The following is a 288358-nucleotide window of genomic DNA, read 5'->3' as shown; positions in this document are numbered from 1 at the left end:
AGCCTGTACGTGTTATCATACAAGTTAGAAAGAAATGATCACTATGTAAATAATCTGATATAACATAGTTCAAGCTTTTGTCTCCAATTTTATTAACATAGGGGACGCTGGTAGTACAGGATTTTCAAATGCATATTCACGTGGAACAAAATTGACAAAAATCAAAAGGGTAGTATATAAATACTTTATGTGATCTATAGTGAGATATGTTGCACTCTCTGCTTAAAACACACAATTTTCTTTGTTTTTCGTTTGTTTTTTCCTTTTGTTTTGTTTTTTATTTAGATCTGCTAAGAATATCTGTTTGAATAAACTTCCTTTAAGATACACTTAATTGTAATTCACAAAAACTGCCATGACTTCTGCTGTTCCAAGATCTAAAATCATAAAAAGGAAATTTAATTTGTGATCTACGATATCAAAATTAATGAAAGAAATAAATATACTCGTATGAAAAAAAGAGGTTTTAACAGTCTTTTGATATAGAATCTTTATAATTCAGTTGTTATAATCTATAATGTACTGAAGTACACACTTAATTTTGCGTTTGCTTGCTACACATGAATTGCAATAAAATGGCAACAAAAAATAGAGTAAATTATTACACAGAATACCATACCTGTCGATCCGCCTTGATAGACTACAGAAGCATCTACTGCTGAATACAGAAACTGGGGTTTGTTGGGGACGTCGTCCCAGGGGCAACACAATGGTCCAGGATCCAAAACTATCATCCACCCTGTGTCCCCGGGGCAACCATTGTATTGTTTGTTGACAAAGAATGATCTTCCGCAATTAGAATGCCTTCCAATGAAAAAGGTTATACAGACGAACAAATGCAGAAAATATGTGCATACATGAATTGAAATGTTGGATAACTAAGGATTGCAATGTAGTGTTTATTTTTACCAGAAATGAAGTTCGGCGTCTATCTGTACCTGGATGTTTAATTTTTTACAAGAGGCCCAATGGTAACATCGATCCATCGATTAATTATTAATTCAGCTTTATAATAATTTGATAAAAACTAGAGGTACTGTGAGCAAGCTCACAATTGATACCCCCCGCTAAGAAAAAAATCATAACGTGAGTAGTTTTGCTATCATAGAAAATATTAGATGAATGTATTTCACTGTCCATTTTCTATAAATAACAACTGCTTTTGCACTCCTTCTGCCAGTGACCTTGCCCAAATGACCTTGGGTCAAGGTCATGACACACCCATAGGTCATAATCAATCTTTGTGTGAAGTAAGAACTTCCAATGTTTCTCCACAAGAAAGATATGGACCGGACACAAATTTTGCATTTTTTCTGCCAGTGACCTTGACCTTGCCCGAATGACCTTGGATCAAGATCATGACACACCCTTAGGTCATAAGCTATCTTTGTATGAAGAAAGTACTTCCAATGTTTCTCCATATGAAATATATGGCCGGACACGAATTTTGCATTTTTTTCTGCCAGTGACCTTGACCTTGCCCAAATGACCATTGGTTAAGGTCATGACACACTCTTAGGTCATAAGCAATCTTTGTGTGAAGTAAGAACTTCCAATGTTTCTCCATAAGAAAGATATGGACCGGACATGGATTTTGCATTTTCTCTGCCAGTGACCTTGACCTTGCCCGAATGACCTTGAGTCAAGGTCATGACACACCCTTAGGTCATAAGCAATCTTTGTGTGAAGTAAAAACTTCCAATGTTTCTCCATAAGAAAGATATTGACCGGACACGATTGCACAGACAGACGGACAGACGGACGGACGGACGGACAAGGTGATTCCTATTATCCCCCCCCCTCAACTTCGTTTGCGGGGGTATAATAACACAAAATTTAGCAGAATATATTTTGTTTTAAAAGATTTTCAAATTTTTCTTTACATATTCGTATTATAAAAATTAAGCCCTTTGTTGTTCCGGGTTTTCAAACTTTTTACTCTTTTTATTTATTAGTCAAATTCAGCTTCCCACTGTGGCCCATCCAATACCAAGGATCAAGATTAAAACCATCGTTTTCACTCCCTGAGAATGCTTTCATACATGTCTCAGCCATTTAGGCCAAATGTTTTTTGAGAGGAAAATTCTCAATTATTTTATTAATTAGACCATTATGGTCGTGTCACCTGATCCCTGGGCATCATGATTAAATCAATCTAGATTCTACACTACCTGAGAATGCCTACACGGGAGTTTCAGATTTTCTTAATGGTGTTAAAGATGATATTATTAAAAAATCTATTTATTTATTTTTACCTCAAAATCAAACTTCCACTTTGGCCCTACCCCTACCCCTCCGGTCTTGATTTGATCTAACTTGATTTACACTAACTGAAAATGCTCCAACACAAGTTTGAGCTTTTCATGCTAATTTTAGAAGATTTATTAATTACAAACACGTTTTCAAATATTTATGTTATTTCCCCTTGAAAGTTAACGTGACTCCTCACCTTTTCACACGCGAGTACCTTTCAACTAAGGGTAACAGGTTTCCTGAAAAGTGGCCAAGTTTACTAACAGACAAAAAAATGATCAAAAGACCTCACTTTTGTGAGCAAAAATGAATTGTGAATAAAAGTTTCTATTCCATTTCATTTAAAATCCTATACAACTTTTGCTTTTTGGTGAATACCCTAGTAAATTATCCTAGATTGTACAAATATTTAAGAATTGACGTGTTTTATTATTCTAAGTGCTTAACAACATTCTTTTGCCAGCTTATATTTAAACTTTACACACAGCAAATACGTCACCATGCATGCTTATTGTTAAATGAATGACAATGTGTAATATGTGGAATATATAGTTCAAAAACATTTTATTGTATATTCATATGCCTTTTTAGAATATGAAAAAACCATATCATAAATATATCTATATTTTTTTCCTTTTGCTGCAGAAAAAATATTATGTATTCGGACATCAAAGCAGTTGTCTCTAGAAAGCGTTTTGTTGTTGTCAGTTTTAAGATCTAAATACAAGAGCATTATCAATTCTTTGCTGTTAATTTGGCCGCAAGGATTTAACAATGTGTTATCAACAAACAATCGTTTGTTCAGTAAAATGCAAGCGTTTAAAGTGAATGGGATAAGGCATACCTCCTCCAATATATAAAGTCATAACAACAATAAAAAAAAATGGCCCATTGTCAAGATTGCACTATTTTTCTTAAGGCTAAAGAATTTATATGAGTTCAATGTTCATTTTACTATCATATTTACAACATGAAAGTAAAGTAGCAAGGGAAAACTAAGATAAAAAATCACTCTATGTTTAGCGACAATAACAACATAATTGCCTATACAATGCAAACTTGCTCTCTCTCTCTCTCTCTCTCTCTCTCTCTCTCTCTCTCTCTCTCTCTCTCTCTCTCTCTCTCTCTCAACGAAGTTAACATTTAACTGACAATGATATTAAATTGTTAAAATCCCCGAATCATCAATGTTAACACAAATATGATCGACTCTCAGTCTCGAGGGAACCTGGATTGTAATACTGGTATGATCATGTAGCCTTTACATGTTTGTTTATCGATCAATGAATACAAAGATAATCATCATTTACAGGTCAGTTCACTTAAACATATTATTGTCTAAATAACTTATGTTATTAATGAAATCAATTTCTCAGTAATGATAATGAGATATTGAGAAATAATGAACACTATTCTGACATAATATTGTCAATACCTGGAAAATGCTAACCTTAAAGGGACGTGGACACGATTTGAAATCAAAAATTTTCTTTTCCTTTTTTATGTATAAAATGGTCTACAGGTGCATTTTAGATAATTTATCAAAATATTGAAAGTAAACGTCAAGAGATACAGAGGTAAGAATTGATTGTTATGTAAACAAAGCTCGAGTCTTATAGTTTTTTACAAAAGATATAATGTAGAGAATTACCATTTCTTAGACAAAATGACATGTAAAAAAAAACAATTTAAACTAATTCAATATTTCCATAAATACTAATATCAACAAAATAAAGATACATTTGACTGAGACTTACAACAATACAACACATATGTAAAAAATGACAATATTCAAGCCTTGTTTACAAAGCAAAGATTTATGAGCTCTGTATCTTGCTTATAACTTGATATTTGACTTTTAAATTTTGACATAGCATTATAAACGTCTATATTTATCAGTATAAACATTGAAAATGGAAAAATAAAATTTGAAAATTTTAAGTCAAATCGTGTCAAAGTCCCTTTAACTTGAACTTATATACATTTGTAGGGGAATTTCTAAACCCATACACGAAGGTTGCCATATGTTTGCTAAAACATTCTTTGAAACAACCAACATTCAGCATGTTCTATGGAATTTATTGTACATGTATTCCCATAGCTGACGGTTTATTAAGAGAGTTGTAAGAGAGTAATAGAGGAAAACACCTGAAGTAATCATAAGTCTTTATATACCGTATGCTTTAGCCGTGATTTTTTGGCGGGACACAAATTTGGCGGATTTGGGCCTACATGGTATATTATTAATTTTGGCGGAAATAGCTTTATTAAAAATCTACTGTCATTTTAATTAATAGCCAAGAAGTTAATTTACTTAAACATAATTCCTACGTCACCATCACAAGGTGGTAAATTCTGATGTCATACCCTGGCTTCACACACTTAATATTTCCAACAGAAATGACTGAAAATACTGATTATATGCATGAAAAAAGTATACATTAACATTCAATTTTTTTATATAGAAAGCGTTAATCAGACAATTATATGAGTCGATATTGGATCACACGCCTCCTAAAACAACAACAACTAGCACCACTGACACGAGGGCTAATTATACACCTGAATAGGGAAAGGTGATATGGTGATTAAACAATTCACTTTTATTTATTTACATTAGTTTTGTATCGATTTTGAGTAGATGTACATTTGTATCTGTAACACTGTGTGCATTTGTGTGTAATTGTCCTTTTATATCATGCTCACAAATTTTGAAAATAAGAAATGAAAAAAACATGCTTTTTTAATAAAATCTAGATAAAAAGTACTTAAATTTGATGGTCTTAATTTTGGTGAAATTTTTAAAACCGCCAAAAGAGGCAAAATTTATATCCTCGCAAAAAAAACCCACCTTTATGGTGAGAAGTAGTAAAGTAGGTCAAAACAAATTAGAAATTTTGATAAAAGATTACAGTACTTTTTATTAAAAGTTAAATCAGTTTAGTTTTTCATTATCATTTGTCTGAGATTTAATGTGTCAATGTTTTTCACCATCATAATTATAATTTGATCATAGATAAGCTTCTTTAATATTGGCCTGGTTTTCTTAATAAGTGTATTAAGTACTTTGCACCAAAAACCCAACAGATAATCTTGACTATTATGCAACGGACTACAAGAAAACGATTTGAATATCTGCTCTCAAAGCCATTCAAATGAGATTCTCGTTGTGTACACATTTATTTATCCTTAATAATACTTTATATTAACAACAATTCTCTCTCACCCGTCTATGGAAAAATAGTTGTAGATGGTCGATGGAGTAACATCGCTCCAGCTACTGTTCAGAATACGTGAAGAACTGAACCAGTCATTGATGTTCGAATCTTTCCCATCAAACGTTATAAATGCCACCTTAGATCCGTGCTTGTACAACTCGATGGTAACCTTTTAATTACAAATGAGTAATTGTTTAACCCCGAAACTAGATACTCATTGGTCTCTGCATATACTTAGCGTCTAATTCAAACATTTTAACAAGTCCCTGTTAAAAGACAAAACAGAACAAATATTATCATCATGTGTTTTATCTTTTATTAAATGTTAACAATGCATTGGATAATAGCTATGGTCTTGTCTTATATAACAAACAATATTTGTTTTCAGAGATAATGATGGCAAGTTTGCCCTGTGGATGCAGCACTGAATGTCGCACGATGATGAATGTTGCACAAGGATGAATTGCTGAATTTATTTTGTAAAAAGTAAAGATTAGTTGATAATTTAATGGTTACGATCTTTGGAAGTCAGTATAATTAGCTTGAGTAATCTACACATTTATATAATAACTTGAACCAGAATAATGTATGAAAAGTTTTTTTCTGACTGCTCTGATTAAAACAAACACTAAACGTTCAATAAAAATTTAAGAAACAACTTGTTTTGTATCAACTTCAGAGTTAAGGATCTTGTCTTGAGAAGTCTGAGAAGAAAAAACTTCAATTGACTTTAAAGAACTCATTAGATTAATGTCTATGTTTATTTCATGACGAACGTCACAAAATGGCGATTTAAATGTTTTTTGAAATTGCTTTTATTGATGGATTTGTTTATAGTCTGTCCGATGTTATTGTTTCCGTCACATAAAGACGATTTTTAATTTAAAACAATCAAATATTTATGAAAGAAGTACAATTATATCGATAAAAGTCGGAATAACTCTCACATTTTTTTAACATTATCATAAAGGGACTTTTATTATATGCTTCAATACACAGTTCCCTATATACTCTTTAAGCGGTGTATTGAAACCTAACAAAGGCTTTTACAGAAAAAAATTGAATTTTTTTTTATACTTTTTAATGAATATCATTTGAAGCCTGAAGTATTTTACAAATATTGAATAATCAAACAAAAAGTGTATCCAGGATATTTAGGGACAAAGTATAATCAATTTCACAACATTCGATTATTTCAACTATTCAGCTTTTCAAAAAGTGATATTTTTTCATGAATAATAGATTTACATCTTAACGTGCTAAATACTTGGTTTATTACTCCTTCATTTTTTTCGTATAAGTACCTGTCATCATAGATCGTTCGAACCATCATATATATATATATATATATATATATATATATATATATATATATATATATATATATATATATATATATATTCTTTAGCAACATCGGTGATCGATGTCAGTCTAGTTTCTGAATGAATAATCAAGTTAAAGAGAATCAACTAGAAACTCTTATAAAATGGTATTTCCTAGGGTAAATTGACCAGGAAAAATTGACATTTAAGAGCATTCCTTGAAAGCAGTAAATACTCCTTAAAAGCAGTAAATATATCGAAAATCTCAGGGCTGCCTGATCCAAAATGACTCACAATGAAGATTTTTGAATTTTTAAATATGTCAATATCAAACACAATGTTTAAAGCATCCTGTTATTTACTCAGATCTGAAAAAGTTCCATATTATCGACGGCTCCTTAAGCTTTCACATCAACCTTAATAGTTTATTCTTTTGATTTGAAACATGGGGCCCAACTTCAGTGAACATTAAACAATATCCAGCGATGAGATTAATGACGAATGAATTAACCAATTTACAGTTTGTATATCCACTGTACTAAAGCATAAACCGCTCTCTTCTAATTCTCAAATAAATCGGGTAGCAATTGAATCCATTCCTTTAATTGATCCAGAATCATTATCTGAGCATTATACTTTTTAGAAATGATAGGGATACTCGGAAAAACATACTAGTATTAAAAAAATGACACGAGAGTAGCTTTAGATAACTGTATGTACACCCTTTTGATCACCAATATTTAAGAAACCAGCACATGTTAAAAAGTTCACTAAGGGTATAAACTTGGTTGGTCACGTGATCAAATTCTCTAAAGCTCAAATGGCTTCACAGAAGATTTGAGCAGACACCAATCAAGCTCAAATCCAGGTGAACATTTTAACATTGTTATTAATTTCGTATATTTAGGCTCAAGAGAGGCAACTTGTTCAGAACTATTTACATAATTAAAATATTGCAACTTTCAAACGAAAAGCGCATGCGGTAACCATTGTAAGGGTCTTAAATTGCCCACATAGAATTGAACTTTTGTACTAATCTAAATATTTATTAAGGGAATATGTTTTCAACGGTTAATATAGAAACTATTCCCTATTCTATAAGTTCATATACGGAGACGTATTTGCAAATGTATTTAATGTGATAACCATTATCTTAGTTTTATCTTAATATTTGTCTATTGGTTAGTAATTTAAAAGATTTGAAAGTTTGGGTTATTGGGTAGTCTACGTAAGATACCAAGTTTACACAAAGAGTCATAACTTAAATGATTTTCACTTTGCTGTATGAACAATAAATCATGATTTACTTATGTTTTCATAAATCAAATGCTACCCAGTGAAACACTAAACACATTGGTTGTTACATTCCCCTAAATGAGGAGAAAACAGAAGGTCCGCAAATTGGATATTGGAATTGATACAGATTAGATTGATATAATGTTATTCTTAATGTGCAAATCTTCTAAAAGAAAGTAGTGCTATACTTTTTGAAAAAAGAGAATTACAATCATTATAAGCTACTTACTCCTAATTGTATGATATCATTGCAAGTCTGGAAGTTAAGCAAATAATCCAAACTTTTATATCAACTGCATTTAATTAATGATAATATTTGTTCCACTTTTACGTTATGTTTTCACTGATGATGCTACTATTTCATCCTCTATATAGGAAATTTGTTTCAAATCCAAATTAATAGCAACTTTTGACAGTTTTGATTTTATGATGATTAGAATAAGTTAGACGGTACAATCATCAAAGATTGTTAATTGCAACCATTGAGATATGCGTTCTCTCTATCCAAAAAAACACTTCTTGACAAAGGTTGACAATGGTTTTCGAGGGGTGTCAATTTCAACAGTTACCCTCCCAAACAGGCACTATTTATATTATTTTACTGAATGTCTTAATTTTAAAGAAAATTTCACTGCTTTTATATAGAAATTAAGTGAATTTTACGGCGAACCGTACGCGCATAATTTACGCGCATGTAACAATTCGTTTTATTATACTTTCATGTTAAATACTGAAATCTGATTGGTTAAGACGGAGTTGATAATCCATTCTATTATCCTCAGTGTTAACAATACACTTGGCAACGGGTAACACAAAGAATTGTTACATGCACGTAAACTATGCGCCTACGGTTCGCCATAGAATTCACGTCATTCCAATATAAAGGCAGTAAAGTTTTCTTTGAAATTAAGACATTCAGTATGATAAACAAAATAGTGCCTGTTTGGTAGGGTAAGAGTTGAATTAACACCCCTCGATAACCATTGTCAACCTCCGCTTCGCGTCGGTTGACAATCGTTTTCTCGGGGTGTCAATTTCAACTCTTACCCTCTCAAACAGGCACTATTTATATATTGTTATACTTTCATGTTAAATACTGAAATCTGATTGGTTTAGACGCAGTTCATAATCCGTTCTATCACCCTCAGCGTTAGCAACGCACTTAGCAACGGGTAACATTAAAAATTGTAACATGCGCGAAAATTATGCGCGTACGGTTCGCCGTAGAATTCACGTTATTCCTATGTAAAAGCAGTTAAGTTTTCTTTAAAATTAAGACATTCAGTATATAAGAATAAATAGTGCCTGTTTGGGAGGGTAACAGTTGAAATTGACACCCCGAGAAAACCATTGTCAACCTCCGCTTCGCGTCGGTTGACAATGGTTTATTCGGGGTGTCAATTTCAACTGCTCGCGTCGGTTGACAATGGTTTTCTCGGGGTGTCAATTTCAACTGTTACCCTCCCAAACAGGCACTATTTATATAGAGTTACCCGTTGCCAATGGTGTTGCCAACGCTGAGGGTAATAGTATATAAAGAGTGCCTGTTTGAGAGGGTAACAGTTGAAATTGACACCCCGAGGAAACCATTGTCAACTGACGCGAAGCGGAGGTTGACAATGGTTTTCAAGGGGTGTCAATTTCAACTGCTATCCTACCAAACAGGCACTATTTTTTTTATTATACTGAATATCTTAATTTTAGAGAATATTTTTATTGCTTTTATATGGAAATGACGTGAATTCTACGGCGAACCGTACGCGCATAATTTACGCGCATGTAACACTTCGTTGTGTTACCCGTTGCTAAGTGTATTGCTAACGCTGAGGGTAATAGAACGGTTATTAACTGCGTCTAAACCAATCAGATTTCAGTATTTAACATGAAAGTATAATAATACGGATTACCAACTGCGTTTAAACCAATCCGATTTCAGTATTTAACATGAATGTGTAATAATACATAATACTGAGTTGCAAATATCATTGACTTCAAAGTTCGATAGTAAGAATAGCCTGAATAAAAAGGAGTACATTACTTGAAAAATGGAAAGACTTTCCCAGAGGTCCACCCGTGGATTCCGATAATGCGAAGAGCATGACGTGGTCTCCGTGGAAACACACGTGTCCTGTGCGGTCGGAGGAGGAATATTCCCTAGCCAGGTGTCCTTGACACTCAGCCCAACTCCTGGGGTTGCCCGGAACATTAGCTCGTTATGGGGAACTGATATAAGATAGAAAGTATTGTAATGACAATCATAGGGACTTAAAATCACGCATTACAGTGTATACAATTTATATGCCTCATCTATTGACTTCCGCGATGTTTTGTTTCTCTCAAAAACTTTTTAAAAATATATAATTATACTTACCTAAAGTTTTAAAAACCTTTAAATATTATGTATAAATAAATCTGAAATACATATATCTTTTTGAAAGAATCAACCAGTATTATACTGATACCGGTCACCGGCGATTATTTTAATTTTTTTTACCGTTGGTCCTGACGAACAACGTCCAAGTTCCGTTTTTATCTACCAAATCCCCGTATCCGTTTGAACCCAGAGTGTTTATTTCACAGAATCTGTCATCTTGGCGAATGTTGACGCTATAACAGTTTTGGTATTGCAAGCACCTCACACAACACTCGGAGAAATGACCACTGGAAAAAGTGAATGAAGTAAAGGGATTTCTGACGCGATACCCCGAGAATCCTTTAAAGAGACTTGTATAAATTAACTCTTCCGCAGTGGTCATTGAAAATAGGACTGCAAGAAATAGATAGGACACTACAAAATGTATAATGTAAATCATAATCCTGCTAGTAAGTACGCCGCCTTGTTAATGTAACGTGTCTTGTTGACTGTCCCTTCCTGTATCGGCAGCACACCCTGGTAACTGCGTTCCTGTGTCAGCAGGTCGAAGAATTTCCCTAAACATCAGAATAACGCCGGGTGTTGTATTATCTAGTCATTGATAGAAATGGATTGTTTTTATTCTGTCCAATCGAATCATCATATATGTTCTTGATTTCTTGTCGGTAACTAAACGTGGTCAAAAGCGAAATCAATGATGTTTGCAACGCTCTGGAGAATTTGTAATTGAAATCAATGGTCTAATCCCAAAATTTGTGCAAAGATTGACATCATAATTTCAAATAAAAATACATATTGAAAAACTTCCAATGCATTTGCTGCGTTAGAAAACCATTAAAAATATGTTCATATTTCACAGTTATTTGATTGCAATTAGTTGTAATTATTTGCAAACCTCAAATTCATACTTGAATCTTCTTTCGCATACTTTGAAGAATATAAGTTTTCATATCCTCATATCCTTAGTTGTATAATAAAAGTAGCCATTGTTCAAACATAGGGTAAACATATCTGAACTTTGGATGTATTTGTGTCCTATTCAAGGGTATGCTATGTCTCGCATATATTAATTTTAACAGACTTTTGGGATTAGCACTAGCCATGAACATATGGAGTAAGTGACAAAATATAATACTGGTTAAGTGACCGTTTTTTAAGTCAAACAATACGAATGGATGTAAAATACGCGGTTGTATGATTTACTGCTTCAAAGTTTTGATTTAATCGTATAATCATATCATAGTTTTTACAGCAAATTTTTCGCTTCAACACATCGTAAACATGCATGTTATAAAAAAATTTAATTAACTATTTCCGACCATCAGACATGTTCGATAACTCTATATTATCCTGATTTTTTTTTTATTCGTACGTATACCATGAATTAATTATTTAGAAAAAATAAATGTCTTCTACTGTGTATATTGCGATCAGTTTTACAACAAAATGCTTGGCTTATTGGATCTACAGAGATCTAGCACAGTTAAAGGGGTTCGAGCCACCAATGTATTGATACAAACTTTTTTACGGCAAATTTTCAAAAGCTTTGTAAAATGCATGGATACCATTGATAAATTCCTTTTTAATTAATTTTTTTATAAAGTTGGAAGAACAAATAACATTTTTATGATGAAAAAAAATCATTTCAGGCTGAGGGTCGGAGAACCTTGTGGTTTTTTGTTTGAGGTGAATCTCGACTTTCACAAAGTATCAACAACAAAAATGCAGTACGTTTAGTTACGCTAAAGGAAACTCAATTAATCTGATATACAGTTTTCTTTAGTATATCAAAGCTTGGCAGCGATAATAGAAGACCAAGAGACCCATGGACAATTTAATTGCCCAGTTCTTGAAATAAAAAGAACTTTGATGATTTTCCTTCTAATCTCAGTCCTTCTTTGTCAAATCACAATAAATCATGTATTTTAGCATTAGGGTGAGACTGAGATCAAAAGTAAGCTCGTCTATGATTTTGGGTCACACTGTTGGATTTGACCTAACTCTGACCAAAGCAATAACAATATCTGTTCAACACAAAATCTCTCTCTCTCTCTCTCTCTCTCTCTCTCTCTCTCTCTCTCTCTCTCTCTCTCTCTCTCTGAGATAATTTTTCAACTTACTCTGAGACATCAATATTTTTTTATGAAGTCAGTTTGTTAAGTTAGAATTCAAGATTCATTAATGTTAACACAATACCTATATTAACAACGTCAATATTGAGTCTCTAGGGAGTGTAGGCTAATGCTGGTTTAAGTGGTTTAATGGAGTTATATCGTCGATCAATGTATACAAAGTTTAACAGCAATTGCAGTCTAGTCACTATTTGAAACGCATTTCTGTCTAAATAACTAATGCAATTATCAGTAATAATTACGAGAAATGTAAATATATAATGAACATCATGCATTCAGTGACAAAATATTGTCAATAAATTGATCAAGTGAACCCGTTACTTAACCTGACAGTTTATTTAACAACTGTTTGACCCCCGTTCCTCTCAGAATCCGGTGTCAGTATAGATTATTTTTATCAATCGGGTTCGGGAAAATCCTTCATATAGGCGATAAATCTAAAATTTCGCTATTGCCGTGCAGCTTATTCGAGACATGGAGTCAGAACCGAAAAGACCAAGGGTTGCATCTGAATCCTCGGAACGTAGCACCGATAGCTTACAAAATGACACAGTTCACGATTCCATCCAAGCTCTAGAAGGATCCCCTCAGACTCATAGTAAAGATATCGGAATAACGGAAAGCGACACTGGCAGTGGGATAAGCATTCAGTTAATTCATTCACAAAGTAGTGATAATAACCAGTTTTCAAAAATCCCAAATAATCTTAGTAACTGGGACAGAAAACACCTTGACAAACTTAACATTAAAGTGTCATTTCAACCAGACATGTCTCCTTTGAAACTTATAAGGAAAATCCAGAAAACGGGGCTTCAAATTCACGAAGTTCGAAAGATGAAGTCAGATGAAGAGGAAAAAAAGATCGCATCATTGGTTACATATGTAAAACAAAGCAAATTTATGGAGATGCTGGCTAAAATAAACTATACGACATTTGATGAAGTAAACAGAAACTGTATGAGGGGTATAGACATGTATGCAGATGACAGGTACATGTGTTCCTTTATTCCTGACGGTTTGCCAGAAAACCTCAAATTATGGTTCTACAGGTAAGTTACACTTATTTCATGTCATTATTAATTTGATTAACAATTTAAACATTCAAGCATTTTTTTAAAATTATGATAAAAACCGTGGAGGGATTTTCCTAAAGTTAAGTGTGGCCTTAGACATAAGTAATGTTATTTATGTCTCTGGTGTGGCTTTCTCCTCTAAGAAATTTCACTTATAGGTGCAGGTCTGCTGCTCCGAATGCAGGACAGTTCGCTCCAAAAGACCATTGGCCTCGAGATGCTTCGCCCCAAGATGATTCGCGCTGTGTTAAGGTGGCTCTATACACCACTTTTTGATGACGCAGTACGCAAAAAAGTAAATCTGGAAACATGCATTTCCGGTACTGGCTGATTTAAACTGAGGTGAATTGTATGGGAACCGCTATTTTGAAAAATTTGTTAAATGGATAGATTTAATTTGATAATTGGAAAATTCATTACTTACAAGTAATGTGGTATGTGACACCTTCACGTTGTGTGGTATTATTTATCGAAATAAACAATAAAATCAAGTGTAAATTTTTAAAGAGTTTCTTTAGCAATATCGATATGTTACACCGTAGCGCAGTGGGTTAGTGGGTTCACTACAAATCAGTAGGTTATGAGTTCGATTCCCATCGAGAACAATAAATTTTTTAACTTTCCAAAAATTTCTAAAACGTATTTTTTGGTTGAATACCGTGAAAGAAAATTCTAAACAGGTGAAAATATTTCAATTATAATATACTTTAATGCACATTAATATCGACACCTAACGGGGATGAGAGGGTTGCTTTGAATTTCTCTCAGGTTGGGATACATAAATCCTATTTGCCTAGTCAATGTTCCCCTTTATTTATTTGACTTAGTTTTGCACTAAAGCGAATATATTCACTTATACAGGGCAAAGTCTATAATGAAATATGCACGTATTTATCATTCCAACACTATATTTAGGAAATTTTCTTCAACTCAGAAATGAAAAGTCCCCAAGGTGTTTGGGCCTTGGGACTTAGGAACGATAACCCTTACATCAAGAACTTTCAAACCAAATAAAATTTAAATTTTTTTTGTGTTTATTTGCAATTGTTTTCATTCAATTTTTTATTTCACATTTATTAAAATACATTTTCTAATAACATCAAGCAACTTTTTCAGATGATTTGTCAACAGAGTAAGAAAATATGAAAAAATATGTTTTGGGGAAATACTAAAAAAAATTGCAATAATAACATTTTTGAATGTTAAGAAGTGTTATATTTTTTTTTATGTGTCCGAAGGAAATATCCATCATATGACAAAATAATTTCTCTCAATTTGTTGATAGCTGTCTTTTTAAAAAATATTTTACAAAAACACGAAAAAACATTAAAAAATTCTTTAAAAATACCTATAGTATCCCTATCGTCATTTTAATATTTGATAAGTATATGTTTTGTGGTCTTCTATTGAAAATTGGAATAAACTGTGGGTGTATAGAGCCACCTTAAGCATGAAACATCTCAGCGCGAAAGGTCTTTTAGAGCGAATGGTCTTTGTGCAAAACGTCAATAGGAGCTATACATCCCGTTACCGTACCGTACCTCCCAGTCGGAAAAAGTTAGGATGGATGACCTGGGAGCTACAATTCCTTAGTTACCTGTTAAAAAGTTGCAATTTACATGCACAAAAAATTGTGCTAATTTTGGACTGATTAATTTTATTTCTGAACACATTAAATATGTGCAAATATTTCATTCCAGAAATTCCTCAGCCATTTTTCACAGATTTCTTGTCTTTACTTGCCTCTAGTTTTGTACATGTATAAATGATCAGTAAACATGGATTGTCTACAAAAACAAGCTACTAAAACCAATGATCAATTTTTTTTTTTTCATAATCGATAATCTGAAACTTACTCTTTGGGCCTTTGGACCTCTTGTTAGGATTTTAGAAAACATATCCAGGTTCCATATCACTGATTCAAGTTATATTATATTGTAATATGTACTTTTAATGTTTTAAGGTTTCATACTCATGGGAAAATGTTTGCACATGTTCTTCACAAGATGGTGGAGAACAAGGAAGAAGGAGTTCCCATCCATGATTGTCATTTTCAACATTTATTTGACACATTTGCAAAGATGTTTGGGTTACGGAGTGATATAAGGTATGCGATTGTGCATGTCTGTAATGTATACAATAGATATTGACATATCTGGTCTTATTACACCTTTCACATACCATTACATTCAGTAGTTCTGAGATATCTGATAAATCCATCACTGTATGAGGCTTTCACCTTGGACTCGATGATCTTGGTGAATTTCGACAAGTAAGTGGTGACTTCATTCACTGACTTTATTCATTTTTGTCAACGAAATGTGCATTATATCGCAGTAGACGTGTAAAATCCAGAAGAAGTATACATGAATATTTACCTCTCAACAAGTTCTCTTTTACATCAGATTTCTTTGCTCCAAACTTTTCTAATCAAAATTTAAGGTAAAGACCCATTCTTGATCCATATTTTTTTTGCCATTCTTTCCCACTCCTGTTCCTAATTATGTTCGTACATCTCATGAAAACAGTTATTTTGACGTGTTCTTTGAATAATTTTCACTCATTAAATAAAATTTTAATACAATCTGATTCTCACAACTCCAACCATGAGTAAACATCATCCTTAAGGCATACAAAATAATACAAAGTTCAAGGTCATTTCATTTTAATCATATTTATTGTTTTTCATGTTGCCTTTAAAATAAAAAAATTGACGATAAAGATATATATGAACTTTATTACTTCTTAGATGTCTGCAGCAATAAATCCTTGCTTTGTGATTCCTTCTGAAGTTACTGCCTTTTACATTAAATACATTTTTTTAGCTATGCCACTTAGTTAAATCATCAATATCAGAGATTTAAAATTTTCACAGGAATGTAGATTAGTATGAAAGCTTATGAAGAATAATGATCAGGTTTAAGTTGATATTTCCATTGAAAAGTGAACTCAATTGAGTGACAGGTACTAAAGAATTATACTGCAAAATAACAAAATCTAATCTTATCTAATGCACAATAATCTTGAAATTGTTGGTGTAAATTAGTTTTGACTGTGCATTTTTAATTAATTTTTTTTGCATGGACATGCTTATATTGATGGGACATATTGCCCTTAGCACTTTAAAAGGTTTGCAACCTCACAAGTGTAAATATCAACTCATTACCAATTTCAGTACCGTGCCATGTGTACAAGTGCCAAAAATGACAGTCATGGATACAGAAGTTTGTGGAGCAGCAAATATAATATATTCTCGGCATTGTCTAAAACTTCCTGTAGATGTTGAAATGAAAAATTCCTGTATAGTGGCAGTGTGTAAGGTATCTATTCATATTTATACCTCTACTCCAAAGGAAAGGGGAGAATACTGTCTTACCCTTGTGTTTCTGTCTATAACAAGTTATTGTTGCAGTTTTCTCAGCAGTGACTCTTTGCAGGTGCTTGAAATTTCAGCACACTCTTTTTTTGGGCAAGCCATATAATGGGATTATATTTATTTACAGGTGAAGAAGGAACAGCCTGTTTTAGCAGAGAGCAAATCGAATGCTTCACCACCACGCAGCAAAATAAGAGAAAAAACAAAAAACAAACAAAAACTGTTAGCTGATTCATGTGATAGTTCAGAAATATCTTCATCGTCCGTTACATTGGGATCAAATGCAGGTCTTCCACACTTGTCAGACAAACTGATTGGACAACACGGGGGAGAATTACTGATTAATTACCACCAGTCTAATAGATACAATTTGATTGTCGGAATGGTTGTTCAACAGACACAGGTAAATTTTTCAATATTATATACCCGTCTGTACATAAATTTTTTAGGTCACCTGAGTTACTCAGGTATAGGGAGTATATAATCCAATGTGAATTAGTGTTTGCAAACATCAAACAATAAAAGAGGGTTGACTTGTCAGAGGAGTCTCGGATTAGAATATAGACTCAAAATTGAAGTTTCAAATGCAAACATTAGACATTGGTAATCGGGTGACCATCAAGGCCTCTGGGCCTCTTGCTACATTTTTTACAGGGCAAATTTCAATCAAAATTAGCAGAAATCATTCTTAAGGGACAGGATTCAAGTTTCCTAAAATGGAGGCCCACACCCTATTTCAAGTGGAGATAATTAAGAATTATTGAAAATTTGTTGTTTATTTCAAAAATCTTCTTCAAAACCAATTGGCCAGAAATGCTGTTACTTGTGTAAAAGCATCCTTAGGTACTGTAGATTCAAGTGGGACCAAAATGGGGGGGGGGGGGTGTCAAATTTTTTACATAGGAATATGTAAAGTAAATTTTAAAAAAAATCTCCTTCTTAACATTTGGCCAGAAAAAGCTGTAAGTTGTGTCAAAGCATAGCAGTAGTATATATTCAAGGTTGTTCAAATCATGATTCCTGGAGGTGGCCAAAGTTTTATATAGGAATAAATAGAGTAATATCTTTAAAATCATCTAAAAAACAAATTGGCCAGAAAAATGCATTGCAATTGTGTCCACAGCATAATCTTTTTAAATTTTTATATTCACTGCCCATAGACAGGGGGTTCTATTTTTAAGTCCTACATGAAGTCATTCTCACTCCCATGATCTTAAAATGACTAAATATCTTGTAATCTATTGAGACCCCTACCACTAAACCACATACATGTATATTCTTGTTCCTTTTGTCAAGGCACATAAATTGATGTGTAGGTCATTTCCCATCGGGTTGTCATGATCTCCCCATTCCTTAAATAGAAAATGACCTAATATTTTGAAAATGGTGAAGATCCCATCCCGAAACCATATATATTCTGAATTCTTGTGTCAAGGGGCATTAAATGATTTGTAGGTCATGTCCTCCAGTGATGGATTGGTCCTTACCCTCTCCTTCAACAGAAAATGACCAAATATCCTTAATATGGTGGAGATCCCAAATCTTTAACCATATATATTCTTGTTCCTTGTATCCTCCTGGGCTGGTCCTGACACGCTTAAACAAAATATGCCCAGATATCTTGAAAATCGTTAAAATCCCCACCCTTAAAAGATGTAAATTATTGATCCTTGTGTCAAAAGGCATTAAATGTTATGTATGTCATGTCACCAGGATATTGTCCTTGCCTCCCGAAACAGGATGTGCCCAAATATCGTGTAAGCCATTGTGATCCTCACACGAGGTGGATTGCTGCATCATTATTGTTGTTTGACATCTGTTCAAAACGTCATTTTGTTTTGCAATGGTTAGATGTTGTCATGGAACTGTTGCATACTTTTTATAATGAGGAAGTAAGGATTGTGGTCAAATTCTGTGTAGTTAAATGTCAATACCCCAATAGTTATGATATGATATCTTTCATAACATTACCTACACATTACCAAGTACAAAATACATGAATGACATAGAATTTAATTATAAGTGACATAAGTTACATGATAATTTTTTCTCTGTACTATAGATCACCTTTACTACACTTGAAATGACAGAAGGTCAGTACGAGAGAATAAAAAATGGGAAATTTAAGCATACGGACAAGGAAGGGCCAGTTTTTACATTTACCAAAGCATATGATTATCTTAGAGAAGAGGACTTGGAAAGAATCATTGAGCCACTGATACGGCTAGGGTTAGAACAGAATAAGTGAGGAGTGTTCTGCTGTTAGTGCCGTAAGGTATATAAATTTACATAAGAATTAAAAATGCAGAATACATGTACAACACAAGCATTGTTTACTGTGTATATTAGGTATGCAATGTATTTTGTCAGGAGATACTTATTTCAGGTCCATAAATTCTGCTTTATGAATATTATTATTGCAAACAAATATTGATCTGCTTTAGAACTTACATATGATTTGTATTGACCATAACTTAATTTGAATATTTTGAAAGAAATACTACCTGTATGATGCTATCTGTTTAATAATTTGATTGTGAAACTTAGGAGTTTCAAATGATTAGATCTTTTTATTTTATATTTTTTTCAGTGAAAATGTCTGTGCAATATTAGTATAAACTATTGTGTTGATCATAAGGCTTTCTTGATGACCTGTTGCATGTAATTTTTTTATTTGTCATGTTAATATTTTTACTGAAACCTTGCAATAAATATTTTTAGGTTACCTGATTAATGCAGGTCACCTATTGCAATTAGTTTTCATCCAATGTCACCCACTATTGTGTGTAAACAATTGAACAGTTATAAAATTTTCATGAAAACTACTTGGTCAGATGTGATATGATGTATCTTAGGGATGAAGAGGAACAACAATTGTAAATTTTGTGGCTCTAGCTCCACAGGAGCCTAAGGGTAGGGAAGTAATTGCAAAAATTGACATTCCTGCACATCTGAAAGAAAAACTGAATTACCAGGAAGCCCTATACCAAAATTGTATTTTTCCATGTTCCCTGTTTAAGTTTTTGAAGCAAATGCCTTTTGATGACCATATCTAAGTTACCAAACTTGAAAAGATGATGCATATAGTGATAATGTACTACTCACCTATTCTGAATGCTGAATTGCAGCATTAGATTTTGGATGGTAGATGATATTAAGGTTTATGGAGGAGATCACATATCCATTGAAATGAAGGTCTTTACTTATTCAAACTTGCATGATTAATATAAGTATGTAACTGAATTATATAGCTAGCTTCAGGTACAGAATTCAGATGCTAGGACAGGTTGAAGATTTTAGAACAAATCAAATTGTGTTAGGGTAGACTCATCATTGGTAGAGAAAATGGTTCTGGAAATTAGCAAATGGAGTGAAACAATCATTTCACAAAGAATGGAGGCGTCTTTGACTGTTCCAAAGAAAGTTTCCTCTTATACGTGTAGTGAGTCAATTACATCAGATTTATCTGAGTCAGCTGGGTTATCTACAATTTTATTTTCATGTTCATTATTTCAGTGTATATTTAGTATGCGTGATTGTCGAGATATTCATAAAAGTGAATGATAAACTAACATAAATGCATTCATAACTACACTTCGTTAGATATATTTCACTCCTTTGAATTCTATTTGTCATTACATATTGCATCAGTCTTACTAGGTTTACGATAAAAAAATTTACCGGTTTTTTGATGATTATGCTGTATAGAAGAATTTTTTAGGGGTAAGTATTGACCATAAACTACAGCCACTCCTCGAAATTAACAATTTTATAGCAACCTGAACTGCATCTTCGCTAGCCAAGGGTTTCTGATCCGCATCGCTCCTCACGAGGGGAGCGGCGCGGACCAGAAACCCTTGGCAAGCGAAGATGCCTGAACCGAAATGAATAAAAGACTTGAAGGCACTTTTTTAAATATATTTTCCATTAATTTAATTTAAGATGCATTTGTCTTCTTAAAAAAATCAATTGTTCAGGATAGTCTGTCTCTTGATATCTTGTGTGTCTCATCATGATAAATATTACATTGTAAATGAATTAAAAGAACAGTGCCATAAAGAAAATTGGATAAAATAAATGAAGACTAGCTATTTGCTGTTTCAATTTGCTTTAGTTGATATGAATGAATTGAACTTATGTAGACGATACCAGAGCTTTTACAATGAACAGCAGTAAAAACGGGACCAAAAGTGGACTTATTCTAGTCATAGTGCGAGCAGGTCTTAGACTTTTCTGAAGTTCGCACTCTTGATCTATTTCCTTTTATTAATACTGCCCATTGGTAAAAATTTGAATTCAAAGTTCATCACGCGTGTCGAACTTGAAACAGGAAAACGTGAACACATTGATGTGAATGAAGGTACAAGCAGCACAGTATTTGATGTATAAATTCTTATTCGAAGGCACAGAAGCTTGTGCTTGAAATCTGTTTTTAATATATGCATTTTTAGCAGAATTTTCCCAACCTTCTGTTTTCTGAGATTTGATATTAACAATACAAGCCAAGATTTTTCGGCACGCATATTGCGATAGATATAGATATCTTAAAAATATTATGTTGTTGTGTCTCAAAAATCAAATTTTACAAATGAGTTGTCATAAAAACTATTTCAATGTATGTCAAATTTTTATCAACTGTTTTCAATATAAAAAAATCTGACAAAAAGAACACCAAAATCCCTATTAAAAGGTTTTTTTTTTCACTGAAATATATACGGGAAAAATTGACATACTTTTGACGCGTGAGTGTACACACACACACACACACAGTGTGCGTTTATAGTCCTGACTTTTTCAAATATATGCGACTTGAACCCTCTTACCATTGTAAGCACAGGAACTGTTGGAAACCGGAATTGGAAACTGTAACAAATTGATCAACTGCAACTTACAGTCTTCCTCTTCAATGATAAACTCAGAACCATCGAATTTCAATATTTGACAATACCGAGCAAATACACTGCCCTTGTCAGATCCGCTCACAAAAAATATGCAGGTGTTCAAACTCTACCACTTTATCGCGAAAAGTCCACGTTATAGGTAAAAATAATGCAGATAACCATCTTGGCGCAACAAAAATACTATTTGCTTTGCATATTACCATGTAATTTGATATTCTGGGATTCAAATGAATATTAAGAACAGACAAATTATATTCATTAGACCAATCAAATGCAAATTTTTTACTCCATTTTTTACTGGAAGCAAAAAATTGAAGAAATATTTTTATAATAATCAGGAAATGTGTCGTATGTTATTGGTCCCCATTCCTTTTCACACATTTTTAAGAAGAAAAAAAATCATATTTAGAGTATTATGAGAATAATTTTGGTCTGGGCATGGCCAAATCCATTAAAGCCCAAAGGGCTTTATGATAGATTTGATCACGCCTAGACCGAAATTATCACCTTATAATATTCAACGATTGATTCCTTATTACTTGTATATATTTTTTTTAAAAATCAGCAATTGTACGATTAAATATTAGAATTATGACATATCTATCTGATTTTCATTCGTTTTTATAATACAAAGCCCGCTTGGGTCCCAACAAGACGTCATTTTGATTTATCGGACTGTACATTACAAAATCGATTTGTAGTGTTATGACAGACAAAGAGACACTGAAAATGTAAATATTAGAAAATACTGTCTGTAACTGAGCAATAGTCGAAATCAAAAGTTTTACTGAAATAATCTGCTTGTGTATTTGATATCAGTTCTATAACAACGTTTTAAGGAAATAATCATTTACGTATGTATAATTGATATCTGTTCAATAACAATTCTGTGTTCATACGCAGTTTTTATATGTTTAAAGCAATATTAAGCAGCTGTATATTCATATTACCTACCTGGAATATGTGAATCATAATTTAAAATTCAGTGAAACCTTTCAAAAGTTTATAGTGTTTCCAAACTATCTAACATAAACACTATTGATTATGATTCTTTCTAAGATGAACGTTTCTGTCTGATTTGTTTATCGTACCATGTCAACTTATTATTACATTTCTTACACTTGTACGACATAGACTCTATAATATCATTATGATACCCAACCAGTCAAAAACCTGTGTTGGAGACAACACTTATTTATCATACTTTGACAAAAATCGGCCCGCTTGAAATTAAGTAGATTGAACTCATTCTTACTGATATATACATTTTTTTTTATCCTATCACACAGCCATCATTCAAATTTACAATTATACGTATAGGAAAACCTTGAGCTACCCAACTCTTTGATGAAGTACAAACTTCTTTTTGTAAATATATGTCTTGCTGAAGTTAAATCAAATGATAAAACTAAATACAAAATATCCCTCTACACCTTCTTTATGAATCCCAACAATTACATTTGGAAGACATTGATGATAAAATATAGTCTGTAGTTTTTTGCTTTGAATATTGACCAGATCTTGATTTTTATATATTCCCCATACTATATACTTTCCAAAACGTGACTAACACCGTCAAAGTCAACAAGAAAACTCATATTTATCTACACGCATATGTTTTTATTTTGCTTTTGATTTGTTCTGTTGAGTATTTGAATACGCATCCTTTAGAATACACTTAATTGTAATTCACAAAAACTGCCATGGCTTCTGCTGTACCAAGATCTAAAACGACAAAGAAGAAATGTGAGTTTAGCTCTACAAAACAAAAACAAAAGTATTCCTTTTAAAGGAATGATCGGAATGTGATGTCATTGGTCAACTTCATTTTAATGTAATGCGAAAGCACTGCATGCAAATAAACATGATAAATAGGGAAAACATGTATTTCTGAAATTGCAATGAATGAATCAAATTTACTTCTGGTAGGAGAAGTGAATTTCCGTGATTGAATCATTATGTAACTGAATCAATGTTTTAATCTCCTGGCCAACGAGTAAGAATATTGATTTTTGTCGTAATCTAAATCTGTAATTAAATTTTTACATGAAGCTTTCCTGCATAGTAAATAAAGTAGTGCAAGGAGCAATGCGTGCGCAAATAGTTAAATTTACCGGATGTCTCATCAACCGAATCCGATCACAAGAAGGAAAACAAACAAAAATAAATGAGACGATTAAGACCTTTAAACGGTCTTTTGATATAACATCATTGAAATTCAACTGATATAATGTATAATGTTACAAACGTCAGACTTAAATTTTCTGTTTGCTTGTTCCACTTAAATTGTATTGAAAAATTGCATCAGTAATTTACGTAAAATATTCAAAAATATTACCCTACCTGTTGATCCACTTACAAAGGTTACAGTGTCATCTACCGCTGAATATAGGAAACTCGGTTTGTTGGGGACAATGTCCCAGGGGCAACAACCTGTTGCGGGCTCCCCAACTGCCAGCCATCCTTTCTCATCGAGGCAACCATTGGAGTGTTTGTTGACAATGAATGATCTTGAGCAGTTTCTACACAAAGAAAGATTGTACAGACATACAAACGCAGAAAAGTGATTCTTATCAGAATTGAATTGTTAGATAGTTTAGGATTGCAACGTAATAATTAAGGTCTTCTGCTTCCAACGGAAGACCTTATAGTTTTCGTACAGTTTCTTCTTCTTATTTTTTTCCACAAATTTTGTGCACGCGATTTCTCGGAAACTGTCTAACCGATTTACACCATTTTTTCACAGATGATTGGAAGTGACCTGAATTTATTTTGTTTTTAATATTTTGCCGTCGTCACTTCCGATACCGATTTATCGCTGGTTTTGTAACTTTTACGATCACCCATTTTGTGCACGCTTCTTCTCACAAAGTATCAGAGATATGAATATGAAATTTTCAGGATAGGTAGACCATAGTCTGAACTTGTGCCTATTGTTTTTAGCTCACCTGAGCTGAAAGCTCAAGTGAGCTATTCTGATCACTTTTTGTCCGTCGTCCGTCTGTCCGTCTGTCTGTCCGTCTGTAAACTTTTTACATTTTGAACTTCTTCTCTAAAACCGCTTATCCAATTTCAACCAAATTTGGCACAAAGCATCCTTATGGGAGGGCGAATATAAATTGCAGAAATAAAAGTCCGATCTGTATTCAAAGCGGAGAAAACCTTGAAACTGTAGAAAAAGGGGGGTGCATTTTTAAAAATCTTCTTCTCAAGAACTACTGATTCCAATTCAACGTAGTTTAGCATAAATTATCCTTATGGGAAGGAAAATATAAATTGCAAAAATTAAGGTCTAATTCTGTTTCAAATCTGAGTTATTACGAAAATAATAATAAAGGAAAGGCGTGTTTCAATCAGTTTAATAGCCTCGGATTCGGCATCCGGTAAAATGGGTAGACAAGACTTGGCCTGGGGAAAACAAAAGATAAGCAGTTATTAATCTGCCAATCTCATTAAAATTTCAGGATATTTGATGGACCAGTATATTTGTATTTGCTGTAAATATTGCTGCAAAATAATGCGTATTTGGAATTGACGATTGCCGATCTGCCCCGGCTTTTATTTTGCCACGACCCGGTTTTGCTTACCCATTTTACCAAGACTCGTATTCCATACTTCTAAAACGAGGTTCTTTGTTTAAAGCAGCCATGACATTATACGAAAAAGGGTCGATCTGACTATGATGAATTTGCTTGTTGTGCAACAGTTCGCGTATGAAGGGAAATTTTTGAAACATGAAAAATATATTGGTGCCGATTTTGTGAAGTAAATTGAGGCTAAATATTTCAATGCGTTGACAGTTTTCACACATGACGTTGATGTTAGCTTGTTCTGATTTTCGTTTCGTTTTCATTATTTATGCTTTGTAACCTGGAAACTGTCGTCTGTATTTCGTGATTTTTACGTATCAAATCAAACAGAGACTTCGGTAAATCAAACAGTTACGTTAACTGTTTTCCTGCGCAAATTAAGCAAAATCTGATGTAGGAGTACTGAAATACAATTCATTCTATCGGTAATTCGGCATTATTTTTTGCGTAATGGTAGATTAATGCAATAGGTTTTTGTTGAGATGCTCGGCATTTTCTCTAGTTTATTCAGTTTAAATAGAGTTTGATATCGCTTACGGAAATATGTAGGTATATACATGTATATATATATGATTCATTTCGAAAAAATAAATTGTGTTCTTTATTTGTTATACATGTAGTTATACATGTAGTGCATGTTTCTTGTGTTTAATTGTAAACAATTTCTATTTACTAACCATTTTTGAGTGTTTGCTTCGAATTATAAGTAAGATACAGAGATTTGCTAACAATTCTATGTTTGTACACAGATCTTAAAAGCTAAAGATTAAATCAAAGTACTGATAGTACTGAAAAGCGCTAACCCAGCTTCTGTATGTATATAACAGATATATGTATATAGCATTTCATCTTCTGTATACGCACTATATTTCCTCATCACTGCATGACAGTCCCTGCAATGATGTATGTAAGCCCCGTACATTAATTTCACAATAACCCGTAAATTAGATTCACAATAGCCCGTGCAGTTATGTGCATAAACCCCTGAAACTGGTTCCCTAACCAGTTTAAATGATGTATACTTTTGCTTATAGGGGGCGGTTATTCGATGCACCGGAAGTTGAAAGTCTAACGACAATAAAGGGCTGAGCTATGCTTAGCGCTTTAAAAAGTAAAAAAATTGTCAATATTTATTACGAAAATTTTCAAAATCTGTTCTTCCAGAAACCAACTTATTGAATTGTAAACTTAACCTTTTTAGCTCACCTGAGAATGGGGCCACAATGGGGGGTCGAAGTTTAACAAATGAATATATAGAGTAAATCTTTAGAAATCCTCTTCTCAGAAACTAATCGGCCAGGAAAGCTGAAACTTGTGTGAAAGCATCCTCAGGTAGTGTAGATTCAAAGATGTGAAAATCATGACCCCTTGGGATAGGGTGGGGCCACAATGGAGGGTCGAAGTTTAACATATGAATATAAAAAGTAAATCTTTAAAAATCTTCTTCTCAGAAACTAATTAGCCAGGAAAGCTGACACTTGTGTGGATGCATCCTTATGTAGTGAAGATTCAAATTTGTGAAAATCATGACCCCGGGGGTAGGTTTTGGCCACAATGGGAGATCGACGTTTTACATAGGAATATATACAGTAAATCTTTAAAAATCTTCTTCTCAGAAACTAATCAGCCAGGAAAGCTGACACTTGTGTGGATGCATCCCCAGGTAGTGTAAATTCAAAGTTGTAAAAATCATGACCCCCGGGGGTAGGGTTGGGCCACAATGGGGGATCGAAGTTTAACATAGGAATATATACAGTAAATCTTTAAAAATCTTCTTCTCAGTAACTAATTCGAAGGCAAAGCTGACTTGTGTGGAAGCATCCTCAGGTAGTGAAGATTCAAAGTTGTGAAAATCATGACCCCTGGGGGTAGGTTGGGGCCACAATGGGGGATTGAAGTTAAACATATGATTATATACAGTAAATCTTTAAAAATCTTCTTCTCAGAAACTAATTAGCCAGGAAAGCTAAAACTTGTCTGGAAGCATCCTCAGTTAGTGTAGATTCAAATTTGTGAAAAGCATGACCCCTGGGGGTAGGTTTGGGCCACAATGGGAGGTCGATGTTTTACATAGGAATAAACAGAGTCATCTTTAAAAATCTTCTTCTCAGAAACTAATCAGCCAGGAAAGCTGGAACTTGTGTGAAAGCATCCTCAGGTAGTGTAGATTCAAAGTTGTGAAAATAATGATCCCCATGGGTAGGGTGGGGCCACAATGGGGGGGGGGGGTTCAAAGTTTAACAAAGGAATTTATAGGGTAAATCTTTAAAAATCTTCTCAGAAACTAATCAGCCAGATGATTCTTTATAATTGTTAAGACTTTGGCCCCAGGACAATTCTTTGGCCTCACGAGAAGGTTGAGAGTTTACTGTACGTTTATATCCCATATATAAACTATTGTTAGGGATCTTTTTGAGAACTGCAATACTCAACACATGATATGACTATAAAATCATCCTGTTAGAAAAGGGACTAATGATTATAAACATAAGAATATCCAGGGGAAAATGGATTTTATTTATACAGGATTTACATGAATTATTGTATATTGTCCAGATAGTTTGTATTATGACTCCACTGAGCTGATTTTATCATACCTATTGTTCCTCAGGTGAGCGATGTGGCCCATGGGCCTCTTGTTGTTTTACGCCAGTGACGCCATTCTTAAGAGCTCACATTGGCTCGAAAATTGGTTACAATTTTTGTTCCCCTTTTTTGTACACACGATTTCTCTGAGATGACTCGATAGATTTTCTTGAAATTTTCAGGAGTGATAGAAAAAATTTATATTTCGAGTATCCATTTTTCATTTTTTCAAAGTTCATTTCCTGTCGTCCATTTCCTGTCCTGCGACAAAAAGCTTGTGACATTGAGATCTCAAAAATGATAAGGACTTGAGCATTCAGACTTTAAAGGATAATAGACCTATACTTGTAGATGTCTTTAAACTATTATTTTTGATATGTTCGTCCTAACTTCTGGTCGTCACCGGAAGCACTTCAAAATTATTTTTTCTTTCGCATTTAATTCTTTTCATATTGAAATGAAATATAAGTTATAATCCTTATATATGTCATGTATTCGATGTTAAATAAAAACAAAAAATTCTACTTCCGGTGAGATATCTCAAATATCTCAGAAAAAATTTTTAAATTAATGTTTTACCCACGAGATCTCAGAAAGTCAAGTGATCAATACACGAATCTTATATAGATAATAGACATTCTATAGAAAATGCGTTTAATCGCTTTCATTTTTGTCAACCGTCATTTCCGGTCCTTACCGGAAGGGTTCAAACAAATCAAGCTGTTTGAAAGTTTCACTGTTTTTCTTTGATGATTTTAGTAAAATTGATAAACAATAAAGTACAAGTGTCTAATGTTCAAAAAATATTAACTTTTTATTTTCACTGAGCATTTCCGTTTGTCAATTTCCTGTCAAGAGACAAAAAACAATGATCTCAAACGATGAACGAGATCTCAAAAACAGTGATGACTTGAACAACCAAACACTGAGGGATGATAGCCCTTATGTATCTGTGTTTACATTATTTTGTTTGAATCGTCGTCACTTCTGGTCGCCGTCGTCACCGGAAGCACTTAAATTTTCCCCTTCTTTTTTTTTTCATGGAATGAATACCGGTATATCATTACATGATCTTATATATGTTAAATAAGCAAACATATTCTACTTCCCGTCAGTTATATCAAATATCTTAGGTACCTATCCTTTTTACAAATTTTATACCCGCGAGATTTTAGTCACTGTAAGTGATTGAGACACGAACTTTTATGAATGATAGATAATTGATTGAAGATGTGTGTAACGGGTTTTATTTTGTCAATCGTCACTTCCGGTACTCACCTGAAGAGTTCAAACAATTCATGTTTTAACAAGTTTAACCGATTGACTTTGGTGTTTCATCTAGCATGATAAACTGTTATGTAAACTAGGCAAATGTATATAAAAAAAAAACCCACAGCTTTTATTTTCATTAATCACTTTCGTTCGTCCGTTTCCGGTCTCGAGACAAAAAACCTAGTTTCACCAGGATCTCAGATTTGGCAGAGAGTATTGATATTTCATTGTATTATATAAAACAAATCGGACGGAAGACCTACTCGTTACTCGTAACGAGATGTAGTTGGTTGTTTCTTTTTGCTAGGGACAACGTAACGCGTTTATCTGTACCAGAGTGTCCGATTTTTCATTGAGAGGTCCCATGGCCTCATCGCTCACCTGGGCAACAATAGCAAGATGTCTTGATTAAATCAATTTATGGTATCAAAACAAAATATCTTGACAACTTAGTAGAGCACAGTTTATTTTAAAAATCTTAAAATTTTCCTGCACATATTCTAATACTTATGTTAAAAATAAATTCCATTTTTGTCAGGTTTTGAGTAGGAGACTTTTCTCAATTTATTCCTATGTAAAATTGTAAAATGTATGTAAAACTATATCGAAATGCAACAAAAGGGCGAAGAATACAAAACGAAATGTTTTTATTCGAAGCTTGTAAAGCTCAAATTTCATAGTCCAGTTTCACAAGGAAAGCTTGGTAGGGATTTCCAAATCTCAGATAAGGAAGTTTGGAAATCAATATATTCCTCAAAATTAAAAATGTCAAAGATGAAAGTATAGCGGAATTTAATTATAAACTTCTAAACAATTTACTAAGTAATAATCTGTTAATTAGTAAGTGAAATAAAGGGGTAAATAACAAATGCAAAATATGTAGAACCGAGATAGAAAATGCACAGCATCTAATTTTTGATTATGTAAATGTAAAACATGTTTGGCAAATGGCAAAACAATGCTTTAATTTGACTATTGTGTGGAAAAATGTCATTGTTGGTTCTTTTGTTGATGACAACGAAACAACAAAGCTTTATAATATCTTCCTCTCACTGCATTCAGAATTTACAAATATAAAATGTTCTGTAGAGTTGAACATTAGAAGAAACAATTCAATCGTTGAGAATGTCTATTAATGAGAGTACTTTATCATATTGTTCAGTTCTATCTGTTTTACATCAAATGAAAAAAAAAAAATCTTTCAAAATTTTTCATTTATGCTATGAATATGTATTTTTGATGATAACTATTATGTTTATATATAAACGCCCACCCTCCGAGGGAGTCAGTCCCTGAGTTGTATACCAAGGGTTTCTATCATGGACACAGAATTTGACAGAGGGTTGTGAAACCCTTTGATATGTGTGGGCAAAAAAATCCAGATGAATTATATTTCTTTATACCCTAAATTATCAATGCAAGGGTTTTTTCATTTTTTTTCCTGATAAACACATACATGTATAAATGTACATGTACGTACAGTGTACATGTAGCATCTTTATTTCAGAAAAACTTGATATATATCGTATATGTAAATATTTTTTTTTTCAGTATATGTTGATTTTTCTTTTTTTTTTCTGATAAACTCATACATGTATACATATACAGTGTACATGTTTAGTTTATAAAAACCTGATATATATTGTAAATTTTTTTTCACCATATGAGATGTACTGATATGTTATTATCATAAATTCTTGTTTGTAAGGAATCAATAAATGGTAAACAAAAAAGAATGTATGAAACCAAGTTTTATTGGCGTATTTTACGATGCCTATATTGCTTATTGCTATTTCTTTGACAATGTGATAGTCAAATTCTTGATAATAATAAAGTTCATCGTTTTTAATCCAGGAATAAATGATACAATTCAAAAGTGAATGCACGTTTATTTCTAAATGTTTCGCCAAAATTGTCAGAGCCAATGAAGGTAAATATGTATGTGTCCGATGTATGGTCAACTCAACAAAAACTGCCCAAAGTGTATGTAATAATAACCTACGAAATTTTCTTTTTAATGAAACGAAGTAAGTGTTTTTGCATCGGTTGTATTATAAATACATTATCTAGTACTTTAAAAAAAATCATGGACTTTTGAAAACTCTTACACAGTTGGAGCTTTCATTATATTTTAGTTTTTTAACGATACTGAAAAATGCATTTATAATTTACCTTTGACTACCTGAGCATGAGATGTTTCACTCATCAAATATTTTTTTTTTTATATAGATTTATTCATTATATCAGTTTTACATCAAATATAACAAACAGAGATAACATCAACAAAATATAGAATATACATATGCTCTAAATTGATTTTACAAAATTTTGGAAAATTCTATAGTCTACGAATGAATTGTGACTTTTTAAAACAGAAGCATAGAATACAGTAGATACCTTTACATGGTTCAAAATATTGTAATTTGTTTCTTCTAAGGAATGTACCCGACAATACATCTTATATTTATAAATTCTGTATGCTATAAATGAAATGAGGGTATTCAGTGATACAATTTTTCTATTTTGTTCATGAAAAAAACCTAAAAGTACATGTTTCCACTTAATATCAATTTTAGTGTAAACATTTAAAGCATTCCATATTTCAAGTACATTATCACATTCAAAAATAAGATGCTTTGTATTTTCATTCTCCTGGCATATTTTACATTGACTGTGGATTTCTTTATTCCATTTACTTAAATAAACATTGTTACAAAGAATATTATTTAATACTTTGTAATTGAATTCTGCTAGACGTTTATCAGAAATATCTGATAATTTACATTTGTAGATATATTTCCAATCAACAGAATCAATATCATATTCCTTTTGTAAAACAGTCTGATAACAAGGTTTAGTAAACTTCTTATTTACTAAATTCTCATAGAAAAAACTACATCTTTGCCCTAATACATTCTCATAACCTGAATGAAAATAAAAATAATTATTATTTTGTATATTAGTAAACTTACAATTTGAAAAATCAAATTTCCTACATAAAGGCTTGAAAACAGAGGAAAGAATCTTGAATTCACATATCCAGTTTGATTTATTATTTATACAGTCTTTGAAGTCTAAAAGCGACTTGAAATTTCCTTCATCATTTAACAAGTCGTTTACATATAGAATTCCACATGTAATCCAATTTTTAAAAAATAAGGAGTTTCCCTTATACAAAAAATTGCAGTTGTTCCATATCGGTTGTTGTACAATTTTAATTGATGAAATATTTTCTGAGTTTTTAGGCTTACATTCATTGAATGAACATAACACTTGTTGATAAAACATTGGTAATTTTCCTAATTTTTGCATATTTTCTATCTTTTTTTCTGAAAATTGTAATGCGTAATTTACATCTATGTTTATTTGTTTACAGTAAGAATCAAAAATTTTGTACAGAATGTTTTTGTTTTTTAAGAGTCGAGGAACCCATGAGGCTTTTAATGCCTTTATTTTACATTCAATATCAACAACTGCCAGCCCACCTTTTAAAACATTACCTATTAAAGTATTACGTTTAATTCTTTCGGTTTTATCCCAAATAAAGTTATAGATTAAGCGTTGAATTTTTTTTATAAAGTCATTTTCGGGAGAATTAAGTATTGAAGCAACGTATGTGAGTTTGGATAAAGCAAGTGTGTTAATAATGCATGATTTACCAAATAAAGTTAATTTTCTTCTTTTCCAAGACTCAAAAAGCTTTTCCACATCATGATAAACTTTCATCCAGTTCTTATTATAACACTCTACTTTATCGTGCCCAATGAAGATTCCCAAACATCTTACTGCTTTGTTTGTAGTTTTGATACCATAGAGCTCGTCATAAAGATTTTTTAGAGTACCTAATAGAATACATTCTGTTTTGTTTATGTTTATTTTAGATCCAGCGTGTTTACAAAATTCGTTAAGCACGTCTAAAGCATGTTTCATTGACATTTCATCTCTTAGGGCTATACTTAGATCATCTGCGTGTTGAATGTTTTTTATTTCATTGTTGTTTATTGTTATTCCTTTTATGTTCTGATTACTGTTTATCTTAATAGCTAGAATTTCAGCTACAAAAAGATATAGCAGAGCAGAAAGCGGACAACCCTGTCTTATTCCACGAGTCATTGTGCATGTTTTTGACAACCAGCCGTTATTTTTCATCTTAAATATTGGATTGGTATAAAGTATGTTGGCCCATTTTATGAAGTTATTGCTAATGTTAAATTTTTCTAGAACCTTAAACAAGAAATTCCACTCCACGGAATCGAATGCTTTTTCAAAGTCCAAGAAGAGTAATATGCCATCAAGATTTTCTGTTTCACAGTATTCAAAAACATCTAGAATTAATCGAGCGTTTTCTCCGATATACCGCCCTTTAATGTATGCAGTTTGTTGTTCGCTAATTAGTTTAGTTAATATTGTTTGTAATCTTTTCGCAAAAATGAAAGCAATGATTTTATAGTCTGTATTTGTTAAACTAATTGGTCGGTAATTTTTTAAGCTATCTTTTTCCCCTTTTTTGTAAATTAAAGATATCACAGAAAGTCTTTGAGAGTATGCCATTTCACCTCTTTGAAATATTTCATTAAGAGCTTTGTAGAAAAAAGGACCGATTATGTCCCAAAAACATTGATAAAACTCACAAGGTAAGCCATCTAAACCAGGCGATTTTTCTTTTTTCATGTTATTTACTGCCTCTCTACATTCTTCATATGAGGGAAAATTATCTAAATAATTTCTATCATCGTTATTTAGCGTAGGATTTTCGCTTATTTCCGACAGATATGTATTAATATTTTCAATTGGAATATTTTTACTTGTATAAAGATTTTGATAGAACATAAGCATTTCCCCCAATATTGCATTCGTTTTGTTTATTTTTAATCCCTTCTCTGATTTTATTTCTTTAATTACATTTGACGCATGATTATGTTTTTCTAGGCCCAAAAAATATTTAGAATTTTTCACCCCTTCTTCTATCCATTTGATTTTAGATCTTATTTGAGCCCCTTTGGCTTTTTTATCGTACAAGGAATCTAATTCCGCTTCTAATGTTTTTAGTTTTTTGTAATTGAAACTGTCAGCGTGTTCATTTTCTAATTCACCTATTTCATGTTCTATTGTCTTTATTTTCTGTTTAAATGATTTTTGCTCAGTTTTTGCAAATTTAATGGAAAATTCTCTTACATTTCTTTTAATCAATTCCCACGTAGTAAGTGGGCTTAAGGATGGATCTATGTTATGAACGATATCGCTAATTCCCTTTTTGTAGTTACCATTTTCGAGATAAGAAACATTTAGCTTCCAATATCCGGGTCCCTTTTTTGTTTTATCTATATCATAATAGAGTTTTAGAAATCTGTGATCAGTCATTCGAATCCCATTTGAATGAGTACCCGGGATTTTCCCAACCTTGAAATCTGTTGGAATATAATAGAATGAGTTATTAATAAATATGTAGTCAATTCGACTTTTCACTCATCAAATATGAAATAAAAAAGGGGGCAATGAACGCCTATGAATTTATTTAGTGAGCTATAAATTTCAAAACAACCGGTTCACACATTTTTTTTTATTTTTGCGTATAAGTTGGGGAAAAAAATGAAATGCTACAAATTTCTAAACAAATACACCTTTGCACTACATGTATATTGTACAATTATTCATTGCTCAATCTACAACAAAATATGAAACGTAAATCAAATTTTTGAATACAAATAATCGAATGAAAACTATCGATTGTTTGCCTAAATATGTCGTTTTAACGTGTTTGTGTGTATACGGCTATTGCAAATATAAATAATGTGTATCAAACATGGTAAGAATTAACGTTTTTATGCGAGAATTGATATTACTTATCAAACTTTCTATTTCAATAATATTATATGAAGTTAATCAAATTTACATGAAAAAATGTAAAATTTTACATTATGGTCTGGACAGATATTCTCAGCAGCAGAATTAGCAATCAGTTTAATTTTACGCCAAAAGTTACGACGAAGTTTGGCTACGCGTGGACTTTTGGCTTAACTTAGGTTGGGTGCCAAGTTACCTTAGTCCAAATATCTGACTCAAGTCCGGATTTACGCAAGGTGTAAGGGTACGCTGAAACGGGCCCCTGAGCTATACTTGATATGTATTATTCACAAATTTGGAGATTGGAGACAATAACCAGTGTTGCCTCTATTATTCATACCAATTTTGCAATTAGAGGTCTGCCCTGCCAGTGCCAGTCTCGGCTAACCTTAAACGTTTTCATTTACATGCAAATATCCCACGTATTGCAGTCCTTTTTTAAAGGACAACAACTTGTTAATCTTTTATTAGGCTTTACATTAGCGAAAGATTTGACCTACCCGTCTATGGAGAAAGAATTGTAGATGGTCGAGGGGGTCACATCGCTCCAGCTACTGTCCAGAATACGTGAAGAACTGAACCAGTCACTGATGTTCGAATCTCTCCCATCAAACGTTATAAACGCCACCTTAGATCCGTGTTGGTACAACTCGAGAGTAACCTTAAATTAACCACCCAAAACTTGCGGCTTATTGGCTTCTTCAAACATTTTAGCAATGCATATTGAAAGACTAACTACATGTAAAAGGAACATTACTTGCGTGTGTTCCATTCTATATCTAATGTTCACTATCAATTGAACAATTATTATAATCTCACCTTTTATAATGAACAAAATTTGTGTTCAGAAATAATGACGCAAAAATAACAATTTATAACATACGTATAATTTATAGAATATGGCTGAAGTTTGTGTAAAATAAGAAATTATAACATACGTATAATTTACAGAATATGGCTGATGTTTGGGTAAAATAAGGATATTAAAATAAGGTAAATTCATGTTGCATAGATACTCTGACAAGATAACTCCCTTAAAAATGCTTTTGTGATTTTGTGACACTTTGGAACTTTTGGGGAGTTGATTTTAATCAACTCTCCTACGCAGGTACTCTGACAAACCGAAAGTGAAACAGTGTTTGGACCAAAGCACAAATCATCGCCGCTGACAAGAATTTGTTCTTGAGAATAATTGATAAATCCGAAATAATGTATGCTAAAGCATTGTTTTTCAAGGAAACATATTTATAAATACCTTGAAAATAGTCAGTTTATTCGAATAATTTAGATTTTTTTGTAGTTGTATGTATTCTTACGCCAGAGTTCAATATAGTCTCCTTTAAGGGTGTTGTTTACTCAGGGTTTGAGTTCTCGAATTCGGATTGTTATAAAGTTCAATGTCATGAGTAAAATTTGTTCTAAACACAAAAAGTATCTGTGAAATGAATTATTATTGACATAACATTCGATATTTCTACTATATTATGGAATTATGCCAAAACAAAAATAGACTTTTAGCCAAACAGAGGAAATTCGGACTAAATTTTGCAGATTTTGTTTTCTGCTAAAACATTTTGGGAATTAAGTACTCTAATATTAAAAGTTAAGATTTTATATTTTAGTCTATATAATTTTGCATATTTTCTGGTAGTTTTACCTCATTTATTCATTATAATAACCGTATGGCATGAATTTAAAAAATATTGAAATATGCTTAAAAACGAGAAAAGACACCATATCTCAAAATTTTGATCATTGACCTCATATAAATTATATGCCAACAGAATAAGATCAATATAATTAGTTTAATACTATAAATGTTTTTGTATTATCATCATTCAAATTTTTGTAAAATTGGATTAAAAATGGATAGGAATTTGAAAAGTGATAGAGGAAATTCGGACTGGAATATTTATAAAAATTGTGAAGGAAAACTTAATGCTTTGTATGTATTTAGTGTCACTGCCATTCATAAATTGTATTTCATTTTCAAAAGTGTTGAGCAATTTGTATTATTTTCACAATTAAGAAAATCTCAATCATAGTGTAAAATTTTAAGTGATTTTCCTTTAATTTTTTTTTATAATTTAACATCCGAGCGTTTGGTTGAACGAGACGAGGGTTCAATATTGCTTGGATCCATAAATTTTCCAGAAATATTTCTATCACTGATACATTATGATAGTTTGATTGAATTTATTCTATCTTTAAATATTACTTAACATGATTCATATGGGGTTTTATCAACATTCTTGCGTCGAAAAAGTCCGAAAATTCATATTATAATCAAAGTACTGAAGTACTGAAAGCCGGGCTCTTTTGGTGTGTCTTTATGCATATTGAGTAGTAAAGACTGAAAACATCTCTCTCTCTCTCTCTCTCTCTCTCTCTCTCTCTCTCTCTCTCTCTCTCTCTCTCTCTCTCTCTCCATATCAAGTGCATTTAGAAACCAACAAATACTATACTGTACATACAGAGTAGCTGCGAAAGACCTGTATAATGCGTTGTATCATCTCTCTCTCTCTCTCTCTCTCTCTCTCTCTCTCTCTCTCTCTCTCTCTCTATGCTTTTAATGTCGGCAAAGCGTCAGAGAGCGACCAAATTTTGTAAGCAGCTATAAACAATAATATGTCTGTCTAGTAGAAAAATATAAACAGTTGCTGCCTTGAATTTTGCAACAAGCGTTATATATTCAACCCCCATTTCTCCAACGCGCAGCAAAGTAGTTCATGAAAATCCATGCGCATTGTATGTGTCCAAAATGCAAAGTCTTGTATTTAAAACACGTTATTAATAAGAAAACTAAAAAGATAGACAGTTCTTTTGAAATTAAAATAAAAACACATGCAGTGCAAACACTTTTGACAAAACGTGGCTCTTTGTGTAACTATTTGTTATAGCGGAAGCTTTTACTTTCACACTGTTTGGTTTTTTGTTTACTTTTGAAGTTGTGCTATTTATAGTAACATTGGCGATTTGCCTGCCTACAGTCAGGACTCTGCTTTCAGCAGAGCCCGGCTAAAAATGTGCGTAATTCAAATACAGATTAGAAACTACCTGTACTTGTCATGCAAAATAACATATTATTGATTTTAAAATAAATAACCATCGATAAAATCAACTCCTGTCAGTTCTTCGGTACTTTGATTAGAGAATTATTTTCAGACGTTTAAAAAGGTCCTCTTTAGAAAGTTTGGTTTAGCATTTTGAACATTACATACAATGCATATGATTCACTTGAAGACTGCAAAGTGTTGAGGCATAATGCCGCCAGTTCGTAAAATACAGAATCATTTTCAAACAAACATTTACAATTAAAAGTTCTTTCAATTTTTGTTGTCTTAGTGTGACAGGAAATTTGTGACTTTGCCTAAAATATTTCATTTCCGAAAATATAGCAAACATAAATTTTATCATTTAAGCAATATAATAACAGTCGTCATCATAATGAATACATGGTTACAAATAGTATTAACTTCATATTCGACAATAAGAAAGTCTATATAACGAAAAGTAGTACATTACTTGAGAAATGGATAGACTTTCCCAGAGGTCCACCCGTGGATTCCGATAATGCGAAGAGCATGACGTGGTCTCCATGGATACACACGTGTCTTGAGCGGTCGGGGGAAGGGTATTTCCCAGCCAGGTGTCTTTGACACTTAGTTTAACTCCCGGGGTAGCCCGGAACATTAGCTCATTTCGGAGAACTGAAATGAAATCAAGAATGGTGGTCATTACATTGATAAATTTGTTAAGCCATTATGTGGTTCTTGTGCCGTACCTCAACCAATGGCCTCCATGTTTTTAGGTCTGCATTAAAATTTTAAAAAATTGGCTTTTCATAAGTTAAGTGAATGTTAAAGATACATTTAGAATAAGTGATGCTTGAATTTATGTAGCATTTTGAAAGAATCAATCTAATCATGATTATGTTGATGCTAGTCACAAGCGATAAAGATAATTACCGTTTGTTCTAACATACAACGTCCAAGTTCCGTTTTTATCTACCAAATCCCCGTTCTTGCTTGGACCTAGAGTGTTTATTTCACAGAATTGGTCATCTCTGTGAATGTTGATGCTATAACAGTTTTGGTATTTCAAGCACCTCACACAACACTCGGAGAAATGACCACTAGACAAAATGAATGAAGTAACAGGGTTTCTGACGCGATACCCCGCGAATTTATCAAAAAGGCTTGCATTAATTGTCTCTTCCGCACTGTTCATGGGGGAAAAGAATGCGAAACAAAGACACGACACTGCAAAATGTATCAAGTTAATCATTATCCTGTTAGTAAGTATAACACTCTGTTAATTTGACTTAGACTATAAGTAATACACAGTGATAAGTGTCCTTCCTGTCTCAACAGCTCCAAGAGTTCTTCAGACTTCAGACGTACACCGGGGGTTTGTACTGTCTGTTCATTGATAAATATAAAGCTCTTGATACGTTTTTGTTCCTTGCAAATGAAAAACACTCCGTCAACGAAGTCATTGTTGGTTGTAATGCTCTGCAGAATGTGTTACTGAAATCAATGAGCCGGTCCTACATTATTTGTAATAAAAAAATTGACATCATATTCTCAAGACATTTTCACAGCAACCCCTACTGCAAGTTTGTTGTTTTAAAATAGTATTAGAAAATATCTATATTATCTATACTTACTAGTAATTAATAATTGTAAACTTCAATTGAATAACAAAGAGAAGTCGTACGCTTTACACAGGTTGGTCATTTATGAATTTTACGATGTTTGTATGTACTATCCAAAGGAAGCTATGTCTCTATTCTGATCCATTTCACAGACATTTGATACAAGCATTACATGTGAACCCTATAAAGTTAGCAACACAATTTCATTAGGATTTAAATTGTGTTCGCCATTCTTATTCAAACTGTGACAAAGAATTTTAATTCATTACTCAATGTTACAAATTGAGCTGAATACTTTCTTTAAGTTTATAATTCTAAACTGATATCGAATTGCCAAAGCTTGATATATACTGAAAGCGCATGCATTTAGTTAATAGAGTATTTTTAGGTAATCTACAATGTTTATTATATCATATCATTTTCAAAGGAGTAAATATATGCCTTATCTTTGCTATAACTTTTGTTTTAGCTAGGCAATTACCTATATACCTTTAGAAGAACTGAGTAATCTCATTGTTAAAGTATACCCTTTTCAGATATATATTGGTTATCCTTGTACAAATATTATGAAACTATGCTTTTACAATAATTTAAATTTATATTTAAAGTACAGGGATTTGACTCAATCTGAACAACAAAAAAGGGGGTGGAGGTATAGTAGAGGAGAAGGAAATTAAGAATCCGCCATTGATTTTTCCATTCCTCACATTACAGTCCTATAACTTTAGAATAAATCACAATAATTTAACAAATGCTTTTTTTTCAGTTGAAAGGCAGAATCTTGTAATGTGCTGACGTATAGAAACTGTTAATTGAATGTTTGTTGATCCACCATGTTAAGGGATCAATACATTTTCATCAGCTATTTGCCTCAGGGCTAACCATACTGGAAAATCCAGATTCTCGCTTGTCTCCTCTGTGTTCCTTGGGAAGCCACGCGGAGACTTTTGAGTGTCTAATTCTGTAAACCGATTTGGTGAAAACGATCTCTCAATATTGACGATCAACAAATATTCAAATATTATTAGGGAAGACCAGGGACAGTTATAATTTAAAACAGCACGTTAATGTAATTCGACGAATGACAGGTGCAAAAAATCAAGGAAATGAACGAATATTGCATGGGAAAAAATTGGTAGGTAAACATTTTTTTATATTTCAACACCGTATAACAATCTGCCTTTCGACTGAGAAAAACATTGGTTAAATTATCGTGATTTATACCGTTTTGAGAGCACGAAGGGAAGTACCAAGAATGAAAAAATTACAATAACATACCGTCAACCATATAAAAAAATCCTTAAACCGAAATACAAATTCAAAGTAGAGCAACACGGACCTCCAAAAAGATAGAGGTATAGGATCAGTGAGCATCCTCTGCTGGACGGTCACACCCGTCGTGTGCTCTTTGTCGTAATCGGGAAAAAACGGAAAAGTCCGTAGACAATTTGGTGATTAATTATGGTCGAACAACTAGTATGAAAAACGTCAGTCAGCATGCGACCCAGTGGGAGATTGTATTTGCTGACAAGGTCGTTGTATCGACCATAGGACTTACGAAAAGATGATTTCAAACGAGACTGTTGATAGTCCTATTTTATCAACTTGTTTGTCAGTAGTTTGCCTCGCCAAAGAAATTGTTCATACGAAGAGCATGCCCCTGCGTATCAAATTAACTGAGAGACAAAAATACCGTATGCAGGTGATGAAGGTATATTGCTACAAAAGTAAGGAAAGTTGACTATAGAAAAATTGAAATCATCGCGTTTAGGTTACCATCAATGTCCATGCCCAGTAAAATATCCAAATATGAAACAGATGACGCAGACTCTTTGGTATCTTTTATTTCAAGTTCACTGGGAAATACCGAGTCGACGTAAGAATAGAAATAACAATTGTTAATTGATAATACGTCGTCGATATACCTGAATATTGAGTTAAAGGCCACGGCGAGTGATTTATTTTTTTTCACGTACGAGTTTTTGAATAAATTCTGCTTCATAAGGATACAAAAATAGGTCTGCTAGCAATGGGGCACAATTGGTACCCATGGTAATTCTAACAGATTGTTGGAAGACTTGATTTCCAAAAACTACATAGATGTTGTTTATCAGAAACTCAAACATCTTTTCAATGTCAACTTCAGAGTACTTGTGTGTGCAATCAGAATGGTTTTTAACAAAATAATTTTTTAGATTTCCAATGACAAGGTAAGCATTTTTACGACTTCCATTATTATCAAAAAGCCTAGATTTTAATTTGTAATGGTTGTATAAAGCGTTGAAAAATCGTACGTTTTGATTCTATTGATTTTCGTAAGATTTTGTGACCTCAAAGTTTCTAATAATTCTTTAGAGTTTTTTTGTATCCACATCTGATTCACACCACTTCTGGAGTATACAGCTGTACAGTACTCTTGAAGTTTCTCCTTCACTACTGTAAGAATGTTAGTAAGGAGTAAAAAAAGAGATTTGGAAGAACATTTACTGGAACCTGCTTTATATCTCTGTTTATCTTAAACACTATTTAAAATTCTATTTCAATCAATTTTTTTTAAAATGGATAAAACTTTTATATCAAATTCCAATATTCAGATTAAAGAATATGGGATGGATTTCAAACACATGCGAAAGGAAAAAAGAATTAGACAGTGTTGTCTAATATCAGCCATTTTGTATCTTTTTTGGCATATTTTGTCTGAAAAATGAAGAATAATGAAAATTTACAAAGTCTTCATGCTAACACTATACGGGAACAAAGTAATGAATAAACAAATACTAGTAAATGATTTCACAGTACGGCGGGATTTAAAATAAATGCAATTTAACATCCATTCATTGAATAAGTACTCAAAAAAATTCTATAATCAGTTTTAAAGAAAAATAATTTGAATACCAACCGTGTAAGCAAAAAAACTACAAGAAATTTGATATTCTAAAAAGTGATAGGGAGAAGAATATATGAATAAAATTGCTTTCCGAAAACGCAAAAGGGTCTCGAAATTTTACTTCAAATTGATAAATAATTTACTTTCAAATAACTATTTTGTAAGTAAGAAAAACAAAACTCCTGGAAACGTATATATGCAAAATTTCTATTGAAAAAGTCGAAAAATCATATAATATTTTTGAGTGCTTGAATGTACAGCATACATGCAAGATAATTGTTTTGTTTTTTATGCTAAATGGAAACACATAGTTACTGGGGTTTTTTTAAGAAATGAAATCACTGCTATGTATAATTTACTTTTATTTTATGATGCATTAAAAATTCACAAGTTTACATGTTTTGAAGACTAGAAAATATTGTTGAAACATCACAAGGAATTGTATGTATTTTGAAATTATGTTTTCGGAAGTACTCTGAATTACTACATTACATAGAAAAAACAAGGAATTTTTCATTTTTTAATAAAGCTATTTATCAAATTTTAGTTAATTTTACATGGCCATAGGAAAGCTGGTTCATGGCTCTTCACATAAGTAGGGAGGTATGAGATGGACCTGATACTGATGGACCTTCTGTACTGTGCTAAATACAAGACGCCGGGGTATTTGAAAAAAATATTACAGTTGTAATGTATTTAATATATGTTAAACGTATTTTTGATATAAATAACTTATCTAACAAAAACTTTAAATCAAAACATACCAACAAACGAAGCCGATGATGATTGCCTTGGAAAATGTGTACTAGTATATGTACTTAAAATCAATGTTTTGATCCCAAATTATTTGTATAAAAATTGATGTCATAAAATTCTTAGAAACTCCTATTGCACGTTTGTTTTTAAAAGTATAAAAAATATTTCTATTATTCATACTTACAAGTAATTATTTATTGTAAACTTCAATTGCATAATAGAATCTTTTTTCGCATGCTTCGAAGGCTATACGTTTTCATTTAAACAATAAAATGCTTTCTTTTGGTGATTCATTCGGGATATGAAGGTAGCGACATTGCAGAAAAAAAAATTACGTAACCCGCTAACGCGGGTTATGTATTTATGTATTACAATGCTAACGCGGGTGATGTATTTTTTTTTCTGCAATGATCGCTACCTTCATAACCCACATGAAACATCAAAGAAAGCATTTAATTGTTTATATTTACACCTTTCTTTTAACTGATTAATTAATTGATTATGAAAAAAAGAAAAATTCACTAAATTACTGTAAATGTACATAAGTACGTTAGCTAAAAGAAACAGCCAAATCATCCCCTGTTAAACTTTGAGTCTGACATCATGATAATTTCGTGCAGTCCGTGATTTTTTTTATGGCGCTTTAGGTCTGGACCAATTGATAAAGAGGGCGTGTCAATTTTAGGCCTGTCAGTTTCTTTTCAGTTTCAACCGCTGTAGATTTCGACCAGTCTATACACAGGGCGTGTAGACTTAAGTTTGGCTGTTTCTATAGAGCTGTGAATTAACTATATATGTTTTCGTAAGAAATAGAGGGAATATTAGTAATAATTGATAGATGTAAATATATTCATATATATCCTTAGCCCTCAAACAAACAGCAGTCATACTCCACACATTTGTTGGTCATTAATGAATAATAATGAATCAATGATAATTAAGGTGTTCTTATGTCTTATATTGTGAAAAGCTAAGTCTTTTAAACTTCTTAGTTCCACAGACAGCGGGAATAAGCAGTAAGTGAACCCTATGAATTTAGTAACAGAATTAAATGGGCATGGTCATGATTTTGGTCAAAAATTATTTGGTCCGATTTTATTGTTAACAATGCTTTAGTAAGGCATTTTTAATAGGCAACCAAATTTGAGTATCATCCGTTGAGTTATAAGCAGGTTACAGAGCTTAGAATTCTTTGTTATATAAACAAAGCTTTTGTTTACATTATAAATGCTGAAAGGAAAAATCTAGTTTTAGACATAAAATGAATGTGTTAAGCGTTAGTAACTGTTTATTTATGCTTAAAATGAATCAGAAGATCTGAAAATCAGCTTGAAAAAGATTTTATACTGGTATATTGAACCGACATAAACAAAAACAGGGCTCGAGCCTTGTTTACATGACAAAGAGTTGTGAGCCTTGTATCTTGCTCATACGTGTAACTCTACACCTGACCCTCAAATTTCACATGATCATTAGAAATGCATAGAATTTGACCAAAATCGTGACCAAGCCCCTATAAAACTGTATGCCATTCTTATTCAGATAGTAATAAGAATTATCACTGGATGTTAAAGATTGAGCTGAAATAAATGTTGATGTTGAATTTCCTAAACTTAGCTTTTTATGATACTTGACCAATTGCCAAATGTTGAATAAGCTGTAACTTGTGTAACCTTTGTTTTAGCTACACGATAACCTTATTTTCCTTTTGAAGAACTGAGTTATTATCTAAATGTAAAAGTATACCCCTTTCTCATCCCGATTGGTAATGCTACAGAGAATAAGAAACTTCAATTTTACGATAACTATAAAAGTTGCATTCCACACAGTTTTCAAAACATCTTTTAGAGAGCATAGATTTGTGATAAACATTTTCCTCCGATATTGTATCTATTTTCATGAAGAACTTTGTTTCCCTCATAAGGCATATTTTCCATAGTAGATAAGTTTTATAAAACTGAAAATACATGACTTGCAGAAAGTTTCTAACTTTTGTAGATCGTCACACTAAAAAGTTTGGGTCGGGTTTTCAACTAAGCAAAAAAGCGTTAAAAACAGCATATATATATATATAGCTTTAAAGAAAAGGGGGGGGGGGGTAAGTTTATATCAACTTATTCGAACATATTTAAGGTTGCAATTCGATGTTATGTTATATATACCTTGTTTTGGTTGATTTTTTTAAAAGAATAACTAGTACATGTACATGTATCAGTTGTTGATATTTTTCAGTACCTGATTCGTCTTTCTATAAGCATTTAACACGCCTTATCCATCCATCTTCTTTACAAAAAAAGTGTCCAAAATGCCGCTGTGGAGTGCAGTTTTATTAGAATCCTATGACCACATGCGTCGACCATTGGGAGTTTGAACATAACAAGAAATCGAAAACAGGAGAAAATAACAAGGGAAATAATTGCACTTGTACTTATTTGTAACGTAATACGATTGAAATAAAGTGGTTTATGTGTTGTTGTTATTCTTCTTAATTTGTCACTTCCCACACAACTATATCTGTTTTAAAACTCGCGCTCACAGAGTTGAAAAGGATGCCAAGTAAACCTATATTTCACATTCTATTTGCCTTATGTACTTGGGCCTGGATTCCTCCCCCCCCCCCTCATCTTTATCTATTACAAAAAAAAGGGGCCATCCCATCTAACTTTTTTCTTGTTTAGGCTTTATATACATGCATGTAATTGATAATTTATTTGTTATTTTTAAGGGGCGTGGTCACAATTTTGGTCACATTTTATTTATCTGTTTTTATTATTTACAATGCTTTATGAGGGCATTTCTAGTAATCAAATGAAATTTGCGATTCAGTCGAAGAGTTACACGCAAGATACAGAGCTCACAACTCTTTGTCATGTAAACAAGGCTCGTGTCCTGTTTTTGTATACATAAGTTCTACATGCCAGTAAAAAATCTTTTTAAAGCTGATATTTCTATCTTTTTATATTCATTTTAAGCATAAACAAACAGTTCCTAATATTAAAAATTTTGAATCCAGACGATAGCAGTAGCTAGCTTCTTATGTTTTTTCTGACATGATTTTTTTCTTTACTAATTTTTGATATACCTTGGTAAAGGTGTAATATTTCAATTCCATTTGGCGATATGAGTAATTTTTTGCAGTTGAAGTTGCTACGTTCTTAAGGAATCTGTAGATACACCAGAAACACAAGTACAATCTTGCTTTAAATATCCGATTACACATATAAACACTTTAAAAATTATTGGAGACTTGGACTTAACTAAGTGAAAAGTTTTCATGCTAGACGTTGGATGTTTATAATAATGCACGATCGATCAACTTTTAAAATCAATTTCGACAATATCCAACTGTTGAAATACCCAACTGTTTGTAAACATAATTGACTGTCTTGTTCAAAATAATTGTGAAATGTTAAAACTGTCTTAAGATAATTAAGACCAACGCAAGTTTTATTGAGACTGTCGTCTGCTGTAGATTTTGAGGGTCAATCATCGCGTTCCTAGATTGTGTTGTACCATCTTAGACAGGGTAAGGCTTCCACAGCGACATATACTAGGATAACACAGGCCCATAGGGCAGTTGTGTTGACACCACAAATCCCACCCAGAGTTAGGTCTCAGGGACACGCACGTCTTTCCGGAATTCATGATTCCGTTGTCCACGGTAAGCAAGTCTTCACGGCCACACATGCAGTGCGTGGGAGGACAGTAATTGCGCGCGCAGTTAATTCGGCACCAGTTGTCCATGGGTAGGGAGTTTTTCCAGGGACCCACAGCCTTACACACGATGTTTACGGTGGGGGTTGGAGCGGTAGTAGTTTGGACAGGCTGGGGGGTTGATGTTATTAGCGGTGTTGTAGATTTCTGGGTTGTCGATGGGTTTGCAGTTGTTGTTGTTGTAACAACTTTCTCTGCAGTTGTGGAACTTGTCAATATCGTTGTAGTTTTGGACAGTGACGTCACTGATGCTTCTGGTGAAGGGCGGGTTGACGTTATAACTGTCGTGTTGTTTCCTTGGATACGGATATCGGAGCATGCGTAGAACTCCTCTTGAGGTCCGAAACCCAGTCCACAAGGACCTTTGGTAAAATCACTATTGTAGCAGCCCCATCGATTACCTGAAATACATGCAAGTTTTTAAAAATACGTTTTTAATGAAAACCCACGAAGAATCGGTAAATTTATTACAAAATAAATTCCATGAATTTGTAGATTGTGTTTAAGGCGTGAAACAACTTTGAAACTCGAGATCAATCCAACTGTACATTATATACATTGTATACAATAAAATATGTTTTAACGAGAACTTGTTAAGTCGGCAAGCCAAGTTCAACGCCATTTGCACGGATATGGAAAAATAAGGTCTTGGATAATACAATTAGGAGAGTGTGTTATAATCGTATCTATTTGGCATAGTTTTTTAAAGATCAAAATCTTCAATTTATAATTATATTTTATATATAAAGAAATAAATTTCTAAATTACACATGTTCAAAAGATATCTATTCTTCGTTTTAATTCTATTTCCGGTATTTGATTATTTGATCAAGAAGTTATGAAGTATGAAGGTTTATACGTATGTCATGTTGTAAATTTTGAATTTACCGGGTGGCAAATTTTGCATTTACTGCCAACCGGTAAATTCAAAATTTACTACATAACATGTAAATAACGATACCATTCGGTGTTTATCATATTCCTTACTCGTTGAAAATTTTTATAATGCGTCTTCATGTCTGCTCTCAAATTCATTTCAATGTTTTGGCCTAAAAATAGCTTCTATAAGCACTTTACTACTGTTTTTTCTCATAAAAACGACAATGACAATCACTGCATTTCGTCGGAGGGATTCAATTTTGAGTTTGTAACGCATTTTTTATTTAGCAAAAAAGTACGTCTGAACTGGTAGCCTGTTTGTTGAGTATTGTTTTTTGTTGGTTGGGGTTTTTGGGGGTTGTTTCTTTGGTTGTTTAATTTTTTTTAATGGGGGCGGTGGTGTTAGGGTATCGAGTTTCCAAAGAATCAATCATGGAGTAATGTTAATTAGTCCCAAAAAAGTGCAAGTTTTTGGACACAAATAATATCCCAATTTTTAATATGAGTAAATTAAGCTCTACAGCATGTCGATCCAAATGTTCCCGTAGAACTACAGATCTGCATCAATTATCTATCCCTGATTCACGTCTTGTTGATTTTCTTTCAGTTAAATTCGATATTTTAGGCAGTACAAGAATTTTTTTTTTATTTCATATGTCCCATCTTTTAGCTGTGTCTTGAAAGCATTCCTGTATTTTTTTCTTTCTAGTAAATGACTAAAGTTGAGTCTTTTGCTTTGTTGTGTCTTTCCCTCCTAAATTAAGGTGCACTCTGGAGCATATATGGGTTTTTAATATGATGTCAGATCAAACACATAATATAACGGATGAAGTAAGGTGTGAATTGTATTGTATGCATCAAGGACTGGTACATATGAAAACTACCCACCTGTTCTATAACGCCACTGGAGAACGCATGCGTTGCAGACGACTCCTTCCGGAAGTTGAAGATCAAGCTGATAAATCCCCACACTTTTGTCGTCGACAAAGAATTTAGTCCCCTTAGTTATGGGGTCTGACAACAAGTTCCGGTCCAAACACTCCTGAGTGACCGTGATATTGGGTTCATCGTGTGGACAGAGGCGAAACTCGAAATAGCCTTTATGGCTGGCGGTCACGTGGACAGTAGCCCGCATGATGGAGCCCGAGGTGTAGCTCTGTGTTATAACTCCCTTCGCGTATTTACCATAGGGGGGTTCGTTTTCCCGCGGTGCGTTGTAAGGATCGCCACAAACGCCACATTTCCCGTCATTTAACCACCATTGCGTCTGTAACAAAATGGATGGATACATTTATAATGAACGTAATTAAACCATTTTATAAGCCATTGTAAGTGAATGATACATTGGTTAGCATCTGATATGAAAAAAAGAACTTAACATGGTAAATTAATTACGAGAAAACTTTTCCGCAATATTGCAAACATGTTGTCTGAGTATTCACTGTAATATAAGAGAAATAAGCTTTTGACGTAGAAATTTACTCAGATTCCCCAATTTTTCAAACTCTTCCAAAGTTTTGACTTGTGACTTTATAACATTCTTGTTGATAGTTTATAACAAGAAGACTTAATTACCTAATGATAAGCTTTAAAAACTTTTTTTTAATTATCACCCCGTTTTCTTGAAGTTGTCGACTTACCGGGAAGCCTCCACAAAAGAGCTCCATGTGCTGGTAGTTAGCGGGGGTGCCGTACCCAAACAGCCACATAGAGGATCGTCCCGGGGGGTCCCGCAAAAAACCGTGCCCCGAGACTTTTCCAAAGATCAGCAGAAAGCACGGAATCCAGAGCGGGGGTATTTCGGACATGATCTGTGAGCAGGGCTCTGATTTTTCTGGACCTCGACTTATTTTCTACCCAGTCATTGTAGATCTGTTACATCACGTTTCTGTCTGTGTTTTCCTTGCTACGTTCACCGTGTCTCACTCTAGATCTACTAATCTACTGCCCATTGGTAAAAAGGGAATTCAAAGTTTATTACGCGTGTAGGATCTGGAGCAGCAAAGTGTTAAGTGGATGTCCGGAGGCGGATCAAAATCAGTGGCGCGGAGCTATCGATCCGCCGGGATCTGTCGACCCGTCACGCCTTGGTTTTACACAATGTCAGAGGGGAAATGGCTCACAGATGGATGTTTAGTACGGTACACTCAGTTATATGTAGACATGTCTCTATTGTAAATCTATAAACATTAATTGGTGTCGACTTTTAGCGTAACGGGTAAGATGAAATTAGGTTTTTACTCATTTTTAGCTAAGAAGTATTTTTACAGGTCCGCAAAGATTTTTTAAAAAAGTGACGGTAGATTTTTTCGACCAGCTCATTACAGCAAATGACCCATTACCCCTAACCATATTAAACCCTCATTTGGTAATATTATGTATCTGCCTTTAATAATTCAAGTTCAAGTTCAAGTTCTTTATTCCAAGAGACAAATGTCTCATAGGTTATACATATGAACATATACATATTAAATAAACAGTTAGAAAAACAAAGTGTACATAATCAATTTGGATAATTCACATGGAGAGTTCGTTGCTTGTTTGCATAATATAAATATTTACCTAAATTACACAGTTCTTTAGTATTAGAGGTAGATAATAACTGTATAACTTTATAGACACTTGGTTTTCGGGAGTAGTATTTTTTAATATACTTATCTCTTAAACTACAAAGTGATGGACAAATAAGTAAAAAATGGAACTCATCTTCAATTACATTTAAGTTGCAAGATTCACATTTTCGACAATCACGTGTTAAATTATCATACCTCCCTGTTTCAATCTTTAAGTCATGTGAGGACAACCGTAAGCGTGTAATTAATTTACGATATTTTACATGAATTGGTTTCTTTAGGTAAACTTGTAAACAAAAATGATCAACAACATGTTTATATAATATACATTTTGATGCATTGCTTATATCGTTAACAACTTTTTGTTTAAAGACATCACACATTCTATTAAATATAATATCTAAAATAACAGACTCTTTCATAGTACTTTGATATAAATCGGCTAAGCCTAAGATGGACAATTCTTTCCTGATATTTGAAATCCATATATCATTACTTTTCACCATGTCTTCGTAGCATGCTTTTAAAATACAGTTTTTACTGTTTCTCAATTTAAACCAGTATTTAAAAATTTTTTGTTTCCTGAAAATCTCTAATGGAAATCTACCTACTTCATAATAAACTGCACTGTTGCAAGTATTTTTTCTGACACCCAAAACCTTCTTACAAAAATTTATATGAACTTTTTCTACATCTTGACCTTTATGGAATCCCCAAATTTCAGCACTATAACTAAGTACACTTTTTACATAAGTATCAAAAACATTCAATTGAGTTTCAACATTAAAATTCAAATCTTTCATTTTACTAGATATGCTGAACATTGCTTTATTTCCCTGTGCTGCACAGTGCTTTTGTGTAGATAAAAATTTACCATTGTAGTTAAACAACATACCAAGATAGTTAAATTGATTCACTACTTCTACGTATTTGCTATTGTATTCCCATTTTTCATTATCTTTAACACATTTTCCGTTTCTAAAAATTACAATTTTGGTTTTTTGTACATTAACAGATAACTTCCATTCATCAGTATATCTGTGCAATGTGTTCAGCATATCCTGTAAACCCTCGGGCGATTCTGCCAAAAGGACAGTATCATCAGCATACATAATTAAAAACATATTAATCATTTGTAGTTCAATTGATGTACAATTACTATCTATAAAATATCTTTCAAAATCATTAAGGTACATTGAAAATAATAATGGAGACAATATTTCACCTTGTAGAACTCCAGCTGAGATTCTAAATGTTTCTGTAAATGTACCTTTATGTTTAACACATGCTCTTACATTCTTATATAGAGACTTAATAATACGTAACAATTTTCCTCCAAAACCCTCCATTTGCAATTTATACCATAGTTTTGATCTATCAATTAAGTCAAAGGCCTTTGTATAATCCACAAAACAACAGTACAATCTTTTTTTCAAAATTCAAAATAAATACATGTAATTCATTGTATCTATTGTATTTCATATGATTATAACGATTGCGCTATGCTGCATTCGTAATATTTTAACAGATTTCTTTAAATATTATACGAAATACGATAAATACTTTGCTATAATTATAAGCAAGTTAATTAAGGTTCACACCGTTAGTTTTGGTTTTGTATGATAAAATAATATCATTTATCGTTCATAATTTTTCGGGGTCACATCGGATGCGATTTTTTTATCCCATTTTCAACCGTTTTTATTTCCATCCGATTCATTCTCGACCAAAATCGCACCATTCAATCGCCCTAGTCGAAAAGAAATCTTAAAGGCGAATATCAAAAATCGGATGGCATTTGCTATGAGTGTGTTAATAAAAGATGCTTGATTTTGAATATACATGTATTACAAAAAAGGCACCGCTACCTATATAACACATACTTTGGTTTATTTAAAGGTGCAAACAGTTTCATTAGTGGTTATTCACTTTTTGTATAATAAGGGTCCGATCTTCAGCCTCAAAGCATTTTGTTTTCATCATAAAATGTTATATTTATTCTTCAAACTTTATAAATGAAATAAAATTTTAAAAGAAATTTGATCAATGACATTCATGCATTTTAAGAATTTATTGCAATTTTGGCCACGGTGGATATAATGGAATAAATAACTACATGTACATACAAGTTGAGATCAAATTAGAAAAAAATCAGTTGTGTCGGTGCATCGCACTCCTTTACCTCCATGGGCGTCGGAACCGGGGGAGGGGGCTAGGGGGAGCATACTAGCCCCCCCCCCCCCCCCCCGGGCCCCCCTCCCCACGGATTAGAAATTTCATGATTTTGGAAGGAAAATTTTTTTTGGAAGTATAGGCATACCTTCATATATAACAGTAAACAAAAAAAAAAAGAACCGATGAAAAAAATGCAGCCTCTTTACCTAAGGGAAAATACTCGTTCTGTCATGTTCCGGGTTTATCGGTTGTTACCCAACGATCCGTCTAATAGTTTTTCTTAACAAGCGTTTTAGTGATATAGACGCGCACATGTTTTCGGATTTGTGTGCATTTCACAGAAATTATTGTTTACTTTTTTTAAATTATCGTCAGGTATGTTGAGAAAAAGATAAATTATTCATTTTAAAATAATTGATGTAAACATTGCTTCATATTGGCGTTAGATAGGTTGTTTTCACTATTTTTCAGTAGAGATCTTGTCGTTATGGAGATTGTGCTTGATCACGTGACCAAGCAACTGAATAGCGTGTACATAGAGCATTGAATGTGTGTACAATAATAGAATATTTACGTTTTGTATAGGACGGATACTAGTCGTAGATAGTCAAGATGCACAAAAGTTATCAGTCTATACTGCCGACCCACAATAAACTCCTACAGAAGCGCTGGGACAATACTTACTATGACGAACACAGGCGAAAGGTAATTAATCTTTAATGTAATGGTCACTGTTTGTTTTGTCAGTGAGAGGTTATCAGATTTACATCAACCGTTGATTAAGTTCTCATCTCAGAAGATATCATGTTGTCTAGATGATTAAGTAACTCTTGATTCCCAAATTAATTTGCTTATTTTAAATAAATTGATATATGTTTTCTTTTCTTTTTTTAACAAATCTGGACCAGGTTGAAATTATTTTCTGTATTGACTATGAAAAATAATCCATTCAATGTTCCCCATATACTTTCAAATCTTCTCAGTCTCTATAAGATTGGAAACATTTAAAGAATAACAGATATCAATTTATCATACCCTATTATCCATGAAATTATATTGTGTGTTCATAAAGATTGATACTTTATACTCTTTAATGTATTACAGGTCCGAACAGCCGCACCAATGGTGGACACAAAGGCCCCACCAACCTACATGCATCTTCACCTCAAGCTCAAAAAGCTACAAGTAAGTTATAATTAATTCTATTTGAACTGTCTATCTTCCATGTGATAAGTCTCCTGTACTACAAATGTATTCATAATTAAACAGGGAAATGTTATGGTCCATCATACAGGAGATTGTTTAATAAATATTACTGAATACTGATATGGCTATACTTATGTAGACCTGTTGTGGCCTTTTCTATCTAAATCAAATATTTATAAGTGTCATAACTAGACAAGCACACAGTTAAATTCCATCGATTTCTACGGCTAAATCTTATCTATTCAATATGGGCTCAACATCTCCAGTTCCTATTAAGCTCATAAATATATTTCTATATTTTGATATTCATGAGATTATGAATGCCTGGGCGATTTAAAATTTGTGCCTGCTCATGTTTTTGCTGAAAGTAAGAATAGGTATAGAAATGCACAGTGAAATGAAAGAACTGTGTAAACATGAGGTGGCAACACTGTTTCATTGGCTCATTTAACCGGTGAATATAAGAAAAATGAACGTCTTCAGTCATTGTTATAAAGCCCAGCCTATCTTCTCAATTCTGGATTTGATAATCTATGTTGCATCAAAGAAAGTCATTCATTGGAAGATTAGTTCATTGATGATTCTCAATTATTAAAGATTTTTTCCTCAAATAATTTTATTCTGGGGACATTTTCAATAAGTTTCAGCAGCTAGAGCTCTTTTAATATAAAAATCAATACTGCATGTATAAGGTGATCAAGTTATTTAAAATACCTTAAAGCATTGCTGGAAAAAAAGAAAGGAAATCTTCTTCGTCATATTAATTAAAACCAATCCATGTTATGCAGAGAGAACCATACACAAGCATAAGCAGTCTGTTTATCATTCAGTAGAAGTATTGTTTGTTCTGAGACACTTATTACCAGAATAAACCTTTCAAGATTATAGTGCTGAGAAGTTTATTTAATGCAAGAAGTAGCACAATATTAAAGTGTCAACCCAGATATGGTTTAATAAAAAAGTTCTGAGATTTACACACTTGTAATATTGCAAAAGTCTATAGACAAGACCCAAAGTTCTTGCCCATTTCACACAGTAATAAATTGATATGGGAAAAATCAGCCTAACATTTCATTAAAGGTTTTTTTTCTGATACGTTATATTTAATCAAAGCCTAGATTAGAATGGTGGCTTTTGTGTATTTAATGGCAGAGGATTGATTTGGAACATTTCATATCATTGATCAATCAAAATTTAATGGTAGCCATATTACACAAATCCTTTAATTATATCCTCTGATTTTTAAATGGAATTTGGTGGTTATTGAAAACCCTTTATACAAGATGTAATCAGTTTCTTCATCCCGTGCCGTTCTCACTCAGTGTGGGGTAAGGCTAGATGACTAAGTCAATACTCATACAACTACAGGAACATAAATTACATGACCAATATTGAACAACTTTTATGGAATCTCTATACATGCATATTAACTAGGTGAAAAATAATCTCTGCTGAACAAAAACTTTGCTCCTTATACAACCAATATATTGATTTTTACATTTGTTTCAATGCTGAGAAAACTACAAACAAAAAGAATTTTTCTATTGAATTTTCTTTTATTGAAAAAAAAACTTCTGCACTCATTGAAGTTTTAAAGTAATTACACCATTGTGGAAACTTACCAAGTAAAAAATTATCTGCAATGAAAGGCCTTGTTTAAATTTTAATTTCACTTGATGTTTTGTATTTTGTTTGTTGCTAATGCACAAACAGCACACCATTCAGATCATGAAAAAAAAATGACATTTGATATTTAGCTGTAAAAGTTCTGTGGCATTGAGTTTAAAGAAAAATTTCAGAAGTGGTTCATGCATGCCATGATCAGCCATATTGGGATTAAATGCCTCCTTTATTCAGAGCAAATATGGTAAACACAATAGTTCTTTTTATAATCCACATTCACCTGGACTTAAGTAAATGCATTAATCGTGAAGGACCGTTGACACATAACGGGGACAGTATTCATGGGCTCCCCCACCCTGCTCTCACGCAGGGCTTTTAATGCCTGTAGTGTTGGTATATAAGGCGATGTGGGTACACTATAAAACTGCATTACAAACAATCCAGAGTGCCCCCCTATTTATTCACAGAATGTTTGCCTACAAAAGTTGCCTGTTAAAACATCCCTAATTTGTCCTGCCTGGTAAAACTAGGTTTATTTATGAGGTTGATACATTAATAGACTGAATAAAGTCAATGTTGATGTTCCATCAGAAGAACCAATCTCACTTGCTTTTATTGCTTATTGTGGCCGCTATTGGACAGAGAGAGAGAGAGAGAGAGAGAGAGATTTTAAATGAATTAGGCACCTGTAATGATAATATTAGTTTTTTTATTACTCCTTATAATGTAAACCAACTTATTCCTAAACTTGACCCTTATGAATTTTACAGGACTACTTTGTTGTCTAATTTTTAGTCATCTAGTCATCTGGTCATGTCATCTGCTTGGATAATTGAAAATAAAGAGTCTTAAGTTTTGTAATCTTGTCAATAAAGCAGATAAACCAAAGTTGAATTTCCTGTACCTAATTTTTAGGATTCCAAAACACAATTATTGTCTACATGCTATTGTTGTTTCTTAATTTTTTTATGGTTAATTGTCTATTTCAGTTAGAAGAGGAGCGCCTGGCTACGATAGAGAGAGACAACAGAATTCTTTTAGAAAAAATGTCATACATCATGAGAACTCGGGGCAGGGTGGACAATAGGAACATGTATGAATATAAAAGGTCTGTATTACATGTCAGCAATAAAGGCATTGGTGCATTCTGTGCCCATTTCATTTTCATTTATAAGCCCTCTGACATGTTCGTCAGTGCTTTTCATTGCAGTGTGGATATTGTAGTTACTTTTCAGATAGATCATAGTTCTATAGGTTACAACATTGGTATCACAATTTTGACTGCACTGGCCATTATATTATTGCTATAAAGATTGCATTTTCATGCCCCCCTTCGAAGGAGGGAGGGCATATTGCTTTGCTGCTGTCTGTCGGTTGGTCGGTCCACTAACAGTTTCCGTTCATATTCTTCGCAGAGGATGAACATATTGAAATGAAATTTAGTATAGAGATTTATCATGATAATATCTAGGTCAAGATCAATATTGGGTACAATCGAGCAATTTTCGACAGAGTTATGGCCCTTGGACATAGAAAAATTCCAGTTATTTTTAGTCTCTGCTCATTTTCTTCACAGAGGATCAACATATCGAAATGAAATTTGGTATGCAGGTTTATCATGATAATATCTAGATCAAGTTTGATATTGGGTACGATCGAGCAATTTTCGACAGAGTTATGGCCCATGGATGTAGAAAAATTTCAGATATTTGCAGTTTCCGCTCATTTTCTTTGCAGAGGATCAACATATTGAAATGAAATTTTGTATACAGTTTTTTCATGATAATAACTTGGTCAAGTTTGATATTGGGTACGATAGAGCAATTTTCGACAGAGTTATGGTCCTTGGAATTAGAAAAGTTCCAGTTATTTGCAGTTTACGTTCATTTTCTTTGTGGATGTTTCCAAGGGAGGGGGGCATAAGTGTTTCACAAACATCTCTTGTTGACATTGTGTCCTGATCATGGCAACACATGGGTTGTATAATTACATGACTAATAGCCCTGTTTATTACAACATAAACATCCAGTATATCTAACTATTACAAGATCATTGTAATCATATTTTTAGAAATAATGCCCACGGCACCAATGGATTACACCTCTCTTACAGTATAGATCAGGCACCATTAGGCTACACTTCTCTTACAGTTATGATCATTGATTTCGATTGTGAGAAAAAGAGCTTATTATAACGTATCATAAGTAATATATCTGATTACAGTACATTTCTATTGTAATATGATAATATAACATAGAAACATGTATATCAATAAGAATTAGAGACAAATATTTTAAAGATCTACATTATGTTTTAGTCTTTGATCAAGGGATAAATGTTTGACATGTTCACTTCAAAACTTTGAGAGTCTCTTACAAACTGTAGTTGTTTCCATAATTATTTGATGTGTTCACATTGAAAAGGGGGAGGGGGTACAAAAATTTCACTGGATGTGATATATTGATAATTAGATGCCTGTCTTACTCCCAGTTGTTATGTGTAATTTATATTGTGAGCAAGAGAGCAATCCAATAAGAGAAAAAAAGGTAACAAAGAACAAGATCTAATTAGCTCCAGCAATAAAGACAGAGGCCAGTCTGAATATTTAACGACTGTTTATCAGGGTGGAGGTCTAGTGTATTGTCTCCTTGGCATTTCTATAGATTTCTAATGAAAAGGGTTCATCAATAACTTTATTGACTCCAAAATCCTCAAGCTTTTGTCATCTTACTGTCATGTAAATTCATAAGAGAAAAAAATCAATTCTTTTTATGAGACTTTTGGATAACCCAGTGCACTTTGTGTCAGGGAACGAGAGAGTCTATTGACCGACTTACGGATGTTCTGTGGCTCAGATATTTGTACAAGGTATAGACACCTGTTCGGTTCCACCCAGAGGTAGAACTATCTTCAGTCTGTACAAGACATTACAAAGCCAGCTAAGTTACCAATGAAATGTCTCATTGATTCACACAGAAATATTTATAGGATTCCACTGAAAACGGAGGAAATTCAGCTTCCTGTCCTGTCAATTCTATAACCAATGTAAATTGATTTTGTACATAAAACTCTAAAGGACATTGATTTCAATGTTAAAGAGAGTTCTAAAAAGCCAAATTTGACATAAGTAGCTCAAATAAGAAAAATACATGCAATTGTTTTATATGGAAAGAGCCTTTCGAATAATTTAAGGAACGGCAATGCTGACTTCTAAATGATGTGACCTTGGTCTGTCTCTATATCCCGAGGATCGTCAGGCAAGAACCACTCAATGGCCCCTCTTATTCTGAGGACCAGGGTTTGATCAGTCTACAATCCCAGCCATTTAAATGATGTAGTTTCCCACTAACTTGAGGGGTTGAAGTGCTTGATATGGGTCCCTTTACATTGGTTTGAAATTTAGTTGAAGTTTAATGTTTAGTGGTTAGAACTAAAATAACACCATTTCCCCTTTTAATGACAGAAAATAACTGATAAGTATATTAAACTTTAAATATTGAGTTGTGAAATCTTAATTTCAAGACTTTTAAACACTTTCAAAGAAGTTTTTATTGTAAACAGTTTTAAATTACCAAAATTTGTCATCTCGCTAGTCGTTGAGAAGTTGTACATATTGGCAAGACTTTAACAGTCAACTTTTTAAAATCACTCAAAGAGGGATTTTGCAATATATTTTGTCAAGGTATTTCTTGCATCTATAGGCTCTATTAGATAGCCATTCTCTTCAATGAACTACTCTCAAAGTATAAATATTGGATCAATATTTGTGGATTAGGATTCACAAACTTACGGAATCCACTGTTTGATTAGTCCCTAGTACCAAAAGATGTCATATTAGTTAAGAGAAAATAGTATCTTATAGATATAGGTGACAGATAACATTATTACACAATGTATAAAACGTATTACCCATACTCAATATTCTTTTTACTGAGTTCCTGCAGTTCCTGGTGCATACAACTGAGTTTATTAAATACTGCAAAATACAGTTTTTCAAAATCCCCTTTACTTCTTTATCATATATGTACATGTATATAATTGATTCTGTACAGATGTGTATTCAGTTGAATGTCGATATCTCAAACACTGATATCTCAAATACAATGGACATGTCAGAGTGATTTGTAAGTCCCAACCACTTATTCTTTAAGTATATACCCTCGATATCTCAAATACTTTGATATATCGAAGTTTTTAAATAGTCCCATCTAGTTCGAGATAACGAAGTTTGACTGTAATTGATATTGTACAGATGGATGATGTTACAAAGGATGCAAAAAGGATATAATTAGTAAAATGGTAATCAAGCTACTCTGGATTGTGATCTGTGTAGATAGCCAAATTGTGTTGTCCTGTAATGATTTTTTGTGTTGTTTATTTTTTAGCTTAAACAAAGAGAAGAGACAGCGGGAACTGTTGCGTGTGACTAAGGAGAACCAAGCAATCCTACAGAGAATCACGCTACGACAGCCAGAATACAGCGCCAAACGCTGGGCCGATATCTGGGACGAGGAGCAGAAATTTATTGACAACATCAGTCACTACCCCAAGGACTGGTGGACGATGAAGGTAGGTCTATAAGTACATCACTCACTGCCCCAAGGGATGGTAGAGGAATAAAAATAAACATTATTGTTCATTTTTCTTTTAACTTGACCCTAATCTTTGCTATAATCCAGCATTTAATATTAATATCATGAAAAAATCTCCAATGTCTTAAGAGAATCCTGATTTTGATTCGCTTGTATAGAAATTTGTAAATTCACAAATTGATAAATCTACATATGTATATGAGATTTTGAATCACTCAAATGAATGTTTGTTAATTCAGGAGAGGAGTAAATCCAAGCTGGAGAGTCGCTCTCAGAAGAAGAGGTCAGAATCCCGGGAAAACGAGGAGAGCATAGACGAGGAGAGGACAGAGCTAAAGGAGCAGACCAAACAGGAACCGAAGCAGGAGCAGAAGAAGGATGCAAAGGATGAGGAGAAGAGTGAACTCAAGGAGAAGAAGACCCAGAAAAAAGAGGAGCCCAAGAAGTCAGAGTCGCCCACCAAACAATCCGAGTCACCTACCAAATCCAATGAGGATTCCAAAGTAGCAGAATAACAAGTGTACATATGCTGGACTATTTTATTATGACCTCTCAACTCACTTGTATGATTAAAAAAAAAAGGATGTAAAATTTAAAGACTTGTTCGAAAGCTGTGGATTTGTTTTTATCAAAGCAGGCATGGTCCTTAAAGTGTTTTTTCCAGTGGATGCAGTGAAGTGTGGAAAACATTGTCATCACAATCTATTGCGTACTGACGTCACCGATCTACAGTATTGTTTCTTATCTATCGAGCAATGAATGTGCGGCTGTGAAAATTGTTAACTATATTACACAACATATCAGGGCTTTAGTACGATTCCTCTCAGACAAGAACTCTACCGTTCCTGTCCCTTACAGAACTTTCGTTGTTTGTATTTGGTATATAATGTTCCCCAAATTATTTTTGTTAGGAGTACAGTGACTGTACATTTACACAAGGGTACTTATGTGTGTATTGTTTGTTTGTAACAAAGATTGAGTATTACTGTTTAACTGATTACAATCATGACAATGAATTCAGTGTGTCGTACGACTTCGCTCGCATTTCTATACCATGTGACGCGAGGCTACCAACACGGATTCACAATGTTGGATACATTGGCTGATGAGTTTTGTTTCTTTGTTTGCTTTCTGTGATACTAGCCGGACTGTATACCTCCGACATTGTTTGACTCTGTAAGCTGCTTAGGCTATGTGTAACCCATTATAACAGTATTCCAATAATCATTCTATTATGCACACTGACCAGTTTATCCTATGGTGGTCAATCTAAAGGTTCATACTTTGTATCAGAGTAATATACAAGTCATTCACTCTATCTAGATAGTATTATGGTTCAAATATTTTAAAGCTAGATCATGTGGTCAATATTTATAGGTTGATATTTTTATTCAGTTTGCTATGTATTCTATTGACATCTTCAATGGGAGATAATTTTTGTACCCTGTGATAAAAGGTCCATTTCTCTGCGACTAGGTCTGATCTGTTATGTATCAATCAGTATTTCATGTGTGTTACATGTAAAACGCTAGTTAGAAGCATTTTGTTCCATTTTTATTTGAAATTCTTTTTTAAGATTGAATAAACTCAATTGAATATTCTGTACTCTCATTTTGTTATCTTATAACGCATGCTTATGAGCAATGTACAGACAGCAGCATCTTTAGCAGATCAAGTCATGCCGTAAATATTTAAAATCAGCTTGTCAGACTACCAGGGTATAAAATGCTGTTTAAAAACTTTTAAAAACTAGCAACTACATGAGTTTAATATCTGAGAATTGACAACGCTGTGTCAAGGGGAATAACTCAGAGTCTGGTTGCTTCATGAACATGCATTACTTGATTTATTCTTTCCTTTTAACATTATTTTGAGAATGAATCATTAGTTAATGTACATGTACTAAAATATCTCTAATTATCAGTACCAAATCAAATGTACTTCAATAGGTGTATCGATGTCCTTCGGAAATTTTAAATACTATATATTACTAATATTTACTAATATTAGAAAATGCTAGCTATATACAAGAATAACAAAATAGTTTCAATAAAATGTTTCAAAAAAAAAAAATGATAACGCATCTTTCATTGACTGATCACAATCTAGCAAGAGAGTTATGTGATTGTATCAGTGACATAATACAGTGATTACAATTTAGCAAGAGAGCTAGAAACCAAGACAGCTGGTGGCTGTAGAAGTTCTCTACATATATATACATGTATCTATATACTATTGGAAGGTACTCAACTTGGGTTTCTGAAAATGTGAAATTGAGTTTGACCTTTTAGCAGACACTTATTTTTAAATGACATCTATGTAAATGCACTTTAAAAAGTTTCATCCTGTACATGTATGTAGTCAGCATGCCAGCTTGAGCGAATATGAACCGACTTTGGTAAATAGTGACATTTTAACAAATCTAATATAGATCTAAATGCATTAGGGGTATATTTTGGTCAATGGAGGCATTAACAATTCGTCAGATCTTGCTATATGCCCTTGATATTTCAGCCATTGCCTGGTTACTACATAGACAACCTCTCCAGCTCAGATAATGCTAATTCAATGTGCTGCACATATGCAGCCCAGCAAAGGAAAATAGTTAACTTGAAAAACTCTGATAAAAGGGAGACAACTCTTTCTACACTCCTAGACTTGTCATGCTTTTTTTCAAAATCAGATATAATGCAACACCAAATAATACTGCAGAAATCTGTAACACACTGTTGTGGAAAAGTTCAGTATTTTGAATATAAGTAATTAAAGTTAGTACCATTTTGACAATTTTATTGTGAACTGGTAGCATTCATACTTAAAATGGCATGATCATCATAGAGTTTTATCCCTATTATACAATAAGGGGCAGACAACTCAATAATACAAGATAAACATACAGATACTGATATAACATGTACAATATAAACAGGTATTTGAATATTAATGTATGGCTTATCAAGCCTCTCAGAATTAGAAAATAGGTGTTTAAATATACAAATATTAACCTTTAGTTAAAAAACTTGCAATAAATCAACACATGATAATTAAATCCTAATTAACTCCAAAATGCAAAAATAACATCAGACAGTAATATATCACAGGAATTCACTTCTCTATGGGCAGTTCTTATATTTTTCTTCCTAAAATTCAATAGCCTGCATCATCATCACTTTATTCTCAATAATGTCTTTCAACCACTTCTCACGGAATCTGGACTCTCCTGGTCTGTAAATAAACATCAAGAGGATTTTAAGAAAATAATCGGGGGAGGGCTCTCTTGTTCAAATAATATCAAATACATGTATACCTAGAGCTGAGTTAGAACATGTAATAACTCATCTTCCCAAGTCAAAAGGTTTCTGAGCCACTCCGCTCTTCACAAACAAACAAAAACCAGAGCAGATCAGAAACCCTTGGCTGTGGCAGATGGTAAAAACAGTGTAAAAAGTGTTGTAGATGACCTATGACATCCCATATGTCAGCAGAATGCATGCGCAGATATCAAGGTAAACATATATCACATATCTAGCAAACTTACTTGTGAACTAATCGATGGGCTTCAAATACATAAAATACATCTACAGGGAAAGTCTGAAAAAAAATTAAATCTTTATTAGGAATTCTGTTCTCTTAGGAATATTTAAATATGTTTACATGCAATCAATCGATCAATAAAGTTTACTTTCACATATCATAAGTTGATCTATTTAGAAAAGAAACCAGGCAGTGCAGCTATCTGTAGATCTTTAATACATGTACTTATCTATCATGCAGCATATACTAAACATCTTAATAGTAGGATTTACAATTTTATATTTTAAAAAAAGGTATTTAGTTATGTACCTAGATTTCTGTTGCTATAATATACCATATATAATCACTCAATAAAAATAAATGGGTAATAAGAAATGACAAGAAAATTTACCCCAGGTTTGATTGAAGACACCACAAAGGAGAAATAGACACAAGCGGTTGCCCTGGGGATCGGTTTTCTTCGAGTTGGGATGCTCCATCTCACTCTGTACCTGAACCTAGTGTCAAACTCATGAGGATCCTCTCCCAGAAAATCAATACAGTACAACCAGCTATCCTCATAGTCCCAGGTCTGTAGAAAAACAATTCAACTCAGTGTTAATATGGGCAATGTGATTTGTTAGCTTATTAAAGCAAAAATACAATGGTCAAATGTTCTGTAGGCTACAGGCATTGACTTAATTAACATCTAGTCTCAGCCATTTATGGTTATCAGATTGGTTATTGTCAAACTACAATATTATGGTCTGCCCCAAGATCTGTATGCAGTACATTGGAGGGTTTGGGACAAAAACAAACATACCTCTGAATGAAATGCAATTGAAATTGATGAAAGGGAAAATATCCAAGATATATTAATTGACGTATTATCATTTTTCACTCGTAAAAGTTCACAGGAGCAAAAACAGATTTCTTATAGAGATGTCGACATCTTTTCTCCATTCGGAAGTCACTTGGAATACCTCGCACAATTTTTCAACTATATCATCCAGGTACTTTCATTTCACTTGCAATCTCCCTTGCAATGCAAAATCCCCCGTGAATTCTATTATTTTTAGCTGTGTTATTGAAACCTGACAAGCTACAATGGGGGCATTAAAATGGAGAAATCTTGACATTTTTTCATATTAATGAATGAATATCATTTGAACCCTGAGGCGTTTATTAATACCTAATAATTTAAGAAAATGTGCTGCATAAATATCTTGGGACAGAGTATGAATACAATATCAATTAATCTTTTGACGCTCTACCTTTATATATTCATGGATCTTTTCTTCTGCCTTTTCTACCGAGAACTCTGAGATATTCAACCATTTGATGTTCTTGACTTCAAAGTTATCTTCCCTGACGAAGGTGGACTGTCTGGAGAACTCCTCAGCCTTCAGCGACTCGAACGTCTTCTCGCGCTCTGTCAGCGACAGGTTGGTCTCCAGGCGTTTGATGGCGGTATCTATCACCTCGTCCACCAGTTTCTTGGCCTGGTCGGCGTAAACATCATCTGTTGACATCGTCACAACGTTTCTGTAAAATTACCGTAAATATCTTCTGTAAAACATCGACAAAATAAGTCACATGCCTGCTTACAGTGGTTTTAAACATAGAAATAGTGGGCTCTACTGAGTATTTTACCTTAAATTTTAATTTTGGTGCCTGCTTATGCTCTGATATTCTAAAAAGATGATTTTTATTTTCCTCACTTTGGTTTTAACCTTTTATATTCGCTTCATACAGGCAAATCCTATTGATTCCCGAACTTTTTTAGACCAACATCGCCGCCATATTTATTTACTATTGCGTATCTAAGCGCAGACTGTTGAATAGACCAATGAACGACCGTTTTACATCAGAAATGTTTTGCTAACTTAAAAAAAAAACCCAGCCGAGGTTACTCATAAATATCCGGAATAATGGAGAATAAAAAATAAATCTTCCGAATATAGGCAGAGACATGAATAGCATTTATGTCTATGATAGAGGTAAAGCGCTTGGAGATAAGACTTAATTTGATTGAGCTTACAAAGTTTGATTCATCACATTTAACCAACATTTTAAAATTACGAGTGATATATTCGCACTAAATGTGATCATTAGCGGACAGGTGTGTCACTACAATGTACTATTAATCGCATATATATATAATCATGAATTTTTTCATTTATCTACAGTTACAGATCAGCAAATTTCAAAATCAATTAAAATCAAAGTACTGAAAGTACTGATAAGCACTTGGCCTGGAAGAACGTTTTAAAAATTAACCAAATGTTATGAAAATATAATTATTATGTAAAAAAAAAAAAGTATCAAATTGAATCGGAATTTGCTCGTTATAATTTTACATGTAACTTACTCAGATATCCGAAATGAAATAGAATTTTGGCCTTAGTTACAGAATAAATATACTTAAAATTCAATTAATTAAATACATGTTGTCATGTTATAGTGAAAACAAAATTGTCATCTTTATTTTTAAAGCATAGAATATTTTTTTCATAAGATTGTGAAGTCAAAAATTTCCATTTTACAATATGATGAAAATGGGTACCTGGCACATGAGACGAGTTGGTTATGTAAATGTAAAGTATTAGCCCTGTAATTTGGCAGCTCTGCTTGTATGCTCCCCAGGGAGTTATAAATGCTATGGATTGTACTGGTCACGCCAGGGGGTAGTACATGTATGTAGAAGTCGTGCGAGGCAATTTACTTTGCGAGAAAGACTATAAACCCCTACCTTTACCCCTACCTTTAATGCCTTTGCGACCCTATAATATGACTCACATAATATATGTACACATATTCGCCACTGATATGTCGAGAAGGAACCAAGAAAAAGAAGATGGGTGGATAAGGCGTGTAAAATTATAAGGACGGATAAGATACTGCATGTAAAATTAAATTAACAAATAAAAAAATCGCTAATTTTTAAATAAATTATTCAAAACAATGTAGATGCATAGTTAACATAACATCCATTTGTTACCCTTTAATATAATCAGTATTAGAAATATGTTGGTTTAAACTGGCGTATGCATATCAAAAATCCCAATGGTGTCATTTTTAATGTCTTTTCTTTTATAGTAGTAAAGTGGGTCTGTGCTTTATATTTTTACTATAGTCTAAATAAAGTCAAATGGAAAATAAACCAATAGTAATCAACAAAAACTTGGAGAGATGACCCACTGTATATAATTAATAAAAGTATCACTTTGTATCCAAACAATTGAATGTTTTAGAAAAATAATACAGGCCCGTAAATTCGTAACCAAAGTCGCATAGTGCATATAAAAAACACACTTTGTTGTGACTAAAATGGCTTAGCGCGGTTAGAGCATCAGGCATCACATGTGAGTATCACAATTCACCCATTATCTTTTAATGGGCATTCTGGTTACTCAGGATGTTGATACATGGACGTGTGTAGTAGTAGACATTGGACCACGCCGCCATCGTCTGCCACTTTTATACCTTACGTAGACAATGCAATTTATTAATGATACACCAACACAAACAACATACAGAGGCGGATCCAGCAATTTTGAAAAGGGGGGTTCCAATTGATGAAAATCAATACGTGCAAAATACATTATTTTTCAATAAACAAGGCCTTTTGAACGTTTTCCGTGCGTAAATTTAATGAACATTTATCTCATCAATATCTATTTCACATTTATTTCAATATCAGAGTGCACTGCGTTATTGAGCGTTTTGGTTTAGGTAAGGAAGATTTGCATTATTTCCAGCCTTTAAAAAAAACCAAGTCTCTAGCAATGAGAACGTGCGTCTATGCTATGCATAATAGAAAGAAACACTAAGAAACCAAAAATAATCCAAACTTATTACGACAAGCTATTATAAAAATGAATTTTTGGTAAAAAAAAAATAAAAATGATGTCTTTGATGTTTAAATTCTGAACTATTTATTGAGTTTGATTTCTATCGGTTGCCTTCTCAAATAAAGGTCTTAATGATAGGATATGAAAACAAGAGGCCCATGGGCCACATCGCTCACCTGAGGAACAATAGGTATGATAAAATCAGCTTAATGAAGTCATAATACAAACAATCTGGACAATGTACAATAATACATGTAGATCCTGTAAAAATAAATCCATTTTTCCCGCTGGATATTCTTATGTTTATAATCATTAGTCCCTTTTCTAACAGGATGATTTTATAGTCATATCACATGTTGAGTATTGCAGTCCTCAAAAAGATCCTTTACAATTGTTTATATATGGGATATTAAGCTACATCAAACTCTAAACCTTCTTGTGAGGCCGAAGAATTGTCCTGGAGCCAAAGTCTTAACAATTATAAAGAATCATCTGGCTGATTAGTTTCTGAGAAGAAGATTTTAAAAGATTTACTCTATATATTCCTATGTAAAACTTTAACAACAACCCCCCCCCCCCAAATGTGGCGTCACCCTACCCCCAAGGATCATGTTTTCACAACTGTGAATCTACACTACCTGAGGATACTTCCACACAAGTTTCAGCTTTCCTGGAAGATTAGTTTCTGAGAAGATGTTTAAATATTTACTCTATAAATTCCTATGTAAAACTTCGACCCCCCATTGTGCGGCACCCTACCCCCATGGATCATGATTTTCACAACTTTGAATCTACACTGCCTGAGGATGCTTCCACACGAGTTTCAGCTTTCCTGGCTGATTAGTTTCTGAGAAGAAGATTTTCAAAGATTTACTCTATATATTCCTATGTAAAACTTCGACCACCCCATTGTGGCCCCACCCAACCCCAGGGGGTCATGATTTTCACAACTTTGAATCTACACTACCTGAGGATGCTTCCACACAAGTGTCAGCTTTCCTGGCTGATTAGTTTCTGAGAAGAAGATTTTTAAAGATTTACTCTATATATTCCTATGTAAAACTTTGACCCCCCATTGTGGCCCCACCCTACCCCCGGGGGTCATGAATTTCACAACTTTGAATCTACACTACATGAGGATGCTTCCACACAAGTTTCAGCTTTCCTGGCTTTCTGGTTCTTGAGAAGAAGATTTTTGAAAATTTCTCGAAATTTTTAATTAATTTCTAATTATCTCCCCTTGAAAACGAGTGTGGCCCTTAATTTTCACAACTTTGAATCCCCTTTGCCTAAGGATGATTTGTGCCAAGTTTGGTTGAAATTGGCCCAGTAGTTCTTGAGAAGATGTTGAAAATGTGAAAAGTTTACGGACAGACAGACAGACAGACGGACGACAGACAAAATGTGATCAGAATAGCTCACTTGAGCTTTCAGCTCAGGTGAGCTAAAAATAGGGATAGCTTATCTGCTGAATAGATGGAACATGTGAAATACAATTGTACAAGCAATAGTCGTCCCAGGGAACTTGATGTGACCTCTGTATAGTGGGTGCGCCACATCACCCGGCACTAGTACAGATGCGATCTTATTCAGGAAAGTTTTGAAAAGTTGTGCATTTTCATAATGATTTATATATAAACCCCTTACACGGTATTTTGTAACATAATTTCCGATTCTTGGAAACAAAACAAAAAAGGGCTTTCTTTTGTGTTTCATGTGGGTATGAAGGTACGGTATAGCTAGCATTCCAGAAAAATAGCATAACTAATAGCATAAAATGAACTATAATCGATTTTTGAAAGAAATAGAGTAGACAATACGTTGTAGATGTTATTTTATATCTGTGTTTTTAGTGACACTGCTTAGTTAATTTTTTTTAAAATTTTCCACATGTTTACTCACAGATGTGAGCACCGAATGCTGACGGGGAGTACCTTTTTCGAGAAAAAAAAATCGTTAGGGTTTTTCATATAAGAAATACAAGTACATGTAAATTACGGTGCGTTGTAAAAAAATCTTTAGATTAGCAATTTTAAAAGCATTTATTTGAAATAATTACAGTATTTATACTATAAATGGAGACAATTGCCTTTAAATAGGCATTACAAGTTTTCCAAAAAAAATTATGTGTCCCAGAGAAAGGGGGGGTGGGTTCCGACCCCCGGAACCCCCCTCTGGATCCGCCAATGACATAGATATAAGGCTTTATTTTTTTATTGACAAACTTGCACCAGATTTACATGATCAACTTTTTCAATTCAACGTTGATTAACGTTATCACTGAATTGTATATTTAACACACTTCGAGCCTTGAGGATTTTATCAACAGAGAATCATCATAAGGTCTAAAACAAAAACTTATGTACATGTCGCTATCGCTATTTAATCCTCCTGGTTTTGGTCAACGAATGAATGAATAATATATCAATAAATTGATCAGTAATGTTTGAGGTGTTGCTGGAGATTTTTTAAATAAAAAAGCAATATTAAAAAGAATTGGACATGACCAATTACCGTCAAGCGATCGATATATAAGAATTCGGGATTCAATTTTTCCTAACAAGGGAACGCTATCTATCTGTTGGAAAAGTTAAATTTGCCGGTCACTGTATGCTTCGTAGATTTGTCTCGGGCAATAACATGCAATTCCGTCGATCCAAATTCCAAGGAAACATCGACCTCACGTCTTTTATCCTGAAATGTGTAGTCCTCTATATCCAAGACAACGTTTCCGAGCATACGACAATCCGTGCAGTAAGTTTGTCGTTCATCAGACTCATAGACTTCAATGTTGCCAGAAGTTTTGTACGCTGATATAGTGAAGGTTTTCTGGATTCGCGTCAGGGGAGCGTTCTTCTCGATCAGGCATTTAAACACGTCTGTACAAACAACCATGCCATCGTCATTCAATTTATACGATTCTCGGTGTACCCCTGTTTGGAATGGAACATTGATTGCAATGCCGTAGTATTTTGGACTCTTTCTTTCGGTAATTGTTGCCGGCTCATGTCCAAAGATCACGGCACCCTTTAGGACAGCGAGGTTCGCCTCGGCTGGGTTGATTATGACTTTCTTGGGGAATGTGTCTTTGATTTTGTCGTAAAGTATTGGACATTCTGAAAACCCTCCCACCAAGAGAATTATTCTAATTTCAGAGACAGCCACGTTCAGAAATAACTTCTCTAGATGACTTACCAGATCACAAATTGTTTCTCTATAAACTAAGTCTTTTAGGAAACCGGTCTTAAATCGAAACTTGTTTTCCTTCACAATGCTCACTTTTCCTTCCAACTTACACTCGGTCATTCTGGACTTCACTGAACTGCCTTTCAGCTCTTTATAAATTCGACAAAGCTCTCCCAAATTTGAGAAAGTAATATATTCCTCGTCAGATCGACCTATGCTTCGCTTTTTAGATTCAAAATTTCTCTCAAATTCCAACCAATCAGAGGTGCTCTCTTTTTCAAATCGCTTCATCACATCCTCTCCAAGCCACTCTGTCATGGCGCTGAAGAATTTCCGGTCGACATTGGTTCCTCCTAGAGCATCACCAGTGGCATGGTGCAGTTCCTTTAGACCCCCGCCTCCAACAACCTCATGTGCCGTTACATCAACTGTACCACCTTCCCAATAAAAAAAGTATGATTGATAATTATTTTTAAATCATACGCAATGTTAGACATGTACAAGACAGGAGATCTCTTTTTCTGAAGAAGGTATCTTTACTTCACCCCTTGAATCTATCATACGGCTGTTCAGAGCCATTACAATTGCATTACAATTATTTACGCAAATCACGTATGTGATTTTAAATAGAGGTTGTTAATTTGGAGAGAAAACAGAAATATGAGAAACAATAAAACACCAACCCCCACAGTCCACCACCATGAACTTCCTGCCGGGCTGAAATGCCTTGACCTCTGACTCCTCCTTGTCCTTGCTCAGCGCCACCTGCTTACAAAGAATGGCCGCTGCTTCCGGTTCCAATGCCAATTTTAGCTGGTTATTTGCAATGCCCGCCTTTAATGGGACATAAGTATGAATGGTATCTTTTGACGGGAATAATTATGTTTAATTAAATTAATTGTTTTTTTAGGCTAAAATCCTTAAATTAATTATATTGTCTATAGTGTCTTGTTTTATCAATTCCTTCGTACAAAATTGAATAAGCATAATCTTTTAGAAGATAGTGGGTGGGGGGGGGGGGGGGGGGGGGGGAGAGATAGCGCAAATACCCATTCGGTTTAGTTGTAAAGTACAATTTTGAATTCATTTTTTCCAATTAAACCTATTCAAATATATTATCATACAAGTTTGCAAAAGCACAATTTCTGGATATATTCAACTAATTTTAATATATATAGCAAACAAGATGAAAAAAATTTGCTGGTATCGAACCCACACCATAAAAAGCTTTTTATATAACGTTACCATGTACGTGTATCTTGTATTCTTTTCTCTTTTTTTTTTATCTTTTATTAGCTTATATCTTGTCCTGGGGCCATAAAATTTAGACGAGCTTACTTTTGATCTAAGTCTCACTTTTACAAAAGAAACATATAGTGGAAAAGTGAGACTGAGATCAAAAGTCAGCCTGGTATTCTAACCACTGAATTATTTTTGGTACAGAAATGTACGCTGTTTCAATACTATGTACGACTTTGGCCACGAATTTGCGGACTCGTATTAATCTCTCTAAACGTTCAATTGTTGGGATACAAAATGATTTTTTTAATGTATTGTGGGTCATATTTCCACATTTTTGGGAGTTGATTTTAATCAATTCTCCTATGCAGTTACTCAGACAAACCGAAAGTGAAACAGTGTTTGGACCTCAGCACAAATCATTGCTGCTGACAAGACTTAGTTCTTGAAAATAATTGATAAATTCGATGTAATGTATGCTAAAGCAATGTTTATCAAGGAAACTTATTTATAAATATATTGAAAATAGTCAGATTTTAAATGGTACGAACAATTTAAATATTTTTTGTAGTCGTATGTATTCCTACGCCAGAGTTATATATAGCCTCGTTCAACTCGACGCTCGGCTGTCTCCGTAAATCCTTGTCGGAGATTTACGGTGTCAGACGAGCGTTTGGTTGAACGAGACTAGAGTTCAATATTGCTTGGATCCATACAATTTTCGAGAAATATTTCTATTACTGATACATAGATTGATTGAATTAATTTTATCTTTGAATATGATTTAACATGATTCATACGGGGGTTTCTCGACATTCTTGTCGAAAAAGTCCCAAAATTCATATTATAAAAATGTGCGTAATTCAAATTAGAAACTATATGTACTTGTCATGCAAAATAACATATCATTGATTTTAAAATAAATAAATATCGACAAAATCAATTCCCGTCAGTTCTTCAGTACTTTGATTGTTGATTAAAATCGGTTCGTTTTCCGTTCGACCTTATCTAGACTATGAGAAAAATATGGAGCACAGACCCACTTTATAAAAGTTCTAAAAATTGACACTATTTGGGGGTTTTGATACGTATACTCGCCTATTTGGTTAAACATATTTCAAGTATTGACCATATTTAAAGGTTAAAAATCGTTGATGTTAAATATATATTACTTTGAATAATTCTTTTAAAAAATGTCATATTTATTGATATTTTAATTTTTCAGTCTATCTTATCCGTCCGTGTATAGGCATTTTACACACCTTACCCACCCACCTTCTTTACCGAATTTTGCACTGACCTGTACAGCTGCCATTCTCATAAACTGTTTAGCCTCATTTGACCAAATGGCGGGAACTGTCAGCACCCATCGAACATGGTCTGCCCAGGACTCCTGTTGCGTCGACTTTCCTTCGTGGTCTTCAACGAAACACTTTTCCAATTCTTTGTCCAATTGTTCTTTGAGGTACCGTATGGCCTCTGAAAACACCTTTAAAGCAGACATTTTCTTTCCATTTGCAGCTGTAATCTGCATATCTTCTTTGATCTTTTTTCCCTGAATAAATATTCATTTCATTAATCCTCTTAATGCATTTCTGCACATAAAACGACAAAAGAAATATCGTAAACATAAACTACCGAACTTTTTCTCAAACTGTGAGATGAAGATCGTGGAATTTCTAAATACAATTTACTGAGCACCATATGTTTACCTTCGGTCTTCCTCCTTGCGATGCAGCTCTAAATAAGGCCATCTTAAACCGCCTGAAATAAAACCAGTTCCGGTAATCCTCGTCTGACTCGTTGTCCTCATCTTCATCCAGTTCATCTGCAGCGGCCAAATCCGAGTATTTCTTCTCTGCTTCGTAGCCAAAACTGTGAAATTCTCCTTTATCGTCAAATAAGATGGATGTTGGTGTTTTCTGTGTTCCATTCCCGTCATTTTTCCAGGTTGGGGAGTAAATCTTCAGAGGGTCCTTTTTGTGGTCACTGATCAAGGAGTAGGCATACCCGCTGAAGGTCGTGCCGAAGTCGATCGCTGCCACTATGAAGGTTTTGTCTGGAGTGGCCATCGTGATGTACCCTATAGCTAATTCATGCTGGATTATTCCCTACCTGCATGTACTTTCGTTTTGATTAATGCAAAAGAGTTTAACGGTATATGTCAAATGTGATTTAAACAAGTGGAGACCACTAGATTTTGTGACGTCGGCATAAATTTGTAAACTATATTAGCTATCTTTTTACTTTTATCGACAAACCAATCAGGTGAATGAGTTGCAAGGCATTGTGGGCTACTACAAGTTTCAGTGTATACAATGCGTATTGAAAATATATCCCATTTTGAATTGTCTTTTGGAAACTCATCTTGAATGATTTTTCAGAATTTATGAAATTAATATGGACATTTATGTCTGAACTTCAATTTCTATGCTCACATTTAAAAAATATTGCATATGAGGACTTATATCAACCTATTTAAATACCCCATTGTCAATGTTCAAAAGAGAGGTACGTCCTATTGAATTAGAAGCAGTGAGTACCGTTTTTTCACGTGATACCCCAGATTTGGGACAACATTAGTAGAATGCGCATTGATATTTTCTTCAGGGACATTCATTAGAATGTTTAACGAACAAAATATTATATGCTTCCTAGCATGCGCTTCTGCATTTGTATATTTGTGTATTTCTACTACCGTGGCTATTTACGTAATTTAAAAATGTACAGTAACCAGTATTTGTTTCTATGTAGTGCACAATGATAAAGTCACCAATAAACAATTATCATTTTTTAAAAATAAAAAATCTGTCTGTACCTGTATGGGTATGTTTGCCAGTCCTTTGATACTGATCCTTTTTTGAAGCAACAATTGATCAACTAAAACAACAGTATTTTTCAATGCGAGCATGGAACAAAGTGAATGGTACGTAATCTTTCTACTTTTACCCTCTAATGTAAAAATCAAGAAGTACAAATATTTCGACAAGCAATTAAACGTGCGTTTGTTGAATCGTGAACACGTTGTAGACCATCATGCTTTGCAACTGATTCTCTGGATTGGAGAAACTGTTCGACGTAAATATTGTCACATGTTAAATAATGGTATCCAAATAAGGTAATGTACCCGACCTGTTGAAGTACATATCGAATTTTAATGTCATGTACATACGGTACACACTATAACGCTATTCAAAAAATATGTGTACGGGTATATGGCATTCAATTTTGTGTGCGTAATATGAAGATACTGAATACTTACTTTGATGAACCAACATGGTTAGTTCAAAATGTAATATAGCTAAAAGATAAGCTTGCCTTTGCTAAGGAAAATGACCGAGCTCTCCTTTGAAGAGCCTGTACACAAGATAAGGCTAATTGCCTTACAAGTCTAAAACTTACGTTTTTGCAAGCCTTACGTCTCTAGTGTCCACACGCTAAGGCAATCATTTCCATAATTTCCACGTGTTTTTGTTTTTTTTCTAAACATTGCAAAAAAAATAATACACCCGGAAAAAGTCCCTCAAATTTACAGGACATTATCTGATAATGAAAGATATTATGATAAATAAACTGTACATGTGTCAAGTAAGCAAAAAAATTTGCAGTTTGTAGATAAAAAAAATGAATGTCTAAAATAATTATTTCAGTAAGTAACAACAAAAGCCCTTGCGGGATTCGAACTTGGGATCTACAGATCACAAGTCCGACAACTTAACCACTCTGATATGGTGTAATTTACATCTTAAAGTCAATAAAATCAAGAACAGGACAATGCATTTTAATCACTCAAAACAGCTGTCGAACTGCGCAACTACAGACTTATTTTGAAGATTTAAAAATCTGAAAAAATATGAAGGGGGTTCATTGGTGTCTTCTCTACAACCATTTGTTGAGAAAAAAATTTGAATTTTGCTCATTTAAGTTCTTGTATGCATACTTTTCAAACAAAATGACATGTAGGACTTCATATTTATTGCTTTTATATCTTTTGGCAACATTTTAGGCCAGTTTCATGCAGAAACAAGCCAGTTCAAGAAATGTTTACATTCTTATCCTCAGATGTACAAGAAGACTTGTAATTATTTAATGTAAATACAAGTGTCTGCTATGATGATTTGACAAAAAATGTCAGCTACTCCTTTTTGATTTCATGAAATTGCAATCTGGAGGCTTGCAGTGATTTGCTATTTGAGCAGTAGTTGCAGTGATTTGCTATTTGAGCAGTAGTTGCTATTTTTAATAGGACATTTTAATTTTTAAGGTGCTTTGGTGAGGTCGTGGTGTGTGAGGAAAAAGACCTGCTGGTAATAGTGATTTGAGGACTGTGTAAGATAGTGGTTGCACTGGGAATCAAAGAACAATTCAGCCAATAGTTCGTTGTGTTGTTTTGAAGATGATTGAGACCAAGGGTCCTGCATGTGTGATTTGAAGATCGCAAGAATTGTAGGACCATACGGTAATTTAAAGATGGCGATAATTAAAGGTTTATGTAGTTATTTAAGAAAGATGGAAACTAGAAGAAGTAGCTGTTGTGATATGAAGATAGCGAATATCAACTGTTGATGTGGTTATTTGAAGAAGATGGAAAATGGAGGTCGATGTCGATATTGAAAGGTTGTTGAAAGAGTTGATATGATGTTTTGAGAATGGTAGGAACTAACGTAGCCGATGACAATGTGAGGATTGTGGAAGCTATGAGCTGGCCCCGGGGCCATAAAACTTGGACAAGCTTACTTTTGATCTAAGTCTCACTTTTACAAAAGGAACATATAATGGAAAAGTGACATCGAGATCAAAAGTGAGCTCATCTAAGTTTTATGGCCCCCCGGGGCCAGATGTGGTCATTTGAGGAAGTGAAAAAATTTAACGCAAATACTGTGGAAACTAGAGGTGACTACAATATATTTTGTGGATAGCGGGCACTAGATGTTGATGGGGTTATCTGAGGTTGATGAAGATCGTCTATACATCGCTGTTGATGTTTGAGCATTGAGGGAATTGAAAGTTTGATGTGATTTTTGAAGGTGGGAGAAACTAGATTTAAATATGTTTTTGAGGGAATTGTGAGATAGCTGTGGTTTTTTGACGATGGTTAGAGCTAGAGATTCATGTAGTAATTTGAAGATGGGGGAAATAGATGTGATAAACTCTAGTAAGTTGAGAATGGTTTGTACTAGAGGTCGTTGTTGAAATTTGCGAACAAGGATGACGGGCCTTTATGGATATCTGATGAAAGTGCGAGCTAGAGGTAGAACGGTGATTTGAGGACGGCATGAGCAGGGTAGGGATTCGAGTCAGAACGGTGCAAGCGAAAAAACACTAGTTAGTGTTAAAACTTCTTTATTGGGACATGCATGGAGAGAGAGAAAAATCTGCGCTGAAGACGAAAAGAATTACAATCAACTTATCATAAATGGATTTATCAGTTGCAGGTTGCATGGAGAGAGAGAGAAAAATCTGCGCTGAAGATGAAAAGAATTACAATCAACTTATCATTAAATGGGTTATCGGTTGCAGGTTGCATCAAGTTTATGGAGGTATTGAGCCGAATTGAGGGATGAAAATGATCATATTTAGTCATTTCTGTATCCTGGAATGCATGGTGTATTGAAGATCACTTCATATAAAGCATTTTTCCTTTAGATGCAAAGTAATATCATAACATTTTTTCCCATATTACGAAATATGATTAATTTCAAAGCAATATTTTTCAATTGCAATACAATAAGAATCAGGTTTTAGGCACAGAATTTTATCCATTGTACATGCCTTTGATATCATTTAGCACCAATAAAAAGGGAAGGCGCCATGATATAATAAACCCATTTACTTCATCACCTTGTTCTTATTCTATCCAATCCGTTTCACTACAGTTTATGGGAAACTGACTGGCTTTTATTTTCATCCCCATTCCTTAATGACCTTTTCTGTCTTGTTATACTATTGTTTAGTAAAGCATGTTTCTTTGTCTCTTCTTTTAAAATGGTACAATGCATCAGTCTGATATTCTGACTGAGCAGTCAAAGTGATCAATTTCTTATTCAGTAAATCCACTCCCAGACTAATCCTACAGTAAAGTTCCTGTTGTCTTTGTATAACTGACATCTCGGTGATAAGCTCGCCTCATAGAGCCCAAAGATAACACAACACATATAAACAACACCATTCATGTTTATTATTATAAAAGAATGACTTAGCTTTATTAAAAAACATAGAAACTTCAGGATCGGTTGATAACCTTAAACAAAATAACTTTAAAAACTTCCCATTATACAAAAAACACAACATGTATGAAATTGGTCAAAAACTACACATGCACATGAAAACCTTATGGGGAGAAACTAAGGGTCCCACCCATTACAACAAGTCCCACTGATGTTAATTCACCGAACGTTCGGGACAATGTTGAATGCAGCATGTAATACTGAAGTGAACAGGCAATGTGAAAGATGGGCACAAAGTGGGAAGGGAAAAAAAATCCAAAAATAGATTGAAAACTTGTAACAAGATTTCTATGGGTCACATGGCTCACTTTTATGTTTGTACTTTTACTGAACAGTTGCTTCCCCTTCAGACACAGGGAATGTGGATTGTGTTGTAGTTCACAACTGTTAACTGTTAAAACAAGCAGAGTCTGGTTGTTGTTGACTTCACTTGATTCAAAACTAGATGTCAAATACTCACTCTGGAGTCTAACCATGACCTGCTCTCTCTGAAGTGTTTTGGTTACACATTAACAAAGAACTGGGGCAGAGAGCTCCATCTCCACACAAACTCCAGGTTTATCTTGATCAGAACTAGCTTCACAAACCAGTGGATTGTGTAAGCCAAACTCTCTCATATAATACATAACTAGTGTAGTAAATACAGGTATATTGAAGCATAGAATAAAAAAATCTGTGAAAAAATAAATACCAGTGAAATCAAAATATGAAAATTACTGCCCTTTTTAACCATAATAATCTAACTAAAATATTGCACAAAAGAAAAAATATCATACCCATCACCACCCAAGTGGCTGTCTGTTGATGCATCTAAAGTCTACATGACTAGTTCCAGCACGCGATGGACCCACTTTTTTTATGTTTTGCAATGTTAACACTTGAAATGATGGACTGTTTCTGGCAAGTTGACTTTGGCAGCAATCATAACACCTGGACCTTGACTTTTTCATGAAAACTGCATCTTATATAAACAAATTTGAACACAGTGGAAAGCTCTTTAAGATTACACAGAATTGCCATCCGTTCCTTACAAAAAATGTATTAAAGAAGTCTAATACAAAGTATTACACACACATTTCAAAAACAGAATTTCACTCACTGCATCTAATAAACTATGAAATCTACATGGAAACAACACCTACTAACGACTATAGTGCATTTTGTTTTTCTTAAAAAATATAAAAGTATAAATATCTTTGAACTAAAAAATATAAAAATACCAATTTCAATCATAAAAGGAAAGAAAATCTACGAGTGTATTGATAGCTACTGAGATCCAGTGGTCTCTGACAGAAATGTTCAGAGACGTCACAGAAGCTGCAGAAAACATCTGTAGATTTTCTTCTCTTCTTTACTTGGAGACATTCATTCTAGTTTTTAAAAAAAATCACCATCTTGTTTTCAATAAAAAAGTAAAACAAAAGAAATAACAAATTATAAAAAAAATTGAGTTAAAAGTGACTTGGAAACAAAACAACTCAACAAACATCCTTGTTGTAACACTGAAATTCCATCCCCATCCCCACAATGAGGCTAAGGAAGTCCCTCCTCACCCCCACAATGAGGCCAAGAAGGTCCCTCCCCATCCCGAAAATGAGGCTAAGGAAGTCATTCCCCATTCCCACAATGAGGCTAAGGAAGTCCCTCCCCATCCCCACAATGAGGCTAAAGAAGTCCCTCCCCATCCCCGAAATGAGGCTAAGGAAGTCCCTCCTCACCCCCACAATGAGGCCAGGAAGGTCCCCCCCCCCCATCCCCACAGGTGAGGCAAAGGAAGTCCCTCCCCATCCCCGCAATGAGGTTAAGGAAGTCCCTCCCCAAATCCCAGTGAGGCTAGGGTCTGAGCTACCCGACAAACAGCAAACTAGGAAACCAACAGACAAACAGTGGCGTTTCTCTATGAAAGACTTTGCAATGCTGGCCCTCAGCAAGGTCAGATGTTATTGGGGAGAATATTTAACAATACCAGTGACAAGTTCTGTTCAGTTTGTTGTATCTTGACAGGGGACAGAAGTTGTCAGCTGAATGACTGTACAGAAGTGGGCTGGACTAATTGACTACTGGGTAGGAAGGCAGTTACAGTGTGGTGAGGTATCCTGGATTCAGATCAAAGACTGAGGTAGTTTTGTGACACTGTGTGGAAGCTGGCCTTGCTGAGAGCCCACATCCCATTACCAGCTACAGTTTGTAATATCCACCTTCATCTGACAATTAACAACTGGCATTTAAAAAATCACAGTCAGCGTTCACCACTGGGCTTGATACATAAATTACAAAAGAACACATTTGACCTCCGTTGTTGGGTTCAATTGATGATGCAAAATGCCTCAAACAATCCTTCACACTCCTCATCATACGATATCTACTCTTTTCCTGACCTTTTGATTTTAAACAAAAAAACTGCATGGTCAGAATACCAACAATCACATCCCACGTCTTACAGAAGACACCGATGTTGTTCCTGATTCATCACAAAACTGCAAACACCTCTGTTAGGACTTCCAGTTATAGTACAAATTCTAAACACAACACCAAGTACAATTGTTCCAGGTCCTCCCACTGATACAACAGACAATAGAAATCTATACCAAACAAATTTGATTTTCCCGTTTAAATAACTACCCAGTCTTCTAACACTGACTTGATATTAAGGTTTTGCTACAAGTAAGAAGCTTCTACCCATTTTAACCATGTTTTAAAACTAAAAGCTTCCTGTTCATTTTTTTTTACTAGAAGAGATATTTACATACTTCAAATGAATTTTTAAAAAGTTTTGATAAGATGGTTGCTGTAAGAAATTGAAAATTTTGAATGAGATTTATCTGAAAATCTAACTATAAAAGAACAGTATTGTTCTGTATGCAAATAAGCCAAATTTACAATCCCCAATTTTATGTTACTACTTTTTTTTTTGGCAAATCAAGATTTAAAACAAAGCCTAAAATATTAAATGGAAACTTCAACTTTAGCCATGATTTTCATACTTATAAAATTAGCACCTGTAAACCTTAAAGAAAAAAAAAGATTGTGTTAATTTGCTATTTGAAAAAACTATTTGTCTATAAAAAGTGTTAAGTTAGTGAAAAAGTATCTGTAAAAAACCATAGGCGGAGACATAACAAAACGAGTCCATCTCCAGTAATCAGTTTGCATTGTTGTGACACTAAAACACACACTTTGATTGACAATGACTTTGTAAGTTGATAATAAAATATATTACAGATTTGTTTGGCAGAAAATTAAAAAAATACATTGTCAACGTGTGAAAAAAGTGCAATTGATATTGTTCAAAGTCTGTATCAAATTTTTCTCCTTTATACAAAATAACACTGGAAGTAGTGAAGGTACAAAAAGATTACATAGTCTTAGTAAAAAGCCTACATGTATATATCAAGATGAGGTGCATGCAGTTGTTTTTCTTTTTTTTTTTCAATTTTTCTTTTGTTTGCAGAATGTACAAAGCGGAAGCTGGGGTGATATGTAAAAAAAAGTCTGGAATATATAAAACAATCAAAACTGGAGTGACTATACAATTTACACAGAGTGGTAGCTAAGATACACTTGACAGCAAGTAACTCAAAAAATGTTCATCAAAAAATAAGTGTAACATTCTAGTAGTCTCTATTGTACACGGTATGATTGAGCAATAAACAAATACCTATATCGTAATGGTAACCACAACCAGGCGCTACTAACTGCAAAATAACACAGGAGAAACAAAATAATGGGATAAAAAAGCAAAAATGAAATCTGTGGGAAAATAAGACCTCTTGTCTAAGCGTGTTCTTCACATAAAAAAGAACCTGTTAATATGGCATGTAGTATATGAACCCAATACATGAAATGATTAAATGGGAAAAAAGGATAAAAAAAAAAAACAACAAGCCCGATATAACCCCTCTGTCCAGGGACACACCCTCTCCTGGCTGAATAAATATGGTAATCACAGAAAATTCATACAACAAAGCAAATAATTCATTGAAAAAAATATATCAAACTAATTAAACACAAAAAACTGCATGCAATAACTAGAAACTCTTAATTAGCAAAATAAAAGTATAAAACAGTTATATAAACAGTAAAAAAATCAAAATGCTGAATTCTGAAAGGTATCATTTTGTCACAAATCCCTGCAACACATTACTGAAAATTTTGTTTATAAATAACAATGATTAACATCAACAATGACCAGAATACAAACAGACGAACACTGACTAGAGTAATTCACACAGTACAAAGTCCGAGAACCAGATATAAATAGCCTGGATTGTCTCTAGCTAAAAAACTCACAAAAGTAGAAAAAAAACTATCCACCTAATGATTCATAAAATCCAACTTCATTTTTTTTTATCAAATGCACAACATGCAAGATGGAAAAAGTACAAAATTCATGAACACAGATTACATGTGTGATATATATATTGCTGTCCTGTGAAAAAACTTGTGAAAAAATACATAACTAGATTTTTTTCTCTCTCTTGTGATTTATAAAAAACAGGGAACATTTACATCTGTACAAAAACTTTGTGGTATTAAAGTGTAGGACTTCCCATGGAATGCTCCTGCTAGAGACAATCAATAATAAATAGTTGGCAAGGGAACGTTTTACGGGCTATCGTAACCAATAGCCATAATCAGCACTGACAAAAAATAAACAAGTAACAAGATAAAAATTCAATAAATAAATAATATATTAATCTGGACTAAATACATCTACAAGTTTTATTTCTTTTGAAGAAAAATCTTGTTGAGTTTTGTTGATCTAACACCAGCGAAACGGGACAGCCCTGGGCCTGTCTGCGCCCTCCTTGACCAGCGGTTTGTGGAACTCGCGCCCGGGCCGGGAGTGGATCTGGGCCCAACACTGCTCGCAGTAGTACTGCAGACAGGTGACGTTGGCGCAGAAAAATGGAGCAAACTTGCCACCACACCTGGATCCCTGGCACTCGTCACACATCTGGTCGTCCAGAACATAGGGCTTGACCTCCACCTGTCAACATCCAAACAACACAACTATATTGTTCTACACAATGCAGATCTTTTATCATTAAATAACAACATTTACAGATAAGCAAGACTGGGTACTAATTTCTAGTATCAGTGCTTTGATATTTTTAACCAGCTTTTCAATCCCTGTTCCCTCAGTGATGCCCAAGCTCTGTTGTTACCATCAGTTATACATACCCTCTTGTCTATTTCCCCGTGCTGGAGCTGAACAAATCTGGCACTGATGGCTGCTATGTAGCTCTGCTGGTTGGAGAAGGCCACACGCCCTGCCCCCTTGGGATACTTCAGTTCAGGGTCTGTGTCAATCCCTGCATAGCAGACTCCTCCGTACAGGCGGTCCATGATCATTGCCAGCTCCACTGAAAACAAAGCAGTTACAGCAATATTTAGTACCAATAAAAAAGAGGAATCAGAAACACTCGGATATCACATACTCAGAACAACTTGGATATCACATACTCAATACCACAACATCACAAAGTTATAATTCTCTACATCAGAAGGGAAGAGCATTAAATATGCTGTATGTATCTTATTAAAACATGTAAATACAATTTCATTTACCAAATGGGAGAATAATCAGCTATACTTTATACTGTACATATTAATAACTAAAGGTAGATATGCTTGGTATTCTGTACTATTATAATTAAGGTAGATACCACACAGTGACACTCTGTAGCTCATAAATAAATAAATGTAGATACAGTACCTGCAACATTTTTTTTTACAAGATAAACGATAGGAAAGGATTCAAGCACCACAGGCTAGGAATAACGCATGATAGAACAGTATGTACACACATGGAACAACAGGATTTATACACAACAGGAAAGGATGAATGGTGTTCATGATAAATGTATAATCGCATTAAATAATCTTCCAGATCAATCTCATAAATGACAGAGTTTGATAATAAACATATATGAATTAAGAATAATGCAGAATTTCTTCTTATTAACAGATTAAATTCGTAATTTTTCAAATTTCACTAAAAGGTTGATTATTTTCCCTATCCTAACAACCCAGATCCTGTTGAAAAAGAACAGTGACAGCCCCTGAACTAAGATTTAGAAAAGTTCTTCTGTACACACAAACTCCAAGAGTTACCTGCTCTGAGAGGTCTGGGGACTCCCCCGACAAAGATGGTCTTCCTGGGGTCCAGTGGTTGGGATCCATCCATCACAAAGTCAGAATCACTCAGGTTCCAGGGCCGAATCTGGACCTGTCACAGAAACCACATAATTATTCTGTCTGCATAGTATGACAATATCAAGTTAGATGATCAAAGATGTAAAACCTGGAATATTCAAAAGAAATGCATGCGACAGAAAAAAAAAGCAAATTGAAAAAAGTAAAAGTTTAATTTTGTCTTAGATTTAGACTTATCAATTATTTGATTTGGTATGACTCTCTTAAAGACTGTTTTTTTTCTTTAGAAATGCATTCATCATCAAAGTTAAAAATACAAAACAAAAATGTTTTTATACAAGATAGTCTTCCCAACTTCATTCATCTGGCTGACTCTTTCACTGTAGAGATGTTATGGGAGCAATGTACTGGCCTGATAATTGTTCTAAACTAATGGGGCATTTGACCCTCTGTTGAGGGACAATATGATAAAAACTAACATATTTCACAGCAGTTGTCAGAAATCTCCAAAGAGCATCAATCAGGGCCTGCTGGGAGAATTCATCAAGAACTACGACCTTCATCCACTGGGGCCAAAACAAATTATTGTTTGTTTGGAATTTCCTCATGCCTCATTGAAATACCCCACTGATAATATTTTATGAGCAAAAATTAATGACTTTTTTTTTATGTGGAGATTTATTTTTTTTTTACCAATTTTTAATTAGTTTAGCTTCCAGTTTGCAACCCCCCCCCCCCCCTTCCTGGGTCTAGAAACATCAAGGCAGCAATTCCAAACAAACATTTTTTAAAGGATGGCCTGGTGGAGGGGGAAGATACACAGTATAACAGAGGATACCTCAATGACAACTGCTAATCACATGAATGACCTCTTGAATAATAAATAGCTTACAACTTGTACCAAGCTCTCATTTAATTAGATTTTCTGACAGTAGAAATATAAACTTATGATTTTACATGACAAATGAAATGTTAGATTGTTACTCAATATATAACAATAGCATCACATCTCCTACATGTAATATATTTTTGCCAAGTCAGGTTACATAAATTACTAGTACTACATGACTGTATATATATGCAGTTTTTTTGGTCAGTTAAAGACGAGAACGTACTGCACAAGGTACTTTTTTGTTCCAGTAGTTAAGTTGAGTACTGTAGAATCCTTAATTTACGCTAGAACTTAATTACTGCTATTCATCTGTTTAGCATCAAATCGCAAGAATATAAAGAGCTAGGCTCTTTGCAAACACCAAATTTTTATCATAGTTTCATTTACTTTACATCTGTTTTAAAAAATAAATTGACATTTTAAAATCTGCGAGATGTGCTTCTTGCAACATCACGCAGATATTAATTCATCGTGTTTAATTAAGAATCTACAGTATAAATTTAATGTTGGGATATATAGTTTACATGAAACTGCTGCAATCAGAACTCTGAACACATAATTTCGAAACTTTCTGTTTTGTGGTAGGCTTTGATACATCTGAGGGGGCAATGATATCTGTGGGACGAGTTGAGTTGTGGCTCTGATATCATCTGACTCTGATCTGTACATCTTCCAAACCTCCCTCATTAGGTCTATCAAACACACAATTTTTGTGCTACTCTACGTCCATCTGTTTTCATTATACTTTGTTTTTCTGTCTTTTTCATTTAATCAACCTTAAAATATGTCCAAATCTCAGACAATTCATTTTGTCAATAGCTTTCCAAAGAAACAATTTACTTTGGAATCATTAGATTTCGTGGTGGCTCAATTTTTGTGGAATTCGTGGGTATCTCTTATCCATGAATTAACATCCTACATGAATTAATAAATAAGGGTTTTAAAGTCATACTTCCATTCCTGAGTATAAGAAAATACACAAAATTACGTCCCCACAAACCTGTAAATTTTAAGCAATCCACAAAAATTGACCCCACAAATTTAATGATTTCACAGTATATGGATGTGTAAATGTATGATATAGATCAGTACTCTCACAGTCTTTGTGATATATAAAGTACACTCCCAGTTAACTTAGTCTTAGAGTATTGCATTATAAACAGTACATCTATCCTTTGCAAGTCCACACTATCCTTGTTAAACCATTGACACTATTCTCATACATTTCATAACAAATTAAGATCATTCTTATAATGAGAAAAGAAAAAGTGAGCAAGCTTACATAGCTCAAGATTCCCCGTTACTGGACAATGCTATACATAATGTATGGCAGGGTATACATTAAATACACAAAATAACTTGATTTTAAAATGATCATAACTCCCAAAAAATCAAATCAAAACTTTCTGTATGTATGTATGTCTATACTTTTGTCTTTAAAAACAAAATTCTAAATTCAAATGTGCCAAAATTTTCAGAAAAATACAGAAATCAAAATTTCCTGGCAATAAAGTAATACCTACAAAGTTTTACAAAATTCTGTGCAGTGGTTTAAGCACAGTTGTGCTTACAAAAAATCAGAATTGACCGCCTGACTGACTGCCTGGTCAAAAACATTACACCCCTCACAACTTGTTGTATGGGGTATGACTAGCCATTTGCCATCCAAAATGACTTCCAAGTTTCTAGTCTCTATACTTAGGTCCAAGGTACATAGAGGAAACATACCGCATATCCGGTAATTTTTGCGGTGATCTAATTTTCGCTTTTTTCGCGACTTCTTTTATATTGTAAATTAATATTGAATATGCAGAAATTATGCCCTGTATCATTTTTTATAAGGAACTTTTTAAATCGCAAAAAATGACAGAAGCAAATTAAAAATGTGTCATTTTTCCCAATTTTCGCAAATTTTGTGACATGCAAAAAAACCCCGGATATACGGTATAACACAATGTATGAGTGAAACTGACCGGTTTGTCTTTCATGGTCGGGCTGGACACACACCAGTAGAGCTTCTCATCATCCACAATACAGTGCTCAATCAGGGTCTGCACCGACATCTCGTCTTGGAACAGCAGGAAACAGTAGCCTACAAATAAGGTATTAAAGTCATAAGATACAGAACCAAACAGTAGCCTGCAAATACAGTATCAAACAGAATACAGGAACAGAATCAAACAGTCGCCTACATATACAGAATTAAATATTCCGCATATAAATAATCAAATAGCAGTTGGTTGCCATTCGATAAAACAGGATTTTTACTTATACAGTCAAAAGCACTTTTTCATATTTCATGTGTGAACATACTTCATAGAATCAAGAAGGCATGAGTAGGAGAGAGCTTTATTTTGGCTTGAGACAATGACCATGTCTCTTACTCAGGGCCAGTGAGGATCATCAGGATCTTTCAGACTTTTCTGATGACCACAATAACCACTAGGTGGGAGCATACCTTTAGGAGGAAAGTAGGACTTGCTCTCTGCTTTATGAGGCCAGTCCACCACCAGTACCCCAAATCTGCGGAAAGCTGCTGTGATCTCCTCTACAACAATCAAAAGATCAGTGAGCTTACAAGCAGGTCAAACTACAGGTAGGAAAAGTTAATGAAACAATGAGGCATGCATGTTATACATCATTAAAGATAAGTGACCTAAAAACATGAATGTAATGAATGTAGTGACACTAAACCCTATATGGATGAACTGATAGAAGGGTGGGGAACAATTGTAGCTATCCAATAAATAACAATTACCTTCGTCAATGTCTGGTGGCAGTCCACCAACAAACACCTTCCTGGAGAATCGCTCGATCCTCTCCCCCTGAGAGCCGGGCGAACCCCGGGGACCACACCCCAGCACAGACAGGCTCGAGTCCAGCGTCTCCTCATCCAACTCTCCAAACCCAAAGGACGACTTCACTGCACAAAACAAACAGAAACATCTTAGTTCTGGGTTCAAGGGATGCGATATCTTATTGTTGTGGAGCTGTACATGTATTACACTCTGAAATGTGGTCACGAAAATAGCTTGAAGAACAAATGCTTCTATATTAATCATTATTGTCATTCTCTATAAAAAAGTATTTAAAATCTATCAGTCAGAATGTACAAAGGTTGCATAAGATTATTAGTGTTATTGCCAACACATTTATGGGTACAAAAATCATAAACCACTTTAGAAAACGAGGAAATGGCATGTTAAAATAGTTCTTGATGAGTTTAATGTCCTATTATATATATGTATGAATGCATTTCAGTTCCCAGTACAGAAAAACATGATAAATGCAGTGCTAATTCTACAACTGGTGTATACAAGTTTTGCCCTGACATAATCACACAATCATCATGTGACATATGTTTACACACTTGCTCTGCCACACTGGTCTAAATTGTTCAACAACATTCATGCCTGAAATTTCCAGTATTTATAGCATGCTTTTCTCAAAAACCATCTACAGCTGATATATACATCTCATTTTCATACCTATTATACCTATACCGTAACAATAATACAACATATTACCACATCCTAGGATATGTTTGGCATGATAAATAACAATTCCCACAGAAAGAAGCCGAGGAGATATTCCACAGACTAGTAATGACCATTAATTCCGAGCTGTTTGCTGAGCTCTTTACCGTCATTCTCCATTACCAACCTTTCATTGGGTCTGCGTGATCTCCCGAGTTTCTCATGATGTCCAGGAGTTGGTTCTCAAAGTTGGTGAACCGCATACTGTCATAGGAGTTACTTCTGTCCTGCAAAACAAAGAAACAGTACAATTAAATTGGACAACACCGTATCAATGGTGATGCTGGTATAGCTATATAATTCAATTTCTGTTTGAAACGCAATTTGATTGGCTGAACAAATTGTTTTATACATCTATAAATATTTTTGCTACATCAAAACGACATGCACTGCAGTATCAATTTGTTTTTTTGTTTACTCAATCTTTTGTTATACTTGGTAGCTTAATTTGCCTTTTTTTCATACTTATTCATAGAAAATTGAATCATAAGCCAGCTTTAATAATTTGTTTGCTCTCTAATCTTTCTCATTATTCAAACTGTGTCAATTAAAGGTAAATAAAAAATAGATTGAGCATAAAAACATCTGTATTTCAACCAAAAATTGTGCATGAGTGTTCCTTTTTATCAGAAAGTTGAGAGAGGGGAAACATTAAAATGTAATTATGTTGAAAAATTGTGTAAGGTGTTCAGAGAGTTTCCAAATGGATAAAATGTGTCAGATTTTTCCGCTAGTATAAATATCTGTTAGAAATGTCAAATGAATTTCTCTGGGTTAAAAAAGAGAAATCTTTGACAATTTTTTTTCCTTATTACATATAAATATCAAGCCCAGTTGTTTGGTATGTGTATTGATTTAAAAAATCGACAAAGAGTAAAGGAAATAGAAACCAGGGACAGAGAATTGTCATGACTGGAGTTAATTCTATGATTGTTAATTGCTACACTTATAACACGTCTTTTCATCTTGGCACTTGTGCAATATTCAGAAAGGCTCGTATCAGCCAGAGTCCAAAGGACAAAGTCAATATGCCTATCATCCAAAAGCTCAAGTGTGATACAGTTTATACTATATCTTATTCACATCTCTCTGCTACACTAGCTTAAATAGGGCACTATACAAGCTCATACATTTGTCAGAGGGAGTTTATTCTTAATGTTCCACAAAGTCTTTAACATTAGACCTGCTCTCACAACATATATATATATACTAATTCTTGAGTTAGATTCCTGGTTGAACCTGTATATCGTACATGTACTGCTATTTCTGATGAAGTGCATATACATCCTACAACTTGTTTTGTTTACAAAGTCTGGTTGGCATTAGGTTTATAAATAGACCACACATTTTTCTGATTTGATGGAATGATTAAGCTAAAGCAAAGGATGATTAAATTTGTTGGCAGACTTTTGCTCTTTATCTAGGGTCAGTGTGGTGTATTAGCCCACTATGAACTGGGTTAACAGATAAAAATGAAGCTTTTAAAGGATCATTTAATTAATCCATTATAATGCACATTGTTTCATTCTATAAATTATGTGAAGTCATACTGTTATTTATTCCATCACACGCCCCTTCAATGATAGAGTTTCTTTAAGATTAAAAAAGATGATAAACTGTTCTTGAATTACTTGCAAAGCAAGAGAGAAATGGGCCACAAATTGAGTTATTTTTTTCTATCTGAGTTCATTTTAAAATTAGGGAATATTTCTGTATTATTTTAAAATATGTAGATTTTTACATTCAAGCACCATTTTTAGATCAGAAACATTGAAATGACAAAAGCAAAATTAACAAAACCCATGTAGAAATATCTTGTTTAGCCAGATGTTGAGATCTCTCATGACAACTGAATACTATAGTAGATAAAGTTTCCAAACTTGATTCAATGTAATGGTACAACATGCGGATATCAGAACAATTTGATTTGTATCTGTAAGTCACACCCAATTAAACGCTGATATGAAATAATTATGGGCCTGGCTGCTGTGAGCCCATAAGGCACTGTGTCCACCTTGATAAGCCAACATTAACACCAGACGGGGGTACATCTGTGTCCTTGGGGAGGGCATCACTTACTCTCTATTCACTAGGGCCCTCCAGGTTACTGGCCGATCTGAATGACTAGCATTAAATGACCGTAATCAATATATTGATAGTGGACCTTCAATTGTCCACTTGTTACTGACTACATTACGATAGGGTTACAGCAACAGTACTGGCCCGTGTCAGATGTCTAAAGTCTAACACAATGACCCTCGTTGGCATCTGTGGTGTGTACCACTGAATAAATAAAACCCTCCTGCCTGTCTGCCCCTTAGATGCTTATCATGGCTCTTGTGCTCTTTATTGCATTAAAGGAAACAGGAGTTACATCATGTCAATATTGATTTTTAGCCACTGCTGGCATAAAACAGTTCAAAATGCCATGGTTTTTCCCCTTCAATAGGACCCACAATCTGACTCTCAAACCTTCAATCTACCATATGTAAGTATTGATTCCATTGTAACATCTGTTAGAGAATAAAGAAATCAAATATCTACAGCATTCATAAGCCCCAGTTGAAGACAAATGCTAGCAATGGGGTGTCAATACTCAATTGATTAGCATCAAAACAAACAGAGCCATGTATACATCTGTTCCTGCAGTCTACTATTGATTGTGGCAGTGTAATAATCAAACAAGATTCTGAGGTATGAAATCAATAGAGGACTACGACCCACGCAAAACTCATTCACAATCTCACTGTCACACAATATTCCACGTTTTACCAAATCGCTCACTGCCAGTAAAAAATTGATTGTAGGAATGCAGAATATGCAGCATCAGAGCGGGCACCAGGTGCAATGCTTGACTGGTGAATCTTCATCTGTTAAATTCACCTCAGGAGCCAGATTGGGTGTGTGCAATATTTCAGTATCATCCAGTATCGCTCTCACAGCGTACCAGGTTGAGTTTAGGCCTCTGAATATCGTTTCTCTCACAATCAGAGATAGTTTTAAGATGTAGGAAACCTGATAATGTTTTTTCCCTTTATTTTGTGGAGCAAAACATCTGCATCTTGTCATAATTTATGAGGAAAAACTCAATAATCAGATATTACATCTCCAATATTTTTTTGCTTTTAATCAATGCCCGAGGAAATGTGCAAATAAAGGGTTGTACGCATGAAATAGCAGTTTAAATGTGATACAAGGCCTTTTTAAGAAGTTTTCATTCTCAGTTAACAGATTAATTCATTGAAAAGGTTTTTTTATATAAATTCTTTAGACTTTATAAGTAAAAAAAAAAAAAAAAATTACCAAATAAATATTTTTTAAGGATTGGTGATAGTTGTAAATCACATAAAATATTTACATACCTGGTAAGAGAGCATAGATTCCCTGTGAGTGTCGTCCATACTGCCCATTTCAAGCCCAGGTTTTAACATCGCTGCCTGGTGCATTTGTCCGGGAAAAGATGTGCTCCTCCGAAATCTTGAAGGAGCAATTAGGGGAGCAGTGTTTGTAATTTGTTGCTGGTATGATACAGGTGATTTCTTCATCTGAAAAGAGGCTGCAGTAAGCGAGGAAGGGAAGTTTGGCACGGACCGTCTCTGGTGCTGAGTGGAGTGGACATTTCCCCAGGACTGCCCCTGTTGAGACCATTGAGGAGCATTACTCCAGTTGGGATAGCCCTTGGAGTTGTTGTTGATAAGTATTCCGGGCTGTTGCTGACGTGCAGGAAAGTTGTGGTGGCCGGTGATTGCTCGCCTCTGTGGAGGTGGAGGCTGCTGTGCCATGTTCAAACCCATATGGGTGGCTATCCCCGCACTGTACATGTTGTTGTGGACTGCAGGAAACTGGGACAGAGTCAGAGTCCCATTCAGTGAGTGGTATGCAGGTATCACAGCTTCCTCTGGGGGTTGGTTTGTCCATAAACTCGAGGGAGAAGTCACTGATGTCACAACAGCTGTTGACGAAAAAGACTCCATAACGGTACCGTGCGCCTGTGTAGAACTAGCTGAAGTCAATAAATCGGTTTTCTTCTCCTGAGTTAAACCATTTGCGTCAGATTTGTTTCTTATTTCCGAACCATGTATGTTTCCGTTCTCTGCCACGACTTGTGTAAGTTGCTGATGCTGAGATGTGGTTTTCTCGTGTATGTTTTCATCTTGCATTGTACGCGGATCAGAGGAAAATATGGGCTTACTTTGTAAAATGTTCTTAGAATTCAGGGACGAAAATCCTCCGATGTTGGTGGCCACTGCAACTCCGTAATCCCCCATCAATAAAATAACGTAAATATGGTTGGAAGGGGGAGTTACAATGCTCCTCGTCCGCCACGTCTGCTCCTGATGGCTCGGTTCTGCTCTTCTGCGTATTTTGGCCCACTGCCCTTCATTTCCGCTTTGTAATTAGGTTTCTAATCCCCAAAATGTAAACATTAAAACACATATTTTGGTTAGTTTTAAATGACATTTTACAAACATATGAATGAAAAAATGCACATTTTATCTTTCTCTACTTTTTAATTGTGTTAATTTAATGTAAAATTCAGTTAATCGACACGCAGAGAAAATGACAGATGATGATCTAGAAACTGAACGTTTTGCATAAACATGAGGAGGCGGGACTTATAGTACCGTTAGTACCGTTATACTGTAGGCCTACATGGTATGGGACTACCTACTTTTAAAAACAATCTGAATCAATAGTTTTATGCTATGAAACTATAAAAACAATAAATAATTAGTGATTTGGTCATAACAATATTTTACCGATTTTAAAATTCGCAGTTTTAAAAAAAAATCCTCAGTAAGCTAGATTATGATATATATATATCGTTATGTATAATTATATATTTTTTCTTTTTGCTTTTATTTTATTTTCATTATCGAATGAATCATAGATATATTTTATGTTTGCTTCAATTGTATTTTTAAAGCATTTTCTGTATTTTCTTTGGATGATATATCCTTAGATTTTAGTTTTGTCTTCATATTTTTATTTTCGTTCAAATATTACAGGTCATCGTCTGATCAGTACCGAGAAAAAAATAAATTAACAAAAAAATTGTGTATTTCTGACAATTCTTCAAATAATTTTATTATATTTTCAATGAGATTCCGAAGCAGATTACGTTTACTATAATTTTTTTTTAATGAAGCTGAAAAATAAAAATAAAAACAAACACTACAATCAATATTGGAAGCGCTGTTTTGGTGGTTTTTGGGGTGCTTTTGGTTTTTTGTTTGTTTTTTTTTGTTTTTTTTGTGCAAATGAAATAAGTATTAATTACTTGAAATCTTAAATTCAATGTAAACTATTAATTCAGTTTGTTTAATCTGATGCTCACCTAGTTAACGACAGAAGAACAAAAATCTCATATTTGTTGTTCTTAATTTCATTGATACTAAATTTGTGGATAATGTTATCTATTACAAAAAACAAAAACAAAAAATTTAACAAACAAAAAAATGATACAGACGAATTTACAGATATCACCAGAAACAAGAAACCCTGTTAATTTATTTGTGGATATATGCATGTACTAGACAGGAAAGAGTTTGACGCCGGAACAACCTAAACAGTTAACGGACATGTCAAGGAAATTTGAAGAATTAAGATAAAGTGTAATTACATGTATGTTTATTTATGGATTCCACCTCCTTGTAACTTATTTTAAAAATGATATTCTATTCACCAAACTAGCTGAAGAGTCTGATAATTCTTATAACACTTATGTATATTGTAACAATTTTATTTTTAAAAAAAGTGGAAAAAGTGTTAATTCTATACAAATGTTACGACCGTTAGAAGGATATTTTTTTTAAACTGTAGGACACAAAATAAAAAGAAAGCAAAGATGAGCACTTAGAAAAACATACGCATGCTGCTGTATTCAAGTTGGGATATTGCTTACTTCATGTTTATTACTTTGTAAAGATTGTGTTAAATTTTTTTAAGGGTATTACTGCTCATGCATGACTACAGTTCATATTATTATTTTTGTTAATAATATTGATCGTATTTAGCATATTCGCGTTAATTAAATTCAAATATTAACACGTTCAATGTTTTCTTTTTCCATTACTGTTGGTTTTAATTTTTACATTCAGTCATTTATAATTCATTCGATATTGTATGGTTGTATATTCTTGAGTGGTCACGTGGTTACATTTTTCGAGTGAATCTGTCAATGAAAGGATGTGTTATATAATGTTTGTGAGATTGTTGTGTAGAATGGTTTTCTTGTTGGTGTGATTGTTGTATAGAACGGTTTTTCTGATTGGTGTAATTGTTGTATAGAATGGGTTTTCTGGTTGATGTGATTGTTGTCTAGACGGTTTTCTGGTTGGTGTGATTGTTGTATAGAACGGTTTTCTGGTTGATGTGATTATTGTATAGAATGGTTTTCTGGTTGGATTGATTGTTGTATAGAATGGTTTGTTTTTTGGTTGGTATAATTGTTGTATAGAATGGGTTTTTTTGGTAGATGTGATTATTGAATAGAACGGTTTTCTGGTTGGTTTAATTGTTGGATAGAATGGTTTTTCTGGTTGATGTGATTATTGTATAGAATGGTTTTCTGGTTGGTGTGATTGTTGTATAGAATTGTTTCTCTGGTTGATGTGATTATTGTATAGAATGGTTTTTCTGATTGGTGTAATTGTTGTATAGAATGGTTTTTCTGGTTGGTGTGATTGTTGTATAGACGGTTTTCTGGATGGTGTGATTGTTGTATAGAATGGTTTTTCAGGTTGATGTGATTATTGTATAGAATGGTTTTCTGGTTTGGTGTGATTGTTGTATAGAATGGATTTTCTGGTTGGTAATTGTTTTATAGAACGGTTTTCTGGTTTGTGTAATTGTTGTATAGAATGGATTTTCTGGTTGGTGTGATTGTTGTATAGAATGGTTTTCTGGTTGGTGTGATTGTTGTATAGAATTGTTTCTCTGGTTGATGTGTTTGTTGTATAGAATGGTTTTTCTGGTTTGTGTGATCGTTGTAAAGAACGGTTTTTCTGGTTGGTGTGATTGTTGTATAGAATTGTTTCTCTGGTTGATGTGATTATTGTATAGAATAGTTTTCTGGTTGGTGTGATTGTTGTTTAGAATGGTTTTTCTGGTTGGTGTAATTGTTGTATAGAACGGTTTTCTGGTTGGTGTAATTGTTGTATAGAATGGTTTTCTGGTTGGTGTGTTTGTTGTATAGAATGGTTTTCTGGTTGGTGTGTTTGTTGTATAGAATGGTTTTTCTGGTTGGTGTGATTGTTGTATAGAATGGTTTTTCTGATTGGTGTGATTGTTGTATAGAATGGTTTTTCTGGTTGGTGTGATTGTTGTATAGAATGGTTTTCTGGTTGGTGTGATTGATTTATCGAATGGTTTTCTGTTTGTTGTGATTGTTGTATAGAACAGTTTTCTGGTTTGTGTGATTGTTGTATAGAATGGTTAACGTTTTCTGGTTTGTGTGATTAGTGTAAAGAATGGTTTTCTGGTTGGTGTGAGGGAGTGCGCATGACAAGCGATTAATATTAAATTTTAGCATGATTTTATAAAAATTATTATCACTGCACCATGCACCCGAGATCAAAAATTAATATAGAGCTTCTAAGCCTATCAAACATGCATTTTGTTATTACTTATAGATCACTAGTGCATCATTTACCGGGAATATTTTAAATGCGATAACTCCATACACTGGTACAGAATGATTAATTATACAGCGTATTTCAAAAAGGCCATGGAGTTTTATTTGAATCCAAACTAAAGCAGGAAGAAAAATTACAAATCAGCGAGCCTTTGAGATAAATGCCACAATTAATGTATAATTGTCCACAAAGTGAAACGAATTGATTAATAATATTAATATTTGTCTCTTACAGACATCAATAGCAACAGGGGCCTTTGGGGCGGGGGCATAACATTTTTAACATTCAGATAAAATTCTTAGACACAACGCAGCCCCCCTCAAAAGATTTGAATTTTGAGGATTGTTGAAGAACTTTTCCCTTTTCGTTGTCAAGATTATGCAGGCACGTAGCAACGTTTTTGAAAGTGGGGGGGGGGCAGACTCATCCAAAAAATCTTGACAAGCAAAAAAAAAAAAGGAAAAAGGTTTCTTTCAAAATTCTGAAAATCCGCCTGGGGGGGGGGGGGGGGGGGTAGTATACCTTTAACTTCAATTTCACTGATTATTTAAATTTTTTACAGGGTCACATAAATGAAAGTGGGTGGGGAGGGGGTGCAACTCCATGTTAATTCAATTTTTTTGTATGTAAATGTAAGAAAAATCTTTGCGGCGCAAAACAGTGGGTGGGGGGGGGGGCAGGCCACCCCCACCCCCTCTTTGATGCTACGTGACTGATTATGCCACTGCTTTCTTTTTATCAAAAGAATATTCACCCTCTTTTTTAAATTGTCAACGAACTGTTTGTAAACATATATTTCACCGGATCCATACTGGATATTTCATATTTCTTATCTCGTGAGAAAAAATATTCGTTGTGTATCATTCTTTAACGTTCTGATATGCTGTTTTGCTTTTGTTTTGTTTTTAAGTTAATTTTACTTGACAAAACATTTAATGTGTTAAATATGTATGGTCATGTATTGAAGAAAAAAGCTATATAACATTGCTTAAAATGTCCATTTAGATATATGGAAAATCTTTAATTATTTGCATACTTTTTTTAACAGTTTCAAGAAGTTTTCGTCTGTGAAGGGTGAGGGAGGGAGTAGGGAAACATAAGAATAGTATTTGTAGATTTTAAATGTATTTTAAAAATTATCATTGTACAATATAAAGGAATAAGGCATTGCATTTCAATTATAATGTTGGTGTTCGAATGAATTGGTCATCATCTATGAACAACTTATCTATAATACCAATGTACCTGAACGTCACTTCCGGTTAGGATACCGAGAAAGGTTTTGCCTGGGTTTTGGGTGATAAAACCATACTTTGGTATTTGTTTTGCATATCGGAAGGGCCTATTTATACCGAACTTATTTTATAAGTTTTAATGGAGGAACCTTTTCAATTGATTTAGTGCAGTAGAAGTTTGTTGACCTCAGGGCTTTGTTTATGTTTTCGTGGCCAGCACAACATCGTGTGATTCGCAGGTTTGCGTCATGAAGATAATGACAACGAACGATTCTCAGTGACGAACGGTTACTTAATAATGGCTCTACAGCTTGATGAAGAAAGGTGAGTTTGTTAAAACAGATCATAGCTAGTTCTGACAACCATTATAATACATCAACAAGCGCATATAACGTTACAGTAGAAAGGTCACAGGGGCTTGTGTAGAAACTAAAAAACAAGGTAAAGAAAGTAACTTACTTTTTAACTTTATTTTACTACACTGTATACAGACATACAACTTCAAGAGTGGTGAGCTACTCATATAGTATGGCATTGGTAGTCTGATATTTTGGCCTGCTTTGTATGTCTACCAATCAATGGCCCTCATGGAGGATATACATTAAAAACAATAATATGGATGCGATTATAACAAGTAATTGATGAAATATAAAGATTCTACCTATTCATGTTACAAGCCCTGTCAATTGTATGTACTGTATGTAAAATGATTCATAGATACAGTGAAATGTAATGTGTCCCAAGAAGTAAGATTATTAAATTATGTATTTAGGAAAACCTGCTGGGTGTGTTTCGCTACTGAGGATGATGATAGTAGTACCCCATGGGTCAGGCCGTGTCGGTGTAAGGGAACCACCAAGTGGGTCCATCAACTTTGTCTCCAGAGGTGGATAGACGAGAAACAGAAGGGAAAAAGCACATCCAAAGTGGCCTGTCCTCAGTGCAACACAGAGTACATCATCGTCTTTCCTAAACTCGGTAAATATGTGGAAAATAGAACGAAACATTTTAATAATGAAGTAAATAATGTCTTGAGGAAAAATAGATAGTTTGTTTTGTTGTTTTATTTCATTAGGGCCCACTATCTTTTTTTTTATCGTGTTTTGTTTATGTCTGGAGTACTCTGATTATCAGTCCGGTGTGAATCACATTCATGTGACAATGTTTTCTCTTGAATTAGATATCTTTTCCTCAGTTATCAACAATAAATTTTAATGTATATCAAGAAAGATGCCATAACATTCCATATAGAACCGTCTGAAATGTTTGAAATGATTACATACAATTAAAACTTAGTCTTTATTATTTCAGGCCCATTAGTGTTTGTGATGGACAAAATTGACCGAATAATTTACAAGGTTGCCCCTTTTGTTGCGGGAAGCATCTTGATGGGCTCTGTGTACTGGACCGCCGTTACCTATGGTGCCATCACAGTGATGCAGGTAGGCTGTAGATATCATTGACTAATAGGACTGTGGATATCTTTAAATTTCATTGACTATTAGGACTGCAGATATCTTTAAATTTCATTGACTGATTGGAATGTGGATTCATATCTGTTAACCTTAGCTGTAAAAATCATTGACTGATAGGACTACGGATATATGTCGAAGTACCTGTTTGTTTTATTTAGCCTGGTCTGGACCTGCAGATTTTTTTGTACCTTAATACCTGTCTAGGTCACTGTGAAAAAATCACTGTCTGTATCATGTAATCACAATCCCAGTGTTAGATAAACTTGTGAGAAGAATCTGTTTTTGGTCGAGTGCACTTTGAGTGAAAGAGAAAGTGAGGAGTGTTATGATCTAGAGAGATAGTGTGAAGTTTAGTGTGATATAGCGAGTTGATGTTAAGTTTAGTGTGATAAAGAAAGTAAGAAAGTGGGTGGTATTGGGAGTTAGTAAAAAAAAGTGATATAGAGAGTTAGTGATAGGGCAGCTGTCTGTATGTGATATATAGGACTTGTCTCTATAGATGAGATAGGGCAGCTGTCTGTATGTGATACAGGTAACTCTCGATGGCTCGAACTTCGATCCCTCGAAGTTGTTGATCGCTCGAAGTGAGTCTAGGGTCCCGATTTTTTTCCCTATATAACTAAGCAAATTTACTCTTGATTTCTCGAACTCTTGATCTCTCGAAACCCTTGATCCCTCGAAGTCAAACTGCAGTCCCGTTTTTCATAATCTATAGTTTTTTACTCTCGATACCTCCAAGTCGCCCTGTATCTCCAAGCGCTATACCTAATTAACACCTACTTGGTCATTTAAATTGCTCCAGGCGTTAGATGCGGGACCCGTGTCATGGGTTGTTTATTTAGGCGACACTTGTCACTGCATGGTGATAATTGTTTGATGATTGCCTACACCGATACCTAATCTATAATCAACACCAACCGTTTTACGATAATTTGGAGACGCAATGAAAATGAGAAATTAATTGAGACGAAACGGTGATATTGAGCCATGGTCAAATTTTAAAATTATGAAACTATAAAAATTATGTTTAGCAGCAATATTGTCATTATAATGGTTATTGCTGAACAAGTTCTTACAGCTAGTGAAGGACCCGTACAGTGGGAACAATGGGTGGTACTCAGTTATCACATTTATGACATGTCGATCGTCTCCCAGTACAGTAGTACTGAGCAATCTGGTCTTAATATGATGCATAAAATAAATAATTATTATGAATTTATTTAATAGTAACTGTTGTTTTATTCAGTTTTAAAGAAAAACATCCATTTCTGTATATTTTACTGAAAAGAAAACGTTGTTTAAGCACGTGCGTAAGGTTAGCACTAAATAAATGGCTGAATCATAACATCCGGTAAGACTAATTTTAAAACCCGTCGGTCAACCTGGAAAATTCAGAACTCTTGAAAACTCGAACTCTTGAAACCTCGAAGTTTTTCCTCGGTCCCATGGACTTCGAGCTATCGAGAGTTACCTGTATATAGGACTTGACTCTGTAGAAGAGATAGGACAGCTGTCTGTATGTGAGATATAGCCTAATATGACTTATCTCTGTAGAACAGATAGGACAGCTGTCTGTATGTGAGATAAAGGACTGTCTCTGTAGAACAGATAGGACAGCTGTCTGTATGTGAGATATAGGACTGTCTCTGTAGAACAGATAGGATAGCTGTCTGTATGTGAGATATAGGACTTGTCTCTGTAGAACAGATAGGACAGCTGTCTGTATGTGAGATATATGACTTGTCTCTGTAGAACAGATGGACAGCTGTCTGTATGTGAGATATATGACTGTCTCTGTAGCACAGATAGGACAGCTGTCTGTTTGTGAGATAGAGGACTTGTCTCTGTAGAACAGATAGGACAGCTGTCTGTATGTGAGATATAGGACTTGTCTCTGTAGATGAGATAAACAGCTGTCTGTATGTGAGATATAGGACTTGTCTCTGTAGAACAGATAGGACAGCTGTCTGTATGTGAGATATAGGACTTGTCTCTGTAGATGAGATAGGGCAGCTGTCTGTATGTGAGATATAGCCTAATAGGACTTATCTCTGTAGAACAGATAGGACAGCTGTCTGTATGTGAGATATAGGACTTGTCTCTGTAGAACAGATAGGCAGCTGTCTGTATGTGAGATATAGGACTTGTCTCTGTAGAACAGATGGACAGCTGTCTTTATGTGAGATATAGAACTTTTCTCTGTAGAAGAGATAGGCAGCTGTCTGTATGTGAGATATAGGACTTGTCTCTGTAGAACAGATAGGACAGCTGTCTTTATGTGAGATATAGAACTTTTCTCTGTAGAACAGATATAGGACAGCTGTCTGTATGTGAGATATGGGACTTTTCTCTGTAGCACAGATAGGACAGCTGTCTGTATGTGAGATATGGGACTTTTCTCTGTAGCACAGATAGGACAGCTGTCTGTTTGTGAGATAAAGGACTTGTCTCTGTAGAACAGATAGACAGCTGTCTGTATGTGAGATATAGGACTTGTCTCTGTAGAACAGATAGGACGGCTGTCTGTATTTGAGATAGGACTTGTCTCTGTAGAACAGATAGGACAGCTGTCTGTATGTGAGATATAGGACTTGTCTCTGTAGAACAGATGGACAGCTGTCTGTATGTGAGATATAGGACTTGTCTCTGTAGAACAGATGGACAGCTGTCTGTATGTGAGATATAGGTCTTTTCTCTGTAGAACAGATAGGACAGCTGTCTGTATGTGAGATATAGGACTTTTCTCTGTAGCACAGATAGGACAGCTGTCTGTATGTGAGATAAAGGACTTGTCTCTGTAGAACAGATAGACAGCTGTCTGTATGTGAGATATAGGACTTGTCTCTGTAGAACAGATAGACAGCTGTCTGTATGTGAGATATAGGACTGTCTCTGTAGAACAGTTAGGACAGCTGTCTGTATGTGAGATATAGGACTTGTCTCTGTAGATGAGATAGGGCAGCTGTTTGTATGTGAGATATATGACTTGTCTCTGTAGATGAGATAGGGCAGCTGTCTGTATGTGAGATAAGGGACTGTCTCTGTAGCACAGATAGGACAGCTGTCTGTATGTGAGATATAGGACTTGTCTCTGTAGAACAGATAGGCAGCTGTCTGTATGTGAGATATAGGTCTTTTCTCTGTAGAACAGATTGACAGCTGTCTGTATGTGAGATATAGGACTTTTCTCTATAGATGAGATTAGACATGTATCTGTATTTGAGATGTAGAACTTATCTCTGAAGATGAGATTAGACATGTATCTATAAGATATAACTCTTATCTCTATGTATGAGATAGGACAGCATGTATGTGAGATATAAGACTTGTGTCTATAGATGAGATAGGGCAGCTGTCTATATATGAGATATATAACAAATTGAGCGTTGAATGAAATTGGAAAGCTGCTTGTATGTGAGATATAGGACTTAATTTTTTGGATGAAATAAGAAAGCTGTATGTGAGATAAAGGACATATCTATGGATGAGATAGGGCAGCTGTCTCTATGTGAGATATAGAATATAACTCTATGGATAAGATAGCGCATATGTGAGATACAGGACTTATCTTCAAAGAGGATATATATTGTTATCTATTTGTGAGATATAGGACTTATCTGTAAAGAGGAGATATATGGCATCTGTATCTGAGATGTAGGACTTATCTGTAAAGAGGAAATATATGGCATCTGTGTGTGAGATATAGGACTTATCTGTAAAGAGGAGATATATTGTCATCTGTCTGTGAGATATAGGACTTATCTGTAAAGAGGAGATATATGACATCTGTCTGTGAGATGTAGGACTTATCTGTTAAGAGGAGATATATTGTCATCTGTCTGTGAGATGTAGGACTTATCTGTAAAGAGGAGATATATGGCATCTGTGTGTGAGATGTAGGACTAATCTGTAAAGAGGAGATATATGGCATCTGTATGTGAGATATAGGAATTATCTGTAAAGAGGAAATATATGTCATCTGTATGTGAGATGTAGGACTTATCTGTAGAGAGGATATATATTGTTATCTATTTGTGAGATATAGGACTTAGCTGTAAAGAGGAGATATATTGTCATCTGTATGTGAGATGTAGGACTTATCTGTAAAGAGGAGATATATTGTCATCTGTCTGTGAGATGTAGGACTTATTTGTAAAGAGGATATATATTGTCATCTGTCTGTAAGATGTAGGACTTATTTGTAAAGAGGATATATATTGTCATCTGTCTGTGAGATATAGGAATTATCTGTAAAGAGGAGATATATTGTCATCTGTCTGTGAGATATAGGAATTATCTGTAAAGAGGAGATATATTGTTATCTGTTTGTGGGATGTAGGACTTATCTGTAAAGAGGAGATATATTTCATCTGTCTGTGAGATATAGGACTTATCTGTAAAGAGGAGATATATTGTTATCTGTTTGTGGGATGTAGGACTTATCTGTAAAGAGGAGATATATGGCATCTGTATGTGAGATGTAGGATTTATCTGTAAAGAGGAATTATATGGCACCTGTGTGTGAGATATAGGACTTATCTGTAAAGAGGAAATATATGGCATCTGTGTGTGAGATATTGGACTTATCTGTAAAGAGGAAATATATGGCATCTGTGTTTGAGATATAGGACTTATCTTCAAAGTCAATCAAAGAGGAGATATATATTGTCATCTGTCTGTGAGATATAGGACTTATCTGTAAAGAGGAGATATATGGCATCCGTCTGTGAGAAGTGATACTTGATATGAAAATCAGGGACTTGATTTTTTTGTACAAGTTGGGAGAGAATTGTCTTTGTTTTAGATATCATATTAAACATTGTACCTACTGTTTTCAAATCCGAACTTATTATTGTTGAAATAGCATTAATTGATAAATATTGCCAAAATATTTGGAAATTGAACTGGAATATAGAGCTGAACATTGTAATTGCCAAGACATGAGCTTCAGCTTCACTTTTGAAAATGGGGGATCCACATTTTGAGATTTGAAATGTATAAGTTTCAAACATCACTTAAAATTTTGGCTACAATATTTTATACACAGCAATAGATTAGCATTGGTTAAAATATATATCATTGATTAAGAAAGCTGCGAAAGAAGGGCAGCACTATGCAGCTGCTCTAATCTTGGAGCACCCCGGTACAGCAGTCATTAAAATTATGGCAAGTTTGATGAGGTCAAAGGTCATAGTGAATTCATCCATCATAACTACTGAATATAGATTCAGGATTTGTAATAGTGTAAAGTACATCAACCAATCTTTGTTTGCCAGCAGCCACCTGTGTGACATGAAATTTACACATTACGTAATCTGCTGAATTTCTGAAATGTCAACAGGATGAAATACACAAACAGAAGATAAAAATAGCCATGTCCTGTTAGCATCAACCATGCCTGGCCAGATATGTATAAAATCCATAATAAACACCAGAGTTCAAATTTATGGTACAAAACATGCATACCAGTAAGTACCATAAATCCCAAAGATAAAAATTGATTCATTTGATTCTGACATTTTGCATGCATACAGGAATTTTGATCACACATATGGGCATTTGACTTGTTGCGAGCAGTGGAAAGATTTATGGCTGTTATGTGTCTTAATCAGCTCTGTAGAAATCTTCGGGGTGTTGTGTCCTCAATGCACCCATACCATCTGATGGGCGTCCATGAAATGTCCCAATCCACAGCTAAATGGGCATCCATGAAATGTCCGAATCCATGGCTAAATGGCTGCCACTATAAATCTAGCCTTCATCTCTGAGAGGACACCATCAAGGGACAGACTGTGTGAACGTTTTATATCTACAGGTCCCACTGCTTTTGATTCCTCAATTCATATCATGAAGCTATTCATCATGTTCATGATATAAAGTTCTCTGCATGTATTTCCAAAAAATACTTCCTAATGAGTGTATACACTGCCAGTGTCATATATAGCAGTATACATTTACTTTATAAACCATTGCGTTTCTGGCTCTATCTACAGACATTGTGAGATAAAGTTTTAATACTGTGATCAATATCTAAATCAGTTCTTCCTTAGTTGGTCTCAGCTTTGTACTAGCAGGCTATTGTCTTTAAAAAAAGACAACTCTTTAGATATAAATAGTCACAAAGGATTTGACAGTGCATTCAAATGAAAAGAAACCAATGTCTTACTCTGGAAGATTTTGCTGATATTGACAAATTACATTTTATGAGTCTTTAAAGTCAGTTGATGTAGAGGAAATAAATATTCACCAGCCACAACAGAATATTGACCAATCAGACGACAGATTCTTTGTTGTTTGAGATTCAACAGAAATTAAATTGGGATTGGTAAACTGGGTACGGTCAGATACTGAATGGCAGGAAAATGAAACTTGCAGAATAAATATTCTCTTTTATGGAAAAAAGTAAATCTGCAAATTCTTCTGCATGTAGAAGTAAATAATTCTAGATAGAGATATGCTTGTTGATGTAAAAAAAGTAAACATATCCAGTAATTTAATTAAGAAGATTTGATACTGGAACCTTTTAGATTAATTAAGTCCTCATATTCTAGTGACCACACAGTCTCCAGTAAAGTAGTCGTTATAGTATGCTTTTATTTCTCTCAAACCATATCAATGGCACATGAGGTTCAAGACAAAAATATTTACAAATGTATGAATTCAAGTCCAATTAAGTGCATGTATAGATCTCATCCAAACACCTTACAATCTACAACAAAACGCAAGTGGAAATCAAGCCACTATTTATAATTAATTAAAAATTAATTTTAGTCTAGTTCATCAATAAATTAACGTAATGGGGTTTTTTATATTTTTTTTTTATCAGAGAAACACTAATAGACACTTATATTGTGAATTTACCCAACATTTTCATACAAATTACATATTCTTTTTTAAAAATCATAAAAATGAGATTTTTGCAAATTTGAACAGCAGAGATGAACAGCTGCATGATAAAAGTCAGGATCTTTACTACTGAGATTTTAACCTGCTTTACATTACAAAGAACAAATAGTCCATGTGGAAAATATTGTTCATTTCATAAAGCACCATTCATTTTCTTTTAAAACATGACATGCTTGATTATAAAAAAGGAAAATTAAAGTTATGTAGCAGAATAATTGATTTGACACTTTGGTTTGAATTGTCAGGTTCTAGGACACAAGGAGGGGCTAAATGTGATGGAAGGGGTGGACCCGATCTTCCTGCTGATCTGTCTGCCCTCCATTCCTGTGGTGCTGATGCTGGGCAAGATGTGCCGCTGGGAAGACTACCTCCTCCGTCTGTGGAGAAAACACGCTGCCAAACTACCATTCCTCCAACACTTCCTCTCTACTGGTAAGTGGTAACTAGTAACAAACTACCATTCCTCCAATATATCCTCTCTATTGATAAGTGGTAGCTTGTTACAAACTACCATTCCTCAAACACATCCTCTCTACTGGTAAGTGGTAGCTTGTTACAAACTACCATTCCACCAACATATCCTCTCTACTGGTAAGTGGTAGCTTGTTACAAACTACCATTCCTCAAACACATCCTCTCTACTGGTAAGTGGTAGCTTGTTACAAACTACCATTCCACCAACATATCCTCTCTACTGGTAAGTGGTGGTTTGTAACAAACTACCATTCCTCCAATATATCCTCTCTGCTGGTAAGTAGTAGCTTGTAACAAACTACTATTCCTCCAGCACCTCCTCTTTACTGGTAAGTGGTGGCTTGTAACAAACTACCATTCCTCCAACATATCCTATCTACTGGTAAGTGTTGGCTTGTTACAAACTACCATTCCTCCAACATATCCTATCTACTGGTAAGTGGTGGCTTGTTACAAACTACCATTCCTCAAACATATCCTATCTACTGGTAAGTGGTGGCTTGTTACAAACTACCATTCCTGCAACATATCCTCTCTACTGGTAAGTGGTAGCTTGTTACAAACTACCATTCCTCCAACATATCCTATCTACTGGTAAGTGGTGGCTTGTTACAAACTACCATTCCTCCAACATATCCTATCTACTGGTAAGTGGTAGCTTGTTACAAACTACCATCCCTGCAACATATCCTATCTACTGGTAAGTGGTAGCTTGTTACAAACTACCATTCCTCCAACATATCCTATCTACTGGTAAGTGGTAGCTTGTTACAAACTACCATTCCTCCAACATATCCTATCTACTGGTAAGTGGTAACTTGTTACAAACTACCATTCCTCCAACATACCATCTCTACTGGTAAGTGGTAGCTTGTTACAAACTACCATTCCTCCAACATATCCTATTTACTGGTAAGTGGTAACTTGTTACAAACTACCATTCCTCCAACATACCATCTCTACTGGTAAGTGGTAGCTTGTTACAAACTACCATTCCTACAACATATCCTATCTACTGGTAAGTGGTAACTTGTTACAAACTACCATTCCTCCAACATATCCTATCTACTGGTAAGTGGTAACTTGTTACAAACTACCATTCCTCCAACATATTCTCTTAACTGGTTTATTTCACTGTTTTGGGTAGTGTCTTATTTATACAGTTCAATGAAATTTGACCCATCCAAACACAGACACGTTTGCAACGTTAGGCACTGGTACATGTATTTACAACATTGTCTGCTTTAATTGAACATTGATAATCATTTTCAGTGAATTCTAAAAATGTGGTATTTTGAAAAAAAAATTGAATAGAATTGATTCAAGTAAACTCTAAATCTTCCCCTTCAAAAAAAAAAAAAGAACATGAAATCAAGTGAAATGATTGGTTTATGAAGCAAGAAATACACCTATAAATATCCTCAGTATGTAGGTGTACTTGCTATAGTACATGTAACTATAGAGTTATTCTGTATTATAAGGTGCTGATAAACGATCTGGTTGTCCTGGGAGCATACTTATTGATGTATCACCAGAATTCAGATGCTGTTTTAGGGATATCGTGTGGAGGGAAGCTATAAACACCAATGGCAGTTTGACACTTGTTAATGCTGTTTCCCTCTTCACTAGGGAAATTAGAAAGTCTGTGAAAAGACTTGTTTGAATGGTAATTACACATGTAGGAAAACTAGCTGTAGAAATTGATTTGAGAGTGTTACTGCACTCCCTGAAGATCTCCACAGGGAGAGTTTTCCGACTGTTTGCAGACAATCCTAGAAGTGTATGAATGCTTCTTGGAGAAGATTCTCCCAAGAGTGCCTCATCTTAAACAGAAATCCTTATTTGAATTGAAATTTAAGCATACCTTACAACACAAAATTTAACGGATATCCCTTTTAACTTATGGTTGGACACCGAGATATATCAAAATGTAGGAAAACACTTTATATTCAAAATAAATCTTAAATTGTCCAAGATATCGTCTAAAATGCACTTTTAAAATTCTTAGAATGGTAAGAAGTTTAAAACCCTTTTGAGCTTAATTGTTAGACAGCTAAAGTCTTGACAGAAAAAAATGTAATGTTATAATTACCGGGTGATATTGTTTATTTTGAAAGAAAGTATTTCAGAAAATGTCAGTGTTACATACTTCCTTAAGAAATTTAAACCGAGTTGTAACAGAACTAGCCCCCTTATCATAGGGTAAACACACCCAAACTTGCTCAAGTAAAGTTACATTCACCGACACACAAACTAAGTCACTCTCACAGACACACACACTAAGTCACTCTCACAGACACACACACACACTGGGTGCTCAATAACAGTAGGGATTGTTTAATGGACAAGCAGAGGATCGATTTGGAGATGTCCCCAGAGAGGGGGGAAGTCAATACATTTACTTATCCGGCAATTAACACAGGCCAGCTTTATCAAATATCCTTCAGGGCAACGGCCAGCCACTGGAGCACACCTCCCTCTCTCATTGGTCCCTTGGTGTGTAGGCTATATTGTGATATGGGGATATTGATTTTATGGGGTGCAGCTCCATTGTCAAGGTCACTTCCTGCCACCTTCAGCTCCACCGCTGGCTCTAGATAAATCATGATCAAATCCAGAAAAGCACGATGGGAAGCATGATTGGTATTTGTATAATATACTTTTATATGATATAATATACTGTAAAATTTTGTAATAATGAAGTCTATGTTGATGCCTATATAGAAGCTTCCAGGATTCATCCTTTTTAGATGAAAAGTGAATGTCATCTTGTTGAATACAGCTGTATGAACATGGTACAGGAGCACCTGTTTGTGCTATTGTGCTGCAGTGCTTAGAGTGGTAAGCACACAAAGACGGGAGATAAATTTTGTGCCACAGCAGGGCTCCCCTCAGAGCTCAGGCATTGCTGAAAAAACTAAGGACATAATTAGAATACAGTGCAGCCTCAGTGAAACAATAGAAAACATGAAAACAGAAGATCATCAGAAATCAGGCTGCTTATCCTGTGATGAAACAATAGAAAGCATGTCTAAATTATCACAGAACAGGCTGCTTTTCCTCTTTGTTGTGGTATTTTGGGAAGGAATTTTAATTCTGTGAAGATTTTCCTTGTTTTTGGAAATAGAGGGTATGGCGCTCCAAACTAGAGCACCGTTACATGATGTAAATCTCTCAGATTAGAAATAGATGAGGAAGGTTATTGAGTGCAGTCAGATGTCCTTGAGAGCAGAGCAATATAAAGAACAATGTCCTTGAGAGCAGAGCAATATAAAGAACAATGTCCTTGAGAGCAGAGCAATATAAAGAACAATGTCCTTGAGAGCAGAGCAATATAAAGAACAATGTCCTTGAGATCAGAGCAATATAAAGAACAAATTGCCCTGATTAACGACTATCACCAGAGATCACCTCATTGCTGCATTAGAACAGGGATTGTATTTTCTTTGATGTCAGTAATGAAATACAAAAGATCGGCAAGTTTAATTAATCAAGAATATGATCAGGGTTTATATAGACACTTGAGGTAGCTCATTTCGAAGTTAATTCCTGTCACAACCAAAGGCTGGTAGTATAACCATATAGGCTTTAGATTATTGGTACAAAACTGAGTCCTACATGTGGTAACTGATTACAGACTATCACTGGCAACCATTGTAACAGTCAAATTTATAACGTGCGCTGAACTAGAAATCTAAAATTAGCCCAAAAACTTTCCCCAATTCTAAATATAGCGACACTAACAAAAGACACTAGTCGAAACAATTAACGTTGACACATTTAATAGATTACACATATATCAAAACACACAAACGATAAACAAATACAGAATCAATTAATCTAAACAAAGTTTCACAGATACTCAGCTGATTGAATGGCGACAGGACGGTGCAGTTTTACGGGACGGTACGCGCACACGGGCGAATCACAGTTCACAGGAAGATCACAGTTAACAGACGGATCACAGTTCACAGAAAGTAAAAGACGGTCCAACAGTCACAGTTACATATAGATCCCACACGGCATGGCTGAATTACCGAAGATTCCTCAATGTCTTTCCTCTCTGATCCCTGGCGTCTCTCTAACCTCGCAGACGACACTACACATCCTGTCGCGCGCTATGACGTCACACATAAACATAAATACAAAACAGCTGATTATTATAACAAATTCTCTCTGTGTTGGCTAATAAGACTGTAAACTAAAGGAGGTGATCATTGCATAAAAAAATACATAACCTGTCTCAGCAGAATAATTTTGTTTCTGCAGTGATCATGCATTTTCTTAATAGCTCCTATTAGAATGAATTTAATTGTTCAAATATTTCTCTTTGAATTTCTCCCTAAGTGTTTCCATTAAATAATAAGTACAGAGAAAAATTGAATCCATGCATGTCTAGATTGGTTTGATTGACATGTTCTAATTCAATATATATGTACCAGTACTGACAGGGCACTAGTGTCAAAATGTAGGACAGGTCCAAACTACTCTTCCTTGTAGTGACATGAAGCTGTAATTGATTTGTTGTTCTGATTATGTGTGACCATTACTATGATTCAGGAGGACTACTTGTGAGACTTGTTGTTACAATATTTTTGTTGTCGTTTCAGTTTGCGGCAGGAACCTGCGTGTTCCCACGGAGACCCAGCCAGACCTCTCTGACATGCTGACTGCCACGCGGCTCTTTTGTGGTGCCCTCATCATGCCCACCATCGCCACAGTCATGGGCAAAATCATGTTTGGATCGGTGCACTCTAATTTCCAACGAACACTTCTGGTAATTATTTATAGTGAACAATAAATTGCCTACAGGTATTCTATGTTGTTATGAAAATTTAATCAGGTAAAACATTTGTGTAAGACTCATCTTAAAAATAATAGAATGTAAATTACAGTCTTGTTTCTCAAAAAATACACCTACAAGTACCTTACTTTATAAATTATGTTCTAAACCAAACCTCCATAAATACCAAGTACCATAACTCCTGACGATCTGCTTTTAGTACTTTACAATAAAATCAAGGTAAAGAAAAAAATCTTGTTAAAGGTTAGCTTGGAAAATCAGAGTCATAACTTGTAGATTGAGACCTGTTGGTGTTCCTTGGTGTCTGTTATACATCTAAGAATGTCAATTAACGGACTGATTTGTTTGTTAGGGTGGTGTGGCCTTCACAATACTGAAAGGAGCACTCAAGATCTACTTCAAGCAACAGCAATACCTGAATCAGGCTAATCGGGTCATCAAAGACTACCCTACAGAGGAGACTGGCCCAACCTCATCAAATCGGGTCATCAAAGACTACCCCTCAGAAGAGCCCCGCCTGTCATCATCATCTGTGTAAGGGGCCGTGAGGAACTTGTACGAGCTCCACTCACCACTCAGACAAATCACCCAGGCCCAACATATTCAGAAAGTTTGCCAAATGTATTTATAAAACTAGCCGATGGTGATTACCCAAGTATAAATCTGACATATTTTGTGAAGTGTATGTTTTAAGCCAGCTTCGTCTGTTGGTGCTGTGCTGTGTAATGCTGTGGATCATAATATATAGCTGTATCGGTACATATCAAGCTATACATGAATGGAATTGATATTTACCATACAGTCATTGCAGTTATTCTTGTTTGTGAGGTGACACTTTAGACAGTGGTGTCTTCAGGACTTACCTGACACTAACGGTGTGGTACCTGACCAGATATACTAGTGACTGTCGTCACCTCAGCATCTGCTCCCATGTTGTGATCTCTGTTCCAATGTGTGATATTCCCCCTCATTCCCAGTCATTTATATTTGTTAACGAAGTATGTACATGTATTGGCGGGACGTTTAGTTGTATGCAGTACTTGAGTGACTATTATTGTTGGCATGATATATAAACACTACTTACATGGTAAAGTGACTTAATGTTGCTTGGGTATTTTCTCTTTTTCAGTACCATCTACAAATCTGTCTGTAAATGAAATGATGTATAATCAGTCTGTTATGTATAATGTTACAACATCTCATGATTTCAGGTAACCTCATATGTCTTTATATTTTTCTGAGTACTAATCAGTGATCTAAATACAAAGCTTTGCCGATTCTGTTGAAACAGAACCTTCACATTGAGTGTTGATGTGTCTGCAGTACTTACATCTTGTGAAGTCGACTTGCTCTCTCTCAATGATAGTATTAGACTGATTTTGTAAGGAGAGAGCTCACAGGTAAAGCAATTAAAGGATCACAGAAAAACATGAATTCTATGAATTCAGGATTCGAACATTTACACCCATAAACTGAAAATAAAACAAGTTTTTTTTTATCTGTAAGCAGCTGTTGGTTGGCTTCAAGAGTTTATTTAACTTGATTTGTGTTTTCTGTGACTATTATGAAGTATTTTAGAGGTCTATACTAGATTGTAGATCTTTAATTTGAAAAAAAGAGTATTTTGCATGCTGAAATTCAATACTAGTGTTTCTTGTTTATGAATATAAATTTGATTGAATAAAATATTTAAGTATGTAAAAGGACAGAGTAGTTTGTTTTGTCATTGATAAAATATAATTTTAATACATGTTCATTTTATAATTATACTGCTGTTAAAGGTGATTTATCTTTCATAAATTTAACAAGGATTCCTCTGTGCATACCTATATCCGATTTTTTCTTTGCGAGACTTTGTAGAATCAAATTCTTTAAGTTTTTTTTATCTTGCATTAGCAGAAAGCTCAAGTAAATGAGAATACCCTCAAGAATAGAAATACATGTACTGTAAACTTTAATTATTCGGGATGACTTCATTTTGTGATCGACTTGTTATGAACTGGTTTCCGGCAACTAATTTTCGCAACCAAGCCTTATCCACACCTGCTTTTTTAATACAACTCTATGGCAAATACCCGATACTGGTCCATGATGAGAAATATTTGCTAACCTTGTGAAAACTTCTCCCACACAAATAAATATAAAATATGTGGTAACTGTCTGGAAATATAAGCTACTTGGGCCAGGGTAAGAAAATGTGATAGAAGACGAGACTTGCTGAGCCCTCTTCACATTTTCAACCCCAGTCCAAGTATCACTTACATTTTTTTAAAAGACAGTTATGTATTTGTTTATCCTGCAACATAATTTTACAATTTATGTCTCAAACATATTTTGGCAAATTTTGTTAAAAATCTGCAGATGAAACCATGACGTAAATAAAGCAAGAAAGATGACGTCACATTGCATTTGAATGCGAGATAAATGCACAAGGCTATACATGTATTAAGGCACTGACCAAATATTGCTTTCATGTATTTGGTTACAGTCAATGCAAGGGGGAGTTGCAGGATAAACAACAATGATTGGTTAATATTTCTGTTACATCCTTTCAATGTATATTTGGCATTTATAATACCCATTATATTGTGCTTCAACTAAAAAGACTGGGTCTCCATTGATAACTAAGAACAAAGAGCGAGATGTTTTCAGTTTATTTTGTATGGTTTTTTAGACTACACACATTTCACCAATGAACTTCTGAACAACAAACAAGTACAATAAGAACATACAATCTCTAGCTCACCAGTCTCTCTCTCTCTCTCTCTCTCTCTCTCTCTCTAGCTGCAGGTCTGTAGACCTGGATCATCCACTCAAATTTTTTCAGACTTGGAGCTACAGCTCTGCAGCTAGTCTCTTACATGCTACGATCCATCACTGTAGACCTACGGACCAGGGACCAATTACTGAATTCATCTTTATTGTGCCTCATTCCCATTGGATCATCCACAATTAAGAATTAAATTCCTGTTGGGATCAGATTGTATTGATTGACTGCTTTACTTTTTTTTCTAAAATGGAGTCTCTCAAACATTAATTTGTAAACTTATACAAGTTTTCTATTGTGTAAATTAGATCTAAATTAGTTGATACAGAGATCTCCAGAAGGCGCCCATGGTCAGTACTGGCGTTGGTTTTCAATGATAGCAATAATTTCTCACAAAGTTCTGCCCATTCTCACATATCCCACCATTCTCTCACAGACCCAGTAAAAGTCTCAGTTATACACAAATACAAGCCTCCCTCAAAATCGGCAACATTTTCTATAGATTACCATTCATCAAATTTTTGAATCCCTGATGATATTATATTCACCAAAAATATACAGATTTTGATGCACTGAATTGCACAGGAAGAATACAATAAGAAAGAGACCAAGCTAGTTTTTACAGTGGCTGTTGTGGAACAACTCTGGATTTCTAAATCTGTTGTTTGTTCATACATCATTGTGAAACAAATGCCCCGTACAAGCCTCAGGGAAAACAAATAACTTTACTATATAAGTAACACAAGGTCAACAACGGCTGAACAATGACAAGAAATTGAAGATAAATTTCATAAAAAAGACCTGCTTTTACAATAAATCAGGGTGAAAATTGTTTACATTAATGTAGAAGGTCATTATTAAGAAAAATATATGAAAAAGAGCACACCTTAAGATAATGACATCTTTCTATGGGTCATCATATTAGTTTATATAATGCGTCTTGTCACATACATATATACATATAGCAGTAAGTACTTAGTTATTTACAATAAAAATGATATGCATTTTAAAACCGTTCTCTATTTCTCTCTCTCCGAGATTAACATTCATTCTGAAATCAATAAATTATTCATACAATCATACAAAATTTGATTACATAATAACCTATACAGTGAACTTTGGTCTATTTGGCCTTTTGAAAAAATGTTATAGACAGGGACTATATTAAGAAAAGAAACTACTATATACACATGTATATTTAATAATGTACTCATATTGCTGCAGACTACAACAATACAAGATCCCTATGGAGGGAACCATTAAATTCAAGATTATTTTTCATTGCTGCACATTTGTCAGATTAAATCTAAACCCTGGAGATAATGTTTGTGAAATGATATGTATGATTAAAAAGACTCAAAAGAAAAAAGAAATTTGCTTGTTTTCTGAAGGTCCATGTGACCTTGTATGTGAGAAAATAATATGTACAATGAATTGACAGCACTAATGACAAAAGTATCTTAACTTCCATGGTGTATTTACAAACATGGGGTATGACTTAGTCCCCTTTATGGACAACAGCCCCAGTTGAAGCAGCACATAACAGTGAGGGGAATATCTACCCCCTACAACAATAAAAACAGAGACCAGTATGTACAACATGATGTCTAAAAGTTAACAAGGTAAAAATATCACAGAAAGAAGGACCTTCACAAGAGACAGGGACAACTGACTAGTCCGACGTGTTACGGAAAAGAACAGGAAATAATTCAATTAAATGCTATAAATCTTAATCATTCCAGCTGCTTTGCATTTTGTAAATATATGGTATAAATTATTAATTTAGCAGATCTCAAGAAAAGAAAAAGATATTAGAGTAAATACCACTGATTGGATAAAAGAAATGCCACAAAGATAATAAGCAAACATCTGTTCATTCCATCACTGGTTTTACAGCATGGATAGAGAATACAATGTCTCTGAGTCACAATAGGAATGATACAAAAGTAATGATCCATCAACACATCACAGAAAACAACTCTGATACAATAGATTTAAGTAACATTGCATTGTTCAACCGATATAGCTAGCGTCTATGTATTCAAACAATAGCACCTTGTATTTTTTGTTTAAATAGTTTTCATAGGAATGCACAATCACAACTCCCTTTTCATCACCAGAATAATAGCCACTCCCTGAGAACACCAGGGGTGGACCCTAGAGAATGGACTAGACGCACACATCCTGGGTCCCAGGAAACAGAACTTTCTTGTGTTTACTTTTGTCCCCTTTCCCTCCGTGCTCCAAACTCTGTTTTCGATGATGTCCTGCAATATAATTGATGAAATTTTTTTATTTTCTGTTCAGTATGCTCTTGGCAACAACAAGTGTATTCTAATTTGTAAAACTTTAATACCAATACAGTGGGGCCTCAGATATCCGGACGCCAGATAACCGGACGCTTCAGTTTACGGACGATTTTATTTGGGAACATATTTTTTGTACGTTATTTTGTCTCATTTATCCGGAATTCCGCATTCCGGATCCGGACGGTCTGTTTTTACCACAAAACACTGATTTAACCGGACGGTAAAATTTGAGAATACCCTACTCAGTACAAAAGATTACCCCTGACAATTAAGTTTCACACCTTTTTTACGTGCTAGACCCTCATGAGTAGCTTGTATAAACACACTGACTTGCCAAATCACTTTCAAAAATTGGAAAATTGCGAACAACAGTGTATCACAGACATATCACACTTGGACACAAAGAATTTAGCTAGATTTGGTTATCATTATTGTCCAGTTAATATTTCATGACAAAATAATAAAATAAAGCAGAGTTCTTTATATCTAAAAACATTCATATAAACAGACAACTCTAGCATGTGTTGCTATATGGTATAAAAGGCAAAAAAACCTAGTATCAACACTGGGAGCCATTGTATACAAATACATTATCATTCATGACAACAATAGACTCATTTCAGATATCCGGACGCTTCACCTATCCGGATGATTGGACTTGGGAACGAAAGCGTCCGGATAACTGAGGCTCCACTGTATATGGTTTACATGGCTGAAGAGGAAGACATTACAACACAAGGTTGTCCTTACAACCTGACCCAAACTTGTATTACACCTGAACAGGCCACCTACCCCAAGTCTGACAGGTAAACTAAAATAAATCCCTTACCCACAGTCACTAGTGCACTAGCTATGGCTACCCCTGAGGCTCCATTAGGCGTCCATTCATCCTCACCGGTCGGTAGCTGTACTATCAGCGACATGATCGCCGCCTTTTGGTGGTGCAGTGGCTCACAAGCTATCTGACTCGGTTTTGAGCTGGTCTGGAAATATAAAGTTAAGGTCTAAAATATACTTCAGTACATGAAGCAGCTAGCAAGAGTGATTACTATGTAAACTAGTTTTAACCGATATAACGTTATCATTTATGATTCAGTGCTTGTTAATCATTAATATGCAACTAGCCATAGTGAATTAGCATGTAAACTGGTTTTAAAATACTGTAAAATAATATGATTCAACAACAAAAATTAATTTTTGAAATCTTATCTGCAAGAAGCTTACCTTTTTTCGTTTTCTGAGATCCGTTTCTTTTTTCTCGGCTCCAATCTGACTGTACTTCCTGTCTATCTCCACAGTGATGGAGGAAAATGGCCGACTAGCCATCTCTTCCATTTCTACCATCATACGCTAAAAATAAGGAAAAAGAGAATTGTATATCTAATTTCTGATGTCTTTGAATTCTTTAGCCACTGTCTGTGACACTTTACTGACCAGACTTCAAGTTATCTCTTCCTTATAAACCCACTAAATTATAACTGAGAAGAGATAAAACACATAAGAGTCATCATCATTCAGGATTATTATGGACCGTCCTTACTGAAGTCTATATACAGATGACTGACCTGTCTCCGGCGGTAGTTGTCGTACTTGTGTTTTATTTTGTACAGGACCGCCGCGATGATGAGCAAGGACAGGAAACAACTGAAAAGAGCAACCAGGTTGTTGATTTACGAGTGCCACGAAAATTGAGCCAACACAAATTCTAATGTTTCCGCAGTATATATACTGTACGTGTATATTGTTTATATTTATTGTACTGATAAGCTGTATAGCTTAAAGTTAATAAAAAACTGAACTGATATAGGAAAGTGCTATAATTATCTAACCCACTAATGCAGTTTCAATGCTTGAACAATGTAAACAAACAAAAGCTCTTGTTATTAAAGACCTTTGCATCCGTTTCTAGTTTGTGAAATTTTAAGATGAATTTTTTACCTGAAAAATGTCACAAAGAAATGGACCAAGTCTATCTTGGCAAACTGGGAAAAGGAGATCTGAAAATATCCAGAGAAACTATCAAAATACATCAAACTACAAGTTAATCTTTCTAAACTAAATTTTCCGATTTTGTATTGGTCTACATAATTATATATAATTACAAATTGATGTACAAACTTGAATATTTAATTAAGGTGTGTTCATGTACAAACCTGGAGCCAAAATGGAGTTTTAAATCCGTAAACATAAACCAGAAAGGTGGTGTTCTCTTCCGGTCCGAAGGAATACTCGCCGTGGTCAAACTTGGCCCGGAAGTAGTTACACGAGTGTTTCTGGACAATGATCGTCTCTCTGTCCCCCTGGGATTCTACAAACAGACACACATACGTACAGTTAATACAAAAACAGAAATCAGTCAAACACATTATTCTCCCATTAGTTTTCCTATGATGTTCTAATTCAGACTTACTTTTTTTCATTGTTATATTCAAGTAAGCAACCCCTGAACAATTCACTTTGAAGTCAACATCCCTCTCACTCTGGAAAAAGAAAAAATGGTTTTTTCATTTAACAAATTAAAATATGGTGACTAGAATTTACTGCATTCAATGTTGGGATAGGGAGGTGGGGACTTGTTAACAAAAGTTAAAGGAAACCTTTCAAATCTCTGCTGCAGAGCAACACTTAATTTGATGATGAGGTTTTAGAGACAGACTTATACCGTGGATGGGATGATAAGATGATGGCTCTAGAATTATACTTATCTGGCTCAGATGTTAGGTTAGATTGTTACTGTGGAATCATTAAAATTCGTTTGGGCCAATTTTCGTGGATTGCTACAATTTTACAAGTTCGTTGGGATGTAATTTCGTGTATTCTCGGATACTTACAAAAGGAAATATGACTTTATAGTCCTAATTTCTCTATTCGTGGAGGATGTTAATTCGTGGGTGAGGGGTAGCCACGAATTCCACGAAAATTGAGCCACCACGAAATCTAATGATTCCACAGTATTTTGGAGTACAATATGAAAAGTTAAGATTCTACAAACTTGATTTTTTTTCTAAAGTTTAAATGTTTTGTTAAGAATCTATAGACTTGTCTTTTGAAAGACATGATGATAGGTTTTGGTTGATGTAAATATGATTTTGAGTTCTACAGACAGATTTGTCTTTTTGAGGTTTAACAAATGTTTAGATAGGAATCTCTTCCTGAGAACAAGATGTTGGATTTTGTCGGCTGACTTATCTCACCGAGGAGGGGATGTTCATGAAGTTGATCTGAGTGTATGGTTTGTCCTCCTTTTTGGAAAGGTTAAAGGTGAATTGGTAGTCTGTCACCAGGTTATCTGTAATATTGTAATTATATGATATTAACTTGCCATATTTACTATAGCCTCACCCAATTTCTATAACTTTGCCTCAAAAAACACAAAAAATTGTCTACTTGGGTGTAAAGTAATATGAACACAATACTCTGAAGTGCCATTAATGAACAAATCTGCTGAACTTACAATAACATGTTCCAGTTTTAGGATTCCCAAAGTATTTGTGTGGTTCATCGCATCTGTAATAAAAAGAAAAATTCTTAAAGCTCATACTATTTATAAATTACATGTCACATAAATGAATAAACCTAAAGCATTTCTTCCTGATGAAAACCCCTCCCCCATTTCAGCCTATGCATAATTAACGACCACCACAAGGTGACTGATTAGATTGTGTATTCATTGACATACAACTTTATAACATTTATTTAAGTATAGCATTGAACATAGCTCAAATTTATATAAACTGCATTAAATCTTGGTTGAACACAACAACGGGGAATCTGAACAGTACGGTGGATGTTTACCTGTCACAGTTGTCCCCCACCACCCCTCTGGTCCTACAGAAACACGCCCCCGACTTGTTGTCACAGCTGTCTGCCTGACCATTACACTGGCATGCTGAAAAACAAATTGTAACCATTAACTTAAGAACCACTGGGTTTGTATCTAGATAAGGTTCTAATGTTTCTTGGCCTATTCTGCATTTTGTTTTCAATTGACTTTCTTGTTAATAGTTCACTTATTGAGACGTCAATTTTACTCACGGGAACATTGTCCTCCATTGGTAGAATCACCAAAGTAGCCGTACATACACACCTCACAATTCTTTCCTGTAATAGATAGAGTCAACTTTGAATATGTTCAATCTTTAGTGCAATCAATAACAAAAGAACAGACCCTGGAACCATAATCCTTATACAAGTTCTCTTTTTATCTCAGTCTCACTTTTTCGCTATATTTTCATAGACAGTATAAAAGTGAGACTGAAATCAAAGGTAAATTCACTTGAGTTTTTAGGTCCATGGGGCCAGAAATGAAGAAACTTTTTACCTGCTGTAGCTTTAAATGTTGGACTCTTACCTTCTGTCATGTTCTGACAGCTGTCACATTCTCCAGTCACGTTTAAACAGGTGCTGTGTCCATTACACTGGCAGTCTGAAACATTCAATGGGAGTTGTTAGTTTAAAAACTCTCACTGAGCCTTATAACAGGGTTGTCTACATAGACTTTAAGCAACTGAATGATGACAGCATCACCAGTGAACAGTTCCACTCATTAAATGATGTATCAAATTATCACACAGATTAAGGTCAGTATCACCCACCTGGACAGTCCACAAAGTACCACTGACTGATTGGACATATACTGAGGTCTGTCATCTGGTGATTGGTTTGATTGACAGGTCCTGAGGCTCCGCCCTCCACACATCGACCAATCCCTGTGTTGCTGGGGTCGTTACACCAACCACACAATGGGTTTGACTGACAGTCTTTACAGGAGTGAAGGTCCGAGCATCGAGTGGCTATAAGGGGACACAAATAATTTTTCTTTAAAAACATAGTTTGTCAAAACATTTCTGTGACGATTATTTTAACCATCAGCCTAAGTACTGTATATCTAGAACTTTTTTCTGTCAGCAATTATGAGCATCTGATTAATATGCAAAAAAATTTAGGTAAAAAATCTTTCCTTAAAAATGCCTACACTTAAGGAGGCCGATTTGGGTTTTTTTTGCGGAAAAACTACAATAGCATAACTCTTTATTTTTTAACCATATGTAATTTAAACCAACTCTAGTTTATTTGCGAAGGTTCATGAAAATTGACCGTCTGGTTCTTTTTAGGGACCATCTCAAAATAGAGGTACATTTACTATAGGAATATATAGGAAACTGTCATTTTCCGCACATCAAAGCAGTTTTAAAAAAATACTACAATAGCTTTTTTTCTCAAATTGTTATATATGATTAGTAATATCATTTCCTACCTTATATGTAAAAAACACAAAATTCTATCGTCTGGTTTTTAGTGGGGGCCATCTCAAAATATTAAAATGCACCAAACTTAGCTATATATTTGGATCATCACGAATGATGAATGGTATAATGGATTCATTCCAAAAATGAGGACAATGTCCTCGAGGATAGCATCATTCTGTATATAAAATTTCAACAGCGTACAATTTTTGCTTTTTCTTTTATGTTATTTCTTATAATGTACTCCTACAAGCTTCATTTTATCATAACGTCATAAAAGCACAATGGCAATGCTCCCCTACCACACAACGTAAAAATCGTGTTAAAAATAAAGATTTCCTTTAAAAATCTAAATATTTTTATCTGTATTTTGTTTATTGTGTTCAATTTTATAAATGATATCGAAAAAAATTCATAAGAAGTATAAATCAAATGTATTACCGGTATATTAGAATGCGCAAAAACATGCGCAATGCAAACTAAAGTCGGCCTCCTTAAATAAAGCTTTATCCACATTGGCAATGCCTCATTGGTAGTTTATGGTACATGTATTAGTCATTGACTTTTTTAAAAATCATAACATTGAGGAAAACAATTATGAATTCTAAGAAAGATTTTTCATCTATTTCCAGGTATTTTTGGTCTTTTATAAATTCACAAAAAAATAGACATATAGGATTTTCTTACACCTCAGTGAAAATAAGGTACAAGCATACAATAAAGATATTTAGATCAAAGGTATTTCAGTTTAGCATTATCATTTAATATATGACGCTTATCTAGTTCAGTAGACAGGTTTTCTGTAGTTGTACTTACAAGGACACTTTGATTTGTCTGTCGTCCACTCCATGCATTGTCCATAGATAAACGTGGCTACGTAAGCGTTGGTCTCCACACATTTCTGTTGGTTACTGCACCACATACAACTGGACGAAGTACAGTTCTCACAGTCGGTTTTAAGGTAGCAGGGGGTCCGACACGATGTCTTATTGAGGTCATCAAGGTCGTTGAACGTATCTAACACAACAGGAAGAAAAGAAATCATAGACGGTAATCATCAGTTCATAGGAAAATCCAGGTATTAATTTGAATAACATAATAACAATATTTATACCAGGAATTAGCCTATTTGATATGTTGTGATCAACATCCAAATATTACGGGTATCTATGCCAGGGAAAGAATCTTTCAAAAGAAAAGTGTAACCAGCTCCAATAAACGTTCAAATATATTATCCTAAATGATATAAGTTTACTTCATTATTTCATTTTTTTGAAATGTTTTATAGCATCTCTGATCCTGAGTAACCCTGAGATTATCAGTACATGTAATACAGTACACTAGAAGACAAGGCATATCAGCAACACAAGACCACAGGAAATTCCACAAAGCATCCGCTAAATCTGTGTGCCTGCTTCCTACCTGATAAATATGTGCTTAAGTCTACAGGGATCATACACTGATGTCATTGAAACAATATGAAAGATGTCAAAGAACTGTCATGATAATGTGGAAAAATTGTTTGAGAGGTGCTAAGAATTTCCAAATGGAAAAATTAATATGATTTTTTCCATTATAAATCTACGTAAGAAATCTGTTTTTGTTCTTGTTAATTTCCTCCTGACAAAAAGAGATGATATTTCAATGAAAAAACTTGAATTTCATTTACTTGAATTGATTTCAATTGTAGTCCTTGAATACGTACCGGTATGTGTATTTTCTTCAAAAAATGAATGAAGTGATAAACTGGGACAAAATACAGACTTACAATGAAATTTTTGACTGACAATCTGACAGCGAGATCCTATGCTGTGTATTTAACTCTGACATTCTATGTACTCTTACAGTGAGATCCCGCGGTGTGTTTATTACTCTGACATTCTATGTACTCTTACAGTGAGATCCCGTGGTGTGTATTTTACTCTGACATTCTATGTACTCTTACAGTGAGATCCCATGCTGTGTATTTTACTCTGACATTCTATGTATCTTACAGTGAGATCCCATGGTGTGTTTATTACTCTGACATTCTATGTACTCTTACAGTGAGATCCCGTGCTGTGTATTTTACTCTGATATTCTATATACTCTTACAGTGAGATCCTGTGGTGTGTATTTTACTCTGACTTTCTATGTACTCTCACAGTGAGATCCCGTGGTGTGTATTTTACTCTGACATTCTACGTATTCATACAGTGAGATCCCATGGTGTGTATTTTACTCTGACATTCTATGTACTCTTACAGTGAGATCCCATGGTGTGTATTTTTCTCTGACATTCTATATACTCTTACAGTGAGATCCTGTGGTGTGTATTTTACTCTGACATTCTATGTACTCTTACAGTGAGATCCCGTGGTGTGTATTTTACTCTGACATTCTATGTATCTTACAGTGAGATCCCATGGTGTGTATTTCACTCTGACATTCTATGTATCTTACAGTGAGATCCCATGGTGTGTATTTTACTCTGACATTCTATGTACTCTTACAGTGAGATCCCGTGCTGTGTATTTTACTGTGACATTCTATGTACTCTTACAGTGAGATCCTGCAGTGTGTATTTTACTCTGACATTCTATGTACTCTTACAGTGAGATCCCATGCTGTGTACTTTACTCTGACATTCTATGTACTCTTACAGTGTGATCCCATGGTGTGTACTTTACTGTGACATTCTATGTATTCTTACAGTGAGATCCCGTGGTGTGTATTTTACTCTGACATTCTATGTACTCTTACAGTGAGATCCCGTGCTGTGTATTTTACTCGGACATTCTATGTACTCTTACAGTCAGATCCCGTGCTGTGTATTTTACTGTGACATTCTATGTACTCTTACAGTGAGATCCCGTGCTGTGTATTTTACTCGGACATTCTATGTACTCTTACAGTCAGATCTTGTGGTGTGTATTTTACTCTGACTTTCTATGTACTCTTACAGTATGATCCCATGGTGTGTACTGTACTCCGACATTCTATGTATTCTTACAGTGGGATCCCGTGGTGTGTACTTTACTCTGACATTCTATGTACTCTTACAGTGTGATCCCATGGTGTGTATTTTACTCTGACATTCTATGTATTCTTACAGTGAGATCCTGTGGTGTGTATTTTATACTCTGACATTCTATGTACTCTTACAGTGTGATCCCATGGTGTGTATTTTACTCTGACATTCTATGTACTCTTACAGTGAGATCCTATGCTGTGTATTTTACTCTGACATTCTATGTACTCTTACAGTGTGATCCCATGGTGTGTATTTTACTCTGACATTCTATGTACTCTTACAGTGAGATCCCATGTGTGTATTTTACTCTGACATTCTATGTATTCTTACAGTGAGATCCCGTGCTGTGTATTTTACTCTGACATTCTATCTATTCTTACAGTGAGATCCTGTGGTGTGTATTTCACTCTGACATTCTATGTACTCTTACAGTGAGATCCCATGTGTGTATTTTACTCTGACATTCTATGTATTCTTACAGTGAGATCCCGTGCTGTGTATTTTACTCGGACATTCTATGTACTCTTACAGTCAGATCTTGTGGTGTGTATTTTACTCTGACTTTCTATGTACTCTTACAGTATGATCCCATGGTGTGTACTGTACTCCGACATTCTATGTATTCTTACAGTGGGATCCCGTGGTGTGTACTTTACTCTGACATTCTATGTACTCTTACAGTGTGATCCCATGGTGTGTATTTTACTCTGACATTCTATGTATTCTTACAGTGAGATCCTGTGGTGTGTATTTTATACTCTGACATTCTATGTACTCTTACAGTGTGATCCCATGGTGTGTATTTTACTCTGACATTCTATGTACTCTTACAGTGAGATCCTATGCTGTGTATTTTACTCTGACATTCTATGTACTCTTACAGTGTGATCCCATGGTGTGTATTTCACTCTGACATTCTATGAACTCTTACAGTGAGATCCCATGTGTGTATTTTACTCTGACATTCTATGTATTCTTACAGTGAGATCCCGTGCTGTGTATTTTACTCTGACATTCTATCTATTCTTACAGTGAGATCCTGTGGTGTGTATTTCACTCTGACATTCTATATACTCTTACAGTGAGATCCTGTGGTGTGTATTTTACTCTGACTTTCTATGTACTCTCACAGTGAGATCCCGTGGTGTGTATTTTACTCTGACATTCTACGTATTCATACAGTGAGATCCCATGGTGTGTATTTTACTCTGACATTCTATGTACTCTTACAGTGAGATCCCATGGTGTGTATTTTTCTCTGACATTCTATATACTCTTACAGTGAGATCCTGTGGTGTGTATTTTACTCTGACATTCTATGTACTCTTACAGTGAGATCCCGTGGTGTGTATTTTACTCTGACATTCTATGTATCTTACAGTGAGATCCCATGGTGTGTATTTCACTCTGACATTCTATGTACTCTTACAGTGAGATCCTATGGTGTGTATTTTACTCTGACATTCTATGTACTCTTACAGTGAGATCCCATGGTGTGTATTTCACTCTGACATTCTATGTATCTTACAGTGAGATCCCATGGTGTGTATTTTACTCTGACATTCTATGTACTCTTACAGTGAGATCCCGTGCTGTGTATTTTACTGTGACATTCTATGTACTCTTACAGTGAGATCCTGCAGTGTGTATTTTACTCTGACATTCTATGTACTCTTACAGTGAGATCCCATGCTGTGTACTTTACTCTGACATTCTATGTACTCTTACAGTGTGATCCCATGGTGTGTACTTTACTGTGACATTCTATGTATTCTTACAGTGAGATCCCGTGGTGTGTATTTTACTGTGACATTCTATGTACTCTTACAGTGAGATCCCGTGCTGTGTATTTTACTCGGACATTCTATGTACTCTTACAGTGAGATCCCGTGCTGTGTACTTTACTCTGACATTCTATGTACTCTTACAGTCAGATCTTGTGGTGTGTATTTTACTCTGACTTTCTATGTACTCTTACAGTATGATCCCATGGTGTGTACTGTACTCCGACATTCTATGTATTCTTACAGTGGGATCCCGTGGTGTGTACTTTACTCTGACATTCTATGTACTCTTACAGTGTGATCCCATGGTGTGTATTTTACTCTGACATTCTATGTATTCTTACAGTGAGATCCTGTGGTGTGTATTTTATACTCTGACATTCTATGTACTCTCACAGTGAGATCCCATGCTGTGTATTTTACTCTGACATTCTATGTACTCTTACAGTGAGATCCTATGCTGTGTATTTTACTCTGACATTCTATGTACTCTTACAGTGTGATCCCATGGTGTGTATTTTACTCTGACATTCTATGTACTCTTACAGTGAGATCCCATGTGTGTATTTTACTCTGACATTCTATGTATTCTTACAGTGAGATCCCGTGCTGTGTATTTTACTCTGACATTCTATCTATTCTTACAGTGAGATCCTGTGGTGTGTATTTCACTCTGACATTCTATGTACTCTTACAGTGAGATCCCATGTGTGTATTTTACTCTGACATTCTATGTATTCTTACAGTGAGATCCCGTGCTGTGTATTTTACTCGGACATTCTATGTACTCTTACAGTCAGATCTTGTGGTGTGTATTTTACTCTGACTTTCTATGTACTCTTACAGTATGATCCCATGGTGTGTACTGTACTCCGACATTCTATGTATTCTTACAGTGGGATCCCGTGGTGTGTACTTTACTCTGACATTCTATGTACTCTTACAGTGTGATCCCATGGTGTGTATTTTACTCTGACATTCTATGTATTCTTACAGTGAGATCCTGTGGTGTGTATTTTATACTCTGACATTCTATGTACTCTTACAGTGTGATCCCATGGTGTGTATTTTACTCTGACATTCTATGTACTCTTACAGTGAGATCCTATGCTGTGTATTTTACTCTGACATTCTATGTACTCTTACAGTGTGATCCCATGGTGTGTATTTCACTCTGACATTCTATGAACTCTTACAGTGAGATCCCATGTGTGTATTTTACTCTGACATTCTATGTATTCTTACAGTGAGATCCCGTGCTGTGTATTTTACTCTGACATTCTATCTATTCTTACAGTGAGATCCTGTGGTGTGTATTTCACTCTGACATTCTATGTACTCTTACAGTGAGATCCCATGGTGTGTATTTTACTCTGACATTCTTTGTACTTTTACAGTGAGATCCCGTGGTGTGTATTTTACTCTGACATTCTATGTATCTTACAGTGAGATCCTGTGGTGTGTATTTTACTCTGACATTCTATGTACTCTTACAGTGAGATCCCGTGGTGTGTATTTTACTCTGACATTCTATGTATCTTACAGTGAGATCCCATGGTGTGTATTTTACTCTGACATTCTATGTATTCTTACAGTGATATCCTGTGGTGTGTATTTTATACTCTGACATTCTATGTACTCTTACAGTGTGATCCCATGGTGTGTATTTTACTCTGACATTCTATGTACTCTTACAGTGAGATCCTATGCTGTGTATTTTACTCTGACATTCTATGTACTCTTACAGTGTGATCCCATGGTGTGTATTTTACTCTGACATTCTATGTATCTTACAGTGAGATCCCGTGGTGTGTATTTTATACTCTGACATTCTATGTACTCTTACAGTGTGATCCCATGGTGTGTATTTTACTCTGACATTCTATGTACTCTTACAGTGAGATCCTATGCTGTGTATTTTACTCTGACATTCTATGTACTCTTACAGTGTGATCCCATGGTGTGTATTTTACTCTGACATTCTATGTATCTTACAGTGAGATCCCGTGGTGTGTATTTTATACTCTGACATTCTATGTACTCTTACAGTGTGATCCCATGGTGTGTATTTTACTCTGACATTCTATGTACTCTTACAGTGAGATCCTATGCTGTGTATTTTACTCTGACATTCTATGTACTCTTACAGTGAGATCCCGTGGTGTGTATTTTACTCTGACATTCTATGTATCTTACAGTGAGATCCTGTGGTGTGTATTTTACTCTGACATTCTATGTACTCTTACAGTGAGATCCCGTGCTGTGTATTTTACTCTGACATTCTATGTATCTTACAGTGAGATCCCGTGGTGTGTATTTTACTCTGACATTCTATGTACTGTTACAGTGAGATCCCATGGTGTGTATTTCACTCTGACATTCTATGTACTCTTACAGTGAGATCCTGTGGTGTGTATTTTACTCTGACATTCTATGTACTCTTACAGTGAGATCCCATGGTGTGTATTTTACTCTGACATTCTATGTACTCTTACAGTGAGATCCCATGGTGTGTATTTCACTCTGACATTCTATGTACTCTTACAGTGAGATCCTGTGGTGTGTATTTTACTCTGACATTCTCGAGCTGTCTGGTTCCATTTGCAGGTCCTGAGCTGCACACAGGCCACACAGTTGTGGTTGAGGTTACAGGCGCTGCTATGTTGTGGGGGACAGAGGTGAGCCTGATGTGAGGTACTCTATAAACAAGTGTTGTATGTACAGAGAGACCCTCGACGAGTCTGTCTTGGGACCATGGACTTCAGAAGAGTAACAAATCTGGAACAGCAGAACTGTTCCGCTCTTTAAAAAGGGTTGATTTGTTTGCACCTAAATGGTCTGATTTCAGTCAGTTTTCTCAGCTCTAAGGCTATACATTAAGTTAAACGTCTTTGACAATCATGCAAAACACCACAAAATCAAAACTCATGCACCAAACACAACACATGTAGATCTAGGAGGTTCTTAACGCTAATTTATAGAGGTTATTAGCACTGTGCAATAACTTTCTTAACATTGTTTGGTTTAACAAACTTTATCTACAGTAACTTCCAAACAACTTGCCTCTTAGTTAATTGCTTTACCACTTAGGTAATTTATTGTTCACTAAGGGAATTGATTTACCACAGAAATATTAAAGAAATTACTGAGTAGGAAAATAGAAACCAGCTGTGTGAGTATGTTGATAACCTTCCTACAGATAATTTTTGTTTGAAAAAACTCTGGCTGTTAATTATCATCTAAAGAATACTAAACAGCCTAGCTTCTAGCAATCTTTTGTAAGGAACTTATATCAGTTAATTCTAGCCCCTGAATGTAATTTCCTTAAAGAAGCAACTTCTTAAAGATGTATCTTCTTCTATACTAACACCTGTATATTATTCCATCTACCATCCATTGCTTACATTTCCTTTATAAATGTATGTGACTTGATCATATCTTTAGTATATCATACATCCAGATAGCGACTGACGAGTATACTGACATTATAGCCAGAACTTTGTTTGTACTAACCAGCTGAACTTTTGTTCTTTTCTGGGTCCTCAACAGATTCACAGCGGTCGGTTCCCCACTGACAATCAGGGAAAGAATTACAGCCTTGACATTTATGTTGTTCAGGGCAGGGCTTCTCTGTCTGATAGGAACATTCAGTCAGATTGTCAGCACTATTAGGACTCTAAGGAGACAACGGAAAAACAAGCATCAAATCAAAATACAGCAACCAAAGAGTGTGAAAAGCATGCTCAAATGTGCAACAACAGATATCTAAATGAGTCAGACCAAATAAAAATCAGAGCATAAGGCCAAAAAAAAAAATGTATTGATTCTCAGGCATCGGTTAATTGTGACCACATTGATATGTTTTATTGCCATTTCGAAAACGGGGATTAACTCAATTTAAAAGACAAAGGTTAATTTCTTTGCCTGTGCAAATTTTGTAATAAATAAAATACCTGCCTGCTTCATTTTCATTTTGAACATATGATATTGTCATGAAAAATGACAATAACAAACTGTCAATCATCTTAAAAATCTATATAGTGAAATACAAATTCAAAGCAGAGCAACACGGACCTCTATAAAGATAAAGGTAGGATCAGGTGCCTAGAGGAGTAATCATCTCCTGCCGAGAACCAATGCATTAATATTTTGTGCGAAATGTTGACAAGACTTCAAACAAAAAAAAAAACATCAAAAAAATAATCTACAGAGTTGAATATAAGCTAGATTCTTAGGATACTGTAATGCATTTAAAATGAGATTGTTCTGTAAATAGAGCAACTTGGATTGATAGAATTGATCTATTGCCTTTTTCTGTATTTGGTTTACACATATTCTAAATGTAACAATAAAAACAACATCAAGCTCTTTCTGTGTTACTCTTCTGGAGCCCATTTACATATCATAAATATAAGGAACCAATAATTAACTAAGTAGTTAATTGTTCAATATTATAATAAACCATCATAAAAAATAAAATCCTTTTAGTTACCTTTCAATAAACTTTATCCATTTCAAGAAGCAAATATCAACATTTTAATACTTTTAACATTACTATGCCATAAACCAAAGAAACACAAAGCGACTGATTTGTCGTACCATAAGCTCCGAGTTTGTACAGTTGTCTTGTTTTACACATGTCTTTCCACACCACACACACCCAAAGGCCGTCGACAAACAAGTTGGACACGACTTGAAAGATTTACATATCTCCTCCTGACCTGAATCAAAGATTACATGTAATATTATATATAAAGTGATAAAGATCACATGTAATATTATATAAATAGTGCCTGTTTGGGAGGGTAACAGTTGAAATTGACACCCCGAGAAAACCATTGTCAACCGACGCGAAGCGGAGGTTGACAATGGTTTTCGAGGGGTGTCAATTTCAACTGTTATCCTCCCAAACAGGCACTATTTATTTTGTTATACTGAATGTCTTTTTTAAAATTTTTAAGACAGTTGAAATTGACACCCCGAGAAAACCATTGTCAACCGACGCGAAGCAAACTTTTTGATCATGATATATGTCCTTTAAATGTTTTAACAATTTTCTTGGAGAGATATTTATATACCTTTAAAGTATAAATACTCCCTCAAGTGAAATTCATAAAAGAGGAAGTAGTTTTTGCATTGACTTCATGAGTCATTTCTTACTTGACAAGTAAATATTATTAACTGCGTCTTAACCAATCAGATTTCAGTATTTAACATGAAAGTATAACAATATATTATAAAGTGATTTTGGGGGGGGGGGGGGGGGGGGGGTTTAAACCTCACAAACTTCAAAGATAAAACTAGATTTCTTCATTGCATCCCAACATCTTATCCCTCTATCTATCCAATGAGTTGGAGAAATATGATTTCTTTTGTTTGAGGGACGAATAAGACAGAAATCAATTTCTACTTGGTATAATAATGAATTAATTATCCGGAAATATAAGGTTTTCATTTGAATACCTGTTTGTGTCACCTGGTTCTTAAGAACCAGTTTATTAGCAAGGCTATATAAAGAATTGCTCAGGTGTTAAATACCAGTTTAGGACGACACGTACAGCGGAAAGTTTAAATTTTCAGAATTGTTTTATTAAAATAAATAAATCATGTGATCCAACTTTATGCCATAATTATGTATGTGTACATTTAATATGCCAAATATTAAATAGCTGCAGCGTGTCATTGCTAATTCCACACAATGTGTTGTTATTTACCAGTACATAGTATTCAGCTTTCATTTGGAAAGTATTGAATGGATTTATAAAGGAGAATAAAAGAAAAATAATATTGGTTTAAGTCGTATAAGTCAGCATGGATTCATTTATTAATGGTGATTTTTCATGACACAAATATGCTTTACATTTAAGTCCTCAGTATATTGTATAGCTATTCACTCCTCATGGATTGAGATTCTGGCACCTATTCTGACTTTGAGCAGATACCTACCTTCTGACGGATCACATGACCTCTCTCCAGTGTCACTGGGATCAAGGTCAGACAAGGCCAGACATCGACCACTCCTCCACACACAGGACCTCCCCTGTACAGAGCCCTCACACTCCACTTCTGATGAATGGTACGAACAGTTGCCTACAACATAAACATCTCTCACTGATCAATTCACAGAAAGCTTTCCTGCAGTTACATTTCCTGCAGTTGACTGGCACTCATAATTGGGTTATCTGCTTGTCTATAATCTCATTTCCAACATCCTTTTATGACCATATTGATTTCAGAAGTCCACCAAACACTTCAAATTTCAATAAATCTAAATAGGACACAGTGTCCCGCTGATTTCAACAGGGTCTGTTAACACAGATGTATATGACATAGGACAGGTAAGCTCACCTGGTGAGAAGAGCAGGGCGTTGTCCTCCATGATTCCACTGAATCCACCAATCACTACCACCTCAGTCCCACCATTCCTGAAATGTACAGAACATACAATTCATGATGCAATGAACTTTACACTAAAATGTAAACACTTAAAGGGGCATGGTCACGATTTTGGTCAAAAATTATTTTTTCGATTTTAATGTTTACAATGCTTTAGTAAGGCATTTATAATAGGCAACCAGAATTTGAGTGTCATTTGTTGAGTTATAAGCAAGTTACAAAGCTTACAATTCTTGCCATGTAAACAAAGCTTTTGTTTACATTTTGAATGTTGAAATTTAAAAATTCCAGTTTTAAACCTAAAATGAATGTGTTAAACGTTAGGAACTATTTATTTATGCTTAAAATGAATTACAACATAGACAAAGCAGGTTGAAAATGATTTTTAATTGGTATAATGAACCTATGTAAAAAAAAAACAGGGCACAAGCCTTGTTAACATGACAGAGAATTGTGAGCCATATATCTTGCTTATAACTCTACAACAACTCTCAAATTTCATTTGATCATCAGAAATGCATTCCTAAAGCATTGTAAATAATAAAAACAGAAAAATAGAATTTGACCAAAATCGTGACCATGTCCCTTTAACTATAAAATGAAACAGTCTTAACACAATATAAAATGTTTCCACTTTCGACAATCTATCAAACCGTCGACTGGTAAACTACAAAACTACTGTCTGGTTTAGAGATCATTACTTTAAAAGTTGTAAAAACTATACATATGCACACTCATATAAATAAATATTTCAACATTTTTCACACTACATCTAAGCAAGTAAGCACCACATCCTATATGGGGTTAACTGCAAACAACAACATTCTATTATAGACAACTGACCTATTTAGAGTCAACGCTGAGTGACCATAGCGCGCCCCGTGCAAGTTCAGCTCTGATGAATCCAGCTGGGACCATTTGTTGCAATCTGAAACAAGAGAACACACAGAGATCATAAACTATCTCAAGATCTGCTTTTATAAACAGGAAAAGGTATTTTTAAGCAGATAAAACAAATCCAGTAATCAGTCACAGATTGGGCGTTTACTTACGAATGTCGTAGAGGAGGAGGTCGGGGGAGTAACACTTGGCCCCCAGGCTGATGGACGTGTCATTGTGGGTGTTCCCTCCGTAAACAATCATCATCCCGTCCACGATGACGGCCGTGTGCAGATAACGGGGGAGCTGGTTACTGCGTAACTTGATCCTGTCAACCAAACAAATCTCAATAGAGATTATGTAAACTAATTTGCTTATTCATTATTAAGTGTTAAGTGCACTGGTTGATAACAAACATTTTATCTATGCATAATATGTGCACAAATGTACACTTGTCCATGGAAACACATCCCCACATACCAGATCCTGCTGGAGGGTTCGAATGAGAAGAGTTGGTCGGTGAGGTCGTAGTTTGAGGTACTGCGGGCGTGGTAACCTCCGTAGATGTAGATCCTGTCTGTGGCCGGGTAGTACACACTGGAGTGTCCATAGCCTCCCTGCACCAGGGCTCCCCTGGTCTTTGGAACAGTCCAACTATCGTTAGCTGTCAATCAATAAATCAAGCTTAGAACACATCAAATCACATTTATTTCTGTAGTCAGAGTTTTATATCAACAAAGAGACCTTACAGATAAATCTAGAAAATACAATGCACCTTATCTCAACATTCAGCTTTAAAGTCTTCCTTTGGATTCTTTTTTTTTTTTTTACTAGCAGGCGCCCTTTACTATTGCTTTCAAATTTGTCTACTATTATAGCTTGCAAATTCATTAATCTGTAAAGCTTTACCTATATTGTATTCTTGGATTCTGTTCTGGTAGCCGTATATAGGACTGTAGCCAAACAAGACATACATGACGCCCCTGATAATGTGAGCGGTATGACCTGCCACTCCCATTGGAACAGTACTGGTGTAGCGCTGTACTGACCAAGTATTGGCTGTAGTACTGTAGGTCCACAGGTCTTTAGATGTTTCATTTCCCTCAACTCCACCAAACATGTACAGTTTGTTCTGTAAAGTTAAGTTTAACATGTACAATTTGTTCTGTAAAGTTAAGTTTAACATGTACAGTTTGTTCTGTAAAGTTAAGTTTAACATGTACAGTTTGTTCTGTAAAGTTAAGTTTAACATGTACAGTTTGTTCTGTAAAGTAAAGTTTAACATGTACAGTTTGTTCTGTAAAGTTTAACATGTACAATTTGTTCTGCAAATTAATCTCATCATCTACAGTTTGGTTTGTTTAATACTTGCAGCATCTTTAAAATACATGTATGTTTAACATTAAGAATTCGTTTTGTAAATCAGTATGTAATGTTCTGCAAATCCACACATTAAACTACAGCTGATTCAACAAATACTAATTTTTTATTTATTATATGGAAGATATAAAGATACAACCTATTTAAAAAAGATAGGTATCATTGTGGGTGTTCTGCTACACCATCTGACAATAGATTAGATGTAGGCTGAAGATCTCACCTGATAGGCCACCACGGAGTGACCGTAGCGAGGGGCAGGGTTTTCTGTCGACACTGGAGTTATCACCTCAAGGTCACCAGATGCCATCTTGTATCTATTAGAGAGAAGAAAGCCATTAAATCTTGTTCTAGATATGATTCTGATATACTGTAAATGTAATTTCACCTCATACAGCAATTTTATTTCAAGGCTATTCAGTTTATCATGATTTATATTTAGATCAAATTGACCAACTTTTTGATCATGATATATGTCCTTTAAATGTTTTAACAATTTTCTTGGAGAGATATTTATATACCTTTAAAGTATAAATACTCCCTCAAGTGAAATTCATAAAAGAGGAAGTAGTTTTTGCATTGACTTCATGAGTCATTTCTTACTTGACAAGGAAGTCTAGTGGTTTGAATGAGTATCCCCCAACCAGGAAGGCGTCCTCCCCAACAACAGCTGCCCCTGACGAAACCCTGGCCAGGATGTCCTTCTGTAAAAATCTCTGCTGCCAGGAAGCCTTATCTGATGTCAAACTGCAGTCCTCACCTGGAACCGCAAGCATTGAAGTATAACACAGGATGAGAGAGAAAGAGAGAGAAAGAGAGAGAGAGAGAGGGAGAGAGAGAGTTACTTTGACAAATCAATCATGATTGATTTTATTTGTTAGTGACCAGATTGGCTGTAACTGACCTTTGAAGTCCTGGAAGCACTCACACTGGTCGTTGATACAGTTTCCATTTTGTGAGCAGTTGTTGGGACAGACAATGTCACTGCAGTCCTTCCCTTTGTACCCTGGGTGGCAAGTACATGTGTCCCCAGAACAGTCTCCTTGTCCCGAACAGTTCTTAGGGCAACCTCCACTCCTGGTGGGGGTAAAACATGGCATAATATTTACAATGTACATTGTTTGGACAAATTTAAAAAAAGAAGCTTCTTATTTTATGCGAGTACTTAATTCTGCAATTCAACGATTTTCCATCAAATCGCGAATGCAGAAATTTTATCATAGTTTCATGTAGTGAGATTTTAGAATTCACGAGGCGGGCTTCTCACGATTTTACGCGGATATTAATTTCTCGCTTTAAATTAGGAATTTACAGTAATAGTATTATTTATTTAAAATTGACTGAATTTTTAGAATTCACGAGACCGGCTTCTCGCGATTTTACGCGGATATTAACTCCTCGCTTTAAATTAGGAATTTACAGTAATAGTATTATTTATTTAAAATTGACTGAATATCTCACCTGTAGGTAATATTGAAGCCTGACATGTTGTATGCTGCATCACTGTAGAAATACAGGAAAGCTTTCCCTGAGGTAGTTCTAATCTCCTGCAGCTCATTGGTTGTTGTGTAATCCTTGTGTATTAGACCACTGCAAAAAAATATACAAAATATCTACAGTAACAAAACAATCTTGGTTCCACATAATTCCCACACTATTGTTTTTATGTTTTATTTTTCCTCCTACACAAAACCATTGAAACTAACTAATCTGAAATGCTTTAACAAAATGGAGATGGTGTGACTGAAATTGTACTAACCAATTTAAAAGCAGTGAAGACTGTAACATCCCTCCTATTAGAAACATGTTATTGAGAGGAAAATGTCCGTACTACCAGTATATACCTGAAAGCTGCCAGTAAAGGAGCGAAGGCGGAGTCTCCGTCGTAGATGTAGAGGTGGTCCCATCCACACTCGGTGGAGAACTGGTGGAACTGGAACCACAGGGACTGGTTCTGTCCGGTGTCCACCAGCCACATACACTTGTTGTCCTCGGTGTAATTACTGTGCCCGTCCGAGATGATTCCCTCCGCGTTCTGTAATCTGTCAACACAAAGTCAAACTGTCAGACATGGTGAAGCTTTAATCCGTGCAATAGAGGGCATGAACAAATCACACATTGAGTCCAAATGCTGAGAAAGGTTGTAAAGCTCGACAAGTTGTATTGTAATTAGACAAGTTATAATCTTGTAAGATATTTCCTAAACTAGATGTGCCAGTATCAAACATTTCCCTGCAGTCAAGCAATATATCACCAACTACCCTCTCCCATCTAGATGTGTACATGTTAATTCTTATAGTTATAAAAATATTGACCACGCAGCACTGTGAATAACGGCAAGTCAGGGACTGACTTTCAACAAGACCCCTAAAGCCAAGTCAGGGACTGACTTTTAATGAGACCCCTGAATAAACATAAAGTTTACCACATATGTTTACCATAATATATGTTGTTTTATTGTTGTATAATTTAACAAAATCATATTGATCAAATGAATAAACATGAAGTCACACAATGTGTATATTTTACAGGCGTGGGATACTCTGTGATCAAGAAGCCACAGGTAGAAAAGAGCCAATATCTGTGGTGTTTTTTAAGTAGAAGAGGAAAAACTGAAAAGATTTATAAAATCTGGAGGTGAATAAAGTAAACAGCTGACTTGATAAAACTACTGCGACAAGCTCTATCATTTCAACTAAGATGAGAGAACATAGACACCCACAGAACAAAGAAGAAATCTATCAATTCCAATACTATTGCTCTCTGCAACAGGGATACAAACACCGCACTAAATTTCAATTACATCCAAGTGTTTTATTGATATTGATGAGTCGGTGTTCTTGGTACTCTGCATTATTATCTACTGCTTTGATTAAACTTATTAATCAATATTGACAATAATGATTAAAAATGAAGTGCAAGCAATGTTAAAAAAGAAATCATAAAGTAATATAAATGCCATGGGGCCATGATATCATGGGAAAGTCAGCTGCCTCAGGATTTACTACCTTATTGTAATTTACTGTTCAAGTCTTCGTTGTAAATTTTTACCAACAGGAAGCAGGCTAACAGTAACCTTGTACCCTCTTCTATACCTACTGATTTAACACCCTCTGTATTTCAACACACTGTCTATGACTGGTGTATGAATGTACATACTGAGGAAAAAACTATTTTGCAAACATCACAGATGCATTTGGTTGAAAGAAATTTCTGGTTACAATTTTCAATATTGATTAAATAGTGAGATCTTAAAAATAGTGGGAATCATTATTTCACTGGTTGGAGGACACTCTCTGTACCTGGCGATAGGATAGCAAGTCTTCACATGGCTTCACCCAATATTGTATGATAGCTTTATGCCATAATCCCATCAATTTATACAGAAACCACTTCAGGTAGTAAAACATCCACAGATGTTTACTTCAGATATCAGGTGTTCTCTTTCATTTAATTACATGAATTTGTATTGTCTCTATAAATCTGTTGAAGGAAGAGACAGAGAAACTGAGGATTCCAGCTTTAGTTAGACAATTAATTTTTCTCTCTAGAATTTCATGTCTATTTCAGTATTATACTTGATCTTAATAAATGTATACATGTAGCATTTAGTTTAACTTTCTAGTTAAGATTTGTTTTAGAAAACAATCATTGGGAGCAGTTGTACACACTGCTTGTAAATACATAACTATGTATATTACAACCGGTTTCCAGTCAAGATCAGCAGAATCAATTTGAAAGTTCTCAATAAAATACTATATGGATTGAAATAACAGACTGATTATCTATACTCATGTAATTGTCTATTAATAATTTCTTACCAAAACTAAGGGGCTCAAAAAGCATGAAAAGTATATAAAGACAAAACATTATTTCCAGAAAAGAATGCAGAAGAAAAAGAAAAAAATTTGTGGTACAGTTTCATCTCAAAATCAAAACTAAGATTTTAATATCTGTCTGTAAAAATGGTTTTCCATGGTCTGTCATTGTTATTGACATGACAGGAATGGTAAGCGGAGAATGTGCATAATGATGGTCCCATAGTTAGGAATAAACTCAATCCTTTCAGAGGTAAAAAAATTTAAATTTCCTTGATGCATGAATTTAATATCACTCTATCTAAATGCCAAAGCACAAAAATGAAAAATCAATGCATTTAATTAAATTATAAATGAACGATATATTTTTGATGAAGTTTCATTTAAATAAAGTATTGGTACTAAATTACTTAGCTGATTGATATGATTCATTTTTACTTAAAAAAACCCAAAGAGAGGCATAAAGTGAAATAATCAAGATCTAACTCTTCTTTGGTACACTCTCATGGAGTTTACCTTTTCAGGCACTTGAATTTTTAATAAGGATGATTTTTAATGAAAATACACATGTATGTCAAATAAGTACAATTGAAATTGATTATGAAAAAAATTGACAATTCTTTATTGGCATTTTATTTCTTATTTACCCTAAGAAACTGACAAGACTCTAAATGGGGATTTAAAAATATAAAAATCAGACATTAACTTATTTGGAAGTTCCATGGAATACCTCTCACAATTATTTCAAATTATCATCTGAGTACTTCAATGTTGTTGTTTCCACAAACCTAACATTATTAATAGCTTTTGGTCAAACTATCAAGATAGCAGAATTGTTTCAAAGGAGCAAAATATCCTTAGATTTTTTTGCTTTGTTGAATGAAAATCATTTGAACCAAGAGGTGTTTATGAAAACTGAACAGTTCAGGAAAACGTACTGCATAAATATCCTGTGACTTAGGATAGATAACTTTAGTGTATTGACTGGCCATCACAGTGGAGCAAAAACATCAAACAACGCCATAGGCGTCTTAACGGTCTTTCTGGAAAAGCAAACTTGTTCATTCATTGTTTCATATCAAGAAGTTCAGTGAAAAGAAGTTCAGTGACAAAGAATACCAAGTAAATAAAATGAACAAATTCCCTGTGTTCAACTGTCAGTCATACATGATACATGTATATCAGCTAATACCGATATACTGTACTTCACGACATACTAATAACTATGCTACACACATCTCCGAAACATAAACAGAGGTTCTCTATAAAACACAAAGTATATCCAACGTGAAACCACTACACCAGCGTACCTGACATATTTCCACGACTTACCTGATTATTCCCATGCAATGTTTACATTGTGGAGGAGCCCAACCAGTGTCACACTCGCATGTTCCGTTCATACATCTTCCCTCCACACAGTTAGACGATGTACATGTATCCTTTTCTGTGTATATTGTCTGAACTAAGAGGACTAACAGAAATAAACACGTAAAAACTACACTAGATGGCATCTTCCCTTTCTCTTTGTCCGCCATCTTGTAATCATCAAACAGGAAATCGTCAAACCGGAAGATGTAAACTCAGTGGTAATGGCGGGAAAAATAAAAATTTTAAACGAATAGTCCAATCCAAAATTTGCAAAGGTTGTTTCCCTATGCGGGGTCAACCCAATGGCCAAAAGGGAAAAACAAACTTTTTTCTTCTTTAAGCAACCAAGCATTTGGGTGGTATGTGATTCTTTTGGAAGTTAATTTATTCTTTCGATATGTGTGTTGCCCCATCTTAGGGCAATCAAAATACACAACTGAAAAGGATTTTTAATGTCAAATGACAAAGCTATGAATCTCTAAACGTTCTACAAAGGCTACTTGGAGAAATCGATTGGGTTTTTCCCATAGATGGCTGCCATGGGACATAACTTTTGTAAAGTGTGCATGGATTGGTCTATATCACATGCATTCATTTCCGAAAAAAATGTATTGGTCCTTGGTGATTCATTCGGGATATAAAGGTGGCGACATTGCAGAAAAATACATAACCCGCGTTATTTTTGGTATTCTTTGTCACTGAACTTCTTATCACCGAACTTCTTTATATGAAACAATTTAATGAATGAACAATTTTGCTTTTCCATAAAGACAGGTTAGACACGGCCTATGGCGTTGTTTCATGCTTTTCTAGAAAGACAGGTAAGACACAGCGGCGAGCCTATGGCATTTTGACTGAATAGTAGAAAGAAACACGTGGAAACAAAAACTGTGATGTCTCACCTATACAATTCCGAATTCGTGAAGAATAATGCCAAAACTAGTACTGTACATAATGAATATAGTCAGAGAAATTGATCAAATTATATTACCTGAATGTTCCTTCTTTCTAAATGACGAAAAAGAGCAGGCCTCATTAAAAACATACAATCAAAACCATTCTTAAAGTCAGGTTAAAATATTCTGACTCTGAATACTGAATACAGGGAAATATTCGCCCCTGTTCTATTTTCGCCACTTTCGTCCTTCTTTCGTCCTTGTTGTAAGTGGGCGAAGTTTAGACTGGATGAATTACAATTTCTTATATCATCTCTCTATAAACAAAACTGTGTCTAAGCGAATTCAATACGACACAGAACTGTTTGTAAGTGTAGAAGGGCGAAAATTACAAGGTTAAAAATAACCCTGTATACAGTACGGGTACCTGTAAAGTGCGAAACGAAATAGAAACGAAACGAAACCTACCGAAACGAAACAAATCAAAACGAAACGAAATCAAAACGAAACCTACCAAAACGAAACGATACAAAACGAAATCGAGCAATATGAAATGATAGCGCCCATTAGAAAAGGGTGCTTATGACATTTTTTTGCACGCGGATATTTCGTTTATTTTGGCAATCTAGTCGGTCAGTTTGTAAGGCTTACAATCAAGAAATTGTTTCAAGCGATTGTTCACGGACTCGTATTTGTTGTTGTCTTCTAGGTATCGCCGGACGTTGTCTTTTGCGTATTTGGTACAAAGTAGAGGAACTAGATGATGGAAAGCATGTTGGATGGCTTTTTTTATTGCTTTTACCCACTTTTAGTCCGGAAGGAAATTCCAGCCTTGAATTTAGATAAGTTAAGAATTTGTAACACGAATCGGTTTTTCCGTCCCAAGGTAATTACGTTGGGCCAAGAAAATGGAATTTTGGAGTGTATATATCGCGTTTTATTATTTTCCTGTTATTGTATGTATGTGTGGTTACGAAGCATGGTCCAATGTTGAATGTTCTATCAATGCCAATGACACTGCCTTTAGGGCCAATACCGTTTGTCTTCAAATCCTCTAGTGTTCATTCGAATAAACAATAACACTTGATGGTATATTTGGTGTAATTATTACCTCCCTATTCCCTAATATTATTTTTCCCCTTTTGGCACATTGTAAGGGTTGCGAGGAGTTCATCGGCGATATTGGTAAGTTTGAAATTGTCCAGTCTCTTTTGGAACCTCTGTACACTTTGTTATTTGTTTTGCATTTGGTGCATAATTAACGGAATCGTTCATCATTTGGTCGCTGGTTTTTATTGGAATTTGGTGATAAAATGTCTTTGTAATTGTAGCAGCGGTTTAGCATGCAGTCTTTTGTCGAGGAGGCGGTGACACAGGAAAACACACAGTTAGATCGAACGTAGGTGATGGCAACGAATACGGAGATGATGGTGTTGATGTAGGCACATGTGTCATTGTTTTTGTTACCTTGGACTGTTTATATAGTCTTTTATCGAGGAGGCGATTTGTCATATATATTGCATATTAATATTTATATTGATTATTGTAGGGCTGATCCCATATATATTATAGTCCTGGGGTCAGGCTAATACATGAAAATAACACAAAACCGGACTTGTTTTTTCTCATTAAAACACCGGCTACACCTATATAACTGGATGCTTTACCAATAGAAGTATAAATACGTCCTTCCCTCTTGACTGCCGTGTCCAAAATGACACTGCACGGACTAGTGGGTTTAAGGTACTTCACTACACCAAGACTTATACTTTTTAAGACACTACGTCACAAGATGGCGATCTAAATGTTTTGTTAAACTGTTTGTATCAATCGATTCAGTTGTATATCGTTTTAGCTCAGTGGTAAAATATCAGGCTTATGAACCGCTGATCATGAGTTCGAATCCGCCTGGGCTTTTGTTTATGTTTACTAAATGAAATTTTTGAAAATATCATGTTATCCAAAATTGCACATTTTTTTTTCGCCTATTTGACATATATACTTCTTATCCATCATGCTTTCTATCATAATAAAGTAATTATCTGCTTATTTGAGAAAATATTTCAAGGTGTAGTGAGGAACCTTAAGGCCCAGTGAACTGAGGTTCAGTAAGGGTATTTATAAATAAGTAGAAATAAAACACTAAGGGGCTCATCACGGGCTATGTGATGTTTAATTATAAACGAAACTAAATGCAAAATAAACTGTGATGAATGTTAATGTGACAGTAATGTACTTGTCCACATGGTCTTAATAGCAGTGTCACTGATGGTGTCCACATGATCTTAATATCAGTGTCACTGATGGGGTTCTCGAGTGACGTCTTCAAGTTAACTTTTGGAAGGGCAGTTTTACAAAAGAACTTGCGACAAAGTCGTAAATATTTTCAGTCTCATGAAATGCTCTTTGACTTTCAAAATTTATATAAAACCATTAATTTACCCTTATTTTGATTTTTGTAATTACATTGTATATTGTACAGCCATTAAATTCAAACATTTATTAGTTTTTGATTAATAAGCATTCATTAATTTGGTTGTAAGTCTTAAGTTCCATTGTAAAACGCAGCCCTGTACCATTAACGCATGGATTATAGTATTTCCATGGGCACGTTGATTATGTTGGATAGTGCAAGTATGGTCCAAACACATGAATATTGTCTTGGCCAGGCACACTTTATATGTTGGCGAGAGACATCCATAACCAGCCTGTCCTTGTGCAGCTGGATGTTTTTTGTTCAGAAACATCTCCATGCACGATTTATACTGAAGCCCTGTGGCCAAGGAGGGAAAGAATTGGTCTCCAACCAACAGCGTTGAAACGGAATTAAAAAGGCAATCATCGTCCCCAGTTGGCTTGATGGCTCCTTGGTCATGTTGAAAGTGACAATGTTGTAGATTATTGTGGATTGGGGTGTTTTGTACACATGGCGGTCTTTGCCTTGTAGAAAGGTCGCCTCACACTTAGACTCACGCTTAGACTTAAGGGGTTGTGCGGCCATCTTGTACATTTGAGGATAAGAATGTAAACATATCTTAAACTGGCTTCTTTCTGCCCAAAACTGTTGCCAAAAGATATATAAGCAATAAATATGAGATTCTACATGTTGTTGTGTACGCAAATTATGCATACAAGAACAGGACAGTGCCTTTCTAATCTCTTATAACAGTTGTCGAACTGCACAGCTACACACTTGTTTAGAAGATTTAAAAATCTCGAAAAATATGAAGGGGGTCCATTGGTGTCCTCTTTACAACCAGAAAAACTCTTTAAAGGCCCGATATAAAGGGCGTAAAGAGGCCAATATTTACACATATTCCAATGTGAAAGTGGATTTTTCATGGTAGGGGATATTTTAGGGGCCATATTTCAGTCCCCTCTCGATTGATTTTCCTGCAGTTTGGATATGTTGTTGGACTAGTGTCATGTCATCCCATAAATATGCTGTATTTGAATTGATTTGAGCCGATGATATTTCTTATATTATTTATGTTGTATAAAGGAATGAGGGGAAAATAATTGTGATCTGTGTCCTATCAAAAAGAACCTCGTTTTCGAGACATGGAATACCGATGTTATAAACTGATTACTGCCTCCCCCAATTTTGCAATTTATATTTTCCTTTCCATAAGGATGATTTATGCTAAATTACGCTGAATTAGACTCCATTGTTCCCAAGAAGAAGATTCTTTAAAACGCGTCCCCTTTTCTATGGTTTCAAGGATTTCTTCACTATTAATTAACACCGGCCTTTTCATTTCTATATTCACCTCTCGATAGGGATGGTTTGTGCCAAATTTGGTTGAAATTGGCCAAGTAGTTTTAAAGAAGAAGTTCAAAATGTGAAAAGTTTACAGACGGACGACGGACAAGATGAAATCAGAAAAACTCACTTCAGCTTTCAACTCAGGTGAGATAATAATACCGTTCTTTTTCCTTTCACTTCTTTAAACAGAGAAATGTAAAATAAACCATCTGTGACTACTTCAAGCCAAGTCGGTAAGAAATCCAAAACATAGGTAATCACAGATTACAAAGCGCACCGAGACGCGGCATCACCTTTATGAGACCACCTTTATCATATTATATGAAAATCAAACCAACATATGATATGACTTTGTATCATGTTATAAATTATTGTATTTGATCACATAATACAATATCAAAAAATAATATATAATACAATATTGTATTGTAAGATACAATAGCATATAATCACATTATACATCCCAATATTGTAACATATCATACTATATTGTATAATATAGTATGATATTGTATCATATCATAAAATAATATATATATATATATATATATATAAACGAATAAGTCCTTGGTATAGGTAACGATATAGAAAAATGTTTTCAGTAGACGATAACACAATAATCCATTTCTTTCAAATTTAATCCAGAGCGCTTTCGCCTGATCGGCTCTTCAGTGGATTTCAAATTATAACAGAAATCTAACAATATTTCTGTTATAATTTGAAATCCACTGAAGAGCCGATCAGGCGAAAGCGCTCTGGATTAAATTTGAAAGAAATGGATTATTGTGTTATCGTCTACTGAAAACATTTTTATATATATATATATATATATATATATATATATATATATATATATATATATATATATATATATATATATATATATATATATAACACAATTTCATATTATGAAATATTGTATCATATGATACAACATTTTATATTACAATATCATATAATACAATTTCATGAGATATATTACAATATTATATGAAACAATATCATGTGATATCATGTGATAAAATAATATGTAATACAATTTTATATTATACAATATTGTATCATAATGTATAATACATTTTCATATCATATCATGTAACTTTTTACAATTTAATATATGTCAGATATAACATGTATCATATAAAACAATAGTGTATCATATCATACCAAACTCTATCATAGGAATCATGTTATATCATTTAACAACAAACACATCTTTCAAGCAGGTTTGAGTGAGGTAGGAGATTTTTTTAGCATCCTTGATAATGGAGATCAGGCTCTGCATCTGAAGGTACCTCTGCATTTGATGTATATTATAGTTAAATCAACTATGCAAGTTTGAAATAGTACTATTTATATAATAGTGTTGTGTTGTGCATGTACTGCACAACACAACACTATTGTTATTATCATGCTGACTGTTGAATATACTGACGTACTTTGCTATAAGTAGCTGTGCCGTTCGAGTGTTGACAAGTCCCTAAAAATAATCACCGGAAAAGCAAGCGTTTGTTTTGTTTTTTCAAATTAATCAATTAATTTGATTGTTTATTTAATCAACAAGTAGTTGTACAATAAAACGTCAACAAAGGTTTATGTTCTTTTCAAGAAATGAGAGACGTTTGGCCTTACCGAGAAAACTCGAAATGTTTAGCAGACGAAATCTCATTGAATTTTTTTTCTTGTACATTCTTTATCAAGCGTCATTTAAAAAAGCGTTTTTGTGATTCTCATGTAGAATTTCTTTGAAAAATGTTCAATCAATTTGTTGAAGTTTATAAGAAACTTTAACTTTAAAATTACCGTCAATAATGAAGTGTTTTTGGAAAAATTAATAATTTTAATTGCTTGATGTCAGTCGTATATATCTACGTTTTATATATATAAATACCGTTGATTGCCTGACGTCATGACGTCAGGCATATCTAAGGTTTAAAAATTGCATTCTCCGAAACAGTGCAGACAATGGGACAAGCAATATCATGATATTTCACAAAAAAGATTAACCAATTTATGTTTAGGATGTCAGCATTTACATTCACAATTGATGAAAATGTTATATGGCATGTAATAACAACAGCGAGCAAGAGTTTTCAAGTAAAAGGGACGTTCACCATGCAGTGCACGTGTGTAATCCTGATTTAAAAATAGATCAGCATTCCACTATATTTAAACGGTGAAAAAGGGGGAGGGGGTCATCAAGTTGTAACATATTGTCTATAACGGTACAATGTAAGTTATAATTGGTGTTGGATTATCATAATTACAAGAGAGTCATCAGTTTGGATTAAAACAAAGATATATTTATACAGCTGGAATGTTTACAGGAGGAACTAAATCGCCGAAGCAGGGTGTGACCCGATTTTCGTTCAGTTGGCGATTTCATTAATCTTGAAAAGGGGTCATAACTCGCGTGTCTTACTTAAATGTACATTACTACATTTAACAATAACTAATCAAGTGTGTGTCTTAATTCGTTAGATTTCTTCCAAAACATCCGATCCAAAGTATAATATACATGTATTTAGCTGTTACAAAACAAATGTCAAAAAATTCATCTGACCCCCTCCCCATGGATCTTCTGCCAATGGATGAGTTCATTCGTTGCGTGAACGGTAATAGTAGGATTTCGCGCCATAATGTCTCATTCATAATTTTGCGCACCTATTAGTTGACGAGTGCGCTTGGATCATGCGAATACCCCAGAGCACACAATGTGTTTACATCACAGGCACGTATCATCAGGGGTTGGAGTGAGGGGGGCTGCTTCCCCCTCCCCACTTTTTTGGCAGCTGGCACTTTTCTTAACTTTATATGATAAATGGAAATATCATGGATTTGCCCCCCCCCCAACCTCCACTTTTGTAGGAGCATGCAATAAATAAAACTGCAAATAAGGAATTCTAATTGAATTGAAGTTACAGTTAGGTTTTTTTCATGAATTTGAGAATTCACCCTTTTTTAATTGCTTGTCAAGATGATTTTGATGAAGCTGCCCACACACATTAAAAAACAATACGTGTTTGTATACCCTTTTATATTTCATATGGTTGGAAATTTTTTTAAAAATGCCTTTCAGTTGATTTTACATCTTAGTATAACACATATAATTTAAAAAAAAAACCCGACTATTTACTCTCCAGCTTTCAAGCTTACATGCACTTATATGATATGTGTACTGTACATTCCTAAAAATAATTGAATTTATAAAATAACTGAATTTCAAGTGATATATATGTACATGTTCTAGATCGAAGAAAAGACTGACATTTCGTCTTAAATTTGCACGTTCCGTTTATAAATTTATGATCATCAGCGAATATAAATTTATTTCTAATAAGATAGCCTTATTGATACATGGATGCTTCCATTGAATAATTTTGTTTAGTCAGGCAAGCTTTTTGGAAAGCTAGTACTTGTTATTATCACGGCTAATTTAGCGTAGCGGTAACGCGGTCGGCTTCAAGCAGGAATGATTTTAGCGTCGTGAGTTCGAATCCCGCTGTCGGCGCTTGAAAGATTTTCGTTGAAAACATTTGCCGTGCTCTATTTCGGCATAGTATGCTTACGCTATATGAATCCTTTGATACTATGCGAAAATAGATGAGTATTGAATATATAGTGACAAACTGACGGAAGGCATAATAATATCTATTAAACATGTGACTTGTTTTAAAATAACTAAACCTTATTCAGCATCCAAAACCTATGGCTCAGATTCAGCATTCAAGCCTGTCTGGTACATTAGTATCCATGCAAGTTTGGTAAAGTTAGGGCCAGTAGTAACTAAGATATACGAGCAGAAAAAAACAACTGTGTATTATTAAACTTAGTATAATTTTTCTATATCTATTGTTTGTATTTATAAAATTTAAACAATCGATTATGGTAATGTTTTCGACAATATCGGATGGTAACCGTCCGGGTGCACGGACTTTTTCATGGTTAGTGAGCACCTGTTGTTTATTGAAGAATTTGTACGCACGAGTTTTACGGGCCAATACTGTTTGGAATAAGAACTGTAAAGGATTTGTTTAAACTTTTTTTGTTAAGGAAATCACTTAAGTTTCAACAAAATTTACCCCTATGTCATGCCACGACTCAACGAAAACCAACGTAATCGTGCTGTTGGGATGCTGCAAGCTGGAATGGCAAAAAATACTGTAGCAAGACACTTTGGAGTTCATCGGAACACCATCCAGTCATTATGGAGACTTTTCAACAATCTGGCAACACTCGGGATCTACCGCGCTCTGGGCGACCTCGTGTGACGTCACGTCAACAGGACAACCACATTAGACTTGTGAATCTGAGAAATCGTTTCCAGACAGCAAGTTTGACTGCCCGTAGCATTCCAGGGCTTCGACCAATTAGTCCAAGAACTGTGCGTAATCGTCTGCGCGAGCAAAACATCAGACCAAGACGTCCAGCGGTGCAACCAGTACTGCTTCAACGTCATCGTATCGCCGGACTAGCGTGGTGCACACGACATCCTCGATTCAGAATACAGGACTGGGCCAATATTCTGTTCACTGATGAATCCAGATTTCATTTGGATAGCAGTGACTGCCGTTGTAGGGTGTACCGTCGCGTTGGGGAGCGTTACCAGGACGCTTGTATTGCAACGTCGACAATTTGGTGGAGGTAGCGTTATGGTGTGGAGTGGAATATCAGCACGTGGAAGGACCCCTCTACAAATTGTCAATGGAAATCTCACCGGCGTACGCTATCGAGATGAAATTATTCAGCGTCATGTGATACCCTTCATACAGAGACATCAAAATCACATCACTCTGCAGCAAGACAACGCAAGGCCACACGTTGCACGTGTAGCCAGGGACTTGTTTGTTCAACAGAATGTCGATGTCTTGCCTTGGCCAGCTGTTTCCCCCGATTTGTCGCCGATCGAGCACGTATGGGATGAAATGGAAAGACGTTTACGCCGTTTACCAAATCAGCCAGTGACATTGGCTGATTTAGGCCAGGCTTTAACCAACATCTGGAACAACATCCCTCAAGCATTTCTGAACACTTTAGTGGCATCAATGAGGCGTCGCTGTCAAGCATGCGTGAACGCAAATGGTGGTCACACGCGTAATTAATTTTGTTTATTCAATTTCAAATAACAGCGACTTTTGAGTGTGCTGAAATTGACGTTTTTCGACGTTGACATTAATGTGTTATGAGATGTTGTTACGAATACATGTGTTAAGAGTATTACAAAAGATAAAATTTGTTCATTGTAATTTTTAGATGTTTTTTCATATATTAAATAATGCACAGTTTCTTTTTTCCGCTAGTATATATGTTTTAGCATCCTTGATAATGGAGATGAGGCATTGCATCTGAAGCTACTTCTGCGATTCACTTTAATTATAGGTTAATCAACTATGCAAGTTTGAAATAGTACTATTATCTATTACTTATGTGACCTGTTCCATAATAACTAAGCCTCATCCAGCATCTGAAACCTATGGCTCAGATTCAGCATTCAAGCCTGTCTGGTGTATCAATATCATGAGACGCACCATCCATGCAAGTTTGGTGAAGATAGGACCAGTAATAACTAAGGTATCATCATCAGAGGGCACCTGTTTCAAAAACTTTAACATGATCTTAAAACCTTAACCTCCTCCAGTATCCGAACCCTATGGCTCAGATTCAGCATTCAAGCTGTCTGGTGCATCAGTATCATAATACCCACGATTGCAAGATTGGTGAAGTAGTAGGACCAGTAGTAACTTAGATATTGCTATCAAAGGGCACCTGCATCAAAATCTTTAACCTTCTCAAAAAACCATAGCCTCCTCCAGCATCTGAAAATCATGGCCAAGATTCAGCATCCAGGTCTTTAAAGTCCATAAGTAGGTCCAGATGCACCACCCATGCAAGTTTAGGGAAGATAGGTCAAGTAATAACTTAGATACAGGACCTGAAAAAAAAAAAACTTTAACCAGGTCAGGACGCCGACACCGAGGGTATAGCATAAGCTCCTCCTGACTTCGTCTTGATGAACTAAAAATTAGTTGAGTAACCAGGAACGAAATAAAATACAAAACAAGCATGTCGCTTCAAACTTTATTCAATAAACATCTACAAAACTAAACTGTCAATGAAACTTGCAAGTCAATAAAACACATATTATAGATCAATTATCACCCACAAAACAAACACACTCTAGTCTAACCAAAGGAGATTCTGCAGAAAAATGACTACAAAGGTACAGTCAAGTTTTGGTAGAAAACATTCTAAATGTTAATAACATTTTCCTTGATTTTAACAATTGTTTGGATATGTATTGTTTATTTATTGTTTTCATTTGCACAAAAAGCCAATACAGTATTGCACATCTACATAGGTAAAACGACTTTTTAAGTAGTACTTTGAGTGACCAGAATTGTACACATATATAGAGAGACCACGAGTAAAGGGGGAAACTAAACCTACAAGCACAGAATAGTTCCGGATAAAAAGGAGTCCCACAACCGTCTACAATGAAATGTTTTTCTCCATCTTAAGATGCAGTCTATAAGGTACCCTGCCATAATATTGATAATGACCTGATTATATATTCAAATGTCCTTGACCATCAGGTGATGGTCAGATACCCAGTGTAACAGCAGTTAATGGAACAGCCAAGCAATTTAGGGGAGGGAGAGTACTCATTTACACCCACAACACACTGCTGGCTGTTCTGATTAGACAGAGCCGGCTTGCTGGAGTTAGTGTACATGTTAACTTGGCATGGCACACATAATATACACAGCCAGGTGTTAGAATCACCATTGACAGTTAAACCAATCATATGGCTGAACAGATCTCAGTACAAAAATAAAAACTTGAACATCAACATAAAAATTCTGCATAGTAATCAGAGAATACACAAACAAATCATTAAAAAAAATAATGTTACCTACTAATTCTAAACTTTCTACAAAAGCCTAATGAAATGCCTCATACATTGTTATAGTGATACGATACGTATGACTAGCCAAAGAAAAAATGCTTGAGTTAAGGACAGGATAAGAATGGACACTTTGGTAATCAAAAGATAATACTTCATGGTATATCTAATCTATACTAGGTAAAGTGGGGGTTATTTCATCATCAGCAGTGGATGGATACTTCAATCTCAAGTATTTTGTGTTTTATTTCAGAAAACACATAGATAATTTTTCTAAGAGTAGCTCATGCTCCACTATTAGATGATATGCAATCCTATTATTTAAAAGTTAAAATTCCCTTATACCGGTAATTTATTTTAGATTATAATTTTGTTTGACCAATGCCCTTTGGATTATGTAGTTAATGAATTAGAGTTATTAAACATGGCAGTAGTTAAATTGACAACCATGTTAGTTCCCATGGTAAAACTAAGGAAAACAAAATGCAGCTATTCCTAACATTGGATAAAAAAGACGAAATCAGAAAGAAACCTAACAACAAAAATCCAAAATGTTAAAAGAGGATTTGTCTGCCGAGGAGGTTGCAAGGTTTCGTGCCAGGCCTGCTTTAACTGGGTGGGCTGGTGGACAGGGTCCCTTTGCCTGGGCTGGTACCTGGCTTGATGGGGCTACCCACGCGGCCCGGGCTAGAGGAATAGATGCCAAGTGGCTTGTCTGCTTCCTCCATTGACAAGCTGCGAGTTCTCCTTGTCAGGATCTCTGGGTTTTCTGCAGAATTGGCTCTAGTCATTCGGGGCATCGGCACTCCACCAACTAAAACAAAATCAGATTGATAACACAAGTGTACAGGGTAGTTATTTTAGTCAAACTATTCAAGCAATAAAGCTACTGGTCTCCATTAACAAATATAATTAAAAATTTCTCTAAAAAAACATTGCAAATTGCTATGCATTGTCAATTCCAGAAAGATGAACATATATGTATTAATTTATTAATCTAATTTGAAATACTGCTTTTTGGGGAGTTATTTCAAATTAATCTGATAAACATAAGCCTTACTCAGCTTTTGTTACCACTCCAAGTCATTCATGATGCTCAAAATTCCTCGAATTTACTCTCAATACAAATTAAATCATCAACCCATTCACTTCTGTATAATATTTGTATTGAGAACTTTACAAGAATATTATCACAACAAATAAAATACATATTGAGAATTTACACATGCAAAAACATCTCAATTAAATGTAAATCAGTAATTATTTCATTTTTATGTATATTAAGAATGTAATTATTTATCTTTGCATTCTAATATTGATATGAATGTGAATAATTCAGGTTGTGTAAAAGAGAAAAGATGGATGAACATGGCTGTGATTGACATGGTCAGGTGAAGCTGTGAACTGATTGGACAGTTTGTCACTGGTTCTTTCTCTGCAATCAGCTGTAAACTAAATCACCCACAACAGATGCCAAGAGTTCCCAAACTCTCAAGCACCTGGACATCGACACAGTGATTTTGTTAGAGGAGTACCCAATCCTGTTTGATTGGTGTGCCTTGAGATGTTAATGTTTTCCCTTAGGACAAGCCAGAATGACTGACCAGAATGAGCCTTGTAAACCCTGACACAGGGGACAGACTTTTGGCTAGCAGAAACAAGGACAGAGAGATAGTGCAGTGTTTGAGCTGTAGGCAGGTAAGCTGCTGGATGATACTCCCCACAAACTTTGTTTTCTTAATCATAAATCTTCTGTAATAAGAAATCCTAGCATTTCAAATGAAGGATATGTGAAGGGATAGCACTTGTGTAAAGCAGAAACAGATTAGGAATCAAAACTGAATGCCTAAAGGCAAAGAAAGTTCTATCAAAATGCACTCTGCATACCTATACACTATTCTTTTTGTTAGCACTTAACGTAGCTCGCGGGTTTGCTGACGTCACAATAGGAATCGACGTAAAGAGTTGACCGTCATAGTAAACTCATAATTTTTTTTTGAAATGACAAATGAGATATTTAGAAGTATAAAAGAAAATATTTTAAAAAGCTTATATGCGGTTTATGACTGTTTATACAAAGATCTATAATATCAAGTGCTGAAAATTTAAAGATGCATGTCACATACATTGTCACATTTTGTTTCTATAAAGATAAAGAATGAATGTGCGTTAGAACTCTTCCATTTAAAGTCATGTTTTAAAATAGAATGTATGCATTAACTTTGCTTTTTTTTTTTTTTTTACAATTATAACTTCCGTAATCTGTACTACCGATTAAATTCTTAAATTTCTTTTGTCTTGAGATAACTGTTTTATTCGATTACTTACTTTAAAATAATGTCAGTAGTTGCCTGGCATTTTATTTTTGCATTGATTGACTCAGAGTTTCATAAAAACAAAAATAGCAATTTTCTGTATCTTTACAGCCTTACATTAATTGCATTTGATAACATTCACAATAATGTCTAATAAGCATTTACATGTTCTAAAATGTGTTAAACAGCTAGTCTTGTCAATAAATGCATTTCAATTTTGGTGTTCTAATAAGTAAGGAAATGATGACGTCAGGCTAACGTCGTAATGAAAATATAAGGTTTTGAGAAATCTTTTAAATCTTTAAAGTTTTTTTGCCAAAAATTGGCCTAGAACACATACTGATATTTTTTTATGAATTGATTCATAATTATCTCCTCTGTTTTTTTGTTGAGTATGATTAATTTCGTCTGAATCGTTTAAAAGTTTGGAGCATAGTTTTGTTATGCGTTTCTCGGTTAAAATGTGCATTTTACTATATATTTCATTGAAATGGTGTTGCTTGATTTTATTAATGACACTGTATTTGTATCACGATAACATTATTACTGCGCAGACGAATCTTAAAAATTTTTTAGAAATAAAACTATAAAACCTATGGATCACGTGGACAAATTTTCAAGGTAGGTTTTCTCACAAGCATGTAAACCCGCGAGCTACCTTAAACCTCCGTACAGTAATTAACAAACAAAATCTATAGAAGTGAAAAGTATTGAAAAGTGTAACTAGTCTAGTCTAGTAACTGAATTTGTGAGTGTTCGATAAATATTTGGAGAACTTGATATAATGTATAGATATATTCATAGTATAAATCTATCATTGATTTTTATTGATAATACATTTATCAATGTTAAAGGGAGATACATAAAGAGAGAGATTGTTATGCACAAGTTTCATTCTTCTTTTAAATCATTCATTTAAATAAAAAGGTCAAAGAGATATGATATCTTTGCTTGTTCAAGTATAATATATAAGTATAAAGAGGTTTGACTGTGCTGCTTACCCAGTACAGTATTTATATCTAATGGGGCTCGAAGACCATTATTGAGAAACACTTATAAAGGCTCTTAAATTGGTTAAGTTTCAACCAAAAAATTTCCAGCACATTCACATTAATATATGTTTGAATGCAGAACATGCAGTGTTGATCTCCATATTTATAACAGTCTTCCAATGGGAACAGTTTAAAAGATTGAGTCCCTACACCCTGTTACAAGTTATAGCGGCCCAAACAGTTAGCAGCTGCCGAGTACAGATCTAAGGGAACAAGCACACATAGCTTACCCCAGAGACAGAAATAGTGACCCCCTAACCATCACTCCACATGGGGCTCCAGTGTCGCCCGAAAGCTCACCCGCCTCGGCCCTAAGACAAGTCATGCTTACATGTCAATATTATGGTCAACTCAAGCAGGATTTCATCTTTTCTATTTAAAGAATACAGTTTTAAAAGATAAAACGAATTTAGGGCAATCTTGAACAGGTCCAGCAACCCTTATTTCAAACTGGAAACATTTCTGGTAAGGAAAAAAACAAAAATTGTAACATGCTGTCAGTCAGAGTTAGTAAAGGGATCATTTAGACTATCTTCTGTGAGATATTCAAAGCCATTTGTTTATTATTTGTTGTCAAATCTACATATGTAACTTATCATAAGATAAACTTTGTATGTTATACATAAGATGTCCTCTTTATGATCTATAGACGAGATATCCTGTGTGATCTATATTCGAGACGTTCTCTGTATTACATATATATGAGATGTCCATTGTATGATCTATATACGAGATGTTTTCTGTGTGATCTATATACGAGATGTCCTCTTTATGATCTATATACAAGATGTCCTCTGTGTGATCTATATACGAGATGTCCTCTGTATGATCAATGTATGAGATGTCCTCTGTGTGATCTATGTATGAGATGCCCTCTGTGTGATCTATATGAGATGTCCTCTGTGTGATCTATATATGAGATGTCCTCTGTGTGATCTATATAAGAGATGTCCTCTGTGTGATCTATATAAGAGATGTCCTCTGTGTGATCTATATATGAGATGTCCTCTGTGTGATCTATATAAGAGATTTCCTCTGTGTGATCTAAATATGAGATGTCCTCTGTGTGATCTATATACGAGATGTCCTCTGAGTGATCTATATATGAGATGTCCTCTGTGTGATCTGTATACGAGATGTCCTCTGTGTGATCTATATATGAGATGTCCTCTGTATGATCTATATAAGAGATGTCCTCTGTATGATCTATATAAGAGATGTCCACCGTATGATATATATATGAGATGTCCTCTGTGTGATCTATATATGAGATGTCCTCTGTATGATATATATATATGAGATGTCCTCTGTATGATATATATATATATATATAAGAGATGTCCTCTGTGTGATCTATATAAGAGATGTCCACTGTATGATATATATACGAGATGCCCTCTGTGTGATATGTATATGAGATGTCCTCTGTATGATATATATATATATATATATATATATATATATATATATATGAGATGTCCTCTGTGTGATCTATATACGAGATGTCCTCTGTGTGATCTATATATGAAATATCCTCTGTATGAGATATATATGAGATGTCCTCTGTGTGATCTATATAAGAGATGTCCTCTGTGTGATCTATATACGAGATGTCCTCTGTGTGATCTATCTATGAAATATCCTCTGTATGAGATATATATGAGATGTCCTCTGTGTGATCTATATAAGAGATGTCCTCTGTGTGATCTATATAAGAGATGTCCTCTGTGTGATCTATATATATGAGATGTCCTCTGTGTGATCTATATATGAGATGTCCTCTGTGTGATCTATATACGAGATGTCCTCTGTGTGATCTACATACGAGATGTCCTCTGAGTGATCTTCATATATGAGATGTTCTTTTGGTGATGTATACACAAGATGTTCTCTTTTTTACATTATTGCATAGCCTTGGGAAAGAAGTGGCAAACATTTGTAAGATCTGGCCAGTCAATCACACTAACATAGCACAAGACTTTAGGTCACACGCTAGCCGAGGCTTTGTCACATTTGCTTCTTGATAATGATAAAACATTAAGCAGCCCCCTCCCCTAAATAAACTTCATCAATATCCAGCTTTCTGGAATTTCCTTAATTGTTACCTCCAAATGTTAAGAAAACAAACAGTTAATTAATAACTTCTTGAATGGGCATGATCATGATTTGAGCTGAAAATTTTTAAATTTTATTTTTTTCATTTTTGTTGTCAACAATGTCCAATAGTCATCCCGAATTAAAGTGTCTGAAGTTATCGAGTTCAAAGTGATGTACACAGCATACTATTCTTTGTTATGAAAACAAAGCTAATACAATGTTATTGTTAAACTTTGAAGTACTGAGCAAAAAATGCCAGGTTTTAAACAAAGATGGATGTTACAAATACTAGAAACTGTTTATTTATGTTCATAACAAACATGGAAATAGAAACGATGTTAGAAACAGAAAACTTAAACCTGTATATTTAATCAATGTAAACAAAAACTCTTTTTCTCTTTTGCACTTATTTTTAATAGTAAAACAATCCAAAACTAGCCTGTTAATTGAACAGCTAAATATAAGCAATGTATCTGTCCCCAAACTTAGTCCCACTTCCGAGTCTGTTTCCCTCTGCTAGTGTTTGATAATTTACTCATCCCATATTAAACCACACAAGCCAGTCTGGGCCCCTGTGTCAGATAGAACCCATGTAATTAGCAATTCACTTCTCTCTACAGTTAGTCACAAAACGAAGTCCTTATAATCTCTTAATTAGATGGAAGCAGTGTTCTATCTCCATACTTGTCACACACAAAAAATCTGAATCTTTCTGTTTGTTGTCAGCTGTGTATTATACATTGTTATACAATCTGGATCTCCGTCAATTGTAAGCAATGTACTCATCCCTATTATGAAAATGTACTGGAATCTCTGTCAGATGTAAGCAATGTCCCTAAACTTAACACACAACACAATCTGTATCTGTCTGTTAGATTTAAGCAGTGTACTTATAGTCTGACTATATCTCTTGGTTAGATGTTAGCAATATACTTATCCTTATATTTAGTTACACAATACAATCTGTATCTTTCTTTTAGATTTAAGCAATTATCTCTATTTCTTTTTACACAACAAGTTCTGTATCTCTGTGTTAGATTAAGCAATGTAATTATCCCTATCGTATGTTTCAGCCCAGCCTATGTATATGTTTGTTAGTCTTTCTCTGTTAGGCATAAGTAATGCACTTACTGACTCCAAGTCCCTGACAGAAATACAGGAAAGCTTCAGCTAGACGATCGGGCTGCAAAATAAAACGGTCATATTTAACCAATACAAAGTTAAAGTATGCAATTTCATCATCCATTACTTTATCATTGCTTCATCTTTTTTTGTCTCTTGTATTTATTATTGCAAACACTCACATTTTCCTCAAGGACATTTGCGACTCCCTCCACTTCTATAATCTCTACTTTGTTTTTCTCCATCTTGGCTAGCATGAAGCCGGCCAGTGTATGAACGGTGTGATTAAAGGAGGCCAGAGCACCTGTCACCAGAAGCACAGGGCACCTGTTAAGTAAGTCATCATTAAGTAGACAAATTACGCATATTTCATCTACAAGGGTAGCTGTAACGTAAGCCATCATCATAAAGTAGACAAATTACATGGTTTTTATCTACAAGGGTAGCTGTAAAGTAAGCCAGGGCTGTATTTTACAAAAGAACTTACGACAAAGTCGTAAATATTTACTGTCTCGTAAGATGTTCTTTGGAAAACAAAACTGACATAAAACCATTTGTTTACAAATAATTCAATTCCCATAAGTATATTTTCCATCCATAAGAATAATTCATTGATTAGTTGGTGACTAATTAGTATTCATTAATTTGGGAGTAAGTCGTAAGTCCTTTTGTAAAACGCAGCCCAGGTGCATCGTCCTTATGTACACAAACTACATAGGGTACGTTTACCCGTAAAGTAAGCCATCACCTTAGGCTTAACAAATAATGTGGATTTCATCTTTACATTTGTAATGCCATTTGAGAACATCATGAATCTTTGCAGAAGTCTGAGTGCCAATAACACAGTATGGCCCTGCCATAAACATCTTGGGACATGAAAAAAAATAAATTCCTAGCCTGTCGCATGTTTTGAACTATATGGTCCCAGAATCTTGAAATCTATTCTTATTTTTGATATTAACAGTACACATTCATTCATCTACTGGTATTTATTTACGTTTTAAAAAAATTTAGTTCATCCTGAATTTCAAGTCAATACAACATTGACTGTGTTTAGAGAGTATCTACAAAAATTATATTGACTACATAGCCAGCCATAAGCCTAGTCATACAATTCTTTGGGAATGAACCACAAACATTTTGATGACCAAGGATCACTTACTTCATTTTTCCAGTTTGCTCTGCTATGTTAGTTCTCCTGCAAAAATCATTTTCAATATTTAATATTTAACCATCTGGTTTAAATGGAAGCAATCAATCAAAAACCATAATAAAAACATGTAACAAATATATCTGTATAGCTTTTAAATTTTAGTTAACTTGAATCAATGAGATACTTTATATTCAGATTACTAAAGATCCTCTCTAGGTTGATATTGCAAAACATTATTTTCAAAAACATAATTTGCTAGAACTTTCATTTATGACACAGGTCATAATTTTATTTTTTACAAATTTAAACAAGTTTGACTTTTTCAATCTGAGTGATCGGCTTACTTCATGAAAGACTTGACAAATCGCTTTAGGTTCTGGGCGTTGATGTTTTTGCGGAGTGATTGCTGGAATGAATTAATGGCCTTGTTCAGCTCCTCTTGGTCTTTAGCCTTCTCAAACTGTAAAATAAACTCTTGTCTGTCAAATCCCAACACAAACATACTTTGTCTGGGTTAGATTTACACTATCAAAGTATGGAACATCAGGTGACTCAAACTTTTTAGGTTTTAGCATTTCTATTTTTTATCATTATAAATACTCTGTAATTAAGAAATGTAGATCTCTAGCTTATTAAGTAACTTTACAAATTTATGTGCATCTTATATGTGATGCGATTTTGTATCTATATATACATGTACTTGTGATTTGATGAAAATTGTTATAATAAATTTACTTTGCAAGGCTATATGCATTTGAATTTATTCATGACTTTCAATTTGACAGTTTTGATAAACCTTTTAGTTCTGAGCTACATATTACAACCTTATTTTCAAATAAACAAATAATTCTGAATACTAGTAAGTATCTCACATAAACTGATGGTGATTATAGAGAGTCTGTTGGAATATTGATGGTTTGAACTCTGTTTACAAGAAGCTCATAGAATGATTTAATCAAGTTCCAGATTAAATATCCACGATTATGTCAAATGGCTTCATTTCTGTATACAAAAAAGCTCATAAAATAGTCTAGATGTTTTTAGGCAGCCATGAAATGAACATCACACATGACCACGCAAAGAGAATCAATAAAGTCGTCATAACAAAATTAATCCTGCACATCTAGAGGGCCCATCTTAGATAGATACATTTCAATGGGCATGCAGGCAAGGGCCTCTAAATTTTACACAGCCTCTCATCATAGTGAAAGGACCTAGAAGGGCCAATATATTTAATGAAATAATATTAATTGTCTCCCTAAAGCAATATAATGTTTATTAGAGTTATTTCTCTTTCAACAGGCTTAATTACATAATATTATGTGTTATCCAGTAAAAAATTTCTGGTGTACAATGTTGAACCATGACCACATAACTACCGGTACCAACTACTATGTGGACACCATTGTCTGGTATTGTTCTAGTTTATTGAATCCCACACTCATTCATATTGAATCCAACACTCACTCATATTGAATCCCACGCTCATTCATATTGAATCCCACGCTCATTCATATTGAATCCCATGCTCATTCATATTGAATCCCACACTCATTCATATTGAATCGCTCATTCATATTGAATCCCATGCTCACTCATATTGAATCCCACGCTCATTCATACTGAATCTCACGCTCACTCATATTGAATCCCACGCTCATTCATATTGAATCCTATGCTCATTCATATTGAATCCCATGCTCATTCACATTGAATCCCACGCTCATTCATATGGAATCCCACACTCATTCATATTAAATAGATCTAAACATCTATTAACATTAGACTCTCACTGTGAAGAGATTTGAACATTTCATTAACATTAGACTCTCACTGTTTGTGAAGAGATTTGAACATCTCATTAACATTAGACTCTCATTGTATGTGAGAAACCTGAATATCTCATTAGCATTAGACTCTCACTGTGAAGAGATTTGAACATTTTATTTACATTAGACTCGCACTGTATGTAAAGAGATTTGAACATTTCATTAACATTAGACTCTCACTGTATGTAAAGAGATTTGAACATTTCATTAACATTAGACTCTCACTGTGAAGAGATTTGAACATTTCATTAACATTAGACTCTTACTGTGAAGAGATTTGAACATTTCATTAACATTAGACTCTCACTGTATGTAAAGAGATTTGAACATTTCATTAACATTAGACTCTCACTGTGAAGAGATTTGAACATTTCATTAATATTAGACTCTCACTGTGAAGAGATTTGAACATTTCATTAATATTAGACTCTCACTGTATGTAAAGAGATTTGAACATTTCATTAACATTAGACTCTCACTGATTGTGAAGAGATCTGAACATCTCATTAACATTAGACTCTCACTGTTTGTGAAGAGATCTGAACATCTCATTAACATTAGACTATCACTGTCCTCAACAGAGGTTGAGAGACTGAAAGTTCAGTATAGGAAAGACAAGCGTTATTTAATCATGTCATCTGCAGTCAATCAATACATGTACATAGCTAGAGTCAATAAACTCAGCAGCTTTATCATATAATTACACATATAATGTTTATCTACATGTGAAATGACTTCATATTGAAACAATTTTCTTTTATTTTTAAAACATTTCCTAGTGACCAACTAGTGAATAAATTTCTTGCGCAGGAATGTGAATGTAGTGTGAGAGATATACATTCATGTATCTTCAGTGTAAGCTACTTTCAATAAAAATAATATATCTAGCTATAGTTAATAGTCTATACAGACTTAGAAGTCAGTATTTATATTCTACTTTCTCATAATGACCAAGTTACTGTTCAAATTATATTAAACAAAAACTACATTGAAATTACTCTGTAAGGCAAAAAAACATTCAGGTAAATAGTAAGTATATCAAGAAATTAATTCAATGCAATAAAGAGTTAAGTGCATAAAGATTTCTTGTCAGACAATTATTTACAATGCAATGTGGGAATGAAGTGTATCACGAAATTAAAATACAAACACAATCTGAAGAAGTGCTAGTTAGTTTTCAAGAAATTTCACTTAAAAATAAAAACAATCTTATTAAGTGTATCAAAAGGTTAATCTTTCTGATATTGAATTAAAAGCTGGTATTGATGTCGATTATAACAATAAAGTGCTGACAAATTTGATATATTTAGGCTCTAAAGCTAATGTTAACTGCCTGTTTCTATTGGGTTTTCTCTCTAGTATATCAATTCATTTGTAGGCTCTATATAACTGCCCCTTTTCCATGCCAGGGGTTCTCCTTGTAACACTTCATCTATAGACTTTAGATAACTGCCATGTTTTGTTTTCAGGCCATGTTTAGCTGTCTGTTACCTGTGGTGCTCTCTTTCTCTCTCTCTCTCTGGTGTCATTTCATTTGTAGGCCATGTCTAGCTGCTCGTTTCCTTTTACGATCTCTTTCTATAATCACTTTTAATTTGTATGGCCTGTATAACGCATAGTTTTTTTTTCAGGTCGACATACAACCCTGTTTTTTCTGGCCCTTGTCTGTGATATTTTTAAATTTTTGAATGCTTTCTAAATGGAGGATTATAATGACAAGTCACTTGTCAACATCGCATAAATGTGACATCCAATTGTAAAAACATTGTCAATTTGATTTATATCTATGTAGAAGTGACTTCATTCAACTTGATCATGAAATACTTCACACACAAATAAGATTCAACAAAGAATATCATTTAACTATTAAATAGGCAGAGATTTTTCATGTTATTATTGAAAAAGAAATATCACTTAAAAAAAGATAGCATATATCAAAGTGGACAAACTTTTGCCATATCTATATTTACCTATTATAATATGTAATTAAATCAAAGAAACAACTTTGGTAACTCTACCAAAGTCAACATGCAGATTAGGTGAAAAATAAAAATCAAGAAGGTCAGATCTTGACCTAGGTTTGAATTAATTCATCTAGCTATTGCTTATCTGCATAAAGTGGAAGAGTTTTTGTAATTATTTCTTTAACTGCACAAATCAAACTGAATTGAATTCATTAGGTGTCTAGAGTACAAGAAATGAAATGCAAATTCATGCAATTCAAAGCTTATAATAGTTTTGCATTCTCAGGTGAATCTGTTTGCTGATGTACTTTATAATGTGTTAGTGAAAGCCGTATGAATTATTAACAATAAAAAAAATAGAATAATTAACAGTTTGTAAAGGAAATGAGGAACTTTGTATTGCTAGGTAAAAGGAACTCAAAACTTCAAGCTATAACATAAAACTCACCAGTACCTGTAATGCAAAAGACGAATAAAAAATGCACATTATTACAAGGTAGCATTGATTTCTAAGCAAAGGATGCATCTTTATATATCAACTTGTCATAGATTAAACTTCTTCATATGCTAGCCTATTTGCCATTATAAATTAGCCTATTTTAGCATTCATTGAAGCTTTAGCAGCTAATATCTAATAAATTAATTGCTCAGTGAGTGTTAACATGATCTGAATGCCCTGCCAGTAGAATAAAATAGACAATTTTAAGGGAAGTTTACTATACACATTATGAATCTGAAAATCAACTCAAATTTATAAGGAAATTAAGCGTAACAATCTTACGAAAGAACGACACACAGAACAGGCTAACACTTAATGGCTCAGTGATTGTACGGTGAATTAAAATATCAAAACCATAACAAGAGGTTAGTGAGGGGTAGGAACTAGGAAACTAAGTGACAAGATGCCAGTAATATTAATTACAGAACCCTATGCACTGCTGGTGTTGACGGTGGACTAACCATAGAGTTACCCTGTTTTGTGTTACACTGAGATATTCAGGCCATAAAAATATAAAAATAGAAAACTTCAGCACTTCATGTCTGTAGAAATGTCTGTCTCATCAAACTATTGTATCACTGACAGGCTACTTTCCCTTATTGATTAATGCCAACTCCTGCATCAAAGGAACCTAATACTAGTATTTCCCTTCTATTACATACAACTTTGTTCATCTATAAATTCAAAATCAATTTATCTCATGTTAGAAATCTATGGATTTGGTTTCCTACAAAGGCTTTAGCATTTCTTTTTTATTGTTTACTAAGTATAAATAAATTATGTTAAAAATACAAATATTATCTAGGTGTTCCTCGCTGCAGTGCCAGACACACCATAATTACGGTAGGATAGTAGTTCAAGATTGCTGCATGCACACAACACTTTCAATATTTTCTATTGAATAAACATAATATTATGCAATATATATGTTCTAACAAAGGTGTGTGTCTAAAAATAAGTAAAAAATAACACATCTTATGCAAAGCTGACTTCAAATTAAGAGACAATGAGAGTTGGCCAATGGGTATTAGTTATATCATTGTCACTGGCTCTATACCCTAGTTAAGGTGTTACAGCTAAAGACCCACTCAAACCACGTCCAAAGTTCCCCTTGAATTACTACTTAGTTGGGATAGATTGAGCTCGGGTAAAACAAAAGAAGGGTATTGTTCCTGCTCCAGTAATAAAGAGATCACACTGAGTGAAGAGTATATGTCAAGTAAGGAATGGCAAGATACATACTAAAACGCTTTTAGGACTAACATGGATATAGCAAAATCTTGGAAATAGTGAAGATTTTTGGAGTTCCCAGCCACAATCTAAACATTTTTTTGGTTAAATTTAACAGTGATAATAAATTTGGCTTTGATGAATTTACAAAACTGATATACCAAATTATAATCAATTTTAAGTCTTGTAGAAGTCAAAAATAATGAAATTTACATCACTTATAATGAACTGCTTTAAAATCTCCAATATATCTTATTTTAAACAAATTTTCTTAAGTATTCATTTCCACATATTAAATATTTTAATTAGTTTCTAAAGAAGGCTTTGCATTGAATACTTCAAGGAACACAAGTAGTCATGGGGAAGAAAACATATTAAGAATCTGTTTAACAAATAAAATTACAGAGATAGAAGAGTAAATCAACAGCTCTCAAGGATTTTGCTATAACTAAGTCTGTATTTACCTCTTTTGGAAACCATTCTTCACTGCATTTTAAAATGTGCCTTGTATTTTGATGTGGAGTTGGGCAGATCATAAAATTGGACAGATTTCAGAGAAGAGATGTTAGATACCACAGCAAAACTGTCTGTGCAGAGAACTTGGGGTACAGAGTGAGTGATATCTCGAGATAGAGAGAGATCCTCGAGATACAGAGAGATCGTTATCTCGGGATAAAGAGTAACTAATACCACACCTTCTAAAGGATTACTACAAGCAGATCCTGCTCACTGAAATAAAAATGCTTATTATAGGACCATCTATATCAAAACTCTAACCCAACTCAATCAGACAAACAATACATAGGGAACATAAAATAGATATTTAATAAGACAGTGCTAACTTAATAACTTGCGAGTGGCAGCAGTTGGTATAAGCAGTGACTTCAGTTTACTGAAATTGTTATAAACAGCATTCATACGTACTGAACCGAATCTGTGCATCATCAGGTAGGCCTCCGCAGTGGGGTTCATTCCCAGGTGCTCTAACTTCCAACCAATCAGCTGTAAAAAGACCAGTAACTCTTAGTCCATGACAGGTCAAAGTGTTACACAGTCTTCACATGTTAAAAAAGAGTCTATGTGTGGTAGTTCCTATCATATTATTGTCTGTGAATATGTATGTGTAACTGATTATTATATTGTATGAATTATTGTATAATGCTGTCTGTGAGTCAATGATATATTGTGTCTTTTTGTCTGTCTGTGATATATATTGTCCTATTGTCAGTATGTGATGTGTTTTATTCTCTGTGGTATGTTGCATCCTATTGTTAGTCTGTCTGTCTGTGTTATGTTGTAACCTATTGCCTGTCTGTGCTATGTTGTGTCCTATTGTCTGTCTGTCTGTGCTATGTTGTGTCCTATTGTCTGTCTGTGTTATGTTGTAACCTATTGTCTGTCTGTGTTATGTTGTAACCTATTGTCTGTCTGTGTTATGTTGTGTCCTATTGTCTGTCTGTGATATGTTGCATCCCATTGTTAGTCTGTCTGTGTGTGTTATGTTGTAACCTATTGTCTGTCTGTGTGTGTTATGTTGTGTCCTATTGTCTGTCTGTGATATGTTGCATCCCATTGTCAGTCTGTGATATGTTGTGTCCTATTGTCTGTCTGTCTGTCTGTCTGTGGTATGTTGTGTCCCATTGTCTGTCTGTCTGTGGTATGTTGTGTCCTATTGTCTGTCTGTCTGTGGTATGGTGTGTCCTATTGTCTGTCTGTGTTATGTTGTGTCCTATAGCCTGTCTGTCTGTGGTATGTTGTGTCCTATTGTCTGTCTGTGGTATGTTGTGTCCTATTGCCTGTCTGTCTGTGTTATGTTGTAACCTATTGCCTGTCTGTGTTATGTTGTGTCCTATTGTCTGTCTGTCTGTGCTATGTTGTGTCCTATTGTCTGTCTGTGATATGTTGCATCCTATTGTTAGTCTGTCTGTCTGTGGTATGTTGTGTCCTATTGTCTGTCTGTCTGTCTGTGGTATGTTGTGTCCTATTGTCTGTCTGTCTGTGCTATGTTGTGTCCTATTGTCTGTCTGTGTTATGTTGTAACCTATTGTCTGTCTGTGTTATGTTGTGTCCTATTGTCTGTCTGTGATATGTTGCATCCTATTGTTAGTCTGTCTGTCTGTGGTATGTTGTGTCCTATTGTCTGTCTGTCTGTCTGTGGTATGTTGTGTCCTATTGTCTGTCTGTCTGTGCTATGTTGTGTCCTATTGTCTGTCTGTGTTATGTTGTAACCTATTGTCTGTCTGTGTTATGTTGTGTCCTATTGTCTGTCTGTGATATGTTGCATCCTATTGTTAGTCTGTCTGTCTGTGGTATGTTGTGTCCTATTGTCTGTCTGTCTGTCTGTGGTATGTTGTGTCCTATTGTCTGTCTGTCTGTGGTATGTTTTGTCCTGTCTGTCTGTGGTATGTTGTGTCCCATTGTCTGTCTGTCTGTGATATGTTGTGTCCTATTGTCTGTCTGTGGTATGTTGTGTCCTGTCTGTCTGTGGTATGTTGATCCTATTGTCTGTCTGTGTTATGTTGTGTCCTATTGTCTGTCTGTCTGTGGTATGTTGTGTCCTATTGTCTGTCTGTGGTATGCTGTGACCTATTGTGTGTTTGTCTGTGGTATGTTGTAACCTATTGTCTGTCTGTGTTATGTTGTGTCCTAATGTTTTCGAGTCTGACCTTGTCCTTTAGTCCCTCCATGATCCCGGCAGTGGTTCCGGTACAATGAATCAGACACACTCCCAGAACACGTGTGGGTTGGGCCATCTGTAACACAGAAACACATATACATGACAACAAATATAATAGAATTCAAGAAGTGGTGTATATGGTAATTGGCAAGTAACACACCAAATAAATAGATGAGCAGAGTAAATACTTGTTTAATTATTTAACACAATGTAGAGGATCAAGTGTTAATTGTTTACTAGTACACCATGTAAACAATAGAGATCTATAACGACTGAGCATTCTAGGGTAAATTATAATGTTATAAATCTACAAGAGATTGAAGTGTGAGCATCTAGTGACCAAAAATGATTGTATATCTTCTGAGAAATTCACAGCTTAAACACAATAGGCTATAGTCTTTTACTTTCTCTAGAATATAGTTGTGCTGAATATATGCAAAATAGCCACAGAAACAGTTGCAGTGTTAGACAGAGATGATGTGTTCTCATCAACTTAATAAAATCAATGATCTGATTGACATCAGATAATTAATTATCTGAAAATCAATATGGATATCACTGGAATTAAGACCAGAGGGCAAGCTATAAAATGTGATTATTGTAAAAAATCTAATGGCAGCCAGCTTAACTGAGGAAGATTGCATCACACAATCACTACAAATGGAGAGGCAATGAGGGGCACCTGTTGCAGGGAACCTTTTAAGAGACCATTAAACCGGACGAAAATACTCTACAATCCTCAGGCTGATAACACCACTGTATGGAGATACTGGTCTTGCAATATTATTATACTGGAACACTGGTCTTCAGTCTGACAGGATTTGTGTGACATATGAACTGCAATAACTACTCAATACCTTATCCATACTCATCAATGTTAGAAACCTGATCAGGACCCGGCACTTTTGGGAATAAAATAATAACTGAAAGCTATTAGTGTCATATGATTTGTTGCAGTTTTAAAGATTTCCTCACAGTATTTGATACTGTTGTTCTCCCTTGCTGCCAACACTATGAAAGAGCTACACATAAATACATGGGGCTAAAGAATATTCCACAGTACAGTAAAACTCGTTTAGTACGAACATGGATATAGCGAATTCTCTGATATAGTGAAGTTTTTTGAGTCCCCAGTATAATTCTTAACAAATCTTTGCAATTTTTTTACAGTAATAATAAATTCAGATATATCGAATTTACGGATATGGCGAACTGATTTTGAGTCCCGTTGTGGTGAATTATAACGAAATTTAACACTTTTATAACAAATTTCTTTACAGTTTAAAAAAGTTACAAAAACTTTAACATAAAAGTTTGAATGAATTTATTTTTATATAATTTTTTTCGACTCACAATCCTATTAAAGATATCAAAGTAATGTATTGTTATTCTAAGCCTCAATTAGCGAAAATTATAGTCTGGTCTAAGAATACATGTATATAGTGAATTTGCTAGAGTTATTATTAGAAATTCGTTATACAGATATAGCGAATTATGGATATAACGAAGTAATTCCGTCGGTCTTTAAGACTTCGCTATAACCGAGTTTTACTGTATTTCTTATATATATATGCTGTAGTTCAGATAGCACATCTAACCACATTATCAATTATAATTCTGTAGAATAGGTGTGTATATACATACAGCAAACCTGGCCACAATATTTGCGCCTGCTCCTTCTCCTATTCCGACCACTTGCTTAATGCTGTAGAGTTAAACATACAAATGGTGTGAAAAGACATTTAATTCAGATAAAGCGACAAATGTTGACCATACTGTGTTACATTGGCAGTAAATATATACAGTATGACAATATCTAGAAGGCACATTTAATATAAGTCAGTTGAACAGATTGTGATGAAAGAATGCAATATTTTGATTTGTTAAAAATGTTAATAAGAAGTGTTCACTCACATGTTTTGAGTTTGACAAAAGAGTGTACTTACTCGAGTTGGTCTAGGATACAGACTAGATCCTCTCCCAGACTCTGCATACTAGGGAAGTTATAGCTGTAAAATAAAATATTCATTTTTATGATAAAATTATAGCTATAGAATAAAATAATCATTTTTATGATAAAGTTATAGCTATAGAATAAAATAATTGTTTTCATGATGAAGTTATAGCTGTAAAAAAATAACCATTTTTATAATGAAATTATAGCTGTAAATTAAAATACTACAGAGGGTAAAGCTGTAAAATAGAATAGAAAAGCTGTAAAATAAAAGAGTAGGGAAATAATAACTGCTGTAAAATACTAGACATCACTGAGAGGTGACCATCTCAAAGGGCCCAGCTTAGATAATTAGAAAATAGGAGAAAAGCATTTCAGAGGATTCTGCTTTGACATTGATCTTTACAACTTTGAAATTTTCAGGGTGGCATTTTTGGGTTTAATATGAGCAAGATTAAGCCAATAGAATATAATTCATGGTCTTAATCTGGATTTTAAAGAGATCTGCTATCTTTACATTCGACATTGAAACTTGGTTCAAAGTCGCTGCACACCCTTTAAAAGAAAGCTCCGTTTAAGTGAAGTGTAAGCCAGATAGGGCTAAGGACAGAATAAGTATGTTCTGAAATTTTTTTTGCATAGTCTAATGACCTTGACCCTTTACCTTGAAACATCATTCAAGGTCACTGCACACCCTTTGACACAGGCACTCTGTGGCTGAAGTATGAGCAAGATTTAAAATATGATCCAGACAAAAAATTTTCAGAAAATTCTGCTATGATTTTAATCTAAGACCTAGAAACTTACGGTAGTTCAACCTCACTGCAAACCCTTCACCCTAAGGCACTCTGTAGGTCAAGTATAAGCTAGATCAATGGACCAAGGCCCCGGACAAGTGATCTCAGATGGACAGACCAATGGCAGACAGACAAATCACTATAGGTCACCCACAGAGTTGGGCCCTAGAAATCAGGGGTAGAAACTCCATCGATACACAACTCGCAAATTTCGAGTGCCATAAAAATGAACTCACAATTTCCCCAGATTTTATTGTTTTCGTTGTTGATGTACCATATCATCATCATCACTGGTACTGTTACCATCAGTATCGTCATCCCTTTGTCAATGAATTTAAAAACTTGGTTATTTTTTATAATCTGCATTTTGCTTCATTTAAAAATGTTGTGTATAAACAGTAACTAAAGAGAGAAAGAGTATAACAAGATATCGATGGACATTTTTTTTTTCGGGTAAAGTTAAGATGAAAAAATCAACTCACAGGTTTTTGTGAGTTATGAAACTTTTAACTCACAATTTAGATAATCTAATCCGCATTTTGCAGGTTGTTTATAGTAATTTTGAACCCTGGAAATACTGGGGAAGTTTTAGCTGTAAAAACGATGGGCTTCCAATCAAAATACAGGGTATGAAATAACTTAAGATTGGTGGAAATCATCTACCGTAATCAAAAGTCTAGAAAAGTTTTACCAGTAAAATTGATATCATCAAATCTTTGTTTTGTAAAATCAATACTCTTTGGGATCAATTTAGCTATAAGTCGAATAATAGTCCATTCAAATTACTGTTTACAAATTCACTAATAATCGTCATACAAAATTAGGTGCATAATGAGTGTTCACTTGGAGGGGAGCAACTCATCACCAGAAGTGTTCACTACAAAGAGGATATTTTGTTTATGAACACACATCATTATACCTGCTCTCTCACCAATGTTTTATTCAACACAAAACCAAACCTTTCATACTCTACCATGTCTACAAAATATTTATATAGAGTCAATCCAATACTTATCTCTTATTTCATTACCAGCAGTTCTTTTTGAATTAGAACACAATATTCAAATAATTATATCATTCTGTTATTTCTTTTTGTGATGCATGCAAATATGCAATCTATAGAATTTCATCTTTTTGTATTTTAAGCGGTATTATATTAGTTTACTTGAACTTTCTACAAAGATTTTAATTCTTAATTCATTCTCATTTATGCAGTGAAGCATTCAAAATGAGCTATGATAAATTACAAAAATTTAAATCATTTTGGACGTAGTCGGCTTTTTTATGTAAATTTCATGCACACATTCTGAGGGAACTTGACTTGGGAGATGTCATTTAATACTGCTTTATTCATTTCAACAACAATACAGCAACAAGTTAACCAGGAAATACGGCCTTGAGTTGTGTAAGCAATAACCACCATACACCACTGACAAGGAGGGATTTCTTTCACTTGGGACAAGTAGAAACAGGAAATATTAACACACATACACTGATACACATCATGATCAGAGCAAGCCGACATCTTAATCAGTCTGACACTGTCATCTGATGACTATTGTCACCATTAAAGCTTTCAACACAGCTATAGAGAAGCTTGTAGGAACAATTGATTCCACTGTACACATCAAATGAGAAAATCTCAAGAAGTCAATATGTTAACACTGCTTGAAGATAAACATAAGGTATGATGGAAGACAGATGGTAGAACAGATAGACAAACCACTTGTCGCTGGTGACCAGAAAAGTAGCACCTGTTCATGTATGAGAATCAGTCCATCACTATCTATTATGCAAAGGTAAATTTTTCAAAAAGAAGTTTCCTTCTTTTTAAATTAGGACGACTTGAGAAAACAATCTAAATTGGAGACCATTCCATTTTGAATTACAATGACCTTATCTAATAATAATAATGAAAGATGAGATTGCTCAGATAAAGAAGAAAATAATTAGAGGAATCCGATAGAGTTTGAGCTTTTAAACTAATAATATGTTAGGTGTTATGAATTTTTAATGTAAATATATAGAGATAACAATTATATATATATCTCTTCATATGATCTCTATGAAGTATATATAGGGTTCATTCTTTTTAAAGAATTTAGGAAAAACATGTCAAATTTTCTCCTTAAAGCATGAAAAATAATACAACAGACTTTTGAACATTCCATGGATTTATAACACTCTGAATGAACTACTGTATGCTAGAACATCTGCTATTTGACAATGAACAATCTAAAGTGTTGTTTTTATTCTCAGAACAGCAGGAGATTTTCCTGACATTTCAGGTATCAAAGGCTTTCAAGTTTCACCTTATCTTTAACCGATGCCAGGTTGAGAGTTTATTGTATTTTTTGAGATCGTTGTGCATTGATGACCTTGCACAGAGATGGCTTTCACGAGATTACAACGTCTTAATCAGAGAAATGTTTAACAAGACACAAAACTTTATCCATGTATTTCAACAGGTGTGTAATGGGAGGGCTATATTGTAACACATTTGCTGAGACAAAATAAGTAGACTTAAGGCTGTCCTAAGCTTTCACACGAGTCTACAGTGGAATGGATTGTTGCCTCCACTATTTACATAGCGCCATACAGCAATGTTCAGGCTACGGTATCAAAGTAACAACCCTCAGTCTAATCAAGTATTCCCTCTTACTTCTATAGATATATACTGAAAACTGATGTTTACAAATATCAATGAATACTCATTAGGAGAGAATTATGCATCACAGTGAGACAGAACAACTTATAATACACTTCCAAAGCTCCAAACACCAAGACAACAGAGTAAGTTATATACATGGTTACATATAGTTAAACAACATGTATTGAATACATTAGAGATTAGTAGGCAAGCCAAGCCCTGGTGAATTTTGAGGCCATTGTCTATCCAGGTCTGGTAGGAAAATCGAATGAGTTCAATGTGCTAAACATATGGGCATTAAACAATTTAAAATGTCAGATAGCATAACTGCCAACAATAGCCAAACGTTTAATCTGGTTAACTTTATGATTAAGATTCTAGAAAGCAAATAATTCATGCTTTAGTTAGTAATGCTGACATTTTGTTCTTTTTTCTTCATCTGTATTCAGGTTAGAATCACAGAGGCATCTCTTGACAACCATGCATGATGTATAGGAGTCCTAATGAATGCATTAATTTGCAAGTCAACATGAATTACGATAACTGCATACAACACGAATACAGGTAGAAAACAGATTGCTCAACAGATGTGAGGGTAAAAAACAACAGTCCACACAGATAAACTTGCACACAACATGGTCAGAATATGCTAGTGGTCTGGCAGTCACACTGACAATCATAACAATCACTGACAACTCTCACTGACAACTCTCACTGACAACTATCACTGACAACTAGCAGGGGTGGGTCTCCTTGTGGATACATTCAGATAGAGACAAATACATGCCCTACAGTCAATGATCCACCCCTGTACAACACAACATTGATGTCCCTCAGTGTGAGGGGCATTACCAGAGAGAGTTCCCAGCACCACGCCGAGGGGGGTGCCTAGTTAACAAAAAAGATTTGTAACAAGCATTAACATTCAACAGAATATTATTCACCTGGTGTCTGTGCAATAAATCTCTCCTTTTTTATAATTGCTAGTAGAAAAAAGTGTTACAACATAAGGTTCTGGGTGATTCCGTTTGCTTTATAGGTTATATCATGTAGTATAAAGCAATGATTTTTCTACTGAATTTTTCATGATGTTGATCCTTATTCTAAAACCAAACACCTTGCTGCTGCTCTCTCAACAAATAATCTGGTAGAGGCAAGATTTGTTCAATAAAAGGAAATCAATCTCTTATGCAGACTATTTTTAAAATGGCATTACTAAAGACAGTGAACAATCCGCTGAACATAAAAACAAATTGACTTTCTTGGCACCAGTATTAGTTCTGAGGTATGACGCGACTCTGACTATTTATACTACACCGTGCTGTGGTCTTATGCGAGAGCAGGACAACAAATGTATTTTGTATTGATCCTCCATACTCCTCTTAGGAAGACAAATTATTATCACATGAATTATTTTTCCTGATCAGGAAACAGTACTTGCTGTCATTCAGGGATCGGGAAAGCTGAATATAATTGAAGGATATTCTCTGCTTCAAATTGCTGCTGTTTTATTAAGTAATCAATAAGGAATATATTAATTTTGAAAGATGCACTGAAATTCTATTTATGGCATTTTCTTCATTGATCAATTGATACAAAACCATTTACCATTAGCCCTATGAGCTGCATGGTCAAACAGCTAAAATATACACCTTTAAGCATAATGGATGGGGCCAGTATTAATAATTTATGTTTGATGAACCCTGACCCTAATTTTTCATGGTGGGGTGGTAGGTAATTCCTTCTCTTTCTTCCACATTGATAATCTGATAAACAAAATATTTTTCTCTATACTGAGAAAGCTAAACAAATTCAATTTTTATTGATTCAAAATCATATCCTGTGTTTTAATATAAAATGGACAATCAATTAAAAAAATCAGATTCATACTGCTTAAAAAGATTATTGGGAAGGGGTCAGTTGGATTACATCAAACAACTCAATTTTAAATTTTGGCCTGGTTTGCTCCCCACTAACATTACTCAGTATATTAATTTGTTAATAACATGTAGTAAGCTGCAAAAATTGCTGTTATTTTGGTGCCCTAAAATATTCTCCACAATTCAACAAACTACTGGTAGTGTTTTACTACTATTACTATACTGTGGAGCTACTGGCAGTGTTTTGCTATACATACTATGGAGCTACTAGCAGTATTTTGCTATATATACTGCAAAACTACTGACAGTATTTTGCTATATATTCTGTGGAGCTACTGGCAGTGTTTTGCTATAAAAACTGTGTAGCTACTAGCAGTATTTTGCTATACATATTGAAGCTACTAGCAGTATTTTGCTATACTTAGACAGTGATTTGTTTTTACTTTACTCTGTGAAGCTACTAGCAATAATTTGCTACACAAACTCACGAGCTACCAGCAGTGTTTTGCTATACTATTTTGTGGAGACACTGACAGTGCCTTGCTATACATACTGCAGAGCTATTAGCAGTGCTTTGTATAGTTTGTTAAACATTCTGAAGCTACTGGCAGTGCCTTGCTATACAATACAACGAAGCTACTGCCAGTGCCTTGCTATACAATACAACGAAGCTACTGCCAGTGCCTTGCTATACAAACTAAGAAGCTACTGGAAGTGCTTTGCTATATACACTATGAAGCTACTGGCAGTGCCTTGCTATACTATACTATGAAGCTACTGGCTGTGCCTTGCTATACTATGAAGCTACTGGAAGTGCCTTGCTATACTATAATATGAAGATACTGGCAGTGCCTTGCTATACTATACTAAGAAGGTTATGGCAGTGCCTCACTATACCATACTATGAAGCCACTGGCAGTGCCTTGCTATACTATACTACGAAGGTTATTGCAGTGCCTCACTATACCATACTATGAAGCCACTGGCAGTGCCTTGCTCTACTATACTATGATGGTTATGGCAGTGCCTCACTATAACATACTATGAAGCCACTGGCAGCGCCTTGCTATACTTTACTATGAAGGTTATGACAGTGCTCACTATACCATTATGTCCATACTATGAAGCTACTGGCAGTGCCATGCTATACTATACTATGAAGCTACTGGCTGTGCATTGCTATACTATACTATGAAGGTTATGGCAGTGCCTCACTATACTTAACTATGAAGCTACTGGCTGTGCATTGCTATACTATACTATGAAGGTTATGGCAGTGCCTCACTATACTTTACTATACTATGAAGCTACTGGCTGTGCATTGCTATACTATACTATGAAGGTTATGGCAGTGCCTCACTATACTTTACTATGAAGCTACTGGCTGTGCATTGCTATACTATACTATGAAGGTTATGGCAGTGCCTCACTATACTTTACTATGAAGCTACTGGAAGTGTCTTGCTATACTATACTATGAAGGTTATGGCAGTGCCTCACTATACTTTACTATGAAGCTACTGGCTGTGCCTTGCTATACTATACCATGAAGGTTATTGCAGTGCCTCACTTTACCATACTATGAAGCCACTGGCAGTGTCTTGCTATACTATACTATGAAGGTTATGGCAGTGCCTCACTTTACCATACTATGAAGCCACTGGCAGTGCCTTGCTATGCAAACTGTGGAACTACTGATAGTGTTATACATACTCTGCTGGCAGATCTGGAGCATTATCCTCCTGTCCGGGAATATCCACATGGATGTAGGCAGCCCTTTTGTTGATCTCCGCCATAGAAGGGTGCTGAAGAAAGCTCTTCCACATTGTATCTGGAAGTTAATATCTTCATTAATTTAAGTATTTTATTTCATAAATCCTTAACATTTTTTAGAAAAGATAAACTATTCATAAGGTGAAAAAGAGCGAATATTCCATTGTATTTATGCGGCTCTCCAACAAAATTCACTTACAGCATAATACACTTATCACAGCTATTATAATTTTATTGTGTTCTAAAGCAATGATTTATATCAGTAAATAAGAGTTCAATGTCAGATTAACAGACTGATTTCACTCAGACACTCACTCGGAAAAAAAGGGAGAACTAAATATTTCAGACATGTGTCAAAACATGGCCCTTACTCATGATTGATGCATTGTGAAAACGTTGAACAGCAAACTGAAATTACCCTGAACACCTCTGTGACTAAATCTACCAAAAATTCAACTTTGTATCATTGTGACCTTTTACCAAAAATTTGACCTTGTGTCATTAAGACCTTTTACCAAATTTTGACCTTGTGTCATTGTGACCTTTTACCAACAATATGACCTTGTGTCATTATGACCTTTTACCAAAAATCTGACCTTGTGTCATTGTGACCTTTGGGAACAATTGTTTTGTCCATGGACTGGCATGCACTACAACCTTGGCTTTGATACAATAATTCATTTAACTCAAATATATGAAAAGGAACACGGTACAATATGACAGAATTTGTCATTGACAAATACAATATATCAAATAATAAAATAACACACTGGAAAATGCATTTTGTCAGAATTTAATGCAAGATCTTTCATCATTGACCTCACAAGTGTATGGGGCTTAGATAATAATGATTTTTTTTATATTAACATGTGTTTCAATATATTACAGGGCCCGGGAAGGTGTTCCACAATGCACCATGTGGGGCATACGTATAAAATGACCCATAGCGGACTGTTCTATGTGGTGCATCCTTGAAAGTTAAACTGATGTGTGTGCAAACATTCTTAAGTTTGTGCTGAAACTGTAGTCAGAAAGCCTTATTAGATTTTAGATTGCATTTGTTGATTAATTTCCTACAAAATAGTTCCACTATCTATTATCTTTTCAATGCAAATACAGCCGTTTACCCCGCTCAGCATCACTTACTGTGATATCATAGTATATATCATATGGTTGAAAATTGGTCAAGTGGTGGATTTAAGCATAACAGTTGGGACAACAATTTAGGAACGCGAAGTTTAACAGGTTTCACTAAAGCTGTTTGGTCTCATTTTTTGGCTCTTAAAGAATCAAATATTTTATCATTTAAACAAATTCTTTTATAAGGTAATAACTTTCATCACATAAATGACAAGAGAATTTGTCTATTTCAAAGATAATATACAGGTAAATATCGGTATCTCGAACATGGGATATCTCGAATACCCCGGTTATGTCGAAGTCGGCCGCCGGTCCCGGCCGTTTTCCCTATATATATGATTTAAAAAACTACTGATATCTCGAATACGGTTATCTCGAATACCCCGCTTATGTCGAAGTATGTTTACGGTCCCAATAACAAATTTTACCTGGGTTATCTCGAAGTGAAGTCAATTTTCCGGTCTGCTAATCGCACCCCGCATGTCATTTCCTCGTTATTCTCGCCCGCGGCAATTCACACCTTTTCTCAAGACTGATAGACTATTAACTCCACGCTTAGCCAGTGCAGCTATCGATGACACGGTAATTGTTATAACAGCTTGGGTATATACTCCGGTGATTGATAAAACAAACAAGTTCACAGCTCCCAAAAGTAAGCACCCCTAACATTACCGATAATATGAATAATGATGCACGCTACTTATAAAGCAAACAAGTTCACTAAATTACCAAATAGCGCAGCGTAAATTATCGTATAATCGATATCGATGCATGATTTATATTCTGAAAAGTTGTATACATGTACATTATGCTTGTATGTTTGATTAACTGTTATTTAAAATAATTGTAACGTTTCATATAAATTCTTATTTAAGTGTATATGTGCAATGTCTATAAATGTCTATAAATAAAACATCGTTTCAATATTCCGTCTTTTTTTCCATTCATACCGGTTCTCAAATTATAGTGCATATATTGCTGACAAATTATAGTGCATATATTGCTGACAAATCTTTAAAAAAATGCAAAATTACTCGCAAGACAAAGAAAAAAGGTCAAAAATGGTTTGATTCTGATTTGATTTCCATGAGGAGAAATTTACTTAACTATGGAAAGATTTACTCAAAATATCCTAAAGACCCCTCCGTGAAAAATCACTTTTATAAACTATACAGAGAATATACAAAGTCAAGAAAATACAAATGTCGTCAGTACAAGCAATCCATTCTTAAAAAGTTGGAAACACTACATGAAGAAAATCCTAGATCTTATTGGAAATTAATTGACAAGCTACGAGGTATTGAAAGAGATAATGTCTCAGAAGCAGTTGACCCACCAACTTGGGTCTCCCACTTCCAAAATTTAAACATACCAAAACCCAAGTTCACCCAACGCTTAATACAACTAGAAAATATCCTTACAGAACTGGAAAAAGAAAAATGTTTCACTGAACTTGACAGTCACATATCGATAGCTGAAATATCAAATGCTATTTCAAAACTAAAAAGTGGGAAAGCTCCTGGTTTAGACAATATCTCTAACTACATGATTAAATGTGGTCAAACTGTTTTATTACCATCTCTACACAAGTTATTTAATGGCTGTCTTACTTTCGGATATTATCCCAAACTTTGGTCTTCAGGTTACATTACACCTATCCACAAAAGTAATGATATTTCTGACCCAAATAATTATAGAGGCATTACTGTTACAAATGCAATTGGGAAGCTCTTTAATAAAATATTGGATATTCGGCTAGATAAATTTTTGGAAAAGTATCACATTATTGACGACTGTCAGATTGGATTTACAAGAAAAGCAAGAACGTCAGATCATATGTATATTCTTAAGACTATTATTGATAAGTATTGTAGTACTAAGGATGGTAGAGTGTATGCCTGTTTTGTTGATTTTCAAAAAGCTTTTGACACAGTCATTCATACAGGAATTAAAATTAAACTCCTCAAAATTGGTGTAGGAACAAACTTTTATAACACTATCAAAAGTATGTATTCATCAAGCAAATCTTGTATCAAACTAGAACATAACATCACAGACTTTTTCCCAATAAAAATGGGTGTAAAACAGGGTGACAATCTTAGTCCCAACTTATTTAAAATTTTCATTAATGATCTCCCGAAATACTTGCACTTGTCTGCTGATCCTGTGTTTTTAAACTCAAATCCAATCAATTGCTTGATGTATGCGGACGATATAATTTTATTATCTTCATCAGCAGATGGTTTGCAACAAAAGCTTAATATCTTGCAAAAATACTGCAATGATTGGTGTCTCAATATTAATACATCCAAAACCAAGATAATAGTTTTCAATAAAGCAGGCAGGCTCTCTAAATCCAAATTTAACTTTGCTGATGTTGAACTTGAATGTGTCTCTGAATACAAATACTTAGGTGTGTCATTTTGTTCCTCAGGCTCATTCTCCTTTGCTCAAAAGCAGCTTTATCAAAAAGCCTTAAAATCATTTTTCAAACTCAAAAAGGACTTTATTTCTATGAATCCAGACATCAAAACCACAATTTATATTTTTGATCATACTATTAAACCTATTTTAATGTACGGAGCAGAAATTTGGGGGTATTTTAATCCATTTGCTAAAAAAATTCACCCTGGTTGTACAATGGACAAAATTTATTCCAGCACACTTTGTGACAAATTGCATCTTAAGTTTTGCAAATCGATACTTGGTGTACATAAATCTGCAACAAACTTTGCTGTTCTATCTGAATTGGGAAGATTCCCCTTACATTTTGATATCATAAGATCTATGTTAAGTTATTGGTACAGACTTGAGAATCAAAGTCAATCATTTCCACTTTTGTATAATGCTTATTGTGAATCAAAACAGTTGTTTCAACAAAATACTCCCTCCTGGTATGGCTCAATTCATTTTTTAACTAACAGCATTGATGGCACAAACAATTTACTGTCAGTAACAAAACAAAAATTCAAAAGAGCACTTAGAGACTATCTATTTAAATATTTTATTAAAGAATGGAATTCTAAATTCACTATACACGCTGACAAAAAACTAAGTTGCTACAGCACTTTTAAGCAAAATTTTGGCCAAGAGAACTACCTAAGATTACTTAAAAATTTTGAGCAGAGGAGAAGTTTAACTCGTTTTCGCATTTCCGCTCATAGACTTAATATTGAAAGAGGACGATATCAAGACATTCCACGACAAGAAAGATACTGTAATAGATGTAATGTCAAATCAGTGGATGATGAAAAACATTTTTTATTCTCATGTGATCATAATAAGGCATTAAGAGATACTCTGTACAAATTAGCTAATGACTCTTGTAAAAATTTTCAATATATGGACAATAACCAAAAATTTTACTGGCTTATGACAACTGAAGATCTACAAGTACTTGTACAACTCAGTGAAATGATTCTTAAAGGTGGAATATAATGATTATAGTTATATATACAGATATATTATGCAGTGTATTTACTTTGGTTGGGGGGGGGGGGTATGTTATGTATAAGCATACTGGCTTGAACACTTTGAGTACAAGTAGACCAGTCTAATCGACTGTGCAGGCACCGTCCCTTGGTACTCTCTGTTTTCAGGCCACTTTGTTTCTGTATAGCTGTTGTATTCACTGATGTGTAAATCCCATACATATATTTCATTGTATTATAAATGAAACATTTTGCATATTGTTGCCTGGACATTGTGAGCAATATTTCATTCATTATTTGTTATAATCATGATATTATTATTATTTTTTTTTTTTTAATGTATATGCCCCCTGAGGGCCCTTGATTGGTGAATAAATAAATATATATATAAGGACTTCCTGTGTTAACATGTCAGGACAAAAACAAAAACGCTAATGGAGTCGAAGAATTTCGACTTCGGATATCTCGAACACCCGGATATCTCGAAGTTTTTCCGTGGTCCCCCGAACTTCGAGATATCGATATTTAACTGTAAATATATTTGAAGTAAATAATCTGTGTTGGTCCTCATTTAGATAGAAGCATGCACACATAGTTTACATACATCGTTCATAATATATGCCCTATAATTGGACCTAGCAGCTTGTTTTGCACAGTTTGACCTCAATTTACCTTTGAGTTCTGAACAATGAGGTGACTGACCACTTATTTTACCACTGTTTGCATAATAAAATTCTACTGATAAACAAAACGTCCTCTATTCAAATAATGTTATCCTAGATATGTTCAACAAGTGTCAAAACCAATCTACTTAGAACTGGTGGCTTCTTTAATGTTCGTCACACTAGCTATTGGCTTTATTGGTATACACCTATAACCAAGTTGTGAACATTATTTTTTCAGTTTAATTTTTCACAGATATGAAATATAATCTCTTCCTAGCGTATGCAAATTATCCCGATTGGTTATCTAATGTCAAACTTGTTGAACATAAATAGCCCAGATATTCTCTGAGACAGGTGATAAGAACAATTGTCAACTAAATTGTGACTGTAGAACAAGTGCATGTAGCTGCAGGTCTGTATCTCCCGGTCTGAAAAAATTTCGGATGGATGACCTGGGATCTACAGTGCCTCCCATAGTAAAAATCTGCAATTTACACAAAAATTGCGCTAGATTTGGAATATTAACCTTATTTGCAAACAAATTCTGTGAAAGTAGTTAACACCATTAAATTTTTCAGGAAATTTACTACTGATATCATCACTTTACTTGTCTCAGACTTTCTCTTAAACATGCTAACCGACCTCGGAAAATGAAGTATATTAATTTACGTCGAGATCGAGAGTCACCATTTTCATGTGTAAACAAACTGCTCCACTTCACTTTAAGGGACTGGTGATGGTGTTTAAAAGAATACCAGAGGCAAGTGAAGTGATGATATATGTAGTAAAATATCCGAGGAATTTTTTGGAAACAAATATTTGTACAGAATGTGTTTGGAAATAAGGTTAATCAGTCCAAAACTAGCGCAATTTTTTGTGCGCCATAAATTGCAGATTTTTACTATGGAAAGCACTGTAGCTCCCAGGTCGTACATCCAAATTTTTTCAGTCCGGGAGATACAGACCTGCAGCTAAAGTACACGAGGACAGGCCTCCACACACTCACAACCCATCATTACCAAAAATAACATTGCTTTCAGCGATTTATTTTGGAGCAGTGCCAACATGCATAGCAATGTTATGGCAATATTTATGAACTAGTTCAACATGACACAGATAAACAAATGTGGAGCGGTCAAACAATTATAGGTCTGGATAACACTAGAAACATGAAAGGCATTTTTAATAAATATTGATATGACTGTGATCATTAATTATTAGACAAATACTCACGGTTGCATCCTAAATCATGAACTGTAAGTATTATAAAGTGCTTGTGTTTCAAGTCTCCCTGTAAAAGATTTTTTTTTATATCTGGATTAATAAAAAAAACTAATGAAATTATGTCTATAAGATATTTTGTCAGTTTTCTTTCATAAAATAGTGTATAAACCTTTCAAAATTTTCTTTTATCAGCAAAAACACTGATAAATATGTAAATCTTGTATTGTATATTATCTGTACACACGATGTAGACAGTTATCGACATGCATCACTAAGCATTTATGTCACTACGACACAAACAACTCCATGTGGAGTTGTTTATTTACAATCAGCAAGTAATCTCAAAACCACGTGACACGTGTCACGGTCCACTTAACTCTGTACCGTTATTCTGAGCTATTTTTAAATTGCTTCTGAAATGAATCCCTTCAATCAATGTCAACTCTACTGAATGCACAGAGGAAAATACGTTTCCAACTGCAGAAAACGCCTCGCTGGTGACCTTGTATTTATAGCATCGCGCCTAGTAGGGCAGCGCCAGCGCCAGCGCCCCATACTGTAGGCCTCTAAAATAATGTTTTGAATTCTTTATCATTTTAAACCTTACAAATAAAAACTCCAAATATAGAAAATAGCATGAAAGAAAAGGACGCAGACGCTCTTTTTAAATAAATCGATTTTTTTAAACGCGACACCCCCCTTCCCCCACCATCTATTACTGTTAATGACTATACAAAAATTATTTCGATAAAATCAAAACCTTACTTATTAAAAAAAATCATTGAAAAAAGATGGGAACTTACCTCGATGTGTACATTAAATTTCCCCGCTCTTGGGGCAGATATTTCCCTGTGCTGCAAATAATGAAACAAAACAAAATTAACGGGGTTTTCTTTTCCTAAGCATTAATCCTATGGCTAGTAAAATGATATAATTAAACGTATTAAGCATACACATGAAGACCATCAAACTAAGATAAAAGCCGTCGAACGTTTGTTTGCAACAAATTATCGCTTATGAAATTGCATGTTCTTAAGACGCAGACGCGACGCAGCCTACCTCCATCTTGCATACGATCGTTTGTGTTACTCGAGTAACCGCCCTTGATGTTGACCGACTTTTGTATGTAAATAGGATAATTCGGGAAAATTCGGAATAGGCCTAATTGTTTGTTAACTAGCATCAGAGGGGCTTGGAGGGGGCAGGCCCCACCCTTCCCCTACTTTTTGGCGCAGCAAGGATTTCCTATAATATACATATTAAAAATGAAATAACATCTAGCCCCCCCCCCCTTACTTTTATGGGACCATGTGAATTAAAATTGAATTGAAAATAGAAATTAAAGTTATAACTTATAGGCATATCTGTTTTTTTTGTTTTTTGTTTTGCTTTGTTAAGATTTTTCGGTTGGTTGAATCAACACCCCCCCCCCCCCCCCCAAATTTAAAAAACGAATTGCTACGTGCCTGTTTTTCACTTGCTCAATTCTAAAATAATGAATGGAACAACTGTTTCAAAGTTTCTTCTCAACAGCAATATGTGCTGCATTATCACATGATCGGGGCATTCATGATATGTATTACAGAAAAAAACAACAAAAAAGAAAAAAAACCCAAAAACAACTTTTTTTTTTTTGAAAACAACAACCCCCCCCCCCCAAAAAAAAAAAAACCAGGTGCCTTACTTCAAAGATACATGTGTATATCTTTTATAAGAGGATAATCATGATTTCCTTTGGCGCACAGTTAAATCAAATTTTGGGAGGTTGGGGAGGAATATATAGATACTAGAATATTCTGCCGCGACCATGTATGTACTTCATCTGCGTTGATTTTTAGCATGCCAACCTCACATCTAAAAAATATTAATTTAAAATTATTAGTTACCTATTTAATTCGTATATATCGATGAAGCGCATTTATCTTTTCATTTATAAAACATACCTCTGACTTTTGAACTGTATATAATGATTGACCTCATGTACCATTTCATGGTTTGAGTGAATAAACTGAATTGGAAAAAAAATTGCACTTCATTTTTTTTTTTTACTCAATGTCTGCAATTTCAGACGTGTGATAATTCAATATCAAATGAAGTCATTATCATTATCTAAGTAATCTGTATGTAATAAGAAAAATAAAGCCAAGGATAATGAAAGGTTACATGATAACATGCTATATAGTTGTCATACACTTTTTATACACTGTACTCCTTTTACAAAATTGTTGCTAATTAACGATAACATTTGTTATACTTTAATAATTGTTATACGATTCATTGGAATATTCTTCTCCTGTAATAATAATAATTTAATTCATACTTGCATGTTCTGGTCTCTAAAGTATAGAAATAAATGTTCTATTCTGTACATCATTGATCATACATTAAGATCGAATGGGGCGGGGTGTGACGTTAGTGTGTCACCTTCATATCAACTCAGAGCTATCAAAAAATATAAACATAATATAGTAAATTATATATATAGTTAAGGTTATGGGCCCCCTTCCAACCAAACAGTTTAAAAACCCCATAGTAACAACCCCACAAGCCGGAAAAAATCCTGGATCCTTGCTTATTTTCAATTCAATTCAATTTCTTTATTTACCAATTAGACTGTACATACAACATCCAATCAATAAACATATACAAGAGGGAAATAGTTGGATGATTGAAAGAGCTAGGACAGACATGAACATATAGCTGATGAAGCACAGGCATTTGTTTCTGAGAAAAAAATTTACCCTATAGTATAATAATAGTTATTATATTATACTATAGGGTAAAATTTTTTCTCAGAAACAAGTGCCTGTGTGATGAAGTAATAACATTATGTTTACATTGTCCCAACTCCAAACTCGCTCTTATCCTGTACCTGAAAAGCATTTCAAGTTTACATTGCTCTAAAAACACAGGAAGGGTCAGAGCATGGGGTCAATATCTTCCGTTATCATAATAAACCAGTCCGATGTCGATAAAGTATTTCGGATTTTGAGCCGTTGTTCATGTGGGCTCTTTAATTATGTGTGCTATTATCTTTGTCGATTGGACGCTTGCTGTTTTGTGGACATTGGCAACAAGGTTGAAGGTATTTTTATTTGACTTCAAGTAATGATTTTGCATATTTATCACTATTTTAACTACCCCTATTGTTTTATTGAATGAAATGTTAACATTATCTAAATGAAGTAAAACGCTAGACTTGAGTCGGAAAGTCAAGCATAGATATCTGTCGACCAGTCCAGCTATTTTGATCAGCAAAAGTGAATGTTGCGTTTTTCTAATAAATGTATAGTTAATGAAATAAATTCCATAGATTTACAAAGAAAACCAAAGTGTCTGTATATAATGCAGAATATTTCTTTCTTGCGTGATGCTAAGATTTTTAAAGCATTTCCGGTATGGCGGTACAAACCCAGAATATGTGATATGAAACAGCAGAAAATACTTTTATACAATATACACGTTTGTACTTTAATTAGTTTACAAATTTATATCTTACGTGATCATAATATTCATAAGTGTCTTGGTCAATTAGGTTGTTTTCATAATAATTTAATGTCAACTTCTTTTTGTGAAAGAAAAGAGATCAAACCATACAGATTTTGTTCATGATATTTGTTCACCCAATGTTTTGTCCATTGTAGATTTGTTGTGTAGATTTATTAGTTAATGTTTAACTTTTGCATGCTATGTTTAATGTTTTTGTTTTATGTAACTCATATTCATGACTGTATGCCGACATGGTAATTGTCAATAAATGAATTGAATTTATGATAATTTAATTATTGTTTAGGAATAAAAAAAACCAAGATGAGTTTATCCCATGGACAGTTACTGGTCCATTGTATTCGAGTGCTGGATTCATACAACAGTGACACACAATCAGTTGAGGAACACGTCAACAAATATCTGAAAAACAACCAGGTAAGAGCAGGCGTCCACTCACAGGTGTAATAATTGACCTGTCAGGGGTTTATACAAGTCTAATAATAATTGATTAACTCGGCAATTTTACTTCTGTTTGATGAATTATCTATATTTATGTTGTAGATTTATGATGATAGTGATCAGACATTTATTGTGGAAGTGTTCTCTGAGTGTGTTCGTTATTCCAACCTAATGCAAGTTGTACTGGATGGATTTTATGCTAAGGATGGAAAGAAAACCCTTCGCTCAGAACAAAACCTTTACACAGGTAAATCTTAGTTATTGAGAAAAACATGAAAATACTCATCATCATGTATGACAAGCATAATTTTATTTGGATTAGAGAAGTTTGCATAAAATCTCAGGTGATAATTATTGCATTATAGAGACTTAATTCAATGATAAACACAGGTACAGCCTACTCCGGATATATTAAAATTCAGATAACCATTTAAATATTTTAAAATATCATAATTCAATATAAGCAAAATTGACCGAATGAGGTAGTCGAAATCTTTATAAGTTCAATCCCGATCTAAAATAAAGAACAAACCCGAACAAATTATTTGGTCATCGTTTTCTTATTACAGTGAAGTCGCCATCTTTAAAAGTTCAATCCCAATCTAAAATAAAGAACAAACCCGGACAAATTATTTGGTCATCGTTTTCCTATTACAGTGAAGTCGCCATCTTTAAAAGTTTAATCCCAATCTAAAATAAAGAACAAACTCGAACAAATTATTTGGTCATCGTTTCCCTATTACAGTGAACAGATAACATGGAATATTAGTCCCTTAAAGTTTAATTTAAATATCAGTAAGTTTTGTAAGTTTAATTTTGTTACAATCTTTTTAATAACCTCATCAAAATGCTTAATCACATTTTTTTTACGTTTTAAAGAGAAATCAGTAGTCTCAAACGCTTCAAATATTAAGGATGAACACTACTTGTTTATAATCATAAGTGTATCTGGGTTAATCTCAAATCCTTAGCTATTTCGAATTTAGGCTTTCTCCTTTTATCAATACCCTTTAGTTACTAGTTCATAATTATAGTGTCCAAGTATACAATTTTATTTTTTTTTTCTGTTGGGTTTCCATATTATTTCTAGCCTCAATATGTCCGTACACGTAAAATCAAAGAATTCAACAGTGAATAATTTTTTTTTTTTTTTTTTTAAAGTTTAAAAACACATAAGATGAGAACTTATCAATTCACACCTTTGTATATCAACAGGTCAGTCAAGCAAAATTACTGTCACCAACTGTGACGACAGAGTCAGAGAGAACTTCAATATAACCGTTGTGAAAACAACTCAATTATCACCTCTGAGGACTGATCAGTGACTTCAATATAAGCGATATTTCAAAATAGCCGATTTGATTATAACTGTTAATTCAATGCAAAGAATATGAGAGGCTAAAACTGGGGATTTATTTTAATTTTAAAAAAAGCAGAATTTCAAAATAAGCAATTTCATTCAAGTGGAAAAAAATCCAAACTTAAACACAAAGCATATTTGGTTTTTATTATGTTGTTATAGGTGCATTTTTATCACCCAAATGGCCTAACATTAGCATTTTCTCTCTTTTTAGCCGTAAGAAACATGATCTGCATGTGTCAACCAACATGAAATCAATATACATATACATGTTATTCATCTATTGTATTAGTTAGGTTAATACAGTACATTTGTATTGTAGCTTGTTGTGGTGGACACTGAAAACCTATACTCATGGAGTTCATATTTTTGACAAAAAATAAAATTCATATTCCTAATTAATCATAAATAAGTCCTCAAGTCTGGTTGTTTATATAAGATGATTTGACCATGTTGCTTTATGCATATACTTGTGAAAGTTTCATTATGATTCTTTATTTCTTAGGTAAAACAATATGGACTTGAATTGTGTCATTTATAGAAATTTATACCAAAATTAAGTAATGAACTGAATAAAAGGATCGGAATAAGACATACAATGTGTATTGTATATCCTATGTAATAGATTTAAGATAATCAAGATTATCATATCCATATATGCTTGCAGTTGTGTGTTACTTGGCTTTGTTTCGATTGGATGAACTGGGAATGGCTCATTTTCGAAAGTTTGTTTCATCACAAGACATAAACCGAATGTACAGGGTAAGGATTTACTTGATAGTTTCATTCAATGATATATGGATGGATCCTAAATTGTGGATTTACATACTGGGCTAATGCATCTAATCCAATGTAATAATTATTCTAGTTCCTGAATTTTTTCCTGGATGAGAAGAATTTATTGACCTGGATTCAGGATGGCTGGGAGAAATACTATGAGCATGTGTTTGTGGAGACCAACATGATCTCCTCCATTCAGAGGTAACAAGGCACCCAAAATAGGGCTAGCATTGCAAGTTATCTAGTAACTTAATGGACTTGAAGAAAAACCCATCATAATGAATTCAATAGCATTTATTTCCATGTTCCCCACATGTCGCGAGTTTTAAGCTTTCTGTTAATGGTTTAACATCAAGGCAGATTAACAGTTCATAATAAATGTAATTTGCATTTAAAGCTTTGATAAACTGTAACATGTGTAACAGAACCTATTGGAAAGCATCTTTTTGGGTTTCAAAAATAGATACAGTTGAACTTCGGTATCTCGAACACCGATATCTTGAATACAATGGATACGTCGAAGTGATATTTTAGTCCCAAACACTTAAACTTTAAGTCGTATTTTACCCTTGATATCTCGAATACTTGGATATCTCCAAGTTTTTAACTAGTCCCAGCTAATTTGAGATAAGGAGGTTTGACTGTATATGTAGTGCTATTACACCAATCCCAAATATTTAACCCACCCTCCCATAAAAAAAGAAAAACAAACAAGCACATCTATATACGTATATACACACCAAGAAAGATGTCTTCAGTCTTTCCCGAAGAGAGCAATATTTTTTTCTTAAAATCCCATGGCCTGGGGGTATGTTTGACCTTAATAACAGTCAAGCTGATATTTTCAGGTAGAATTCCAGCTCTGTTTCACCTGTGTAACATTTAGTTATAGATACATGTATAGCAAAAAGTCAGCAGGTTGTGGAATGTTTACTTTGACAGAATCAGATCATACCCTGCATGGATGTTGAAGTGTTTATTTATCCAACACCAGAAAAAAAGTCATAAAACATCAAATTAGAAGTTATTGTTGACACAATAGAATTTCAGAGTTTAAAGCAGATTTCTGTTATTAATGATTATACAGTGCTATGGTCGATACCTTTACTGTGATACCTTTCTACTTTTTATATAGCCTTAATTTGTACATGTACGTAATATATAAATAGACAAACTTCATCTCCTAGGTCTTACTAATATAGGGTTTTCTCATAACTTTGTGTTTATATCCATCTCAGCCCCGAGTGACCTACATCTAATGAATACAGTAAAACTCGTTTAGTACGAACACGGATATAGCAAATTCTCGGATATAACGAAGTGTTTTTGAATCCCCGGTAAAATTCTTAACAAATATTAGCCAAAATTTACGGTTATAATGAATTCGGATATAACGAACTTACGGATATAGCGAACTCATTTTGAGTCCCGTAGAAGTAAATAATAACGAAATTTAACACTTTTGTAACGAACTTCTTTACAGTTAAAAAAGTTTGCTCTACCATTTAACGTAATAGTTTAAATAAATTTATTTTTATAAATAGTTTTTAATTCATAATCCGATTATCAAAGGTATCAAAGTAATGTATTTTTATTTTAAGCCTCAATTAACAAAAATTACAGTCTGGTGAAAGAAAACATGTGTATAGTCAATTCTCTATAGTTATTATTACGTCCTTGTTATACGGATATGACGAATTACGGATACAACGATGTAAATCAATTGGTCCCTAGGACTTCGCTATAACCGAGTTTTACTGTACATTGTTATTCCATTTAGAGATCACTCATATCTTCCTCAATCAAACATAAATAAACAAGTCCCGACCTAGCTTCCTCGGGCCTGATTGTTTTCTACCAGTGACCTAGAACATATCTATTTCTGACCTAGAATGTGTCCATGTCTGACCTCTCTGAGCTGACCATAAGTTATAGAGAGAAGTTGTCATTTACAGCCGGAGGAGATTCAATCACCACATGTACCAGCTACCATGATCTATCTCCCTGTTTCTTTTATTAAAATTGCTTACTTGATGGAAGGAAGAATAGTATGTAGGAAAATCAGAATCTCCAATCTGCCTTATCCAATGAATTGAATGAATACTTTTACAGTCAGGGAAACTAAATGTGTTTTAAATGACTTATATAACAATACATGTATAAATTTTAAAATGTAGGGACATATACATGTGCAAGACGAGGATTAATGATATATCGGTCTGTATAGGGGATCAGAGCATATAAAATGTAGACAATGATGGGCGTACGAATGGCCAGTGATAACTATTGAGATGTCAAAAACTATATATTTAATTTCATTCAATCAGAATTTCTTTGCTCTCTATGAGTAGCTAGATATAATAAGTACACTTTTAGGAAAGTAGATTGATTTTTGATTAATGATATTTTGAATATTGACCAGACTGATCCTTGATTTATATGATGATTTTTTTTATTCTATCAGATGGATGCCTGAACTTCAAGAAATGATAGGCCAAATGAAAGATAAGATTGCCAACAGACTCAAACCCAAACGTAAAAACTTGCCAACTACAGGTAACTTTATTCATTAAAACCGTGAACAGAAATTACATCCATATTTAGCACAATAAAGAGTCTATCAAATATTGTTTTGGTAACTTTAATCGATAAATCAAATTGAGCTAGCTGTACAAAGACCTCATCGGTCTCTTCTTGTCAGGGAAGGTGCTGCAGGCATCACAACCATCTCTCCATGGTTACAAAATAGCAAGTGGTGTAAGGTGGTGTAACAGAGAGACTCTCCATTGGTTAGAGTAAAGAGAGTAAGGGGGAGAGAGAGAGAGAGAGAGAGAGAGAGAGAGAGAGAGAGAGAGAGAGAGAGAGAGAGAGGAGAGAGAGAGAGAGAGAGAAACAGTCAGGGAGGGAGAGGAGAGGGAGACAGAGGCAATTTTATTTACCAATCTCTCAATTGTTACAGAGAGAGAGAGAGAGAGAGAAAGAGAGAGAGAGAGATCTAATGAAGCAATGTTACATAGCAATCCCTCTATGGTAACGTTTTAATATTGTTGATTGACTTCACATTTTATAGAAACTGAACAATTTGTTCAACATTTCACATCGTTTTTCCTTATAATAAAGCTATGTGGATGTTTCATTATTGCTTTGGTTTTATTCCAAACAAGTTAGGTCTTTAAATATACATTTATACAATGGTCTTATTTGTACAATGATGTGTATGATTCAATGTTTTTCTGATTTTGTTTTTGTAGAAATGAAACCATTCAACATCACACAGCCCCGTCCCAGAAGTATACCAATCCCAGAGCCGGTAAGTCAAAATAACTAATATACTGATCACAGAGCCAGTAAGTCATTGTAACTAATATACTGATCCCAGAGCCAGTAAGTCAAAATAACTAATATACCAATCCCAGAGCCAGTAAGTCAGTGTAACTTATATGCTGATCCCAGAGCCAGTAATTCAGGGTAACTAATATTCTGATCCCAGAGCCAGTAAGTCAAAATAACTAATATACCAATCCCAGAGCCAGTAAGTCAGTGTAAATAATATACTGATCCCGGAGCCAGTAAGTCAATGTAACTAATATACTGATCCCAGAGCGAGTAAGTCATTGTAACTAAAATACTGATCCCAGAGCCAGTTAGTCAGTGTAACTAATATACTGATCCCAGAGCGAGTAAGTCATTGTAACTAATATACTGATCCCAGAGCGAGTAAGTCAAAATAACTAATATATTGATCCCAGAGCAAGTAAGTCAGTGTAACTAATATACTGATCCCAGAGCCAGTAAGTCATTGTTACTAATATACCAATCCCAGAGCGAGTAAGTCATTGTAACTAATATACTGATCCCAGAGCGAGTAAGTCATTGTAACTAATATACTGATCCCAGAGCTAGTAAGTCAATGTAACTTATACCGATCCCAGAGCTAGTAAGTCAGTGTAGCTTATATACACAGCCCCATCCAAGAAGTATACTGATCCCAGAGCCAGTTAGTCAATGTAACTAAGAAGCTTTAAATCAATTCTAAAAAAGAGTACTTAATCTGAAGACATAGGCAGACATTATGCTCAACCAATGCCTTGCTCATACACTTTACAGTTGTTCAAGGAGAAATAAATCAGTCATCATTTTTTTTTTAAAGAATTGAAATTCCTTTAGTAAAAAAGAAACTTTAAGCAGATACAGAAATAATAATACATACATGAAATATAAATTTATCTTTGAGTTTGCCTTGTCAGCAATTTTCAGCATGAGTATTGCTTTGTCAGCAATTTTCAGCATGAGTACTGTAAAGTTATCTGATATTTAGTTTTCTGTCTTTGAAGTCTTTTGATTTTAAAAATGAAAGTTTCATTAATAGTGTTTTTACATCTTTAAGATTCCCAAGTTGAAGAAACATAAACCAGTTCCCAAAACACTTTACTCTGAGCCTAAGGAGTTCAGCCAAATCAAGAAGAGTAAGGAATCAAATCGGAGAATAGCTGAGGTTTGTCAATCTTAATGAATCATGCATTTTTTGCACAACTAGAGAATAGCTGAATTTTGTAAATATTATTGAATCATGCACCTTATGTACTTTTTGTGAACTAAGTATGATGACTTTCAAAATAATTTGCATTATCACTAGCATGAGATAAAGTCTTACTTGAAAATATCATACGTGTGATAAGCTGAAGACCTGAATTCTGAAGAGGAGACTTATAAATATTGGAATTGTTTGAAAATACTGTTACTATAAAAAAAACCATATCACAAATGGATTGAAACATCAATTTACTTCTTCAGTTAAGGTATTGATTTTAATTATTCAACCAACCCATTTTAATTCTTACAATCAAATTTTAAATGTTTTAAATTTAATTTTATGGATTGTAATCACTTTATTCCGCCTAGATGTATAAATCAAGCAGATAAAAGTCTGTCCTCTTATTTGATGAATTAAGAGAAGGTTAATGTCTCCAATCTTTTACATAATGCTTTAAAGTACAGCCACAAATGTAACTTGCATAAATTTCTGCATGAATAACTTTAATCTCAGTGCCTTGAACATGTTCACTACATGTATAATCAATTATACACAGGGAGCTAGGTCAGAGTCATTTCTATTTATGAAGTTGTCTTGGTACATTGTATTAATTAATGAAATAATCATTAACAATCATAATTATATAATGTTGTTCTGTTGATATTCGAGGGCAATTTTTAAATGAATTTGATGAAAATCACGGTTTAAAGGACACACAATTCATAGCCGGTGATCCTATCAATACAGTATGTTGTTAGAAATTGTAAACCATGAACTGGTCATTACTTATCACATGTATCATACATAAAAATATGATTATACCTGGTATTATGGAAAATTTGTGTTAATGATATCGATATGTTCCTTAGGAGAGACTGATGGAAGCTTCTGGAATCAAGTTTGCCTGTGCTAACCCAGCCAAATCAGAGAAAACCATTGAAATCTTGAATAACATTGTCAGTGAGGAGGAGGCCAAGCTGGAGTTTGAGAGACACAGAGCCAACCCGCCTCCCTCCTTCCTGGTACGTTCAAATTTGTAAACAAGGCCGTTATATATTCTTGCTTCTCATTACAAGTACCTCTCTCCTTCCACCATCCTTTCCATTAAAATCTTAAAAAACAGGGTCATTTCAGGCTCAGAAACAACTGTGATCCTGTTTAAATGACGAAACACAATTTAAACCACCAACCCCCTTCAAGTGAATTCAAATCCCAAGTTTACTGAAAGTCTGATATGGGATCATTTTAATGTTCATGGAAACATTTCATGGGTTATATTCACGGTAAATAAAAATGATTCCTTTGTAGCATGAAATCAATGTAAATGATCACATTTGTTGTGATGTAAATTCTAGGGCAAGTGAAATCCATGACAGCTTGGCAAACATTTAACCACCACAAATAATAATGATTCCAAAACATGAAGATGTTGCTCAAGAAATTTCAGCAGTTTAGGTTCAGAATCCATTAGTCTTTGCATATAAGATAAGCTATTGTGGAGCACATGTATGTTCTAAAATTATTGAGACAATTTTTCAGGAATATAGGAAAATTCTGGTAAAGCCATCACTGTAGTTCTGCACCATCCCTGTTGAGTAGAACGATCCTGTTAGATGTAGTGACGGCATCACCAAAAACATAATCTGAGCTTCCTATACAATAAATTAACAAAATTTGATTTAGAAATGATATAATAATTTTAAGCATATTAATTTGTTGTACGAAATACTAGTGGTAGTGTGTTTTGTTATTGCCCAAGTTATGTCCCTTTATCAGTAGATGAATGGTGTTGTAATGTAGGTAACGAGGTTTTGAAAAAAACAAACTAGAATGATAAATGAAACATTTGAAAGAAAAAAACCCTAGTCATTTAACATGTACTTTTTATCATTGAGTTTTTTTATTATTATTCAAATGTATAAACATGATGATGTATATCAATTAGGTTAACAAAGCTCTATAGTCAAAAGAAATAGGGCTTCACAGTCTACCCTGCTACTAAGTTTACAAAGGATTTGACAATTTTTTGTGACCTTTGTATTTAGTCCTCAGCATCTTCGCGTGGGTCGTCTGTCAGGAGACTGACGGCCGAGGAGAGATCCCGCCTCTATGTAAGTCGCTGCATGAAGCTCGGGCATAAATCTGCTACATGAATCCGGCATGCACTGTGTGAAAGCATGCACTGAATGTATTGTCTGCATGAATGGATCAAAATAAAACAAAATATCACATACTATATTCTTTTTATATACAGGTTTATTAATAACCAAATTATCACTGTAAAATATCATATCGGTATATCATGTGCTGCATGAATTTATTGTAACAGTAAGTAAGTAAGTAAAACACACATGTATTCAGGATATATGTACCGGTACTTAGAAAAACTGAATGAATTTTATGAAATACAGATAAAGAAACCATGAGGTATTAGATCAACTGATGATATACCATACTGGATATATTTTCTTTTTATCTACAAAGTATATTGTGTATCAATAGATTTGCATGTGAACACTTTTGTTCCTCTGTAAGACAAATTAATTTCTTTATCTATCTGGATACCATAGCAGTAAAAACAATAAAAGACCAGTTTGGGCAAATAACCATGATTTATTAGATATGGTAATGAAGAAAAGCATTAGAATCATGGTCAATCAAACTATTGGGGCTGACAGAAAATGGCTGGAATACTGGCTTTGATGTGTGAACTGTTACAAAAGATTAATAAAAATGCTTGGTGTGGTTTTGATTGGGTTTAATTTTTGGGAATTATTTCAAACAGCATGCTGGATTGCAAGAAAATGGTTGAGTGTACTGTTGGAGTGTAATGGGCATGTGAACTTTTCTGCTAATGAAATAAAGAATCAATGCATTATGATTGAGCTCTTACTAAACATTCAGTTTGAGTTTAAATATCTGTATCACCAATGTTTAATGTTTTCCAGAGCCGAGAAGTACCAATAAAGATGAACACTGCCACCATATTACGTGAGGGAAACCTATACAGAAAAAAAGAGGCAGAGGAAATCAAAAAGTAAGTGCATGCAATAAAAAGCACCAAATTACATGCTTAAAACTGCTACATGCTAAAAGATATAAGGAACCCCAATAACATAAGATTTGAGCAATTTGATGAAAAATCCCAGATGATCTAGTGTTTGAGAAAATGTCAGAATTAAACAAAAGCAGTTTAACACATATTTATCAGTCAAATAATGGCACATTTAAGCTACATGTATTTGTCATTCATAACATTATATTTGCAGGTGGGAGAACCTAGAAGCAGGAGCCAAAGATGCCAGTGATTTCTTGAAATGGCAGACAGAGATGAGACAGCAGGATTTGGAGGATGAGCTTGCTGAGATCGAGCGTCGACGCCTACAGGGCAAGCTCAGTCATGAGGAGGCAATCCTGGCGCGACAAGATCTCATACAGGAAAACAAACAGAAAGTCAAAAGCATGAAAGAAGAGGTAAGGTCCTGTGTAACAGAAATAAAGGAATCATATTTTGAATATCATTGATGCTTACATATATAAATAATTCTTGGCCTGATATGAATTAACATGCAATTTTTTACTTTGCAGACAGAAAAAATGATGCAGGATTATCTTCAAAAGAAATTTAGTGAAGAGAAAGAAATGAGGTAAATTTACATGCTCTTGATTTACATAGAGTTGTTTTGTTAATTTTTGTTTTGTCTGAGGAAACTATTGAATAGATTTAACTTAATTTTAGACAATTAGTTGAAGATACCATGCAAGGACACAAGAATGCCAAGGAAGCGACCAAGAAGTTACGGGAATACAAGCGTAAAATAGGTCAGTGACGTATTTCTATTAAATGGTGTTGATCAAAATTAATATACAAGGTAAATAAAATCAGTTTAGATATCTACATACACTTATTGTTAGCATATATTACTGATATTCCATTACCATTATGTAACTTTTTCAGTCCAAGAAGTGAATGAAGAGAGCAAAGAACTGATGAAGCAGGCCCTGGAGGAGGTCAGTCTTAGAGTTGTCTCCCTTAGCTACATACTATTCTGGATTACATTGTTGTATTGATCAACACTGAACTGACCAATCTAATTATATTTTCATTTTTGAATCATGCAATTACAAATCTTAAAGTTAAAATTGCAAATACTGTATACAGAGTTATTTTCACCCCATTTTATTTTCACTCTTTTACACTTGTAAATGGTATTGCCCAGTCTTGAATTCACCCAGTTGCAGTTGTGTTTACAGAGATATTTTTTGTTACATAGAATTCGCCAAGTCTAAAATTTGCCCTCTGACAATGAGCGTGAAGGGGACGAAAATAAAACGGGGGCGAATATTTCCCTGTATACAGTAGATTGCTTCTTTTCATTCCATGTTTAAACAGAGACAGCTATATAAGGTAGCTAAACACATTTTTATATAAAATCCAGGGTTTTTTCTTAGAAACAAGCATGACAGGTAGTGATTTTCCTGCTTCTTTCATGTAGTATTCATGAAAATTACAATTTTTTATTCTCGATTGGATAATTCATGTGTAGAGTTTTACCTTTCAAGTACATGTAAAAAGTATGTAGAAACATTTTGAAGGGAGGTAACTCCATAAACATCCTTATTTTATGGGTGTATAATTTCATGACTTTATTAGCTGATAAAATAGCTCTTTAAAAAGCTGGCAAATGTTCCTCAAAAAATACAAAAAAAACGATGCCTTATGACTTGATCTGTAAAATGCACCGAACTTAAAATGCATGGCTGCATGGTTTGTTCTTTTGTGCTTACAAATTCTATATTGCTTTCAGGCTGAGGAAGAAATGAGAAGACGGATGGAGCTGATCCATCAGATCCGAGCAATGGAAGCCGTCCCGATAATCCGACAGAAGTTTGTGGATCTGACAGCTACATCCGGCCATGGATTGCTCAGTGAGATGTCCATTGCAGAGGTCAGTTAGAAGGTTTATCTATTATTGGAACATGTCCTTCTAAAAATCAATCAATATTTAAAATTATTTTTTATCTTTAATTGTTATTTCATTTATATTAATTTACAGTATATTATCTGTTTTAAGATATTTCTTATATGGTTTCAAATTGTTCCCTTGTTGAATTAAAATATTTTGTTTATGTTGAATAGCTCAGAGAAAGACTGTCCCTATTTAGAATAGCAGAAAAAGAGACAGAGGAACAGAGGCGAGATGACATCTTGGCATCCAAACAAGTGAGATCTTTATTTATGCCTTCAAAGATTTGAAAAATCAAAGATTAAAATTACTGGTACTCAATTTGACCTCTGTTTATCATTTAGGCTAAGGATCAGATGCTGTTAGAAACACTGGAAACCATATCTAAACATCGACTGGAGCAGACCAAGTCAGCAGCCGTAAGGTAAACAGTTTAGGCTCAAATCTCAGGTCAGATACAGATCTGATGGAAACAGGTCAATGCTTAAATATTTGATCAAATACATGGACAAAATTAGTAACGTGATTAGAATAGTTAAGCGTAACCAGGAACCATGACATTGTGAAATAGCAATAAGATTTTTTTAGAATGAAGGAGAAAATTAATGTACTGAAGATTCCTTATTATACGCAAGTACTTAATTCAGCGATTCCCCCGTTTTGTATCAAATTGCCAGAATATAAAATCCCAAATGAAATTTTTATACTTATTTTTTATTGTTCTCTGCTCTTAGAAAATAAAAGTGAAACTTTAAAATCTGCAAGGGGTGCTTCTCGTGATTTTATGCGGATATTAATTCCTCACGTTTAATTAGGAATTTACAGTTTGTCAAAATAGTAATACTCCCGTATAATTCTATTGAGAGCATCATGGTAGACAAAATTACATACGAAAAAAAGATAACATATAGTATTAGGCAATTTTACTGAATTTGATTTAGGTTTGAGTGCAAGAAAAAAGGTCTAATTCCAAAGAAGCCTGAAATAAAAGATTCTAAACTTCTGGAGTTGGAGAAAAAACTAGAGGAAAGAAAGGCACAGCGAAAAAGAGAGCAGGAAAAACTGAAAGTAGTCCCAAGTAAACAGTCAGTAAACCAGACAAGGAGTCTTATCAACCAAAAGGTAGGTCATTGAAACTGAAAGTAGAATCCTGTAAACAGTCTGTAAGTCAGACAAGGAGTCAACCAAAAGCTAGAATTATTGAAACTGAAAGTAGAATTATGTAAAACCATGTGTAAACCAAATGATGATTGAACAAAAAGTCATTGAATAAGTTATAAAGCATTAGTGAATATCAAGTATATTTGCACCCTGACATTAGTGGTTAGAGCTATAAGAATAATGATTTATGTGTTTCCACTGTGGTGGTTAGAGCTATAGGAATAATGATTTCTGTGTATTTACTGTGGTGGTTAGAGCTATAGGAATAATGATTTCTGTGTTTCCACTGTGGTGGTTAGAGCTATAGGAATAATGATTTCTGTGTATCCACTGTGGTGGTTAGAGCTATAGGAATAATGATTTCTGTGTATCCACTATGGTGGTTAGAGCTATAGGAATAATGATTTCTGTGTATCCACTGTGGTGGTTAGAGCTATAGGAATAATGATTTCTGTGTTTCCACTGTGGTTGTTAGAGCTATATGAATAATGATTTCTGTGTATCCACTGTGGTGGTTAGAGCTATAGGAATAATGATTTCTGTGTATCCACTGTGGTGGTTAGAGCTATAGGAATAATGATTTCTGTGTATCCACTGTGGTGGTTAGAGCTATAGGAATAATGATTTCTGTGTATCCACTGTGGTGGTTAGAGCTATAGGAATAATGATTTCTGTGTATCCACTGTGGTGGTTAGAGCTATAGGAATAATGATTTCTGTGTATCCACTGTGGTGGTTAGAGCTATAGGAATAATGATTTCTGTGTATCCACTGTGGTGGTTAGAGCTATAGGAATAATGATTTCTGTGATTCCACTATGGTGGTTATAGCTATAGGAATAATGATTTCTGTGTATCCACTGTGGTGGTTAGAGCTATAGGAATAATGATTTCTGTGTATCCACTGTGGTGGTTAGAGCTATAGGAATAATGATTTCTGTGTATCCACTGTGGTGGTTAGAGCTATAGGAATAATGATTTCTGTGATTCCACTATGGTGGTTAGAGCTATAGGAATAATGATTTCTGTGTATCCACTGTGGTGGTTAGAGCTATAGGAATAATGATTTCTGTGTATCCACTGTGGTGGTTAGAGCTATAGGAATAATGATTTCTGTGTATCCACTGTGGTGGTTAGAGCTAAAGGAATAATGATTTCTGTGTTTCCACTGCGGTGGTTAGAGCTATAGGAATAATGATTTCTGTGTATCCACTGTGGTGGTTAGAGCTATAGAAATAATGATTTCTGTGTATCCACTGTGGTGGTTAGAGCTATAGGAATAATGATTTATGTGTTTCCACTGTGGTGGTTAGAGCTATAGGAATAATGATTTCTGTGTTTCCACTATATTGGTTAGAGCTATAGGAATAATGATTTCTGTGTATCCACTGTGGTGGTTAGAGCTATAGGAATAATGATTTCTGTGTTTCCACTGTGGTGGTTAGAGCTATAGAAATAATGATTTCTGTGTATCCACTGTGGTGGTTAGAGCTATAGGAATAATGATTTCTGTGTTTCCACTGTGGTGGTTAGAGCTATAGAAATAATGATTTATGTGTTTCCACTATGGTGGTTAAAGCTATAGGAATAATGATTTCTGTTTTTCCCCTATGGTGGTTAGAGCTATAGGAGCAATGATTTCTGTGTATCCACTATGGTGTTTAGAGCTACAGGAATGATGATTTCTGTGTTTCCACTATGGTGGTTACAGCTAAATTCTGTGTTTCCACTATGGTGTTTAGAGCTATAGGAATAATGATTTTTGTGTTTCCGATGCAATCTAGTCTGGATTATAAGAAATTACATATAAAATCCATATATTTATTTATAGCATATAATTAGATGGTTCTCAATTTATAGATCCTAAGAGCATTTTAAAGTTTAATGTGTTTCCAAGGCAAATGTTTAATTTGCACTATTGATCAAGTAAATGTAGATACAATTTAATTTAATAATTGTTCAAGTTTCTGAAGGTATTGACCCTCCTCAGTTTTTTTTGTATACTACCTGTTTTCTTAAATTAGCTGTCAGTATCACATGATAGATTGACTATATTCAAAAGGAGACACTTTCCTGGTAGGAAATTGTGTATCTTTGTAATGAGATAAAATTTAACGGTGAAATTTACAAAATAAAGGCAACTTTTATAGTCAAAAAAATGTGTTTCACTGTCATTCAAAGTTGACACTAATTATCGCAAGTTTACTATAATATAAGTTATTAGCTTTAACAGAAATATGGAAGAACTGCTCAATTTCATGCAAACATCTGAATGAAAGACAATTATTATTAAAATTGATTAAAATAAATTTAATTAATTTTGAAAAAGCACCAGTTTGAATAAATTTAAAAATGACTATAAATAGGACATTCATAAGCCACTTGTAAGGAAAAAGCAAATTTACAGAAATATTTTAACCAAATTGGATATTGAATAATTTCAAAAATTTGAACAATTATCTTATTAAATTATATCTATGTTTACTTGATCAATGTTGCTTATGTTTAGGAATCAAACATTTGCTTTGAAAACACATTGAAATTTGAAATGCTCGTATGATCTATAGACTGAGAGGCATGTAATTATATGTGAATAAATATATTTTTTTTAATATTTAATTTCTAAAAGGCCTTTCATTTTATCAATCTAAGCAATCAAATCCAGATTGCATCAGAAACACAGAAATCATTATTCCTACTGAGTCTAGACAATGTACCGACATCAGAAACACATTAATCATTATTCCTACTGAGTCTAGACAATGTACCGACACCACAGAAATCATTATTCCTACTGAGTCTAGACAATGTACCGACACCACAGAAATCATTATTCTACTGAGTCTAGACAATGTACCAACACCCTTTTTATTGATCAATTAATGGTCATTCCTGCCTAAAGACAAATATGATTACAAATTTATGAACAGCAGAAGGTTTCAGTAAAGAATTCCATCTGGGTCTCGAGTCACTTCACCTATGAAGATATTAAATGTGTGTGATTTAATAGACTTAATATACTATTGTAATCTAATAAAACAATATTTTTTTATGATTTTTCCATGGTGTATTGAACTAGTGTCTCGAACTGACAAATGACCACCGCCCCCTCTTAATTTGTAATGAATTGCCATTCATTACGGTTAGTTAGCATGACACTGTCTGGGGTTTATAATTTTAACAATTTCAATAAAACTCATTTGATTTTTAACCATTGTGCTAATCGTTTGCACTTGAAATACCAAATGGTTTGTTCAGTCCATATATCTCAGCAATGTTTGGTTTACAGCAAGTCGCTTCATATCATGGGAAATGATATCATGTTGGATCTGTGTTGGCTATGCAACTTAAAACAGTTTTGATATTGAAAGAACTGTAAACATTTAATCTGCAGGGCTGTCACTGTGTAAGTAATAAGTATTTCCTTTGTGAGGGTAGTTAAGCACTCAGTGACTGACTTCTGGTTTTGGTTACTACATCTACTGATTACGTTGTATTGTTTTTCCTTTGGTAGAAGGCCCTAGAAGAGAGCCGTTGGCGTGAGTTGGAGATGACACAGGAGCGCGCGGCTCGCCTGATGGGGGACGGAGTGATGAAGAGCCAGTCCGCCTCCAGGCTAGCCTCAGCTTCAGCCATCTTGGCGTCATAGTCCCCCCAACATGAAATTACTGAAAGACAAAGTAGTTTGTGTGAAGTCTGTGATAATTGTGATTATCTGCACGGTTCTCTGTGAGTCAAACATGGATATCTCCCGATTTACTGTATTGTTGTGTTTATCTCTGCAATAGTAGGAAAAAATTGGGAAAGTAACATCAAAATGAAGAGAAATAATGATATTTTGTAATACTGTAACTTTTTAACTTACTTTTTATTGTTTTGTACAGATGTTATTACATGTATATTGTTTTTCAATAAAATTAAAGTATGTGAAAGAAATATGGACTTATTTTAATGATATCTATTTTTTCATTGTCTCAAAAGATCTCATCAGATATGATTGAAAACCTTGTACTTTAATATCATGGCATATATTTTGCAAATTCGTAAGAAGAGCGTCCAAAATGCAAAAAAAGAAAAATCAATTTAATGTACCGGGTATATTAATATATGATGTGCATACATATATTAATATATTACTTTTCAAAAATATTAAAACCCTATTTGAGAATCATAGCAGAAAACTTTGCAGCTCTATAGGTACTTGATGACCCAAGAGTGTGGATGGAATCTATTATAAACCTTTTGGCATGAGAGGGCGGAACCTTTGAGTATTCAAGGATTGAAGGGCTCTTTTGTTATACTTGACTATACATTACACATATCTGAAAAATGAAGTCATTAAAAGCAATTCTTTGAGAATCTGAATACAAAGAAAGTGGCACGAATTATTGACACAAATCAATTGAGATTTAAAAGACAATACATCGGAAGGCAACAGACTGTCATGCAAAAAAATATTGCTAAAATTTTACAAGGTATTGAATTATCAAATTTTTAATGGAGATCGAGTAACCCAAACATAGAAGATCATAACGAACTGCTTAAATATAGCTCATACAGCAGCCCTCTAGTTACGTATCAAATACTTATATGAATTGGAATTTCTATAAGTGTAAAGTAATGACTGTTCTTTGATTTTTGTTTATATCCATCTGTCAATGTCAGTCTACATGTGCCGTCTCAAGCTAGATTCAGAGTGAGGTGACGTGAGGAACTCTGCTTCGCGAAGTTCATTCGATAACAATACTATATAAATATCGACATGACTATCAAACATTTATGTCATTGATTTTTGTCTAAATGTCTATCACAATTAAATCTTAAATCAATATTTCAAAATTTATATTTTGTGAAGTCGATAATGTAGATAGCAATAAAACTTATAATTCAAGAAGGTGATATAAAGTATATAGACATCACAAAATACTATTCAATACATTTGTATAAAAAGAGGTCTCAATACTTTATATTTTGATAATAAAATAAAAAAAGAGGGCAGTTTATAAGTTGAAACACAGCAAGTGTAGTCCCCGCTACGCTTCCGTACATATGACCGAGCAGGACTGATTTGTGATATTCCCGCGGAGGAAAGTTTATTGACATGTTCTCAACAATTATACGTTCTTAAGAAGCATTTATTTGATTAAATTCTGTTCGAATTTTAACAATTATTTGTACTCATGTTTACAAGTTAAACAATCGGCATTCGAGCGCATTACATTGATGTAAAATATGAGAAAAAAATCTATGTTGTATCGTATATTGTTTCTAAAATGTTTTTTCATTTTATCCTTGTATTTAAGTGAGGTCTTAGTTCTGTAGAAATAAGAAATCGTTTCTGTTACCTTACCTTATACAAACAACTGCAATATTGACAAATAATCTTAATTATTTTATCTTCAATCTGCATTAAACAATGACAATGAAAGCCTAGTTTATTTGAATCATTCCTGCTTCAATTTGCAAAAACTACCGTATTCATGAATTCAAGGTAGCAATATCTGGTTCCATTCTGTTCTCGTGTTACCTTCCTCTCACATTCATTCATTATTTACTTTAGGCTTCACAGCCAACCAGTATCCATGTAGATACAATACTCATTCCATACCTATAAGTACCTGGAACAGGATGACGGGCAAAATACCTATATCATGGTAACAAATCATTTCGTAATTTGAAATACTTGTATTATGTACATACGTTCCAAATTTGTTCATACATTACTTTTCTTAGCTTAAAAGTTGCACAAGTTTGACCATACAGACATCAAAACAAGTGTTAAGTCCCACGAGAGAGAGAGAGAGAGAGAGAGAGAGAGAGAGAGAGAGAGAGAGAGAGAGAGAGAGAGAGATGCATAGAAGCGTATAGGTCTCAATGGTTACAGAATTTGTCTGATTTGTAGATGCAGCTTTACGAAGTTGCGAACCATTAAATGATGTAACTTTAGCGAGCTCCTACCAAACCACTCTGTAACCACGGCATAATCAGCTATCTGGTTAATTAGTATACGAGAGACACAATGCACATTTGTTCAAAGTAAAATTAACAATTGATCAGAATAAGTTTATATAAATAGATTTCACTCTATTTATTATCTGTATTGATTCCTACAAGAACTCAAACATCTTTAGTCCGTCAGTTTTCTCTTCATTATATTTTTGTAAACTATTTCCCATAATTCAAACTTTTGTACCTTGAGCTAACACAGACACAGGACAAATTCTTATCAAGGTCCAGACAGTGTGGCAGTACTTGGAGGTACCTGATCGTCGTTTAGAATGTCGGTTGTTCCTAAAACATTGACCATGTTAAGCAGTTCAGTCTTTGTTTGGTAATAATTTAGTTTGGTCAGAAGAGACATTCATTCAATGTGTTGTAAGGGTATGAAGAAATACCCTCCCTCAGTTTTTACTTTAACATCCTGAGATACAATGCTAATAACAGAGCAAAAATCAATAGTTTCAATGTTTTCTGGCAGAAATGGTGTCTTATACTTTGATTTAATGACTTTTTTCATTAGTTTTTCTTACTATATACTGTTTTATAGTAGATATGTAATGTTAAACTCTTCATTCCCTATATCTTTTCTTTCCTTGTCCTTTTTTTCTCTATCTCTTTACAATTACATTACAGAAGAGCAATGTACCGAGTTATGTTAAAAGTTATGCATAAAAGAAAATATTTTGTCTCTGACCTTAACATTATATCTGTATAACTGTGTGTATAAATGCATAGTTTTTATGTTTCTGTCTCAAATAATGCTGATTTTTTTTCTCTTTCTTAAATAAGTTACAGTACTGTATAAGCAATTTTGAGTTTTTGACAAATGTATGGATTTTTTTTTAACAAGTTGTATATCTTACTCCATGTTGGTTGCTTACTTCTTTGATAATTAAAACAAATAAATCTTGCAAATAAAATGTATTGCCGTTAAAATGTAGTATTCCTGAAGAAATTGTGAGTTACTCTTATGATTCAATTATAGAATATGATCATTTTTATCGTTTGATACATAAACATTAAACTTTGGAATGACTGAATTTTGATCATGATCATGATCATGTATGTCACAGATTAAAGAAGTAACAGAAAACTATAACTAAAAGCCTCAACATTTTATTCGGTATATTCTGTCAAAAATTATTTTCCCGATTTTAATGTTTACAATGCTTCAGTGAGGCATTCTTAATAAGCAACCAAAATTTAAGTGTCATTTGTGAGTTTTAAGCGAGTTACAGAGCTTACAATTCTTTGCCATGTAAACAAAGCTTTTGTTTACATTTTGAATGCTGAAGTGAAAATTTCAATTCTAGACCTAAAATGAATGTGTTAAACGTTAGAAACTGTTTATCTATGCTTAAAATGAATAAGAAGATAGAAAAATTAGCTTGAAAAGGGGTTTTTATTGGTATATTGAACCTATGTAAACAAAAACAGGGCACGAACCTTGTTTACATGACACAGATTTGTGAGCTCTGTATCTTGCTTAAAACTTTAAGACTGACTCTCAAATTTCATTTGATCATTAGAAATGCATTTCTAAAGCATTGCAAATAATAAAAACAGAAAAATAGAATTTGACCAAAATCGTGTCCATGCCCCTTTAAATACCACATAATAAAATAAAATAAATACTTTTTTGGGTAGAAAGCACTAGTTGAAAGAACAATATTTAGTTGATGTTGTTATGAATTACTTGTACAGAATTTTGGTGTGTTTCATAGACAGTTGTGCGCGGTTTCTTGGGAACCTATTTTGATAGCAAGGCTATAAAAAGAAATGAGAAGGTTAAGATGTGTATACAATTAAACGCTTATTATACAGGTTGGGAATACCATGATATGCTTACCAAAGATTAACTGGGTACATACCATAATGCGCTAATCGAAGATAAAGTTTCTGTGTATATCATGATACTCATATCACAGATAAATTTAGAGTGTACCATATTGCGCTTATCACAGGCAAAGGTTTGGTATATATGAATATTAAAATATTACATATAACTTGGGTTGACACCAAAATGCCCCGTAACCAATAAAGATTTGTTCTACATACCAGAATGCACTAAATACAAATAAAGGTTGGGTATACACCAGAATGCCCCGGTAACCAATAAAGATTTGATCTACATACCAGAATGCACTAAATACAAATAAAGGTTGGGTATACACCAGAATGCCCCGGTAACCAATAAAGATTTGATCTACATACCAGAATGCGCTAATTACAAATAAAGGTTGGGTATACACCAGAATGCCCCGGTAACCAATAAAGATTTGATCTACATACCAGAATGCACTAAATACAAATAAAGGTTGGGTATACACCAGAATGCCCCGGTAACCAATAGAGATTTGATCTACATACCTGAATGCGCTAATTACAAATAAAGGTTGGGTATACACCAGAATGCCCCGATAACTAATAAAGGTTTAATCTACATACCAGAATGCACTAAATACAAATAAAGGTTGGGTATACACTAGAATGCCCCGGTAACCAATAAAGATTTAATCTACATACCAGAATGCGCTAAATACAAATAAAGGTTGGGTATACACCAGAATGTCCCGGTAACCAATAAAGATTTGATGTACATACCAGAATGCACTAAATACAAATAAAGGTTGGGTATATACCAGTATATGCTGATTACAGATAAAATTCATATGTTTACCAGAATATTCGGGTTACAAATTAAGGCCTTTTAGTACAAGAAAACGCTTACAACAGATGAAGATTTGCTTATACCTGAATAAGCTGATTACAGAGAAAAATTTCTTACTCCAAATTACTTTGACTAAAAGTAAAGATAAAGCTTTGATACGTTGATAGCATATGAAGGTTGGCTATGCCAGAACACTCTGATTCAAACAAATATAGTTGGTCTGCCAAAATATGCTGGTGTCAAATAAAGGTTTGCTATGAAGAACACGCGTGCTGTGTGCCAGAATATGCTGATAGCAAAAAAGCTTTGGTATACCGGAATATGCTGACATCAAATAAACCCTTGCTATAACAGGGACACTCTGATACAGAAGGTATTTTGTTTATATAAGAATACGCTAACCACAGTATGCACAAACACAGCTTCTTCACAAGCGTGTATTGGAATAAGTCTTATGGCCCAGAAACGTGTAAATATTTCACCTAACGAGGAATCAATTAATCCATTAAACAAGTTCAAAGCATTATAATTTACTAATGCAATGCTACATCGGTGAGGGTTTTTATACATGCGCAACTTTTCAATAAGCAGTAGTGTAGTACAACATCAGCACTGCGAAGCAGCAATGAAAATAATTTTCATTTTTCTCATAGGTGAGTATTTAAAATTATCATCTTTTTAATACTTTTTTTTTTTAAAACTAATGAAAAATGACAATAACAAACTGTCAATCATCTCAAAAATCATTAAGCGAAATACGAATTTCAGGCAGAACAACACGAACCTCTGATCATTTCAAACAGATGCCATGTTAACGTTAACACTTTGTTGTTCTTTTTTAAATCTTATTATTGCAATGTGTCTTGCTAGTAAGTTTTATTAATGTATTCAAGATAGAATCAGGGTATTTGTGATAGTACAATATGCTGGACAGTGCATTTTGAATAATATAAAGTATTAACAGAAACCAACTGGTCTTACGAACAGTACAAATGTTTTCTTGCTTGCGATGTTTCAATCTGAATTTCGATTATTTATTTCTTTAAACACGATGAAAACTAAATCAAGCCTTATAACAAAAACCTGCTTTCGACCAAATTAACAATTTTATGCTTAGAATAAGAGTGATATGAATTATTTTACAGATATACATAATTCAACTAAATTAAAAATGACCGACTGATAATGTTAATTTGAATAAATAAAAATAGGTAAAATCTAGTCCAACTGTTTAATGTCCGTGCATCAGGAAAAAATAAAATAAAAATCTATCTCAAACATCTCAATCTCAACTATATTTTGCTAAAGGAATGGATGATTGTATGGTGTATAAGTCTAACTAATGGATGATTGTATGGTGTATAAGTCTAACTAATGGATGATTGTATGGTGTATAAGTTTCTACTGTGAACGCGGTGTTTTATTACCCCGAACAATATATTTTATTTCAGATAGACTGTAGATTGGTAAATAATCACGTTGGTTTTAATTTCATTATGTTCGCGATTTATCATTTTGCCGCGAATTTAAACCCATCGTGAATACTATCATTAGTTTTTCAAAAACGTTTCTATGCCTATATTCTGATCAATTGATTTTCTAGCAGCGTGAAATTAAAATAATCGCAATTGATACTTTATGAGAATTTGTGAAATACTGTAAACGTACCACATTTGGCTGTGTATTCTATTTAGCGCTTTTGGCAGAATGCGGCTTTCGCTAAATCATGTATATCGCTAAATGTCATGTACATACGTATAAGAATAGTCATATTCAGGAATACGCTAATTCAAATCCACGCCAACTTGTTTAAAATCTAATTTCCGCAAAATATCGTACACGCCAAATTTAATACGTTTACAGTACTGTAAATTCCTAACTAAACGCGTGGAATCAATATCCGCGTAAAATCGCGAGAAGCTCGTCTCGCGAATTTTAAAATCTCGCTTTTACTTTTCGAACATATGTAACTACATGAAACTATGATAAAATTTCGACATTCGTGATTTATTGTTCTCGTGATTTAATGGAAAACCGTTGAATCGCGGAATTAAGTACTCGCGTAAGATAAGGAATCTACAGTATTAGCACCGTGGAATTGAAACGACTTACAGTATACAAACTAAAGCATTTTCGTAATTGCATTTAATCGATGCCATTGTAAGAGGTGTCTTTTGTTAAAAGAGGAAAGATATAGGAAGATAAAAAATAATATGATTACATATTAATCATTATGATCCCGTTTAAAGAGTACATTTAATGTTGAATTATTCATACTAGTGATCACATGTACACTGTTAAATTCATCTTGGGTGCTTCATGATTATTAACTTTACACTGTAAAAATAATCTCAAGTAAGTCATAATCAAGCAATAAATACTTGAGAAGAGGATAAACATTAGCTGTGCCTGTTTTCCAATCCTTCTTGAATTCATTTTCGTCACATTTGATTTTTAACCAATAAAATGTATTTAAATTAACATAAGTGAAATTCTGCAAGTATTTTGGACCCAGTTTTCGGAATTGACATTTAAATAGACTCCTTAAATGATTTTCTAAAGATCACAAAATACAAGTGCATTTGCACTTAGGAAAGTTTTTCATTTCCGAAGTTGGATTTTCGAACAATAAAAAGTAATATTGTGTTGTCATTGTTTACTTTCGTTACTTGGAAGTAAATTGTTTTAAATTTTTGCTAATGTTGGTAAAGTATTACAATTAAAAATCACTAATCAAAAAAATTGATAAGGATGTAGACAATAAGAGCTTCAATTACCGAAGAACGAGTTGTCTAGAGATGACTGAACACGTCATGCATTGGAAAATTAGGATTGTTTAAGGCCTAGAAACATTTAAAAACAGATTGTCACTCTAAATACATGTACAATAAGTCTTTAAAATATCAGATAATTATCTTTTAAACAATTGCTCGCAATGTTTTCGGTTTAAGGAAAGCATTTTCAACCTTCAACAAAGTCAGAGAAAAGTACGATATCATCTGCATACATTAGCTCGAAAAAATTATTGCATTTCATGTACAATAATTATGTTCAAATTTAAACTTGATATCCATAATGGCATGTGCGATTTTGACAAATCTAACAGTTTGTTGTTTGATAAAGAAGTAAATTATTTAATCATTTTACTAACAAGACTTATCTCTAAAATTGTTTGGATTGGTACAATCACCCTTTTAATTATCAGGAAGATGATCAACGTTTTGGGGGAAAACTGTATCTAATAGTATATAATCTAAAAGACTACATTACTACGTCAGCAAAGGCTCCGGCAATTCAAAATAATATTCCTTCAAATACTATCTTTACCATTTTAGTAACCTAAATTTTTTTTCACCTCATTTACATATTTTTTTTATCTAATTCATTAATAACAAGCATCACTTTTACGTCCCTGAAATTTACATTTTGGGTTGATCTCAATCATTACGCATTTAAAAGAATCATCTCAGGTTACCTACACGCTGCAGAAAATCATTTTAGGTTCATGATAATGATTAACTTTACGCTTTAAAAAGTCAGCACGGGTTAATCATCATCAGAACAGGTTTACTTTTACAATGATTTGGTTCTTTCAGTTGCCTTGTGTTTGGATCATGTTGATCTTAAGGGAGAGAGAAAGGTGGACAACAATGTGTCTATTGGTGACCCTGACCCCCAGGCCATCTGGCCCGTCACTGATTACCTTCACAATAACACCGGCTACTCAGTCATCAAAAACATATACGGCGTCTATTATGATGTGATGTATGCCACATCTGGCCCTGAGGTTGGTTTGGGCAAATTACAGTTCGATGCTGCGAAAAACTCCTACATGAAGTTTATCAACGACGGTTCCTTAGATGGAGAACATGCAGTCACGTGGGCCTTCTACGTTTATCCAAGTATAGCACAAAAGGCTGTGTTGATGCAGTATGAAGGTAACGGAACCTATCCCGGCATGCAGCTGCTGCTGAACACGGATGGCACAATCACACTTCGTATATACGAGTGTACTATAGAGAAATGTTCCAGAAAAAAGTTCGAGACAGTAAACACATTGGTTCTCCCAGGAGAATGGACGCTACTGGCACTGACCTGGAACATCCTTTGGCCTGCTCCTCAGCTTGATATTTTTGCAAACGGTGAGGTTGATCAATTCACAATAACAGATGAGACGTCAATGGAGAACATGCGGCTGTCCGGGGACGTCCTGTTCGGTGTGTCCTACGACAACAAGGACTACTTCACCGGGGATATGTCCTGTTTCCAGTTCTACAATACCTCTATCATAGGCAAGACCCAAGGAGGAATTCCAGACCTGTGTGACCCTAATACGTATGCCTATCCGGAGTATGGTAAGTATATTCGAATAGTGCTTTCGAAAGCTTAAAATACTTTGATATAGAAGTGTAATTTTTTTTTTTTTATTTATAGAATGAATCATTACTTAAAACTTTTAAGGAAGGAGTCTTCTCGTTATCAAAAATACTTCTGATAATAAGAAATTCATGAAATTTTGACACAGCCAAACGGATCATATTACCAAATGGTTTTATCAGTTTAAATCAAATTTTTCATCATTCAAAATTTAATCAATTTTTTCACATAAAGGTCAGGTCAAGGTCACTACCTTTTTCCTCAACGTAAAGATTGATAAAAATAAGTGTAGCTCTTTGTAGTTTTGTAGACATTTGTTTAAGATTTGAAGATTCTATTCTTCAATGAAATGATAGAATATCAGAATTTTTATCAACTTATTATACTAAATTGGAATAAATATTTATACTAAAATTGATACTGCTTAGCCCGCATTTCCTCTAATTTTCTTAAATTTTGAAGAAATTTTGATTATTTCTTATGCTTCCAATAATAAAATATTTCTGATTTTTATGTATTATGAAGACTTTATATAAAGATATGAATTCACAGAAAAGCTAATATATTGACCATTTAATAAGAGATAAAAACTGATTTTCGTAATTTTTTTTCACAAAAATCAATGTATAGAATAGGCGCTTTAAAAAGCTTATAGAAATGTAATTTGATAGGCGAATCATATTTTGAAAACATATTCTGAAAACCAAGTATCATATCATTAGTTCACAGTAAAAAAATCCATCATTGATGTTATTGTTTTTAAAATGCTAAAACAGACTCATTAATCTGCAGCAATTCTGAATTGCGAAACATGTGATATTTTCCTACGCCAATATTACGCCAAAAATATAGTCCTTGTTAGATCTAAACCTTGATTACTTTTTCTATGCCAGGTTGTATGATAGTAAAAAAAGAAAGAAAAGATACTATTTTCATTTCCTTTCATCTTGATTTAATTAACAATTAATCAAATTTACGTTTGACAAGTCGAAAACCAGAAAAGACTCCTTCCTTAAATAGACAAGGGTATATAATTAATTTATCATTATAACAGTAACTTGATCCAAAGAACTGGATCACGTCTCGTTGCCAGGCGCGGATCATCAAATCAACCTCGACGCTTAGCGTCTCGTTCCTTGCTATACTTAACTCCTCCCATTATTGGTTGTTATTTCTATTATATCAGGGGACCCCATCGGGAGCATTGACTTTTATAACATGATGTTGACACCAGGGTCTACCGTAGTATCAACAGAAATGGTAACGGAAATGACGTCAATGAATGATATCGTGACAACGAATGGAATGACGACAATCAACGAAATGACGTCATTTAGGGCTGCTAACATGACGACATCGGCTCCGCAGGTGGAGACTACTGGTGTAGAGCCCACTACATCAACATCTTTCCCCGGACCAGATACATCTGTTCCTGTAGAGGGTAAATCTATAAATAACTATTATAGTGTCATTCACGGTCTTATATATTTTACGACCTAAAACAGAAAAAGTGCAAATGGTTCGATTTGTCTGCATATTTATTTTTCAAAATATTAAATAAAATGTACACATGTATGATGACGTTTGGTGAAGCAGAAGCAATAAACAATTTCCTGATAAAGACGTCTATATATCGTTATCTCAATTATTTTTCGGCAGTATTAGCTGTTATCTTTTTTTTTTTTTTTTTTTTTTTTTTTTTGATGAAATGTTTATTAATAAGCCAACTGCTTCTACATACATCACGTACATACATCACAAATTTTCAAGGACACAAAGTATGTTTAAGAAAGCAACGAAAACAATTACATCAATAAAGCATATATAATGAACGTTTACTAAGAGAGAAAAAACAAAATACATATTGAGCACCTTTTTTATTGAGAGAGAGAGAGAGAGAGAGAGAGAGAGAGAGAGAGAGAGCACTCTAGAGTGAGTTAATCACAGGGGTCCAAATTTCCCAGTCTGTATTGAACTTATCCATTTCACTTCTTTCTTTTGCACAGAATTGGAATACTTTATATAACTGTTTTAAATCATTCATAAGGGCATTTACTGTTAATTGGTTTTTCTGGCATCTACTTCTGTATATGTATTTTTTTTATCAATATGAGTACAATATTGAACGCTTTTGACTTCACATCATCTAAGACACCAAAAATAAAAGTTTTATTATCAAGGACTATTCTAATTCTTTTAGAGTTGCAAACTCTAACAAATTCTGCTAATAAATGTTGTACCCTTGGACATTCCCATAATAAGTGATATATTGTTTCCTCAGCATCTTCACAAAAGGTACATAGATTAGTATCCACTTTACCAATTTTATACATAAAACTGTTTGTAGATAATATATAATGGTTTATTCTGTACTGCAACCATTGAAATTTAGAGTCTGAGGTAATAATAAAAGGTAAATGAAATATTGAAACCCATTGTTTTTCTGTAAAAACAAAATGTCTACTCCATTTTTCTTTTCCCACTGGCGTTACATTTGTCTGATTTAATATATCATATATTGGCTTTGAACCTTTTTTTGTTAATACAAAGGTTTTAATATTAAATGGTATAAAAGGTTTGAAAACTTCATTTCTAATGAAGTTGTATTTCCTTAGATCTGAAAGTACAGCTTGTCTTACTCCCATATATGTTAAATAATTCATTTGAATATTAAATTTTCTTTTCAACATTTCAAAATCTGAAAAGTTTCATTTTCATCAAACAAGTCAATTACACATCTTACGCCTTTAGCATACCATGATTTATAAAAAAAAGACTGATTTCCTATCTTAAATTTAATATTGTTCCACAATGGCGTTTTAGCTGTTATCTTAAGAATTTGATTGTTTGGTAAAAATATGATTTAATGATTAGGCGAAATATAAATGAAACATGTTTTTTATTTATTCAAAAAATATTTTTGAAAATAAAATCGGGAATGTTGGATATTTAGCACATGCATATAAAGTCGTTACTCAAACAAATATTTATTAACATGAAATTGAAACGAATTTGCAGAATTACGAACCAACTCCGCTTGACTTTAATTAAACTGATTCCGAACAAAATAATGCAAAATAGGAATAATTCACAGATTTGGAAGTATTCAAGACTGTTAAGTCAAGAATGGTTTGTACTTTGTTGATTTTTTATTGATTCCTTGGTGTAATCAATCAGGATCGGTTCAAATTTTGAAAAAAATCCTTTTCTCAATTTCCTTTTAAAGCTCAAAATTTTAAATTTTATTTTTCCATTTGTTATGTTAAGAATGAATAAAATGAGTATTTTTAATGCTTTATCAAAATTTGAAAGTCAGATATTGAGTTATAATCAATGAGAGTTTGGAATTCTTTGTTTTGCGAACAAAGCTTGAGCCTTGTTATTGTTTAAACATGTATTTTATTAATATAAGTTTCACTAAATGTTGCTTCTTCTATTGATAATATATTTTATAAACACATTGAATAGGTTTGCTTTGTTTCCCACGAGTTATTATGTCAAAGAAATGGTAATTCCACACTTTACATTATTTGTAAACAAATATAAGACTCGAGCTTTGTTTACATAACAATGATTTCTTACCTCTGTATCTCCCTTATAACTTAAATTCTAACCTTCAAATTTTGGTCAATAATTCAAAATGTGCAAGTAAACCATTTGATAAAAAATAAAAATAAAAATTCTGTTCTAAAATCGTGTCTAATCCATTTAAATATTCACTGTCAATAGGCTGTTAACTGTTAAAATGATGTTTTTCCAGAGAGAGTTCAGGATTGCTGCGCCAAGTTTGTTCTGATCGGGAAACAACTTGCCGTCTCCGCCTCTACCGACACGACTTTAGCCGGAAGTTGGTCTGTGTGCACACGACATTGTCTTGTCAACGTCACATGTAAGGCCGTTTCCTTGGATACTGTAAGCGGAATGTGTTCCCTTGCAAATGATGTTCCGACCATTTTCCATCCAACATCCTCTGCCTATGAGAAAGTACTGGACAATAACTGCTAAGCAGCAAACAAAAAGAGGTGTTGGACACGAACGTTGTTTTTTTCTTGTTTGTTTGCTGAACCAATTATTTTTACTTTATAAATGACAACCTTTGTTCTCCGTACATGGTAAAATTAAAACAATTGTGCTTCATAAAATAAGGTCGGTAAATCCGAACTTTCCCTTCCCACCCCCTCCCCCCAAAATTAAATTTAATAAATTCACACGTAAACTTACCTATCAACTGCCTCGAAATCCCCTCCTCTTTGTATAGAAATTCAATCCACTCATATAATATATATCATAGTTTAAAAGTGTTTTTCTGTATATCAATTTTTAGCTACATAAACAGATGCCATTAAAACACATGTTGAAGTCAAACCTGTAACTTTTTTGATATAATATTTACTTTTTCTACCGTCTTTGTCTGTGATAACATTACAAATCAAATATGTAAGTGTAGTTCAATAAAGTTCATCAATGACGCACATGACGTACTGTTGGAGTAAAATCGATATATCGGGGTTTATGTTGGAGTAAAATCGATATATCGGGGTTTATGTTGGAGTACAATCGATATATCGGGGTTTATGTTGGAGTACAATCGATATATCGGGGTTTATAATTTATGATTTGTAATAAAATTTTGTAAATTTCACGTTTATTCCAGGGGTTAATTAGATGATGAAAAAATTATGGGGTTTTTGATTGTTTGCTTTTGTTTTGTTTTTCTTTCGTTTTTTCACAAAAAATTTAATTTTCAAAACTCCTTGTGTACAGTAATTAGATTATCTCTTGAAGTATGATTGGTTGTTCTGTACATGTGCGATAAGGTTTCGGAAAAATAATTTTTATCCCAGTGGTCAATTTATATGTTAAAAAATGAAGGTTTTTTGTTTGTGTGTGCTTTTTTAACTTTTGCCAAATAAACTCTTGGAATATGATTATAGGTGTCCTGTCGATGTGAAACAAGGTAAAAGGTATTTTATTTTAACTTTGAGGGTCAAAAGTAGCAAAACTGACATTATTTACAGATAGAATTGGATACCTAAACTCCTCGTTCAAACTTTTGAATAGCCAAAATCATCTTTTGAAAAATAAATGGAGATGTAATGAGCTAGAAAATTTTAAAAGGTTAGATTTCTTGGGGGAAGAGGGGGGGGGGTCTAAAAGTGGCTAAAACTGACGTTTGTTCCATAAAAACTTCTTTGGGAGGTCTAAAAGTGGCTAAAATATGACGTTTATTCCAAATGGTTCTCAATACTTTTAAAACAATTTTTACAATATCCAAATCATCTCTATATGAATAGGGGCATCGTACAGATGTGAAGTTAGTTTCAAGAAATTCATTTCTCGCTCGGTGGATCAAAACTTGGCTTAAAAAGACGTTTAACTCTCCAAAAAAATTGTTTACCACAGATACCAGAGTCTGCGTCAAGTGTTTCATATATATTTGGTAGTTTACTGGAAATGGACATTGAAGGTAACTTAACAACAAAACTTCATGATAAACGCAATGACTTCAATTCTATAGTCAACTTTCCTTACTTTTGTAGCAATATTCCTTCATCACCTGTATATGGTGTTTTTGTCTCTCAGTTAATTCGATGGGGGCTTAGAACTGCTGTTTATTTCTTAATTAAATCACAGTTATTTGTACTGTTTATCATGAATAATATTTCTTGTGTCTCTGTCTCGGTTAGCACTACGAATAAAACTTGTAACGTAAAGTTCATGTCATTTCAAACATCAATGACCCAAATGTCGCACGTTTGGGACAGACACAATCGAGATTTGCATAATTTTACAAAATTACCACTGAATAAACAAAATATTCATTGTCTTCGAAATGGAGTCATCATCTTTTACATAGATTAAAAATATTTTCAGAATTTTGAATCTCATTTTGATTACACTATATTTATTTCATCTATTCTCGTAATAATACATCTTATAAGGATATAATTATGGTTAAGAAATCATTGAAAATAAGGCTACGAATTAAGAAATGAAGATAATAATTTTTCTATTGATCGACGTATCAAAGAAAAAATTGACCGGAAAACTTCATCAATGCGCGTAGCGCATTGATGAAAAAGTTTTCCGGTCAATTTTTTCTTTGATACGTCGATCAATAGAAAAATTATTATCTTCATTTCTTATCATTTAATAAAACATTTTCAAATAAAAAAATGTGATGTGTCATTGATCAAAAATGTAAATAATGTAAATGAAGCGGTGCGTATGAATACAAAACAACAACAGCAACAATATTCAAAATGGATGCGCCTCAGCTGATGCAGAGCTATTGAGCTGAATTAAAGGATTAAACACAAATAGTGAGTTAAAATCTGAACCGGCTGAATTGAAAACGAAAGGAAAATACATGCGATAGCTTGTGATATTATTCACTGTGCAGAAAAACTCGTAATAAAACTAGTTTTCATGTGAGATCGCTGGAATATGCAACTTGACATAATCATCCAAGAAAAGGCGATCGTGGATGAAAATAGCTGATATGTCGACAGAGAATAGTATGTATAAGCGACTCTTGTAAACGTTGTGGTAACTAGATAGCCAGTGATGTACTTAAATGGTATATTAGCCGCTTGGAATGCGCAGAAGCAGTTGATGCATCACTCATAGCTTTTCTTTACGACGCTTATTCTGATGACCGATCATGTACGTGTGTAAATTTAAAAATTATCGTTACCAAATTTGAACAGCAGTGTTACCTTGAAAGTTTATAGGCCTATATGTTCGTTATAATATTCCTGGAAAAGGAACAGCCAGACTCGCTGTAGGCCTAAATGTTGATTGATCTCAAGCAGACGAAATCGTGAGAAGACGCTTAATTTTCTATTTCGTGAATCAAATAATGTGTTTTGTTTATTTTTGAAGGTTAAAGTTTCAATTTTTTATATTCACAAGGTTGCATTTTGTTTGCTGACAATAAAACAGACACAACTTTACTTTTCTTGACAGTGTTTATCTTGGAAATTCCCGTTCTATAAATAGTGTTAGATCAGAACAGTTGAGAAAAGTAGATCCGGCAAAAATTTTATTGATGCAGGTATCAAAGAAATTTTTCGACCAATCAGAAGCGCCGATATCTCATCAAATGAATAAATATTAAATAATTAAATCAATCAAACATAAATTACAAAACTCAAATGCGCTGGCTGGTTCTTTAATTATTTATAAAACATGTTATAGTTGTTAGCATCCTTCGGCAAATTTGAAATGAAATGTCAAAGGTATTAAACATAAATATTTGATAACAACTCTGAGTGTCAATGCCTGTAGAAATAGTTTAAGCAATTATTAAGTAGACAATGTTTAGTGCGCATGCATTTGCAATTTTTTTTTTTTCAATGTATGATTTTTCTGCCCAAAAATACCCAGTATATAGAGCTACAATCATGCGTATTTAAATTAACGTTGGGTTTCTGTAGGTTTAAGCATTCAAAAAATACATCCTTCAATACCGATATAATAAACAGTTTCAAGATTAACGTTCGCAGAAATTTTTAGTGATGAATATTTTTTATATCAATATCATATAAAAATTAACTTACTTCGTTTCTAGATAATATTGTTCATTGCTATTTCCATTCCATTATCCTCAATGTTAAATCCATAACCATCTGAACAACACAAAACATGTGTTGATTTCTAAAAACACGTGTAATGGGCTCGTGAAACAAGCGCTTCTTCAAGGGCGCCCTGACCGCGCCATTTGCTCAGCGAACCGACAAAAGCGCGCGCCGTGCAATTGTCCGGGAGGTTAATTAGCGGAGCGGTCGTTTCACCGTAAACATGTCCAAATTCATTCTCCAGAACTGTGAACATAATCATTATTTTATGCCGGAGAAATTATTTTAATAATTATTGGTTACATAAGGATAGATAAAGAAGGAAAGACATGATCCAGGTCTTTTGACCTCCACAGAAATGACCGGTCCCTCACTTCTGGATTCTCCCTCCGTGCATCAAGTCGCTCTATAATGATCAGGTAAGTCCACTGTTTCATCACAGTGATATCCTCGATTATTTAGTTATTATTATGTGTCTTATATATCTAATATTATTGTATATGTTTTATCACATTGATTTATCTGTATTATTTTTTTGTATTGGGTATGTAAAGTAAAATCAATCAGACCAGTCTAATAATATACAGGAATCCCTGTTATAAAAAAATATTTTATTAAATTAATTTCATTTTAGGTATTAAATTTAAATAGCAAGTTAATTTTGGATAACAAAGCTTTAATTTCATGATATAAAGTATAGTTCGAATATATATATATATATATATATATATATATATATATATATATATATATATATATATATATATATATATATATATATATATATATATATATATATATAATGCAATATTAGTTCAGTGAACACGCGCGTTCCTGTTTAATTTTAGGGAACTACTTTCCGTCTGTGTGTTAGGCTGTTTGATCGTATCCTCTGTGGCGGATGAAGACGACTCAGATTTTGAAGATGGTGGTTCTATGGTAAAATTCGGAGATTTCTACGAGAAAGGTTTGGAATGTTACATTATTTCTTAGCTATTCTAATCTCTATCTGTCACTTTCGGCCTGAAACTCCCTTTTATTCTTCAACTTTATACATATTGTAATTGAAATTCATTGTGGAAACAGTTAGCAGGAATCGGACTTCTCACATAATATTAGCATTCAAGAAATTGGTAGAAAACCACCTTAAATATTTCTTGCAGTCGTGCTATGTTTTTGACAAATACAGTGTTATAAATATCCCTGGTAAATGTGAATCAATGTCAATTATGTATAATTATAATTTAAATAAAAGCATTATATTGATACAATCATTTTTATCTAGTGAAAGAACAATGAATTTAATAAGCAATCAAAGAAATTAGACAGTGTTTTAAAGGAGGATCATTTAATGGAGAAAAGCACACAAACAAACTCGGTATCTTGAAATTCGTGCTTTCCTCCATGCAGAATATGGCGAAATAATTATTTTATTTATGCCGATACAAAGTAGGTAATAATAGCAATGATTCTAATCGTACTATGCTCCAGAAGATTTTTACATTAGATTTTGATAAATACATGTATATAATTCTATTAAACAACACTATCCAATTTTATTGAATATAAAATATAAAACAAACTGATTTCAAAAAATTACGAACAATGGCTTGATGAAAAAAATAGCTTTATCATTAGACAAGAAAACCTTCGCTTTCGTCTGCCATTTCAGTACTATAGTTACTAAATATTGCAATTTTATCAATTTTTTGTGAATTTTATGCTACTTATTTGCTACTTTATGCTACTTATTTGTATTTTTTAATCATATTTACCATTACTATCAAACAAAAATTCCCTCTCCAACGACTTTATTCCCCTCTTCCCCCGCACAGTAATTTGTTTGGAATGTTACTGTCAATGAATATTTTATGTAGGTAAGAGCTCCTCTGGTCTGTGTGACGATTCGGCGCTGAAGGGAGGGTGGTCCTACTCTCGACTCCGGGGCTCGTGTAACCAGTACCTTCACTGCGCAGACGACAGAGCCTTCATCCAGACATGCGCAGCCGCCGGAACGTTCTACGACGGAAAGGAGTGTCGCCATGCCGACGAGGTCGTGTGCCCCGCGGGTAGGTTATGACATAATGGCAGAATGTTGTAGAATGAGAGATTAAATCAGTTCTTAAGGAAATGCATGATGACAATTTAAGAGTATCGTCGTGCTAGCTCATTTTAAGGGAAATAACACATTCTTAATTTCTATACCAGTACAACTTTTTCCAAAAAGTTGTAATTGAGTCACTACTGTTTTGACAGGCTTTCTTGGAAAAAATTACGGTACCTAACCAGGCATTTGTGCTAGATTCTAAAGTATGCAATTTTCTATATAATCTTATTGAAATACACGTGAATTGCTGAAATAAAAATTTTGGCATATATATGCTAGTATATATTTTAAAAATTTTAATTATTTTAAAAATGATAATAAACAATAATGAATTTATCTGCTTTATCATCAGGCCGTTCAAAATTTTAAAAATAATCATCATATTCGATGAACGTGTCGTCTGACCTTAATATGTAGTTTTTGTTAGCTCACCTGAGCTGAAAGCTCAAGTGAGCTTTTCTGATCACCCGTTGTCCGTCGTCCGTCCGTCCGTCCATCCGTCTGTCCGACTGTCTGTCCGTCTGTAAACTTTTTACATTTTGATCTTCTTCTCTAAAACCACTTGGCTAAATTTAACCAAATTTGGCACAAATCATCCTCTATAAATTGCAAAAATAAAAGGCCAGATTGTATTCAAAGCGGAGAAAACCTCGAAACTGTAAAAAAGGGGGGTGCATTTTAAAAAATCTTCTTCTCAAGAACTACTGAGTTAATCTTAACGTAATTTAGCATAAATCATCCTTAGGGAAAGGAAAATATAAAATGCAAAAATTATAGGCGATTTCTGTTCCAAATTTGAGATAATTGCGAAAATACTATTAAAGAATGGCCCGTTATTCCATATATTGTAGACTGGCAATTCATTGCGATAGACTGGTCTTATGACTGGCATCGCCGATCTACCGCATTTCGAAAACGAGGTTCTTTGTTTGAAGCTGGCAGTTTGTTGTGCAACAGTTCACGTGCGAATATAATCTATGAAACATGGAAATAACATTGGTGCTGATTATTGTGAAGTAAATTGAGGTTAAATATTTCAACGCGTTGTCATTTTCACTTGTGAGGGTGGTTTTAGCTTGTTTTGCTTTTTTCGTTTCATTTTGCTTTTTAACTTGGGAAACAATGAAACAATCGCCTTTTATTTGGAACATAGGCTTCGGTAAATAGGCAGTTTATTGTTTACCTGCGAAAATGATAAAATCTGATGCATTAACAACGTACTAAAGTGCATTTCCCTGTGTTTTTATTGTTTATTAATTTTTAATTGTGCCAACAAGGATCAAACAAGGGAGCGACTTTGGTTGATATAATCGATTTTTGATCGGTAACTTCGCCGGAATTTCCTCCGAAAGAGATTTGAAGTAGCCATGTATTCCGAGTTCATAATCGTGTAAATTAAATCCAAAGACAATAAAAAGATGTTTATGAATTTGAAAAGACGTTTTCACAGCCTCAGTTAAACCATGTTGTGATTAATCACCCGCGACTGTCTTATCTTTAGAGGTTATAAATACGGGTGATGCAAACACATACTCAAACTTCCGCCAGAGTTCGTTTGTACCAAACCAAACTCTTCCATGCAGGCATTGTGGGATATGTTATTCTCCCCAAATCTCGCGAACTACTTTTGTACGAGCATACTACCCATAGTCCTCTGCGTCTCCGCACACAGAGACACTACCATGTACCGCATAACGCATACCGAAAAGAGATAATGTACGTCCGCGATTACAACACGGACAATTTACGGAAAAAAATAAGTGCGTACATATCGGTCTTAATTCCATATATTAAAACTCAAAAGATTGTACAAATAAGGTAGAAAATACTATTTACATAAGTATATTTTATAAAAAAGACAGGTCAATCATACAAAATTAGTGTTTTTAATCTACTTTCACTTCATTAATATTATACAAAACACGTGGGTTTTTTCTACTTTCACTTCAACGAAAACCATGGATTTCAACCGAATAACAAAAGCTAAACAAAAGATTGGGATCACGTACGAGTTAAAGCCAGAACAAATAACTGCACTTCGTGCTTTTATGGAGTCAAAGGACATTGTGTGTCTTCTTCCAACAGGATTTGGGAAAAGTATCATATTTCAGCTGATGCCCTTTCTTTCTGACGACCCTATGGCGTGTGTCCTTGTAATATCTCCTCTGAACGCCATCATGAAGGACCAGGTCAGAAAACTCTGTGAAAACGGAATTTCAGCCTGTTTTTTAGATATCACAGGGAGAGATGGTTCAACATACACGCTAAAACCTGCACTGGGGACAGGTTTGTAATTACCAATGTTGTTCTCATAAATGTCCAGACTTGGTATCAAAATAGTCATGTTTTTAAATCTACATGTTCATTATATATAAATATGTATTGATCAATATTGAAGATTATACAGACAAATTTAGAAGAATGAGATTAGATTAGAAGAATTAGTCCTAGATTTTTTCAGCCAAATGTTGCAAGAATGTTACATTTTGTTAATTTCTAACAGATTAATTTTAACAGATTAATAAATCACCAACTCCCATTTCTAAAGTAATTCATTTCTAAAAAGTTTATTAGTGCATAATGCCTATTCACACCTTAATTCTTTGTTGTAAATAAATGTACATTACAGACTGCCTTAGTGTAATTGGTCAGCACACCTCATGCTCCTAGCAATTGCTTTTGGCTGGGTTTGAGGAAGTCCAGGTTCAAATCCTGGGGGCAGTCTGAAGTGCAACTTACAGCAAGAATTGCTTAAACTAAGAGGCCAAATATTTACTTATTCTATCAATTAAACCTGCATGTGTAACCTTAAATGCTAATGCACCCAGTTGTCCGATAAAACTTTATTTATGTCCGAGGGTTCCACTGAACAGATAAGCACCATATTCTCAAACTATTTTTTTAAGTATGATGGATGCATGATGAAAAGATTGATAAAGGACATCATAGGACAAAAACTATATGCCTCAAATTATTATCAACAATATTAGAGTACGATTGTTATAACTTATGCAGTGCAATATTACACTTTGCCAGATTAAACAATTTTTTGGCAATTTTTTGGTACAAAATACAGATACGCAAACAAATATGAGCATATTAAGTTGTAATCCTGTAGATATTGAGGATGACGATGAGCAAGGTGACAATGATGATGACACTGCTGAAGACGTTGGGAATATACAGACGAAAGTCTCAATAGATGATGTGGCAGCGGGGAAATACCAGCTCATATATGCACATCCTGAGGCTTTCCTTTCTTCAAGAGAAGGAAGGAAAATTTTGCACAGCAAAATTTTGCATGATCATGTGTGTGGCATCTGTATAGATGAGGCCCACATGATACAAGAATGGTATGATATAAAGAAAGCATTTGCAAATCAGAAACTTATTTTCCTTTGGAATGCTTCTACACATGCTAAATTGTAAACGTTAATTTTCTTTAAGGGGTGAGGACTTTCGGAAGGATTTTGCCCGAATTCAAGAATTGCTGGGCATTTTCCCAAGGGTACCTGTGTCCCTTTTTACAGCCACTGCTTCCCAATCAACTAAAGAGAACTTAGTTAAAAACCTTGGTTTAAGAGATCCTCTGTTTATTTCTAAAAACCCAGACAGACCAAACATTAAGTATTATAAGTATGACAGACTCCCGAGTGTAAGACAAGAGGACGATCTGGACAAAATTCTGGGAGACATTGCGACTGGTCTACAAGAGGACAGGAGACATTACCCTCTCACCTTCATCTATACTGATCTGGAATCAATTAGGTATGGATATAGGTTTTTGGAAAGTAAGTTAGGAGTCGAGTCTCCAGAGAATCGATGTTATGCACAATACCATACTCATTACCCTGATAAAATGAAAAATTTCATCATATCAGAAATCAGCAAATCCGAGCCAGTTATTCGTGTAGTACTTGCCACTGTAGCCCTTGGCATTGGTTTACATGCTCCTGCTGTACGGAAGGTCATACACTTTAAATGTCCCACCAGCATTGAAAAGTACTTACAAGAAACTGGCCGCGCGGGACGAGATGGACTGCCAGCGGATGCTATTTTGTATGTCAATAAGACAGATGTAAGGACCAACAGGCCTGGCATGCAAAACTCAATGCGCCAATACTGCATAAGTACAGATACATGTTTGCGTTTTCAACTACTACAGCATTTGGACTACAAGCCAGTAGAGGGAACCAAAAAATGTAAATGTTGTAATGTGTGTGAAATTTTGTGCTGTTGCTCTGATTGTGAACTGTAACATGATACAATATTAAAGTGACACAAGATTACCACTAAATCTTTATTAATGTACAAATTACAGTACTGATTGCCTTGATAACCTTAATTCATCCTTATCTTTCATGTCTCAAAGATGCAAATATAACATATTCAAGATTTAACAGGATTTTTAAGTTATATGGTAATATAAATTCAATTATTTGCTATAGAGTTTCAGATTAAAGTTAACATAATAAGTAGTTACACAAGAGGCCAATGGGCCTAAATGATCCTTACTGGTTGTAGTATTCAAGGTCAATGTTCTGACATCTTTTCAAGCGCTCAACTATTTTGAATAGATGGGAATGAAATTCTGAAGATATAGATGAGAATGGATTTTTCCTGAAACTATTGTAAAAATTCATCTTACGGTTGTCAATGACACTAAATGGGTCTATTCCACCTAATATTTGAACAAGAAATGTCACATCTTCCAAATTGTCTTTTGTACTGTGTTTTCCACTCCTTGATATGCACCGAATATTGCTCATATAATTTTCTACAGTTTCTGCTACAACAGGGGCTGCTGCAGATGCACGTTCCATAGCTTTGGTTGTTTTGTTTGCACCTAAACCTTTTATGACATCTTTAAGAACAAGAATGTTATTTTCTTGTTGCATGTCAGCTGGCTTATTTCCCCCTTCTTTCCATGTGGGTTAACGAAACTACCAAGTCTAACTCTCATAGCTGAGAGTTTTGGCAGCATGACTTCTGTTTTGAGGATATAATCTATACACTCAACTGCATACTTGGACCGAACGGAATGACTGTAAAAGAAGGGAATCATTCTTTTTAAGTTAATGTTGGTTCTGAAAGGGTCCCCTTCTCGTATCCCATCTTGAAATTCACAAAAATGGATATACCACATAAGTAATTGTATGGAGTAGTTCTGCAAGTCATCTGTGGTTTCATGTGAATTAAATACTCTGTAAACTTCACCAGTTGACATTTTCAGGTCTACATAGCCATTTTTGCAGAGTTGTTCTCTGGGAATAATCACAGAAGTATCCTCAAAATCCAAGTGCACAGGAGGCAAACATCCTGGGTTATGAAATTCCATGAATATTTCATTCACAACTTCTTGAACAACCTTCCAAAAGAGAGGTTTTCTTGTTTTAACGTGAGTGTTTCGGATGTTTTCTGGCAGGTCTAAATTTGGAATGACAGGCTCACTCTCTAAGCTGTCCATTGAAAATTTCTTCATACATAGCTGAATAAGTAAGGCTTCACCAACTGTGTGTAGAAAGTCGCTGTGTGCCTAAAATAGATATCAAAAGTATTATAAAATATTATACATGTATCACAAACTCTGCCCACACTAGAGTTTGAACTCATGAATTTCACAATTTGATAAGGGCTCATTGCTTATATAAATCATGCAAATAAGATGCCTGATTAAAAGACTAATCAGTGAGGTCTTTGAAAATTCTGTTCCACTAAGCTTTTAGTCCCACTCGAGCTTTCGATAGGCAAGAATCATAAAACTCAGAATACTTGCTCAGCTTTAGCTATTTATTGATTCAAGAGAAAAATCTTGAAAGAATCAAATGTCGATGTCAATAAACAACACATGATACCTACCTGGAACCCTCCTTTTACTTGACCATTTACGTTGGTCCTCCTCAGCTGACATTTAAAGAAAGCCAAACTTCCTTCCTGTCGTGAAGTCTTTGGTGAAAAGAATCGTTTGAACAATTTCTACAGATAAAATTCTCACATTTAATCCTTTTTAAAATGTTAATTTTGTAGTACAATAGACAAATATGAGTTTAAAGGGGCATGGTCATAATTTTGGTCAATTTTTCTGTTATCAATATTTACTATGCTTTAGAAATGTATTTCTAACGATCAAATGAAATTTGAGTGTCAGTCATAGAGTTATAAGCAAGATACAAGGCTCACAATTATTTGTCATGTAAACAAGGCTCGTGCCCTGTTTTTGCTTACATAGTAAAAAATATTTTCAAGCTGACTTGTCTAGAATCTTCTTAATATTCACTTTAAGCATAAATAAATAGTTCCTAACATTTTATAACACATTCATTTTAGGTCTAAAACTGGAATTTTTACTCCAACATTCAAAATGTAAACAAAAGCTTTGTTTACATAGCAAAGAATTGTAAGCTCTGTAACTCGCTTATAACTCAAATTTTGGTTGCCTATTAAAAATGCCTTACTGAAGCATTGTAAACATTAAAATCAGAAAAATAATTTTTGACCAAAATCATGACCATGCCCTTTTAAACAACAGTAGAACTAACCTCAAGATAATCCTGTTCGACATGGAAGAGTTCTTCTACAACAGGATCAAATATTTCCATTCTTTCAGCTGCAGTGTGAGCCCCAGCAAGGAGATCTTTAGCCCCACTCATCCTTACTCTAACAAGCTGGTCTCCTCCAAGTGTTATTTTAACTGTTTCAAATTCATCTCCTAAATAAAAACATATTTGATTAAGAATTCATCAATACACAAATCAAAGAAAATTTTCCAGCAATTGCACTAGATATTTTGCACCACAGATCTCCAAAATGTGTTTAAATTTTTTTTCTTACATAACCATTCAACAATACAATTAATACAATGAACAAAATAACTCATATAACTATAAAAGAACAAAGAGAATCTAGTAAACATTTGTTCAAACGGTGTCAGTAATTATCATGTAAACCAACCTCTTAAAACAGCAACAAACATATTATAGAAAATATAAATCCATAAAAGAAAAAAAAAACAAAAACAAAAATGAATTAAATCATTAAAAGGTGTTTACGTCTTCCAGCTTTTTCATAAGAATTCATCAATTGTCTACTTAGTTCGTTTAATACCTCAATGCAACCACCATAATATTTGGGATCTTGAAGAATTATCTGAAAGGATTCATACTCGGCTTGATATGAAACTTAGTGGTTTACTACATGTTCACTTGTTGATTTTAAATGTGCTATCTCATTACATTTGTGTACAAGAAACATTAAACAACATCATGAATACACATATGTAAGTATATGTAAGTAACATACATGTATATAGGTTTTTTAAACAATAACTTTTTCTTCAAGACAAATTGATAATTATAGTATTGGAAAATCTTAAAAAGATTACCTTAAGGGGAAATATCTGTGACTTGCTTTCCATCTGCTGACTATACTGATGAGGAATGTGTGAAGGGATACATGGTTCCATCCATTTCATCGCTGGGAAATATTTAACTAAGGTTCGACCCACCTTGATCAAAAATTAAATGGAAATTATTGTAAATCTATGTTGTCCTCTAATATTATTAAAATAAGCAATACCGGTAATAAATTTTAGTTACACTGTACTCGTATGATAAAGATGAGATGAATACATTGAAAATCATTTTCATTTTCTTACTTTTAAATTAACATCTGACTTACACACATTAAAAATGGATTGAGTATTACATACCATATAACCATACATTTCTTTTAACCTGCTCTCCTCTTCTGCACCGAGATAGAACACATCAAAATTAATTTCCTCTGGAGGTGTTAGTGTGGTGCTTTCTTCAAGATCTGTCAAATCTGCACGATCAGGGTAATAGGTAGATGCAGTGTAATGATAATGTTTATTACCTCCAGTAAGTCTAACATCTCTTGCTATGGTCATTCCATCAATATTATCAACTGTGACTTTCCCTCCTATTCCCATCTGAACACTTCGCACAATGCCTTCAGTGTTTAAATCTCCCATTTTGTCCAAAAATGTATATTTACTGTCTGCAGAAAGGGTTATACTAGTCTTGTTGAATATATCTAAGAGGTCATTGCCTGCGTGAAATCTAAGGGCAATGCAAGTGTTTATCTTCTGCATGGCACACAAATCTTTATTTCTCCTATTCATGGCCATAGCATACATCATAGCAATTGTGGAATTACAAGTATTAGTTCTCTGTTGATCAGCATGTAATGGAGATGCTAATGTCTGAAAAACTCTAAAAACAAATGGAAAACAGTTTTGAAATTCAAGCAGACATTTATGCAAAATATCCTCTGATTTTAAGGAAGATGGATGTTGTAATGTTCTCAGGACTGATGGACCAGGTTGAATGCTGAGAGAGCATAACTTGTCCGCAACCACTTCAGTCTCTAGCAAAATCAGTTTTTGAACTTCAGACAGTAATATTTTATTCTTGAAAATATCATCTGCGGAATAACACTGATCCTGGTGGTTTTTCTTGCAAAAGAGTTCTTGTTTAGCTCTTACTGAGTTTATATGTGCCATATCAACTGGTGATGCAAAACTTCCATAGTTATGATCTGATTGACACATGTCAGATTTCTTTACATCACTTTGTACATCAGTATCCAGTTCTAAAAAAAGTTTCTTTTTCTTCTTACAGTTGACTTTCCTGGCAGGTATATTCTCTTTATTGCTGACATCACTGACATTCTCTTTTTTCGAAGAACTAGGAGTCTGAGAAAACGCCATTCGTTTTGTTGAACATGTTGAGGTTGATTTTCTATCAATAGCTTCATTCAATTTATTCTGAAATTCTACACAATTTTCTAAATGTCTCTTACATGTCAAGCATATCTTACACTCATGAATTGAGAACTGTGCATTGGAATCCATGTTTAAACATTTTCTTATGTCTTTCAAAATTGGGTTATTATCTGGGAGAGCTACATTAGTTACTATATTCCTTAATTTCCCTGATGGGGAACGTAGACATATGAAGCAGTGCGGTTCCGTTCTGAGAGACTGACTTCCTTCACATCTGAAAATTGTCTTGAGAGGGGTGTTGGTGTTGGCCATCTTGAGAGGGCTGTTGGTGTTGGCCATCACGTATCATGAGTCAGTCTGAAATACATATATATGTTCTTGTTAAATTGGTTTGTTTTTTTCATTAAAATATTAGGATAATGCATAATTAAAGCAATTGTAAATCTGCTATTAATGTTTCTTATGCAACTGCATGTATCATAATCATTTTATCTTTTGGAAATTTGCCTTTCACTGTCTACTTCTAATATGTTACAAGCAATAACGAAACTAGTTTTAGAGGAAATTCGAAATGAATCCCCTATCGACAGTTCAGATTGAAAATAAAGAGATTGCTAACTTTTTTTATATCAGCAGCTTGCTTGTAAATTAGAAAATTATCATATGAAAGATGTTAACCATCATTATCATCACCAACATTATGTTTACCTATTTTGTTGTTCTCGTACAACAAACTTCCGCCAGAGTTCGTTTGTACCAAACCAAACTCTTCCATGCAGGCATTGTGGGATATGTTATTCTCCCCAAATCTCGCGAACTACTTTTGTACGAGAAGAACGTGATGAAACAACAAAATAGGTAAACATAATGTTGGTGATGATAATGATGGTTAACATCTTTCATATGATAATTTTCTAATTTACAAGCAAGCTGCTGATATAAAAAAAAGTTAGCAATCTCTTTATTTTCAATCTGAACTGTCGATAGGGGATTCATTTCGAATTTCCTCTAAAACTAGTTTCGTTATTGCTTGTAACATATTAGAAGTAGACAGTGAAAGGCAAATTTCCAAAAGATAAAATGATTATGATACATGCAGTTGCATAAGAAACATTAATAGCAGATTTACAATTGCTTTAATTATGCATTATCCTAATATTTTAATGAAAAAAACAAACCAATTTAACAAGAACATATATATGTATTTCAGACTGACTCATGATACGTGATGGCCAACACCAACAGCCCTCTCAAGATGGCCAACACCAACACCCCTCTCAAGACAATTTTCAGATGTGAAGGAAGTCAGTCTCTCAGAACGGAACCGCACTGCTTCATATGTCTACGTTCCCCATCAGGGAAATTAAGGAATATAGTAACTAATGTAGCTCTCCCAGATAATAACCCAATTTTGAAAGACATAAGAAAATGTTTAAACATGGATTCCAATGCACAGTTCTCAATTCATGAGTGTAAGATATGCTTGACATGTAAGAGACATTTAGAAAATTGTGTAGAATTTCAGAATAAATTGAATGAAGCTATTGATAGAAAATCAACCTCAACATGTTCAACAAAACGAATGGCGTTTTCTCAGACTCCTAGTTCTTCGAAAAAAGAGAATGTCAGTGATGTCAGCAATAAAGAGAATATACCTGCCAGGAAAGTCAACTGTAAGAAGAAAAAGAAACTTTTTTTAGAACTGGATACTGATGTACAAAGTGATGTAAAGAAATCTGACATGTGTCAATCAGATCATAACTATGGAAGTTTTGCATCACCAGTTGATATGGCACATATAAACTCAGTAAGAGCTAAACAAGAACTCTTTTGCAAGAAAAACCACCAGGATCAGTGTTATTCCGCAGATGATATTTTCAAGAATAAAATATTACTGTCTGAAGTTCAAAAACTGATTTTGCTAGAGACTGAAGTGGTTGCGGACAAGTTATGCTCTCTCAGCATTCAACCTGGTCCATCAGTCCTGAGAACATTACAACATCCATCTTCCTTAAAATCAGAGGATATTTTGCATAAATGTCTGCTTGAATTTCAAAACTGTTTTCCATTTGTTTTTAGAGTTTTTCAGACATTAGCATCTCCATTACATGCTGATCAACAGAGAACTAATACTTGTAATTCCACAATTGCTATGATGTATGCTATGGCCATGAATAGGAGAAATAAAGATTTGTGTGCCATGCAGAAGATAAACACTTGCATTGCCCTTAGATTTCACGCAGGCAATGACCTCTTAGATATATTCAACAAGACTAGTATAACCCTTTCTGCAGACAGTAAATATACATTTTTGGACAAAATGGGAGATTTAAACACTGAAGGCATTGTGCGAAGTGTTCAGATGGGAATAGGAGGGAAAGTCACAGTTGATAATATTGATGGAATGACCATAGCAAGAGATGTTAGACTTACTGGAGGTAATAAACATTATCATTACACTGCATCTACCTATTACCCTGATCGTGCAGATTTGACAGATCTTGAAGAAAGCACCACACTAACACCTCCAGAGGAAATTAATTTTGATGTGTTCTATCTCGGTGCAGAAGAGGAGAGCAGGTTAAAAGAAATGTATGGTTATATGGTATGTAATACTCAATCCATTTTTAATGTGTGTAAGTCAGATGTTAATTTAAAAGTAAGAAAATGAAAATGATTTTCAATGTATTCATCTCATCTTTATCATACGAGTACAGTGTAACTAAAATTTATTACCGGTATTGCTTATTTTAATAATATTAGAGGACAACATAGATTTACAATAATTTCCATTTAATTTTTGATCAAGGTGGGTCGAACCTTAGTTAAATATTTCCCAGCGATGAAATGGATGGAACCATGTATCCCTTCACACATTCCTCATCAGTATAGTCAGCAGATGGAAAGCAAGTCACAGATATTTCCCCTTAAGGTAATCTTTTTAAGATTTTCCAATACTATAATTATCAATTTGTCTTGAAGAAAAAGTTATTGTTTAAAAAACCTATATACATGTATGTTACTTACATATACTTACATATGTGTATTCATGATGTTGTTTAATGTTTCTTGTACACAAATGTAATGAGATAGCACATTTAAAATCAACAAGTGAACATGTAGTAAACCACTAAGTTTCATATCAAGCCGAGTATGAATCCTTTCAGATAATTCTTCAAGATCCCAAATATTATGGTGGTTGCATTGAGGTATTAAACGAACTAAGTAGACAATTGATGAATTCTTATGAAAAAGCTGGAAGACGTAAACACCTTTTAATGATTTAATTCATTTTTGTTTTTGTTTTTTTTTTCTTTTATGGATTTATATTTTCTATAATATGTTTGTTGCTGTTTTAAGAGGTTGGTTTACATGATAATTACTGACACCGTTTGAACAAATGTTTACTAGATTCTCTTTGTTCTTTTATAGTTATATGAGTTATTTTGTTCATTGTATTAATTGTATTGTTGAATGGTTATGTAAGAAAAAAAATTTAAACACATTTTGGAGATCTGTGGTGCAAAATATCTAGTGCAATTGCTGGAAAATTTTCTTTGATTTGTGTATTGATGAATTCTTAATCAAATATGTTTTTATTTAGGAGATGAATTTGAAACAGTTAAAATAACACTTGGAGGAGACCAGCTTGTTAGAGTAAGGATGAGTGGGGCTAAAGATCTCCTTGCTGGGGCTCACACTGCAGCTGAAAGAATGGAAATATTTGATCCTGTTGTAGAAGAACTCTTCCATGTCGAACAGAATTATCTTGAGGTTAGTTCTACTGTTGTTTAAAAGGGCATGGTCATGATTTTGGTCAAAAATTATTTTTCTGATTTTAATGTTTACAATGCTTCAGTAAGGCATTTTTAATAGGCAACCAAAATTTGAGTTATAAGCGAGTTACAGAGCTTACAATTCTTTGCTATGTAAACAAAGCTTTTGCTTACATTTTGATTGTTGGAGTAAAAATTCCAGTTTTAGACCTAAAATGAATGTGTTATAAAATGTTAGGAACTATTTATTTATGCTTAAAGTGAATATTAAGAAGATTCTAGACAAGTCAGCTTGAAAAGATTTTTTACTATGTTAGCAAAAACAGGGCACGAGCCTTGTTTACATGACAAATAATTGTGAGCCTTGTATCTTGCTTATAACTCTATGACTGACACTCAAATTTCATTTGATCGTTAGAAATACATTTCTAAAGCATAGTAAATATTGATAACAGAAAAATTGACCAAAATTATGACCATGCCCCTTTAAACTCATATTTGCCTATTGTACTACAAAATTAACATTTTAAAAAGGATTAAATGTGAGAATTTTATCTGTAGAAATTGTTCAAACGATTCTTTTCACCAAAGACTTCACGACAGGAAGGAAGTTTGGCTTTCTTTAAATGTCAGCTGAGGAGGACCAACGTAAATGGTCAAGTAAAAGGAGGGTTCCAGGTAGGTATCATGTGTTGTTTATTGACATCGACATTTGATTCTTTCAAGATTTTTCTCTTGAATCAATAAATAGCTAAAGCTGAGCAAGTATTCTGAGTTTTATGATTCTTGCCTATCGAAAGCTCGAGTGGGACTAAAAGCTTAGTGGAACAGAATTTTCAAAGACCTCACTGATTAGTCTTTTAATCAGGCATCTTATTTGCATGATTTATATAAGCAATGAGCCCTTATCAAATTGTGAAATTCATGAGTTCAAACTCTAGTGTGGGCAGAGTTTGTGATACATGTATAATATTTTATAATACTTTTGATATCTATTTTAGGCACACAGCGACTTTCTACACACAGTTGGTGAAGCCTTACTTATTCAGCTATGTATGAAGAAATTTTCAATGGACAGCTTAGAGAGTGAGCCTGTCATTCCAAATTTAGACCTGCCAGAAAACATCCGAAACACTCACGTTAAAACAAGAAAACCTCTCTTTTGGAAGGTTGTTCAAGAAGTTGTGAATGAAATATTCATGGAATTTCATAACCCAGGATGTTTGCCTCCTGTGCACTTGGATTTTGAGGATACTTCTGTGATTATTCCCAGAGAACAACTCTGCAAAAATGGCTATGTAGACCTGAAAATGTCAACTGGTGAAGTTTACAGAGTATTTAATTCACATGAAACCACAGATGACTTGCAGAACTACTCCATACAATTACTTATGTGGTATATCCATTTTTGTGAATTTCAAGATGGGATACGAGAAGGGGACCCTTTCAGAACCAACATTAACTTAAAAAGAATGATTCCCTTCTTTTACAGTCATTCCGTTCGGTCCAAGTATGCAGTTGAGTGTATAGATTATATCCTCAAAACAGAAGTCATGCTGCCAAAACTCTCAGCTATGAGAGTTAGACTTGGTAGTTTCGTTAACCCACATGGAAAGAAGGGGGAAATAAGCCAGCTGACATGCAACAAGAAAATAACATTCTTGTTCTTAAAGATGTCATAAAAGGTTTAGGTGCAAACAAAACAACCAAAGCTATGGAACGTGCATCTGCAGCAGCCCCTGTTGTAGCAGAAACTGTAGAAAATTATATGAGCAATATTCGGTGCATATCAAGGAGTGGAAAACACAGTACAAAAGACAATTTGGAAGATGTGACATTTCTTGTTCAAATATTAGGTGGAATAGACCCATTTAGTGTCATTGACAACCGTAAGATGAATTTTTACAATAGTTTCAGGAAAAATCCATTCTCATCTATATCTTCAGAATTTCATTCCCATCTATTCAAAATAGTTGAGCGCTTGAAAAGATGTCAGAACATTGACCTTGAATACTACAACCAGTAAGGATCATTTAGGCCCATTGGCCTCTTGTGTAACTACTTATTATGTTAACTTTAATCTGAAACTCTATAGCAAATAATTGAATTTATATTACCATATAACTTAAAAATCCTGTTAAATCTTGAATATGTTATATTTGCATCTTTGAGACATGAAAGATAAGGATGAATTAAGGTTATCAAGGCAATCAGTACTGTAATTTGTACATTAATAAAGATTTAGTGGTAATCTTGTGTCACTTTAATATTGTATCATGTTACAGTTCACAATCAGAGCAACAGCACAAAATTTCACACACATTACAACATTTACATTTTTTGGTTCCCTCTACTGGCTTGTAGTCCAAATGCTGTAGTAGTTGAAAACGCAAACATGTATCTGTACTTATGCAGTATTGGCGCATTGAGTTTTGCATGCCAGGCCTGTTGGTCCTTACATCTGTCTTATTGACATACAAAATAGCATCCGCTGGCAGTCCATCTCGTCCCGCGCGGCCAGTTTCTTGTAAGTACTTTTCAATGCTGGTGGGACATTTAAAGTGTATGACCTTCCGTACAGCAGGAGCATGTAAACCAATGCCAAGGACTACAGTGGCAAGTACTACACGAATAACTGGCTCGGATTTGCTGATTTCTGATATGATGAAATTTTTCATTTTATCAGGGTAATGAGTATGGTATTGTGCATAACATCGATTCTCTGGAGACTCGACTCCTAACTTACTTTCCAAAAACCTATATCCATACCTAATTGATTCCAGATCAGTATAGATGAAGGTGAGAGGGTAATGTCTCCTGTCCTCTTGTAGACCAGTCGCAATGTCTCCCAGAATTTTGTCCAGATCGTCCTCTTGTCTTACACTCGGGAGTCTGTCATACTTATAATACTTAATGTTTGGTCTGTCTGGGTTTTTAGAAATAAACAGAGGATCTCTTAAACCAAGGTTTTTAACTAAGTTCTCTTTAGTTGATTGGGAAGCAGTGGCTGTAAAAAGGGACACAGGTACCCTTGGGAAAATGCCCAGCAATTCTTGAATTCGGGCAAAATCCTTCCGAAAGTCCTCACCCCTTAAAGAAAATTAACGTTTACAATTTAGCATGTGTAGAAGCATTCCAAAGGAAAATAAGTTTCTGATTTGCAAATGCTTTCTTTATATCATACCATTCTTGTATCATGTGGGCCTCATCTATACAGATGCCACACACATGATCATGCAAAATTTTGCTGTGCAAAATTTTCCTTCCTTCTCTTGAAGAAAGGAAAGCCTCAGGATGTGCATATATGAGCTGGTATTTCCCCGCTGCCACATCATCTATTGAGACTTTCGTCTGTATATTCCCAACGTCTTCAGCAGTGTCATCATCATTGTCACCTTGCTCATCGTCATCCTCAATATCTACAGGATTACAACTTAATATGCTCATATTTGTTTGCGTATCTGTATTTTGTACCAAAAAATTGCCAAAAAATTGTTTAATCTGGCAAAGTGTAATATTGCACTGCATAAGTTATAACAATCGTACTCTAATATTGTTGATAATAATTTGAGGCATATAGTTTTTGTCCTATGATGTCCTTTATCAATCTTTTCATCATGCATCCATCATACTTAAAAAAATAGTTTGAGAATATGGTGCTTAGCTGTTCAGTGGAACCCTCGGACATAAATAAAGTTTTATCGGACAACTGGGTGCATTAGCATTTAAGGTTACACATGCAGGTTTAATTGATAGAATAAGTAAATATTTGGCCTCTTAGTTTAAGCAATTCTTGCTGTAAGTTGCACTTCAGACTGCCCCCAGGATTTGAACCTGGACTTCCTCAAAGCCAGCCAAAAGCAATTGCTAGGAGCATGAGGTGTGCTGACCAATTACACTAAGGCAGTCTGTAATGTACATTTATTTACAACAAAGAATTAAGGTGTGAATAGGCATTATGCACTAATAAACTTTTTAGAAATGAATTACTTTAGAAATGGGAGTTGGTGATTTATTAATCTGTTAAAATTAATCTGTTAGAAATTAACAAAATGTAACATTCTTGCAACATTTGGCTGAAAAAATCTAGGACTAATTCTTCTAATCTAATCTCATTCTTCTAAATTTGTCTGTATAATCTTCAATATTGATCAATACATATTTATATATAATGAACATGTAGATTTAAAAACATGACTATTTTGATACCAAGTCTGGACATTTATGAGAACAACATTGGTAATTACAAACCTGTCCCCAGTGCAGGTTTTAGCGTGTATGTTGAACCATCTCTCCCTGTGATATCTAAAAAACAGGCTGAAATCCCGTTTTCACAGAGTTTTCTGACCTGGTCCTTCATGATGGCGTTCAGAGGAGATATTACAAGGACACACGCCATAGGGTCGTCAGAAAGAAAGGGCATCAGCTGAAATATGATACTTTTCCCAAATCCTGTTGGAAGAAGACACACAATGTCCTTTGACTCCATAAAAGCACGAAGTGCAGTTATTTGTTCTGGCTTTAACTCGTACGTGATCCCAATCTTTTGTTTAGCTTTTGTTATTCGGTTGAAATCCATGGTTTTCGTTGAAGTGAAAGTAGAAAAAACCCACGTGTTTTGTATAATATTAATGAAGTGAAAGTAGATTAAAAACACTAATTTTGTATGATTGACCTGTCTTTTTTATAAAATATACTTATGTAAATAGTATTTTCTACCTTATTTGTACAATCTTTTGAGTTTTAATATATGGAATTAAGACCGATATGTACGCACTTATTTTTTTCCGTAAATTGTCCGTGTTGTAATCGTGGACGTACATTATCTCTTTTCGGTATGCGTTATGCGGTACATGGTAGTGTCTCTGTGTGCGGAGACGCAGAGGACTATGGGTAGTATGAACACATACTGTGGAATCATTAAAATTCGTGAGGGCCAATTTTCGTGGATTGCTTAAATTTTACAGGTTCATAGGGACGAAATTTCGTGTATTTTCGTATACATGCAAGAGGAATATGACTTTATAGCTCTAATTTATTAATTCGTGGGGGTGTTAATTCGTGGATGAGAGGTACCCACGAATTCCACGAAAATTGAGCCACCACGAAATCTAATGATTCCACAGTATAGGCCTACCGTGCATTGAAAATTACAATCGATAATCATTACATTTCTTGTTGATACTACAATTGGAAGGTAACTTGTAATTATTTAATAACTCTGCCAAATTAATGCAGAACCGTTTGTTTACAGTTATCTTCAAAACTAAAAACTGTTGTAATTGGGTCATAGGGTAGGATAATCCGAGATTCCTCTGACTCTAACCCCCGCTTTTATATTGGGACGTGCGTCCCAATATAAAAGCGGGGGTTAGAGTCAGAGGAATCTCGGATTAAGGGTAGGACTAATTTCTCCAAAATACACAGTGGCTAAACTGATTTTGTGTCACCTGGCTAACTCAATTACAAAACATTTTATCTGCATAATGTATGAATGCATTAAAAAATGAAATTAAACAAATTGGATAAGTTTAGAAGTTGCCTATCATTCTACGACTGACGCTGAAATGTTTGTTGATCATTGGAATTGTCTTGCTAAACGTTATATACTTGTGTACAGAAAAATCAAAAGGATGATGTGCTATAACTACTTTTTGGTGTCCTTTCTCATTTGATAAATTATTTGAAATCTGCAACAATTTTGGTATTTTTCAAACGAGTAAATAAAAACTTCTTTTAAACAGTTCTGACACATTATAATTATGAGGATATCCGTGCATTATCATTATTTTAAAGAAAATATTGCAGCAGAAAATCATCTTGGTTTGTAGCCGTTTGTTGTTTTTGAGGGAATATGAAATAATTAATGGGCCTTAGTACAGAACTGATACCTGTATGCCTGACAATACATTAAATTATATAGCTTTTTAACACATTATGTGACAACATTTTCCAGTTAAATGTTTTCATCGATCAAGCGAGTAAGGATATAAAACGTCAAACAAGTTTACATCAGGTAAACAATTATTTAAGGGAAGACCAATTAAGTTTTTAACTGTAGCCTTAGCAACTTTTGCCACAGAGTTCAAACACTGCGTACTGCCTTCCAGACTAGCTGGCGATTCTCTGTCCGTCAATCTTTGTTAACTTTCACATATGAGATATCAGCTGTGAAAATGAAATGTATCTCATCTGCATGGTATATTCATAGAGCTTGGCATCTTAAATAAACACACTAAAAATATTCACTTAGATGTGGAAAATGAAAATTACACTAATTTAAGTTCGATATTTTTTTCCATAAATACCAATATACCAAACAAGAAATATTGCAGTTAAATGGTAACTACCTTTTCCAGTATTTTCATCATATAAAATAAATATGCATTGCATGGCCTCTAAGACAACATATTAATGAAATAAAATGTTGGCATCCTTTAATTGTGTAGATTCAAAATGTTCAAATCATGATTACACACAATAAGGTAGGCCCACAATGGGTGCTGATTTTTTAACTGATATACGTCTTAGGAAATGTATGATTTTTTTTTATCTGAAATGAGCTAATACTGTTGACATATGTGCAAAAACTGTAGGAAATAATATACCGGTGTTATATATAATTAATATATCACAATTATATATTTTCACCCCTACCCCTTTATAAAATATTGAGTTTTAGGTCAGAAAATTATCATGGTACTTAACTTTGCTAAATATTAAATTTTACTGTTCTTAATTATTTAAGGACACACGAGACGTTCCTCAATTTTATATAATTTTCCTTGATAAATTATTCCTTATTTATTAACATTTAAACCTGTTAATTCCCAAAAATTCAAGGATTATAACCAGGCTATTTTTAGAGCTATAATATTTAGAATTTTCCATAAAATAGCATGCAAAATGCATTTGAATGCTTATAAATAAAGTCATAGTATATATTTTCAATTGAACACTTTATATCTAAATAAAAAAAGTATCATATAAAAGGAAAATATAATTATGGAATTACTTGGTGGAAATCTTCACATTGTGGAGATAGGAAAAAATAGAAAAATGGAAGGTCGCGTCTGACCGTAAAGTGTGTTAAGTCAATGTAGTTCGCCATTGTTGCTCAGGTGAGCGATGTGGCCCATGGGCCTCTTGTTGTTGATATATAATGATTACTTGATATATCTACTTTATAATCACGCCGTTCTTTGCCAAAATATCGCATCATTACACAAAGTACTAGAATTTATGATAAGCGCAATATATTTAACAGTATAATCCCTCCTTGTTTTGAATAGACCCCTGCCTGAGGAAGCCCCCCGGTTTTACGTATGCGGACGGCCAGAGTTGTTACGGATTTTACCAGTGCATTAAGGGTAAATCCCGCTACCTCACCTGTCACGACGGATTTTACTTCAATCCGTACAAACAGGGCTGTTTTCCGGACCCGACTTGTCACCGGAACAACCTGGTCCACCGTAAGTTCACACTCGACGGCGCGAGATTTGTGTATCGTATTTAATAGATACAGTTATCAAAGTTATGACGTAAATTATCATTTACCCATTGTATTTGTCATTCATAACATTATATTTGCAGGTGGGAGAACCTAGAAGCAGGAGCCAAAGATGCCAGTGATTTCTTGAAATGGCAGACAGAGATGAGACAGCAGGATTTGGAGGATGAGCTTGCTGAGATCGAGCGTCGACGCCTACAGGGCAAGCTCAGTCATGAGGAGGCAATCCTGGCTCGACAAGATCTCATACAGGAAAACAAACATAAAGTCAAAAGCATGAAAGAAGAGGTAAGGCACTGTGTAACAGAAATAAAGGAATCATATTTTGAATATCATTGATGCTTACATATATAAATAATTCTTGGCCTGATATGAATTAACATGCAATTTTTTACTTTGCAGACAGAAAAAATGATGCAGGATTATCTTCAAAAGAAATTTAGTGAAGAGAAAGAAATGAGGTAAATTTACATGCTCTTGATTTACATAGAGTTGTTTTGTTAATTTTTGTTTTGTCTGAGGAAACTATTGAATAGATTTAACTTAATTTTAGACAATTAGTTGAAGATACCATGCAAGGACACAAGAATGCTAAGGAAGCGACCAAGAAGTTACGGGAATACAAGCGTAAAATAGGTCAGTGACGTATTTATATTAAATGTTGTTGATCAAAATTAATATACAAGGTAAATAAAATCAGTTTAGATATCTACATACACTTATTGTTAGCATATATTACTGATATTCCATTACCATTATGTAACTTTTTCAGTCCAAGAAGTGAATGAAGAGAGCAAAGAACTGATGAAGCAGGCCCTGGAGGAGGTCAGTCTTAGAGTTGTCTCCCTTAGCTACATACTATTCTGGATTACATTGTTGTATTGATCAACACTGAACTGACCAATCTAATTATATTTTCATTTTTGAATCATGCAATTACAAATCTTAAAGTTAAAATTGCAAATACTGTAGAGTTATTTTCGCCCCGTTTTATTTTCACTCTTTTACACTTGTAAATGGTATTGCCCAGTCTTGAATTCACCCAGTTGCAGTTGTGTTTACAGAGATATTATTTGTTACATAGAATTCGCCCAGTCTAAAATTTGCCCTCTGACAATGAGCGTGAAGGGGGCGAAAATAAAACGGGGGCGAATATTTCCCTGTATACAGTAGATTGCTTCTTTTCATTCCATGTTTAAACAGAGACAGCTATTTAAGGTAGCTAAACACAGTTCTATATAAAATCCAGGTTTTTTTCTTAGAAACAAACAAGACATGTAGGGATTTTCCTGCTTCTTTCATGTGGTATTCATGAAAATTACATTTTTTTATTATCGATTGGATGATTCATGTGTAGAGTTTTACCTTTCAAGTACATGTAAAAAGTATGTAGAAACATTTTGAAGGGAGGTAACTCCATAAACATCCAGATTTTATGGGTGCAACATTTCATGACTTTCTTAGCTGATAATATAGCTCTTTAAAAAGCTGGCAAATGTTCTTGAAAAATACTAAAAAAAACAATGCCTTATGACTTGCTTTGTAAAATGGTCAGAACTTAAAAAGCAGCATGGTTTGTTTGCAATCTGCAGTTAGTGGGTGCCTAAAATGCATGGGTGCTATACTGGTCTATTGTGCTTACAAATTCTATGTTGCTTTCAGGCTGAGGAAGAAATGAGGAGACGGATGGAGCTGATCCATCAGATCCGAGCAATGGAAGCCGTCCCAATAATCCAACAGAAGTTTGTGGATCTGACAGCTACATCCGGCCATGGATTGCTCAGTGAGATGTCCATTGCAGAGGTCAGTTAGAAGGTTTATCTATTATTGGAACATGTCCTTCTAAAAATCAATCAATATTTAAAATTATTTTTTATCTTTAATTGTTATTTCATTTATATTAATTTGCAGTACCGGTATATTATCTGTGTTAAGATATTTCTTATATGGTTTCAAATTGTTCCCTTGTTGAATTAAAATATTTTGTTTATGTTGAATAGCTCAGAGAAAGACTGTCCCTATTTAGAATAGCAGAAAAAGAGACAGAGGAACAGAGGCGAGATGATATCTTGGCATCCAAACAAGTGAGATCTTTATTGATGCCTTCAAAGAATTGAAAAATCTAAGATTAAAATTACAGGTACCCAATTTGACCTCTGTTTATCATTTAGGCTAAGGATCAGATGCTGTTAGAAACACTGGAAACCATATCTAAACATCGACTGGAGCCGTAAGGTAAACAGTTTAGTGCTCAAATCTCAGGTCAGATATAAATCTGATGGAAACAGGTCAATGCTTAAATATTTGATCAAATACATGGACAAAACTAGTAACGTGAGTAGAACAGTTCAGTGTAACCAGTAACCATACCATTGTGAAATAGCAAAAAGATTTTTTAAAATAAAGGAGAAAATTCATGTACTATAGATTCCTCATTTTACTCGCGTACTTAATTCAGGGATTCCCCCAGCCCATTTTGTATCAAATTGCGAGAATATAAAATCGCAAACATGCTATTTGTATACTTACATTTTTATAATTTTCAGCTCTCAGAAAATTAAAGCAGGATTTTAAAATTGGCAAGGGGTGCTTCTCGCGATTTTACGCGGATATTAATTCCTCGCGTTTAATTAGGAATTTACAGTTTGTCAAAATATTAATACATGTACTACTTGTATAATTCTATTGAGAGCATCACGAAAGACAAAATTACATATTGTATGAAAAAAGATAGCATATAGTATTAGGCAATTTTACTGAATTTGATTTAGATTTGAGTGCAAGAAAAAAGGTCTAATTCCAAAGAAGCCTGAAATAAAAGATTCTAAACTTCTGGAGTTGGAGAAAAAACTAGAGGAAAGAAAGGCACAGCGAAAAAGAGAGCAGGAAAAACTGAAAGTAGTCCCAAGTAAACAGTCAGTGAACCAGACAAGGAGTCTTATCAACCAAAAGGTAGGTCATTGAAACTGAAAGTAGAATCCTATAAACAGTATGTATATATCAGACAAGGAGTCAACCAAAAGCTAGAATTATTGAAACTGAAAGTAGAATTATGTAAAACCATGTGTAAACCAAATGATGATTGAACAAAAAGTCATTAAATAAGTTATAAAGTATTAGTGAAGTGTATATCAAGTATAATTGCACCCTGACACTGGTGGTTAGTTCTATAGGAATAATGATTTCTGTGTTTAATTCCGATGCAATCTAGTCTCGATTATGTAGGTAGGTAAAAGGAAAGGCCTCAATCAGAAACTACATAAAAACCATATATTTATCAATAGCAAATAATTAGATGGCTCTCAATTTATGGATCATACGAGCATTTCAAAGTTCAATGTGTTTCCAAGCCAAATGTTTAATTTGTAAACATAAGCACTTTTGATCAAGTAAACTTAGATACAATTTAATTTAATAATTGTTCAAGTTTCTGAAGGTATTGACCCTCCTCACTGTCTTTTGTATAATACGGTTCTACTGGTAGTCTTAAATTAGCTGTCAATATCATGTGATAGATTGAAGAAAGGCAACTTTATAGCTAAAAAAACGTGTTTCATTTAAAGTTGACACTAATTATCGCAAGTATACTATAATATAAGCTATTAACTTTAACAGAAATATGGAAGAACTGCTCAATTTCATTCAAACATCTGAATGAAAGACCATTATTTTTTACAATTGATTTAAATAAATTTAATTAATTTTGAAAAAAAAACCCAGTTTGAATAAATTTAAAAATGACTATAAATAGGACATTCATAAGCCACTAGTAAGGAAAAAGCAAATTTACAGAAATATTTTAATCAAATTGGATATTGAATAATTTCAAAAATTTGAACAATTATCTTATCAAATTATATCTATGTTTACTTGATCAATGTTGCTTATGTTTACAAATTAAACATTTGCCTTGGAAACACATTGAACTTTGAAATGCTCGTATGATCTATAAACTGTGAGGCATGTAATTATATGTGAACAAATATATGTTTTTTAATATTTAATTTCTAAAAGGCCTTTCATTTTATCAATCTAAGCAATCAAAACCAGATTGCATCAGAAACACAGAAATCATTATTCCTACTGAGTCTAGACAATGTACTGACAACACAGAAATCATTATTCCTACTGAGTCTAGACCAGAGTTGGGGTCAATTACTTTGAAAAGTAATTAATTACTTTCAAATACATTGACAATATTATCAATTACTTGCAATTACAATTACATTGATTTTTTGTAATTAATTACTCTCAATTACTTTGATAAATGTAATTAATTACATTTCAAATACTTTAGTTTTATTTTTTTAAATCTTGAGAACATATACATATATTAACAGCATTAAGATATATAGAGCTTTATGTACGGTTGTTTTTAAAGGTTGTATATTTCAGTTCAGATCAGATTTCTTGAAAATTTCTAGAAATTTTTTCTTTAACATTAAATTCATTAAGTACCATCGAGTTCATTTTTGGTTATGAATGATATTTTCTCTATAGTGAATTAATTTTTATTCACATATTAAAACTTGTTTATTCAGAAAGTACAACTTTCGGCAGTACAGTATATCAGTATATAAATAATAATTGCTATAATTCACAAGAATGAGATATTTTGACTCCCTCAAGTCTAAAATCAATGGGGGTTCTTGGGTATTAGAGGAGTTCACACCTCCACAAAATTAGATCTTTGCCTATTGACAATGACAATGAACTTTATTCTCAATAAACTGTGTTTACAGTGTAGAGAAGATATATACAAAAATTACATTGTGAAGAAGGATTAGTACAAGTTCTTCCAGGGAAAATACACTGTTCTTTGATTCATCATGATATAAACAACTGCTGTTACAACATTCTTTATAAAATGTAAAAAGATCATGTAAATCTGCACTACACCTTTGTTTGTCAACATCAGAGTTCAAAATTTTCCAATACTCTTTAGGATTTTTTGATCTTAAGTTACACAATTGTTTTTTCATTTCAACTCTGTGCCTCAGATTTGCACATTTTAGTTTTTTCTTACATAACCACTCACGTTGACCGTCTTATTTTTCCGTTTTCGTTTATTCGAGCGAGTCATTTGACCGGCACAAGTTGTTCCATAAATATGTTGACACTTTCGAACACAAACTAGTACATATTTTACAAAATAATAGAAAAATCACTCCCTGTAGATTGTACCTGCCGCCCTTCTTCACGCATGCGCATCAAAGATCCTGGGCTGTGTGTTATGCTGTATAAACATATGAAACATTATGGGACATTTAATTATTGTATTAACAAAAGTCCATGCCAAACATGTATAAAATCTATTTATCATTATAAGACACCTTTTTTATATTTTAAACTTGAAAAAAAGTAATTGATATGTAATTGAAAAGTAATTGAAAATACACAATATTTTTGGAATGTATTTAAATACATTCAATTACTTGTAATTGAAGACAGACTCAATTACAAATTACTTTCAATTACTTTGAAAAATGTAATTAGTTACACTCAATTACAAATACTTTTTTCAATTACCCCATCCCTGGTCTAGACAATGTACCTACACACTTCTTATTGATCAATTAATAGTCATTCCTGCATAAAGACAAATATGATTACAAATTTATGAACAGCAGAAGGTTTCAGTAAAGAATTCCATCTTGGTCTCAAGTCACTTCACCTATGAAGATATTAAATGTGTGTGATTTAATAGACTTAATATACTATAGTAATCTAAAAAAACAATATTTTTTATGATTTTTTATGGTGTATTGAACTAGTGTCTCGAACTGACAAATGACCACCACCCCCTCTTAATCTGTAATGAGTTGCCGTTCATTATGGTTAGTTAGCATGACACCATTTTAACAATTTCAATAAAACTCATTTGATTTTTGGGAGTTGATTTTAATCAACTCTCCTATGCAGTTACTCTGGCAAACCGAAAGTGAAACAGTGTTTGGACCTAAGCACAAATCATCACCGCTGACAAGACTTAGTTCTTGAAAATAATAGATCTAAGTAATGTATGCTGAAGCATTGTTTTTCAAGGAAACTTATCAATAAACAATTTGAAAATAGTCAGATTTTATATAATATGAACAAATAAGATATTTTAATAGTCTCATGTATTCCTACGCCGTAGTTTAATATAGCCTCGTTCAACCAAACGCTCAGCTGACTCCGTAAATCTCTGACAAGCAGAAAGGCTCTCTTGCTTGTCGGAGATTAACGGAGACAGCCGAGCGTCTGGTTGAACAAGACTAGAGTTCGATATCAATAGTGCTTGGATCCATAAATTTTTTAGAATAGCTTCGAATACTTATACATAGTTTCAAATCTATCTTTAAATATTACTAAACATGATTCATATGGGGTTTCTCGAAATTCTTGTCGGAAAAGTCTTAAAAAAATTTAAAAATTCATATAATAAAAAAGTGCGTAATTCAAATACAAACTAGAAACTAATTACCATGCAAGATAAGTTAATTTTAAAATAAATGATAATCGATAAAATCAACTCCCGTCAGTACTTCAGTACTTTGATTAACCATTGTGCTAATCGTTTGCACTTGAAATACCAAATGGTTTGTTCAGTCCATATTTCCCAGCAATGTTTGGTTTACAGCAAGTTGCTTCATATCATGGGAAATGATATCATGTTGGATCTGTGTTGGCTATGCAACTTAAAACAGTTTTGATATTGAAAGAACTGTAAACATTTAATCTGCAGGGCTGTCACTGTATAAGTAATAAGTATATCCTTTGTGATGGTAGTTAAGCACTCAGTGACTGACTTCTGGTTTTGGTTACTACATCTACTGATTACGTTGTATTGTTTTTCCTTTGGTAGAAGGCCCTAGAAGAGAGCCGTTGGCGTGAGTTGGAGATGACACAGGAGCGCGCGGCTCGCCTGATGGGGGACGGAGTGATGAAGAGCCAGTCTGCCTCCAGGCTAGCCTCAGCTTCAGCCATCATGGCCTCATAGTCCTCCAACACAAAATTACTGAAAGACAAAGTAGTTTGTGAAGTCTGTGATAATTGTGATTATCTGCACGGTTCTCTGTGAGTCAAACATGGATATCTCCCGATTTACTGTATTGTTGTGTTTGTTTCTGCAATAGTAGGAAATAATTGCAGAGGGAAAGTAACATCAAAATGAAGAGAAATAATGATCTTTTGTAATACTGTAACTTTTTAACTTACTTTTTATTGTTTTGTACAGATGTTATTACATGTATATTGTTTTTCAATAAAATTAAAGTATGTGAAAGAAATATGGACTTATTTTAATGACATCTATTTTTTCATTGTCTCAAAAGATCTCATCAGATATGATTGAAAACCTTGTACTTTAATATCATGGCATATATTTTGCAAATTCGTAAGAAGAGCGTCCAAAATGCAAAAAAAAAAAATCAATTTAATAGGTACTTGATGTCCCGAGAGTGTGGATGAAATCTATTATAAACCTTTTGGCATGAGAAGGCGGAGCCTTTGAGTATTCAAGGATTGAAGGGCTCTTTTGTTATACTTGACTATACATTACACATATCTGAAAAATGAAGTCATTAAAAGCAATTCTTTGAGAATCTGAATACAAAGAAAGTGGCACGAATCATTGACATAAATCAATTGAGAGTTAAAAGACAATACATCGGAAGGCAACAGACTCTCATGCAAAAAATTATTACTAAAATTTTACAAGGTATTAAATTATCAAATTTTTAATGGAGATCGAGTATCCCAAACATAGAAGATCATAACGAAATGCTTAAATATAGCTCATACAGCACACCGTAAACAACCCCTAAAGCGGGGGAGTCGACAAAAAGTAGGGGGGAGTCGATTTTCTTCCCTTCGGAGACGGATGGAATTTAGGTCACGCCTTTTGTAGGTATTTATAAGAAGTATTTCCAAAAAATATATACCGCACGGAAGACAGCGATAGTAAAACTTTGTGTCGGTCATTGGTCCAAGATCTCTATGCGTCTAGTAGTCTTAAACACTTCGATACTCTTGGACAGATTTCAAATTCACGGTGATCGTGTCGTCAAAACATGCATGATTTGTAAAATATACGACTTGCTTTGGGTTACAGACAGTGGAAACAGTCGAACAAATGATCAACTTTATAAGTGTGTAATAATCAGTTCTTAACAAATCTTGGGAAACAATGAATAATCAAAACGTTTTCTGTTCAGATCTTACGATAACGTAAGGGGGAGTCGATTTTCGGAAAACAGAACGCACGGGGGAGTAAAAATATTGTTTGTTTAATTTTGCATTTTTTCTGCAATGTCGCCATCTTCATATCCCGCATGAATCACTAAAAAAAGCATTTTATTTTTCATCAACTGTCAAAACGTTTCAATCAAGGAAAAAAAAAACCGCACGCAATTTTAACATAAAAAGTACAAAAAAACATCAATAACCAATGTAAAATAATCAATATAGCTCTTCAAATAATTTTTTAAAACAATTGATTAAAAAGTAGTTTTTGAAAGTCAATTAAACGTTTATGAATACGTTCAAACACATATGGTTCGTATCAATGCGTCGCCGAACTGTACAGTTTCTTAAGAAATAGAAAGAAAATTCCTTTTAATAAATGTATTCTTTTTTAATTTAATCTTTTTCTAAAAAAAAAAATAAAAAAAAACCCCGAAATTAAATGAAAAACATGAGTAGTACATGAACCTGTCTTTATTGCTTAAATATCTGTGAATAAGTAAAACCGTTTTTTTTTTAAATTAGATTAAGTCGAATTTTATAGACTTCGATTGTATGCTATTCATTACGAAAAAACAAGTTGAACATTCCCGATAGAGTGAATTGAATTTTATTTACTCCCCCGTGCGCTCTGATTTCCGAAAATCGACCCCCCCCCCCCCCTACGTTACCGTTACATCGGAACAGAAAACGTTTTGATTATTCATTTTTTCCTAAGATTTGTTAAGAACTGATTATTACACACTTATAAAGTTGATCATTTGTTCGACTGTTTCCACTGACAGTAACCCAAATCAAGTCGTATATTTTACAAATCATGCATGTTTTGACGACCCGAACACCGTGAATTTGAAATCTGTCCAAGAGTTTCGAAGTGTTTGAGACTACTAGACGCATAGAGATCTTGGACAAATGACAGACACAAAGTTTTACTATCGCTGTCGTCCGTGCGGTATATATTTTTTGGAAATACTTCTTATAAATACCTACAAAAAGCGTGACCTAAATTCCATCCGTCTCCGAAGCGAAGAAAATCGACTGCCCCCTACTTTTTGTCGACTCCCCCGCGTTAGGGGTTGTTTACGGTTCAGCAGCCCTCTAGTTACGTATCAAATACTTATATGAATTGGAATTTTTATAAGTGTAAAGTAATGACTGTTCTTTGACTTTTGTTTGTATCCATCTGTCAATGTCAGTCTACATATGCCGTCTCAAGCTAGATTAGAGTGAGGTGACGTAAGGAACCCTGCTCCGCGAAGTTCATTCGATATCAATATTTTCAATGAATTGATATAAATATCGACATGACTATCAAACATTTATGTCATTGATTTTTGTCTAAACGTCTATCACAATATAATTAAATCTTAAATCAACATTTCAAACTTCATATTTTGTGAAGTCGATAATGTAGATAGCAATAAAACTGGTATAATTCAATAAAGTGATATAAAGTATATAGACATCACAAAATACTATTCAATACATTTGCATAAAAAGAGGTCTCAATACTTTATATTTTGATAATAAAAGAAAAAAGAGGGCAGTTTATAAGTTGAAACTCAGTAAGTGTAGGCCCTGCTACGCTTCCGTACATATGACCAAGCAGGACTGATTTGTGATATTCCCGCGGTGGAAAGTTTATTGACATTTTCTCAACAATTAGACGTTCTTAAGAAGCATTTATTTGATTAAATTCTGTTCGAATTTAAACAATTATTTGTACTCATGTTTACAAGTTAAACAATCGGCATTCGAGCACATTACATTGATGTAAAATATGTGAAAAAAATCTTTGTTGTATCGTATATTGTTTCTAAAATGTTTTTCATTTCATCATTGTATTTAAGGGAGGTCTTAGTTCTGTAGAAATAAGAAATCGTTTCTGTTACCTTACCTTATACAAACAACTGCAATATTGACAAATAATCTTAATTATTTTATCTTCAATCTGCATTAAACAATGACAATGAAAGCCTAGATTATTTGAATCATTCCTGCTTCAATTTGCAAAAACTACCGTATTCATGAATTCAAGGTAGCAATATCTGGTTCCATTCTGTTCTCGTGTTACCTTCCTCTCACATTCATTGATTACTGTGGTTTCATTTATATTCAAGGGTATCAATTTTCGTGGATAAAGTGAAAATCACAGTTTCAAGGACACGTAAATTCGATGCCAATGACCCTATCAATACAAAATCTTAATAGAAATTGCACTTCAATGAACATTTAATTTCAAGGATCAACTTAACAACGAAATCCACGAAAATTGGTATTCAACGAATATTGATAAAACCACAGTATTTACTTTAGGCTTCACAGCCAACCAGTATCCATGTAGATACAATACTCATTCCATACCTATAAGTACCTGGAACAGGATGACGGGCAAAATACCTATATCATGGTAACAAATCATTTCGTAATTTGAAATACATGTATTATGTACATACGTTCCAAATTTGTTCATACATTACTTTTCTTAGCTTAAAAGTTGCACAAGTTTGACCATATAGACATCAAAACAAGTGTCCCACTATAGAGAGAGAGAGAGAGAGAGAGAGAGAGAGAGAGAGAGAGAGAGAGAGAGAGATGCATAGAAGCAAATAGGTCTCAATGGTTACATAATTTGTCTGATTTGTAGATGCAGCTTTAAGTTGCGAACCATTAAATGATGTAACTTTAGCGAGCTCCTACCAAACCACTCTGTAAGCACGGCATAATCAGCTATCTGGTTAATTAGTATACGAGAGACACAATGAACGTTCAAGGTAAAATTAACAATTGATCAGAATAAGTTTATATAAATAGATTTCACTCTATTTATTTTCTGTATTGATTCCTACAAGAACTCAAACATCTTTGGTCCGCCAGTTTTCTTTTCATTATATTTTTATAACCGATTTCCCATATGCATTTAAACTTTTGTACCTTGAGCTAAGAAACACAGACACAGGACAAATTCTTATCAAGGTCCAGACAATGTGTGGCAGTACTTGGAGGTAACTGATCGTCGTTTAGAATGTCGGTTGTTCCTAAAACATTGACCATGTTAAACAGTTCAGTCTTTGTTTGGTAATAATTTAGTTTGGTCAGAAGAGACATTCATTCAATGTGTTGTAAGGGTATGAAGAAATACCCTCCCTCAGTTTTTACTTTAACATCCTGAGATACAATGCTAATAACAGAGCAAAAATCAATAGTTTCAATGTTTTGTGGCAGAAATGGTGTCTTATACTTTGATTTAATGACTTTTTTCCTTAGTTTTTCTTACTATACACTGTTTTATAGTAGATATGTAATGTTAAACTCTTCATTCCCTAAATTTGTTCTTTCCTTGTCCTTTTTTTTCTCTATCTCTTTACAATTACATTACAGAAGAGCAATGTACCAAGTTATGTTAAATGTTATGCATAAATGAAAATATTTTATCTCTGACCTTAACATTATATCTGTATAACTGTGTGTATAAATGCATAGTTTTTATGTTTCTGTCTCAAAGAATGCTGATTTTTTTTTTCTCTTTCTTAAATAAGTTACAGTACTGTATAAGCAATTTTGAGTTTTTGACACATGTATGGATTTTTTTAACAAGTTGTATATCTTACTGCTTGTTGGTTGCTTACTTCTTTGATAATTAAAACAAATAAATCTTGCAAATAAAATGTATTGCCGTTAAAATGTAGTATTCCTGAAGAAATTGTGAGTTACTCTTATGATTCAATTATAGAATATGATCATTTTTATCGTTTGATACTTTAACATTAAACTTTGGAATGACTGAATTTTTATCATGATCATGATCATGTATGTCACAGATTAAAGAAGTAACAGAAAACTATAACTAAAAGACTCAACATTTTATTCGGTATATTCTGTTAAAGGGACATGGTCACGATTTTGGTCGAAAAATATTTTTCCGATTTTAATGTTTACAATGCTTCAGTGAGGCATTCTTAATAAGCAACCAAAATTTGAGTGTCATTTGTGAGTTTTAAGCGAGTTACAGAGCTTACAATTATTTGCCATGTAAACAAAGCTTTTGTTTACATTTTGAATGTTGAAGTGAAAATTTCAATTTTAAACCTATAATGAATTTGTTAAACGTTAGAAACTGTTTATCTATGCTTAAAATGAATAAGAAGATAGAAAAATTAGCTTGAAAAATGGTTTTTATTGAACAATATTGAGTTGATGTTGTTATGAATTACTTGTACAGAATTTTGATGTGTTTCATAGACAGTTGTGCGCGGTTTCTTGGTAACCTATATTGATAGAAAGGCTATAAAAAGAAATAAAAAGGTTAAGATGTGTATACAATTAAACGCTTATCATACAGATTAGGAATACCATGATATGCTTACCAAAGATTAACTGGGTACATACCATAATGCGCTAATCGAAGATAAAGTTTCTGTGTATATCATGATACTCATATCACAGATAAATTTAGAGTGTACCATATTGCGCTTATCACAGGCAAAGGTTTGGTATACATGTATATGAATATTAAAATACAGTCATTACATATAACTTAGGTAGACACCAGAATGCCCCGTAACCAACAAAGATTTGTTCTATATAACAGAACCGCTAAATACAAATAAAGGTTGGGTATACACCAGAATGCCCCGATAACCAAGAAAGGTTTGATCTACATACCAGAATCGCTAAATACAAATAAAGGTTGGGTATACACCAGAATGTCCCCCTAACCAATAAAGATTTAATCTACATACCAGAATGCGCTAAATACAAATAAAGGTTGTGTATACACCAGAATGCCCCGGTAACCAATAAAGGTTTGCTCTACATACCAGAATGCGCTAAATACAAATAAAGGTTGTATATACTAGAATGTCCCGGTAACCAATAAAGGTTTGCTCTACATACCAGAATGCGCTAAATACAAATAAAGGTTGGGTATACACCAGAATGTCCCGGTAACCAATAAAGATTTCATCTACATACCAGAATGCACTAAATACAAATAAAGGTTGGGTATACACCAGAATGTCCCGGTAACCAATAAAGGTTTAATCTACATACCAGAATGCGCTAAATACAAATAAAGGTTGGGTATACACCAGAATGCCCCGGTAACCAATAAAGGTTTGATCTACATACCAGAATGCGCTAAATACAAATAAAGGTTGGGTATACACCAGAATGCCCCGGTAACCAATAAAGATTTGATGTACATACCAGAATGCGCTAATTACAAATAAAGGTTGGGTATATACCAGTATATGCTGATTACAGATAAAAATTATATGCATACCAGAATATACGGGTTACGAATGAAGGCCTTTTAGTACAAGAAAACGCTTACAACAAATGAAGATTTGCTTATACCTGAATAAGCTGATTACAGAAAAAAAATTTCTTACTCCAAATTACTTTGACTTAAAGTAAAAATAAAGCTTTGATACGTTGATAGCATATGAAGGTTGGCTATGCCAGAACACTCTGATTCAAACAAATATAGTTGGTCTGCCAAAATATGCTGGTGTCAAATAAAGGTTTGCTACGAAGAACACGCGTGCTGTGTGCCAGAATATGCTGATAGCAAAAAAGCCTTGGTATGCCGGAATATGCTGACATCAAATAAACCCTTGCTATAACAGGGTCACTCTGATTCAAACGAAGGTATATTTTTATATAAGAATACGCTAACCACAGTATGCACAAACACAGCTTCTTCACAAGCGTGTATTGGAATAAGTCTTATGGCCCAGAAACGTGTAAATATTTCACCTAACGAGGAATCAATTAATCCATTAAACAAGTTCAAAGCATTATAATTTACTAATGTAATGCTACATTGGTGAGGGTTTTTATACATGCGCAACTTTTCAATAAGCAGTAGTGTAGTACAACATCAGCACTGCGAAGCAGCAATGAAAATAATTTTCATTTTTCTCATAGGTGAGTATTTAAAATAGAAATCTTTTTAATACTTTATTTTTTTTAAACTAATGAAAAATGACAATAACAAACTGTCAATCATCTCAAAAATCATTAAGCGAAATACGAATTTCCGGCAGAGCAACACGAACCTCTGATCATTTCAAACAGATGCCATGTTAACGTTAAAACTTTGTTGTTCTTTTTTAAATCTTATTATTGTAATATGTCTAGCTAGTAAGTTTTATTAATGTATTCAAGATAGAATCAGGGTATTTGTGATAGTACAATATGCGGGGCAGTGCATTTTGAATAATATAAAGTATTAACAGAAACTAACTGGTCTGACGAACAGTACAAATGTTTTCTTGCTTGCGATGTTTAAATCTGAATTTCGATTATTTATTTCTTTAAACACTATGAAAACTTAATCAAGCCTTATAACAAAAACATTCTTTCAACCAAACTAACAATTTTATGCTTAGAATAAGAGTGATATGAATTATTTTACAGATATACATCATTCAACTAAATTAACAAAGACCGACTGATGATGTTAATTTGAATAAATAAAAATACGTAAAATTTAGTCCAACAGTTGAATGTCCGTGCACCAGAAGAAAAGAATAAAAATCTATCTAAAACATCTCAATCTCAACTATATTCTGCTAACTAATGGATGATTGTATGGTGTATAAGTCTAACTAATGGATGATTGTATAGTGTATAAGTCTAACTAATGGATGATTGTATAGTGTATAAGTCTAACTAATGGATGATTGTATGATGTATAAGTCTAACTAATGGATGATTGTATGGTGCATAAGTCTAACTAATGGATGATTGTATGGTGTATAAGTCTCTATTGTGAACGCGGTGTTTTAACCCCGAACAATATATTTTATTTGAAATATACTGTAGATTGGCAAATAATCACGTTGGTTTTAATTTTATTATGTTCGCGATTTATCATTTCGCCGGAATTTAAACCCATCGTGAATACTATCATTAGTTTTTCAAAAACGTTTCCATGCCTATATTCTGATCAATGGATTTTCTAGCAGCGTGAAATTAAAATAATCGCAATTGGTACTTTATGAGAATTCGTGAAATATTAACACCGTGGAATTGAAACGACTTACAGTATACAAACTAAAGCATTTTCGTAATTGCATTTAATCGATGCCATTGTAAGAGGTGTCTTTTGTTAAAAGAGGAAAGATATAGGAAGATTAAAACAAATGATTACATGTTAATCATTATGATCCCGTTTAAAGAGTGAATTTAATGTTGAATTAATCATACTAGTGATCACATGTACACTGTTAAATTCATCTTGGGTGCTTCATAATTATCAACTTTACACTGTAAAAATAATCTCAAGTAAGTCATAATCAAGAAATTAATACTTGAGAAGAGGATAAACATTAGCTGTGCCTGTTTTCCAATCCTTCTTGAATTCATTTTCGTCACATTTGATTTTTAACCAATAAAATGTATTTAAATTAACGTAAGCGAATTTCTGCAAGTATTTTGGACCCAGTTTTCGGAATTGACATTTAAATAGACTCCTTAAATGATTTTCTAAAGATGGCACATGCACAAAATACAAGTGCATTTGCACTTAGGAAAGTTTTTCATTTCCGAAGTTGGATTTTCGAACAATAAAAAGTGATATTGTGTTGTCACGGAATACTATCGTTACTTGGAAGTAAATTGTTTTAAATTTTTGCTAATTTTGGTAAAGTATTACGATTAAAAATAAAAAATCATAAAAATTGATAAGGATGTAGACAATAAGAGCTTCAATTACCGAAGACCGAGTTGTCTAGAGATGACTGAACACGTCATGCATTGGAAAATTAGGATTGTTTAAGGTCTAGAAACATTTAAAAACAGATTGTCACTCTAAATACATGTACAATAAGTCTTTAAATATATCAGATAATTATCTTTTAAACAATTGCTCGCAATGTTTTCGGTGTAAGGAAAGCATTTCCAATCTTCAACAAAGTCAGAGAAAAGTACGATATCATCTGCATACATTAGCTCGAACAAATTATTGCATTTCATGTACAATAATTAGGTTCAAATTTAAACTTGATATCCATAATGGCATTGTGCGATTTTGACAAATCTAACAGTTTGTTGTTTGATAAGAAGTAAATTATTTAATAATTGTACTAACAAGACTTATCTCTAAAATTGTCTGGATTGGTACAATCACCCTTTTAATTAACAGGAAGATGATCAACGTTTTTGGGGAAAACTGTATCTAATAGTATATAATCTAAAAGATTGCAAAGGCTCCGGGAATTCAAAAAAATATTCCTTCAAAATACTATCTTTACCATTTTAATTACCTAAGTTTTTTTCACCTCATTTACATATTTTTTTTTATCTAATTCATTAATAATAAACATCACTTTTATGTCGTTGAAATTTACAATCTGGGTTGATCTCAGTCATTAAGCATTTTAAAAGAATCATCTCAGGTTACCTACATGCTGCAGAAATTCATTTTAGGTTCATGATAATGATTAACTTTACGCTTTAAAAAGTCAGCACGGGTTAATCATAATCAGAACAGGTTTACTTTTACAATGATTTGGTTCTTTCAGTTGCCTTGTGTTTGGATCATGTCGATCTTAAGGGAGAGAGAAAGGTGGACAACAATGTGTCTATTGGTGACCCTGACCCCCAGGCCATCTGGCCCGTCACTGACTACCTTCACAATAACACCGGCTACTCAGTCATCAAAAACATATACGGCGTCTATTATGATGTGATGTATGCCACATCTGGCCCTGAGGTTGGTTTGGGCAAATTACAGTTCGATGCTGCGAAAAACTCCTACATGAAGTTTATCAACGACGGTTCCTTAGATGGAGAACATGCAGTCACGTGGGCCTTCTACGTTTATCCAAGTGTAGGACAAAAGGCTGTGTTGATGCAGTATGAAGGTAACGGGACCTATCCCGGCATGCAGCTGCTGCTGAACAAGGATGGCACAATCACACTTGGTATATACGAGTGTACTATAGAGAAATGTTCCAGAAGAAACCTCAAGACAGCAAACACATTGGTTCTCCCAGGAGAATGGACGCTACTGGCACTGACCTGGAACATCCTTTGGCCTGCTCCTCAACTTGATATTTTTGCAAACGGTGAGGTCGATCAATTCACAATAACGGATAAGACGTCAATGGAGAACATGCGGCTGTCCGGGGACGTCCTGTTCGGTGTGTCCTATGATAACAAGGACTACTTCACCGGGGATATGTCCTGTTTCCAGTTCTACAATACCTCTATCATAGGGAAGACCCAAGGAGGAATTCCGGACCTGTGTGACCCTAGCACGTATACCTATCCGGAGTATGGTAAGTATATTCGAATAGTGTTTTCGAAAGTTTCAGATATTTTAATATGGATGTAAAAAAAACCTTTTTATTATAGAATGAATCCTCATAGATTGTCGTGTAAAGTGGTTTTGTAGGTCGACTGAATATTTCCATGCATAGAAAAACTTTTTATAGAATGCTCGATTTCCTATACAATTTTTTGAAATTTGTAATTTCTTAGGAGCATAAAAATAAAATAATTTGATAAACTATTTTTTAAGGAAAAATAATGTAGTTTTAAATATGCATGTACAGGTCATTAAAATTAAATCTTTCAGATAAAATATATGTCCCCCCAGATCGAATATAAAGTATTGGGTAAATAAAAATATAGTCGAAAAAAATTATTCCACGTGTTTATCTAGACTAATCGTGAATCTTGTCAAAATATGCAATGATAATTATAATAATCATCATTTACAACAATTACCCATCTTCGCTAGCCAGGGGTTCCTGGTCCGCACCGCTTCTCAAGGGTTCGTGAGAAGCGGTGCGGATTAGAAACCCTTTCCTAACAAAGATGATAATTACAATCAAAAACAAAATCAGACGTTCTAAAGGACTAAATTTATTCATGATGCTCTATGGATTATCTTATTCAAAATATAAAGAAATATTGTCATCTTTTTGACTGCATCTTTAATGATAAAATGGCAGTTGCCCTGTTCAATAAGAAATTCGCGTACAATTTTGTGTATTTTGCTGTCATATACTGGACATACCCACTATGTAAATGTAGTTGTCTATGTTTGTCTCAATTTAGGACCCTCAAGCGTTACGGGTATTTAAAGGTCCTTTTTGGGTTAAAGATAAAGTCAACAGTTAAGCACCAACCGGGTAAATAAATAAAAAAAGAAGCTTTGTTAATTTTCCTTTCTTGAAACTGTCAATTTATAAGAGTGTGATCCGGTTATCCGAATCACCACAATGTGGTTTTCCATTTCCGTATTGCCAACCTCTGAAACTGAAGATGTAGTCGCATTAAAGAACGTCTGAAGAGCGTTTAAAAAGATTGACGTCATACAGTTGGTTTTTCACAGAAAAGTTTTGTACTTAAAACTTTTAGGGAAGGAGTCTTCTCGTTATCACACATACTTCTTATAATAAGAAATTTATGAAATTTTGACACAGCCAAACAGATCATATTACCAAATGATTCTATCAGTTTGATCAAATTTGACCTTTTTGTTTTCGCATAAAGGTCAGGTCAAGGTCACTACCTTTTCCCTCAACCTAAAGGATGATAAAAATAAGTGTAGATCTTTGTAGTTTTGTAGACATTTGTTTAAGATTTGAAGATTCTATTCTTCAAAGAAATGATAGAATATCAGAATTTTTATCAGCTTATTATACTAAATTGGAATAAATATTTATACTAAAATTGATATTGCCTAGCCCGCATTTCCTCTAATTTTCTTAAATTTTGAAGAAATTTTGATTATTTTTTATGCTTCCAATAATAAAATATTTCTGATTTTTATGTATTATGAAGACTTTATATATAAATATGAATTCACAGAAAAGCTAATATATTGACCATTTAATAGGAATAAAAACTGATTTTCATGATTTTTTTCTCACAAAAATCAATGTATAGAATAGGCGCTTTAAAAAGCTTATAAAGATGTTATTTGATAGGCGAATCATATTTTAAAAACATATTCTGAAAACCAAGTATCATATCATTAGTTCACATTAGTAAAAAAAAAATCCATCATTGATGTTATTGTTTTTAAAATGCTAAAACTATGGTGGCATATCTCTGCCCCTTGTGTGCAAGTTATTTTTCTATCAAATATGTCGACATGCAAGATAAATATGTTGACATGCAAGATAGTTATGTCAACATGTTGACATGAAAGAAATTGCAATCTGATATGAATTATACAAAATCTCAAAACATCGCCCACCTGTGACATCCAAGATGCTAGATACTATCTTTCTATGTCGACATGCAACTTATTTATGTTAACATGCAAGATAAATATGCTGACATGCAACTTATTTATGTCAACATGCAACTTATTAATGTCGATATGCAAGTTATTTATGTCGACATGCGAGATGAATATGTCAACATGCAACTTAGTTATGTTTACATGCGAGATAAATATGTAGACATGCAACTTATAAGTTGCATGTCAACATAACTAAGTTGCATGTTGACATAAATATGTTGCATGTCAACATATTTATCTTGCATGTTAACATTACTAAATTACATGTTGACATAAATAAGTTGCATGTCGACATAAAGAAGTTGCATGTTAACATAAATAAGTTGTATGTTGACATCAATAGGTAGCGTATCTAGCATCTTGGATGTCACATGTTGGCGATATTTGAAATTTTTTATAACTCTTATTTGATTGCAGTTTTCTTGCATGTCAACATAGTTATGTTGCATGTTGACATAACTATCTTGCATGTCAACATATTTATCTTGCATGTCAACATAATTAAGAGAAAAATAACTTGCACACAGGGGGCAGAGATATGCCACCATATAAAACAGACTCATTAATCTGCAGCAATTCTGAATTGCGAAACATGTGATATTTTCCTACGCCAATATTACGCCAAAAATATAGTCCTTGTTAGATTCTAATCAAATTTACGTTTGACAAGTCGAAAACCAGAAAAGACTCCTTCCTTAAATAGACAAGGGCATATAATTAATTTATCATTATAACAGTAACTTGATCCAAAGAACTGGATCACGTCTCGTTGCCAGGCGCGGATCATCAAACAACCTCGACACTTAGCGTCTCGTTCCTTGCTATACTTAACTCGCGCATTATTGGTTGTTATTTCTATTATATCAGGGGACCCCATCGGGAGCATTGACTTTTATAACATGATGTTGACACCAGGGTCTACCGTAGTATCAACAGAAATGGTAACGGAAATGACGTCAATGAATGATATCGTGACAACGAATGGTATGACGACAATCAATGAAATGACGTCATTTAGGGCTGCTAACATGACGACATCGGCTCCGCAGGTGGAGACTACTGTTGTAGAGCCCACTATATCAACATCTTTCCCTGGACCAGATACATCTGTTCCTGTGGAGGGTAACTCTATAAATAACTATTATAGTGCCATTCACGGTCTTATACATTTTACGACCTAAAACAGAAAAAGTCCAAATGGTTCGATTTGTCTGCATATTTATTTTTCAAAATATTGAATAAAATGTACACATGTATGATGATGTTTGGTGAAGCAGAAGCAATAAACAATTTCCTGATAAAGACGTCTATATATCGTTAATATCTCAATTATTTTTCGGCAATATTAGCTGTTATCTTAAGAATTTGATTGTTTGGTAAAAATATGATTTAATGATTAGGCGAAATATAAATCAAACATCATGTTTTTTATTTATTCAAAAAATATTTTGAAAATAAAATTGGGAATGTTGGATATTTACCAGATGCATATAAAGTAGTTACTCAAACAAATATTTATTAACATGAAATTGAAACAAATTTGCAGAATTACGAACCAACTCCACTTGACTTTAATTAAACTGATTCCGAACAAAATAATACAAAATAGGAATAAATCACAGATTTGCAAGTATTCAAGACTATTAAGTCAAGAATGGTTTGTAATTTGTTTATTTTTATTGATTCCTTGGTGTAATCAATCAGGATCGGTTCAAATTTGAAAAAAAATCCTTTTCTCAATTTCCTTTGAAAGGGACTTGGACACGATTTGAGCTCAAAATTTCAAATTTGTTTCCCATTTGTTATGTTAAGAATGAATAAAATGGGTATTTTTAATGCTTTATCAAAATTTGAAGGTCAGATATTGAGTTATAATCAATGAGAGTTTGGAATTCTTTGTTTTGCGAACAAAGCTTGAGCCTTGTTATTGTCTAAACATGTATTTTATTAATATAAGTTTCACTAAATGTTGCTTTTTTTTTTTTATTTTGGTCAATAATTCAAAATGTGCAAGTAAACCATTTGATAAAAAATAAAAATAAAAATTCTGTTCTAAAATCGTGTCTAAGTCCCTATAAATATTCATTGTTAATAGGCTGTTAATTGTTCAAATGATATTTTTCCAGAGAGAGTTCAGGATTGCTGCGCCAAGTTTGTTCTGATCGGCAAACAACTTGCCGTCTCCGCCTCTACCGACACGACATTAGCCGGAAGTTGGTCTGTGTGCACACGACATTGTCTTGTCAACGTCACATGTAAGGCCGTTTCCTTGGATACTGTAAGCGGAATATGTTCCCTTGCAAATGATGTTCCGACCATTTTCCATCCAACATCCTCTGCCTATGAGAAAGTACTGGACAATAACTGCTAAGCAGAAAACAGAAGGAGGTGTTGGACACGAACGTTGTTTTTTCTTGTTTGTTTGCTGAACCAATTATTTTTACTTTATAAATGACAACCTTTGTTCTCCGTACATGGTAAAATTAAATCAATTGTGCTTCATAAAATAAGATCGGTAAATCGGAACTCTCCCTCCCCCACCCTTTCCCCCGAAAATTTAATTTCATAAATTCTGTCGTAAACTTACCTATCAACTGCCTCGAAACTCCTTCCTTTTTGTATAGAAATTCAATCCCATCATATAATATATATCATAGTTTAAAAGTGTGTTTTTAAAAAAAATATTTCTGTTTTCTTTCTCTATATTAATTTTTAGCTACATAATTATATAAACAGATGCCATTAAAACACATGTTGAAGTCAAACCTGTAACTTTTTTGATATATTTACTTTTTCTACTGTCTTTGTCTGTGATAACATTACAAATCAAATATGTAAGTATAGTTCAATGAAGTTCATCAATGACGCACATGGCGTACTGTTGGAGTGGTTTATAATTAATGATTTGTAATAAAATGTTGTAAATTTCACGTTTATCCCAGGGGTTAATTAGATGATGAAAAAAATTATGGGGTTTATGATTGTTTGCTTTTGTTTTGTTTTTCTTTCGTTTTTTCACAAAAAAAATAATTTTCAAAACTCCTTGTGTACAGTAATAAGATTATCTCTTGAAGTATGCTTGGGTGTTCTGTACATGGGCGATAAGGTTTCGGAAAAAATAATTTTTATCCCAGTGGTCAATTTATATGTTAAAAAATGACGGGTTTTTGTTTGTTTGTGCTTTTTTAGCTTATTTTGGCAAATAAACTCTTGGAATATGATTATAGGTGTCCTGTCGATGTGAAACAAGGTAAAAGGAATTTTATTTTAACTTTGAGGGTCAAAAGTAGCAAAACTGACATTATTTACACATAGAATTGGATACATTAACTCCTCGTTCAAACTTTTGAATAGCCAAAATCATCTTTTGAAAAATGAATGGAGATTTCATGAGCAAGAAGATTTTAAAAGGTTAGATTTCTTGGGGGAAGGGGGGGGGGGGTCTAAAAGTGGCTAAAAATGACGTTTGTTCCATAAAAACTTCTTTGGGAGGTCTAAAAGTGGCTAAAATATGATGTTTATTCCAAATGGTTCTCAATACTTTTAAAACATTTTTTACAATATCCAAATCATCTTTATATGATTAGGGGCATCGTACAGATGTGAAGTTAGGCTCAAGAAATTCATTTCTCGTTCGGAGGATCAAAACGTGGCTTAAAAAGACGTTTAACTCTCCAAAAAAATTGTTTACCACAGATACCAGAGTCTGCGTCAAGTGTTTCATATATATTTGGTACTTTACTGGAAATGGACATTGATGGTAGCCTAACAACAAAACTTCATGATAAACGCGATGACTTCAATTTTTCTATAGTCAACTTACCTTACTTTTGTAACAATATTCCTTCATCAACTGCATATGGTGTTTTTGTCTCTCGGTTAATTCGACTGGGGCTTAGAACTGCTATTTATTACCTAATTAAATCACAGTTATTTGTACTTTTTATCATGGATAATATTTCTGGTGTCTCTGTCTCAGTTAGCACTACGAATAAAACTTGTAACGTATAGTTCATGTCATTTCAATCATCAATGACCCAAATGTCGTACGTTTGGGACAGACACAATCGAGATTTGCATAATTTTACAAAATTACCAATGAATAAACAAAATATTCATTGTCTTCGAAATGGAGTCATCATCTTTTACATAGATTAAAAATATTTTCAGAATTTTGAATCTCATTTTGATTACACTATATTCTCGTAAAAATACATCTTATAGAGATATAATTATGGTTAAGAAATCATTGAAAATAAGATTACGAATAAATCAATCAAACATAAATTACAAAACTCAAATGCGCTGACTGGTTCTTTAATTATTTATAAAACGTGTGATAATTGTTAGCATCTTTCGGCAAATTTGAAATGAAATCTCCAACGTATTAAACATAAATATTTGATAACAACTCTGAGTGTCAATGCCTGTAGTTATAGTTTAAGCAATTATTAAGTAGACAATGTTTAGTGCGCATGCATTTGCAATTCTTTTTTTTTTTCAATGTATGATTTTTCTGCCCAAAAATACCCAGTACATAGAGCTACAATCATGCGTTATTAATCTAACGTTGGATTTCTGTAGGTTTTAGCATTCAAAAAATACATCCTTCAATACAGATATGATAAACAGTTTCAAGATTAACGCTCACAGAAATTTTTAGCGAAGAATATTTTTTATATCAATATTATAAAAAAATAAACTTACTTCGTTTCTAGATAATATTGTTCATTGCTATTTCCATTCCATTATCCGCAATGTTAAATCCATAACCATCTGAACAACACAAAACATGTGTTGATTTCTAAAAACACGTGTAATGGGCTCGTGAAACAAGCGCTTCTTCAAGGGCGCTCTGACCGCGCCATTTGCTCAGCGAACCGACAAAAGCGCGCGCCGTGCAAATGTCCAGGAGGTTAATTAGCGGAGCGGTCGTTTCACCGTAAACATGTCCAAATTCATTCTCCAGAACTGTGAACATAATCATTATTTTATGCCGGAGTAATTATTTTAGTAATTATTGGTTACATAAGGATAGATAAAGAAGGAAAGACATGATCCGGGTCTTTTGACCTCCACAGAAATGACCGGTCCCTCACTTCTGGATTCTACCCCCGTGCATCAAGTCGCTCTATAATGATCAGGTAAGTTCACTGTTTCATCACAGTGATATCCTCGATTATTTAGTTATTATTATGTGTCTTATGTCTAATATTATTGTATATGTTTTATCACATTGATTTATCTGTATTATTATTTTGTATTGGGTATGTAAAGTAAAATCAATCAGGCCAGTCTAATAATATACAGGAAACCCTGTTATAAAAACCCAATATTTTATTAAATTAATTTCATTTTAGATATTAAATTTAAATAGCAAGTTAATTTTGAATAACAAAGCTTCCATGATATAAAGTATAGTTCGAAAAAATGTATATATATATAATGCAATATGAGTTCAGTGAACACGCGAGTTCCTGTTTAATTTCAGGGGACTACTTTCCGTTTGTGTGTTAGGCTGTTTGATCGCATCCTCTGTGGCGGATGAAGACGACTCAGATTTTGAAGATGGTGGTTCTATGGTGAAATTCGGAGATTTCTACGAGAAAGGTTTGGAATGTTACATTATTTCTTAGTTATTTTAATCTCTATCTGCCACTTTCGGTCAGAAACTCCTTTATTGCTTCGGCTTTATAATTGAAATTCATTGTGTAAACAGTTAGCAGGAATCGGACTTCTCCCATAATATTAGCATTCAAGAAATTGGTAGAAAACCACCTTAAATATTTCTTGCAGTCGTGCTATGTTTGTGACAAATACAGTGTTATAAATATCTCTGGTTAATGTGAATCAATGTCAATTATGTATAATTATAATTTAAGTAAAAGCATTATATTGATACAATCATTTTTATCTAGTGAAAGAAGAACAATGAATTAGATAAGCAATCAAAGAATTTTTAAAGGAAGAATCATTTAATGGAGAAAAGCACACAAACAAACTCGGTATCTTGAAATTCGTGCTTTCCTCCATGCAGAATATGGCGAAATAATTATTTTATTTATGCCGATACAAAGTAGGTACAATAGCAATGATTCTAATCGTACTATGCTCCAGAAGATTTTTATTTTAGATTTTGATAAATACATGTAATTCTATTAAACAACACTATCCAATTTTATTGAATATACATAAAACAAACTAATTCCAAGAAATTACAAACAATGGCTTGATGAAAAAAATAGCTTAATCATAAGACAACTAAACCTTCGCTTTCGTCTGCTATTTCAGTACTGTAATTACTAAATAATGCAATTTTATCAATTTTTTGATAATTTCATGCTACTTATTTGTATTTTTTTAATCATATTTACCATTACTATAAAAAACCCCTCTCCAACGACTTTATCCCCCCTCCCCCGCACAGTAATTTGTTTGGAATGTTACTGTCAATGAATATTTTGTGTAGGTAAGAGCTCCTCTGGCCTGTGTGACGATTCGGCGCTGAAGGGAGGGTGGTCCTACTCTCGACTCCGGGGCTCGTGTAACCAGTACCTTCACTGCGCAGACGACAGAGCTTTCATCCAGACGTGCGCAGCCGGAACGTTCTACGACGGAAAAGAGTGTCGCCATGCCGATGAGGTCGTGTGCCCCGCGGGTAGGTTATTACATAATGGTGGAATGTTGTAGAATGAGAGATAAAATCAGTTCTTAAGGAAATGCATGATGACAATATAATAGTATCGTCATGCTAGCTCATTTTAAGGGAAATGACACGTTCCTCATTTCTATATAACTTTTTCCGAAAAGTTGTTATTGAGTTGCTACTGCTTTGACAGGCTTTCTTGGAAAAAATTAAGGTACCTTACCAGGCATTTGTGCTAGATACTAAAATATGCAATTTTCTATATAATCTTGTATTGCTGAAATAAAAATTTTGGCATATATATGCTAGTATATATTTTCAAGATTTTAATTATTTTAAAAATGATAATAAATAATAATGACTTTATTTGCTATATTATCAGGCCGTACAAAATTTTAAAAATAATCATCATTTTCGAGGAACGTGTCGTCTGACCTTAATATGTAGTGTTTTTTTGTTGTTGTTGTTGATATATTATGATTACTTGATATATCTACTTTATAATCACGCCGTTATTTACCAATATATTTTTATTATGCTATCGCATCTTCACACACAGTTCTAGAATTTATGATAAGCGCAATATATTTAGCAGTATAATCCCTCCTTGTTTTGAATAGACCCCTGCCTGAGGAAGCCGCCCGGTTTTACGTATGCGGACGGCCAGAGTTGTTACGGATTTTACCAGTGCATTAAGGGTAAATCCCGCTACCTCACCTGTCACGACGGATTTTACTTCAATCCGTACAAACAGGGATGTTTTCCGGACCCGACTTGTCACCGGAACAACCTGGTCCACCGTAAGTTCACACTCGACGGGGCGAGTTTTGTGTATCGTATTTAATAGATACAGTTATCAAAGTTATGACGTAAATTATCATTTACTGAAACAAGGGTAAGAAAAAATAGTATACGAGTTTCTCATTTAAATTCGATTTACTTTAATGGACAAAACAGAGCACCGCTTCTCCCTACTTCAGACAATGAATTAAGAACGAACGTCTGATATAAAAAGATTGAAGCAGATGAATGTAGTGAACTCATAATGTACCGAACTCTCATTGCCTTACAGCATGTGCATTCGGAACCACTCTGCCTTTTCCGGGCCGTCCCAATCTGTTCTACCTTTACGATGGACGTAAAACAATGACCCCTATGAAGTGTCCAAAGGGAACGTGGTACAGACCCGACATCTGTACTTGTGACTGGATCATCCCGGGGAAAGTGGAGAAAGAGGGTACGAGGGTTCTGACAATGATGATTGTATCAAAGGGTCATATATCTGTACTATATTTGAATAATCATTAACACTAAAAATATACAAATGCACACAAACTACAAACAAAATAATTATAATTAATAAAATCTTTAATTTTTTTTTTAGGTTGCAAGCCGATGTTCCACTTCAAGTACAACGGGAATTTCCTGGAGAGATATAACCGCGTGCAACAGATGCCGACTACAGGGGTCACTCTATTCCGGAGGTCCGTTCTCTTCGATCATGGCGGCAAAATCATCATCTGGGCTATGAACAACATGGATTTTGATGGAGACTTCTCGCTCTGTTTTGAATTCATGGTCAAAACATTTAATGGAGAAATTGCTCTCTTGTCAAACGACTTCGAGGACGCTCATTTTACGTACAAATTATCTTTTATCCCGGCCCTTGGAGTGGTGAAAGGGTACTTTGTACTTAGAGACGGTAGCGTAGCAACCCTGGATGTTATGGGCGTTGTAAGTAATTCTTCAGCTGATGGACATTTCATTTGGACTGACTATGCTTAGAATCATAGATATATCAGGGTATGTAAATAATAATTCTAATCTTTGATGTGATTTCATTCTTAGAATCCGAACCAGCCTCATTTTGTCAGAATCGCCAAGTCAGGCCGGAAGTTGCACATGAGAATTGACAATTCCCCGCCCGCCGTGGTTAAACTCCGTAAGTAAAACTAAACATGTTCAGTTTTTACTATTGTAGGTAAAACTATGTAAATAAAACCTTTCATCTTTTCTCCAGATACAGGTATAGCAACAGGAAAGAGTCCCATGGTGATTGGCGCCGCAAATGGTTGCTCCAACTTCGTCGGTTATTTTGATGAGGTAAGCTAGTTGTAATTTAATCTGACAGTTGTTGAAAACCTTCTATTCTAAAAACTGTCTTAAATTTAACAGTCACACTAAAAAAAACACCCAAATGTAATAATGAATAAATCTCAATAGATCGTGAATGTTTAATGCTGGTTGATTTTTAGTCGAGGACCCCCTTTATTATTTAAAGAAGTCTGATATCAAAATAAAGAGCTTTGTCTTGGTTTCAGGTTGGATGATCTAAATGTTGTCTTCTGTCTGCTTCAGTTTTGTCTTGGTTTCAGGTTGGATGATCTAAATGTTGTCCTCTGTCTGTTTCAGCTTTGTCTTGACTTCAGGTTAAATGATCTAAATGTTGTCCTCTGTCTGCTTCAGCTTTGTCTTGGCTTCAGGTTAAATGATTTTAATGTTGTCCTCTGTCTGCTTCAGCTTTGTCTTGGCTTCAGGTTAAATGATCTAAATGTTGTCCTCTGTCTGCTTCAGCTTTGTCTTGGCTTCAGGTTAAATGATTTTAATGTTGTCCCCTGTCTGCTTCAGCTTTGTCTTGACTTCAGGTTAGATAATCGAAATGTTGTCCTCTGTCTGCTTCAGCTTTGTCTTGGCTTCAGGTTAAATGATTTTAATGTTGTCCTCTGTCTGCTTCAGCTTTGTCTTGGCCTCAGGTTAAATGATCTAAATATTGTCCTCTGTCTGCTTCAGCTTTGTCTTGGCTTCAGGTTAAATGATTTTAATGTTGTCCTCTGTCTGCTTCAGCTTTGTCTTGGCCTCAGGTTAAATGATCTAAATATTGTCCTCTGTCTGCTTCAGCTTTGTCTTGGCTTCAGGTTAAATGATTTTAATGTTGTCCCCTGTCTGCCTCAGCTTTGTCTTGACTTCAGGTTAGATAATCGAAATGTTGTCCTCTGTCTGCTTCAGCTTTGTCTTGGCCTCAGGTTATATAATCGAAATGTAGTCCTCTGTCTGCTTCAAATGATCTTAATGTTGTCCTCTGTCTGCTCTAGCTTTGTCTTGGCTTCAGGTTAAATACTCTAAGTTTTGTCCCCTGTCTGCTTCAAATGATCTAAATGATGTCCTCTTTCTGCTTCAGCTGAAGTTCTTCCGCTGTAACCCCACCCACTTTTTTGGGGACTATGACGACGAGTTGGGTCATCATCGCATTGGCGACGACAGTGACGAAGATGATGACGATGATGACTTTGATGATGACAGGAAGAAATAAAAAAAAACGAGTGGAAAACTTAAAAAAACCCAGGCACGCCACGTGTTCTCTGTTTTTCAGCGCTTAACGACCTTCACCAGGTTGCACTTCAATGCAATGCAAAGAGAGGAAAGAGGGTTGAAGACACAAATAATTGATCTCAAAATGTACATATATATTTTTAATTTAGTTTTAGTACGTATACTAGTATTTATTTTGATTTTGGCAACAATTGGTCGCAGTTGAATGAATGATCATACATTCGTTAATTTATAGACTGTCTATGTGTGTTTCTGACGTTCACTCTAGAGACAATGTACACATTTACTAACATCAAAGTAGATTAAAGGAAATTTTGTAAATTGTTTAATATATTTTGTTGCTATGTCTGGTACTTTATGTATGTCATACATGTACAAAGGAGAGGATAACTCTGTCTCATATCATTTTTACAATGTATTTGAAACATTTCGTTAAATTTTCAGTACATTAAATTTTTGAACAACTTATCATAGTGTGCATTCTGTGTGAACTAGACATTTGCAGATTCGTGTTCAATGCATACAGGCTTCAAGTTGCAAATGGACTAGCTTGAGAGAGAGAGAGAGAGAGAGAGAGAGAGAGAGAGAGAGAGAGAGAGAGAGAGAATTATCATGTTCGAGTGCATTATCATGATTAATTAAAAACGGGTTAAGTTGTCTTTGAACAATTAAAACATTACTGTATAAATAATAATTTTTTAAAATCAAATACCGGAACATGAATAATAGAACTCCATTTGTGTTCTTTATATTTTTCATTTTTTAGTATCCCATTTGGTTCAAAGCATGCATAATCAAAGTACTGAAGTACTGACGGGAGTTGATTTTATCGATTATTATTCATTTTAAAATCAACAATATGTTACTTTGCTTGGCAAGTAGTTTATTATCTGTTTTTGAATTACGCACATTTTTATAATATTAATTCTCGGACTTTTCCGACAAGAATTTTGAGGAAAACCCCGTATGAATCGTGTTGTGTAATGATTAAAGATAGAATTGATTCCATCAAACTATGTATAAGTAATCGAAATATTCAAAAGATTGTATGGATCCAAGCAATAATGAACTCTAGTCTCGTTCAACCAGATGCCTGGCTGTCTCCGTTAATCTTCAACAAGCAAGAGAATGTGTACACCAGGTCACGTGATAGCTTGATGACGCGACCTCTAAATATAGAATAACTCTCTGCTTGTCGGAGATTCACGGAGACCGCCGATTGCTGAACGAGACTTTATTGGACTCTAGCGTATGAATACATACGATTGAAAAAATATACCTAAATTGTTCGTACTATTTAACATCTGACTATTTTCAAGGTATTCATAAATAAGTTTCTTAAAAACCAATGCTTCAAGATACATTACATCGAATTTATCGATTGTTTTGAAGAACTAAATCTTGTCAGCGATGATGATTTGTGCACTGTTTCACTTTCGGTTTGCCAGAGTAACTGCATAGGAGAGTTGATTAAAATCAACTTCCAAAAATTAAAAATATAATGCGACGCTTACGACTCTGATTGAAGAAGGCTATGGACCGGTAAGATTTTTAGCATGTAAAGCTACCAGATATATATTGCAAAAATTATCAACAAAGAACAGGAAATGAACTAAGAGTTATCTTAAAACCTGGAAGAATATGGTGTCCGGAAAAGGCCATGTTGCACTTTCAAGCCAAAAAGCGATGAGTTTCGTCAACACATTTGCAGAACAAGCCATCGTACTGTGTAAACAGATAGCCATGCTATGACCTTAAATTGCTAGTAATAAATAATGGTCACTATGATATTTAACGTAGCTCGCGGGTTTGCTGACGCCACAATAGGAATCGACGTAAAGAGTTGACCGTCATAGTAAACTCATAATTTTATTTTAAAATAACAAATGAGATATTTAGAAGTATAAAAGAAAATATTTTAGAAAGATTAAATGCGGTTAATGACTGTTTATACAAAGATTTATAATATCAAGTGCTGAAAATTTAAAGATGTCACATACATTGTCACATTTTGTTCTATAAAGATAAAGAATGAGTGTGCGTTAGAACTCTTCCATTTAAAGTCATGTTTTAAAATAGAATGTATGCATTAATTTCGCTTTTTTTTTTTACAAATATAACTTCCGTAATCTGTACTACCGATTAAATTCTTAAATTTCTTTTGGCTTGAGATAACTGTTTTATTCGATTACTTACTTATAATATCAGTAGTTGCCTGTTATTTTATTTTTGCATTGATTGACTCAGAGTTTCATAAAAAACAAAAATGCAATTTTCTGTATCTTTACAGCCTTACATTAATTGCATTTCATAACATTCACAATAATGTCTAATAAGCATTAACATGTTATAAAATGTGTTAAACAGCTAGTCTTGTCAATAAATGCATTTCAATTTTGGTGTTCTAAGAAGTAAGGAAATGATGACGTTAGGCTAACGTCGTAATGAAAATATAAGGTTTTGAGAAATCTTTTAAATCTTTAAAGATTTTTTGCCAAAAATTGGCCGAGAACACATACTGATGTTTTTTTATGAATTGATTCATAATTATCTCCTCTGTTTTTGTGTTGAGTATGATTAATTTCGTCTGAATCGTTTAAAAGTTTGGAGCATAGTTTTGTAATGCGTTTCTCGGTTAAAATGTGCATGTTACTTTATATTTCATTGAAATGGCGTTGCTTGATTTTATTAATGACACTGTATTTGAAACACGATAACATTATTACCGCGCAGACGAATCTTAAATAAATTTTAGAAATAAAACTATAAAACCTATGGATCACGTGGACAAATTTTCAAGGTAGGTTTTCTCACAAGCAGGTAAACCCGCGAGCTACCATAAGTGTACCTAGGTGCTGCGCACTGAATGGTGTTAATGATAATTAACAGAATGAACTCTGTGAATCTTGTAGCACTGCGTAGTATTCCTAAATGATGTTATAAAACCAGGCGAATAATACGGGCATAATAATATCCAAATTAAGCGTTTAAAAACAAGTGTCATATTTGGCGATTATGTGTCTGCAACGATAGCTCTAGTACTCTATATTGACTCATGTATTGTGTATTCTATATATTAACCTTTGTAACCTTTTATGCCGTGTATGAATGAACGTATTATGAGTAAGTGATGCCTCATACTAGGTGGGAGACTCCGAGACCCAGGACTCGGAGACTCACATCCTGCATCCAGACTCTTTGATTGGCATTTTTGACGGTTTTGTTACTTTATTTAGGAATGAAATATTAATCTTAATTTTGAACACTAAATGTTCACTCATGATCGTCGTATATGGGCCGAACTAGTCAGAACTGTCCATCATAAGTAAAATGTTATATATACCGATGTAAAATGATGTTGAACAGATTAAGAGATTCCGCTAAGAGAGATTTAGAGAGATTCCGCTTATAGAGATTATTAGACTCTTGATTTGGGCTGCTGTTAATTGTTGTAACTATACGATCACGCTTAATAAAACCGCTTATGAAAGAAATACTGTACTTGTCATCACTAAGTTTGAGCTGACCCTCAATTGGATCCGTAAGACAGAAGGCTTACAACTGCCACACAACTCTCCGTCGCTCTGTCAGAATAGCAATGTGTTCTTGTGACGGCGTGTTGTGTGACACCGCGACAGCGTGTTGTGTGACACCGCAACGGCGTGTTTTATTATACTTTCATGTTAAATACTGATATCTGATTGGTTTAAACGCAGTAAAAAAATTCGGTCTATTACACTCAGCGTTAGCAACACCCTTGGCAACGGGTAACACAACGAATTGTTACATACTCGTAAACTATGCCTGCCCGTACGGTTTGTCGTAATATTCATGTCATTCCTATACAAAATCAGTAAAGTTTTCTTAAAATATTAAGACATTCAGTATAATAAAAATAAATAGTGCCTGTTTGGGAGGGTAACAGTTGAAATTGAAACTGAAATCGAAACTGAAACCCGCTTCACGTCGGTTGACAATGGTTTTCTCGTGGTGTCAATTTCAATTGTTACTCTCCAAAACATGCACTATTTACATATTGTTACATCGCAACGGCCTGTTATGTTACACCATGACTCCAAATTTTTTGTGACGTCGCGATAGCGTGTTGTTTGACACCATGACGATGTGATTTGGGACACCGCGTCGGCGTGCGTGTCTAAACATGACGACGTGTTGTGTGATACCCTGAAGGCGTGTTTTCTTAAGTTGCATTTGTGCAATGGCATGTTGTTCAAAATTACGGTGTTTTCTGTGTCAACACAGCGGCTTGATGCTTTTTAATACTTTGAACGTGAACAAAAACCCTCAACAAAGCAAATTTTACCTTTTTACTATTCTGGTCATTGTCCTCACTGATAGATGTATATTCCTAAAAGATGGATCAGTATTTGTGCTGAATGAAAAAAAAAGAAATTCTTGTAATAAAATTAAACAGAGTAAAAATCGAAACTGCAGTGATTTGCATAAAAAGAACCATGTGAGGAAAGAGAAAAAGAAGAAAAACATCATTCTAAAGCACAGATTCACATAGAACTAAAGAAGAAATTTTATTTCTCAACAACATCACTACTTGGCCTTCACACCATAAAAAACAAGCACTTTAAAGGCTGAAAATTGTTTGTTAGTTGGTGCCTATTACATATAGTTTGGTTTTTTTTGGGGTGGGGGGTCAATTTCAGTGAAGATAAGTAATGGGGTGACCCGTCGCAAATTTACTATAAATTGTAAGATGATGACCATAATAAGTACACAAACAAATAGCATAAGAAATACAAAACAAGAGGCCCATAGGCCACATCGCTCACCTGAGCAACAATAGGTATGATAAAACCAGCTTAACGGGGTCATAATACAAACTATCTATACAATGTATTAAAATTAGGGATGTCAATTTTACTCGGTTAGCTAAGTCGATTAATCGGAGGGTTTAGTCAAGCGAGAGTTGAGTACTCGATGATTTAATCGTATTTGAAACTGTGTGTTTTTTTAGCAAACGATGTTACTGCCACATGATCTTATCTTAAATTGAAGAACATTTCAAAATTATAACATATACTAAATGTATTTGATTTTGAGAAAATTGGGAAGTATCTTATCTAAATATCCGTTAAAAATATTCTGGCTTTCCCTTTTTTTAAAATAACTCTTACATATAATTGAGTTCCGTATCAGATTAGGCAAATCAAATGTGACCTGTTCCACGGTACTAAGTCATTGTCCTTGCCTAATCAACAATCAAAGTTTAATGATTTTAAAAATAAACGCCTTAAGATAATTATTGATATTAAAGTTTAGATTATACAAACATCTAATCCAATAAAGATGAACCTCCAATTAATAACTTAAAAGAAACACAAATTATTCTCAAGTAACGGTATCTGTCTGTCTAAGTTAAGTAAAAAGATTAATTATTAGCCGCTTCAACTATACACACGGGACATCGATGGAAAAGAGCGTAACTTACGGATCAAACATGTCGATAAAAGAGAAACTGTTTTCAACATTCGTAGAACAAAAACTGCCGCGTATGAGAAAATAATTTTCTAAATTGTATTCACTTTATTACGAGTAATTAACAATAAAAGATCTATATATGATATTAGTCAAATTTGGCCCCCATAATTCGGTATTTTTATAATGATTCAGGTACATATTTTATAAAGAGTTGACATAAAATATATTTTTCACCTATTTATTTGATTTATATGCACTCACTGGCAGTATATGACGTCAGAAGTGACGCTATTTTAAAAATTCAATCAAAATCAGTCAAAAATTTACATTTTTCGTATCATTTTTCGAATGGGAAATATAGAGCGACTCTTTGAACAAGAACGAACTTGTTGTCACTTATAAGTATTGGAGAGATACATCTTTGGTGAAAATATTTTGTTTGTTCAAGCAGTCGCTCAATGTTTCCTTAAGGAAAAACTGCTTCAAAACAAGCCGTTTTATGCTAAAAATTAGAAAATAGCGGGAAAAGGCAAACTTTATGATGTCATATTTTTAAATTGTGGGCTCTAAAATCAAAATGAAAATTATGAAAAAACTTCAAAGGAATATTTGTACAACTAACACAATGAATTACAGTAAAATGACAATGTTCATTTAAGGGGGCCATTTTAGGCTCAAACCATATATAGTCCTTTTCGTCCATGATCGGTGTGACCGAGCGATAGTCAAGTTATCGAGTACTCGTTGACATTCCTAACTTTAATATGTATATTCTGTATAAATAAAAGTCCATTTTTTCACCCTGGATATTCTTATGTTTATAATCAACTCCCTTTTCTAACAGGATGATTTTAAAGTCATATCACCTGTTGAGCATTGCAGTTCTCAAAAAGATCCAAAACAGTTGTTTATATATGGGATCAAACTCTGAACCCCTTTTGAGCCACAAGAATCGGCCAGGGGCTAAAGTCTAAAATTTTTTAAAGAATCAGTAACATGTCGAAATGCTTTCATATAAGTAAAACCATATATCATAACACTTCAGATTTTGCGAATAACTAAGATATTTTTCTTTGTAAAATTGGATCCCCAATGTTGCCCCACTCTACTCCTCAAGATTTTGATTTGAAAGAATTTGAATCTACATAATGTGAGGTTGCTTTCAGTAAAGTTACAGCTACTCTAAGCAAGTGGTTTTTAGACAAAAGATATTGTAAACATTTTTCAATTTAAATTCCTATGTTAATTTTTGCCCCCCCCCCCCACGTTGTGACCCCATCCTATCCCCGGGAATTATGACAAGAGGATGCTTCCACACAAGTTTAAGCTTTCCTGGCTGATTGGTTTTTAAGAAGAAGATTTAAAAATTTTTACTTTGTATATTCCTATGTTAGAATTTGCCCCCCCCCCCCCATTGTGGTCCCACCCTACCCCTGGGGGTCATGATTTGAACCAATTTAGATTTTACACTACCTTAGTATGCTTCCACACAATTTTCAGCTTTACTGGCTAATTGGTTTCTGAGAAGAAGATTTTTAAAAGATTTACACTATATATTCTTATGTAAAAATTTGCCCCCCATTGTCGTCCCACCCTACTCCTGGGGGTCATGATTTGAACCAATTTGAATTTACACTACCTGAGAATGCTTTCACAAAAGTTTTAGCTTTACTGGCTTATTTTTTTCTGAGAAGAAGATTTTAAAAATATTTTCTTTATATATTCCTATGTTAAATTTAGAATCCCCGTTGTGGCCCAACGTTACCCCCAGGGACCATGATTTGAACAAATGTAAATCTGCACTACCTGAGGATGCTTCCACACAAGTTACAGCTTTCCTGGTTGATTGGTTTTTAAGAAGAAGATTTAATGAAATTACTTAATAATGTATATTTCTATGTTAAAGTTTCCACCCCCCCCCCATTGCAGCCCCTGCCTCCCATTGGGGATTATAGTTTTCACAACTTAAAGTCTACACTTCCTGATGATGCTTCCACACAAGATTTAGCTTTCCTGGCTGAATGTTTTCTGAGAAGAAGACTTTTAAAGATTTACTCTATATATTACAATGTAAAATTTTTACATCCCCATTGTGCCCCCACCCTACCCCCGGAGATCATGGTTTTCACAACTTAAAGTCTACACTACCTGATGATGCTTTCACACAAGATTTAGCAATCCTGGCTGATTGGTTTCTGAGAAGAAGAATTTTAAAGATTTACTCTATATATTCTTATATAACCCCCCCCCCCCCCAATTGTGGCCACTCCCTACCCCCGAGGACCGTGATTTAAACAAACTTGAATCTACACTATCTGAAGATGCTTGCACACAAGTATCAGGTTTTCTGGTCAAACGTCTTTAGAGAAAACAATTTTTGCAAAATAATAAAAAAAAATATCAATACATCCTAAACAACTACTCATATTAACTATCTTTGAAGTTATCCTCTAAGAGAAAATACTGGAATTGAATACAGTTCGACTTTGCAGACCAAATATCTATAGTATTACTATACTCCTCAACGATGTCCTCATTAAAACCCAGGAACGTTATACAACAATTCCTCAAACAAGTTTTACTGTTTCTAAAAACAAAACTTTATGTGAATTATAAAAAAAATTGTCTCTTGAAAAATAATCTTAAACAGAATTTTGACATAAAAGTTATTGGAACAAAACAGATTAATGAGTTTGTGGAATATTTATCTAAATTTGCTGTGTTTTCTACCATTGTTTATGGATGTATGTGCATTTGTTTATATATTTAGTTATCTTATATGTCTTTGTAGGAGATACGATGATTTGGTCATTTGGGATCCAGATCTCTAGAAGGGGTCTTGGTTGGACTTCCTCATAGTGTGTGGAAACTTGTCATGGTAATTGTAGCAAAGTAAATAAAACAAGGTACAATTGTGTCGCCCATTCGGAAAAGTCAATTGCTGTAAAAAGTAGTAGATTACAAAGAAGTACTGCAGTGTTTGTGTCCAAACCAATGTGTTAATAGAGGATTTGTGTCTTACAAAATGTTTAATGTGGATTCACTACAAGAGTTAATAGCTGCAGGTTAAAGGTTAGGTTACAAAAATGATGAGTTGAAAAAATATGTTTGTGATCAACAGATATTTCAGAGAGAAGAGAGAGAGCAGAAATTCTTCAGAAAGAAAAAGATGAAAGAGACATCAACTTATGATGGGACGTTTGTAATACGAAATGGAAATAAAGGAGTTAGAAGAGGAACACGAGTTAGAAATGACAGATAGAACTGCTAGAGGTAAGGCTGTTGACGCGATGGTTAAGCCGAATCTTCCAAAAATTTCTTCGTTTGAAGAGAATAAAGATGAGATTGATAGCTGTTTGAGAAGGTTTGATAGATATGCGTCAGCTATGGGTTGGGACAAATCGTTGTAGTCTACACATTTAAGTGCTCTGTTGAAAGGACGAGCTTTGGATGTGTATGCTTACAGCAAAAGTCAGTGATTGCGATGAGCTCAAAGCAGTTTACTTTGTAGGTACGAAATAACCGAAGATGGTTTCAAGCAAAAATTTCGTTCATGCAGACCTGAAGTTGGAGAAACATGTTTCAGTTCACAGTTAGGTTGTCTTCGTATTTAACTCGTTGGATTGAAATGCCGAAAATCAATTGTACTTTTTAATCTCTAGTCGATCTTATGCTTCGTGATCAAATTTTACATGTGTCTAATTTTGAATTATCAGTCTTTCTTAAGCAAAACCTTCCAAAGACAGATTATGAGATGTGTACACTGGCCGATCAGTTCAGGGAAGCAAGAATTACAAGTACTATAAATCTATGTACAAAAGTCATGAGGAAACCAGAAGTAAACAAGATACCAGAGAAGCAAAAAAAATGACACCTTCAGCAGCAACAGAAGGCAAGGTTTGTTCCAATAAATTAAAGATTGTGTTATATATGTAACAAACATGGTCATATTGCATCTCAGTGCAAATTTAGAAACAGAAAATTCTAGTGCAGCAGTATATGGGGAGGACGACACAGACAAACAAACCACTTGTCACCTACTGTAAAGAATTGCGCTGTTTTATCTACACCAAAACCCATTTATTTATACTCAAGTAAGTAACCAAACATATGTCTTAAAGGGGCATGGTCACGATTTTGGTCCAAACTTATTTTTCCGATTTTATTGTCTACAGTGCCTCAGTAAGGCATTTTTATTAAGCAACCAAAATTTGAGTGTCATTTGTTGAGTATTAGACAAGTTACAGAGCTTGAAATTCTTTACCTTATAAACAAAGCGTTTGTGTACATTTTGGATGTTGAACTAAAAATTCCAGTTATAGACCTAAAATGAAAGTGTTAAACTTTAGGAACTGTTTATTTATGCTTCAAATGAATAAACAGATAAATAAATCAGCTTAAAAAAGATGTTTTAAAGGTATATTGAACCTATGTAAACTAAAACGGGGCACGAACCCTGTTAACACGACAAAGAATGGGGAACCCAGTATCTTGCTTATAACTCTAAGAATGACTCTTAAATTTCATTTGATCATTAGAAATGCATTCCTAAAAAATTGTAAATAATAAAAACAGAAAAATAGAATTTGACCAAAATCGTGACATTGCCCATTTAACATCTGCTTGTCATGTTATGCAAAAACCAATGCCACTCTCAGCGGGTTATTTTGATGGTCAACCATTGACGTTACTTAGAGATTCTGGTTGTCGGAACATCGTAGTTTGGAAAAGTCTGGTAAGAGATGGCAACTTTTTAGGTAAACAAGAAACTTGTATCTTAGCAGATAGGACAAGAATAGTGGTCCCAGTGGCAAAAGTTGTGATTGATTCTCCTTATGCATCTGGTGAATATGAAGTTTAGTGTATGGATAACCCTGTCTTTGATTTGATCATAGGGGAAGTAGATAATGCAAGAAAACCACAAGATCAAGATCCAGATCCCGAATGGAAATCAAACACCGTGTCTACTGTGGAGACACGAAAGCAGGTAAAAGACAAACAGAAAGCATACCCACCACTTAAGGTTCCTGAAATTGTCAAAGAGGAACTCAGTCCTGAGAACATACTGCGAGAACAACAAGCAGATCCTTCGCTAGAAACAGCACTTCAGTATGCAAGAGAAGGTCGAACATCACGTGATGGTAAAGTGAAATGGATTGAAAGGAAAGATTTAGTGTACCTTGAATATGAAGGATTGGAAAAAGATAGAGGTAAAACCTTATCTTGCAAAGTTTCGCCATATTGTAAGGAAGTTGGCTCATGAATCAATCATGTCAGGGCACTTAGCAATACAGAGAACGATATCTAAAATTTTGTCTGAATTTTGTTTGGCCAGGTATGCAGCCAGAGATCAAACGGTTCTGTCAATCTTGTAATATCTGTTAAAGGACCGTGTCAAAAGGAAAGATGAGTAAAGTTCCGCTAGATATCATGCCTTTGATAGATGTACCTTTCAGAAGAGTTGCAGTCAACATTGTGGGTCCATTACATCCTCCTACTGATAAAAGTAATCGCTTCATTTTAACATTAATAGACTACACTACAAGGTTTCTACAAGCCAAGGCTATTCCTGGATTAGATACAGAGCGGGTAGCTGAAGCTCTTCTTGCAATGTTTTCTTATACAGGTATACCAGAGGAAATCTTGACAGACTTGGGAAATCAGTTTACCATAGAGTTTATGAAGGAGGTAAGTAGGCTCATTTCATTGAAACAACGGACCACTTCGCCATATCACCTTATGTGTAACGGGCTAGTGGAACGTTTTAACGGTACACTCAAACAAGGAAATCTTGACAGACTTGGGAAATCAGTTTACCATAGAGTTTATAAAGGAGGTAAGTATGCTCATTTCATTGAAACAACGGACCACTTCGCCATATCACCCTATGTGTAACGGGCTAGTGGAACGTTTTAACGGTACACTCAAACAAATGCTGAAGCGTATGTGTATAGATAGACCGAAATATTGGGATAAATATTTACCCACTGTGCTTTTTGCATATCAGGAAGTTCCCAAAGAAACTCTCGGGTTTGCTCCCTTTGAGTTATTGTATGGCCGTACTGTTCGGGGACCAATGACAATTCTGAAAGAATTGTGGACAAAAGAAATCTAAGATCAGCAGGTAAAGTCTACATACCAATACGTTTTAGATCTCTTAGAGCGGTTAGAATCAGCATCGCGGGGGTGTTAAGGAAGCATATGGAATCTCAGTTACATGTAATTCCGTGAAATCACAAATCTTAGTTATCATGTACATATTCAAATATCTAAGCAACGAAATGTAGACCAAATACAAATAAAAAATACTGAAGACAATTTTTTTCAGAAATTAGTTTGTATTACGCAGATTTACACATTTATGACGTCACGACTAAAAGTTGAATGACGTGTGAATTTGATCGGAAAGCATTGTAAACATATTCAAAATATAACTAATCTAAGAACTCTAATAAAGTATTGTGGTGTGATTTACTGAGAATTGGACATAAGAATACTGGGAGAGATGTTAGTTTTATCAATCATTCGCTAAAAGGTATGTAAATTTGCTTTTATTTCTCGGCCAGGCTTTCCTCTGTCGTTGTTTACGATATAAAAATCCGACTAGAACAACACTACCCCGTATATATTGAACTTGAAATGTTATACGTATCGCTAGTCTGATAAATGCTTAAATTGAAAAGTGCTGCTAGAATCCCATGTTTTGTGTTGTTTTGATGCAACACACCATTTTCCGTGCAGACTTTTTATAAGTTGGGAAGGTTTTACGAGAGCCGGATGAATAACTATTTAATTAAGTAGAACATAGAATTCTAGCAGCGGTTTTGATTAAACTGAGATGATTTGCTTTCACTTGGTATGTTTATTTTATTTTGGAAACCGCGGGGTAGTGTTGTTCTATCTCATTTTATGTTAAGGAATATACATATATATATATATATACATATATATATATATATAAAGGCTATTTATAGTTGTCACGTGATAATGCACCGATGTGGCAGTAATGTACTACCCGATTTCATTGCACTGCCATCTATTTTAAAGGATAATATTAAGTTTTTGATCTTATTCAAAATAGTTATTCAATTTCACGATTTTGAATATAACAGTCAAAATAAGACACTCAATTGCCCATATGCTTCCTTAACACCCCCGCGATGGGAGTTAGCGCAGGAGAATCTGAAGAAAGCCATAAAACACAAAGATATAAAGAGTACTTTGACAAGAAGGCTAGAGTGCGGAATATGAAACCAGGTGAGAAAGTGTTGGTTCTTTTGCCATCTGATAGTAACAAGCTCCTGATGCAGTGGCAAGGTCCATACCAAATTGTGAAAAGATTAGGTAAAGTAGACTATCAGTCAGATGTAAAGGGAAGACATATCATGCAAACATGTTGAAGAAATATGTAGAAAGATGTGAACCAGATGTGAATTGTGTTATGTCACTTGTAGATTCAGAACAGATTGATGAATCAGATGTTGAGTGTAGTCAAGAAAAATATTTCTTGGAAGTTCAGTCTCGAGAAACGCACGTTGATGTAGATGTAAATCCAGAGCTTAGTAGAGAGGAAAAGCAGAAAATGAAAGAACTTCTGTACAGGTATAGTGATGTTTTGTCAGACGTGGGTCAGAATAGAAGTGAGTGTTTTTGTGTAATTAAAATGAGGAAATGAACAGTTTTATCCTGTTTTTATCTAAAAATAAAAAATACGTTAAAAAAACATAGTTCATTTAAATAAATTGTTGTGTATAAAAATATATATATTTCTTTATTCAAGGGGGGAGGTATGTATGTCACAATATATGTCCATAACTACTTTACATACCTTTTGGTTTGTTTTTAGCTCACCTGATCTGAAAGCTCAAGTGAGCTATTCTGATCACATTTTGTCCGTCGTCCGTCTGTCCGTCTGTCCGTCCGTCCGTCTGTCCGTCTGTCCGTCTGTAAACTTTTTACATTTTGAACTTCTTCTCTAAAACTGCTTATCCAATTTCAACCAAATTTGGCACAAAGCATCCTTATGGGAGGGCGAATATAAATTGCAAAAATTAAAGTCCGATCTGTATTCAAAGCGGAGAAAACCTTGAAACTGTAGAAAAAGGGGGGTGCATTTTTAAAAATCTTCTTCTCAAGAACTACCGAGGCAAATTCAACGTAGTTTAGCATAAATTATCCTTATGGGAAGGAAAATATAAATTGCAAAAATTAAGTGGTAATTTTGTTTCAAATCGAAGTTATTACGAAAATAATAATAAAGGAAAGGCGTATTTCAATCGGGCTCGGCATCCGGTAAAATGGGTAGGCAAGACTTGGCCTGGGCAAAACAAAAGATTGGCAGTTAATAATCTGCCAATCTCATTAAAATTTCAGGATATTTGATGAACTAGTATATTTGTATTCGCTGTAGATATTGCTGCAAAATAATGCGTATTTGGAATTGACAATTGCCGATCTGCCCTGGCATTTATTTTGCCACGGCCCGGGTTTGCATACCCATTTTACCAAGACTCGTATTCCATACTTCTAAAACGAGGTTCTTTGTTTAAAGCAGCCATGACATTATACGAAAAAGGGTCGATCTGACTATGATGAATTTGCTTGTTGTGCAACAGTTCGCGTATGAAGGGAAGTTTTGAAACATGAAAAATGTATTGGTGCCGATTTTGTGAAGTAAATTGAGGCTAAATATTTCAATGCGTTGACAGTTTTCACACATGACGTTGGTGTTAGCTTGTTCTGATTTGCGTTTCGTTTTCATTATTTATGCTTTGTAACCTGGAAACTATCGTCTGTATTTCGTGATTTTTCGTATCAAATCAATCAGAGACTTCGGTAAATCAAACAGTTACGTTAACTGTTTACCTGCGCATATTAAGCAAAGTCTGATGTAGGGGTACTGAAATACAATTCATTCTATCGGTAATTCGGCAATATCTTTTGCGTAATGGTAGATTAATGCAATAGGTTTTGTTGAGATGCTCGGCATTTTCTCTAGTTTATTCAGTTTAAATAGAGTTCAATATCGCTTACGAAAATATGTAGGTATATCCATGTATATATATATGATTCATTTCGAAAAAATAAATTGTTTTCTTTATTTGTTATACATGTAGTGCATGTTGTTTACAATTTCTATTTACTAACCATATTTGAGTGTTAAGCTTCGAATTATAAGCAAGATACAGAGATTTGCTCACAATTCTATGTTTGTACACAGATCTTAAAAGCTAAAGATTAAAAAAGTATCAAAAATTGTCAATATTTATTACGAAAATTTTCAAAATCTGTTCTTCCAGAAACCCACTTATTGAATTGTAAACTTAACCTTTTTAGCTCACCTGAGGATGGGGCTACAATGGGGGATCGACGTTTGACATAGGAATATATACAGTAAATCTTTAAAAATCTTCTTCTCAGAAAATAATCAGACAGGAAAGCTGACACTTGTGTGGATGCATCCTCAGGTAGTGTAAATTTTAAAGTTGTGAAAATCATGACCCCCGGGGGTAGGGTGGGGCCACAATGGGGGATCGAAGTTTAACATAGGAATATATACAGTAAATCTTTAAAAATCTTCTTCTCAGAAACTAATTCGCCGGCAAAGCTGGAACTTGTGTGGAAGCATCCTCAGGTAGTGTAGATTCAAAGTTGTGAAAATCATGACCCATGGGGGTAGGTTGGGGCCACAATGGGGGATCGAAGTTTAACATATGATTATATACAGTAAATCTTCTTCTCAGAAACTAATTAGCCAGGAAAGCTAAAACTTGTGTGGAAGCATACTCAGGTAGTGTAGATTCAAATTTGTGAAAATCATGACCCCTGGGGGTAGGTTTGGGCCACAATGGGAGGTCGATGTTTTACATAGGAATAAACAGAGTTATTCTTTAAAAATCTTCTCAGAAACTAATCATCCAGGAAAGCTGAAACTTGTGTGAAAGCATCCTCAGGTAGTGTAGATTCAAAGTTGTGAAAATAATGATCCCCAGGGGTAGGGTGGGGCCACAATGGGGGGGGGGGGGGGTCAAAGTTTAACAAAGGAATATATAGGGTAAATCTTTAAAAAATCTTCTCAAAAACTAATCAGCCAGATGATTCTTTATAATTGTTAAGACTTTGGCCCCAGGACAATTCTTTGGCCTCACGAGAAGGTTCAGAGTTTGATGTACGTTTATATCCCATATATAAACTATTGTTAGGGATCTTTTTTAGATCTGCAATACTCAACATATGATATGACTATAAAATCATCCTGTTAGAAAAGGGACTAATGATTATAAACATAAGAATATCCAGGGGAAAATGGATTTTATTTATACAGGATTTACATGAATTATTGTACATTGTCCAGATAGTTTGTATTATGACTCCATTGAGCTGATTTTATCATACCTCTTGTTCCTCAGGTGAGCGATGTGGCCCATGGGCCTCTTGTTTTATTATTATTATACTAAATTTATAAAGCGCCATAAAATTTATATAAAATTACTCTACAGCGTGT

At 34.1% G+C, this 288358-nt stretch overlaps 19 protein-coding genes across 29 annotated transcripts in view; 10 read left to right on the top strand and 9 right to left on the bottom strand.

Annotated features, from left to right (window-relative positions):
* LOC117680330 (uncharacterized) overlaps nucleotides 1–39759 on the bottom strand; it is a 50275-nt gene extending 10516 nt beyond the window's left edge. Inside the window, exons 1-5 of the mRNA XM_034473802.2 lie at nucleotides 39206–39759; nucleotides 38763–38947; nucleotides 35738–35898; nucleotides 24289–24467; nucleotides 23263–23670 (exon numbers count right to left, since the gene is read on the bottom strand). Coding sequence (XP_034329693.2) covers nucleotides 23624–23670; nucleotides 24289–24467; nucleotides 35738–35898; nucleotides 38763–38947; nucleotides 39206–39524 — 891 coding nt within the window. The 5' untranslated portion in view covers nucleotides 39525–39759 and the 3' untranslated portion in view covers nucleotides 23263–23623. Of the gene's footprint in view, nucleotides 23671–24288; nucleotides 24468–35737; nucleotides 35899–38762; nucleotides 38948–39205 lie in introns of the transcript that reaches the window.
* On the bottom strand, nucleotides 81–12973 carry LOC105339732 (uncharacterized). The gene is made up of 5 exons (XM_034472039.2): nucleotides 12922–12973; nucleotides 10128–10312; nucleotides 5480–5640; nucleotides 620–804; nucleotides 81–377 (listed from the first exon to the last, which is right to left on the bottom strand). The coding sequence occupies exons 2-5, from the start codon at nucleotides 10293–10295 to the stop codon at nucleotides 331–333; spliced, it is 561 nt and encodes a 186-aa protein (XP_034327930.1). The 5' UTR covers nucleotides 10296–10312; nucleotides 12922–12973; the 3' UTR covers nucleotides 81–330.
* Nucleotides 13026–20466, top strand: LOC105339754 (uncharacterized). Its single transcript, XM_011445467.4, has 5 exons — nucleotides 13026–13644; nucleotides 15632–15775; nucleotides 16844–16988; nucleotides 17172–17447; nucleotides 19107–20466. Exons 1-5 carry the CDS (start codon nucleotides 13070–13072, stop codon nucleotides 19290–19292), a joined length of 1326 nt encoding a protein of 441 aa, XP_011443769.3. The 5' UTR covers nucleotides 13026–13069; the 3' UTR covers nucleotides 19293–20466.
* Nucleotides 39760–46641: 6882 nt separating the features above from the next.
* On the bottom strand, nucleotides 46642–50220 carry LOC105339709 (uncharacterized). The gene is made up of 3 exons (XM_011445419.4): nucleotides 49771–50220; nucleotides 49019–49397; nucleotides 46642–47652 (listed from the first exon to the last, which is right to left on the bottom strand). The coding sequence occupies exons 1-3, from the start codon at nucleotides 49936–49938 to the stop codon at nucleotides 47024–47026; spliced, it is 1176 nt and encodes a 391-aa protein (XP_011443721.3). The 5' UTR covers nucleotides 49939–50220; the 3' UTR covers nucleotides 46642–47023.
* Nucleotides 50221–53114: 2894 nt separating this feature from the next.
* LOC105339703 (sperm axonemal maintenance protein CFAP97D1) lies at nucleotides 53115–61904 on the top strand. 2 transcript variants are annotated; one of them, XM_011445408.4, is made up of 6 exons: nucleotides 53115–53253; nucleotides 53464–53583; nucleotides 53983–54063; nucleotides 56697–56815; nucleotides 60093–60276; nucleotides 60539–61904. In XM_011445408.4, exons 2-6 carry the CDS (start codon nucleotides 53491–53493, stop codon nucleotides 60812–60814), a joined length of 753 nt encoding a protein of 250 aa, XP_011443710.1. In that variant the 5' UTR covers nucleotides 53115–53253; nucleotides 53464–53490; the 3' UTR covers nucleotides 60815–61904. The 2 variants fall into 2 exon arrangements, with proteins under 2 accessions (XP_011443710.1, XP_011443699.1); XM_011445397.4 differs by lacking the exon at nucleotides 53115–53253 and having other exon boundaries at nucleotides 53365–53583.
* A 1168-nt stretch (nucleotides 61905–63072) lies between these two features.
* LOC105339698 (A-kinase anchor protein 14) lies at nucleotides 63073–65665 on the bottom strand. Of its 2 annotated transcripts, none has more exons than XM_011445382.4 (5): nucleotides 65534–65665; nucleotides 65087–65357; nucleotides 64225–64404; nucleotides 63838–63890; nucleotides 63073–63524 (listed from the first exon to the last, which is right to left on the bottom strand). In XM_011445382.4, the coding sequence occupies exons 2-5, from the start codon at nucleotides 65342–65344 to the stop codon at nucleotides 63440–63442; spliced, it is 576 nt and encodes a 191-aa protein (XP_011443684.1). In that variant the 5' UTR covers nucleotides 65345–65357; nucleotides 65534–65665; the 3' UTR covers nucleotides 63073–63439. The 2 variants fall into 2 exon arrangements, with proteins under 2 accessions (XP_011443684.1, XP_011443673.1); XM_011445371.4 differs by having other exon boundaries at nucleotides 65466–65620.
* A 4200-nt stretch (nucleotides 65666–69865) lies between these two features.
* Nucleotides 69866–74353, bottom strand: LOC117689834 (heat shock 70 kDa protein 12A). The gene is made up of 4 exons (XM_034472044.2): nucleotides 73804–74353; nucleotides 73392–73646; nucleotides 71536–71686; nucleotides 69866–71289 (listed from the first exon to the last, which is right to left on the bottom strand). The coding sequence occupies exons 1-4, from the start codon at nucleotides 74161–74163 to the stop codon at nucleotides 70241–70243; spliced, it is 1815 nt and encodes a 604-aa protein (XP_034327935.2). The 5' UTR covers nucleotides 74164–74353; the 3' UTR covers nucleotides 69866–70240.
* A 3896-nt stretch (nucleotides 74354–78249) lies between these two features.
* On the bottom strand, nucleotides 78250–93282 carry LOC105339684 (cytoplasmic polyadenylation element-binding protein 2). Its single transcript, XM_011445345.4, has 8 exons — nucleotides 92268–93282; nucleotides 89033–89132; nucleotides 88128–88292; nucleotides 87828–87917; nucleotides 87343–87461; nucleotides 84436–84550; nucleotides 83503–83684; nucleotides 78250–83308 (listed from the first exon to the last, which is right to left on the bottom strand). Exons 1-8 carry the CDS (start codon nucleotides 93171–93173, stop codon nucleotides 83081–83083), a joined length of 1905 nt encoding a protein of 634 aa, XP_011443647.2. The 5' UTR covers nucleotides 93174–93282; the 3' UTR covers nucleotides 78250–83080.
* Nucleotides 79846–80319, top strand: LOC136270629 (uncharacterized). Its single transcript, XM_066068891.1, has one exon. The coding sequence runs from the start codon at nucleotides 79846–79848 to the stop codon at nucleotides 80317–80319; it is 474 nt and encodes a 157-aa protein (XP_065924963.1).
* A 4505-nt stretch (nucleotides 93283–97787) lies between the features above and the next one.
* Nucleotides 97788–113142, top strand: LOC105339672 (E3 ubiquitin-protein ligase MARCHF5). The gene is made up of 6 exons (XM_011445323.4): nucleotides 97788–98101; nucleotides 98550–98755; nucleotides 99089–99219; nucleotides 106404–106590; nucleotides 111243–111409; nucleotides 111789–113142. The coding sequence occupies exons 1-6, from the start codon at nucleotides 98076–98078 to the stop codon at nucleotides 111972–111974; spliced, it is 903 nt and encodes a 300-aa protein (XP_011443625.1). The 5' UTR covers nucleotides 97788–98075; the 3' UTR covers nucleotides 111975–113142.
* A 933-nt stretch (nucleotides 113143–114075) lies between these two features.
* On the bottom strand, nucleotides 114076–140591 carry LOC105339656 (attractin-like protein 1). 2 transcript variants are annotated; one of them, XM_011445303.4, is made up of 28 exons: nucleotides 140358–140591; nucleotides 137052–137249; nucleotides 136669–136797; nucleotides 136112–136284; nucleotides 135811–135967; nucleotides 135431–135524; nucleotides 134740–134962; nucleotides 134311–134494; nucleotides 134004–134158; nucleotides 133795–133879; nucleotides 132904–132980; nucleotides 132502–132645; nucleotides 131155–131276; nucleotides 130069–130231; nucleotides 122575–122775; nucleotides 121108–121305; nucleotides 120864–120938; nucleotides 120548–120613; nucleotides 120308–120401; nucleotides 119967–120019; nucleotides 119707–119801; nucleotides 118923–118992; nucleotides 118666–118820; nucleotides 118451–118509; nucleotides 118078–118156; nucleotides 117737–117862; nucleotides 117342–117495; nucleotides 114076–116470 (listed from the first exon to the last, which is right to left on the bottom strand). In XM_011445303.4, exons 1-28 carry the CDS (start codon nucleotides 140561–140563, stop codon nucleotides 116373–116375), a joined length of 3633 nt encoding a protein of 1210 aa, XP_011443605.3. In that variant the 5' UTR covers nucleotides 140564–140591; the 3' UTR covers nucleotides 114076–116372. The 2 variants fall into 2 exon arrangements, with proteins under 2 accessions (XP_011443605.3, XP_011443613.3); XM_011445311.4 differs by lacking the exon at nucleotides 130069–130231 and adding an exon at nucleotides 129101–129254.
* Nucleotides 140592–151122: 10531 nt separating this feature from the next.
* On the bottom strand, nucleotides 151123–184547 carry LOC105339640 (uncharacterized protein ZK1073.1). Of its 3 annotated transcripts, XM_034472050.2 has the most exons (15): nucleotides 184474–184547; nucleotides 184218–184268; nucleotides 183424–183481; nucleotides 176895–177012; nucleotides 174154–174189; nucleotides 169847–169909; nucleotides 169545–169605; nucleotides 167890–167976; nucleotides 166148–166225; nucleotides 160046–160161; nucleotides 159711–159746; nucleotides 158731–158875; nucleotides 158558–158609; nucleotides 155560–155640; nucleotides 152711–152776 (listed from the first exon to the last, which is right to left on the bottom strand). In XM_034472050.2, the coding sequence occupies exons 1-14, from the start codon at nucleotides 184477–184479 to the stop codon at nucleotides 155591–155593; spliced, it is 957 nt and encodes a 318-aa protein (XP_034327941.1). In that variant the 5' UTR covers nucleotides 184480–184547; the 3' UTR covers nucleotides 152711–152776; nucleotides 155560–155590. The 3 variants fall into 3 exon arrangements, with proteins under 3 accessions (XP_034327937.1, XP_034327939.1, XP_034327941.1); XM_034472046.2 differs by lacking the exon at nucleotides 155560–155640 and having other exon boundaries at nucleotides 151123–152776; nucleotides 184474–184546; XM_034472048.2 differs by lacking the exons at nucleotides 155560–155640; nucleotides 174154–174189 and having other exon boundaries at nucleotides 151123–152776; nucleotides 184474–184545.
* Nucleotides 184548–186324: 1777 nt separating this feature from the next.
* LOC105339626 (cilia- and flagella-associated protein 99) lies at nucleotides 186325–204098 on the top strand. Of its 3 annotated transcripts, none has more exons than XM_034472052.2 (20): nucleotides 186325–186499; nucleotides 187208–187338; nucleotides 187465–187609; nucleotides 189390–189484; nucleotides 189591–189703; nucleotides 191967–192058; nucleotides 192754–192812; nucleotides 193890–193997; nucleotides 194906–195058; nucleotides 196082–196147; nucleotides 196985–197073; nucleotides 197306–197510; nucleotides 197625–197683; nucleotides 197776–197858; nucleotides 197995–198047; nucleotides 198845–198985; nucleotides 199177–199260; nucleotides 199348–199427; nucleotides 199945–200125; nucleotides 203677–204098. In XM_034472052.2, exons 1-20 carry the CDS (start codon nucleotides 186340–186342, stop codon nucleotides 203809–203811), a joined length of 2232 nt encoding a protein of 743 aa, XP_034327943.1. In that variant the 5' UTR covers nucleotides 186325–186339; the 3' UTR covers nucleotides 203812–204098. The 3 variants fall into 3 exon arrangements, with proteins under 3 accessions (XP_034327943.1, XP_034327944.1, XP_034327945.1); XM_034472054.2 differs by having other exon boundaries at nucleotides 186454–186492; XM_034472053.2 differs by lacking the exon at nucleotides 196082–196147.
* A 5266-nt stretch (nucleotides 204099–209364) lies between these two features.
* Nucleotides 209365–218207, top strand: LOC105339621 (uncharacterized). Its single transcript, XM_034472055.2, has 4 exons — nucleotides 209365–209486; nucleotides 212430–213188; nucleotides 214397–214651; nucleotides 216971–218207. The coding sequence occupies exons 1-4, from the start codon at nucleotides 209402–209404 to the stop codon at nucleotides 217213–217215; spliced, it is 1344 nt and encodes a 447-aa protein (XP_034327946.2). The 5' UTR covers nucleotides 209365–209401; the 3' UTR covers nucleotides 217216–218207.
* A 2844-nt stretch (nucleotides 218208–221051) lies between these two features.
* Nucleotides 221052–250200, top strand: LOC117689839 (cilia- and flagella-associated protein 99-like). Of its 2 annotated transcripts, XM_034472059.2 has the most exons (10): nucleotides 242754–242891; nucleotides 243013–243217; nucleotides 243332–243390; nucleotides 243483–243565; nucleotides 243702–243754; nucleotides 244592–244732; nucleotides 244930–245013; nucleotides 245101–245164; nucleotides 245701–245881; nucleotides 249777–250200. In XM_034472059.2, the coding sequence occupies exons 2-8, from the start codon at nucleotides 243074–243076 to the stop codon at nucleotides 245161–245163; spliced, it is 627 nt and encodes a 208-aa protein (XP_034327950.2). In that variant the 5' UTR covers nucleotides 242754–242891; nucleotides 243013–243073; the 3' UTR covers nucleotide 245164; nucleotides 245701–245881; nucleotides 249777–250200. The 2 variants fall into 2 exon arrangements, with proteins under 2 accessions (XP_065925299.1, XP_034327950.2); XM_066069227.1 differs by lacking the exons at nucleotides 243332–243390; nucleotides 243483–243565; nucleotides 243702–243754; ... (3 more) ...; nucleotides 245701–245881; nucleotides 249777–250200 and adding exons at nucleotides 221052–221209; nucleotides 221639–221757; nucleotides 222668–222859 and having other exon boundaries at nucleotides 242712–242891.
* On the bottom strand, nucleotides 227010–232396 carry LOC136270612 (uncharacterized). 2 transcript variants are annotated; one of them, XM_066068838.1, is made up of 6 exons: nucleotides 232352–232396; nucleotides 230606–232000; nucleotides 230279–230401; nucleotides 229437–229606; nucleotides 228757–228873; nucleotides 227010–228433 (listed from the first exon to the last, which is right to left on the bottom strand). In XM_066068838.1, the coding sequence occupies exons 4-6, from the start codon at nucleotides 229545–229547 to the stop codon at nucleotides 227753–227755; spliced, it is 909 nt and encodes a 302-aa protein (XP_065924910.1). In that variant the 5' UTR covers nucleotides 229548–229606; nucleotides 230279–230401; nucleotides 230606–232000; nucleotides 232352–232396; the 3' UTR covers nucleotides 227010–227752. The 2 variants fall into 2 exon arrangements, 1 of the variants encoding a protein (XP_065924910.1); XR_010708482.1 differs by having other exon boundaries at nucleotides 227159–228433; nucleotides 232352–232395.
* On the top strand, nucleotides 232374–237953 carry LOC105337010 (uncharacterized). Of its 2 annotated transcripts, none has more exons than XR_010708483.1 (6): nucleotides 232374–232501; nucleotides 232854–234248; nucleotides 234453–234575; nucleotides 235248–235417; nucleotides 235981–236097; nucleotides 236421–237949. XR_010708483.1 is itself a non-coding variant. In XM_066068840.1 (6 exons), the coding sequence occupies exons 4-6, from the start codon at nucleotides 235307–235309 to the stop codon at nucleotides 237099–237101; spliced, it is 909 nt and encodes a 302-aa protein (XP_065924912.1). In that variant the 5' UTR covers nucleotides 232374–232501; nucleotides 232854–234248; nucleotides 234453–234575; nucleotides 235248–235306; the 3' UTR covers nucleotides 237102–237953. The 2 variants fall into 2 exon arrangements, 1 of the variants encoding a protein (XP_065924912.1); XM_066068840.1 differs by having other exon boundaries at nucleotides 236421–237953.
* Nucleotides 250201–256919: 6719 nt separating the features above from the next.
* On the top strand, nucleotides 256920–266536 carry LOC117689836 (uncharacterized). The gene is made up of 4 exons (XM_034472056.2): nucleotides 256920–257086; nucleotides 259687–260445; nucleotides 263292–263546; nucleotides 264551–266536. Exons 1-4 carry the CDS (start codon nucleotides 257002–257004, stop codon nucleotides 264793–264795), a joined length of 1344 nt encoding a protein of 447 aa, XP_034327947.2. The 5' UTR covers nucleotides 256920–257001; the 3' UTR covers nucleotides 264796–266536.
* An 878-nt stretch (nucleotides 266537–267414) lies between these two features.
* Nucleotides 267415–272866, top strand: LOC105339612 (uncharacterized). The gene is made up of 9 exons (XM_066069226.1): nucleotides 267415–267568; nucleotides 267916–268034; nucleotides 268894–269082; nucleotides 269691–269870; nucleotides 270143–270307; nucleotides 270455–270804; nucleotides 270919–271012; nucleotides 271091–271173; nucleotides 272249–272866. Exons 1-9 carry the CDS (start codon nucleotides 267561–267563, stop codon nucleotides 272378–272380), a joined length of 1320 nt encoding a protein of 439 aa, XP_065925298.1. The 5' UTR covers nucleotides 267415–267560; the 3' UTR covers nucleotides 272381–272866.
* The last annotated feature ends 15492 nt before the right edge of the window (nucleotides 272867–288358 follow it).

Source organism: Magallana gigas, chromosome 8 (genome assembly GCF_963853765.1).
Source record: "Magallana gigas chromosome 8, xbMagGiga1.1, whole genome shotgun sequence".
Taxonomy (NCBI): Eukaryota; Metazoa; Mollusca; class Bivalvia; order Ostreida; family Ostreidae; genus Magallana; species Magallana gigas.
The sequence above is the reverse complement of the archived record's forward strand: the minus strand, read 5'-3'. Positions and strand labels throughout refer to the sequence as shown.

Bases quoted from the DNA above. Each gene is read 5' to 3' on its own strand.
- LOC105339754 (XM_011445467.4), top strand. From the start codon at position 13,070: ATGGAGTCAGAACCGAAAAGACCAAGGGTTGCATCTGAATCCTCGGAA. The intron at 15,776-16,843 runs GTATGCGATTGT...TACCAATTTCAG, and splicing joins GGGTTACGGAGTGATATAAG to TACCGTGCCATGTGTACAAG. The intron at 17,448-19,106 runs GTAAATTTTTCA...TCTGTACTATAG, and splicing joins TGGTTGTTCAACAGACACAG to ATCACCTTTACTACACTTGA.
- LOC105339703 (XM_011445408.4), top strand. From the start codon at position 53,491: ATGCACAAAAGTTATCAGTCTATACTGCCGACCCACAATAAACTCCTA. The intron at 53,584-53,982 runs GTAATTAATCTT...AATGTATTACAG, and splicing joins ATGACGAACACAGGCGAAAG to GTCCGAACAGCCGCACCAAT. The intron at 54,064-56,696 runs GTAAGTTATAAT...TGTCTATTTCAG, and splicing joins TCAAGCTCAAAAAGCTACAA to TTAGAAGAGGAGCGCCTGGC.
- LOC105339640 (XM_034472046.2), bottom strand. The intron at 183,482-184,217 runs GTAAGTTCCCAT...AATCTTTTACAG, and splicing joins AATTTAATGTACACATCGAG to GGAGACTTGAAACACAAGCA. The intron at 152,777-158,557 runs GTAAGTGCATTA...ATTTTGTTTTAG, and splicing joins CTGTCAGGGACTTGGAGTCA to TTGGTGGAGTGCCGATGCCC.
- LOC105339709 (XM_011445419.4), bottom strand. From the start codon at position 49,938: ATGTCCGAAATACCCCCGCTCTGGATTCCGTGCTTTCTGCTGATCTTT. The intron at 49,398-49,770 runs GTAAGTCGACAA...ATTTTGTTACAG, and splicing joins TCTTTTGTGGAGGCTTCCCG to ACGCAATGGTGGTTAAATGA. The intron at 47,653-49,018 runs GTGGGTAGTTTT...CATGTATTTCAG, and splicing joins CCAGTGGCGTTATAGAACAG to GTAATCGATGGGGCTGCTAC.
- LOC117689834 (XM_034472044.2), bottom strand. From the start codon at position 74,163: ATGGCCACTCCAGACAAAACCTTCATAGTGGCAGCGATCGACTTCGGC. The intron at 73,647-73,803 runs GTAAACATATGG...ATATTTATTCAG, and splicing joins CGCAAGGAGGAAGACCGAAG to GGAAAAAAGATCAAAGAAGA. The intron at 71,687-73,391 runs GTCAGTGCAAAA...GTCCCATTAAAG, and splicing joins TGAGAATGGCAGCTGTACAG to GCGGGCATTGCAAATAACCA.
- LOC105339621 (XM_034472055.2), top strand. From the start codon at position 209,402: ATGCGCAACTTTTCAATAAGCAGTAGTGTAGTACAACATCAGCACTGC. The intron at 213,189-214,396 runs GTAAGTATATTC...CTATTATATCAG, and splicing joins GTATGCCTATCCGGAGTATG to GGGACCCCATCGGGAGCATT. The intron at 214,652-216,970 runs GTAAATCTATAA...ATGTTTTTCCAG, and splicing joins TACATCTGTTCCTGTAGAGG to AGAGAGTTCAGGATTGCTGC.
- LOC105339698 (XM_011445382.4), bottom strand. From the start codon at position 65,344: ATGTCAACAGATGATGTTTACGCCGACCAGGCCAAGAAACTGGTGGAC. The intron at 63,891-64,224 runs GTAAATTTTCTT...ATTTTTTTTCAG, and splicing joins TGTCTTCAATCAAACCTGGG to ACTTTCCCTGTAGATGTATT. The intron at 63,525-63,837 runs GTAAGTTTGCTA...GTTTATTTACAG, and splicing joins GCCCATCGATTAGTTCACAA to ACCAGGAGAGTCCAGATTCC.
- LOC105339612 (XM_066069226.1), top strand. The intron at 268,035-268,893 runs GTTTGGAATGTT...TATTTTGTGTAG, and splicing joins CGGAGATTTCTACGAGAAAG to GTAAGAGCTCCTCTGGCCTG. The intron at 271,174-272,248 runs GTAAGCTAGTTG...TTTCTGCTTCAG, and splicing joins TCGTCGGTTATTTTGATGAG to CTGAAGTTCTTCCGCTGTAA.
- LOC105339732 (XM_034472039.2), bottom strand. From the start codon at position 10,295: ATGTTCCGGGCAACCCCAGGAGTTGGGCTGAGTGTCAAGGACACCTGG. The intron at 805-5,479 runs GTGAGAGAGAAT...TTTCATTGGAAG, and splicing joins AACTATTTTTCCATAGACGG to GCATTCTAATTGCGGAAGAT. The intron at 378-619 runs GTATGGTATTCT...TTATGATTTTAG, and splicing joins CTATCAAGGCGGATCGACAG to ATCTTGGAACAGCAGAAGTC.
- LOC136270612 (XM_066068838.1), bottom strand. From the start codon at position 229,547: ATGAGTGGGGCTAAAGATCTCCTTGCTGGGGCTCACACTGCAGCTGAA. The intron at 228,874-229,436 runs GTTAGTTCTACT...TTTTATCTGTAG, and splicing joins TCGAACAGGATTATCTTGAG to AAATTGTTCAAACGATTCTT. The intron at 228,434-228,756 runs GTAGGTATCATG...TATCTATTTTAG, and splicing joins AAGTAAAAGGAGGGTTCCAG to GCACACAGCGACTTTCTACA.
- LOC117689836 (XM_034472056.2), top strand. From the start codon at position 257,002: ATGCGCAACTTTTCAATAAGCAGTAGTGTAGTACAACATCAGCACTGC. The intron at 257,087-259,686 runs GTGAGTATTTAA...TGGTTCTTTCAG, and splicing joins AATTTTCATTTTTCTCATAG to TTGCCTTGTGTTTGGATCAT. The intron at 260,446-263,291 runs GTAAGTATATTC...CTATTATATCAG, and splicing joins GTATACCTATCCGGAGTATG to GGGACCCCATCGGGAGCATT.
- LOC105337010 (XM_066068840.1), top strand. From the start codon at position 235,307: ATGAGTGGGGCTAAAGATCTCCTTGCTGGGGCTCACACTGCAGCTGAA. The intron at 235,418-235,980 runs GTTAGTTCTACT...TTTTATCTGTAG, and splicing joins TCGAACAGAATTATCTTGAG to AAATTGTTCAAACGATTCTT. The intron at 236,098-236,420 runs GTAGGTATCATG...TATCTATTTTAG, and splicing joins AAGTAAAAGGAGGGTTCCAG to GCACACAGCGACTTTCTACA.
- LOC105339656 (XM_011445303.4), bottom strand. From the start codon at position 140,563: ATGGCGGACAAAGAGAAAGGGAAGATGCCATCTAGTGTAGTTTTTACG. The intron at 134,495-134,739 runs GTAAAGCTTTAC...ATTGATTGACAG, and splicing joins AATCCAAGAATACAATATAG to CTAACGATAGTTGGACTGTT. The intron at 134,159-134,310 runs GTATGTGGGGAT...TTTGGTTGACAG, and splicing joins GAACCCTCCAGCAGGATCTG to GATCAAGTTACGCAGTAACC.
- LOC117689839 (XM_034472059.2), top strand. From the start codon at position 243,074: ATGAGACAGCAGGATTTGGAGGATGAGCTTGCTGAGATCGAGCGTCGA. The intron at 243,566-243,701 runs GTCAGTGACGTA...TAACTTTTTCAG, and splicing joins GGAATACAAGCGTAAAATAG to TCCAAGAAGTGAATGAAGAG. The intron at 243,755-244,591 runs GTCAGTCTTAGA...TGTTGCTTTCAG, and splicing joins TGAAGCAGGCCCTGGAGGAG to GCTGAGGAAGAAATGAGGAG.
- LOC136270629 (XM_066068891.1), top strand. From the start codon at position 79,846: ATGAGGCTAAGGAAGTCCCTCCTCACCCCCACAATGAGGCCAAGAAGG.
- LOC105339626 (XM_034472052.2), top strand. From the start codon at position 186,340: ATGGGGTCAATATCTTCCGTTATCATAATAAACCAGTCCGATGTCGAT. The intron at 196,148-196,984 runs GTAAGTCGCTGC...AATGTTTTCCAG, and splicing joins AGGAGAGATCCCGCCTCTAT to AGCCGAGAAGTACCAATAAA. The intron at 197,511-197,624 runs GTAAGGTCCTGT...TTTACTTTGCAG, and splicing joins TCAAAAGCATGAAAGAAGAG to ACAGAAAAAATGATGCAGGA.
- LOC105339684 (XM_011445345.4), bottom strand. From the start codon at position 93,173: ATGGGGGATTACGGAGTTGCAGTGGCCACCAACATCGGAGGATTTTCG. The intron at 88,293-89,032 runs GTTGGTAATGGA...TGTTTTGTGCAG, and splicing joins TCACGCAGACCCAATGAAAG to TGAAGTCGTCCTTTGGGTTT. The intron at 84,551-87,342 runs GTCAGTTTCACT...TTTCTGTGACAG, and splicing joins CGACCATGAAAGACAAACCG to GTCCAGATTCGGCCCTGGAA.
- LOC105339672 (XM_011445323.4), top strand. From the start codon at position 98,076: ATGGCTCTACAGCTTGATGAAGAAAG. The intron at 106,591-111,242 runs GTAAGTGGTAAC...TTGTCGTTTCAG, and splicing joins CCAACACTTCCTCTCTACTG to TTTGCGGCAGGAACCTGCGT. The intron at 111,410-111,788 runs GTAATTATTTAT...TTTGTTTGTTAG, and splicing joins ATTTCCAACGAACACTTCTG to GGTGGTGTGGCCTTCACAAT.